We start from the raw sequence: 239631 nt of genomic DNA, 5'->3' as shown, positions 1-239631 counted from the left end.
ACACTTTTGAATTTTGGAACAAAGGCTCGTTTCCTGAAAAGCCGTTTTAACAATGTAAAAAAGTGTGGTGTTAAGTTTCTAGATACGTTAATAACCTTAAGATTCTAGAAACGCTGCGGAACATTTCGTGGAAACAATTATTATTACATTATTTTGTTTGCACAGTATTTCGACCTTAACCCTTTATTTTTTTTTTTGATTTTGGATAAGAGCAATGGCGCAAAATTTTAAACAAGCTATTGTTAAGAGCTTAGGATATTACTAGTTAAAAATTTGCTAAATATTTAGTAATTTGCTAGCTGACCGAAAATGTTAATCCTTTTTTATAGTTTTACTAACAGTAAATTATTTGGAAATTTGGGTAAGAAACTATAACACACAAGACCGTCAATCTTTTTGGGTATATATCTTCCAACAAAATAAGATAGTTGGAACCACATATTGGACCAAAGATTCACTGTCAACTATCACAAAACAACTTGGCCCTTGGCCGATTCAGCCCCTGGTCTTTGAAAATGTAGAAGCGATACCACACACAGTTCGAGAGTTAGGTATATACGCTAAAGAAAACATTGCATTGTTGCTGTTTATTTGTGTAGTAAAAATATATTTTCGTTAATCCTGTGTATTTCGTTAATTGGTCAATATTAAGAATAAAAAATATGCACTCTTCACTAGAAGCAGTCGATGTTAAAAACATATTCATAACAGAAATTTCTTGAATTTTAATTGTCAAAATAGACTAATTTAACTTTGAGACGCTTGTCTAAGAAATCTTGTTACCAATATGTTCCTTACTCAAACCCAATAAAAAAGCAAAGAAAATTACGATATTCAGCCCTATCCTGAGTTTCATGTGGAAATTTATCCACCCGGAATATTTTTGCTCCACCGGAATTTGAAAAGCTATCTTGAGTTTCACCCGAAAGGAATTTACATTTTCCTCTAAACTTGCTTCCTTTTCGCCCGGAACTCACTATAGGGGAAAAGTGAAATTCAATTTTTCCGGGTGGAATTTTGTTCACGTAAAAGGTGAAACTTACGAGAGGGCTTTCATGATTATTGTACTGAAATGGGTCCAATTGTATTGAAATTTATTTTGTACACGAGAAATGAATATAAAATTTATTCAAAATGTTTTATTTGAAAAAACTCTAAAATGTTCCATATATCTTTCATTATTTTCTGCGTAAAAGAGTAATTTTTATTTATTTTTGGTATAAATAAATATTGGATGAAGTACATATTCACAAGTATTAAAAAATTTTTTTTTTAATTCAAAAATCGTAGGACCCAAAAATACCTAAAAGTACAATTTTGACAGGTTTGTAGATAATGGCTCACTTTTGAACTTAAAATAAGTTTTAAAAACTTTCTAAATTTAGGCCCAATTTATTCACACTCCATTAAATTTAAAGTCGCCATTTAAACAGTTAAATTTTAAATTTTGTATGCTATTTGACAAATTTCTAATTTTTAATGGAGACTTTAAATACAATGGATAGGGAATAAATTGGGCTTAAATAAGAAAAAATAAAACAGCTTGATCAGTTTTATAAATATTTTCAAAAAACACTCAAGTTGTAACATTTATTTTGGATCAAAAATCAGAAATTAGTTTAAAACTTAAATCTTTCGATTTTCTCGTTTTTTGAAAGCTTAGATTGTAAGAAAATTTTAGAAAATTTTTAAGACACAGATTAAAAAATTGTATCGAATTTCGACAAATTGTATTTTTGTACTCGAGCAAACTCATTTGTATCGACTTTTCCATGCCTGGCTGACTATCTAAAATTTTCTTTTATTAAGAAAACTTGTTCAGTAACATCGTTAAGTTTTCAAAATGTCGATAACAGAACAAAAACGTTGAATCCACTACAAAGCTGATAGTTTTGAAACTTAAACAATTAATAGTTTTTTTTTCCAAATTTTTAATAACTTTTAACTTTAATTTAATAAGGTGGTAGAGATAAGATTATTTTTGCGGAAAAAATCAACAGGTACTTACTGTTTCAATAGTTGGTTGACTGTGATATTTCTTAATAAACCGTTCAAATTCTTCATTTTCAATTTCATCGTCCTTTGGAATTTCTCTGTTCGAACTACGAATAAATGCTGCGTGTGATATTATTTCCTTTGATTTGGTTGTTTGAGTTTTTGTGACTTTCTCTGATCCGTTGGTTTTCACTGGTCCAGCTTTCAGCTCTTCAGGAGCTTTTCCTTCAACATACGACACATCAGCAGGATTTTCGCGGGGTACATCAATAGATATAGATATATTTTTCGCAGCATACACTGCTTGCAGGAGCAAGCACACCAGTAACACACACTTCATCCTGTGGATGAAAACAAAAGACAACACACAATTAACTACCAGACCGATCTTTTTGTATAATCCAATCACTCAAACGAAACAATTCAAAGGGAAGAATTTCAATTAAAATGCACTTAAAGTTTAATAGTGTTATCAAAAAAAAGTGGTAAAACCACTAAATGGAGTTTTTTTTTCGATATTATGTATTCCGATCGTATCACACAAAAAAACTGACCGATTAAGTGATCTAGATCACGTATCCTCACTATTATCTCACCTCAATAAATCTTCACTATGCTATCACGATTTTTCGTATATTCGTATAAATTTTATGTTTGTTTTTCTTTTATTTTTATTTGAAACAATTTTCGTTGCAAATTTCACTGTTCGAAATGAATTGAATGAATAACACTAAAATTGACGGGCTGATCGTTTTTATATGACTATTAAGCCTTTTCGTAAAAATGTTTTTTTAATTCGACCAAATGATGAGCCTAACATAGTGACTTAGTTTTACAATTAAGGGACGACAAGCTCTGCCGCCCCACTTTTTGTTGCTATTTTATGTGCTATCACACGAGATTCACCTATAATATTATACGAGCATGGGTTTCCTTAAATGTATCTGAGAAATACAATCAATCAGTATATGTCAATATCAATGATGATGCGTTGCATGACTGGCCGGACACTACCTGTTGGATTCACCACACCAAATAAGTCACCAGCACCAGTCAGTAGTGATTTCATATAGCGAGTATGAAATGCGAATTCGGCAATGTTCTTAATCGGCGTCTAACAATCACAAAGGTCACACTTCCATTCATGAACTTATCTCAAAATTCTAGGAATGTGAATCAATGAACGAAGTTTGATTAATAGCAGATGTGACCATACGCCTTAAAAATGAGAGTATATACTTCTCAACTTTTTGAAATTAGTAAAGATACACTTAAATTTGTTATTGATGATCCCATTTTGGGTAACCAGTTGGTTTTTAATATAAAACTTCTGAGGCGCAGTTTTTCAAATTAAGTTTAAAGAAATCCCGAATTAATTAATTAAATTTTATGACTTGATTCTGGATCAATTGAACGAATTTGTTTTAAATTTTATTGCATACGTTTTTTGTGATTACCTGGAATATATCTTATTCATTTGCTGGATAAACCAACTTCTTTACCTCTACCTCTACATTAAAAAAATTATAAGCTGCTCCTAAATCAGCAGTTACCTACTGAATTTAAATGAATTTATGTTTTACTTCGATTGTAATTTTTTATTTTTTTTTCATCTAAATGAAGTACAAAAATTTGCAAAGCTTAACTGTGAAATGTAAACTTGTTAACTTTTAAAATTTATTCAGTTAATTTTCAAATGATTTATTGAGTTTATTTATCTAACACCCATTTGTATGTTATTTGTTTTATATTTCGGCGCCCTATAAAGGAATATGGATCAAAGTAATCAGCCTATTTTGGTAAGAAACAATCATATCCATAGTTAGAGTCCGGCGCCCTATAAAGGAATATGGATCAAAGTAATCAGCCTATTTTGGTAAGAAACAATCATATCCATAGTTAGAGTCCTTCGTAAAGTTATTTTAAGGTATCACAAATTATATCAAATAGCATTAATTTTTGGATGAGTTTTTTTTTATAATTTTCTCGTTTAGTAAAAAACAAGGGCTACAACTTTAAATGCAATTAAACGATTATTTAGAAATAAAACATATAAATACGTTAGAAATAATTTTAATGATTTGCTTCAATAGTAGGTATTAAATGTATCTTCAACTTTTAGTGATTCGATCTTGTTTCACTTAGTTATTAAGAACAATCACCTATTTAAAAAAAAATTTAATAAATTTAATTTTTTTGTTTTTAAATGATACGGATACCAGAAAGTTGTTATGTGTTTTTAAGAAAAAAAAACTTTGGGCTCTTTTTCACGTTCAGGTGGAAGAAACTTTTTTCTCAAAACAAAAAAAAAAATAATATTGTTTCACTTATAACACCACTCTATTATTAATATTCATTTTGATCCTTTGAATTATTAAAAAAAAATTGTTTCAAGGTCACAATTTTATATTTTCAACAAAAGTTTGATACAACTTATTTTTAAAACTTAACGTTCTCGAGCATAGCTTACAGTTTAACGTACAACACAAAATTAAACTTTTGAAACTTTTTTCTGTGCATTGTATTTTATTATATCCCGAAGAAAATTACTTTAACTTACCGCGACCAAAAATTTAAAATCTTTTTTTCCTTGTTAATTGAAGTAAAGGGTTAAAAATGCAATTAAATTAAATTTTACATAACATTTTTTCTCAAGCGAAAAAAAGGAAATTATTCGATTTGACATTCTAAATGAGCTAATTGGGATGAAGTGAAAACAAGCTATTAACGGTAACGGAAGGAAAGATTACAAGAAATTAAATAATTTTTAGCATTCACTTTTCAGAAAAATAAGCTTTTACAGAATTGATTTATACGACAAATAGATACTTACCGTTATTTTCGATCCCAAGAAATTAAAAAAAAAACCTTTGGAAAGTTTAAAAAATGTTTTTTAATAAATCGACCAATACCTGTGGATGAAGATGTCTTGAAAAAATGGCCGTAATGTCATTGAATTTTCTAAAGCAGATATCCTAATGCTTGTAGATCCATCTTATTAATTTTTATGTAAGATCGATTCTTAAATAATTTAATCAAAATTATAACTAATGGTTGTCCCTATAGAATCTTTTTTGACCTTTTTCCTAAGTAATTAAAAAAGTGAATTCTTTAGCCCTATTGTGAATTTCACGTGAACGAGAAAATTGAATTTCATTTTCCCCTATTGTAAGTTCTGGGCAAAAAGTTGTTAACATCCCGAAGTCCTCATCTCCGTTCACAATTAAATTTTGGTGAAGAACAAAATGTTGCACGTTGCACTAGCTTTTTAAATTTCAGGCGAACAAAAATATTTCGGAATATTAAAAAAAAAAATTCATTTTAATTTTCCAAAACGACTCATAGACCAGGGTCGATAATTTTTGAAACCAAAAAAAATCATAGTAGAATGAAACCCATTGGAAAACGAGGTGAATATGATAAAAATGAAAGGAAAAATAAATTACGGGTGAGCCGAGTTCGAGAAGTGGGTGGGTTGAGTTTTTAATGGTAAAAAATGGTATATCTCGATTTCCGGCAAAACTACAAGTCCTATGGAAAAAGTTGTATGGCAAAGGTGTAGGTAATAAAAAGATCTACAACTTTTGCATAAACAATTTTTTCAGATAACCTCAAAATTTAGGTGAAAAAATTAAAAAAACCGAGTTTTTTTTTTTATATTTATCTTTTTCAAAAAAAAAATTTAGACTCCTGTATCTTTTTGTAAATGGCTTTAAAATTATTGTTCTTTTTGAGTGTTTTCTTTTTTCATAAGAAGTCGCAAAAAAGAGCTTCACAGCAGCAATAGCTGTGTTTTATTTTCCTCGTGATCCAGATCAGATCATTGATTTATTTGCGAAACAATAAGAAAACAAAATCCTGCTTTTGTTGTAAAACTAATAAAAACAATGATCTGATCCGGATCACGAGGAAAATAAAACACAGCTAATATTATCAACCAAAAAAAAAGTTAACAAAATTTAACAACTCAAGCTCTAAAAACTGATATTATTAATTCTTTCGCTTTTTCTTTTTTATGTTTTGTATTTAATTTTTTCATGTTATTTCTCATTTTCTCGTTTTCTTTTATTAAACTTTGTCAATTTTTTGTATATACAATGAAAAGCAAAAATTGATTTTCTATTTGTCTGATATTACAATTAAAATTAAAAAAATAAATAACAATATTTTAATTTCTTTTATATATTTTATTTTATTAAATTTAAGCAATACACATTTATATTAAACTTTTAAAGATTAAAATCCTTCAACAAATCAAATGCACTTTACTTCTTTTAAAAAGAAATTATTCCTTCCGAGAGTTCATTTAGAAAAATACATTTTTAAATATTTAAAATATTTTAGGAGTTTGTTATCAGCAGAAAAATAAATATTTTTTTAATTTCGCCATTACATCTTACAACAACTTCTCAATATCTTTAGCAATATCCATAGGATCTGTTGTTGGTGCATAACGATCAACGGGGATACCATCTTTGTTAACCAGGAATTTTGTGAAATTCCATTTAATGCCACTGGTCAGAGTACCACTTTGTTTGTCCTTCAGGTACTGGTAAAGTGGATGAGCCTCTTTGCCGTTAACATCAATCTGTGAACAACAACACATCAATGATAAGATATTTAATAAACGTAAAGAAAAAAACTCACCTTTTGGAAAACATCTCCAATATCAGCCTTGGCGTCCCTCAAATGGCAAACCATTGCTTCACCATCACCTTCAGGCATTTGTGAATTGAATTGATTGCAGGGGAAGTTCAAGATTTTTAATCCCTTATCTCCGTACTTTTCCTTCAACTCTGTGAGCTTTTGGTAATTGTTCTTGGTTAGACCACATTGTGATGCAATGTTGACAACCAACACAACATTTCCTCTGTACTTTTCCAATGACACTTCATTGCCATGAGTGTCCTTGACAGTGAAGTCGTAAATTGATTTTGCGTTCTTGGCTTCTTCAGACATGACGTTGGTCTGCAACAAAAGGAAAATTCAAAAAAAAATTATTATTCAAAGAATTTATTGAAAATTAATTGGTTTATTCTAAGTTAAATAGCAAAATCAGGAAAACGATATAAGGTTAGCAAGACAACTGGAGGCACAAATGTTAACATGGGCAAAACTAATTTGTATTACAGAACTCTTACTCACATCGTTGGCGTCAGCAGAAGCACACCGAACCACTTGCACAAGTGGTAAACTTTGAAATGGCAACAAAACTAAACCCAATCGAACGCCAGCAACAGACACCGATGGGATTATGGCTGCTTTTAAACCATGATGTGGATTTGAAGTTCTGTAGGCAAGCGTGCGCATGAAATTCTTGGCCGCTAATCGGCTGGTTCTGAGAAAATTACTTGGAAGCATAGCAGCTGCTGGAAGTGAAGTTAAATCAGATGTAATTAAATGAAAGTTTATTTTTTTTTTCAAATTGTCCAGATTGTATTGCATGAAAGAGTTGGCAGGAGAATTCGATTTGATAGTCAGTCACGCAATTTCATACATTTTTTAAAAGGGGTTCGGTCAAACAGTAATACATAATTTAAATAGATTGACTTTTTTGTATGAAGGTCAAGGTTATTACATATGTACTACTTTATTTGTTTAAAAATTTAACATTGATTGTATATAGAAGGAAGAAAAGGGGCAAGGCAATTAAAAAGTAATTAGAAACCTAATGTTACACTTATCAGATCAATACTGACTTTGAGTGCCTTACAAAATAGTTTTTTTTTTTAATTCAAGAATAATAAAATTCCATTCGGAAAGATAACAATGAATAAATTGTTTCTGCAAAAAAAATGGATATTTTTAGTATCGATCATTGTAAATATTACACTCTACAAAAGTGTTGAAAACAGTTAAGACTTTTGCTACTGTAATAGTTGAAATCAAATTTAAGGAAAGACAAAACATTTAAGCGTTGTCGGATCTCAAACTATGAGATGTAATAATTTTACTACGGAAAAGCTTTTCAAACTACATATGTATACAGGGTGTCCCACAGTCACCGCCCCAAACGAAAACCATGGATTCCTGAGGTCATTTAAGTCGAAAAACTTAAGAGGTAATTTTCTCGTTTTCGTCCCGTTTTCGAGTTACCACGGTTTTTATGATTTTTGTTCTCTTTTCCCTTATCTAGCTTTATCTTTGCCAAACTACGTTTGATTTGAAAAATTTTGTTTACAACCAACCAAGAATTTATTACAGTTTTAGTTTGTCTCAAAACTTTTTTTTCTGCGGACAACCGTTTCTCCACAATTTTGCATCAAACACAATTTTCTTCCTTTTTTAAGTTGTTTTTTACACTTTCATATCATTTAAGTCAAAAAAACACGTTAATGAGTATTAATTTTTTGTGCTTTTTATTAAAGCCCAGTTTATTTTTATAAAAAAAATAAGTTTTGTTTCATAAAAAAGGCTACTGAAAGTAATTAAAAAAAAATAAACAAACTGAGTGAATTAAAAAAAAAATAATTTTTAAATAAAAAATTAATTTAAATGAATTAAAACTTTTTCTGAGCTATTGTGGTTAAGAAAAGAACAAATAAATAAAGCTCAGAAAAAGTTTTAATTCATTTAAATAAATTTTGTATTTAAAAATTATTTTTTTTTTTAATTCACTCAGTTTGTTTATTTTTTTTAATTAATTTCAGTAGCCTTTTTTATGAAATAAAACTTATTTTTTTTATGAAAATAAACTGGGCTTTAATAAAAAGCACAAAAAATTAATACTCATTAACGTGTTTTTTTGACTGATATGAAAGTGTAAAAAACAACTTAAAAAAGGAAGAAAATTGTGTTTGATGCAAAATTGTGGAGAAACGGTTGTCCGCAGAAAAAAAAGTTTTGAGACAAACTAAAACTGTAATAAATTCTTGATTGGTTGTAAAAAAAATTTTTCAAATCAAACGTAGTTTGGCAAAGATAAAGCCAGATAAGGGAAAAGAGAACAAAAATCATAAAAACCGTGGTAACTCGAAAACGAGAAAATTACCTCTTAAGTTTTTCGACTTAAAATGACCTCAGGAATCCATGGTTTTCGTTTGGGGCGGTGACTGTGGGACACCCTGTATAAATATTTCAAATACTCTCAGCTATTCATATGCAATGTTATTCAGTTATCCGTTTGGAAGACATTTTTCTCTGGTTTGTTCGAAATGAGAAGAATTCTTCTTTTGATATTTATTTCGTAGTAAGGAATAGGTTTTTTTATGAAAATTAACAAGATTTTATGATTCATTTATTTTGTTCCTCAAGGGATATCCCGGACGCAATTTGAGTTCCTATCGGAGGTTTGTTACTTTTCGGATCTCTCCAAACGAATACCGCACCAGGAGTGATAATGATGATAATAACGGTTTTACTTTCCCTTATATTCCCTGACTTTCCAGGAATAAATTCATCAAAGTGTCATTTTTCTGCAAAATATGGAAAACGACTTAAAATGTATCATGTTCCAATGTTGCTAGCTTCCTGATTACATACTCATGAAAAAGTGATGCGTCCAAAAATACTAATTTCACGTTTTTAGATTAAGGGTTAACTCCAAAATGGAGAGTTTCTAATTAATTTCACAGCTGTTAAATTAAAAAACAAAAAGGGGCAAAATTCTTTATGGCATAACCAATAAAGTTCAAATTGGAACAAGAGATCGCTTTCGACATTAAGTCGTTTAAAAAATGTATGTGTGTAACGATTAAAGTGTATAGTAATTTTAATAATTTATCGTGAATTAAATGATAATCTCAGTGTAGAATATGAAGTGGTTTGTTTTTATGACTAATAATTTGGTTAGGAGTGAAATATTTTTTAATATCTATATTAGACTGGGCCAAAAAAATAAAATATTTTTTTTTTTGAAAGTTACTTCGAAAATCTTGTTCAGGATGATGAAAAAAAAATTTGGTGAAAATTTGAGCCGTTAAAAAAAATTTTAAGAGGTCTATCATCGGTGTTTTTTATTTTTATACATGATATGATGTTTTACAACAGAACTGCTAGACGATCAAAGTAAAAAAAATGTCTGTTCATTTTTTCTTATATAGAATTAAATTTCCTACAAAAAAGATCTAATTGAAAATTTTCGTCAGACGAGCCGTATTCGAGTAATTAAGCTTTTTAAATCCAAGTGTTTTTTCAATTTGCCTGTTTCACTTTGGAATTTTGTGATGAGCAAATAAGTGAATAGAAAAATAAAACCTCGACAGATTCTTATAGGAAATTTAATTCTCTACAAAAAAGGTCTCTTAGTAATTTTCCCTAAATTGAGTTTTGAAGAAGTTATTCACGATTTAAATCGAGAAAAAAATTAAAAAATCAATTTTCAATTTCAAAATTTTCTAATTCACTGAAAATTCAATATTTTCAAATTAGCAAGATGTTTTCTTGTAGGGAATTAAACGTTCTATAAAAAGTTCCTTGGCAGCAAATTAATTGCTTTAACCGTTTAGAAGATAATCGTATTCAAATCGCAAATGCATACTTGTCATAAGAAAATTATTGAAATCAGTGGGCATTGGTTTTGATACGAATATCTTCTTAACGGTTAAAGCAATTAATTTGCTGCCAAGGAACTTTTTATAGAACGTTTAATTCCCTACAAGAAAACATCTTGCTAATTTGAAAATATTGAATTTTCAGTGAATTAAAAAATTTTGAAATTGAAAATTGATTTTTTAATTGTTTTCTAGATTTAAACCGTGAATAACTTCTTCAAAACTCAATTTAGGGAAAATTACTAAGAGACCTTTTTTGTAGAGAATTAAATTTCCTATAAGAATCTGTCGAGGTTTTATTTTTCTATTCACTTATTTGCTCATCACAAAATTCCAAAGTGAAACAGGCAAATTGAAAAAACACTTCGATTTAAAAAGCTTAATTACTCGAATACGGCTCGTCTGACGAAAATTTTCAATTGGATCTTTTTTGTAGGAAATTTAATTCTATATAAGAAAAAATGAACAGAAATTTTTTTTACTTTGATCGTCTAGCAGTTCTGTTGTAAAACATCATATCATGTATAAAAATAAAAAACACCGATGATAGACCTCTTAAAATTTTTTTTAACGGCTCAAATTTTCACCAAATTTTTTTTTCTTCATCCTGAACAAGATTTTCGAAGTAACTTTCAAAAAAAAAATATTTTATTTTTTTTGGCCCAGTCTAATGTATATGAAAACCTTCCGTGATAAGATAGTAAATAAATTTAAATTTGTTTGATATTGCGTGTTTATTGCGATACTTGATCTCATGTATAATAATGACTTCAGTATTTATTTTATTTATGTTTAATCGTTAATTCAGTATTTATTGTTTTTGTGTTTTTTCTCGAATTTAATTTAGAAAAAACTGGTACAGCAATAGTAAAGTTTCTCTGGACACTGGACCTATGGAGATGATCAGCAATTTGGTCTCTTCCGTATTGGCTTCAATTTAGTGAGGAACACTTTAGAGTTTCCTGAATTTTTTGTTTATTATAGAAACTGAGAAAATTCTCAGCCTCGATTATGAAAAGATCAAGTTGCACATTATAAATTTCATTCTAAAAATTTTTTAAAATTAGATTAAAAAAAATCAACTCTTGGCAGCCTCAGATTAAAAATCAATTCCAAAGCAGGAATGTCTTACTACAATACTCCTCATGAGGTTTCCAAGGGGCATACATTTTTTATATTAAAAGGTACAGAACGAGTTTAGAAAACGTTGTTTTGCAAATACCCCGTAGTTCTATACCATCCAAACAAACAAAGATTTTTTATTTGTACTTTAATTAAGAGGGGTAAGTTTAATTCGCAAAAAAAAAAGGCATGTTCTTGTGAATTTTTTTTTACAACACAGTTGAAATCTATTTATTCAAACCAATAGCGCGTTAAAATACACTCATGACGTACATAGAATCTTACATGGTGGCAGCAATTATTCGGAAGTGTCTTGAAAAAAAGTAAAACTATGTTTTTTGAAATTTTAATTTTCTACTCATATAAAATGTTTAATTAAACAAAAAACTATTTGAGAAAAGAGGACATTAGGAGAACAATTTAGAAAAAAGAGAACCAGCAACTGCCCCGGAATAGGAGAAAATGTTATTAAAATATCAAGTTGGAGGAGGAGCTGTAGTATGAGGAATCAACTCAGCCAGCTTAAAATGGGGGCACAATAGATCTTATAGGTCGGCAAAATATCAATCAAGCAACCGTCCTCTTTTAGTTAAAATGTTAAAGAGCATCCAGTAACAAAAAAAGGCCTGTTCTCTCTAACAAATTGTCACCGTGGCTATCGACAATATGGGCTCTACCTTTATAGCTTTCAACAAGAAATTAAATAGAAAAGATACCAAAACATAGTCGCTCTTAATCGCATCGTTAAGATTGAATTCTTTATCAAGTGGAAAAAAACGAGTTCTTATAAGTATTTGGAATGTGAAATACTGTGGATTTAAGCTGCTCATATTAATAAATTAAAAACTCGGTAATTAAACTTGCCAGGCTTTTAAATTCAATAATTGGACGCATATAGATATAAAATTACATTCTTGTATTTTGATTATCGGCCTTAGCGAGATAATCCGTCGTAGCGGATGTTTTCCGATTTCATCCGAATCGGACGGTTTTTACCTGTCGAAAACACACCTCGAAGCATATTTTGTATGAAATCGGAAAATTTCCGCTCCGACGGATTACCTCGCCAGGGCTATATATATATTATAGTTTATAGTTAAAATAAGCATAACTTTAAAATTATTACGAAATTAACCGCAAAATATGGAAAACTAAAATATTTCAAAAAATAGAGCTCCTTGAAATAAATATGTGAAAATTTTAATAGCTGCGTTCCTTTGGAAACATTTATCTACTGCTTAGTACTTAAAACTACTTTGAACTACTTTTGCTATACTGAAAAAGTAGTTCAAAGCAGCTTTAAGTACTAAGCAGTAGATAAATATTTCCAAAGGAACGCAGCTAATAAACGCTCGAAATTAGAAAACTTTAAAATTAGTATGAATATTCCCCAAATATGAAAAATTAAATATTTCAAAAAACTAGTTTTGCTAGAAAGAAACCAATATGATTTTTGAGCTGACTGAACCCAAATCTATAAAATTTGATATAAATCATTTCGGAAAATTTTAAAAAGTTGAAAATTGTTGGCCAGTGTAATTATTATAAACTAAATTTTTTTGAAGTATCGTAAATCATTAACTTGCATGATAGGACATAGCGCAACCTCATTTAGATGAGAATAGGTTTTGAAAAACATGTATAGTTCATAAGCAATTGTGTCTTCAGATATGAATTTGTCACACACACACACAAACCTATTTCGTGACTTTCTTTGATAAGCCACAACAGTAGACAATATAATTATCGAATATGTTATCACAATAATAATAAATTTAGCTTAACAGTGTGAAGTAATTACTAGAAGTGAAAAATTTCGCATAGATACTTTCATTTTAATTTTAACACAAAAGAAAAAAACATAGTCAACATATAAAAAGACTCTTTTTCTCTACCAAATAAAAAATGAATCATACTAATACGGAAATAAACTTAATTCCTTTATCATTAACAAATAAAAGATTTTTATGAATACCTTCGATGAAGAGGATCCCATTTTAACAGAAAAACGAAAAAATACAAACAGACCCACTCCACACAAACGACGACAAGAAACTACATACTTGAGATATGAAACTTTCAACATGGAATTTTTATTTTGTAGGCAAAGGTTGTCGTTCAATGACTTGCACATTCAATAAAATTGAAAAAAAAATTCAACCGAGCCCTCAATAATCAAACAATTTTGTTTATCTTTATAGAAAGACGACTGACTAACTATTCGATAAAAGAAATGCAACAACAAATTTAAGTTTGAAGCAGATAGTAAAAAAGATTAATGAATTTAGGCAGAACGAAAATTGGAAAAAAGTGAATACAATAACTTACTATTTAAATAAAGAAATATTAATAATAATTACTTGTGCTTGTGAGTAATAATAATAACAACCACCAAGGGCAGTTACAGGGCTCCAATGATGAAATGCAACAATGATGTCATTTTGCAAAACTTCGAGAACAAATTTGTCTAAAAAAGAAGTGTAAAAAGTAACAACCTTCTCCAGAAGTCGAAAATACTTTAAAATGGATGTGTTTTTCGTTTTAATTTACAGTTCATTGCATAGGGGGAAAATGTAAAAATAGATTTTTTAAAGCAAATTCATACAAAGAAATGAAAGAAATCGACACAGAAGTGCAAAGTGCACTGATTATGATGAAATCAAATGAAATTTTACTGAAAATTGTCTTGGATGGAAATGTTTAAATAAATTGAAATTTTTAAATTTATTTGTTACATAAAGCTTACTTTTTGTTTAGATTTGCTTTGAGTTGGTTTAAAATTGAATAAATTATTTTTGCTTCGACTTTCTTTGCCGGTTGAATTTATTATTCTATTTTGCCTTGTTCTACTACTACTGCGACTGGAAAATTTTTTGACACTTGAAAATAATACAGGGATGGCTATGAGGAATTTTTCTATGTTTTGTAGGTAGGGTAGTGTTTTTATCAATTATTTGTTTGATCAACGGTTACACGATGACTCAGCAGAAATGACTTGAAAAATGAAGTAGTAAAGGCTTGGCCACACCGGAGGGTACGCGGTAGCGGTACGGGTAGCGGCAACGATATTTGTATTAAAAAAATTCCACACCCGAACGTTGATGTGTCAGTTTGGAATTTTTTCCATACAAATACCCGTACCGTTACCTGTACCTCTACCGCGTACCCTCCGGTGTGGCCAAGCCTTAAATATGAAAAATAACCCCGTTCCGTGAAAAAGTACAAAAGTGAAAATTTTTAAACGCATTTTTGTACAGTTTTTCGGCCTGAAAAATTAAAACAAATAGTGCAGAAAGCTTATTTTTTGGTCTAATAAACACAAAAACAATTGCGCTAGCCAGAAAAAAAATATTTTCACTTTTGTACTTTTTCAAAAAGTGGTGTATGTAGTTAAGCCTTTAAACTACAACCCCAAGTAACAATTTAGCTTTCATAAGGGTCAATGCAAGCTATTTTTTGGCTTTCATAGCAAGAAGGACAGGTCTTATACAAATCACCCAAGTAACAATTTAGCTTTCATAAGGGTCAATGCAAGCTATTTTTTGACTTGTTTAAGAAGAAGGACAAGTCTTATGCGACTCATTTTGGCGCACATTACCGAATTTCCCCAAGACCTTCCTCCACAGGCAATTCACAAGCTAATAGCTTGTGACGAACAGCGTAAAACGACCTTATGCAGGCCTTTTTACAAAACAATGAAACATTTTAGGGAAACTATAGCTTCGCTAAGGAAACTATCATTTGCATTGGATGTTATAATAAGGCCTTATGGAGGTTGTTATAAGATGTTGAATTTATGAATTAAAAAAAAAAAGATTTTATTGATTTTTTTTTTCTTTTAATTTTTTTCTATTTTGTTTTTTCTTCTTTTTTGACCATGTCAATGCTTTTCCTGTCGTTCTGAAATAGGAAGAATTTTATTTTAATTGAAAAAGAACACATTTTTTATTTTTTTCACAAATGGCCCCGCCAGGAATCGATCCCACGTACCTCTGCATACCAAGCCAGCACCTTCCCAACTAGCACAACAGCTTCTATAAATTGAGATTTCACAGGTACTACTTTTTATACAGCTTGTATTGAGCTTGCTTATAGAAGTTCGAACTTTTTTAACAACTTCTAATTCTTCTTCTTCTTCCTTTTTCTCGGCGCTGTTATGATCTCGATGTCAAGGGGATCATAACCTTCCCACGTTACTGCTTCACACTAGTGATCCGCCTGTGGGGTTCGCCGGGTTGACCTCAGAAATCGGCGGCAAGCCTCCCGGTTTTGTATTGTTCCGTTTCTGAGGCCAACTGAATGCTGGTGTTTTTGCATTTGCTTGTACCAGGAGTTTTTAGGCCTACCTTTCTTTATTATTTCGTTGTTCTAATAAGTTGTTTAAATACTGTTAAAGAAACTTAAACGAAAAAAGTTTGTTTTCGGAAAAGCCTGCTTAGTGAGTTTATAGGAGCTTTACAGCAGGCTTGTCAAACTCAATGGCATTCACGGGCCAAAATAGCAGGATCTAAATTTCTATGGGCCGCAAAAAAAAAGATATTAGAATTTTTACGAAACAGATTTATTTTTATAAAAGAACAAGAACAATATGTAGTAATATTAATGTTTTCTGCCTGACACTTGGCATCTCTTTTCTGTACCATCTTCTCTACTTGTGATGAAAATTTTTTAGAAGTTATTACTTTTAAAACAGACCCAAGGCGTAGATCTGTTATTCTGGATTTAACAGGTGACTCATTTCGATTCATAAGTGAAAACTGCTGCTCGCATCGATGAAGTGCTTCCAAACATACAAATGATTTCATATGCCAATTTTCGAGTGTTCTCAAATCTGCTTGTTAGATACTTGTAAAATTCAGGTATCCCAGCTTCATCGAATTTATATCTTTAAACGGAGCCACACTGGATTTCGATTAGCTCCATTTGCAAATGATTACGTACTGATTCTATATTTATAAACCCGTCTCAAAAAGAGATTAAAAAAGGATGGATTTTTCGGGACAAAGTAGCGAAAATATTTGCATTGGTGTTCATTTAAGAAAAAAGTAGCGACTGCAAGTCGACTGGAAATCTAATTTTCGGTTGCTTGGAAGTCGACTTAGGTCCATTTTCTTCACTCGGAGTTGAACAAAACTTGAGAATTTTTATATTAAAACTTCTCAAGTTATGTTCAACTCCGAGTGAAGAAAATGGACCTTAAATATTTTGTACAAATAAACAAATTCAGAGCTTATTCCCAAAAATTCACTTAGGATGAAACAAATCGTATGGAACTTTTTCACTGTTTTCCCATTGGTCAAACTCCACTCCAATACTAAATACAGCAAAAAAAAGCTTGTTTTCAATACAAAAAATGTTTGTTTACCTTTTCACCCATCAAGAACTCAAATAAGCTGGAAATTCTAAATTGCGACATAAATAGCAAAAAGTTAAAATCTCTGCAGTGAACATCGTGTTGAAATGGAGAAATTCAAAACAATTTTATTGGATTCCCCGGTTTGTTCGTGTTCATTAGAGACATTTAAATTTTATTTTATAACTAAAATTAAATGTAAAAATTGAAAATGCAAGTTGTACCTAAATTAAGCTTGGGCCGCACAAATATACGATGTGGGCCGCATGCGGCCCGCGGGCCGCAAGTTTGACATGCCTGCTTTACAGTAATGACCAAGTTTAGTATTTGATTTTTGGTTTTGATATTGAATAATCTAGCTCGGACACTTTTTGGTTTTGACATTGAATAATTTAGCTCAGACATTTTTTTGACATTTCTGCTATTTGAACTGATTAAAGGCTTGGCCACACCGGAGGGTATGCGGTATAGCGGTAACGATATTTGTACTAAAAAAATTCCACACCTGAACGTTGATGTGTCAGTTTTGAATTTTTTTCATACAAGTACCCTCACCGCTACCCGTACCGCTACCGCATACCCTCCAGTGTGGCCAAGCCTTAAAGGCTTGGCCACACCGGAGGGTACGCGGTAGAGGTACAGGACGCGGTACGGGTATTTGTGCCTGTTTAATGAATTTATAGAAGATTTACAGAAATTACCAAGTTTTGTATTCGATTTTTGTTTTGATATTGAATAATCTAGCTCGGACACTTTTTGGTTTTGACATTGAATAATTTAGCTCGGACATTTTTTTGCTATCTGAACTGATTAAGTTTTTGATTTCATTAATGAATATACTAGGATATGGCCGAGTGGGTAGAGTGGTGATGGACTACCACCAAGCAGATACGAAGTTCGATTCCTGGGTGTGGTAAAAAAATTATATACTTTTAAAATTATTATTAATATATATACTAAAAACTAATGAAATGTTATATATAATATCAGATCAAAAGATAAAATTCATGATTTAAAACCAGTTAAAAAAGAATTCATTTTTGTTTTTGTAGTTATTTTTTTAAAATTTTTATAAGACATTTTTTAAAGAGCTATACAAGCTCTTCCGAAGCTATCTGTCAAATCTCAAAGCTTCGTTAGAGCTTCGGTAAAGTTTGTTTAAAATTCTTATAGAGGATCAAACTTGCCATGCCCAACAACCTTACTAAAGTTTAAAAGAAGCTGAAATGTAGCTATTGTAATACCTTAAAGGAAGCTGAAATGTTAGTTCGGTGAACGCTAGGTGTACGACGGCGGGTATTACACTTTTGCACTTTTACAACGATACAAGACCATTGACTTAATATATATATGGACTGCTAGAAGCATATTCAGGTTGGTTCCACTTGTTTCTTCGCGATACTAGCGCCCTAAAAAAAAGCGGAGAATAAGTGCAACATTTTTGAAGAAGTGCGAAAGGAACAAATATAGAAAAACAGAGAAAGCACTAACTTTTAACGACAGATGTCATTCACTAAAAGTTTCCTCTTTTCGCCGTCTAAGGTTATATCGCTAGTAGAGCTAGAAAGATGTGGAATCATTTTTTTCAATTTTTGTATGGAAAAGTCAAACGACTAGCAGTCCATATTGTGACTTGGGAAATAGCTTTCCACGCCATCTACCACTTGTAGCGACAACCCGAAAATGATATAGATTTTTTTTTCGATTTGCAGTTCAATGTAGTTTCCATAAGAAAAAAACAAAAAAGACCTCGAAAGACATTTATTTTACGAATTAATTTTATATGAACGAGTATCAATTTTATGATTGTAAAATGATAATAATATGTGTTTATATCTAAATCAGGTTTAAAATATATCAAAAAGAATAATAATTCCTATTTAATTTGTCTCCAAAAAGAGAAGCAAATCGCAGGAAAACAACAACAAATACTACAAAAAATATAGAAACTATTTTGGTTTAATTTTCTTTCAAGATTGTTGAAAATAAAAAAAAATGCTTACCTACTATTATTTGTGAAAAAGTGAAACAAATAAAAGAATAATTTAATAATTTTTATATTTTTTATAGTATTTTTTGTTGTTTTCAGGCGATTCGCTTGCACTTTTTAAATACAAATTACACAGGTATTATTATACTTTTTGATATATTTTAAACCTGATTTAGATATAAACACATATTAGGTGTGTTTTTTTGTTTATCTATATAGATTTTGTGCAAAAAAACGACATCGAGATTTTTGAAATCAAAACAATTTACGTGTTAAAACAACAAAAACTTTATCTGTATAGATTTTTGAAAAATCCAGATAATTATCCAGATTTTACTTTCTCTCGATAAAAACAGTAGTGCCAAGGTACTTTATTTGTTGTGTTCATACAAAAATATCTGAAAATATTAACAAAAAAAAAAAAGCGTAGAAAACGAGGTTTGAAAAAAACTCTCATAGAAAAAAATAATCAAAAATTTGTTTGACATGGTTGCATTGAAATGTAAATATCTCGAGATATACGCAATGCACTTTTCAGATAAAAGTCTTAAATGGATCCTGATAAGATTGTTGAACAGATATGTATATAAAATTACCAAAGTTTTTTCGAAAAATTAGAAATAAAAATAAAAAAGTTTTCACATTTGATTTTTAAAAAATCGAAAAAAAATTCAATATGGCTACCTTCAAACGCTTATAACACAAGAACGACGCAACCAATGTTAATGGTCATGGTCTTAAAATGTAGCTAAGAATATACAGATAATTTTTGGTTTTTTGTGAAAAAACAATTTTTTTGAATCCAACATGGATGCCATGGCCATATGAAAATTTTTGTTTGCATCCAACATGGATGTAATGGCCTTCCCACTTCGGAGTTAAAATAAAAAAAAAAACAAAAGCAACATTTTTGACAGACAGCTGCCAAAGTATATGAACAGTGGTGCCAAATGTTTGCATGGATTTCAAAAATCCCGATGTCGTTTTTTTGCACAAAATCTATATAGATAAACAAAAAAACACACCTATTATTATCATTTTGCAATCATAAAATTGATACTCGTACATATAAAATTAATTCGTAAAATAAATGTTTTTCGAGGTCTTTTTTATTTTTTTCTTATGGAAATTACATTGAGCGGCAAATCCGAAAATAATCTATATAACTTTCGGGGTTCCGTCGCTATCCACTAGGTGCCGTGATGCCAAGTGTCAATATAATAGGTCAATGTACAAGACCATTTGCATCGAATCGTAAAAACCCCTCATATTTTGTGATGTTTGCAGTGCCAATCTGTTCTGACCCTAATTTATCGGCAATGCAGTACATACCATCCACTTTTATAAATCTCCCAACATCCCTGTTCATCTCTAATACCATCCACACATTCCACACTCTTGTCAAAAAGTGAATTTTTTTGTACTCTCGAAAGAAATATCTTCCTTAAATTTGTTCTTCATTGTTAAAAATTATTAAAAAATCATAAAAATTTAATTCGTTTCACCAATAAATCCCCATCATAAATGAATTCAAACATTACCTCAATCAACGAAAAAGGTTTCTAATTGTGAAAAATGATTTTAAATCACTAAACACGCCCCAAATAAAATTTAGTTTTTTTGCATCCCCAAACATTTTGCAAATCACACAAAAAACAAAAGGGGTCTACTGTGCTACTGCTGGTGGCCTAATAATGAAGAATAATTCAGACGAAATGCTATCGTCAATAAACAACTCCTTCGAACAGGAGGCACACGATATCGATGGCAATTACGATGGACCCGATTTAGATTTCATTTATAGCGATGTCGATTCGTATCAAAATGAAATTGCCGAACTTTATAGTTACACAGAGTTTGGAGAGTTCCAATTGAATGTTAAGGCTTTTGAAGATCAAATGGAAATGTACAATCTGCCGCCAAATTGGCAGAAACAAGATTTTACTACACAAAAATCAATTATAATGAAGTTGATTGATCAATTGGAAGTTTCCAATCGAACATTCCGCATGCAAGCAGCTCGCTGCATTCTTTATTTAGCTCAGGGATGTTGGGCAGAGGTTCAATCGGACGAAGAGCAACACCAGAATACGAGAGACAATGTAATTGTCCTCTATGAGTTGGGTGTTTTTGCCTCGTTCATTGATCTCTTGAATATGGAGATCGATTCGGCTGCGTCGGCCGATTGTGCGGCTATAAAGATCTCTAACGTTTCTTTGGCCGACTCCACAGATTTGAGAGTCATTCTGTCGGTGTTGTACATCATCACAGAAACAATTCGCGACGAGAAAGAAAAAGATTCTGAGGATTATAAGGCCATTGCCGAATCCTTTGTAAATGAAATCAATAGTCCTTTTGGGGATGAGTTGTTGTCTGTAAAGCTCCTCGGGATGATCACTCGCTTTTGCAGCGGAGCTGCTCCACATTTTCCCATGAAGAAGGTTCTCCTTCTTCTGTGGAAGATCTCCCTGGTTGGTTTGGGAGGCATGGAAGTCTTGAAGAATCTCAAGAATGAATACAGAATGCGCTGTGATCTTCCTCCAAATACCGAGGACACAATGGAGATAACAAAATGCATGCGTGCAAGTTCGCCACCAGCCACGGCAACCGACATACTCGACAACCAAAATATTAAACGCAATGTCCTTCGTCGTAGTTTGATTAAACAGCGATTCCTTGATGAACAAGAGCAAATGGATATGGAATTGCAATCGGGTGAGGGTGAAGAAGATCTCACTCAATATTTTCGGCCATTCGATGATCCATCGAATAATGGCAGTAATGTTGGTGTTGGTAATAATGGTTGCCCTGGGAATAACCAGCGCAATGAAATGCCAATTCATATTACAACTCGATTACCATGGACACCGAAGGTGCGACAAAAAGATGTTGATCAGTTTCTCGATATATCGAGGAATAAGTTCATTGGCTATTCGTTGATTAATGATCATGAGAGTTTGGCTGGGTTGCCACAACCTATTCATGAAGGCGTGAATACGCTAAGAAAGCATATGTACACAAGTTTGGCTGATATACAAATTAGGAAAGAAGAGGAAATTGCTAGGAATCCGATATCGACACAAGAAGATGAGATTCAGGTGACACCGGCGGAGATTCTTTATCAGGTAAGGAAATAAATACTTCTTTGGGGCTCTTCAGGTTCAGGACTGACAAATGATGAGTTTCTATTCATTATCCACGTCTTTCTTTAAAAAGCCAACACTCAAATGCTGTTACTTCCATAATAAAAACCGCAAAGTGCAAATCAGAGTTTAAAATAAAAATAATTATTTAAATCCATAGAAAGGGAAAAAGAAGAATTGTTTTGTCTTACAAGACTTTTTTTTTGGCGATTGCGGTTTTTTGGTTTCCCTTTGTCCGACGGTAACTTGCCGATTTATTTTGCGACAGTTTTGAATGCGGAAAATATATTTCTTTTTATCTTTTTTTTGCTAATGTCCTTGCGACAAACATTAGGAACGGAAAATCCCAAATATCCGGAGTTTTTGGTGTTTCTTTCAGTTTTCAAAGTATGCATAATGTGACATTCGCCGCCCCCATACATTAGCTGCTTGCTTTAAATAGGTGTTGCAGATAAAACCATCTGGGGCCCTTCTATGAAATTGTTTTGTAGTTTCGCGCGTACAGGGTGTCCCAAAAGTAATGATTCAAACGGACATGGTGAAGAACCATCTCCTCAAAATTTATTAATTTTGACTTAACAATTTTGGATTTAATGAACTTCTTTGTAAATATGGATAAAACCCTTTTTTAAACTATTATTTGCTTCCGCTGTCCATAAATCTTTTTTTTTTACAATTTAAAACTAAAAATATTAAAATTAAAAATAAAATAAACACACTTAGGGCCAATTTTTTAATAGTCAGATAAACCTCAGTTAGAGAATAAAAGTTTTTTTTGATTTTTGATTTTTTTTCGCGAAAATCGCGAAAAAAAAAATTAGTTGTCCCTAAATGCAACTGACTACTGTAATGTCATATCTGTGAACCAAACCTTATTTCGAAACTTTGATCCGAAAATATCTGCTTCCGAATGTTAAAAAAGAATAAAAACATTTCGATTGTAAATAATTCAGCAACCACACCTCCAAAAAATTCTGCTTTTCAGCTATGAAAAGAACTTTAAGAGACCTTTCTTTTGATGTCTTACTCGATGGATTCGGAGGAAATTTTTGAAAATGTACTTTTTTTAGGCAAGGGGTTAACCTTGATTTCGATTGTAAATAATTCAGCAACTAGACATCCAAAAAACTTTTGGTTTTGAGCTTAGAATAGAATTTTAAGAGATCTTCCTTTTGATGTCTCACTCGATGGATTCGGAGGAAATTTTTGAAAATGTACTTTTTGTAGGCAAGGGGTTAACCTTGATTTCGATTGTAAATAATTCAGCAACCAGGCCTTCAAAAAACTTCTGCTTTTCAGCTTAGAATAGAATTTTAAGAGACCTTCCTTTTGATGTCTCACTCGATGGATTCGGAGGAAATTTTTGAAAATGTACTTTTAGTAGTCAAGGGGTTAACCTTGATTTCGATTGTAAATAATTCAGCAACTAGGCCTCCAAAAAACTTCTGCTTTTCAGCTATGAATAGAACTTTAAGAGACCTTTCTTTTGATGTTTTACTCGATGGATTCGGAGGAAATTTTTGAAAATGTACTTTTTTTAGGCAAGGGGTTAACCTTGATTTTTTTCGCGAAAATCCGAAAAAAATAAAATTTTATTTTTTCTCCCTAAATGCATAGGCCTGATTACTGTGATCTCATATTTGTGAACCAAACCTTATTTTGATTTTTTGATCGTCCGAATGTTAAAAAAAAATAAATATTTAAATATTTCGATTGTAAATAAATCAGCAACTAGACCTCCAAAAAACTTTTGGTTTTCAGCTATGAATAGAACTTTAAGAGACCTTTCTTTTGATATCTCACTCGATGGATTCGGAGGAAATTTTTGAAAATGTACTTTTCTTAGTCAAGGGGTTAACCTTGATTTTTTGGCGAAAATCCGAAAATATGATATCAAATTTTTTCTCCTTAAATGCATAGGCCTGATTACTGTGGTCTCATATCTGTGAACCAAACCTTATTTCGAGACTTTGATCTGAAAATATCTGCGTTCGTTCCACTTGAGTTTTGAGATCGATTTTAGGCATATACTTGCCCTAAAACATGTTATTTTTAATTTACACTTCGCGTCACTTGAATAGAAACAACATTTTTTCTTTAGAAGATAGCGATTGGCGCTTTGGTGAGGTAACTAAGTAGATTTTTGGTTTTGCATTTTCAAAGAGGAACTTTAAACAAACAATGTTGTAAAAACAAAAAACCCAAAACAGAAACCGTATGGCTTCTAGTTGCGTTTTTTCGCATTACCTCACAAAAAACAGTGTTTTTTTTTTGCGTCACTTGAATAGAAACGAGCTCTTAAATTAGATAAAAATGATGAAAAATCATGGAAAACACTAATTATAGTAAAGCAATATTAAGCTTTGACATTATTTGCACATTATAACCAATTATGGGCTACGAGCTACCAATAGGCACCACAGAAAATGCATAAATAGCAGCTAACATTGGAAATGCACCTGCACTATGCAAAATCGCGAAAGATATTGGAAAATTTGCCAAATTTGGATGAGATAATTTTTAAAATATCGTAAACGAGTGATCAAATCAAAAAATAAGACAAGTCACGAGCAGAGAAAAAAATAACTTAAAAACTAGCTGCAATTTTCTTCACTTTGCCGCTAAAATCGGTCAAAAACGTGGTGTTTGTGCGATGGAAACGTGTTGGTTTGTTCCATCCTGGAAGTTATAAAAGGTGCACAACATTAAAAAAGCCTCAAAATGCAAAATAACAACATTTTAAGTTCTACTAAGATTACAAAAAAGTTAACTATTTTATAGTTGCATTCGAACTGAAAAGTAGTGAGGTAAAGAGTGGTTTTTTAAAGGAAAACATACCAACTCAGATGGACCACGTTAAAATTAGCCCTATTTCATTGGTTTATAAAAGAATAACCTTTATGGCATCGCCAATAAAGGGCACTAAAATGTGTTATAGTAATACGCTTTGTTTTTATGATGTGCAATAGCAAAATTAAAGCTTCACGCTTCAAAAACAGATGCTAACTTTTACAAAGAAATAATGGTAGAAGCTCTTGGCAAGTTTAGGAACGTGGAAGAACGTCTTAGAGATTGAACAAGGATAGTTCAAGAAAAAACAACGCAATAAAAACAAAATAGATGCATTCCGGATAAAAACGAAAGTTTATTTCACTTATTCAATCCTTAAATTGTAGAAAATGTCATTTTCTTAATTTGTAAGAAGTTACCAAACACTTTTATCACTTTCTCCAATTAGGTCCACGATTGTGTACAGTAGAAGTGCATTTTCAATGTTAAATTCTATTTATGCATTTTCTGTGGTGCCTATTGGTAGCTCGTAGCCCATAATTGGTTATAATGTGCAAATAATGTCAAAGCTTAATATTGCTTTACTATAATTAGTGTTTTCCATGATTTTTCATCATATTTATCTAATTTAAGAGCTTGTTTCTATTCAAGTGACGCAAAAAAAACACTGTTTTTTGTGAGGTAATGCGAAAAAACGCAACTAGAAGCCATACGGTTTCTGTTTTGGGTTTTTTTGTTTTTACAACATTGTTTGTTTAAAGTTCCTCTTTGAAAATGCAAAACCAAAAATCTACTTAGTTACCTCACCAAAGCGCCAATCGCTATTTTCTAAAGAAAAAATGTTGTTTCTATTCAAGTGACGCGAAGTGTATGTAATCAAATTACTTTTTCCAAATTCAACGAAAATCGGCTGAGAATTGGCGCAGAAACATTTTATACAATTTAAGAAATTTTATGTAAAACTATCTTTTCAGAACTATAGGGTTCTGAACTTTTTGTTTTGTTTGAAATTCTGCTTCAGTTGAAATTGGCGAAAAAAATTTCAAACTATTTTTTTTAATAAGCAAATACTTTTTTAATTTATTTTTTGCCTAAAATCCGCGAAAAGTATCACTTTTTATAAGGAATCAGGAAAAAGATTGACATTTGCAAAAATCTTCAAGATTGTGAGAAAGTTATTGTGCACTTATGACAGCAAAATCTTTCCAAGGGTCTTTTGAAATTCTTCTGATGGCACTTGGACACTTGGAGTAGCAAATCCCAATATTTTATTGATCATTCATCTTTTTTTTTGACCCTAGAAACTAATAATGTTTTTTTTCGAATATTTCGTTATCGTGTGCATATTACATGCAACCTTTGGGCTGACGAATTCTCTTACCGAAAAACATTTTTTTCAGTTTATTACCTAAAATTGCTAATAACATTCTTTAAATTTTATTTTAAAGGCTATCCTGCCGAATCTCCCTCAATACATGATCGCCTTGCTGAAAGTCTTGCTGGCAGCATCCCCAACATCCAAATCGAAAACTGAAAGCATCAATATCATGGCTGATGTACTGCCAAAAGAGATGCCTATGACATTGACCCAATCTACTCGATTGGCCTACGATGTGAGCCGCCACAAAGAAATCATTGTCAAGGCAGTATCAGCAATAATTCTGCTCTATCTCAAGCATTTCAAGATCAATCATATTTATCAGTTTGAATTCATGTCACAGCACTTGGTATTCGCCAATTGCATACCATTAGTGTTGAAGTTCTTCAACCAAACCATCACTGAATATGTTAGCTCAGAAAATGCCATTCCTTTGTTGGATTTTCCATCGTGTGTCATTGGCGAACAACCAGAACTAACCTGTGGCGAAAGTGTGGTCTACGGTGATAATTCTTTGGCGTATTCCTGGCGTAATGTGTTCTCCTGCATCAATCTACTGCGTATTCTCAACAAACTCATCAAATGGAAGCATTCGCGGGTGATGATGCTGGTGGTGTTCAAATCGGCACCTATTCTAAAGAAAACCCTCAAAGTGCGTCACGCTATGATGCAGTTGTACGTCCTGAAGTTGCTTAAAATGCAGACCAAGTACTTGGGTAGACAATGGAGGAAATCGAACATGAAGACCATGAGTGCAATTTATGCCAAAGTGCGACATCGTTTGAACGACGATTGGGCTTTCGGTAATGACTTGGAGTCTCGTCCGTGGGATTTCCAAGCAGAAGAGTGCACATTGAGAGCGTGCGTTGATCGTTTCAACTTACGTCGATATCCAGAGGCAATGCAAAAGTGTGGCGCAGGCAGCAATGGCAATACAGCAAATGCTGAAAATGCAATCATGGGAAATGGCATGGGCGGGGGTGGCGGAAGCGATCCAAATACCGTAGGACAGAGTCAATACAATGAAGCCAATGATGGCGTGTTCCCCAACGATGAAATTCTATCGCACGCTGATTTTGCTTTCTTCGGTCACAGTGGATGGTGGGACAAGAAGATCGAACTGACGGATAACTTCAAGTCGAACTACACTTTGTGGCTGCAGGATGAAGTGTATAATACTCAAATTGACTGGGACGCAATTTAAAAATGAAATATATGTAGATCCTGCTTGTTTCGATTATAGTAACACACGCATTCTTCATACGCCACCATTAATCTTCCCCCACTGTTACCCGAATCCACAGTGATGTAGGCTTTTAAGTTTATATCTTTCCCTGACGCTGCTCGATGTGCAAATGCACTTTGTTTCTGTTTTATTTATTTGATGGTATTTTTTTGCGATCGTTCATAGGTGAGTGCGTTTTGTTGTTTTTAAAGAATTTAATTAACCATCTTTTTTTTAATTACAGTTGCTTGACTTTTTTTTATGTTGGTCCTTCCTTCCTCTTCTTCTGCCCTCTCAACTTTTCCGGTGATTGTTTATGCCTGTTTCTCATATTATTGTAGCTTAAATCCATAAGCTTACATCATTTCAAAATATATAGTTCATTAATAGCGAAGTTACACTATACATAAAAATAATTATATGAAATAATAACCAATTATAACACTAAACAAAAAAGAGAAGAAAAAAACATCAATTAGGAATATAATTATTATATACAAACAAAATATGTAAGCAAAATTTGTGTTACAAACCAAACAAAAACAAACAAAATGCTATATGGCAAACAATAATAATTATAAATGTTAGTTATAATTGAATAGTTGTTTTGAATTGAATTTGAAATTAATTTTTTTTGCAATATTAACTTTTTGGATTGAAAACAATCTTTTGGCTTGCATTTGAGTGGAAGGGATAACAGTTGAACGCCGAATTTCTTTAAAGAAAAAAAAAACAAGAAATCAAACTTATACTCAAAATACCATGATCCATGACTGAAGAATCACACGGAAGAAAAAATATATATTTAAATTAACGGATCGACGAAGAAATGTTTATATTTTAAGGTAAGTTATTATTTTATTTTAAATGAATGAACCCCTCTTTGAGCCTGTTCTATTTGAATTGAGTTACTCTTACTCCCAAGATGAATTAATAGCTATATTTTTTTCACAAATTTTATTTAACTATTTCAAAATGTTACCAACGTGTAGAAAAAGTATCTTCAATCATTAGTTCCCAATAAATTGAAAAGCTTTGCCGTAAGGTTAGCTCCGACAATTTTACTTACTTACTTAGGGTGACCAGCGCCGTAAGGCGGCTACAATCCGCTGTGGATTTGGGCCTCAACCAACAAGCTTCGCCAGCCAGCTCTATCCTTAGCTTGCTGCTCTCAGTTGCGCACGCCAAGTTGATTGAGGTCCCCTTCCAATTGGTTGCGCTACATCAGACGAGGTCTTCCTCTACTGCGCCGTCCCTCTGGGTTTTGTTAGCTGGACAAAATATTGTAGATCAGACCGAATGGGCGTAGGTAAATTCGAATGAAATGTAAGCAGTATCAGGAAGTCAGTTTGGTTGATACTCGAACAAAAAGCGGAAATTTTTAAACAGATTGCAAAAAATATAATACATAGATATTTTTTTACGCCTTATGTTAGGGTAAAAATATATAAGGTAAGTATATTTAATTTCAGTTACATCAGTATTACCCACCAAACTAAAGTCAGTCTATCACTTGGTTGCTTTAATTATATTTAACTAAATGGATCACTGTGGCGTATGTGTTTGAAAAAAAAAAAAAATGAATAAAATTGGTTGGACCGGTTAAAGGTTAAATTAAGGGAAACAATGACAACTAGTATGTGTTTCTACCATAGGTTGGGATTATAGTTTGTTATATTTCACGGAAGCCAACACAATCCGAGTTATTCATTTATTGGTACAGGGATTACAATAATGATGTTCGATGTGCACAAAAACTAAAAAACATGTAGTTTCATTGCAATACTTGAGCACTTGCAGTTCCAGCTGTCCAGCTTGGACATGAAAGTTATCCGAGAGTAGTAAGCTTCTTATGGAAAACGCATTCACAATCATAGCTATTGTGAGTATCACGTAATCAAGTTTCATCCCGGAAAAATTAAAATTCACATTCCCGTGTGGAAAAAGATAGAGCAGTCAATTGAAATCGATGAATAAAAACTTTCGGGTATTTCTCTTCGTTTATCGAATGAATGCGGTTTTGATATTAAGGTTATAATAAAGGATCGTTCCAAGGATGGGCCATCTAAAAGAAAAACGGAGGAAACGGCGTTGAACACACTCGATTCTAGATATGAGGATATCTTGAGAAGGACACCAGACATTACATACAAAGACCGCGTCCCGTAGAGAGTCCTATATAAGGAAATTAAGTTCCCGATTATGGGCTGGCCATGTAGAACATATGTGCCCATGATTATGAAAGTGGACTAAGTCACTTTTTGCATTATTTAAAGAAAAACTTACATAATAATTTTCTTATAACGATATAATTATATTTCTTTTATGAAATCACTAGAGGAGCAATAAAGAAGTTTATTTACTGCAATTTCGCTTTCAAATAAACTTTACCCCTTAAATAATAATTATTTTAAGGCTAGATTTGAGGCCATTTTTAGGAGTGACTTAGTACACTTTCATAATTAAGGGCATATTATGCTGCCCATAATCTCGTAAAGGTCCTAACTAAAAAAATTTGGACTTTTTTTTTTGCATATTTGGAGTTAGGTTTTCATATATTTTTTTAGCTTAGGTCTTCAAATAAGTCAGAAAAAAAACGCCAATAGTATATTTTATACAATACTCTCTAGTATTTGGAAAGTAAAATTTCTGTCATGTAATTAAGTCCTTAAAATCTGTATTTATACTGTAATTTTGCGCAGAAATAATGTCGAATACATGTAAACTTCAATTTATTGTTTGAAAAAAAATTAATGTTTCAGTGAAATATACTAACATGAATAAAAACCATCGTCTCATATCATTGCAATTTTTAAGGTAACTTCAGTTTTGAGCCAAAATAGTTTTTCTGCTAAGCCGCAAAGCTAATTTTAGCTCCCATGCAAAATGTTCTGCTATCAAAAATCTTAGATCAACCCTCGATGTTTAAAAATTGTATATTCAAAAAGTCAATATCCAAACAACATGCACAAATACTGCAACGAACTGCACTGGATGAAAACATTTTTGGATTTCGATGAAATTCACGTTATTCGAAAAACCATATCTTGAAAACTATTTGGCTCAGAGAGACAATTGAACATTTTATAAGCTTTAAATGACGATACATCGGTTTTCCAAAAATTATTAGTCTTTAAGGGCTTAAATTACCAGAGATTGGAAAATTCGTTTTTTTTTTACTTTTTTGCATTTTGGGCAATGTTTTGTCCAAATTATTAAGATGCTCATTGGCATCAAATTACTTATTTCGTTAACTTAGCTGTAATGTTGTTCCTTGTTATTGGTAAAAGAAAAACGTCCTATATGGAGCCAAAATGAATCCTGCCAATGGTTAATTTTGTTAATTTTAATCCTGTATTTTTTGTATAAAAAATAAAAAAAAAAACATTATTTATGCTGTAGATATTATAGATATTATTATTCGTTGTCGTTTAAGTTCAATTCAAAACTAGATGAATGTGAATCTAGAAACAAATAATTTCAGAACTACATATCTTTATTTCAACATTTGTTGCAACTTTTCTACCTTGCTAAGGGGTTAAGCAATTAAAAATTCTGCCGCATATTTGCTTTCCATCAATAATTTTAAACTTGTCATCAGTAAACCAAAAAAAAAAAATAAACATTTTCCCCCTTTTCATAATTAGCAACTACTAATTGCTTATTATATTTTGTTTGTTTTACTAACGTCCTTGAAAAAATTCAAATGAACAAAAATAAACTTATATGACGACATCATTAAAACCAAACAACACAAAAACAACCTACCTTACCTAATTATCTCAATTCACTTTAGGTTATCTCTCTTATCAGCTTGATGATAGTTTCAATTCGTTATTTTCTTTTCCTATTTTTGAAATAAAACACAAAAAAACAATAATGATTACGTACATATAATATTAATTTTATTATTATTTTCTAATAGCCTTTTTCTTTGCTTTAATTTGTGTGTGTTATTATAATTATAAACATTATAAATTAAAATTAATCTGATGATAAATTACTTATAAGTTAATAAGGAAAAAAAAAAAAATAGTTAAACATGCTGCCACCATGAGTGTAGTGTAGACATCATGTAAAATGTGTGTAAGGTTTTTTTTTAATTTCAAAACACAGCACCTGCGCTGTCTATTGATTGATTGTTACAAAAGTATAAACCTCCTAAAAATCTTAGAAAAAAAATTAATAATAAAAATGGAATAGATAAGCATCAAGCTTAATCAAATCCATTTTAAAGCCCTTTTTCATACTGTGTATTATGAATCCTTGAAAAAAAAAAACACAACAAAGATTAAAGCTGACGTAAAAGTCCTTAAAAAATTCAGCCAACACTTTGCCGTCAGTAAATTATCTCTTATGCCTTTTTTCAGGATTCATAGTACAACAAAATAATGACAAGGGACTTATCGACAAAAAAAAAAAAACCTATTGATCCATCAAACATGGACTTGTCATCATCTCACTCAAATATACATTAATCCTTTGCAAAACATATTTAAATATCTTATCTTTACACATTTCGCCATTCAGTATAATCAAATCCTTTCGCTCCCTGAACTCAGCAAAGTTCTTCTCATAAAACGGCCAAACGCACATCTCAAAATACCCAGTCACATCAGGTGGATCATATGTCCGCAGTTCCCGCCTCGCAAAACACTTCTCATAAGGCAAATGGAAATGGAACTTCAATTGGCAAATCTGCAGCAATTCTGGCTGATTGAATATTAGGAAGCCTTCGATAATGAGAATGTTTAGTTTAGTTGCATTTTGGAATGTCGTTATTTCGGCTAAGTAATCTGGTGGAGTTGTCGTTGACGAGTTATCCACAGCTAAATAGCGTCCTTTCATTGTCCATGTGATGTCAGATAACATTTGTTTCATGTCTAAAGAAGTTAGTACTTCAAAGTTGATGGCATTCAACTTTTCCACCCATTTGTGGCGCAAATCATCGACAGGTAGGAAATAGTCATCTTGACTTATCAATTGTACATCACTAATGACATACTTGGAATTCCAAAGACGTGAAGTTCGGCGATTTATAAAGAAATCACGCAAACTTAATGCCAATGAAGTCTTCCCGCCGCACGTTATTCCCGAAATACCAATTACTAACCACTGAGGTGGCATGATTCTATTCTTTCTAAATTTTGTTATTAATTGTCTCTTAATTTAATGTAACAGTTTCTCATCTCTCAAAAGAAACAAGTTTCGTCTTCTTCTCCGTTTTAAAAGAAACTAACGTGATCCCATATGTGATAGAATGTAAAGACTGATAGTCCACCAACGAAACAAACGCCAAAGGCAGCTGGAATAGCAAAAGCGTATTGCAGCGGCAAAAAGAACGAATGTATAATATTATCTGTGAATTGAAATTGTTCACAATCACAATAAGTTCATTTAAAGAGAAAAAAGCAGAAGTGGAATTTTTGTTTAAATTAAAATACAATGAAAATGGAATATAAGGAGAATAGTGTAGTGAGCACTTACCCTCTTCAATGAGCATGAAAGGCAAAACGAACACCCAGAAGAAGTAATAGAGAACGATTGATAAAACTAGACTGGCAATTAATTTTCCAACAAAAGCATTTGAAGCCATTAAATTCAAAACTAATTAATTTTTTATATAGAAAAAAACATTATTACGTAAAAACAAAAAAAAAATATATATAAAATTAGCCCTTTTTTGTCTTTCTTTAGTTCTTAGAGATTTGAGAAAATCTGTACTTGAAGATTATTTTAATTGCGTAGTCATGGAATGCTTTTTGTTGTTAGTTTTGTGCGTCACTTTGGTTGTTCCCAAACAACTCTTGGTTTTGATTTTTCTTTAGAATTATTAGAAGCTAGAACAGGTGGAGCTACTAAAAAAAGTAGCAGCGGTTGCGACGTTTACGAGAAGAAAGTAAACAAAAAAAAATTATATATTATTTATTTCATTTGAAGCACGTTGCGCGAGGTTGTTTCTTGTTTGATTTTCGGTTTTTTTTTGTTTGTATTCGTGAATAATTTTTTTTTTTGCAAAAGTTCTGACAGTTGTGACAGATGCAAAAAGTCAAATTGGAAATGGGTTTACATAGCAAAGTGGGTTATGTTTTTTGTTATTGTGAATTGGCAATTGTGAATGGATTTTTGGAAACGGAAGCAGAAATTGTATGTCGTTTTATTTTGAAATATAATTCAAATCGTTGCAGTTTTAACAGTAAATGAATGTTTTAAATTGCGTTTAAGGTTTGGTTGAATTTTATCCCAGTTAAATTTGATCCTTTTTTATAGCATTTTGGTTGACATCTAGATATTATAGGGCAAGTAAAAGTCTGTCTGTCCGCATGTCTATTTTAATTATTTTTTTTTTTTAATTTGTTTTTATTTGTGTCAACAGTGGAGTGGAGGTCCAGTATAACGAATGCCGATATAACGAATTATCGATATTACGTACACTTTTTTCAAGTCCATTAGGCATTCTATATCTGTGTCAATAAGTTAAAAGAGCTTAAGTCAATTTTTATCATTTTTCAGTATACATATAAGCAAATGAAATTTGTGGACATGATTTTTTTGTACTTTTTTTGTGATTACTTTTAAACTGTTGCCGCTAGACTAACAATTTTTTTTTTCAGGATACAGGCTTGTTATACCCTTAATTTCCATATATGTATATTTTTTCTTGAAAACGTTCGGAACGACCGTTACAATTGAAAAAATGTATTACTTTGACTTAAGTATACAATTTGGCGGACATTTCAAGGAACAAAACAGCTTATGTTACTTAAGCTGTTTTGCAAAATTGGTTTTGGTTCAAAATGCAATTTTTTAAAATGGCTTAAGTCGACATAAGAACACAAATGGTTCACTCGACCACAAGTTTAAAATAGCTTATGTTGACCTAAGCGATAGGTTAGGTTAGGTTATGTGGGCTGACAGTTGATATTGTTACCGTCACACTTAGATCAATGTAGATCTCTTGTGATACCCTGAAGTATTGTAACTTCATGAAAAAAAGTGTTAACCTATGAATGCTATGGTTGTTCGAGCCATTTGGAGGACTTGACAAAGTTCAGTAGGCTATTGCCTGAGAGTTCCGATAGTTCTTCTAATTCATTAAAGAAGTAGTTTCCTAAGAATTTTTTCCTAGTGCGACAGAGTGCTGGGCAGTGACAGAGGAAGTGAACAGTGTTTTCCTGTTCGTCCTCATTACCGCAGCCTCTGCATAGATCATCCGTACAAAGCCCCATTTTCTTTTTGTGGTATCCTAGTAGGTTATGACCCGTTAAGACGCCTATTAGGGATCTTAAAGAAGGCTTACTAAGTAGTAAGATCTTATTAGATTTTTTCTCGTCGAAGTTCGGCCATAGTTTCCTGGTGTGACCGCAGGTTTCTAGGAGGTTCCATCTATCGTTGGTTTTTTGTGAAATCTTGTTGACGATATTTCGCCTTATTTCACATTGTGGGATTCTAATGTTAAGGTCTATGAGAGAGGGATCAAGCTGACCTAAGCGATGAATATATTTGAATTCAAATTGTCATAAAAGCTTATGTCATGACTTAAGCTGTTTTTAAAAAAAAATTCTTTTTAAGATTTGGACGACTTTATTTTAACATATACATAAGCTATTATGCAAATGCAGTTTTTGTCCAAAAAGACTTAAGCTACTATGATTTTTTTAAATTTAACGGTTTATATTTTGCGTAGAGAAATGAGACCCAGACTAAACCAAAGCTGAACAAAAGGTGAAAGTGAACATGTTAAGCAAATAAAATCGATTTTCACTTATGTCGACATAAGCTCTTTTAACTTATTACCACAGTATAACGAACAAATCAAGAATATCAGAAAATTTGAAAGGAATTCTTGACTTTAAATGTGTCAATATCTACTAAGACGTATGTAAATGATAATATTGGAAGATACATACACAATTTTCCATTATTCAAGTGTTTTTTTTCGCATTTTTATTCCGATTTTTGTTGTTTTACGTTTTGTGGCGCTCTTTTTTGCTCTTTCAAGTGAAGTATACGAAGTAAAACAATAAAAAATACAATTGTTCTTTCTATCTACATACCTATGTGTTCTATACAACGAATTTTTAATATGTATAACGAATTGACTCTGGACATTATATCATTCGTTATACTGGACCACAACTGTACTACTTTTTATTAGCATACCAATTTTTTTGAAAAAAAAATTTTTTTTTTCATAAAACTGTTCTAACGATTAAATGTTTAATATCGTCTATCACAACAAAAACAAAATCAAATCCATGAAGAATTATTAAAAAAAATATATTTTCATATGACATATACGTTGTCAAATTGAGAACATTTTTTTCCTCAAGTCGAGATTTTACTGTACTCAAGTGGATCGCTCTATTCTTGCTGCGAATAATGACATTACTTGAGGGAATGCTAAGTTGAGGAATATCTGAACTTGAGCAACGACTATGAATTCCGTTCCTAGTCTTGTGATATGGATTTATTATTGTTTTAAGTTTTTGTCAATTATCTTTTAAAATTAAATGTTTCAAAAGTTTTACTTCATTGAATATGTGTTTTCATTTATTTCATGGAATGGTATCGCTATAGCTCACAACTAACAAGTTTTCTTCTATAAGGTTAGGATCTTCAGCTAGTATTAAAGACTTTAACGAATTTCGGAACTGGTCAAATTTAATGTAATGTGCAAAATTTATCCATGTGATCAAATTTAACCAACTTTTTAGCGCAATTGACACACGTTGTAAGTGCGTTACTACACGATGACCTAAAACTCATGACATTTTTGAAATCGAACTGAGTGAAGGATATAAATGAGGTTTGTTTTTTATTCGCACTAATCAACTTTTGAAAAGTCATGGCTTTTGAATCACCGTGAAAGGCCATAGAATAAAGTAATTTAAAATAAATTTAAAAGAAGTTCTTTGTTGTTAATTTGCTCTTCTTAACTTATAATTTAGCAGTACATTTTCATTAATATTGGGCATTATTGATTCTAATCCAAAAATTAATTTCCTAAACGTAAAACTGTCATTATGTGGGAGAACATTAATATCAACATCATTTGAAAAAGAAAAATATAAAAAAAAATTACGCATACGCCATAGTGACCTAACACACAAATACGGATAAAAACCAGAAGAAATTATCTACATTGTTTCTTTCATAAACTTTCGATGATTTACAATGCTAAAATTATTTATGATATCGTTAACATCAATTAGAAGGGTTAAACTTAAATTAAATACTGTGTACCTAATCAAATTAAATGTATAAAAAATTTTTGAAACTAAGGGGAAAAAATTTGAAAAAAACAAAAAATCTGCCAAATTACTAATTGCTTCAATATCTCAAACAAAAATGATATGTTCTATAGCAGTGGCGCAAAGTGTATGTACTTCATATTGATTGATAACCTATATTCTTGAAACGAAAATCATAAATCATCCAAACGATAAATTTGCTGATAGATTTTACCATTTTTTTATGAATGGTTAAAAAACAAATCGTTATCAAAATGTGTGACAAAACAAGTTCAATTAAAAACTTACTACGAAAATAAAGCTGCTATCGCTATGACGTCCCACACTTATGATAGTGAAATCATGCTTAATCGCTTCTTTAAAATTTATCACGAGGGCAAAGAAGTATATAGTTTGAATCATGTTATTAATTTCAATCTTTTGACCGATAACATAAAAATGACAAAATGTAATCAGAAATAGATAAAATTACTGGTTTTGTTTATTGACTCTGTTCCTGAACTGTTCGGAACAGAAAAGAAAAACTTCTTTGAGTTTTTAGAACAATTCAGAACAGGATTTTCTATACCTACTTGATTTCAAATCAATACAGTTTAGGAAAAATTTGTGAAAACTGTCAAATGTGTTTTTGTCAAAACGGTCTGTTCTGTCTTTTTCTCCTCTTAAGAAAACCTACACATTTTGTAAATTTTGTAAGTGCCTTTGAGCAGCACTAAAGTTATTCCTAATACTATATAAGTTTCTTACCTTAACATATTATAGAATTAACAAGTATATCAATTTAATTATTGAAATGTTAAAGCTAGACCAATTCTAAGTCAGTTTTTTTAAATATACTAATGTATTTCAAACATAAGTACTTTAATGTAATCAAAAATAAGTCTCAATAAATCTAAATTTGAATTTGATTTGTCTTTTTCTCCTCTACATATTTTATTTATTAATTTAATTTCAATGTTTTTACAGATTGGGCAAATGATAAAATACGCACGAAACCATTTATGTAAGTACTCAATTTAACTCACTGTGACAGATTCCTCTTTAAACTACATACCGGGGTATGAATGCAATGATTTAAAACAATAGGTATGTTTGTTAACCTTTTGTGAAAGTTAACCATTTCGTAAAACAACAAATTTGTATGACAAAGCTTGATCGAATTAAATACCATCTCTTAAAAAATGAAACACTCAGTTGGTACTTCCATGTTCAAGGGAAAACTCTAGGTACAAGAAAGTGTAAAAACAACTATAGTAATTGATTCGGCTCAAAAATTGAACATTGCAAAACCGGGAGGCTTGACGGCGGTTTCTGAGGCTAACCCGGTAAACCCCACTGGCGGGTCACTAGGGTGAAGCAAATACGTTGTGAGTTAGCTTATTATGCCGACGACATCGAGATCATAACAGCACCCAATTAAAGGAAGAAAACAAACTGCCAGAATTTGTACGGGGAATGATTTACTATTTGAACAAAATTCAATCAAGGAATTTGAAGGGCAAGATGATGAGGTAAGTAAAACTATAATCCGAGAGACTTAAGATACTTTTTGGAAAAACTGAAAAAGTAAAAATTTTCAAACTCATTTTGTTATAGCTTTTCTAAAGGAAAAAACAATATGTTTTTGGTTTCAAAATCCGAAAAAATGACGTAAGTAAGAAAAATTTTGTTTACTCTTTTATATTTCCTACTTTTTTCATAAATTTGCTATTATAGTTTAGTCATCCTTAAATCATTATAACAGTCAATCTGGCAAATGGCCTTACAATTACTTTTATGAATTATCAATCTAGAAAGCACTTGTTTCACAATATCTTAAAACATTTATACAAAATATAAGCTTCTAGTAACTATAACTTTGAATAATAAATGAGATATTATGAAATTACCCCTTTATCTCGTGGAAATTAGAAAGATTAAAAAATAGATATCTTATTTAAATCTAACTACATATATAAAAAAAAAAAATAAAAAATAATCTCAACTCGGTGTTAAAAACGCTTTTTATGTGACGAGGTTCTTAGTAAGAAATAATAAAAGTCCGATCTTGATTTAAAAACGTCTGTTAAAAGAAATCTTATGTATAAATTATTACTATCAAATCACCGGTTTAGAAATCAAAAATTTATACTTGGCATAGAACGCCGTCTCCTAGCTTTCATTACTTTAGATGCTAATAACCAAATAAGCCTATTCACAAAAGAATATCAGTGAAAATTATGAGAGCTAATACAATTTATGAGTGCAAAACGTATGTTTATGAGTGTACTGGAAATAAACTGACCTAATACCAGCGAATTTTGTGTTCATTTGCGAATAAATTTCATTTAATAATTTCCACACTAGGTTTATATCGACATAATAACATAATAAATAGTTAAACCCTTCCAAACTGGGTCAATTGATGTGTATATGCATCAATTAGAATTATTTAGAATTGTTAAACTGTTCAGTATGTCGATTTGGAACGTATGTTGAACGTGTTGATTAACCTAGTGTGGACCCAGCTATAAAATCCCATAAAAGGTGGTGGTTCATAATATTATGCCGACATTTCATCAGCCGATTATTGCCGTGCGACGATGTTTTTCAGCTCATGTCGTTTAAACATTACCCACAAGTGACTAAATTTGCAAAAATGTGCGTTAAAATTGGCGGCTCGTGAATTGTAAAAAGTTGGTATTACTAAAGTTGCCTATAGCCAGCTAATTAACAAGAGTAAATCTAGCAATGTTCTAAGAGACTTCGAAGTAAGTAGAATTTTAACACAAAGTGAAACCACAAAACCTACTGTAACTTAGCATCTTTTTTTTTCCTTCGGTAACAATGAGTTGGGATAAATGCTATGGAATAGTCAATAGACATATGGATACTGCTCTGGCCAGAGCTAGGAGAGCTTTTGCCCTGACGAAACGGCTGTTTTATAGCAGTCGGCTTGACACCAGGGTTAAGGTGATTTGCTACATGGCCCTTATCCGGCCGATGATTGTCTATGGATGCCCTGTGTGGTTCAACGTTGCTCCATCTCAAATGGAAAAGTTTCGGGTGTTTGAGAGGCAGTGTCTTAGACGCTGCCTTGGTCTGCACAGAACACCCGAATCTGATTACACGCATTATTATTCCAATGAGGTTTTATACAATAGGGCCAACATAAATAGAATTGATAACTTTATGCTGAAGCTTGTTCGTGGCCACGTTTCAAGAGCGATGGCCTCTTCAAATAGCTACATTTTTGGGGCTTACTACCCTAACGACGAATACTTCAAGAGTGTGTGTTTAAGCGGCTATATTCCGCCTGAGGCATTCCTCTATTTAGATAGTCGGGGGCTTGTACAGGATAGATTGGCAGTTCCGCTAATCTACCACGTCGGGCGAAGAACCGTGGACAGGCGACTGCTGTATGACAGGGACATCCTCGCATTAGGCGGAGAAGGGCGTCTTCGGTTCAGTAGGACTGTGTCCGATCGGGACCGAAGAGATAGGGTAAGGCAGGAGAACCAGTTTTGGTGGCTTCATAATAGTGTAAATAGTTAAAGTGGTCTTTGTTTTTATGCCTTGGCCGGCTTACATAGTTTTAGGTGTTTAGTTTTAAGTAGGGACAGTTGGGGTGGCACAAAAAAAAAAAAAAAAAAAAAAATACAAAAAAAAAACAAAAAAACTAAAAAAAAACATAATTACAAAAAATACAAAAAAATACAAAAAATACAAAATTGATTGCTGTGGCTGTTCTAGTTTTTAAGTAGTTTTAATTAGTTTGTAAGTAGTTTTAATTAGTTTGTAAGTTTTTAAAATAAGAAAAAAAAAAAATGATAAGATTCCAAGTTTTTTTAAAATTATTTCTTGGTGAAAAATAAAAACCATTGAAATATTAGTATAAAAATAGTTATAAGGCCGAAAGGCATTAGTATTAAGAAAATTGAATTATAACTTAGAGTGCCCGTATAGGGCCAGTAAGTTAGTTGTAAGTAATTGATAAGTAGGCTAGTTTTTATGAATTTTTGTCTAGCTTTAAGATAGTTTTAAGTTGATGAAAAATAAAAATGAATTAAAAATTGAAAAAAAAAAAAAAAAAAAAAAATAGTTTGAAACAATTATATTGATTTGAGCGTTTTCGTGAAAAATGTTTGCTTCACTTTTGCATAATTTTTACGAAAACACAGCTTCTACAAGATCTGACATCGTCACAATTGAAATGTTTTGAAGGACGGTTTATGTTGTAGTTCACGTTTGCTAAAGTAGAACAATTTGGAAATTAGTAAAATATGTCCCGAAATATAAACGAAAACAAGAAATCATCCCAATTTTCCTATCCGCTTGTTTCTATCTCTAATACCTAATAAATTGTAACGTCACATCCATTTTATAGGGGATGCTCGGGTCACTTATCTATTTTCAATGAGTAACGCGGGCCATATAAAAATACATGAACGTGCGTTTTCTTTGGTGGCAGCCATCAAATAAAAATTAAATGGACCAGGAGATTATCGAAATCAGCGCCCCCTATAAAAGCTTCACGTTTAGAATTGCACAAGCTCTTATACATTCTTCAAGATCAAAATAGCTAAAATCATACCTATCTGTCAAAATCACAATTAACAAGCCGTAACTTAGTTAGACTGCCTGATACAAATCTGCAAGGTTAATTTTCTTTTTTCTAAGTCTTTCGGACTCTGCAGAAAATTGCAGCTCACCTTCATTCTTGCATTCTTATAAGACATCCACATCGAAATGGTAATGAGTTGTTAGTCACTAGGATCGTCACTCCAAAAGTGTACTTATTTATCTTGTTATAGCAGGTGTCAGCTACTCAATTGAAGGGGATATTCATATCATGTATGTACCTACGTCGATTATTCTTGTTCTTGGTAAACATTATCAAGACCAAATACCAAAGTTTGCATTCAATTTACTATAAATTCTTTGCTTGAGATATTTCTTAACGTCATACTATACCTACATAAAAATGTCTTATCTCATTTCGCAACATAAGTGCGGTTAGCAACAGGAGAAGCTTTCAAATACCAAATTTACATTTACCAAAAATGACTAATCATGTTTCGCAGAAAAACGATTTCTGATAGTAGTTTTATGTATTTCATCACAAAATCACAATTTATTTGTTTTTGCAAAATCTATACTAAAGGTCTTCAATGGCGCAAAGACAAGCGTCGCCAGCCCAATATTAGTATTAGTCACCCACAAAACATGCTTCAAGGCATTTGAAAATTATGTATCTTCGTTTTATCGATTTGTTGTATAGTCTTTGATCGTAGTCAGTTTTGTACGTGCATGTTTATAGGTATGCCCCTATTCAAAGAATTCATTATTAACCAATAAATCTCTCAAATTTTGATCTGTGGTAAAGATGCTTAACAACTTTAAATATTTTTTTTCCTCCGTGTTTAAAATTCTCTTGAAATAACTAAAAAAAATTAAGAGAAAAAAACAGCCTAGCAGAATCAGCCTATGGAGGAATGATTAACAGGAATTTCCTTTGTAGAGCAAGAACAAAAAACTACCAAATTGCCCCATGCCAAATAATAAGCGGACAAAGCGCCCTCTTTGATGATCCGGAGAATGTTGCTACGTGCACTTTTCAACATCAGTTCATTTACCTTTCGAAAAGAGGTATGCTCTCCTTTCATGGTATTTCTTCGGCGGCGCGGCGTGGTTCGTGTTTTTTGTTGGTCTAGAACGATCTAATAAAGAAACTCAGGTAGCGTGATCGGATCATGTGATCCGATCTTCACTTCCGATTGACATATTTGGCAAAATATTAGGTGCCAGATTGTCCGATCTTAACAAAATAAATAAAAAAACACTTTGCCTTAGGCTAGACATGACAAGAAAAAAAAAACTAAAAATAAAAATTGTATCTTTTTGATAAACAAGTGCTTTTTCAAGAATTCACATATTTATGCAGATCGAATTTAAGCTTACAAACAGCCAAATGGCACGTTCACTAGAAAAAAAAGCCAAATAGTTGTCAAATGATATCAACCCCTAGCGGCCACTTACTGCGCACCATGATGCGACAAGTGGAATTTTTAACCGTTTATTACGTTTCAAATAAATAAAATACAAAATGAAGTAAAACAACTTGTATAACTCTGATTTATTGAGCTTTAAAAAAGAAAAGCAATAAAAAATCACTAATAATAATCTACTACAAGTGTGCGATCACACTTTAATGACAGGTGTCAAGTGTCATGCATTAGCATAACGTAAACGTATAGTACCATTTCACAAGGAAAACCTCTTTTTACAGCAGACAAGAACCAGACTACGCTACGCATGCGTGCGTAAAACTTTTCTTTCAAATGTCCTGTTCCTCGTGGTCCGTCATCAGACCTCAGACGATTTGTGGCACTTGATCCTTTGCCTTCTTTTTTCCTGTTGCCTTCGTCGTTTGATATTCTTTTTTTTTTTTTTGTTTCTTTTGATTCCACTTTCATTCTCGTTGAACGATATCACCGCCACCGCATTTACATGATCGTGCTGGGCGTTTGGCAAAAAGCAGGTAGCTTATACGGGGCTCCCATCACCACCGCGCTAATATTGCTGTGTGGCTGTCGTCACACGAGAGTAAGGTAAAACAAAAATCAAAATCGGTTTTTATGAATGAATTGAATGAATGTGAACACGAATGAAAAATAGTGGTGATCGTGGTGGTTGTGGTGGTGTGTTTTTTGGAATTTATTTTTGATGCCAATCCCACCGATCCTCTTGTGCAGTATGCTTGTGGGGTGAATTAGCCAGAGGCAGCCCGGCTTACAACACATATATAAGGTGGAAAGCATAGCGTTTTCGTTTCATTTACGATCAGTTATAATTATGAATCGGATTAGTTTCCATGAGAAAAGATTAATAGTGTTTGCTTGAGAATAAAACAAAAAAATAAAATAAAATTACGATAAATCACACGTGGATAGTAGTAAATGAATATTGTTTAATTGTGAATTTTGCTAGACAGTATAAATTTGTATTCTGAATGTGAATAGTAACAAAATAATTAGGAATACAAGTGACATTTAAAAGAAAAAGTGATTTGGGAGTTTTAAGAAAACCTAAACATTTTATAAAAAAAATAAACCTTTAAAATTTACTATTGTAACCTATTGAACAAAATAAAATTTTAAGTTATCAACACAATGGCCTTAAAGGTGAGATAAAAATTCAACTGTGATTTATGATATGTGAATATGTTGCATTGCAAAAATTTTGCAAATATTAAGAATTTTACAAAAAAAAACTTCTATTGTGAATTAGTGTTAGTGATGAAATTTTACTATAGATTTCAACAGAAACTTCCATCTTTCTGTAATAAACGTTTTTAAACGTTTTTTTCGGGATCTTAAAAAATATGGGTTCAAAAGTTTGTGTGAAAATCTTTCGACTTTTTTGGATGTTTTCGCTAAAAGCCTTAAAACTTGTCTTTAAGTAAAAACTGTATGTTCGCTTGTGCTTCATTGCATATCTCTGAAAATCCTTAAACGTTCACTTCCAAATTAATGCATAATGTTTCATTCTCATGGATTCCCATATAAGGTGATGAACACGCTGCGGTACACAGCAAAGCGTGACAAAATCAGCTAGCAATTTAATAAAAAAGAAAGATCTTTCTTTCACTCAAATTTTTTTTCCAAGCTAGTGAATAGGAAAAATCAAAATGATGAGAAGTAAAATTAACTTCAAGTTTCTTGTAAAACTACAGTGGCTCACAATTTTGAAGTAGAATTAAAAAAAAAAAACTTTGCGTGAAAAATCATCATTTGAACAGACTTAAATGAATCACAAATAGTTTTTGAAATACAAAATTTTGTTTAAAGATTAAGGTTTTAAAACTTGATATGTTAAGTATATATACCTACTGGCTGTGAGGAATGATAGGAAGCAGCCATTTTGGTTTTTAAGAAATAGGTATGTTTGTTTTTAGACAGGACTCCCATTTTCTGAACAAACTTATAATATGTTTAAAATTCTTGCAATTGCTCAACTCAACTATAAATGAAGAAAATCAAATATGGCTGCGAAGATAAACAAAATGGCTGCTGCCGAGTTTTGTAACTCTTCAATTGTCTCTTGGCTGTGTTAAAGCAGTGATTGGATCTTTGATTATTAACTCTATTTCTATTGTTAAACTTAATCATGTTTTATTCTGAACCTTTTGTCAAAGAGGAGGTTTCAGTTATTTTTTTTTGTTCGTTGTAAATTAGGTAAAACATAAAAAAGTTAAGCTTACTGGGGTCAAATTACAGAACAAGAAAACGATCAAACATAAACGTTTGAAGATTGATGTCTCTAGCAGTGAAATAAGAGAGCGATATATGTATTTCCTTATAAACCTTTATGTTCAATTTGCTATATACATAAAACGACCTTTGCATTCAAACGTTTCAAGTTCGTCTTCTTTTAACTCGTTGTCAATGGGAAGGTTATGTTGAAACTAAAATCTTTCTTTCTCTCTTTATTTTTATGAGCAAATCTAACCAATAGAAAAACGAAAATTCCAATGAGTGCTCCAAAAAACTTGGGGCGGTGCTTAAATTGGGCCCACTCCTTCGATTTGTTATTATACATACAATATCTCTTAATTTTATCTCGATCATCATTCCAAGGCAAAGTGAGGCAGAATTTTTTAACTTTATAAAACCATGTTTGGATTTTTTTTTTGACATTTTCAGCTCCAACATTGTTTTATTCTTATATCTTACCTAAGGTTAGAGTAAGATAAAATATCAAAGATAAAAAATCTGATATACTGAAAGATTTTGTGTCGCCCTTACCCTAGAATGCAGGTCAAAATAAGTTTAAGCTCTCATCATAGAAAAATATAGTTGATCTAAAATTTTAGAGTACATTTTGTATGGTAGCTAAAATTTAGATCGATTTGCATAATATCCCGACTAACAGCTTTGCTTCTATAAAGTTTTACTGATAATATTGTTGCTTCTGTTAAACTTCATAGAATCGAAATTGTTAGTTGATTTGCTTTAAGTTACAATTAATTGGGTGAGTTAATCCATGTTTCCAGAAATGTGAATTGAAAACAAATTTATGAGTAGGTACATGTTGTTTTCTTAGAAATATAATATCTTCCCAAAACTATATACTATTCTATGAAAAATAAATGAATATTACACGAGACAAAAATATTTACAGCTAAATACTTCGACTATTGAGTCATCCGAAGGAATTCATTTGATACGCTGATAAAAAGATGGGTAAAGCACGGGTTACTGGGCTGTATTCTAGTCACAAATTGAGGAAACTGCTACTTTCCTGACTGTGACCACAAGAGGTCGGTTTTGAAGACGTCAGCTTGATAGTATTTATAAGCGAATGACATATTTAAAATGCCAGCTGCCGAAAATAAACACGTTAAGCTTTAAAAGAAAAGCAAAAGTGACTAATAAGTGGTTGGCGCCAGTTAGGTCAGTGAGATATTATAGGTAAAAGGTAACAACTTACCAGCAGATATAACCACAAAGAATACTCAAACAAAGTTTTTGAATATCTACGTCATAATCTTTAAACATGATTTCTCAATGACTTGATAAAATATCCAAAATCAATAAGGAAGATTTAGCTAATTTATGGGGGCAGGTATTTTTTGTTTTCTCAAAATTAATCTATTGTCAAATAACCGCAAAGCCTTAAGCGATGAGAATGCGTAATTCTTGTAGTAGGTACAAAAAATATTGCGGTTTATCTCCATTATTAATCAATATATAAAAAATAAAAAAAGTTCAAAATTTTGTGGTTTACATCTTCTTAATCATGTCAAATATATATATATATATCGAAGGCCTAAACTAAAATAGCATCAAATTTTGCTGTTGCTAAACAATATTTATAAAAATTTTATGAAAAACTTGTCACAAGAATATGCAAATAATGGGAAGGTTTAATAATTGTTTTGTTATTTATTAACTTGACGTAGTTATAACCTATATTTGATCAAGTGTGTGTCAATACATGAGAAAGAAATATGATTTTTAAATGACTTCCACACTTCAACAATAATTATATAAACATAACCTCCTGTTCAATTTAAAGACAATAATATAATGTCATATCCTAATGACACTTCACCAACTTCTATTTATTTTTTCGCACTGGGGGTAACCATTAAGAACACCGCAATGCAAATTAAAATGTTTATTTAGTTAAGACCTTATGTCAATATAAAACACAGAATAGAAGCACGAGCAAGTACGAACAAGATAACATAAATTTGATCTGTTTGTTAGTTTTTCATGGTCAATGATTTATACCATCTGTCAAATTTTTAATGATAAGAAATTCGTTTAAAGCGAGTGAAATTTCTTAGATTTATGTTATCAACTCTTTTTTTTAAACTAAAACCAATTACGCATGTTGTCGTGCCGTTCAGAGAGTTGTGATAAATGCTATCACTTTTTAAATGCTGTGGAACATCCATTTAAAAAGTGCTTCAAAATCAGATTGACTTTGAAGCAGTTTTTTGAAAATTGTTTGATTTACTTTGCTACTACTTACTACTAGAAGTAGTTTTACAATTCCCAAAGGACCAGGCTTTTGTATATTTATATTTGCGGAGAAACTGTCCGTCAAAGTTGGGCTTGTCACAAGTCACATCATTAGTTCGCAAAAATCATGAGTAGATTGTAGTACTAGTTTCTTATGAGGACTTTGACATTGCCATCTCCAAGGAAATATGGTTTATATCTGACGACACGTCGTCACTGGTTCCTGAACACGTCGCGTTGTTAATTTGGAAAAGTGATCATTTTGACCTATTTAAAATAGCTTTGTTCCTTTGATGGTGGAAGTCTGCTCATGAGTAGAAATCTAGTACTCGAAATATCACAACATTATTTACTCGCGATGAAGATCATTTGAAATTTTAGTACTAGATCTACTAATCATCTACTCATAATTAGTGTACCGCCTCCAAAGGAACACGGCTAATAATGTGATGGGTATGTTCGTGTGTATTCATAAGATGTATTTGGTACCAATATAAAGGTCTATAAACTTTTCTCATTTTGATGACGGCTATCGTTTAAAAAAGTTTGTATTTTGGGGTATTGAGTCCATGTCACATAATTTACCTCCGAAAATCGTATTCTTTAAGAATCCTTAACCGAAACTAACGTCATACAGGTGATATTAAAACATGCGCAAGTTTATTTTTGCAGAGCAAAATAATTCTCAGTTTACGCAGCATACTTGAACGTCACAAAAATACACTCGTACTTCCTTCTTTGCATAAAAAAATGCCAAAAATAAACCAAAAAAACCCGTAATATGTAAATATTCTCTAAATATAAAACCATCGAAAAAATCAGTTAGTTCTTTTTATAAATTAAAGTTTATTCTTACTTTACCTCGAAATGGACATTGTGCCAAAATAATTTAACTCATTAAAATGTCTAATTTTAACATTCATTTCATTTTATTTTGTACACTTGTTTCAAAACAAAATATTTAAACTGTGACTCCCTGATGCGCGCGATAGCCCATTATCGTGTCATCTCATTTAACGCGAACAGGTTCCGTTGGTTAAAGTGACACTTAATCACGTAATATCGATGTCAACCACAATAATAAATGCATTATTATTGACATAAGGTTATGTTTCTTGTTTCCTTTCTTTATGCATTTCCTTAAAAAAAAAATTCTCTTACTTTTTTAAATAACTCAGAATATTCTCCGCTCGTTCTTTTCTCAAGTGGATCCAGTTTATTTGGTTTTGTTTTCTTTCTTTTTTGTTGTTTATTAATTTTTGAAGACTTTATTTTACTTGTTGTTCCTTTTTACACTTTTTTGTGTATTTTTTGTTTTGTCGTCATTCACGTAAAGTATTTTACTGCCGACCTTAACGGACATTTCGAAGAGACCTCCGCGCAGACTAAACGGCATTGGTGTGTAACAAGTTCCTGTATAATATGCCAGGTTATACATACCTACTTCGTAAAACGTGATCCATGTGATTCTGATTTACGTGAGGGAGGAGATGATTTAACAACAAACGGAACACCAGTGGTTGTTCTTTCCAGGTGGTGTCGCTGGTCGGTGCGATCATGGTGATGATGATTATGTGATTATGACGATGATTATTATAAAAATACAAATGATGTTAATGATGAATTCAATGAACCCGATCTGCAAAGGACTCAATGTCTGGCGGAAGGTCATTATCCGTTTAAAATGAGAGTGCAGACACAATAAATGCCCCAATTCAAGACGGTATGGTATAGGTACAAAGGGAATTTTATGTTTGTCGTGTGAAAGCGCCACTTTTTTGTATAAGTGAAGTATGAAAAAATAAAGAATAACAAAATAAAGAATTGGGATTATAGAAGACCAGAAGCATTTTATGTGTGTTCAAAGTAACCTCAATTTGATTTTTAATACTTAAACAGGCTTCATTATAAATTGGTGTTGATATTTTAAATAACTTTTTAGTTGGCTTTCTTTAAAACAAGACTTTCCAAATTTTTTACTACACATACTTCACCTTAAAATGAAAAATACACTTTGTCATATCGGGAACGCAAAATCTGTGCTGTTTCTCTCAAACTTCTAACTTTTCCATTGGGTAATCCTTATGGAATCAAGTATGGGAACTGTGTTAATTTGTATTTAACAGGTTCATCAGGTTTATGGAAATAAAAAGTAGACAGGATAAAAACCTTTTTCCCTTGCTCTTTTAGTTTTTGCGACTAAAGTCACCAAACACACGATCGACTTGGCAAGCAAAGCTTCCATGGGCATAATTTGACTCGCGAAAAGTTGGCATTGGAATAATTGTAATCGTTTTGCTTACTTTAGTAGCGATTGCATTTTCAACAAAATCAAAGTAATAACACTGGTCAGCAAAATTTAACTTTTTTTTTGCCACAAGAACCAAAATATACTTTTCTAGTAGTTTCATTCATAATGAATTACTCCACATAAAAACATAACCTCGAAAACAGCCAAAATTACGTTTTTTTGACATTTTCTAACAGTAATATTTCAAAAACGAAGGCCAATCAAATTTTTCTGACTTCAGATTCGGATTCAGCACCAAAAACTACTAGAAAAGTATATTTTGGTTCTTGTGGCAAAAACCTTGTTGACCAGTGTAATTTCTATATATGTAGAAACAAGGACAGAAAAGCATGAGTAGATCTAGTAGTAATTGTACTAGATCATCCACTCTAGACAGTTTATCACCTCATAATGGAACGCGTCTAAGATTCAAGAAAACATGTAAAAAGGGGTGTCACATAAACCTCTTAATTCCATGAGAAATGAGTCAATAAAATTATTGTCTCAAAAACCTTCTGTTTTTTTCAGCTGCAAAAAAACGTCAATTTTTATTAACTTCATTTTCATAAAACTTTTTAAGTAACCATTCGAATATTTTTTATTAAAAAAACTACGACTAACGTGTTTTAGATGTCAAATTTTAATCAGTGGCTTATATGCTAAAAATAATACAGAAATGAACACAGGATTTGTTAAGGACTTAGAACAATTTTGCTCTCCGCCGACGAAATGTCAAAAAAAAAAAAACATTAACCTATGTATATTAACTAACCCAGTGATTACATCGAATTATTATGGCGTTAACTAAGCTAAACTTTAAAAGGCATGTTCACACTAGTAGGTACCATAAAAGTTTTAATACAAGTGCATTTCTGTGTGTGAAAAGTAGAACTACACACAAATCTTTTTTGAGGTTATAGGTACTTCTTTTGCGGCGGCGGCGTTGGGGTAGGAAAATTTACTTTTTGAAAAGAAATTTCAAAAGGGATTAGCAAGTAGTGCTCATAATTTGAAAACATTTTTTTTTTTATGGTATGAAAAATTTCAGTCGCGTGTACAAGTGAAAACACACATCCTTTTTTTCAAAATTACAGGATTATACCACTTCAAATTTTCTTACACTAACTAGACGTGTTTCTTACTAATTGCAGTTTGAGAAATGTTCTCCACCCAGAATAGGCGTATTAAAGCTCATGAGGAGAAGTCACGACACGATACGAGTAGAATGTTTAGAAACGTGCTTTCACAATGCATTTTTAATTTGACAGAATTCCTTTTATTGGAAAATAATATAAAATATTTAATGCTTAATGCTTACGTGCTTGGATAAGGTTTTTGGAGTTACTGTACTTTCTTGTTCAAAGTATCATGTATAGATTCGTACTGAAACATCTAAATATTTATTATTTTTTGCTTGGATTCCATGTTAGAAAAAGTAAAACGCGTAAAATAAAGCAAGCATTTTCAACTTTTAATAATGTTAAGTTGTTTTGTTTTGAACTCAGGCGATCTTCTCTGTAATATGCTTTCATCAAAGTAGGAGTTTATGTTTCCAGATGCATCCTTTGGGTATCATAGAAATTAATACTATGAACCACTTTTATTTCAAACAAACCTAGTTCAGCTATGGTTTAAGATTTTGACTGATCTAAATTGGTGGGTTAGCTCCGGTTCAACTCTGGTTCAAGTACCTTCTTGGCTTTTTTCAACATGTATGATTCTTGAACCAGAGATAAACCACAGTTAAATAGCCGATTTCAATTCTTCTTTTATATTTTTCTAGAATATAATAGCAGTTGGATGATAGTTTAAAGAACAGCGATTTAAGAAAATGCTTTGACAATTATATTTCTTTTTTATTTTCAGATCAATCTCATTTGTGCCGCTTTAATGCTTACCATCACATATTCTCACTTTGTGAAAGAAACATCCGCATTCTGTTCGCTAGAAAAAATGAAAACATTCGCTGTGGAAGCTTGCGAACATCTCTTTGCAAATGATGAACCCTTAACAATACGACATAAAAGAGAATTTCATCATCGATCTAAATCAAATGAACTTGAAAATGGATGTAAGTAATAAAATCACATAAAATAACAACAAATTAAAAAAAACTTCCATAAATATCAGAACATTTTATTTTACATATTTTAACAAAAATAGAGGTCACCACAAGTTAAACAAAAAAAAAAATAATTTCCTCAATTTTATTTATTGGTAAACAAAAAAATTCATATGATAAAAAAAGTATACAAAATAATTATATTACAACTTACAAAATCACATGATACACGTTTATGAATTTTATAAACAAACATTCCTTAGTTCAATAAATTTACTATTATTGTTAATTGAAGGTCACATAAAGTTATTCACCTTTGATAATGATTTTAACTTATAAAAAAAAAATAAAAACAAATAATAAACAATTGCTAAGTAGGTATTTACATAATCAACAATTAAAAGTAAGTTTTAATGTGACATTTTTTTAATAGATCACACATATTTTTTAATCTTGCTGTGTTTTATTCATAGTAAACAAATAATTAAACGTCATTTTTATTGTATTAATATTTGAAGTGCGTAGCGTATATCAACATTCTCGTAAATGAAATTACAATTTTATAGCAGTCTTTTTGATTATAATAATAATTTCCGACAGCTTTAAGTTCAGACTTTTTGATGACAAAACGAAATTTGTATGCAACGACTTGTTTCGTTGCCATAATTGACTGACTGTGCGCCTACGTTTAGCCATGAAATTGGTACAAAGTCAGGGTCATTGTTACGGAATTGATTTTGTTGTAAAAAAAAACTGATATGACTTATTTAACGGTAATATGTTTCTTTGCATTACAATAATTATATCATAAATAAAATTTAGATTCTGAGTGATGAATTGTTTAAATATGCCCCCCTTTTTAACAACCACAACGACAACGACAAAGTAAGGTAGAATGCAATAATAAAAAAATTGTTGAGGCCAACGAGGCCGGTTGTTAAGTAGAAACGGCCGGTCATACTAATTACGTGCGAATTCCGTGCAGTTTCAATGAAATTATTGATTGGGGAGTTTGTTATTCTTTTTTTTTTTGTCATACTTTCTGTTCCGGCATGAAATCGTATGTTTTTATTTATACAGTCATGAGTTATATAAGACTTAATTTTACTCAAAAAAAAGGACACTTGACATTCAATAATAACAAAAGTAGGTACTTGATAATGTTTAAAACTTGTAAATGTGTTAAAATTTATATTTATATGAAGGTTTTATGTATGATTGGTGACATTGATTGAAATCCTTGAATAAATACTCTTCAACAAAAATAAAAAAGAAGGTTGTTGGCATTTGGATGTAAAACAGTTTTAATTGAGTCCTTGTGACATTTTTAAAAAAGTTCCAATTTTTTTTTTTTGAAAACTGGTTGATACATTTTTTTTAAATTCTCATATTTGAAACCCTAAAAGATTTTCAAATAAAATATTTTCGGATCTTTATAAAAGTTGTATTTTTTTTTGTTTGAAAACTATTTGGTAAACTTTTTTTAAATTTTGTTTTTCATGTTAATCATTATTTTCATGAAAATGACAAAGCTACTTTTTTTTTTGAAAAATTATATAAAATTTGTGTGTATAAAAATGTATTTAAAAAAAAAAAACGGGTATCACGACTTTCAATTTCGTTTATCTAAAATTTATTTAATACAAGCAGTCAATTGGAATATTTGATTTGTGGTCAAAATTTTTGAAAACGGTGTCATAGCAATTATAAAAAAATAATAAAGGTACATAAATATGTAAATAGAATTGAGAAATGTAAAAAAATATAATTTTGTGCAGTGTTTTGCTGCAATGAGAAAATAAAACTGAGCACAATTTGTCAAGAACAAAAAGACTACAGAATAAAAACAGTTGAATTTCTTTTGCTTCCAATTTTTCTACAATAATTGATAAATACACGACACACCCAGCAGATAAAAACAACACAAAACCATAATTTATTTATAAGAAAAAAAAAAAAGAAAAACAGTCCAGAAGAGTTCAAATTTTAATCTTATAAATATGCTCACACATCCAAATACCAATCATTTAATCTTAACTTCCTAATAAATCTATCTAATCTATCATTTGTATTTGTTTTAAAAGTGATGAAATTTTTGAAGAAATTATATCATTTTATGTTCATATACAATTTTTAAAAATAACAAAGAAATGATCAAACCAGCAACAAGTTAAAACATGCAAAAAAAAAAAAATAGTACGCATACACCCCGTAGCACCATTTTAATTTCTTACTGCATAACATTATCAATTTCAAATAAAAACGAAAATCAAGTTTATAACATGCTAAAAACAAGAAATATGTTAAATGATTCTTTTGGCCTTTTACTTTTAGTTAATCGTTAAGAAAGTCTGGTTGTTTTTTTTTGACCCAATTCAATTTTAGCTTTAAAGACAAATTATGTTTTATCTTTATTTACTCTTGAAAGATATAAATTGAATTTTAAATGTATATTTTCTTTTTCATTACAGATCATCACAAAAAACATCACACATATGCTGTCCGTCGGAGCTCTTATCCCCGTGGAGGATATCTCAAAGTGGCTCAATCACATTTTGAACATTTGAGCAGGCTGAGCATTTTTCCAATGTACAAATCACATGTGAATAAGAAACATTTTGATGAAGATCGACACAAACGTGATGCTAGTGCTTTAGTTGGCCTACCTTATTGTTGTTACAATAAATGTGATGAAGATTTCTTTTGTAGATAATTAATTTAACCAACTTGCATAATTATATAATTTAGTCAAACAACAGAAACAAAGAAGAAAGACAAATATGTACTTACTTTACCGCGTCCACAGTATTAAATTTTAAGATTTTAAGTTATTTTTAAATTAGTAACAAAAAAGAAAACACTAATTAGAATATTTTTTTTTTAGATAAATATTTCCTGTTTCATCCATTTATTTTGTGATATCAAATATTTATGAATTTCATTAAAATGTAAGATCATAACACAATTACTAGGTATAGATATAATATAAATCCATCCAACAGCAAAAGCAACAAATAATTTATTATGTGTTTCATTTAACTTAAATATTTTTGTATGAATAATTAACAAAGTAAAAAGAACAATTCGTATTTTATAATTAAATTAGAAAAAAAGTTATTTCTCAATTTTAAACTCGAATGTTTTTTTTTTAATAGATATTCAGTTGGCTTAGTTCTGATTTTTCAAATAAAAAGTCTTAAAAATGTTTATATTTTTAAGAAAACCTTAATATAATGTTTTATTAATGAAATATAAAGTTTCCAAGGCCAATGTAGATTAAACTAAAAAGGGAGATAAGGACAGGGCCAATTCAGTGGCTAATTTTTCAAAGATGGAAAAGGAAACAACACAAAAATAAAAGCGCCTCTCAAAAATTAAAAAAAGGTTATTATGTGTAAACCATTTTATTTAAACCCTTTCGGACCCAGCGTTACTCTCATGTAACATATTTTTAAAAATTCGTAAAAAATATTCCATTTAATATTTTTTTAGGTTTCGATGGCTTAATTGAAAGATAATGATGCCTAGTTACTGAATTATTACAAAAATTTAGTCAAATATCATACCTTTAATTTTTTTTTATCGAAAAAGGAACTGAATTTCACATTTTTTCTTTTTTTTTCAAAATTTTTTTTTTTTATAAATGGTCATAATTTTGAAAAAAAAAAAAATATAAAAAAAGTTAATCCAGAACAGAAAGTGTTTTGCTTTTTGGCTTAGAAGAAGTAGCATATATTATTGTGCTATAAAAAGTTATTTTCTCAGTTGACCGACTTATTTTGGTGGTCATAGGCAGTACATGTTACTTACATGTAACATGAGAGTAACACATTAGTTTTGCTATTTATTATTTTGGAAAATAACATTTTGCTATTCATATTTCTTAGTTGTGATGTTTTTGATACGATAATAGCTGCGTTCCTTTGGAAATATTTATCTACTTTTTAGTACTTAAAGCTGCTTTGAACTACTTTTTCAGTATAGCAAAGTAGATCAAAGTAGTTTTAAGTACTAAAAAGTAGATAAATATTTCCAAAGGAACGCAGCTAATACTGAAAAAATATTTTTTAATATTGATTTTCATAGCTTGGGTTCGAAAGGGTTAATTGTGTAACTTTGTAGGTGATAATCGCACAAGCACCAACGTTCAAATTCAAATGCAGACCAGATTAATGTTATTGCATACTTTTAGGTGCTACAGTATTTGATATCGAATGATTTTCATTTAAGGTATACAAAAAGGATGCAATCAAAACATAGAAATTCGTTAAACTTTGAACCTGCTACCAAAAAAAAAAATTTATCAATTTAGTAATTTTCTTCATACAATTTATTTTTAATGCACTCTGTCTAAATAATTTCTCTTAATACCGGGAATCACACTATTCAATTAAACATGTTTTCCAGCGCCAAACTCGATACAATCGAGCAGTGGTCCATCAAGCTATATGTAGGTACATTGAAAGGCTTTTATTGAGCCAAATTATTGTAGGTTTGATCTATAATGTATACATTAGCATCTGTCTTTAAGAGATAATAACACCTAGGAGGCACGAAATCGAGTGCCATTTTCATGAGAGTATAAAACAAGGGAGAAACATTCATTATTGTATTTTTTTTTTGGTAGGTATGTTTACCGTGAGCAGAATAGACCTATATGAATTTTTGTATTAATAAAATAACAGCGTAATTCTGGAAGTTAGCAATCTTCTTTTTGTCCATCTTTCGACCTATACATTTTTTAGGCGATCAATCTAAAATTTGGTGTGTATCATAACAATAATATTCTCCAATGAATAACTTGGGAATGGGCTAAAATTCTGACTTCAAAATTTTGCGTTTAAAACTAATAAGGAACTATGTTGATTTAAAATATTTTTCATTTTTTGATTTTAATATTATTTTTTGTTTAAAAAGTAATACATTTTTATACATACCTATTTAATAATTTTCAAAAACTTATAATTTTTAACTGCTTTAAAAACCATTTCATAATATTTTTAAATTTATTGACAAAGTAAGTAGGTACATTAAGTAAATAAGTAAGCAGAAATTTTTGCGAGAAGATAAATTTACAAAATTCTGTAAAAAAAAAGAGCTTGGAAAATGTTAAAAAGCGCGCGCTTCCCAAACACTATTAATTTTTTGCAGAGTTTTGTTGAACAGAATTATGAAAAGAAGAATTTCGTATAAAGCAGAATTTTGAAAAAAAGAATTTTGGAAAGCAGAATTTTGAACTCCGACAGAATTTCGACCCCAACCGAAAGTACCTACTTATATCGAAAAAATAAAAGAAAATCTATTCCTATTCCTTTTAAAATCAATAAATAAATAAAAATCATGCATACTTCACCGAGTTTATTGGTTTACATAAAGATGAATTTTGGTTTCTGTCCTATTTCTGGTATTAAAATTTTTGAGGTATTCGAGACTTGAATTATTTATTATTTTTTTTTGAGGTATTTTTTTTGTAAATTTTGTCTATTTTCGGTGCTCTGGTCTCAGAACTTGTTTATGTGTCCGATTTCATTAAATAATTGAATTACAAATTAAATATTCACATATTCGAATATCTTGAAAACTTTGAAAAATGTATAAACGAGTAAGAAATGTCAATTAAAACTAGAAAACCCGAGCTACTAAATCCTTAATGAAGGAGTACTCAAAATGAGTAAACATAAAATAAGAAAAAAAGATCGTTCAAGACTGTCACCCTCAAGCACCAGTTCAGTTGGCATCCATGGTTCAACCTTATTTTCGCTTTCATATGAGATATGATGTCACTAAAAACACCACTAATTTTCAGCGAATAGCTAAAACCTCCTCTGTTTATACTAATCCACTCACGACAATTTATATCGTCATTTTTTTTTTCATGTCTGTCTACCAGCTACCATATCGAATGAAATGAATTCAAACAACTACAAAAAGAAGAAATTGAAAGTGAATGCTCAAGTTGTTTTAGCTCTTTTGTTCTTTGTTTGTTTGTATGTTTGAAAAAAAAAGGTGTGTGTCACTTTAACTATTTAAAGAAATATACTTAATCAATAATTGTCGAAATCTTTTAATGGGTTTGCCTTAGCTGGTGGCACACTTTATTGTTTATTAATGGAATTAAATTTTGTCTGTTTTTGGGAGAGAAAAAAAACTTAAAAAAAAATTCAGGCTATGGGGAATTCCAACTTCCGAGACTTTACATTTTAAATGAATAAACGTAGATGTTATTAAAAAATTACATATGTATGTAAATCTAGTAAAGATACAGATATCGTCATCAAGGTTTATCCCAACGACTACAAGAAATTTGGTTGCTTCTTAAAAGATTTCTTATTTAACTTTTTCCGCCATGTTATTTAATCTAACTATAAATTTGTGTTTTCAAATGTAAAAATGTTTTTATTTGTTAAGGACTTAATGTTAATGTATGGTTCATATTCATATCATAATAGTCCTCAATATTCACAAAATTAAAAAAAAAAAAAAACATTAAAAATAATATACTTTTGTAAGATTTTACAAATTAAAAAAAAAAAATATTACACATACACCACAGTGACCCCCTAAGTTATACCGCAAAACCAAATAATTTAATTCCTGATTTGATAGCCATTTTGTACTATTAAATTTATATGAAATTTTACTAATAGGGTTCTGAACAATTACAAATGGCAAATCCAACCTATCCAAAAAAATACCAATCATTTATTGCTCAAATTTTGATTTATCCTAGATTATCCTGGTTCAATTCGTTCTCTTTTTTTTTTTCTGAAATTCACTGTACAATTAATTAAGTAGAAAAAAAGTCGGAAGACTTTTAAAGTAACAAATAAAATAAAAATAATAATTTAAATAAAATGCCTCAGAAATTACAACAAATGAATCGAAAAAATGCATGACTGGGTCGTTCCTACTTAATCTATTAGTTAAAAGTACCTTTATCAAAGATAACTTTTGGAAATTGACTTTGGGTTAAGTAATCAGATGTAGGAGAAAAAAAATCGAGGTAAATAAAAATTATAATTTTTTTTTATTTTTTGAAAAACTTTTTTTTTTTAACGGGAACGGGTCGTTATTCTGTATTCCAAAATTCTGTAGGACCAAAATTCTGTATCTGAAGAAAAAATTCTGTATGAACATAATTCTGTATTCCATTATTCTGTATTATGTATTTCAAAATTCTGTAAATCCAAAATTCTGTTTTTCAAAATTCTGCAAATCCATTATTCTGCTTTTAAAAATTCTGTAATTCTAAATGTCTACATTAAAACATGTCCCTCAAGAAAGCAGAGCAAGTACCCCAAAATTATATCAAGTGCTCCCCTACTTTTGGAAAAACTTTAAATCGAGTTAGCAGAGCAATTACCAGAAAATGCCCTAAACTTTTAGTAAAAAATTCGGGTTTGGTTTAATATTTAGGTGCCAAACAAAAATTCCAAAAACAAATTTTTTTTACAAAAATAATTTTTTTTCTGTGGTCTTCGAAAAAAATTTTTTTTTTTGAAACTATCTTGAATAATTAAGTGCTTTGAGTTAAGGCTTGGCCACACCGGAGGGTATGCGGTAGCGGTACGGGTAGAGGTAACGGTACTTGTATGAAAAAAATTCCAAACTGACATATCAACGTTCAGATGTGGAATTTTTTTCATACAAATATCGTTACCGCTACCCGTACCTCTACCGCATACCCTCCGGTGTGGCCAAGCCTTTAAGTACCCAATTTTCGAAAAAAATGTCCGAGATTTTCCATTAAAAAAAAATATTTTCATTTTCCATACAAATTCATGTTCTACTAACTTGAATTTGTTTTTTTTTTTTTCAAAAAATTCCACTTTTTTGAAAAAATTGGACATAAATAATTGAATGTTCGACTAATTTGAATTAAGCGCTCCATTTTCCGATAAGTTTTTCGAGATTTTCATGTTCTGCAGGCTTGAATTTCATTTTTCTCAAAAAATTCAATTTTTTTTCGACAAAATTTGAATGGAGTTATTAAGTGCATGACTAATTTGAGTTAAGTACCCTATTTTCCGAAAAATTTTCGAGATTTTTCATTAAAAAAATATTTCATTTTCCATGTTTTTTTTTGTAAGTTGTTCTTTCTTCGTTATTAAACATAAAACCATCGACACACAATTTATCCTTTCCTTTATTAGGTTTTAATAATTTAATATTTTCCATTTTTCTGAATTCATTTTATATCACGATTAACTCATAACACTTAACTTAAGCTGTCGAACGCAAACTGCTTCAAGGTTCTGCATAGAAAATATCAAAAATCTGTACTATAAAATTTTGTAAATGATAAAAGAAAAATTGTTTTGATAACACTAGTTAACAAAATTAAACTTTTTTTTTGTTGCCGAAACAAAAATATACTTTTCTGAAGGTTTTCGATGTGCTGAACTCGAATCTGAAGTAAAAAAAAAATTAATCAGCTCCCGTTTTTTAAATATTACCGTTAGAAAATGCAGTACTTCGGACCTTATTCTTTTATATAAGGAAAATTTTTTGAGCATATTTAGTAACGGTTTTCATAAGTACTATTTACCACCTTTTTAAATCTGTTTAAATCTTTCCGATATCTTTTTTACTGCCCGAGATATCCTAAGTTGTTTGGTATTTTTATAAATTTTATAACGTCATTATCTTCTTTTTGATATATGAAGCCAAACCCACTTACTTCAGTTTGAGATATCTCGGGCAATATAAAAGATATTGAAAAGATTTAAACAGGTGTCGAAAGATGGAAAACAGTTCTTATAGAAACCGTTACTAAATATGCTCAAACAATTTTCTTTATACAAAATAATAAGGTCCGGAGAATTCAAAAAAACGTATTTTTGCATTTTCTAACGGTAATATCTCAAAAACGGGAGCTGATTAGTTGTTTCTGACTTCGAATTCGAGTTCAGAACACCAAAAACCTTCAGAAAAGTATATTTTTGTTCCGGCAACAAAACCCTTGTAAACCTGTGTAATGAAAAAAGTGCGCACTTTTTGCATTATCAAAACAATTTTTCTTTTATCATTTACAGAATTTTGGAATACAGAATTTTGAAATCCAGAATTTTGTGTTTACAGAATTTTAATACAGAATTTTGAATTTACAAAATTTTAAAATACAGAATTTTGAATTTACAGAATTTTAAAATACAGAATTTTGGAATACAGAATTTTGGAATCCGAATTTTGGCCCATACAGAATTTCGACCCGAACCCTTTTTTAACACTTAATCAATTTTTTTTAATGATAAAAAAAATCAGTCTATATATAAATTTTGAAAAAAAAAAATTATATTGGCCTTTGACGAAAAATACGAGATTAACTATAAATTGTCAAAAAAAGGGAAAACCGTATTTCCAATATCAGATTTTTTTTTTTTGAGAAAAACTAAAAACGCAGTTTTGTTATGTTTACTAGAACCAATACGTACCTACTTTATATTTAATAGAAATCGAAGTTTTTTTTGACACGAAAACAAAGCTCTTTACTGACTCTATGTATGAATATCGATCTTTTCTGATTTTTGATAATGGTAAACAGCCAAGAAAATAAAAATCTGATTAAGAAATTAGTTTTTCTATTTTTCATTTTTCTCAAAAACTAGAAGCAAGGCATAAGAAGATATGGTTTTCAGTGTTTGATTAGGAAATTATTGAGACAATTTACTCATCAATCAATTTCTCATTGAAAAACTTGACAAAAATAGTATCCAATGTATTTTTTTAATCTTATTTTTCCCAAATGTTGATTTTGAAATCGATTATTTCAAAAACGATTGATTGAAATATCTTGATTTAAAAATTAAAATCAAGTGTATAACTCTAGCTTTTGAAAAAAGTATAATTGATAACTGTAAGTGTTGCCGTTGTTTTTTAATAATTTTTTTATGATTTCAAGTATTTCTTTTGAAAATTGCCCCTCCCGCCTAAAGGGAGGGACATTGACCCCCCCCCCCCTCCCGTAAGAAAAAATATTTGTTTTGAACACCTCTAGAAATAGCCGTTGTCAATTCTCGGCGCCTAAGTTATCGTACTCGTGCCTTGCTTTGGTATGAATTTTTCACAAAAAAAAAACCCTTTTACGGGGATATCTCGAAAAAATATCTAATCCGATTTTGGTAAAAGCGGATTATTATTGCAGAGGCTTTCAGGAACAAAGCCTCATCCTTAGTTTTTGTCGTTTTTTCAGGTCAACCTTAAACTTGTTCAGGATTACTCTCTTTTTCATAAATATTTTACTTTTTCTTTATTTTTTCGCCGTTTCTTTTTTATGTGTAATATGTGTTATATATTGTTGAAAAGGCACAAAAAAAACCTTTCATTTGACATCAAAAACTTACATATAGCTCTTATAGTTCTAATGATATTTGCATATAAAAGGGACAGAAAATGGTTATCAGAACGAACTTTGGAGCCTTATATCTCAGGACCCTGACTTTCGATTTAAAAAAAAACTTCATATATTGAATATACTAAGCTCCAGCTTCAATTCGAGACTAGTCTCATTAATGTACGCTCATGGCCCAAGTCCCATATAATTTTGCCCCATCTCCTTTTAAAATATAATTTTACTCCGTATTTATGTACATTGTACTGTACATACCAAGTCGACATGCATCCACACGTCACGCACGAATAGAACAACATATTACTACAATTATATTTGGATTTGTAGACTGACAAACACGCGCCTAAGGTTGTGTATGTTTTTCATGAGCAATATTTCGAGCTTTTTATTTTATCTAATATTTTTAAAATACTCGTACTCTCTTACACATATTTTAATTTTAATTTTTAATGAAAATCAATTTTAGATTTTATCATGTTGTATACTAAACTCATATTATTGATATTAAAATCATCATATTATGCAGTACAAATGTACTACTCTACGACACTGCATCTGACAGCTCTGGACTAACCATTTTTGCAACTAAAAATAAAACAAAATCAATACTTTTCGATTTTTTTTTTTTTTTAATAGAATTTATGCAAATATTTGGCATACTTCTTGAAATATTTAGTCATCAAAATCTCTTGAGTACCAATTTATAAATGTTCGATGAGAAAACGCACAAAAAACCTGTTTATTGATAAAATGACTATAACGAAAGGGTGCAATTCACGATAGGGTAAAGCCGGGTGATATGGCACCACGGGTGATATGGCACCCTTTCAATATCTCCCACTTAATTACTTCTTTTCAAAGCAAAAAGAGCAAAATAGAATTCAGTCTGACGTAAGCTTTCAGTGGATGCATTCGGATCCGCAGTAGCCATTGCCACTTAAATTTAAAAAATGGACAAACAAAAAAATGAGTTCAATTTGAGCGAAAAGTTTTTTTGTGTAAAATTGTTGTACGTGTGGTTCCAAAAGTATTTGACGCCGAGGGTTCATTTTAACACAAAAATAACGGTAACGGTCGTATTTTTGTGTTTGCTCATTGCCATAACTAAGCAAACGTGATTATTCGTGTCATTTGAAGAAAACAGAAGTGTAGTCAAATGGGGGATATGGCACCCAAGAACTTCGGGATATATGGCACCGGTGCCATTTCCCCCGCATCTACTTTTGAACCTATTTATTTTTCAACTGACAATTGCATTTACAAAAAACTTCAGCAAACCAGGCCAAGTGGACTCAAACCCAGATCACAGCAGCCGTTGGAGCTGCTGAATGTAAAAAAAAAAGCAGGACCTAAGCATTTTGCGATTCCCTTCACACGTCACTACATTAAGAAGGCTTCTTAAATGACCAGAACCTAAAAGTTTGCCAAATAGCTTTCAGATTGACTGAAAAGTGCGGAATAAGGCAGTAATCATAATTTCACTTTTGGTCTCATGATTCGTGTACGTCTTTCAACAACACATGCAACAAGTTTTACAAAAAAATATCAAGAAGAAATAGGGTGCCATATGTTTTTTTTAATGCTTTTCATTTTTGCAAAAAATAACAAAAAATTATCTTTGAATTACACTTATGTACCTATTTGGCATTTAAGAAATAGTTTTAAAATAAACCTGCCTTTGTTTGAAATAGATATCTTCTTTATTTCTCAAGTAATAACGAAAAACAAAAATGGGTGCCATATCCCCCGACTTTACCCTATACCACAATAATTTATTGATCAACTGTATTTTTACGTCTTCAGGGGTTTTCCATGAGTAACCAGATAAATTCATCAAGTGACATCGCATTCCTAACATCGCATCGGCCCACAATTAAAATAAAGAGCCAGAATATTCAAAAACGCATATAGATTGTTATACAAAAAGTATCTTATAGTTGCAATAAGTATATGTTTTTGTTTTGCAAAAACAGAAACAAAAAAAAAAAAAAAAAACAATAAAATCATACTTAGAGAAACTCACCACATTCAACAAAGTAAAACCAAATGAATGTCCACGAAGCGAAATCGCCAAGGTGAGCGAATTTAGTTTTGAGTTTTCAGCCGAAGCAGACGGACGTTAAAGCGGATTAAAGATTAACCAAAAAAAAAAAAAAAAAATTGATTCGTGGTTTCTGTGCTGAGATTTTATTTACAGATAAACGACTTAAGAAATTAAAAAAAAAATATAGATTTCTGATTCAGAAGTCACCGGCTTAAAAAAAAATTTAAAAAAAACAAAAAGTGTCTGAAATTATTATTACTTTGTTTGCTTTTGAATTTAACGTCTATGACTGATCAACACACTGTGGTACAGATGGATAATTTAACCGAAACACAAAGAGATCGGGTAAGTCAATTTTCAGAAGATTTCTTTTTAATTTATTGAGATAAAGATCCGGCGGAAAAACAATCTATATATTTTTAGTATTATATTTTATATTTTGCAAGGGTTGCCAACAATGTTTTTTTGATAAATTTTTGCAAATAGAAAAATCTAACAAATGTGACATTATAATAAAGAGTGAATCTTAATACTGTCATTACCTTGACATCCTATATGACAGTCGAAAATGTGAAATTTTGTCTATTTACTTTTATAGTACCTACCTACTAATTTTTATTCATGTTTTTATTTTGCTGTGTACCTTTATTTTAAATATATATTTTGTTTGTCAGCGTTCAAAATGTCCAGTCTTTGTTGATTTAAACTCTAAAGGAGTTATTTTTGGCAAAAATTGTCTATCACTGCCTAAAAACTATCCTTTTTAAAGCTAGGATTACACGGTTAACGATATAGGTCAACGCCTTGACTTTCTGACGTCTCCAGAAAACTTATTTTCAATTTATCACAATCCTGTCAATGTTAAAACCTCTAAAAATGTCTTTCAGTGCGTGTGCCTTTTCCTACTGATCAACACTTTGAAATCATGTTAACATGACAGCCCTGAGAAATATTTTGACGTTAATTTTACTTCAGAGAGTTATAACGTTGACCGATTTCGTTGGCTTAAGCCTTTCGGAACCAGCGTTACTCTCATGTAACATATTTTAAAAAAATCGTAAAAAATATTCCATTAAATATTTTTTTAGGTTTCGATGGCTTAATTGAAAGATAATAATGCCTAGTTACTGGATTATTACAAAAATTTTGTCAAATATCATACCTTTAATTTTTTTAATCGAAAAAGGAACTGAATTTTGTCATAATTTTGAAAAAAAGATATAAAAAAAGTTAATCCAGAAAGTGTTTTGCTTTTTGGCTTAGAAGAAGTAGCATACATTATTGTTCTATAAAAAATTATTTTCCCAGTTGTCCGACATTTTTTGGTGGTCGTAGGCAGTGCATGTTACTTACATGCAACAAGAGAGTAACACATTATTTTTGCTATTTATTATTTTGGAACATAACTTTTTGCTATTCATATTTCTTAGTTGTCATGTTTTTGACACGATAATACTGAAAAAACATTTTTTATAATTGATTTTCATAGCTTGGGTTCGGAAGGCTTAATTTAATCGGTTTCCGAGATACAGGTTTTCAAATTTCCTCAGTTTCGTCGTAATCGATGCTTTTTTTTAATTCGAGTACAAGTTATTCGGACAGTGGTGAATTTTGTTCTCAAAAGTTGAATTCGTTCCAATTTTTATACATGTTGTTTTAATATTGACTCTTATGAAAACTTCAATTTTACGACATGGAGAGGGAGCTACACAAACTAAAAAATGTCGGCAAAGCTCTCAAATGACTGTTTGTCGTACACTGTATTTGATAGGATATTTTCATTTCAAATTAAACTTTAATGCCAAATTCTAAATCAGGAAACGCTGAGTCAACTGTGGTTTGAAAGATAAAATGCAACACAAAATTAAAATTTGGTTCCCAAGACAGTCGGCCGTGTTGGTGGACTTCAGTTAAGGTGATGAAATTTTTTTTTGTTTGAAGTGGAATAAGAAAAAAATTGAAACTCCTCAGAGAAACGATTTGTTTAATTTTGTTTGAATTATCAATCAGCTAATGAATTTGCATCAGGAAAACAAATGTAAATACAATTTTAGGAAACAAATAATGGTTCCATTGTAAATTTTAATTTAAAAAAAATTCTTTGAGTCATAATTATATAAATCGATTGGTATATTATAGGTCTGTTTAATGAAAAAAAAATCTAGGACAGAACAGTTCAGAGCAAACACAAGTTTGTAAATACTATCAGAGCAAGAAAGAACAGAAAAGTTCAACTTCGAATTTAACAAGATTGACAGTTGTCAATAACAGCTGCAAAATTTTTAATTTAAAATCATTTCTTGAAATAATTTTTTTACTTAAATAAATGATTTACTAGCACTTTTAATATTCCCGTAATTTTTTTGCTATTAAACAAAAACTCTTAAAAATTCACTTTTTAAAATCTTATTTTCATGCAAACAGCTGTTAATTGACACTTTTCACTCACTTGCTCTACCCCAAAATGTAGGAGCAGAAAAACTTGAACTTTTCTTTCATGAAACATAAAATAAAAGATTTAAGAACAAGTTGTGCGAATTTTTTTTTCATGAAACACAAAAACTTGCACTTTTCGGATCTTTTCTGTTCTTTTCTGTGCGGATCAGATTCATGAAACAGACCTTATTTGTGTTTCAAATCAAATGAAAACATAAAAGCCCAGTCAAATTAGACTTTTGCTTGTAAATAATTCAGACAAAGCTCGACATCTCTGGACATCTCTAAAAAGAGTCGTATAAGTTTGCGACGGAATCTACATAACTTTTGAGGACAAAAAAAACCGTTATTTATTAGTTACTTATTTAATTGTCTTTCATTTTGGTTAACGATAATTTTCTATGCGAGTAAGTTTTCAGGAGTTATGACCAAAAAACTTAAAAAAAGTGCCAAAAAGTAACGGTTCTTTGGCTAATTTGTCTGAATTATTTAATTTGACTGGGCTTTAACAAAATATCTATTTAAAATTTGTTCCTGATTAATTCTCTTGAAAATGAAAGAGCCAAGGCATTGTGACAATTACACTCAACTACTTTTGCGTGAGTTGTAATTTTTATTTTTAATAATTTGAAGGGGCCTTCCATATGCCATTGAGTCTGAGCGATTAAGCCTAGATTCACTTATAAAAGGCAGTTTTAAGGTAGCGGAGGCTGGGATACGAACCCAGAGCTTTGGCGCGATAGTCCATCGCACTAATTAATATAAACTTCTAAAATAATTATCGTTAAAATTTTCGTGACTCTCATACATACATATATAATTTTTTACACTATGTTATATTTATCACAACAAAAACATTACTGTTAAAAAAAGAGCCAAGTTCTCCTATGTTGAAATTATGCTGGCACAAAAAGTACTGAGATGTAAAAGTGTACCAAGTTCTAAAGTTTGGGTTCAAATTCGTATCAATAAAATGTTGATTGTTCTCTTGACAATTTTTCTTAATTATCGATTTTTAAAGTTATTTCAAAAATTGCCAAGTAAACAATCAAAATTTTATTGATACGAATTTGAACCCAAACTTTAGAACTTGGTACACTTTTTACATCTCAGTACTTTTTGTGCCAGCATAATTTCAACATAGGAGAACTTGGCTCTTTTTTTAACAGTAATGTTTTTGTTGTGATTTCACTACTTTTTGCAAGGTATGGCTGTAGAATATAAAATCTCTATATTTGATGAAAATTCAGTGAAAATGGGTGGTTGCCACGCCCCCTGCCTGAAATTCTCAAACTTTAAATTTTTTCCTTTGTGTAAACTACCAGCTCCACCATTCTACCAAATTTCAAGATTCTACGACAATCAGAAGTGCTCTATAATATTTGATGAAAATTCAGCGGGAATGCCGGTTGCCACGTCCCCTGGCTGAAATTCTCAAATTTAAAATTTTTTCCTTTGTATAAACTACCAGCTCTACTATTCTACCAAATTTCAAGATTCTACGACAATCAGAAGTGCTCTATAATAATTTATGAAAATTCAGCGGAAATGGGCGGTTGCCACGGCCCCTGGCTGAAATTCTCAAGTTTTAAATTTTTTCCTTTGTATTAACTACCAGCTCTACTATTCTACCAAATTTCAAGATTCTACGATAATCAGAAGTGCTCTATAATATATGATGAAAATTCAGCGGAAATGGGCGGATGCCACGCCCCCTGAATTGAAAATCTCAAATTTTCGATTTTTTCCTTTGTATACACCACAAGTCCTATCACCGTGTAAAATTTCAAGTTTCTACGATATCGGGAAGTTCTCCATAATTTTGATGATCTGTCAGTGAGTCAGTGAGTCAGTTACGGTTTTTGCGATTTTTGAAGCCCTATATCTCAGAAACTACTCATCGTAGGAGGCTGAAATTTTGTGAGGAGTTTACGAGCTCAACAAATGTAGTGAGTTTGAAATTTCTAGCATCTTTGGTGTGGAAGTTAGAGGGGGGTCGAAAATGGCCTGAGTTGTTTCCTGTAAATAAGGGTGTAGTGCCAAAGTTGCTAGAGAACTTGGCTGGGCACTACCATGCCCCTTGATAACCCAAAAACAATTTAAATAAAAACTTTGTTTAAAATGCTCAATTTTAAAATATTTTTTATTAAAGTTTATATTCTAATCTCTCTGGCCAAATTCAAACTACTTTTAGACAAAAATATTAGTCCGATCTTATTTTTGTTAATAAATAAAAACAAACAAAATAAAAAACCGTTTTTGGTAACCCTAATCATCTGTTGATGCGAAAGAAATGCTTTTTTATTTTAAATGAGATATGAGTCTGTAGGTTGATGCTGACCATATATGTATGTATGGTATTTATGTCAAAAGAAGCCTAACACCATTAAAATGTTATTCCCCCAAAGCATGAATAATCAGCAGTGAACCTGTTATTCGAAGAAACATTTGTATATAATTTTACTTAAAAAAAAAAACAAATTATTTAGAGTAAGTTCTAGGAACAGGTTTTTATGCCAAAAATTTCCCCTCCGTGATATACCAATACCGGTGAATTTGAAAGCCGACATTTGTTTTGAATTAAAAAATATTTGTGTATAAACAATGATTTTTATTGCTCGGCCAAGTATCTTTAAGGAGAATTTTTTTGTTTTAAATAAAGGAAAATCAAAAGCAATTAAAAAAATAACAGTATTGTATCTTTGTATTCTTTTTTTTTTCAATAACAACTGATGCATTCAGAATTGATTTAAGACGAAAAATAAAACATGAGTAATATGTATGTATTACTGCGAATTAAGAAAATGATTTCTTTTTTTTCTGTTGAATAGTATTAATATTATTAATAATTAAAAATCTTTAGAAGCCAAAAAATATTCCTCTCACGAAGGATTGTTTTTTTTTTTATCACAGAGTGGCTAAAATTAAAATTGTTTGTCATTAGTGTCTTGCTTTTGTTTTTGTTTTTAACCATCTTGTATTAAAGTATCAACATACAAGAGTTACATATCGATTTTCTGCTAAAATTTGAATTATAGAATTACAAATAAAAATGGGTGAAACGTAAAAGTAAAAGTAAAAAAAATAAGCAATATTACAATACATAAGCAATACTAACAATGAATTTTCTAAACAAGCTTTTGTGTAATTTAATGTTAAATAAAAGTGTTTGAAAATGTAGTTTAATGATAAGTAGTTACAACTAAATTCATTAAAAAAAAATAAAATAGAATTATCAAATGGATTAGAATTGAATTGTAAAAGACTACAACCTTAATTAAAACATCATCATAATTAAGAAAAATATTGGATTATTACCAAAGCAACCGGTTTTTTTTTTCTATTAATACATTCAAGTACATTATGAAATTTCTATTACAGTCAAGTGCATTTAACTAGTAAACGAAATCGTCATTAATTTATTCTAAATTAATGAACTTTACTTTTACCTGTTAGAATTTAATTGCCTGAGTTTAGAGATACATACCTAATAGAAAGAAAATTAAATATAAAACGGTAGCACGAAGAGTCGAAGCCACGAACATACATACATATGTACGTGCTATTGAAGTTCAAGGCTATAATAAATTGGTTAGTACTGAAAATGTAGGTTTCTGGTTTAAAATTTTGTGATTATAATTAAAAGGCATGAAGAAAAGTTAAAAGTATAATAAATTTTATTTTTTATTTTCTAAATATTTGAATAGAGAAAAAAAAATGTTGATTTATTAGAATTAAAAAGAAAATTAATCGAAACATTTGGAGTAGTATCTGAAGAAAACTAATTAATTTAACATTATCAAATGGAAATGTGATTGTTGAAATTGAGTTGATTACACGGTTAAAAATTCTGTCGTAGTTTTTAAGACAACATATTTGAAGTTGAGATTTTTTCATACAAAAAATTGGTTTTCATAATTTCAATTTTATTACAGTTTTTAAATTAAAATTTAATCAAAAGTATTAAAACACTAGCTAATCCCCACCTCTTCGCTGAGTGTACTTTTTAAAAAAATAGAACCTGTTTGAAAATACATTTAAACCAAAAAAACTGGTTTATTGTAATGAACATTAACCAATTTATTGTAATTTATGCAGTTGTTGGACATTGTTAATGGAATAGTGGCACTTGATTCGGAAGGCCGAATTACACTTCAAAACAATTTTTTCAATGTAAATTCAAAAAATGAATTGATTCAGTGTTTTTCCAAGTATAAAAACAAATTACAAAAATCATACTTATATGATCATAATGGCTGTTACAAATAAAAATGTTTCTGAAATCAATGCAACAATTTTAAACTATATAAATGCACAATGTTTTGCCTACAAATCGGTTGACCCTATCACAAATGAAAGCAATGTATCAAATTACCAAACGGAGTTTTTGAATTCATTGGATATACCAGGACTTTAATGTATCAAAAAGCCTTGCCATATTATTAGGTCCAAGAGAAAAAATATAATTTTTTGGTTCAAGCTGCTGAATTTTTAAAGTTTTTGTCGAAATGTCTTTAATTTTTTTCCCCCATTTACCTGCGCTTATCATGTAGATACGGATTGCCTTAAAAAAAGTCAAAGAATTCATCCTTTTTTATACAAAATAACGTACATAAGGGGATAAGCTCCAAAAGAAGTTTCCTATGGAATTCATGCCGGGAGAATTATCAGATCGGTCCAATACTTGAATTTGTATATCCAGGAATAACATGACATTCTTAACTTTATGGGAAGGACCCAGTCTTGCATAGATATAGATGCCTCGAGTCTCGAGCCTATTCTGAAATCGTAAAATCAAAACGTTCCCAAGCTCCTTTTGTTTTGGTCTGGAGCTATGGCGTTTTCCTTTCCCTGAAATAGCAGCACAGCCAATAATGATCAGAGGGTGTTTTTTTATTTGATAAACGTACTTGTCTGGTCTTATATGAAAAAAAAACTACTCCAAATCTAAGAAAATTACGTACTATCCAGACGATCAGAGCTTCTATGTTTATGCGAAATGCGATCCTTGCCATTAAAGTTGAGCATGTCACGTTATTCCTCGGTACAAAAAAATTAAGTATTGGACCGGTCTGGTAATTATCCGGGCGTGAATTCCATAGAAAACGTCTTTTAGAGCTTATCTCCTATTGTACGTTATTTTGTATCAAAAAGTATGAATTCTTTGACTTTTTTTTAAGTCAATCCGTATCTACATGATAAGTTCAAGTAAATGGGACAAATAAAATTCAAGATATTTCGACAAAAACTTTGAAAATTCAGCAACATGAACCAAAAAATTGTATTTTTTCGCTTGGCCCTAATAATATGGCAAGGTACTGTAGGTGTTTCATTAACCTGCATATTCAAAGGCAATTTAAGAACCGAGTGTGCTGTACGGCCACCATCTAATAACATGGCTGCAATTTCCAGAGACAATTCTATTTTATTTTCAGATCGTATTTATGCTAAAAGTAATGATATCAAAAATGTTTTTCCCGTACCATCGGGTGCATCTAAGAAATACAAACCACAACTCTGATTGATGAAACCTTGCATAATAGTGTCATACTTCGGGAATTGGTTTGCACAAATATTCTTAATTCAACGCAATTGTATTGCCCTCCGCGTAGTATTTCTTGATCAAGAACAACTTGCTCTTCACGATTTGGAGCAACCAATCCTAATTGTGCTAATGCTTTATTCGCAATCATCAAACAAAACACGTGTCCTAAGTAAAGATCACAACTTGATTATACATTTTTTCATTTGTGTAATCCAAATGTGGATTTAATGTCACACGGCGCATTCGGTGTATCTAATCCTAATCACATCTAATCCTAATCTAAAGTTCGAGTGGATTTGAAGGATAAGATGTGATTATATTTACTGAGAACAATATGAAGTGGCGAAGACAAAACAGATGCACCAGGAAGCGTTGAGTCCCAATGAGTGTCTGCTTCAAGCAAATTCAAAAGTTGACAGGCATCACAGACTATAAACGATAATTATTATTTTGAAAGCCTGTCTTAATATATTTTTTTACAAATAAAGCTTAGTTAAACTTTTTAAAAAGCAAGAGTGTTTTTTCACTCGTACAAATTGACAGCCATGTGAAAGTGGGAGAAAAGGTATTATTTTTTTATACAAACCATCTACATATTAATACCTTTCAAACAAACAAAAAATTACCAAAATCGGACCAGCCAAACGCGAATTTATCGGCCACACACACTTAACGAACTCATTTTTATATATAAGATAAGAAATTTTTATTAAAAACTAATATTCCTAGTTTTCGAAGCACACAAAATAGAGATATGTATGTAATAATATCACCTTTATTGTTTTTCTGATGAAAAATCGCTTTACACATTTTAAAGTAAGAAAGAAAACACTTAAAATATTAAAAAATAAAAAATAGAAATTATCATATCGTGGGCACAACGCCAAAACCACGAATCTGCAAAATTGTAGTTTTGAGAAAAACGGCTTTAAAGTTTTGGAAATGCATGCAATCTTATGGGAACTCGAGCTATGGAAATTGATATTTTAGCCTTTTAGGCAACAGATGGATGATTGGGGTCGAAGCAGTGGATAGAGGGACCGATAACCAGTTAAATAACGCAGATAAGAACTTTTTTTTTTTTAGTTTAGACATTTTTTGAGGATATTTCAAAAACCTGATAGACCGGGCGGCCACTGCAGAAACGCTCAACTCATCGAGCTAAAGAAAATTTCAAATGGGAAGTGAAAGAGGGCTATTAGTAGTTACGAAAACCACAGGTCTTCCCGTTTGCATCCTGGCACGATTGGCGTGGATAAGTGCATTGTGCATCTCATAGAGTTAAAAGACAATATTGGTGTCAAATTAAAGGTAATATTGTCAGCTATCAAAATTCAGAGGTCTTCCGGGTGAAAGTCTGGCAGTTTTGTCATGCACCCCGTTTTAAGGTTTGAAGCGATGAAAGTGAGTTTTTTCATAAAGTCTTGTTTTTTGGTATTTTGGTCGATGAGTTAAGGAGTTGTTTCACTATAAAATAAAAATAAGAGTTATTAGCATTTAAATATAAAACGATGTTTTGGAAAAAGCTTGATAGGTTATTAACAATGACCCAAAGTATATGCAAAACTACGAATATTTCACGAAAAAGTCTCAAATAATATCCTGCGCCCCTTACAACTTACCGAATTAAAAGGCGAATTTAATTTCAAATTAAAGCTAATAATGTCTTTTTTTGAAAACCAGAGGTCTTCCAAGCCAAAAATTGGAAGTTAGGTCACGCAGCTTGTTTTAAGGTTAGGATCGTTTTTCACTTATAACGTTCCTCCAAGCTGGGGGGTGAAATGTCAAGATGTGGCTTGGAAGACCTCTGGTTTTCAAAAAAAGACATTATTAGCTTTAATTTGAAATTAAATTCGCCTTTTAATTCGGTAAGTTGTAAGGGGCGCAGCGTATTATTTGAGACTTTTTCAATGTGAGATTTTTGTTTATTAGTGACGGTGAAAATATGGTTTATCCTTCACTGAAAACCATTGAAGGATTCGTTTTAGTCATTTTTCGAATGGGTTTTGTCAATTAATTAATTTTTTTAATTTTATTTTTCATATAATTTATTTTTATTTCAACAAGAAAATGCAAATGAAATTGATCATTGAATTAAAATGAATTTGATTGAAGCTTAATTAAGATTCTTATCTCTTCTTTACATTTAACGAGCCTTTGGAAAATATATTCTGAGTTATGAATGCGATATTTTGTAGTAGAGATACCTACTTTCCATGATTGTCACCTAAACAGTTTTTATTAATTTCACTGTTATTTATTTTTCTTTTGAAAAAGATAATTGAATTTATCAATGATCGTGTGAAACCTTATTGCTTAAATGACGATTTTTTTTCATTTCAAATTGCCACTCCTGCTAATTACTCTTGATTATATAGAAAGATATCATTAAAACAGTATGGCGTGCTTTGGTTGTAAGTAAAATTGGATTCATTTTATGATAGCAGATGAAACAACATTTTTTTTCTCATTACAAAGTAATCACACAAATATTTCGAATAAATTATCTCATTCACCAATGAACATCTATTTCCAGTTTAAGATTATCTTTTAGTCAATGTCTTTGTGACTCAATTTATTCGCATGACTTTAATGATCTCTAGCAAAGTCATAGGCAGTAGCTCTATAGTCAATATTTCATGATTTCCTTTAAAACAAATATTTCTGTCGTGATTTGGCTTCATATTTCTTACATGAATAAAAGAAGTTTATATTAAGAAAGATGTGTAATTCCATGTTAAGAATGTTTGTCTCAATTATCTGAACACATTCCTTTTTTTTGAAACGAAATTCAAGGCTTTTGCAAAATTTCGCATAATTTTGCATGTTTTTTCAATGTTTGTTAACATTATAATGTGCAATTTTTTATAATCGAGAGTTAAATAATTCTTTCTTATCAATGGAAAGTATACTAAAAATATACTGATTTTCCTTATAAGTATGCTATGTATGCATGCTTCCTCTGTTGTGTGATAATATATGCGGTTAAAAAATATAAATAATTTATTTTTGATGTTTTTGAATTTGAAATTGAAGTTATGTTGGAATTTTGGTGACTAAAACTTATAGTCTATATTTGGAAAGTGTATTTAAGTCGTTTCTGGAATTTGTTTTATAAACACTTCATTCAATCCATTTAAAGCTTAACAAACAACTATAAGCCAAGTAGGAGCTCCATGCGTCGTGATAATGCATATAGGTATAACCAAAATTCTGATTATTTGTGGTTATTGAACCTAATGTGCAAACAGATTTTTGGGTGCGGTTTGTTTAGAATGTGTTAAGTATAGCTGGGACTTTTGAACACAAAAAAAAAATTTTGAATTAAAAAAAAATACAAAAATACAAAAATAAAACGATCAATCAATCAAAAGGTTATACAAAAATTATATGCATATATTTTATCTGTACCTTAACTCTTAAACTACATAGCACTATTAAATAAAATGAATGCCTTTTCCATACTTATAGAATATGTGGTTTGAAGCTCGAGAAGCATCAAGGTACCTAATTAAAACAATGGATTGATCATGATGTTTTAAATAGTAAAATTTACTTCTAAAGATTTATCAACTCAAAATAAAAACAGTCACTTGATTAATTGAAAAAATTTCAAGAACTTTGTAACTTACAATAATTAGTTGTGACACATGATTAGTACATATTTGTAATATGTAATGTTTAAAGCATTTATTAAGGTTTTTCGAACAAATTCAGTCACGAACTCGTGAATTATCTACAATTTCATAATTTTCTGTCAGTAGCTAACCTACGCATTATTTTAAATTTAAATGCTAAATACAAAAATTAATTTTAATAATAGTCGGAGAACGACTGTGGAGTTATTTAGCTCATGAAATAAGAGCTTGAAATAAGTGTCAAATGAAAGATACTCTGATACTGAAAATGAAAAAAAAAGGGTTGCTACTTTTAAAATGGGATCTCCTATGTTGGAATCCTATTTCAAAGAAAAGAAAAATTGTCACAAGAATAATTTTGTCATATCTTTGTAGTTTGATAAAACTAGAATGAAAAAGTGCATCACTGCTTCGTTCAGACTCGGCGGTAAATTGTAGGCGTCTGGAACTCTAGTAAATTAAAATGGTTGTGAGTTGTTAGTAACTAGGCCTTACTCCTTCATGGGATGTCGTGCCACAAATTTATTTATTAAAATACTTGGCAACTACTCAATCCTAGGTGGGTTTTAGGTCAGTTTTGAATGTTCTTATCTTAGTCTTCGTCAACGTTTCGAACGTGTTTGCGTTCTTCTTCGGGACTAATATTCTATCTATTTACTTTTAAGAGTTTTCTTAAAATTATTTGTTTTGGTTTGCAACTTTTAAAAGTTATTACACTTGTAAATTTTATAGTTTAGCATTTTGACACAACCTATTGTATTTGGTTTGAATAAAATCGGTCCATTCTCTTACGAGATATAATAAATAACCAAAATGTCAGATTTCTCAAAAAATGGCAACGCTATTTTCTACTATCCGATTTTTTAAAACGCAGTATGATTAGAATAGTTTAGAAGATCAATAGCCCAAGTTCTTAGTGCTGTTAATGTGCACAGGCCGATTAAAATATGACGATTTTTTTTATACCTACGTGAGCTTAATAAATTTGATTTTCACTAAACATTGGTTTGAAATAAAATATACCTTAAAGGTAATTTAAGTAGGTACAGTAAATAAACATTCTTTTTAATGTTTACACAAAATTGCATGTTAAAAAATAAAAAAAATTCTCGTATAATGTAATGACCATATCGGTTTTTCACTACGTTTATAAAGTTTGTTTTTATTATTCCTAAAAAAAAATAAATTCATTGTTTAACAATACAATCTGAATGTAAAATTTCTCAAAAACAATTAATTGTATGTTAAGTATTGCGTGCGAATAAATGAACAAAGATTATACTATAGTACTTACCTATAAAATGAATTTGCCATTTCACAAAAGCTCAACAATGAAATGCAATAGAAATTGCTACGAATAGATATATGCAAACGAGTAACGAAATGAAAAGGAAATGTAATTGCAATTCTAATAAATCGTATTTGCGGTAAATGTTAATGTTTTGTATCATCTATATAGTGAGTAATTCATGTGGTTATATTTTTATAGAGCTTCAAGCACAGACTAAAGGTTTTCAATATTCTGTTTGTTCCAACTTGTGGAATATTTTTTGCTATAATTTATTCAATATGTGAACATTGCCGTGACGAAGAAAAGATTTATTATTCTAGCTATAATATTTTTATTCGAGAAATTACAAGAGTATTATTTTTGAACTTGTAAAAAGGTTTGATTAAAATCAAAGATTTTTGGGCGCCATGAAGTTTAGAAAAAAAAGTCCACAAAGTTTTATTTTTTTAAGTTTTAGGCCCTCAACATACTGTTTTTTTAGAAAGCTTTCACAAAACCATGAAGCTGACTAAAGTTCACCTTAGTTTTTGTTCACTTTCAAGTAATTGTTTATTTAATTATGCATGTGTGAGCTCTTACTTGCTATAGCAAAAAGTTGCGGCAACAGATTAATGACGCATTTGGTAGATTTTTAATTACATACAAATCATTTTGTGTTAAAATGAAGATGAAAATATCTGAACGAATCAGTTAAAATACAACAAAATTAAACACCTTTTGAAAATTGTAGCGTTTAACATAAATCTTGATGATAATTATATATGTACAATGTACATACCTACTTTAAACAGTTGTGCCTTCAGAAATATATTTTTATATTCTGGAGTTGACTGCACTATTATCTTAAATGATAAGATTCTCTGCAACAGGGTTATCGATTCTGAATAAATTTTCTTTGTGTAATATTCAAGGTCAACTTATAATAAGCAATTAATATCATATCTCTTCTAAGTAACAAACGATTAAGATCATCATATTCATAGTGCATTTTATTTAAATTTATTACATTTTTGTTGTTTTAAGATTATTCATTAATCATGTATTTTTTATTATTTTTATTTTCAGTCAAATTCTCGAGAAAGATCAGGCACAAGATCTCCTCAACCTCGAAGAAGGGTAACCAGAGCAGGTAAGAAGTTAAATATTTACTTGGTTTTTGGTAAATTAAACAAGTAGGTGTATTTGCAATATTTTGCAAGTCTTTAACATCATGTAGGGGAAGTGGGGGCAAGTCCGCCTGTGGGAGCAAGACCGTTTTTGTACTATTTTGTAGGAAAAAAATAAAATTGAAAGGGCTTTTAATATAAAATAAATAGCTTCTGGCAATATCGATTATGTCTGTTAGTATGAGCAAGTTTGGTTGAAATCCCGAAAAGTTATAGTAAATTTTGTGATTTTTCATCAAATCGCCATGTTTTGTGTGAAAAGAAATTTGTACTTTTTTAAATGAAATATTTAAAAGTTTTAACTTTTTCTTTTTTTTTGTAATGAAAGTTGGGAACCGATGAAAATATAGCATACGTTTGTGATTATTACAAAAAGATTGTATATTTTAAGATAGAAACGGTTTTATTATCAACAGAAGTTGATAGGGCGTTTTTTGATGTTTTTTCAAAACGTATTTTTAATGATGAGATTTTTTGCAAACAACATTAAAATTAATGAATAAACACTTTATTTAAATTAAAAGATGTTTTTTTATTGGTTTTTAAGACGGTTAAACACTAAAGGAGCGGTGTTGCCCTCACTTCCCCTACGTTGTTTTTTCTTTATACGTCAGTAAAAATTAAAAAACAATTTAAATTGTCACAAAAAAAATTACAACGCATGAACTTAGTTTTATTGTAGTTCAAACTACGAAATTCTTGTTTCTTTAGAAATATTTTGTAAGTAATTTTTTTGCAAAGAACATGAATTCTTCCGATATACCTACAAGTTTAGGATTCGTAAAAAAAAATCGAACTCGAGATAACAATTTTACATGACATTACGATGATGAAGAATGCCAAAAAAGTGGGTCCGACAATTCTGTCTGTTTGTATGTTTGTATTACGGCCTACTGGAGCGATTTGATTCAAACTTGGTAGTAGATAGTTTTGGGTGATTCCCTAGAGGACAAATTGAAAATTTTTTTTTGTAATGGATCGCATGAAATATGCTGATAGGCCAACTTTAGGGCTCTCAGAATTTGGTAACTTGTTCATCCTTACGGTTTTCGATTTAATGCAGTTTTTGTGTAATTTCGAAAAATCCCATTCAAGTTGTAATATCTTTCGTTCTAATTTCAACTTTGGAAATTTTTATACATTTTTAAAAGCTGCAATAACACAGAAAGCTTTCAAAATAATAAACCTGTATCACACCATACAAATTTTTTTTTAGGGTGTTGCTCTGAAATAAAAGTAAGAAATTGAGTTTTTATAAAACATGGAACTGTTAATTAATTTGTAGTGAAATGGCGTATGAAATAAAAAATATTTTTATTAATAAATGGTTCTCAATTATTAGGTAATATTTTAGTGAAAGAATTGTAAAAACAAAAATGAATTATGAGCGGAGGAAGCACACAAAAACTGCATTAAATCGAAAACCGTAGGGATGAACAAGTTACCAAATTCTGAGAGCCCTAAATTTGGCCTTTCAGCATATTTTGTTTGATCCATTACTTTTGGGACATCCTGTGTAACGGAAATAGAAAATTTAGTTTATTTCAAAAACGGCTCTAATTTTGACATAAAAATATTTTTGAAATAAAAAAAATATATTTTTTATACCGTTTTTTACGATACCTGCCATAGAACGTTTTTTTTTGATTATGAATTTCTCGTAAACGACAAAGCAGATTTAAACCAAAACTCTTATACAGAAACTTTAAAATAAACTTTATATAAATTTTTTTTTTTAAACACATTTTTGGATTTTTTTTAAATATTTCAATTTTTTTTTTCTAAATTGCTTTTACGTTATATACAGGGTGTCCCAAAAGTAATGGATCAAACGAAATATGCTGATGGGCCTACTTAAGGGCTTTCAGAATTTGGTAACTTGTTCATCGCAAATCCTTACGGTTTTTGATTTAACGCAATTCTTGTGAAATTTCGAAAAATCCCTACTTTGCAACAGTATTTTGCTTCCTGCTCCCATTATTGATTTTTGTTTTTTAAAATTCTTTTACAAAAACATTGCCAAATAATTAGGAACAATTAATAATTCAAAATATTTTTTATTCCATACGCCATTTCGCTGCAAATTAACTAACAGTTTCAAGTTTTATAAAAAATTGATTTCTAACTTTTATTTGAGATCAACACCGCAAAAAAAATTTGTACGGTGTGGGAATGGTTTATTATTTTAAAAAATTGCCCTGTTATTGTAGTTTTCAAAAATGTATAAAAGTTTCCCAAGTTGCAGTTAGATCGCAAAATATTACAATTTGAATTCAACAAAACAGGGTTTTTCAGAGCAAAATTACAAACAAAAATAGAGGCTTTTGTTCAAAGAAAAATAAACAAATAACAGTTCGAGAAAATGTGTTTATTTTTGGTTGTTTTTTGTTCTGAAAAACCCTGTTTTGTTGAATTCAAATTGTAATATTATGCGATCTAACTGCAACTTTTTGAACTTTTATACATTTTTGAAAACTAGAATAACAGGGCAACTTTTTAAAATAATGAACCATTCTCACACCGTACAAATTTTTTTTGCGGTGTGGCTCTCAAATAAAAGTTAGAAATTGATTTTTTATAAAACTTGAAACTGTTAGCTAATTTGCAGCGAAATGGCGTATGGGATAAAAAACATTTTGATTAATTAATTGTTCCTAATTATTTGGCAATGTTTTTGTAAAAGAATTTAAAAAAAACAAAAATCAATAATGGGAGCAGGAAGCAAAATACTGTTGCAAAGTAGGGATTTTTCGAAATTTCAAAAGAATTGCATTAAATCAAAAACCGTAAGGATTTGGGATGAACAAGTTACCAAATTCTGAGAGTCCTAAAGTTGGCCTATCAGCATATTTCGTTTGATCCATTACTTTTGGGACACCCTGTATATTTAACTACATATATTTTTACCAATTTTCAGTATCTGAAGCGGAAGACGATGGTAATAATGATGGACCTGATGTATTGGACCCATCACCAGGTGTAGATGACGGTTTATTAGATGCCGATGGCAGAACCATTAGAAACGGTCCAACAATACCAAATGGTGACGTACAACCCAATGATATAGGCCATAGAAGGCCAAGTTTCCGACCACCTTTTCCCTTTCCCGTTCCCGAAAATAATGGACGAAGAACTGTTATGGTCGATGGTGTCGAAATGCCAGTTCCAGATGTAAATGCATATCAGCACAAAAAAACTTTTGCCCAGGGCATGATGGATTTAGCTCTGCTTACAGCCAATGCCAATCAATTGAGATACGTATTGGAATCATACAGAAGACATCCATATTTTTATCCAAGTGTGATTTGCATCAGTATGAGTATCATTGTTCAAGTAAGTTAAATTAAAAAGAATATTTGTATATATTTTCTAAAAAAAACTAATATTTTATTTTTATTTTAAAAGGTTGCAGTTGGTGTTGGTTTGATTCTAAATAGTCAATACAACATCAATGACGAAAGTGAAAGATGCAAAGCAAATCGAATAAGTAATTTAACAATCATTGGAATATTCATTGTCACAGTTGTAAATGTGTTTATATCAGCGTTTGGTGTTGCTGATGCTCCTGATGGCGTATAAACTAACAAAAACAAAATGTAAAGGTTTAATCCTTTAATATAATTTAAGAACAAAATATTATAAATATTGTAGTTTCGCACTCTTTACACTCACCTCGAATACGAAAAATTCTAAAATTTTGCATTTTGTAACAAATTTTTATGCTCAAATTTATCATAAAAAATAATTTAAGAACAAAGATTTAAAAATTGTAAATATTTTAAGAAAGAAAAAAAAATCAAATAAAAATTTTGGCCAATTTAATATGTACCTAATTTTAAAAACGAGTTTTTCCATTCAAAATTTACTACAAAAAAGCATATCTAAAACTGTAAACTTGTTTATCAGTATCAAGAAAATTTTTGTACTGTCTTAAATGGGTTTGGGCAAAAAATTTAAGTTAAACTGCATAAAATAAATGCTTGAAATATTGAACATTTCCTCGAAAATCACTACCATAAAGCTACCATAAAAATCTTATATTATAAGAAAACACATGCAAATTGTTTGTGATATGATTTGGTTTAAATTAGAAAGAATACGATGAATATGATAAGATTAAAATCAGTAGGCTAGAGCAGGGGTGGCGAACCTTTTAAGAGCTTCATGTCATTTAAAAAAAAGAATAATATTGACTCCAGGCAACTTAAGTAAATAATAATTATTGTAACCCAAAACTTGTTTCGAGACTTTGGCTCTAAGAAACTTTTGGTTTTCAGTTATAAATAGAGCATAAAGAAACCTTTCTTTTGATGTCTCAATCGATGGATTCGGAGAAAATTTTCAAATCTGTATTTTGTTGGCAAGGAGAATATTAGAACAAAAAATGTTTGGTAGGAAATATCTCAGGAACAAGACCTCCACGAAACTTTTAGTTTTTAGTTATAAATAGAGCTTAAAGAGACCCTTCTTTGATATCCCATTCGATTGATTTGGAGAAAATTTTTAAAACTATATTTTTTTTTGGCAAGGGGTACCCCTTGAATATTTTTCGAAAATCTGAAAAAAAAAATAAAGTTATAATTTTTTTACCTTAATGCAGAACCCTGTTCACAGTGAACTCATATCTGCGAACCAAAACTTGTTTCGAGACTTTGGCCAGAAGATATTGGCTTCGAAGTTATAGAAAAAAATAAATTTTTGGTTGGAAATTTCTCAGGAACCCAGACCTCCAAGAAACTTTTAAGTTTCAGTTATAAATAAGGATATGTTAAGTTGGCACCCCCAAATGCATTTTTCGATTTCCCAAAGTTAGCCCAGGATAACTCAAGATATCTAAAAAATCACAAAAAAAATTATTTTTTTTTATTCAGTGTAAAAATAGGTGATTTTGCACTGTGATTCGTTTGCCCAACGTTAGCCCAGGATATTCCAACATTTTTTCAAAAGATAAAATAAAAAAGTTTTTTTTTAATATCAGAACCGAAAAAATGATGATGTTTTTCGTTAGTGGTTTGTTTGCCCATGGTTAGCTCAGGATAGCTCAACTTTTATTTTGGCGGCTATCCTACCCTTAGTTTAAAAATTATATGTATATTTTAATTTTAATATTTATAATATATTAGTTAGGTATATATAAATTCTATGGAAGCATTATTTTTTATTCACCACAAAAAAAGTACGCATACACCACAGTGAACGTTTATAAATTATTAGAAAAAGTAAATCCACTGGTGACGGCAAATGTTATTTATTTGACTAAGAATTCTTACTTGATTTGAATGTAGTCTATATAACATTCCTGTTAAGAAGCTTAAGTTTATTTGTTTTATTTCACCTTAAAAACCACAAAATACAAATATTTTTTCAAGTGTAAAAATTATTATTTTTTTTGGTTTGCCAAACATATGAGCACCTAGAAAAGCTACATGCTTAGTATAATCTATCTAAACTTTTTTCAAAAGTAGCAACAAATATAAAATGGTGTGAGAGGTGATTTCTTTTTCAGTACACGAATAGTACTTTTTTAGTACTTTTTCTACTAACCATGGTAATTCCAACAAACTACATCGAAAATTTTGACAAAACAACTTTTTTCAAATTACCAAGTAACTTCTTAAAAATCAAAAAAAAAAATTAAATTATAAATTAAAAGGGGTCACTGTGGTGTATGTGTACTATTTGTTTGTGAACAAAAAATAATGCTTCTATAATTTTTAAACTAAGGGTAGGATAGCGAAAATAAAAGTTGGGCAATCCTGGGCTAACCTTAAGCAAACAAACAACGGTTTTAAATTAATGATATTTTCACAGGAAAAAAAATCATAATTTTTTCGGTTTCTGATTAAAAAAAAAAATTTTATTTTATCTTTAAAAAAAAAAATGTTGGAATAAAGAAAAAAAGATGGGCCATCTTGAAATGGGGAAAATCAAAAATTTTTAAACTGAATACAAACATTTTTTTTTTGTGATTTTTCAGTGTAAAAAAAAGTTCTAGAAGGAGAGCACTAACGAAAAAAGATCTTGGGTTAAAGCCTAGTACGCTGCTGAAGCGAAAAGAAATTTTCCATACAAAATTTCGTTAGCGAAATCCTGGGGGAACATTCTATAAAAAACGAAACGAAAACGATCGTTCGTTTTTGAAAAACGAAAGAAAATTTTCGACAGATACAGAACAAATTCTTTCGTTTTTCAAGTTGTATGAATCAAACCTTTCGCACACACGAAAACGTTGTTCGTTTTCGCCATACAGAATCTCACCCCTGAACGGAAAATTTCGTTTTGCTTTTCGTTTTTCAGTACGCAGTTCTAGCGAAAAATTGGAGAGTTTTCACTCATTTGTCACTTACTTTTTACTGTCCTGTGCATTTTTCTTGACTCCAAGAGCAGTGTTGACGGTTTTTTCACTTTTAATTTCTTACTTTAAAAATGATTTTCTGTCGATATTTCTTGATTTTAAATTAGTTTTGAATTTATTTATTTTGACTTATTTTCTCGACTTTGGAGACTTGAACATTTTTCGTTTCGCATCAGCAGCGTACTAGGCTTAAGGTTCAAAACTAAAAAAAAAAAACAAAATTAGCATTTTGGGGTGCCAATTTCACATAGCCTATGAATATAGCTCAAAGAGACCTTTCATTTGATGTCTCAATCGATGGATTTGGTGAAAATTTTTAAAAGTGTATTTTTTGGCAAGGGGTACCCCTTGGATTTTTTCGAAAATCTTAAAAAAGTAAATTTGTATCTTCTATATCAAAATGCATAGAACTGTTCACTGTAAACTCAGATCTGTAAACAAACTCTTGATTCGAGACTTGGTTCCAAGTTATGTGCCTCCGAAATTAAGAAAAAAAAAAAATAGGATGCAAATTACTCAGCAACTGTCCCCGGTTTCCCCGCAGCTCAACATACGCCTTTGCTTTCATGTGAATCTTATCCTTGTATTTTGCCATTTATAATAAAAAAAAAGATCAATTATAATATCATATATGAATGCCATACCAATTTTATTGAAACATTTATCAAAAATTTGTTAATTTCATTAAAAAAAAAAATATTCTTACAAAAATAAGTTAACATTACATGTTTAGGTGTTTTTTTGTGTGTGTGTGTATGTGTGGTTTGCAACAATTGCATTTAACATTTGCTTCTTAATTAATGTGTTAAGTTTTAAGCTTTTTTGGCGTGTTTTGTCAAAATTTAAAAAAATACAACAACATTTATCTTATTAATTAGAAAACAAATTTAAATAAAGCAAAACTGAAGATGTCCCCCTTTTTTAAAATATGTATTTGAAACATTACTGCAGTTAAAAAAAAAAACAAAGATTTCTGCAAATATAGTATAATAATAATAATTCCTTTGACTATGTTCTATTATAATGAATATCTAATAACTAATATCACAATATAATTGGATTCCAATGATTTTGAAAAGTTATCCAATCTTATCGAATCTCTTCTGCAAAGCCTTCACCCCTGAATCTTTGCTTTCGTCGTTCTTTTTGAGTTATTTTTTGTTGGAATTGCCCAGTAATTCAAAGTCACAAACTAATGAAAAATGATCGGAAGGATATTGATAGCTTGGTGTACGATTTTTACCAATTTCATCACCTTGTGGGAATTCTAAGCAGTTTTTCACCTAAAAGAAAGAAATAAATGATTAACTTCATCAAAATCAAACAAAAATTAATAGACCTACCTTAAATTGATCCTTTGAATAAAATACATAATCAATAGTGTGACAAACTTCTCCTTCTTCCCGAATCTTCCATGTTGTGTAAGGAGGTTCACAGTTGGCTAATTCTTCGGCATAGTTTTCGACTGCATTTTCACTATTTTCATTGTTTTCACTGTTTTCCGAGCTCTTTTCAGTCGATTCTAGATTGTCAAGTTCTCTTTTAATGTCCGCATAACCACTGGATAGATTTAAGCCTTCACTACTTAAAATTGTTGAATAAACTGGTTCAATTGGTTCAGCATTAAAATCGCCACATATCAAAACGGGACGATTTCCAGCGAAATTCTTAACAAAACGTATGAGATCTTTTCCTTGTTCATTACGTAATTTGGATAACAATGAACCATGGCGAGCTTTGAGATGAGTTGTGCAGACACAAATCTCCTTGCCAGTTGCTTTGACTTCGAGAGTTACTGCAATAGCAACTTGATTGCTCTGAACCCGCCACACTTCGAGAACATGAGTTTCAAAGTTTTTCAACTCGAATTTGTCACGTTTGTAGAATACAGCACATCCATCGGGACCATTGTTCTCTTCGATATACAGACAAGGTGAGTCGGGTTTTGGGAAGAATATACCGCCATAGTTTTGTGAACCGAGAATGTTTTCCAGGAATTTAAAATGATCAACTTCCTGCAAAAAATTAAAAATTAAATCATAAATAATTAGAAAAAGTTGGAATATTTCAAAAACATTATTCATCGGATAGTGTAATTTATTTATTCTTTACATATTAGGTATTTATTTTGGACTAAAATAAATTTTTCGTTAATTGCCTTTAAAACAACTGCAAATGGTTATTATAAAATTTAATAAAGTGAATTCTTTACAGTTTTATTGCTAAATTTGACTAAGCCAAGTACATATACATAATGTATAAACCACAAGGCTAAACATTTCTGTAGCTGGCTTGTAAAAATATTTTATAACAAAGCAAAACAAACTTTTTTTGAAGTTTCGATATGATGGAGTTTCAAAAATCCTTAGAAAATTATAGTTTTAGTGAAAAAAGAACTGATTTCGTAGACCGTTAAGCCTACACATACGATTTTAGACTTTAAGTATTGCTATCTGATATTTTGGTCAAAATATAAAAAAATAATCTTCAATTCACGTCTGCTTCCCACGTACTTGCTCTCGTAGGTCAAAGAACTTATTAACTTCTAATCATTGCAAATTTTAGTAAAGGAGAATGGGCATTTTGGACGTTGAGCGGCCATTAATGAAATTGGTTTCAAATGAAAGAATTATAACATAGGAAAAACTTTTACTATGGACGTTTCGCTGTATTGCATTAAGAATGCAAGATAATGCAGTATTAGTATTGTAAATGCATTGTTCAATGTATGAAGGACAAATTGATTTATATTTTTATTTGAAACATAAAATATGATGCTCTGTCATTTTCCCTGAGTCTGAAGACATAAATCTTCTGCACAATATATGTAAACCTTAATTACATCAAAAAATAACAAATTCATTCATGGCCGCGTAACGTCCACGTTCCATACAAACTTGCCCATTCTCCTTTTCCACAAAAAAAAAAAAAAAAAAACAAGCAAAAATATGTATTAAAAACGCTAAGAAATATGTACTTGTCTGTAAGATTTGAATTAAATCAACAGAAAGAGCAAGGCGCTCCAGCCGATAAAAATATTTTGTCTTTACATTTGATATAATTAAATAATAATTATAAATAAATCTGTTCAGCTATTAACGTGAGGTACGAAGTGAAAAGTTCTCGGCCATGAAATTAAAAAAAAAACTTGAATATCAGGTGGTAATAAAAATCTTCGTTTTGGATGGATTCATCAAATGAAATTAATTTTAAGATCATAGAAACTTTTGTAGACTTACCTCTTTCAAAAGCAGCAGTTAAAAACAGAAGTGGAAGTTAGACGGCATGACAAAAATAAAACTATTTTTTAACTTAAAACTACACCATATTTCCTTTCGGTAGGTATTCGATTTTTTGTAGGAAAAAAACACTTAGAAAATTAAGCACCACAATCGAAATCGTAACAGCCGTTTTTGAAAAAAAAACTGCAATAATTGGAAAATTTTGTATGATAGGTATACATTATACAAGTTCTAACTTCTGAGCAGCCGCACAAACGGTATGATTAAGAAAACTTTTTTGGAATTCTCCATCATCGTAATGTTAGTTTTTATTAGTCGTTAACATAGGTTTAACATTATAACCAACTATAACCATAAGAGCAAGTAGGGGAGAAGCGGTTACATTTGACATTTAGTTTTTAAAGGTCTGTATTTTCGAAAACTGTTAATGTTTTAAAATGTTTTGTTTTTTATTTGATTTATTCACTATTCAAGATTATACTAACAGTAAATTTTTAGTTTTACAACATTTCAACATTTAAAAAAATAATGTTTTCTAAAAAAAGTCATTTTGTCAAAAGTGCCCCGGGACCGGGGGCACAATGGGATACAATGGGGTAAATTTGACAATGGTGGATTAAACCCCACATCATGTGCATTATATTTTTAAAACTATCAGTGGATCTTGCTCGTCTATTTTTTGATTAGAAAAAAATAAATTTTTGGTTTTAAACAACCTACTAAACTATATAACGAAAAATATAAATCAAAAAATTCATTCTCTAAAAAGAAGAAGAAAAAACAAAAAACCATAAAATATTTTTAAAAAATCCCTCCATTTAAATCTTATTCAAAATTAATCGTTGTCGATTTATTTTTAAATAACTTATTTAATATATATTTCCCCAAAATCAACGTAAAACTGTGCTCACAATGCAAAAGTCAAAGATGCCCCGAAGGAGCCTCATAACTGTTTTTCTTTTTTTTCAATAACTAATACTATTTTTTTACAAAGCTGGTTTTAATTTAATTAACTTTAAGCATAGTGCTAAATTAGGTTCAAAAATCGCTTACATACCGGTAGTCAAAAATTAGATCAGAAATGCAGAAAACACGTGGTACTCCGCGAAAAGTTTATGAAAGACTGAGAAATTTCACAAAATTTCTTTAAATTAAACTAAGCTTCTTTCTTCATCCATACTATTCTTCATTAAGGGCCCGATCATACCGAAAAAAGCAAAGTCAAATGTGCCCCGGTGTCAAATGTACCCCCGCTTACCCTACGTCCGACTCAGTCGTCATCGTTCGAAATTGTTAAAAGTTTATCTGGTTCTAAGTCTTTAAACATACACTCAAATTTTAAAAGGTCTTTGTTGAGTTTGAGTGATCAAAATATCTAAACAGATTTAAAGTTTTCATATTCTGATAACTCAATCAAAAAAGCGCTTCGTCATTTTTCTTCTTTTATTTTTGAAAACAGGTGTCTTTTACCATACATTGATATAAATCAATTAGCTATACTTAATCAAACTAATGAATGACTTGCTATATTTGGCTTTTGATGTTGTTAGATAAGTTTGGTTTTTGATTTGGTGATCTGATAAGAATATACAGAAATACGAATGATCCAGTGAAGACGTGAAATGAGATTCCGCCACTTTAACAAGAAATAGCGTTTTTTGTATTTCATCTTCTGTTTGATCCCTTTGCAATTCAGCATTCATGTCAATAATGACTAAATTAATTAATGTTTTAATGTGCTTATACAGGGTGTCCCACAGTCACCGCCCCAAATGAAAACCATGGATTCCTGAGGTCATTTTAAGTCGAAAAACTTATGAGGTAATTTTCTCGTTTTCGTCCCGTTTTCGAGTTACCACGGTTTTTTATGATTTTTGCTCTCTTGTCCTTTAACTGGCCTTATCTTTGCCAAACTAAGTTTGATTTGAAAGATTTTTTTTAAAACCAATCAAGAATTAATTACAGTTTAAGTTTGTCTCAAAACTTTTTTTTCTGCGGACAACCGTTTTTCCACAATTTTGAATCAAACACAATTTTCTTCGTTTTTTAAGTTGTTTTTTACACTTTCATATCATTTAAGTCAAAAAAACACGTTAATGGGTATTAATTTTTTGCACTTTTTATTGAAGCCCAGTTTATTTTCATAAAAAAAAATAAGTTTTATTTCATAAAAAAGGCTACTGAAAGTAATTAAAAAAATAAACAAACTGAGTGAATTAAAAAAAAAATATTTTTAAATAAAAAATTAATTTAAATGAATTAAAACTTTTTCTGAGCTTTATCTATTTGTTCTTTTCTTAACCACAATTGCTCAGAAAAAGTTTTTAATTCATTTAAATTAATTTTTTATTTAAAAATTATTTTTTTTTTCATTCACTCAGTTTGTTTATTTTTTTTAAATTACTTTCAGTAGCCTTTTTTATGAAATAAAACTTATTTTTTTTATGAAAATAAACTGGGCTTCAATAAAAAGCACAAAAAATCAATACTCATTAACGTGTTTTTTTGACTTAAATGATATGAAAGTGTAAAAAAACAACTTAAAAAACGAAGAAAATTGTGTTTGATGCAAAATTGTGGAAAAACGGTTGTCCGCAGAAAATAAAGTTTTGAGACAAACTTAAACTGTAATTAATTCTTGATTGGTTGTAAAAAAAATCTTTCAAATCAAACTTAGTTTGGCAAAGATAAGGCCAGTTAAAGGACAAGAGAGCAAAAATCATAAAAACCGTGGTAACTCGAAAACGGGACGAAAACGAGAAAATTACCTCATAAGTTTTTCGACTTAAAATGACCTCAGGAATCCATGGTTTTCATTTGGGGCGGTGACTGTGGGACACCCTGTATAAGCAAAGATTAGCAAAGATAAGGCCAGTTAAAGGACAAGAGAGCAAAAATCATAAAAACCGTGGTAACTCGAAAACGGGACGAAAACGAGAAAATTACCTCTTAAGTTTTTCGACTTAAAATGACCTCAGGAATCCATGGTTTTCATTTGGGGTGGTGACTGTGGGACACCCTGTATAAAACGAAGATTTCAATTATGCGTTGCGTTGATCGTGCAAATATAAGAAAATATTTTTCCCAAAACAAAATCACTATCAAATCTATTTTAAATGTTTCAAAGCAGCAATGTAAGTACAAAAATTAATAAAATCGAAACTTTTCAAAACTTTGCAGATTACAATGTAATTGATTGAGCTATTTAAATGCTTCAAAACAACTTAGCTTGAATAAAAAAAAACCCTTTTGGCAGTTTTTTTTTGTTATTAAAAAATGAAAAAAAAAAAAATATAATCTTAAAAGATCTTAATTTTACAGCTTTTATAATAATATTATTGATGTCTTTACTATAGTCAAAATTTAAAAAAATAGAAGAAAGTAACTAACTTTAAATAAATAAACCAAGAAATTAAGTGTATTAATAACTTTAAATCTAAATTTATATCATTGTGATCCAATTCGATTCAGAATTTTCTCAAATCACTTAAAAAAAACCGTGTATCTTAATCATCCAATTTTGAATTTTTTTAACTCTCGTTTTCAATTTCTTCATTTTCGACCATTAAATTTAAAACAAATTTATACCTGCAAACAAATGACATCCGGATTATTCTGCAAAATTTCTTGTACTATTAGGTATTTTCTGTGATCCCACGTCAAAGCCTCATCTGGACACCGGACAAATCCATCATTGTTTTGTCCCAAAGCTGTTAAAATAAACAACAAAAATTAGATATTTATATTATGCACATAATTTTAAAATATGTATATTATTTTGATTTGCCATTCAAAATATACACTTTTGGCGTTCAACTTACTCTGTGATAAAATATTCCATTGTAGCAATCGAATGTGATTTGGTGCACTTATTGGAGCACTACAGACTGAAAAAAATAAAATAAATTAACTTTGAAATTAAAATATTTGCACTTTTTATTTATAAATTTACCTTTAGAAATGGAATTTAATTTAAGGAAGCTCAATCCATCGGTAATATCATTTGAAACCAACGATGGTGTAATTGATTGTTTCACAAAATATCTTGTCAATAATTGAGGTTGATTCTCACCACGCAAATGTTTTATATGTTGCAATAATTCACTGGTATTCAAACCTTGTGGCACTTCAAGACTATCATCTTGTGAATCGATATTATTGATTTTTGGCGCAGAATTAAATGATCCCATCCTGAAAGTAGAAATAATTATGAATGAAAAATACTTTCAACAAAAATGTTCAATTATTTAAAATAAACTTTCATTGAGAAATTACTCAATCAAGATTATACAGTCATTATCAATTTATAGAACAAAAATACAGAAAAGCTCAAATAAAGTGCGTCATATAATGCTTTAATTCCAATAAAAACTCAAACAAGTCCAAGTGTGAACAAGTGTTCTTTCAAACTTTTATAATCTTTCAATAAAATAAGAAACGTCATAAAAAGAAACATGCTTAATACTCACAAAGCCGGTAATTTCCAAACAATATTCCGCAAAAGTAAATACTTTATGAAATCGGAAGCAAGAAAGACTGATGAATTGACTTTTGCCATAACCGAGGGTACTTTTTTTTTTAATTGTTATTAATTTTTGTTTTTATTTTTATTAATTTTCTACTTAATTGCTTTTAATTAACACGTTTAAGGTAAACTTTAATAAATGAAAAGAGTGTAAAGTTTAGTTTACCTGCTTAAAATTAAAACGTTACGTGACGAAATTTATAGACCGCAAACGAGGTGAAGACAACATTCACAATATTATTGACTAAATAAGTTGTAATTGATTCAATAACAAGCTCATAAAAAACAAGAACCTTTTTTACTAAACAAATATAATTGAGAATAAACGAAAACAGTTTCTTGTACAAAATAAGTACATATTTAGTTCCAACTATATAAGTGAAGGGTCCAGGGGAAAAACGGCACATGTCCACTTTTTGTCAAAAATAAACTAAAGATGAGGTCTTGTCTGAGCACTATCTGATGACATTCCTACTTTTATAAAATAAATTTAAGCCTTGCTGAAAAAATAAATAAATTGTGCGTGTAAGTTGTATGAAGAACAAAATTTAAAAATGCGTTTTTCTCGAAATGAGTGAATGTACTAGTGCTGTTTTTCCCATGGACCCTTCAACTGAGTTCTAAATTTCATTACATAGCGAAGGAAACAAATAATATCAGTATGAAAAAAAGACTTAAAACAAAATGTTAGATGGGCCTTGGACCTGTTTCTCATGGAACTATACATTAGCTAAATCAACTACCTACATAATGTTAAGCTTCAACAGTTCCATAACATTTTTTCTGGTATATTTAACTTTATTTCTGATACATTTAACTAATTTCTGGTATATTTAACTATTTGTAATGATTAAATATTCCAGAAGTATCGTTTTTTTTCGTGTTCCATTAACCCTCAAGGATAAAACATTAGCCTTTATGAATTGTTTCGATCACCAACAATATTTACCAATATTCAATGTCACTTAAACAATATATTATTGTGATGGGATGAACACAAACTGCTCCGGCTAAACGAATAGCTAGGTATTGGTGACGCGGGAACAAAAACGCAAACGATTAATGTCCATGCACGTAGAATCCCTCGTTAAAATAAAAGTTTATGCAATAGCTCTATCAGAAGGCGATGAGATAAATAGGAGAAGGTAAATATCTATTCGATGATCGATGGAAAGAATTTGATGATGGTTGGATGAGAACTTGCAGTCAGAGGAAGGCTGAGGAAAAAATTTCTTGAGTTTTTTGCTATGGCGACAGTGAAGTAGCAGAATAAAGCTCACCAGAGCTTTATTTCACAATTTGATATTGTAAGGGTGCATACCCGTAGGTAAGGGAATAATGACATCTCCTCTAGAGAAAATGATGAGAAACGATGAATGTACTTTTTAGAATTTTAAATGCTAAGATTTGAAAAGAAATTTAAACCTTGGACAGAGAGAAAATCACAGCACAACGAATTTCAGCTTCTATAAAGCCTTATAGAAGCTTAGTTTCTGAAAGTAGGAATTTACGAGAAATGTTATAACGAAATAAATAAAGTCGATGGAATTAATTGAAAAGCAAGAAGAAGAAGAAGAAGAAAAATAAAATAAATAAAATGCACGGATGTGTTGTAAGTACTTCTTTTATATTTAAGTTTCTTAGAATTTATAGAGAAAAGAATTTGAATTTAAAATAAAAAATATTGTGTTTCACCGGTATGTATGTATTAGGGTGGTCCTTAACACAAAATAAATGAAGATATCCGCTCAATCGTCTCCAAATAAATAAAAAAAATCCTCTAATTTTTCCAGACTTTTATCTATACATACCCCTTAAGGCTTGACCACACCGTTAGCGATACGGGTAGGTACTTGTATGAAAAAAAATTTCACACCTTAATAAACATACATGTTCCAGTTTGGAATTTTTGTTCATACAGCTTGGACTTTGGATCTGATTTTTGGATTATTCCCTTTACGAATTGATGGGTTTGTTCTAATTTTGCACAATTATACTAAAAAATTATATTTAGTAATATCTCATTCCTAGTATTATTAAAAATATATTCCTGAATCACGAAAAAATCGAAAAGGAAATCCATTTTTTTAGAACCTATTACGTTTATTACACTTTTTTCTAGATTTCTCAAAAACGGCTCAACCAATTTTGTTTGCATTTTTTTTTTCAAGTTTCGTCAACAGTTCAAGATAATTCTGGAACTTAAAATCGTTTAATTTTTCGTATCCGTATTCCGTGACCTGTTATAACGCTCGGCTTCTTTGTGCAGTTTTAAAGTTCTTTGAGTCAGTTAAAGTAAAAGCACTCAACTTTTAAGTATATTTGGGTTTAACTTTTTTTTCAAAAGCAATAAATAACGGACATATGGAAATATTTTTTGACACGAAATCGATTAAATTGAAAGATGATAAGAAACTTATCACAAAAAGATCAATTTATTAAATTTTCGATTGATAGATTTCCAAGAAGAAATACATAGCTACTTTAAACTCTCATATATCTGCTAAATCATAACCGAGATAAGCCACAAAATCTTTGATAAACTTATCGAATATTACTTGGAAATACCAATTATGTATTTGGTGAATAATTTTCTTTTTTTGTTAGAAAAAAGATAGAAGACTTGACTTGGATCACCCTTTATTTTTAACAAATGAAATATTTATTAAAAAAAACACATCTGGGTGAGATTGACTGGTAGGAACCCAACCCATAACCTTGCGCAATAAATTCAAATTAACAGGGTAAAATTTCTTGAAAAAACGAATTACAAAAAAATAAAGGTACCTTCTTTTATCAATTTTTAGTCATTTGAATTGTTCAATTATTATATAAAACTTGTGGTATAACAAGTTTCACGGGATTCCCCGAAGATAACAAAACCAACTGATCAATTAACACTTTTTTATTAGATTCTTGACATTTATGTGTTTTTCCAGCTTTTTTGTTCAAATAATTTAAAATAATAAAATCAATTTCCACTTAAGAATATGTATTCTTCCCACAAACTTTTTATCTTTGTTTTAATTCAAGAAAATATTAAAAAGTTTCGATTACCTGGTTAACATGACCTTTTGCAAATAATTTTTTCGGTCATTTTTGCATGGCATTTTTTGATTTTGTTTCATTTTTAAATTTCTTTCCATTTTTTTATAATTTATAATATCCAATAAAAAATTCTTTTTAAAAGATGTAATTTATTTGCAGCTGATTTATTTTTGTGTTGTTTTTAATTTTGTTTTATAAGAACAAGTTTTGTTTTTAACAAAAATTTAAGAAAAGACACTTTGATTCACAAAAAAATCGTTATAACATAACCTTTACAACCGATACAGAATGCGGTTTGTACAAAACTGATCACTCACAATGTCTGAGATCTTAGAATTTAACTTTGAAAATGTATCTGGATGGATGAAATATATCGCACGTGCAAAAATACACTCTTTTGAATCTTTGATAACAAAAAACACAAATTATAAAGAAAAATAAGAAAAACACAAAAAAATACAAAACAAAAAAGAAGAGTTTATACTCGTTTTGCATTATTCTGGAGCGAAGAAAAAAATGCCTATTAACATTATTTTGTTTTGTTTAACAAAAGATATTGCAAGCTTCGATAGTTATAAGGTAGTGGAGATAGTGGATTCTAAAAGTAGGCGACCAATAGTTTTTTCAGGGCGACATTTTATTTTGGAGATGTACCTATAGCGACAGACCAAAAAATTTGGTGTTTTTGACAGGAAACCAAAAGTTGTCATACGAGTTATAGAGCAAGTACTGGTTTTATATCAAAAGGAATGAGAAAATGAGCTTGATCTGGGCCCTATTGCACCAACCCTATTGCACTTTGCATTTTGCAACTTTGCACTTTAACTTTGCAAATTCTGTTGCACCAAACTCCAATTTGCAAAGAGGAAATTACTTTTTTGAAAAGTAAAATAAAAATTCTTTCTTTGCAAATCTTGTTGCACCAACCACAAATTTGTAAAACTCAAAGTACTTTTCTAAAGCGCAAAGTTTTGCCAATTTGCAAAAAATTCTTTGATTTCGTTGCAAATAACAGAAAAACTTTGCACTTTCCATTTCAAACTCTGCAAAGTTTTGCATATGGGTTAAATAAACAACGCACATCTGCCCTCTTCTTCATGGCCACATAGCCTCCTCTAGAATTGCCACCTTATTCAAAATTATGCATCATTCAATGAATGGTTGCAATTTAAAGTTAAAATAATGATATTATATTGATTTTAAAAAATTCTATAATTTTCTGCTTTAAACAAATTGCAGCAAAGCAACAGTCTAAAAAAGTAAATGATAAAGTAAAGTACAATAACATTTCAAAAGACATCGTTGTTTAAGTAAAAAAAGAAGGTTTCAATCTTTTTAACAAAGCTTTACCTTGCAAATTTTCAAACTCCGCAAAGTTTCATTTTAAGTTGGCGCAACGCCCGCACTTTTTGCTTTGCAAAAAAACATCAAAAATTGCAAAGTGCAAAGTGGGGAACTTTTAATTTTTGGTGAAACACTTTGCACTTTTACTTTGCAGAGAAGTACCTACTGTTTTGCAAAGTTGCAAAATGCAAAGTGCAAAGTGGTTGGTGCAATAGTACCATGGATTGTTCTGAACTGAGAAGTTAAATATGTTCTTATGTTACTATACTAACTCACAGGGAAAACATTGTTGGGAGCTTAAAAAACTAGCATTTGAAAAATTTCAACACTTAAATTTTTATCTCTACAATGTTTCCTTTAAACAAGAATTTTAAGAGCATAAATTAAGTTTAATAACGAAGAAAAAATAATAAAAATTATATAAATTATTTTTATTTTAAAATTGAATAAAATTAAGTTTGAAATTCAAAAAGAGAAATATTGTGGCTGAATCAATAAGTTGGAAGATTGCCCGTAGAATTTCCATCGAACTTTTTGGTATCCCACAGGCGTCTGCTTCTGGGCCTTCACTTTTTTCAGTTATTCATTGGTTATAAGTTTCGTTTGTATCGATGGTATTGCTTACGACAACTTCCTACCAGAAATACGTTAATGTTTATTAGAATTTTTATGAATGTGTTGTAGAAGTTTGGTATAATTGTCAACCTTTTCGTCATGTTATCTATGGAAAAATTCCTGGCCTTAGTACTAAGCAACATAAATCCACCACTGGATGGCGTTGTTGTTGACAAAGTTTATCTCTATATAATTTGTTGTATTAATGCAAAAATGTGTGATATCTTATCTCAATTGTACGTCTTCGAAAGGTATACTCTTGGACAAAGAAGCATTTTTTTTGTCTAAACATTTTATTCTCATTCAAATGAATGAGCGAGCGCCTCACCATTCTTTACAGTCTACAATAAACAACAGTAGGTACACCAGATGAAAAAGAAAAAAAAAAAAAACAATAACAAATGCAAAATGAGAAAAAAAGAAAGAATTTATTATAACGAGATGCGCATGCATACGATTGGTTAGTTTTGTGATGTTTTTGTTTATATTCAATCAATTTGCGGTGTTAAAGGGGTATTCTTAAAGATTTGTTTATGTTGATTTTTTTTTTAATTTCAATATCCGCTGATGAAAATGCACGTGGTTTAAGTTTGAAAAAAATTACTAAACCTATTCAACAGCAACTCATACAGAGATGTGAAAAAAATAATAAAAGGCTTTTATATTGAAAAAAAACTTAATTTTTTCTTCAAAATGACAAAAAAAAAAATTTGTAAGTCATTTTTGTAAGTTCTATTTTATTACAACTAAAAAGCAGGATCGTGAGGTGGACACGAAATTTTAATTCCTTCACTATAATGGGAAGATGTCTGGACTAACTCAACAATTAGATTGGTAACTTAGTCTAGATTGAAGTCAAAGAAATAATTTTCTATGGCGACGTTTGTTAAAAAAAATAGTTTTTATTAAAACTCAATCCGACAAATTTTTTAAATTTTTGTTGTGATCAGTCTACTGAAATATATTTCCTGAGATGTTCTAAAAGTATTTTAGTTAAATATGTAGTAATGAAAAAATAAAGCAATGTAAACTAAAAACAAAAGTTAAATAATTTTTTGCACATCACTGTGTATAACATTATTTATGGTAAAATGAGAATGTACCAATATAACATTGAACGTGAACTTTATGTTCGCATTGAACATTGTATCTATCGATAGTTCTTATGTTAGATATATGTGAGACAGCCGTTAACGAGAATAATAAATTTCGACAGATCTAAGTAAGTGCAGAACAAATACTAAAACGCAATATTTTTTTTTAATGAATGAAAATAAAACAGTGAAGTAATTTTTCGTAATTATTTAAATAAATCAAATAACCAATTAGTCCAATAACAAAAAAAAATTAAGTTTTTAATAAAGTAGATAATTAACAAAATCTATTAAGCCGTTAAGGAAGTGTAGATACACAAAAACTTAAATATGTATATGTACATTATGTGAACTTAAGCTAAGAACAGCAAAGTAATTTGAGTTTTTTGAAAACAAATTAAAAAAAAAGTTCAATTTAAATCGCGTTGAATATAACATGTGAAAAGTTTCATTAAAATCGATAGTAATTTGTGAAAATTGCAAGTCATCAAAAAAAGGTCGATATGACAGTTAAGATATGTATTAACTCGTCGCGCCATGGTAAGAGCTATAGCTATGGCGCCAGAGGTCTGGGTTCGATTCCAGTATAAAAACTATAATTAAGCAGCTCTGGCACCTAGATAGTTTGGAAAACATTATCCTGCTATTACACCGACTTCAAATGCCGCTTTAATGGGTCTTTGAACATGATAATAACCCAAAAAACCAGTAGAGCTGCCAGGTAATGGGTTCAAGACGCTAAGATTGAGGTCATGGAGTGACCTGCTTAGTCTCTCAGACCTCAATCTCTTCTAGAAACTTTGGAGGGATATAAAAGAAGATGTTTCTAAAGATAAACCCTAAAATAACGGGAGTTATGGACCATTTTTGAGCAGGTTTGGCGATCTATAGCACCGCAAAGATATCAGGGACTTTACGAAGAAAGGTCGTTGCGAAGCGGTATTTAAAAATAATGGTCATGGGAGCAAATACTTCCTTTTTTCAAATAAAATACCGTTTAATTGAACTTTGTTTTAACTTGTTTTATTTAATTTTAATAAAAAAAGAAAAGCGCTGCTATTATTTTGCTCGCCTTTTTACTTGCGATATAGGTACTATATATCAAGTTATGCATTCGTAAAAAAAAAAAAGTTGAGATAACATTTTTCCATGACATTACGATGGTAGACAATGCCAAAAAAGTGGGTCCCGGAAGTCCGTCTGTCTGCCTGTCTGTCTGTCTGTCAGTCTGTCTGTCAGTCTGTCTGTCTGTCTGTATAAGGAGCTACAGCCTAAACGGATGGACCGATTGATGTCAAACCTGGTATGCAGCGTTATTTGGCGACTCTTCAGAGGGGTTTTTGGAATTAATTTTTTTGGACCAAAAATAACGGTACTTGTCATATACCGATTTTAGTAAAATTGAAATATTTCAAAAACGGCTCTAACGATTTTGTTTAAAAAATTCAAATGTTAGTTTAAAGTTAAGGTCTATCTCCTAATGAAAAAAATTTTTTTTGAAAATCATTATTAACGGTACCTGCCATAGAACCGTTTTTTTCAAATCCGATTATCTCCAAAACTGCTTATTCGATTTCAACGAAACTTTTTGTGAAGAAGCATTTATATAATTTAAATATAAGCCAAATATAAAATTTTGAAAATATAATAATAATTTTTGGATTTTTAAAAAAATTTTGAAAATTTTTTTTTGAAAAATCAAATTTTCGAAAACGGGTCATTTAATTTTTTTGAAATTTTGTTTTTAGATGTTGATTAGTGATTTCTACAAAATGGCATACCCATTTTATTTTTAAACTTTTTTTCCAAAAAATTATTTATAAAAAATTAGTTTTTTAAAAAACGGCTCTAACGATTTTGAAAAATTTTTTTCTAAAAATGCATGTTAATATATCAATCAAAACTGCATACTTGTTTTGGAGGGCAATTTAATTTCAGATATTATTTTATTTTTTTTAAAAAACGAATTTTATTTTTTTTTCCAAATTTCTATATAAAAAGTCTTAAAAATTTAAGCAACTTTAACCCTAAGAGCAAGTTCGTGCGACCCCAGTCGTGCATTTTATTTTCAGGTGTATTTGGTTTTTGGATTATTTCTTATCTAATTCGTATCAAATTAAACTCCATTCATACGCAAAATTAGATTTTAATGAAACCTTAGGAGTTTTACTTAAAAATCAAAGCTCTTTTTAAGTTTAATGCTTTATTTAAAATATTTATCGATGCGCTGCTATTTTTACTTGCGATATAGGTACTATAGGGCAAGTTTAGGATTCGTAAAAAAAATCGAACTCGAGATAACAATTTTACATGACATTACGATGATGGGGAATGCCAAAAAAGTGGGTCCGGCAATTCTGTCTGTCTGTCCGTCTGTCTGTCTGTCTGTCTGTCTGTCTGTCTGTCTGTCTGTCTGTATGTACCTACAGACAGCTACAGCCTAAACTATTCGAGTGATTTTGTTCAAACTTAGTAGTTAACAGTTTTGGGTGATTCCCTAGAGGACAAATTGAAATTTTTTTTTTAGGACCAAAATTAACGGTACCTGTCATATAACGGAAATAGAAAAGTTAATTTTTTTCAAAAACGGCTCTAACGATTTTGATTAAAATTTTTGAATGTAGTACTAAACATAAGAGCCAACTTTCGAAATAAAAAAAATATTTTTTTTACCGTTATTAACGGTACCTGTCATAGAATGGTTTTTTTGATTTATGAATATCTCGTTCAAGACCAATTCAATTTCAACGAAAATTTTTATACAAAAGCGTTTAGGTGAATGTAATATTAAAATTTTAGAAAATTTTCAAAAAATTCATTTTTGGATTTTTAAAAAATATTTCAAAATTTTTTTTTGTAAAATCAATTTTTTGAAAACGGGTTTATGAAAAATTTTGATATTTCGTTTTTATGTGTAAATAAATTATTTCTTCAAAATGGCATACCAACTTTTTTTTTGAAAAATGTTAGAAAATTTTTATATATGAAAAATTATTTTTTTTAAAAACGGCTCTAACGATTTTCTAAAATTTTTTTCTGAAAATTCCTTTTTATACAAGAAGAAATTTGGCATACTTGTTTTTTTTTGTGAAAGATCATTTAAAACGGTATTTAATTAATTATAAAAACAGATTTTATTTTTTTTAATTTCTTTCTTTCAAATTTTAAATTTTCTTAGTTTTCTTGAATAAAAAGCTTTATCATTAGAGTAACTTTAAGCATAAGAGCAAGTACGTGCGACCCCAGTCGTGCATTTTATTTTGCTCGCAGTTGTATCCCTTTCTTTTGGTTCTAGTACTTTCATCAATAATATCGTTACTCGTTACTTTCGTATATTTCGTATGTTTCGTTACTTTCGTTTCGTATCTCATACATCAGATTTGGTATTGAAACTAGGATCTCGTTGTTACTCGTATGTTTCGTATCTCGTATGTTTCTTTACTTCAGTACCAGTAGGGAATCATACGAGTAACTACACTGTTTAGAAAGTAACGTTTTGTTACTCGTTACTGAACTGAATACCAGCATTTAAGTAACGAATACATACGATTTGCTACAGTTCTAAAGTACAATGTCCTCTCCGTAATCTTTTATTCCATGACTAGCTTTAGTCGTACTGATAACGTAATAGAACATCTAGGTTTCAAACTCAAACGACGAATATAAACAAATTAGGTATAAATGATTTATAAGTTCACTAAAGTTGCATTTGAATCGGATTTCCATTTCAATAAAAATTCGGTAATTTAGTTAAAGATCACTTGGAACTAGCTAGGTTCATATTATATCGTTTTATGTTTATGTTCATGTTCTAGATATTGCGCTCGTCAAAACATGAGTCACTGGTTAAATACATGCATAAAAGCAGCAACGTGACAGATTGTTGCTGCATATTTAAATTTCTACCTTCATTGCAAAGATATGCTTTTTCCGGCACCTTCCAGATATCGCTCGTTGATAAATAAACCAATCTCATGATAGCCAATAAATATTAATTTCAAACATAAAAAACATATAAATAGGACTTCCATAGTCAATAATTTTAGAACTTGTGCTCCATTCAAATGTGTGGAAGTAAGTTAAGAAAAAGTTCTGAGCTCAAACACTAAAAATATGAAATAGGCAAGTCTTTTGAGGTATGATTTTTAAAATTTTGTTTCCGTTTTTTTTTTTTCCAAAACATGAATAAGTTGACCAATTACAAATAAATAATTTGTAAAGAATCAGAATACCTACAGAATAAATAATCACCTTCAATTATATTTTGGCATTTGGTGACATTATCTGTCAACAATCCGTCTTAAAATAAAACCGTTTATGAGCTTGAATTGAAGTTTAACATGGGAACAAAACCCTGTTATCGACTACTCTACACTTCATTAAATCTTCACTTCAAAATACTACTTCAAATTGTTTTTATTATGACGCGTCGAGATTAGTTATTTCCTATAATGTATTGTCAGATATTCAATTTTATCTAATTAGGTCAAACAAATGAATAAACAAAACAATTTTAAATTATTTTTAGTTTAATGCAATGTTATTGATTTGTTTGCTTCTAAAATCACATAAACCGTCCTATTACATTGAATGTTTACATTTTAACAACATATTTTTATTTACCTTGGAATGGGTATCACAACTCGTCGTGTAAACGTCCTAGATGAAACAATTAAACGTGATGATTTGAGAAGAAATTCCATTATTATTTTAATTTTGTTTGATTCTCGGGTAAACAAAACAAAATTTAAGTATCGAAACACGAAACAAATATAACAGGGGCGAGGTGCAATTATTTTTTCTTTAATTTAATTATTTTTAAAATAGAAAATTAAATTTACTTTTTAGAAAAAAAAAAAAGAATATTTATATATTCATTTGATTTTAACAAAGATTTTGAAATGATATCATAAATGCTAAATAAAAAGTTCTTATCGTTATCGAGAGAATCATTATATCGAATACTCGTTTGTATGGTACACAATCCTTTACATCCTATAAACAAATAAAAAGTACACAAAGTTATAGAATAATTTATAGTTTATTATGTAAATATGGAGAAACAGTTTGGGTGAAGGACAGTAATATGTTATGTTTTAAGTCATTTTTAGTGAAGTTTTGGTAGAATTTTGCTGTTCTTAAAGAAATCTTGATTCTAATCATAAATGTGATATTGCAATAAAAGAAAACACACACAAAATAGGTATCACAATAATTTAAAATAATGCAATTTTTCTTATTTGTTAAAATTTCATTAAATACAATTATTCTAAAAGTGATTAGGTACTATAACGGTTTTTGTATAAGTTTGAGGGGTTTGGAATTTGATGAACTTAAATTAATAGGTATGCTTTGTTTAATCTAAAAATATATCCTTCATTTTTGAAAAAAAAATTCAAACTATGGTTAAATTTTCGTAATTTCAATTAAACTCGAAAAATATAAAGAACTTCGAAAAATTAAAACAGAAATTATGAGTTCTCAGTAAAGAAGCCGATTTATTTAGGCACAAAAATTACAAATTTATTTTTTTTTAGATTTTCGAAAAAAAAATCAAGGGTAACCCCTTGCTGAAAAGCTTCAATTTAAAAAATGTGGTTCAAATTCATCGATATCAAAAGTAAGGTCTTTTTAAGCTCTTTTCATAACTGAACCAAAACTTTCTTGAAGGTTTGGTTGCTGATTTATTTGCATCTAAACATTTTTTTTTCTTACATTCAGAGGCAGAATCTGCGAACCAAATTCTGTAAACAAGTTTTGGCTTAGAGATATGAGTTTACAATGAAGCCGATTTATTTAGGCACAAAAATTACAAATTTATTTTTTTTTTCAGATTTTCATAAAAAAAACCAAGTGGTACCCCTTGGCGAAAAAAATTAAATTAAAAAAAAAATATCTCCAAATTCATCAAGTGAGTCATCAAAAGAAAAGACTTTTTAAGACCTATTCATAACTGAAAACCAAAAATTTCTTTGAGATCTGGTTGCTGAGTTATATCTTATTTATAAACAGGTTTCTTTACAACAAATAATTCCTTGTTGGGCGATGGAATCCGCTGGGGGCCCGGGATGCTGCTTCAGCTGCCGCAATGGTATGTACGCCCCTGCTGATCGTTATATTTTTTGGTTTTCACCGATTTTAATCAGGTTTCGTTCGTGTAAACAAAAGTAAACCAAAGCTATTCCTTTTGAAAAGACAGTTATTCTATTTGAATTTGGTTAAAAACGATATACCTGGAGTTATGTTTTCTCTGCGTAAATTAAAAAAAAACTTCCAAGTTGTGTTAATTATGTTAAAAAAAAAAATCTGAATTTTTTTTGTTTAATCTTAAATAGAATAACATTAACCTCACAAAAATTACACATCAACAAAACATATCTATTAGTCCAGTGCAGTTATGAAAGTGTAGGTACATAGTGGTCAATATTTGACGAAATCAAAATCCAATATGGCTAACAAAAGGGGAATTTCTCATAATTTGCAACAAATCAGGACAAAAAAACGAGTCACTTTTCAAAAGCAGTTAAATCACTTTGTGTGACTTCTCAGAAAAAAAAAATATAAATTTTCTGTTTTCACCGGTTTCCAGAGCGTGTGTGTTCGAATATGGAGACAAAAATTGCATACCTATGTAGTTTGAAAAAAGGGGAAAAGTGATTTTATCCTCTTTTGAAAAGTCACTCCTCAAGTGTAACAATTTTTTCTAAAAAAACGACATTTAAAAGATTCTATGTTTTTAAATTAATAAATCGTCGGCTGGAAATACCAAGATCGTATCTGGAAAAGATCAAATTTGATGTTTGGATCGAAAAAACTATGTCGTAAATTTCAACACAAAGGACCCCGCACATTTTGTATGGGAAGTGGCCCTCGATGAAATTGTCTGAAATTTTAGTATGTTGTTCTCTTGAAGCCCTTGATCAAAAGTCAATATGAGCAGAAAGTCGAAAAATGGACAGTTTTTAAAATAACGGGTTTTTTCCGAAGGCTATCTCAAACCTTTTAAAAGGGATAGTAACTCCTTATATTGTGTTTTGCGCTTTTTTGTAGTGGAATCCATATGTTTTTAGGGTCGCTGAAATCGATTCCGAAGTCCATTTTGCCCCATCACATCAGGTTTTCAACATAACCTCAAAAAATGTCACAGCCCCAAAAAAAATTTTTTCACGTCAGGTTTTCGAGATAACATAAAAAAAAGAACATCTTTTTTGAGGTTATCTCGAAAACCTGACGTGATAGGGCAAAAAAAACTTCGAATCTGGTTTCAGCGACCCGAAAAAACATATAATAAACATAGTCGCACTCCCAGATAAAAAAAAATTTTGAGGCTGTAATATTTTTTGAGGTTATCTTGAAAATTGATGCGATGGGGCAAAATGGACTTCGGATTCGGTTTCAGCGACCCGAAAAACATATGGATTCCACTAAAAGCGCAAAACACAATATAGAGAGTTACAATCCCTTTTAAAAGGTTTGAGATAGTTATCGGAATAAACTGTCAATTTTTCGACTTTCTGCCCATATCGACTTTTGATCAAGGGCTTCAAGAGAACAACATACTAAAATTTCAGATAATTTTACCGAGGGCCACTTCCCATACAAAATGTGCGTGATGGTCCTTTGTATTCAAAGTTGAAGATTGAGAAAAATACAAAATCGTATGGGTATGCCACTAGAATTCTACATAAAGGAAAATATTTCTCAAAATTTGTTACATTTTAATTTCCGAAAACGTAGGATATTAGTTGATGACGAATATCATAAAAAACTCTGAGTAACACCGGCGGATCCAGGGGGGGGGGCACGGGGGCACGTGCCCCCCCCAGAACTGGTTCATACTTAAAGCAAATCAAATTATAAGAGTTGTTAAAATATATGAATAATAACAGAAAGAACTTAGGTAAGTGAAACTCTTGTCTATTTCTGGCTGAAAATGCGAATTTTATTGTTTGTTGATCCACCTCACAAATAAATAAACTACTATTTGTTGGGTAGACACGAATTTTTTTTTCGATTTAAAAAAAAGTGAATTTTCTAAGTGTTTTTTTTTTAACTTCAAAGTGATTTTGGTGAAAAATTTTGATATGGAAATTGACAATTAAGGTATGAATTGTATTCTAAAAAAAATTTAATTGTATATGCAACTCTATTTTTCCATACGAAGGGGTTGAAATACACACTTAAAAAATTTGCACTTTTTTCGTTATTTTTTTCTTACGTTAGTGTTTTTAAAATAGCGCAACCCGCCACAAATTTCAAAAGAATCGGTGCAGTAGTTTTGAAGTTATAAAGGGCACCTGCTTGAAAACATTAGTTGTGGGGAGAACGATTTAAAGTTTTGAACCCTGGACTAAAACGTTCGTAAGCGAAGTATTAAAATACTCATAACTTGGTCAATTTGGCTCCAATAGACCTACAATTTGAACACAATATTCTTGAGATATAAAAAAATGTATTGCAAATAAAAACAACAAAACTTTTCCCAGAAAAAAAGTACCTACCTATGTTTCAGTTTTTTTTTAATCTTAGGAACTTTAATATTTTTTATTAGAATGAAGTCTCTAGTATTTGACTAAAAACTACGAGGTCATTAAAAAATGGTATAAATATGTCCATAATATTGCAAAATTTTATACAAAATCAATTAAAAAACGAAAACATTTTTGAAGTGAAAACTTCTTTAGTATCGTAGTGATTTGAAACAAAATGAAACGAAAACGCGACACGACTTCAACTTGTTATAACTTTTTTGTTTTAATAGATAGATGAATGAAATTTGTACTGTAGATAGGTAATTAAATAATATATTATTGTACAAAATTTCAATTAATTTCATATTCAAAATTCGGAGATAACGGTAAAAAAATGTTCTTTTCTAACACACGTTATATCTTTTGATCTAGTGCACATACAAATTTGATTTAACTTTAATACGCATGCTGCTAACATAAGCTTTTCACACATAACGTTACGTGCTCTACAAGTTACACAATCTTAAATTGAAAAAAAAATTAAAAATACCTCAAAACACCTGTGGAGATCTATTGGCGATGACCAGCTATCAGTGTAGGAAGTACCGTAATCTCAGTCTGGAAATTCGCCATGGTTGACTTTAAAAAATTCTAACTTCTCTTGTAGACATCTTTGAAATAAGATTTATACATCATTATACAAGGTGAAACAATAAGCTTTCACATGGTACCTATAAAATTTTTTATAGGTTGTCAAACAAAAAAATTGATTTAAAGCATGAGAACTTAAAAATAAATGTTTTTTTTTTGCTTTTTAGATGAAATTTCATCGAGTTAAAAAAATTCTAGCTCTTTTTGTAGATGTCTCATACACCTGATCGATATATATATTTTGAGCTAAGACAATAAGCTTTCAGATGGTGTAAAAATTTGTATAGGTTGTTTGGGAAAAAATGGATTTAATAGCGTGAGAAGATAAAAATACGTGTTTTTTTGCTTTTTTTGATGAAAATTGATCGAGTTCAAAAAATTCTAGCTCTTTTTGTAGATGTCTCATAGAACTGATCGATATATATATTTTGAGCTTAGACAATAAGCTTTCAGATGATATAAGATTTATATAGGTTGTCATATAAAAAACATGGATTTGAAGGTGATAGAATAAAAATAGGTAGATTTTTTCTATTTTTTTATTTTTGCAAGAAAAATGATTTTTTAAGGTTTCACTTCTACCACGTGTGAATTGCACACATGATTTTTTTTTCTACATTTCATCTTTAAAACTTAATTTCTCAAAAACTATTTAGGCCCATTTGCTCATACGGGTCATAAATTTGAATCCTAACTACATAGGTCCAACATAGTTCTTAAGTTCTTCTTATTTTATTCTACGTTGCTAAAAAATATTTATATGGAACTCAGCAATGATTTTCTTTCATGATATAAATCGCTGAGAACTTCAAATCCAAATGTCAAATCGATAGAAAAGTCAAAAAATTCGAATTGTTTTTGAGAAAATTAAGCAGTTAGAATGCAACAAATTTGTTGTTAAGAAAAGTGTGTGTCTTTTTATTACAGAAAAAAAAAGATTCAACAGTGAAAGTGACCAAAAATATATGTTAAATTTAATTTTGAAAAATATTCATTTGAAAGAATTTAAATTTGAATAAGTAAAAAATTAATTTTTAAATGTGTGCGTTTGACAAAACTAAGAATGAAAATTATGATAACAAAAAGTAAACAGTGTTTCAAAAATTTGTGTTGAAAGTTTTTCCATCTGTAGATGGTAAATGCTAATGAAAGTGAAAAAATTTCTATTAAATTGATAATTGATGTAATTTTTGACTACATACATCCATTTCTTAAGCCGCATTCTTTTCTTTTTTATTTAATAAAAATACTTAAGTAGAACGCTAACTGCTTATGTTCTTAAATTTCTTCCAGCTAAGTTATGTTAGTTTTAAATTCGAGCAAACCGTTATGTGAAACTTAGCTCTTTAGGTTTTACTTAACTATTTAAGTTTCGTTTCAGCAAATGGGCCTTAATGAAACAACTTGACTCAAAAAATAAAATAAATAACGAACTTTAAGAAAAGTTATAGTACAGGGTTATACGTGCATTTTATGATTTTTAATATTTTTTTTCTCCCGGCTAATCGGGAGGTAAGTGGGTAAGCACTTAAGTGGCTTTTACTGTACCAAGAAAATGAAAATTTTTCCTTCCGAATATTTTTTTTGCAATTTGGTACCTATTTGATGTGGAAAATGTGCCCAAATATGTTTGGCCAGGTTTTAGACTAAAATACCGCACTGTGCGTCGTTAAAATTCGCTGCTTGTCAGTCAGTCGTATGATACTTCACTTTATTTCTAACTGTTATTGCTGATTTTTTTGCCAATCCGTCCCTTGTGCCCCCCCCCAGAAAAAAATCCTGGATCCGCCCTTGCTGAGTAAGATTAGAAATATTAGATTAAACGCACGGTCCTAACTCTACAGAAACGACAATGTTACTGATGGCTGATATAATTAATTTTCTCAAATCAAAAATGAATATTTAAGTTTAATATAAAAATCCAAGTTGCGATATAAATTTTCCAAATTATTGCACTTGTTGATCAAAACTTGTTGCAATCAAAAGTGTCGTCACTGTGAAACCATAGGTATTTGTTGTTGTTTCATTTTTATTTAACAATAATTTTGTTGTTGATAGAGTTAACAGAACAGTGAATGCTCAACAACATTATCTACAATTTTGTAGGCAAACAGTAACGAACTTGTGGACACGACATCAATGATCTATCAACAAATAATAATGAAATCTAAAACTTCACTCCAACTCAAGCACTGGCTACTATGCAAATTAACCTACAACACTATCTAAATTAGTCACTTACTGGATTTCTAGAAATCCACTCTCATTGCAAGTACTTTTAAAACAAACACTCATTCTCGCTCTGAACAGTTAAGTAATATGTAAGTGGCAATATCTGACGTCAATCTGTCTACCATGTCAAAAAACAGTCCGGACGAAAACAAAAGTTAACTGTCTCATAACTTTTTTTCGTGTTGTTGGCTACAAATACCTACCTACTCCACAGTCAAGTGCAACCAGATCCAGTTTATAGTTATTCAGAGAGCTGGTGTCACTCCAACTTGATGATTTATATATGGCAAAAGGGGAAACAGTCTCTATAATACCTAACCGACTAACCGGGTCCCGAGGCAACTAACTCATGCCTCAGTTTAAAATTGGCTAAAAAACAACTGATTTCGCTGATTTCTTTGAAACAATTTTTTACCTCACAAGATACAACAGCAAGTCCCGTGGTGGTTCATATTCACTTCCGTTTTCAATTTTAGGTGCATGCGAACCGGTGGTGGTTGTGTTGTCGGTAGCAACCAAACAACGACGATGAGGATTTTCATTCTCCTCAGAGTCGTCTAGTTCCATTTCAACTCTGCGTGCGGCCAAGCGTCTCTTAACTGCTGGCGAGGTCATTGCCGAGGTTTTAGCTAAAGCTTCCGCAATGGCGAACTTTTCACGAAAATCCTTCAGCATTGCACTTTCTTGGGGCGTACCTGCTGACCATAACGATGACGGATATTGCCGGTCAACAGCTGCCTCTGTTGTATTGGTTGCAACGGCAGTGGTGGCGGCGGATGTAGTTGAGGCAGCTGTGTTGTCAATTATATCCGCGACTATCTCAACCAGCTCAGGGTCATTTTGCCCTAAGACAGCAGAATTCTGGTCATCATCGTCATTATTCAAACCCAACATATCAGTGAGGAATTGTTTGCGTTGCAAGTCGATTCTTGAAGGTGGTCTGTGCAATGGTTGACGTATGTTATCCTTAGGCAGTTCTATGGCTGGGATTTGTGGAACTTCACAGCACTCTTTTGTGCAAAGTATTTTGCATAATTCTGTTAGGGGGTTATTATCAGCACCCTCAGAGTTTTGACAATTTAAACAAGGAGCTTGGGGTTTAGAGTCACCTTCCAGGTCCTCATTTTTAGGAGCTTCTAAAATTTCAAAATCCTTATCTATGCTCTCATCTGGAGAACTGTATTCACTTCCGCTAGATTTACGTACGTTAAAGAACAACGGAGGGCGTTCAAATTCGGGTGACCGACCGTCCTTTGACAAACTCGAGTAATCCTTAAAAGTTGGCGCTGACAAATTCAGCAGCAACGAAGTCACAGGCATTGATTTACCGAGTGAAGGGCGACGTTTATGGCCGTTTACACTCTGCCCAGTGAATAAACTTTGATGCGATTGCATTTTTAATGTGACACAAAGAAGGTGCGTTAAAGTGTCGATTGTTTCATGCGATTTTTGTCACTTTTTTGTTGCCGAAAAACACTTAAAAGATCAATCACTTTTCAGTCAGGAAGTCCTTCGAACACAGTTTAGTATTTTTTTTATTAAATTAATTTCACATAAAAATCACAAAGAAAAAACACGAAAGATACAAAAATTGTTAAGACAAAAAAAAGCGTGTAAAACGTCCGTTGATTGCGAGTAGTAGTATAGTAAGTTTGCGCGCAATTGCACGTTTAGAACATTAAACTAGTAATCCGAGAGACGATGGAAATTCTTTATTTATATGGTCCAAGCCGAGGCTATCGACATTCTCATTCTACGTACGAATAAATGAAAAAATAAAAAAAAAATAAATACATCTCTCTGGGATTTTTATATAGTCGCAAAAAAGGGGGTTGAATGCGGTGAATGGAGGAGGGTGTTGAGTTGAAAGATAAATTAAAAATTATATTACCAACAACAACGACGACAAAAAAATATACATAAAAAAAAAGTGAAAATCATAAAAATGAGTGAATGCGCTTTTGTATCTACTCGCACAGAAAAAATTAAAAAATAAAAAAATATTATTACACACGATCAAGAGCGCGCAAAGGAATTAAAAACGATACTAAGCAAACGATTGAACGGATGGACGCGCTTTCGCATATAACCAGAAACGCAGAATTATTATTATTTGTTTGTTGTTCAGAAAAATTAATATTTTTATAATAAAATAATTTATATGAAGAATATATCGATTTAATGATGATGATTTGTTTTGTTTTATTAAAAAGTTATAAAACGGTAGGAATAATGTTGGTAATGGTGGGGCACAGGCATACCTACTCCATTCTCCCCCACCCTTTTTTGTTGATTGATTTTATTGTATAGCTAGTTAATAAAGCAGCAGGTATGAGTAAAATATGAGATGAATACTAACTAATTGGTAGATTATATTTTTAATATCTGAAGAATATGTTTGTTTACATTTCAAATTTCAAGTGGCATACAAGTGGGAGCACTTACTTTTTTGTGCTCCTACACTTTGTATAAACAGCGGGTAGGTAATTGTTTATGAGCACGTTTTGTTGAAGAAAAAGGTGTGTAAAGATTCTTAACTAAAACAGCGAACGATAGGAAATTAGGAACGTTTTGAAGTTATGGTCGTTAAAAAATTCACAGACAAAAATTCCAACTAAATTTCTACTATAAACTAGCAAGCTATGTTAACAAACTATACAAAATTTTCAGCTAAAAATAGAAGTCACTAAAAGGAGATGGGGCAAAATTATATGGGACCTGGGCCATGAGCGTACATTAATGAGACTAGTCTCGAATTGAAGCTGGAGCTTAGTATATTCAATATATGAAGTTTTTTTTTTTAAATCGAAAGTCAGGGTCCTGAGATATAAGGCTCCAAAGTTCGTTCTGATAACCATTTTCTGTCCCTTTTATATGCAAATATCATTAGAACTATAAGAGCTATATGTATGGTTTTGATGTCAAATGAGAGGTTGTTTTTGTGCCTTTTCAACAATATATAACACATATTACACATAAAAAAGAAACGGCGAAAAAATAAAGAAAAAGTAAAATATTAATGAAAAAGAGAGTAATCCTGAACAAGTTTAAGGTTGACCTGAAAAAACGACAAAAACTAAGGATGAAGCTTTGTTCCTGAAAGCCTCTGCAATAATAATCCGCTTTTACCAAAATCGGATTAGATATTTTTTCGAGATATCCCCATAAAAGGGTTTTTTTTTTGTGAAAAATTCATACCAAAGCAAGGCACGAGTACGATAACTTAGGCGCCGAGAATTGACAACGGCTATTTGTAGAGGTGTTCAATACAAATATTTTTTCTTACGGGAAAGGGGGGGTCAATGTCCCTCCCTTTAGGCGGGAGGGGCAATTTTCAAAAGAAATACTTGAAATCATAAAAAAATTATTAAAAAACAACGGCAACACTTACAGTTATCAATGATACTTTTTTCAAAAGCTAGAGTTATACACTTGATTTTAATTTTTAAATCAAACATTTCAATCAATCGTTTTTGAAATACATAATCGATTTCAAAATCAACATTTGGGAAAAATAAGATTAAAAAAATACATTGGATACTATTTTTGTCAAGTTTTTCAATGAGAAATTGATTGATGAGTAAATTGCATCAATAATTTCCTAATCAAACACTGAAAACCATATCTTCTTATGCTTTCTAGTTTTTGAGAAAATTGTAAAATAAGAAAACTTTTTTCAAATCCTTCAGTGGATTAAGTTTTTGGGGACTATTCTCTGCACCATCAGGGCTCTCCTGCGGTGAGCGTACAATGGGAATCTAGTTTTTTTTTTTTAAGAAGAACAAAGCTCTTTACTGACTCTATGTATGAATATCGACCTTTTCTGATTTTTGATAATGGTAAACAGCCAAGAAAATAAAAATCTGATTAAGAAATTAGTTTTTCTCATTTTCATTTTTCTCAAAAAATAGAAGCAAGGCATAAGAAGATATGGTTTTCAGTGTTTGATTAGGAAATTATTGATACAATTTACTCATCAATCAATTTCTCATTGAAAAACTTGACAAAAATAGTATCCAATGTATTTTTTTAATCTTATTTTTCCTAAATGTTGATTTTGAAATCGATTATTTCAAAAACGATTGATTGAAATGTTTGATTTAAAAATTAAAATCAAGTGTATAACTCTAGCTTTTGAAAAAAGTATCATTGATAACTGTAAGTGTTGCCGTTGTTTTTTAATAATTTTTTTATGATTTCAAGTATTTCTTTTGAAAATTGCCCCTCCCGCCTGAAGGGAGTGACATTGACCCCCCCCCCTCCCGTAAGAAAAAATATTTGTATTGAACACCTCTACAAATAGCCGTTGTCAATTCTCGGCGCCTAAGTTATCGTACTCGTGCCTTGCTTTGGTATGAATTTTTCACAAAAAAAAACCCTTTTATGGGGATATCTCGAAAAAATATCTAATCCGATTTTGGTAAAAGCGGATTATTATTGCAGAGGCTTTCAGGAACAAAGCTTCATCCTTAGTTTTTGTCGTTTTTTCAGGTCAACCTTAAACTTGTTCAGGATTACTCTCTTTTTCATTAATATTTTACTTTTTCTTTATTTTTTTCGCCGTTTCTTTTTTATGTGTAATATGTGTTATATATTGTTGGCACAAAAACAACCTTTCATTTGACATCAAAAACATACATATAGCTCTTATAGTTCTAATGATATTTGCATATAAAAGGGACAGAAAATGGTTATCAGAACGAACTTTGGAGCCTTATATCTCAGGACCCTGACTTTCGATTTTAAAAAAAACTTCATATATTGAATATACTAAGCTCCAGCTTCAATTCGAGACTAGTCTCATTACTGAACGCTCATGGCCCAAAAACGCCCCATCTCCTTTGTTGCTAATTGATTCTGACGATTTGCAAAAAACCGAAATACTTATTTCAAATAAAAAACTAAGCTTAAATTTAATCAGAACCTCCTTTTTGAAGTGAAAACTTCCTTAGTATCGTAGTGATTTGAAACAAGATGAAACAAAAAAGCAACAGGAAAAATCAATTGATTATAACTTTTTTGTTTTAATAGATAGATATATGAAATTTACACTGTAGATGGATAGTTAAATAAACTATAACTGTGCAAAATTTCAATTAATTTAATATTCAAAATCCTGGTTTTTATCTAAACACGTTATATCTTTTGATCTAGAGCACATACAAATTTTATTTAACTTTATTGAGCATCCTGATAATATTACCTTTCATTTGATATATCACACATAACGGTAAGTGCTCTACAAGTTACACAATCTTAAATTGAAAACCTTGAAAAATACCTCAAAACACCTGTAGAGATCTGTTGACCATGACTTGCCACCAGTGTAGGAAGTACCGTTATCTCAGTTTGACATTTCGACATGGTTGGCCTTAAAAAATTCTTACTTTTTTTGTAGGCATGGTAGAATATGATTTAAGCGTTATATAAAAGGTGAAATAATAAGCTTTCAGATGATATAAAATTTATTTTAGGTTCTGATATAAAAATATGGATTTAAAGGTGATGGAATAAAAAAGGTAGATTTTTTCGATTTTTGTTTTTGCAAGAAAAATGATTTTTTAAGGTTTCACTTCTACGTGTGAATTGCACACATGATTTTTTTGTATTAACTTTATTTGGATGCATAAAACAAAGTTGTAACTTTATTGTACAAATTTCAAGTATATGCATTATGCATACTAAATTAAAATTCATCGAAAATCATAACCTTTTTTAAGTTTCTTTTCCGTACCTTTGTTAAAAATTGTCGTATCGGAGTGATTGAAAATTAACTTGAAGTTAAAATCTCTCGATTTTCAGATCTTAGTACGAAACATTAATACCTTCTAACAGACGTTCTTTTGGTAAAATTTTATTTAATTTTTATATTATTAATAAGTCGTTTTTTTTCTTGAAATTCGTGTTTTACCATGGAAGTGTTCTGAAAAAATGAAAAACTGAAATTAAAAAAAAAAACCATCCCAAGGTTAGGCATTAGGCTGCAGGAAACTATTTTTAAACCAATTAATTTTGACCTTTTGATTTTGGATGATCAAAAATCATGAAAAATGTCTATATTTGCTGGGAGAAAAGGAAATGATTTTACTAGAAGTAAAAAAAAGCATTTACTGTCTTTATGCATAATGGGTGTAGTGAATAAGAATATTACTTTAATGCTTTTCCTGGAAAATTTATGAACCATGAACTTTTGATCCACTTTGTATGCATCTAATAGAAAAGAATTTTTGAATGAAAAGATCAAAAATAAGCTGATTTCGTTTTCGAATGAAGGACATTAATATCATTTTCTGAAAACTCTTTAAAAAAAAAAAACCGTAATGAAACAATTTGGCAGGAACATTAACTTAACCGCATTCAAATAAGCCCAAGAAAATGTGTTACTTTTTTCTTAAATGCAAGTGGTGTTTGATATGAATTTCTTTAAAGTATCTTCTTGCAGGAATATCATGGAAAATTATTGAGTTCAAACAAATCCATTCCATTAAAAAAAACAACAGGTTTTTATAGAGTCTTAGAATAGGAAAAATAAAAATACCAATGATTGCACATGAATCAAGAGATTCAATTTTTCCGATTCAAAAGGTTCGTTTTTTCTTGTGAAAGGTTTTAACAAAAAGTCTTAAAGTAAAACTTTCCTGAAAGAAAAAACTTTTTTCGATACAATATACAAATATGTGTAGTTTTTACATTTATGACGCAAACTCTGACGTTTTAAGCAAACAGATTAACCAGCCAAGCCATTAATTTTTTGAATAAAATTAAGTTAATTCCCTGGTAAGCTGTTTTTTATGCTCAAATAGATTACAATTTTCAATGACTCTTAATTGCGACTTCAGGAAATCCCACAAGAAAAAGTCTACTGACGTCAAATTAAACTGTACCAACTAGCCAGTACCTCACCTCTACCGCAGCTAGAGAAATTCCCAACTACCCTTGAATAATTCATACAGAATGTGCATCATGGTCGTTTGTGGCAGTTAGCGCCACCACATAAGGCCGTTGTTGACGGTTATGGCCTCACTAACGTCATTAAAAAAATGATAACTATATTGAAGGCATGTCCGTCAAACTAAGATCTGCAACAAACTGTTACTTTTTGTAGATCTATTGTCACTTCGGTCCACTTGTATCTAAAAACTTGGTTCAGCCTTGGTTTAGCAGTGGTTCAACTCTTGTTTAAGCATCATCTTTGATAAATACTTAAACCTTCGAACAGAGGTATACCTCTTCGTATTATATTCAACCAAACTTTTTTACCAAATTAATATCAATTTCTATATTTTGAGGCCCAAGTAGGTAACTGATATTGTAAGTTAATAGTGACTTCACAAGTTATACATCAAAATGGGTAGAAAAAATTCAATATACTCAATGATTTAATTTAGAAACCTGCAAATTCTAGAGCTAAAAGTCAACGTTTCAAAACTGCTAATAGGGATTTGTTATTGTTTTGATTTCATCTTGTCTCGTCAGTACCAAGTTGTTCTATTTGTATCCCAACCAACGTGACTTGAAGGGAGTAGTTATGAAAGTCAATAGAACTTTGACTAAGTTCGGATTCAAAATATTTGTTTTTCTACTTGTTGTTTTGTTGACAGTGTGCGCACTTACATTAAAGCTTTAATTAAATTATAGATGTTTTTCTCGAATTCAAATTATTGTCAATCAATATAGGTAATGGATCCAAATCAAAATACATTTATTTAAACAATGAATTATGCAAACAAAAAATACCTGAAGTGTTGATATGGCAAACTTTCCAAACGCCTACCTCTCTATCATCATATCATTTCATGAGGATGTCAAAATATGTAGATTTATGAGTAAAAGTGCTGAAGATTAATGGATTTTTTTTTTTGTGTTTTTTTATGGAGTGTGGACTAGTCAACTTTGTTTAGGTAATTAAAAAAATTTGTAAATTGGATTTTCCAAAATCATGATGATTCAATTATACTTTAGTTAATTTTTTAAAATTTTTATTATAATCAAAAAAAGTCCTGAGACAAACAATAAAACAACTTAATTGTTCTTAATATAGAATTAAAAAAAAAGTCATTGCATCTTAATAGTTTTATTTGATGCTTAGGATAGTAATAGAAACCATTATAGAAGCTTCTGAAAAAAAAAAAATAGTAATAAATCTAATGTTGAATAGATTTTTTGTTTGTTTTTATTTATACTCAAGTTCAGAAGAGTATCAGAAAAAAACCACAATTAAGTTGTGCTAATGAGAAAATAAAATATAAATTAATTGATTGAACTGGAATGACATTCGGAAGAGTTTGTTTTGTAATGTTTATTAAGTAAGTTTTTTAATGTTCAAGTAAGACTCTTATGTCATTGAATATTATTCTAAATTTACACTGAGTAGGTACCTAGCATACTTATTTTGTACATTAGGAAAAATGGAAGTAAATAAGTTAACTGGAAGGTACAAAAAAGGCGTATATACATCTAATTATAGACATTTTAGAATTAGTATAAATCATTTAGTTTATTTAAGTGACTATACAGCGCATGCCATTACAATAATTAAAAAAATGATTTATTAAGATACTTTTGCGGAACGTGTTTAATGATTTCCGATATTTTTTTTTAACAATTTAAAATTTTTCCGCACACTCAAAATTAATATATTCAAGACATGTAAATTGAAAAGGCGTGCAGCTTTAAATTATGACCTGAAATGATATAACTAATTTTGCATACAAATTAACATGGAAGTAGAATTTAGTTTAGGTACTCTTCATTTGATTGAGTTATAGTTAAAGAAATTAAGACTAATTTTATTAATGTATGAACAACATACATATTTAAGAACCAAAAAAAGCTTAAAGATCTTATTTTTAAAGCTTTAGAAAAAATTTTGTGATCTCTTTCAATGTATGCAGTGCTGAACACACAGGCCGAAAAGTCTTGAACGTTTACTAAAAACTAAAAGTTTCTTGAATGTTTGATTGCTGAGTTGTTTGCATCCAAACATTTGTTTCTTACATTCGGAGAAAATTATTTACGGACCAAAGTCTCGAAACAAGTTTTGCTTTACAGATATGATTTCACAGTAAACAGACCTTTGAATTTAGGTAAAAAAAAATCATAAATTTATTTTTTTTTCAGATTTTCGAAATATATTCAAGGGGTACCTCTTTCCGAAGAAAAATGCATTTTAAAAAATTTCCTGGTCTCTTTGAGCTCTATTCAAAAAATTGAAAACCAAAAGTTTCTTGGGGGTCTGGTTGCTGAGCTATCTGCATACAAACATTTTTTTTCTTAATTTCGGAGGCAATTATGCAAATATCTGCCGACCAAAGATAGTCTCGAAACAGATTTGCGTTCACAATAAGCCTATGAGTTTAAGGAAAAAACACAAATTATTTTTTTTTCAGATTTTGGAAAAAAAATGCATTTGAAAAGTTCCTCTAAATTTATCGAAAGAGGTATCAAAAGAAAGGTCTCTTCAAGTGTAATTCATAAATGAAACTTAAGAGTTTCTTTGAAATCTGAGTTATATGTTCATATTTTATTTTTACGGAGCCCTGGCTTTGGCTTGGGGTCCCGCCGGGTTCACCTATGAGATTAATGGTATAGTTTTTCGATACTCGCATTCGTTTCTGCAGAAAAAGATACCAATATTGTCGACAGGTTGTAATACCTTGTTTCGAAAATCGTAAGGTGGATGGATTGTCACGATAGAGGTTCTGTGTTCTAATTTATCCTCCACCCGCTAGACACTTTTTTCAGGGTATTAGGTTTTGGGAAGAATTGACAAAGCCGCCAACAGTATATCATGTCATGAAAAGGACATCTCTGTTCGGACACAGTCGAAAATTTTTGGTCCCTTCCAATCTTCAGTCGTCGAGATGTTGGAAAAAAATCAAATTTTTAAAAATAAGTTGAGTTTGGAAAAAAAAAATTGTTTTTAAATGTAATAACAACAAGTTTTACAAACTTTAGCGATATTTCCACGCCCCCTGCCATGCCCACTTCTAATTGTGCATATTTATATCTGGAAAACGGCTTGCACAATTTGAATAAAATTGAAGAAATTTGATTATCTAGGAGAGTTCAAAAACACAAAATAGTGTCGACCCTATTCGCCCCCTGCCACGCCTACTTTTGTATACATGATTCAATCCAGGAACTTGTCTGTATGGGAATTCGGGAAAAAACAAAAAAACAAGTGTTTTGCTAAGATTTCTTGATTTCCAGGCTCTAAATTTGATTGCATATTTAATTTTGACTTCATTGACTGCAAAACACCACGCAATCGGGCTGTTGGGTTGGAAACACAAACATCAAAAAGCACCCTAGCTGAACACATTATGTAAAAAATACTCGTAAACAAACACTTGTTGCAAGAGAAAGCAAGTTTCTGCAGAAAAAACTTACTTTTTTTAAAAGATATAATTGTTTTCTTTCTTTAAATGAAAACACTTTTTTCCCATCTGACCCCTCTCAAAATATATGGCTTATCAAAGTTAGTACTTAACACGAGCAAAGAAGCTTTCATTTGGACTCTCAAAAAAAATTTAAATTTACATTTAGAAAAAAAAAAATATGCATTTAGAATAATTATATTTTCTCTCCTGAATGTGAACCTAGCAAAAAAAAAAATCATATGTTCAGTAAATGCTCTTTTAACCGGTAACTACAAATCTTACTCTAATTGTTTGTTTTTTTTTATTGATCTTCTGAGGATCTCTGACAACAGAAAATTGAACTTTATCATAAATTAACTGTCGATTCATTCATTCAGACTTATTACCTTGAATTTGGAATACTTGCTTCACATTTTTGGTAATTTTTTTTTTGGATGTTGTCATTTACCTAAACATACAATAGCGGTCTCCAGATCAATAAATATTTAAATCGGATTGATCATTTTGATAACAACCATCACAAACTATAAAGGAATTTTTTTAAGATCAAATTTGGAGGTGATCCCAAGGATAGAATCAGCTACCGTCAAAATCAATAGTTGATAGGTAATAAACGACAATTTTTGGAGTAAAATCGTCGTTTTTTGACTATCAACTATCGACACTCGCGTTGACCGATTCCTACTCAGGATTCTCAGTAGAAGTAGATTTATTTATTCATCGAGCAAAATCGTTTAAGGGTATGCAAATTTCAGCCACACCAATTCATCCTGTTAACAATACAGAACACAGAATCCCAAGTAACAGAAGAAAAAAAGAACAACCACAATTATTGGATATAAGCCAATTCTGCTCCTCTGAAACCTCAATCCTCAGTTAAACATGGAAAGAAAGATAAACTCGTTTGTTCTCTTTCTAAAAGTGTTGATATTGGGAGAGTAATGATCCATTCGAAAAGAAGAAGATCAAGAAGGGAAACAAGGAAAATACTGCCAAAAAACCTACGTTTATAAGACTCAGAATTTCTTGTAAAAAATGCATACTTTTACATGTATTAATTTACCATTTGGTTCTGACTAAATACTGCAGATTAGAAAAAAACATCATACAGGCCAAACATATTGATTCAAAAAGGTTTTGGACAGCATTGCAAAATTTTGAAATATTGGGCAGTTTTGAAAAACTAAACAAGGAGCGAAATCAAAATATTGATCAAGAACTGAGTGGATATTGCACCGTTTAAAAGTCCTCCCTTGAAGAATTGAAAAAATCAGATAATAACACCCTAGTACCCGGCCCTATTTCAGAGCAGCGGCATTGGTATTCATAGGGTAGATCAAATTTTTGTACACAAAACAAGAAAAATTCAATTATAATTTCAAAATAACACATAATTTTCAACTACAACTGTAGATTCGTTATTGATTTAGTTTTTTTTTTATTTAACATAAACAATGTTAGCCTTCTGGAATATTTTATAAAATACAAAGTATTATTCATCATATTGTTCTTATCACCCTTTGATATCAGCTTAGATTCCTAGACAAAGTTGAATAACAAAACGTTTGCTCTATATACAGTATACACCTTTTGAGTAGACAAAAACAAAATAACCACTCACAATTAATTCTTATCTTGCTTCCTGTAAGACCTAGACAAAAAATAAAAAAAAATATACAACAATCCTAGACATTGGGGGCGCTACTGTAAATATTTAACGATTATATTTGTATAAAGTTTCACAACTTCAATGGTAACAAAGCATTGTACAATGTACATTACATATTACAACCCACACGCACAAAACCGCGAACGAGTAACGACGACAACGCGACTACAAAAGCACGCTAAACCACCGACACCGTCTCCGTCTGTCAGTTGTCATTGAACTTAAACTTAAAAATAAATAAGAGAAAAAAATAATAATAAAAACAAATAAGAAACACTTTGTTGGAATATTAATGATAAAATATACAGTTAATTAAAATTATTAGCAACAATCAGTTGGAGCGTACAAAATCGAATAAAAAGAAAAATGCAATAAATATTATCTATTCTCACGACACAGACGATGTTTTGTTGTTGTTGTTGTTGCTGATTTTTTGTGTTCTGTTTTGTATTCAATAAAACGTAATTGTTTTTTGTTAATTCTATTTTGATTCTGAAATCCGTAAACCGTAAAAACCACTAGTTACTTGGAAATTGAAAGAATAAAATAAAAATAAGTATATTCACTTCCGAAGTGAAAAGACAAAAATGGCATCTCACATACAAACATTCGTCCGGTAATATTGTCAGTTGGCGAAATGCCTGCGGCCAACCTGTCATTGAAACTAATAATAGCACTTGTTATTTCTTTTTCACATATAAGTATACTATTTAATTCAGCTGATTTATAGCAAAGTTGATCTTCAACGTAAATGTAGAGTAGAGAGAAGGCAGCTTTCGCCAGTGGAGCACACATCTGCCGGTACTTTTATGTATGAGTCACTAGAAAATTGTGTTGTTCAATGAAACTGCTTTGCGCAGTTCGGAACGGAGTTGAATAGTACAGCTTTTAATGTTTTGATCGTTACACTTTATGACTACTTTATCAGTCTTTACAACACGAACATATCAAAATAATTACATATTAGACTTTGGCATAGAAATTCACTAAATAGCCTCAGAAAGTTAAAAGAACTTTTTTTTTAAATAGTTTTTACAAGCTCTGTGCCAAAAAGCTATTGTCTCAGATCTTGATCAATTTCAATGCTCATTTAGAAAGGTCTGTTTGAAATGACAGTTTTTCACGACAATACTTACCCTAACGGATACAGGCTTATAGACTTTGAACAAAAAAAACACAGATTTGCCCGCTTTGTAATCTAAAAATGCACTCTGCAGAGTTCACTGCTGATCGACCATTGAAGCAATTCGATATAAGGTCAACTTTTAAACATTAACTGGGAATACTAACAGGTTAATGCAAAAGCTACTTGCGCACATACATATCCATTTAAGTTTTTGGATCTTAGGGTAGTATCATCAAATATCAAGTGTGAAATTTTTACCTTTAGAGCTATAGAAACAAAGAAAAGAGAAACGTCACTGAAATTTGAAATTAAATATTTGAGGTGATCTGATATCTGTTTCTGACCATTTGTGATCATTTTTCTTCAGTTCCAGCCAAATGAAGCTTTCTTATATATCTCCGTAATCTTATTTCACATTTACATAATAGAAAGTTTATCGCTGGTTAAAAAGGTTACTCATACACCATAGTGACCAATTTTTAAATTTTTGTTTTATTTTGTTTCAATTCATTTTATTTTTCAGATTTTGCGACGGTAGAAATTTAGTTTTGTTTTTGTCTTCAAAGAATTCTTTGGTATCCAAGAAAATAAATAGCTTTATTTGGAGGACCCATTTGGAGAACTTCGAAAGCCATCAATAAAGTGAGCTATACGATGGCGTAACTAACATTCATTTTTTGTGTAAAAGTTGTCAAGTCCTTCGAAAAATTAACCAAACCCCTGGCTTAGAGAGTCTCTTAACCGAACAATGTTTGCAAACAAGAAATGGACATTCCATCAAAATCTGCTTTAGCTCATAAGACAAAAAGCAATAAAGAATGGCTTAAATAAACGCAGGCAATTACCACCGGATGATTGATCTCAAACTCAACACTTTGTGATAACAAGTTATGGTCCGTATTGGAGAAAATGATTGACCAGTGCCAATCCGGTTTTCAGAGGGTAAAAGTTGAAAAAATTATTAGCAGCATAAGGATGGTGAGAAAATTTGAGGGAAAGGAGGTGGGTGGGCGAAAAAGTGGTGTGGGTGTCAAAAATCGTGTTTTTTTACGATTTCTGTCGAATGTAGACCTCCTATCGAAAAAGTTAAATGCAGTTGTAGATATTGAAAGTGTCTACAACTTTTACTGAAACCATTTTAACCTCAAAAATATTGAGAAAAATGCAAAAATACGATTTTTTTATTTTTATCTTTTACAAAAACAGTTGGATTTTAAAGAAACTTGGTTAAAAATTACTTTGTATGTTTTCTATTTATGTATTTTAAATGTTTTTTGAAAAAAAAGTTAATTTTTATATTTTTGACGAATTTTGAAAAAATAGCCTATTTTCAATCAAAAAAGTTTGCGAAAATTTTTTGATTTTTTAAAAGTTTGGAATGCAGTTATTTAGATTACCTAAAACCTTTTATTTAAGATTATGTAGAAAAACTATACTTTTGTTTTAGAAAATATTGAGAAAAATTGAAAAAAAAACAAAAAACACAATTTTTAAGATCAATTTTTCCAAAATGACAGTAATATCGAGAAACATTTTTCTCTAGAAACCAAATTATTCTTTTCCTTTTCTAATAGCATTTGATGTTATTAATTAGAATCTAGATTTGAGATATTGAATTTTGAACTTCGTAATGTGATAGAATTTTTCTGACTTCGGATTCAAGCTCAGGGCACAAAAAATCATTAGAAAAATAGGCCCGGAAAAATCGAATGCCCTGTTCGAGTAGTTTAAATTTTTTTTATACTCCAGCACAGACATAATGAGCCTTTAGAGTGAGCCTTGTACTGTTGAAAACTTTTCGATGAATGAGTTCCATAATGCGTTTGATGATTGGCCAGTGTGTCCAATGGTTTGATTCTATTTTTTGGTGCCAGATAACAACTCAAATATGCATTTGGGAAAATTGATAGAAAATTGATTGTAAGTAATATTCTCAAATCACTTAAATATTATTTAGAGATATCCTTGATGCGTGGCAAGTAAATTTGATGATACAAAGATGTTAAAGCGTTAGAAATTTAAATCAAGGCATCTTTAAGAAATTTTTTTGAAAAAATTGCATTGAATAGACCAAAAATTCATAACTAGGTAAGGTATTAACCAAAGTTCAAAAAGACTCATAATATCTACATATGTTTGTCCTTCACGTGCTGAAACAACACAAATTAATCTTGAATAGCTCATTACACACAAAATTAAAAATGGATAGAAATCACAGTATTTTGTTTTGGTTATCTACATTTCGGAAACGGAGCGATATATCGAACATTTTTATTGATAATGAAATTGAAAAAAAATCACTCTTTGAACACACCCATTAATCTGTTAAATCTGTCGATAAAATACACTAACTACTACCCAAAACAAGGCAAAATGACTTTGACCTTATTGTTAAATTTGTTAAAACTTGTGTACAAGGGCCAAATACTTTAACTAGAACTCCAAACATTTTAAACTGAGTCATATAATCATAACAAATTTAATAGGATTCGGATTAAAACACCAAAGATTATTGCCAAGGACAAGGAATGACAATATGTTTACCAAAAAGACAACATTTATGAATTTGGAAAGATGAATGCTTTAAAGGTTTTGGAATCAAAAATTCTCAAAAATTGGGGCAATATAAAATAAGTGCATTAAACTTGCACAATGCACATTGCATATGAACAGATGCTCGTGAAAAAAATTATGACTAATTGTTTCCCGATAACAAGATGCAATTCAAATCTTCTCACTCTCTATAACCGATTCGAAACGGCATCAAATCGGTTGACATCGAATAAAACTGGAAAATTCAGCATAAGTTGTTTTTTTTTGTTATTTTTCTGCTGAATAAAACGTTTTGTAAACAGGACTCTGAACTAAGTCATATCTTTTTATTGTTTCATTATTTTTTTTTGTGTCGTTGTTGTTGTTTTATGGTTATACTCTTGGGGGTTCACTTAAATTTGGGTTAGTAAAATGTCACCAGACTCTACGTCAATATACAATTTCTTCATTTTTATAAACAACTTAACTTAATACACACGCTTATACATTTTTTTTATATAAATTTTTGCTGCTGTTGCTAGTTTGTTTTGAATTTTTTTATCAATCTCTTGAGATTATGCGTGTTTTCAATGCGTTAATGCCTGATAAGAGAAGTCTGTTAAGACACAAGGCCTTTCCTTTCTTAGAGATTGTGAGTTATCTTTTGATTTAATCGCCGGTAATACTTCACTAAATATGACTTTTGTTTGGAGGTGTGATGAATAATTAAGAAAAACATGGATTGAAAAACTCACCATTCTTAGAACATGATAGTCTTTGAAAACATAGTCCAATACATAAAACAAATAAAACTTTTCAAATTGCACCCTTTAACTTCGTTATTTTTATATAATTTCAATATTTTTCTTTTGTTTCAAAACACAGAACAGTCCTTTTTTATTTCACAAGAAAATCACACAAAGAATTTGTTTCAAAGTTCGTTTACTCAGAAAAATGTTACTACACGGATTAAAAACTTTATTTGGTTCTTTCACTTACTAGCGACTGGATTTAATTAAACCCGAGTCATATTAATTTCTTCAATTTATACTGAATTGAGGGTTTGTGATAAGAATCTCAGACCAGTCTATGGGGCTTTCTTATCAGTTAGGCAATTCGAAAGAAAAAAAAAACATTGAAAAAAAAAATCAAACACAAAGGAATGAAAATGAAATGAAACACTGAACGATAAGAAAAATGATTATTTGTAATTATTTTTTTTTAATTTGTTTGTATATTAGTACAGTGGAGCTTGTAAAGAACAATTATAAATGCATAATATATGGTAAAAGATATAATTTTGGTGATGCATTTTTTTCCTTCTTTGGGTAACTCTAAATAAGTCGCAGAATCACATGTTTATGATTACATTTATGAAATATTAGTACCTACTTCATATAATATCGATAGATAAGCTACTTAATTTGTCCCTTATCTTTGTAATCTTATTTCTCATTTAAATAATACATATCAAGGTTTTTTTTGTTAAAAAGGTTACTCATACACCCTAGTGACCATTTTTGTTTGGTTTGTTTTGTTTTAATTCATTATCTTTTATAATTTTAATTTTATAATCAATAACTTAATGTATGATAAATGAAATTATGCATATCCTTGTACTCTGGAAGCAAAATATTGAGTTTTAAAATATAAACCACAAACTCTTTCCTTAAGTTATAATGAAAAAAAAAAAAACACAAAATGATTAATGAAAATGATATCAGCATTTGCCTTGACTTATCTGCAAAACTTAAGCCCCCCTTATTAACTGATCGGATTATAAAAATGTTCATCAAATAAATGCATGCATCATGTAATAATAATTATAAAATTTATTTAAACCAGACTGAATTGGACAGGAATAATCTCCCTAAAACTGATACTTTTTTAATCAGTAAAGTGCTTTACAAGCTCATATAACTTGAAACTAAGAATTCACAACGCATATTTTGTAGTTACATGAAAAGGTATTTGATTAGAGAAAAACAAGGTCATCAGCTGTTTTAATCACAAACATAAATATGTCACGTTTTGTTTGTAGTTTTTTTGATAAGAACAAATTATTGACAAATATTTCACAAATTACACATATTTGGCAGAAATATGATTTTTTAAAGTTTGGATATTACTGCATTTATTTTCTCATTGAATAGACATACAAAAATTCGATTAAATTATTAATCCATTGATTTTGTATATTTTTATCATATGTACATTTGTACATTAATATAATGATAGTTTGTTTCAGCTAAAGGAAATAACAATATTCATAAATTTGACTGATAATATAGACTATAATTGCAGATTAAATATAAATCACTGCACAAAAATAGAAACGGGCTTATCAATCGTTTTTGAACAACCAAATATGTTTCAAGACAAATCTAAGAAACCGACTCTCTGATATATGTACATATTCGTTTATGTATGCCATGAAATGATGACTATAGAAAATGCATCGTATACACGCGCAGGGGAAAAATCTAGGAAATACCTGAGACTTATCTTCTACTTTATGGTACAAAACCTGTAATTTATTCTTTTGTAATTTATTCGATTGTTAGTTCAAAAGTTATTTAAGTTCGTTCATATTTCGGGTGATGTTAGGTGCTAAATGAGAAAGCGAATATCATTTTCTATCCATTAAATTATGAACTTTCAAATTCTATGGTAGAAAGTAAACTACTCAAAACAATTAAAAGAATCTCAATTTTTGTTGCGTTTTTGCTTACAACCCAAGAAATTAGCTGGCCCCGAAAACCAACAATTTTTGTAGTTGATAGCTTGATATCTACTTTGTTTAGTTATCAAAACTTTCAGATAATTTTTGGAAAAAAAAGAAAAAAGATTTTTTTGTATTTAATGTATATTGAATATTTTTTTTTATCGAGGAGAGGAGGAGGTATTCCAATTCGTTTGTTTTTTTTTTTCTTTCTTTTTATATGTTTGTTACCTCATAACTTTGGACTGAGTGAACCAATTTTGTTAATTCTTTTTGTATTGGAAATCTGGTGCCCGTGTGGTTCCATTTCATTTTTTTTCAGTTCTGGCGATAGAAACTATCAGAAAAAAAACAAAACAAAAAAACAGTTTTGATCCATGGAAGTCGGTTTTGTTTTTTTTTGATAAAAATGCACGCCAAATGAAAATGTTTGCAAGCACTTGCTTTTAGAATTCAAGTTGCTAAAATGTTTCAGAATGCAATCCGTTTAAAACAAAAAACAATTTCATATACATTTTTTTTGGAAAAAAATTAAATTAAGTTGATATGCAATTTTAGAAATCAAAAAAAAATAATTTTTTTTCAAAAATTTAAAGCTGTTTTTTTTTTTTAATTTAAGATTTTTTTTTAAGTTTCAAACATTATTAGGTATTTTTTTTTTCAACATAGACTTTGCTACAAACAAATAACATCTGAATTTTGTATCAACATCGTTAGAGTTATTTAGAGATTGGAGAATGTTATATGGGAGGTTTCGATTCTATGCGAGATATTGAGAAACACAAAAAAACACAAAATTTCGAGAACGTCTTTCCACTTGTTAATACAGAGGAAATGTGTACGTCCAAACATTTGCACCACATTTTTTCAAATTTTTTTTCAAAGATTAATATAAATTAAAACTAAAAAACACAAATTTGGCATTTTTTTAATACGTATAGGTACCATCTTTAGATGTTATGTAAAAAATAATCTAAACAAAAGTTTTAGATCTCTTAACTATCAATTTTATATATGTTTTCTTCTTATCTATTAATATTATAAAATGTTACTTCTAATTTTGCCAGAAATCGTACCTGCACCCAACTTTTTCTTTCCCCACCCTTCTTCTGGCTATGAATCGATTTTTACCTTTGGTATTTGCACCATTAATCCTTACATTATCCATCATCCCCATTAACTGCTAACATTTTTTTGTTTCAAAAAATAATTGGCACTATTATCCTATTATATTAATTTATAAAATTATTTAAAAATTAGTTAAGAAATAGAATTACGAATAAGTAACGACACTACCGATAGCATTTGGCGCCCAAGATACATTCTTCCATCTTCAAGCTAAACCATGTTGTCACATTTCCATCCATTGGATTATTCAAATGTTCATTATTAATCAAACCAATATATCATTTTATAAAGAGCTTTATACTCTTCCAAAGGATCATGGTTGATCCTTTGTTTTCACAGCGAAATCAAAGTTTACATAATCACGTTTAAACTTCACGATATTTTTCCTCAGTGTACTTACGCAAGTTTTTTGTTTAATTTCTATTAACTTACATGGCCAATCGCCACAACAAAACTATAACATTTCTTTCAATTTAAGCCTATGCAAAATGCAAATAAATATGCTAGTAGCAATATTTACAAAAAAAACTATTTAACTTTTTTATTATCTGTCATGCATAGCAATATTAAAAATTCTTTTGTTTACACAAAATCAAAACTCTTTAAAAAAGAATTTAAGAGAAAAATCAGTTGCACTTTATTTTTGTATACCAAAGAGAATAATATGCGATTAATTAATAATATAACAACAAAAAGCTAACTCAGTTGTCACTCTTCAGTCAAATTAATATTCCTAGGAATAGGCTTTGTTGTCATGATGTTTTCTAAACTTTCACACTTAAACTTTGTGTAAATTACATTATAAAAATCAATTAATGCAGATTAAAGTTCAACTAAGACATGAGCTGTCATTTTCAATCCATAAGATGACATTTAATATATCTAATTTGTATAGGTACATTTATAAAATATCTATACACTTTATATTATGTCAAATTTAAAGCGTGCGCACATAACATTATCATAATTTAAATAAGAAATTCACTATACTTACAGCTGCCAAAAGAATTTCATTAAAATCATATATGTAAAAAATATGTACTGAAACATTTTTGCGTCAAGTTAAAGCTGCTGGCAAGATTGATGGAATTTTTTTTTTGAAACCAAAAAAAGTGTTATAAAGTCTTGATTAAAGCGGGAAGTTATTAGTAAACGCACGTGGAAGAAGAACAACAATTTAATTGGAACACTAAACTACATAATTATAGCTTTTCTCAGCTGATGAGTTAAATTTGTACTATGTCTCTCAATACCCACACATCGAATGCGATATTGTCAAGTTCATGTCAGAGATGTCGTCTTAAAAGAGTTAATGTTAAACATGTTGTATAAAAAAAAAAGTATTTTTGTATGTAATACTTTTTAGTCGAAACTTTATATATTTGCTTTTTGTCGATTATATTTTTTAACTATTTTCAATTTATTTTTAAAGATTTGATATGATGAAATTATCATTATTTTATAACAATGAGGTACTTCACATTACCATGATGGAGAATGCGAAAAAGCTTCAGTCTTTCTGTCTGGTCTACATAATCTCGAGCTACAGGCCAAAACACTGAAGCAATTCTGTTCAAACTAGATAGTTAAGGGTTTTGGGAGATTCTCTAGGTATAGAGGTGAAATTAAAATATCTTGTTTTATTTAAAATAGAATTGACCAAAATGGAAAATGTTGTTTTTCTTGAAAACGCTCTAAGGCACATACCTAAGATCCTAATTTCAAATAAAAACAATATTTTTTTTAAACTTTAGATATTAACGGTGATTGTCAAGAACCGTTTTCCTTATTTCTGAATTTCTAGTTAAAAATTTAACCGTGTGCAAAACCGTTTTATTAACCTTAATTTAAAAATTAAGAAAACATTCAATTTCGCATTTTTTCTCAAATATGTATGTAGGTACCTACATTTAAATTTTTTTTTCTTTTTTGCAAAATCAATTTTTCAAAAGTGATTATAATTTACTTCAAATACGATATTTTAAATGTTTAAATACAAAAATTATTTTTTTTAAGTAACGGCTCAAAAAAAAAAAAAGTCCAAAAATTCTTTGCTATACAAGGTATAAAATGGCATGGCATTTGATAGGGTGTATTCGTAATACTGAAAACACTTTTAAACACTTATTTCTTGTCAAATGAATGATAAACTTTAATTAAAATTATTCTTTTGTGATTGCTATAAAAAGCAATAATATAATAACTTTTACTATAAGCGCAAGAACGTGCGACAACGTGATGCATTTTTATAAATACCTACATTTTCTATAAATATTTTTTTTTTAATTAAAAAGAAAGTTGGTATGCCATATTATAGCAATTATAATATTAATTATAATTATTAATAAAGGTTTAAAACCAAAATTTCAAAACGTTCAATATCCCGTTTTTTTAATTAATTTTTCAAGAAAAAAATCAGAACTGGGTCGCACGAACTTGCTCTTGTTGTTCAAAGTATCTTTATATTAGTTAACCAATGACCATTAACCTTTATTATTATACCAACCGTCTATGAATTTTAAAGAAAATTGATTAAATAATTAGGGGAAGAGCCGACATCAGTACTTAGCATATTTCCGTTATCCGTATTTTTTGAGAAAACGTATTTTTGCTAGAATTACTTACAGCATAACATATACCAAATTTAGTCAAAAAAGTTAGAGCCGTTTTCGAGAAAATTGCAGTAACTCAAAAATTTTGTATGGGAGGTTTATCTCTATCAAGTTTCAAGAAAATCCATCTATCCGCTTAGGCCCTAGCTTGATGTATAGATGGACACACAGACGGACGTCCGTGAGGAAAATCACTTCTTAATGTTGGCTTTGATTACAATCTCGATTTATTTGACAAGAATTCTATATAGGTCAAGTAAAAATAAAAGATAAAAATATCATCAAAAAACAAATTTAAATTTCTTAAAAAAGTCTTTAAGCTATTTTCAACAGCAAACAAAAGTAGCAAGTAGATACTCGTCAGCCCTGATTATATACTAAGTTCCCATGTTATAAGTTTCCGCATGTTTTAAGTTATTTACCGCTTCATATACGAGAATAACTTAGAACAAATAGGTTTCTGAATTCCTGACTCGACAACATTTCTTTTTTCTCTAAACCGAAATGCATTTCAATCACTCTTTAATATTCACTTACCACATTTTTTAGATTTTGGCAAGAACTTTAGTTTTGATAATAAAATCTAAAACTATATGAACGTACTTTCGGCAGCACTGAACTCTTTAAACTTTATTCTCGTATTATATTAAAATTTCTCTTTGAAAGAAATTCATACCACCTGTCGTATACTCTTTACTCTTTAATATCAAAGCTTTTCTAAATGAAAGCAAACACAAAAAATCAAGCTTAATCAATACCTCTGTATGAGTGGGCGTTTAAACTTAACTGAAAGTTCACTTTACTCAAATTAAATTTCGCTTACTTCTTATTAAAATGTTGTATATCATCAGGATAAGACATTTCAAAACCACAAAGTATGCAAGACTGACATTAAAAAGATTTTGATTTGAACTATCAAGTCAGTATTAATAAAGTTGTGTTATGTTTGATCAATATAAATGAGCAAAAAATATGGATGCAGGGACTTTTTTATTTAATGAGAAAATTAAATCATTCAGGATTCTCATCTTTTCAGCTTATACTTTATAAAGATATAGAACTTGTGATTGTGATACCTTAGAAAGAACTTAGAAAGAACTTTGTTGGTATTATTTTTAATTTCAGAAAGTTCAAAGTAAAGTAGGGTGACCAATGACCATTTGTATTTCTGAATGTCCAATTATTTTTCAGTTGCAGAAATGTGTTTCTGAAGTTAAATTTTTTTGGCGCATCTACCAAAAGTTTTGTTTTTGATAGACAGTTAACGAAAGTCCAAAAGTTTAAAAATGGTTACATATTCTCAAAAACCAAGCGAAGTATTTAAAAAAAATTGGATTTTCGAGCCTCCTCGTCCAGGTAAATATCCTTAGTTTTTGGCCTCTAGTGCTTACACCAGGAAATTATTTAACATGTTTGCTTTGATGATATCACTATTTGTTTACAAGATTCGTGATTAACGACATAACTATGGTAATCATATGATTATGATACACACAGATGGTGTGTTCATAAACATTAGTTCCCTTCTTGTGTTATCTATTACATCAACAAATAATAAACAATTTAAGCTCTGAAATTAGTTAAGTAAGCAATTAATACCTAGCGACTTTTAAACAAAATATTTAACATTTCAAATGTATTTGTTTTTTTTTTTTAGTTTGGAATTTAGTATAAAATGAAGATCGAATTCACTTGTTTTCATAGTCAAATTTTTATTCTTAATCCAAACAGTTGTTATCAAAAAAGTTCAAAACACAAAAAACCATGCTGCTCAAGTTTGTAATTGTCCTACTAGCTTTAGTCGCTATAGTAGGATCTTCCCCAATTGTCACAAACTATTTAGTTCGTTCTGAGGCAGTCCTTCGAAAAGAAAATGTGGTAAGCGGTCTAACTTCAACACTAAAAAATGTTCCAGTTCCAGATGATGCACTTCGTTCTGAGGCAATCCTTCGAAAAGAAAATGTAGTAAGCGGTTTGACTTCAACACTCAAAAATGTTCCAGTTCCAGATGATGCACTTCGTTCTGAGGCAATCCTTCGAAAAAAAAATGTAGTAAGCGGTCTGACTTCAACACTCAAAAATGTTCCAGTCCCAGATGATGCACTTCGTTCTGAGGCAATCCTTCGAAAAGAAAATGTAGTAAGCGGTTTGACTTCAACACTCAAAAATGTTCCAGTTCCAGATGATGCACTTCGTTCTGAGGCAATCCTTCAAAAAGAAAATGTAGCAAGCGGTTTGACTTCAACACTCAAAAATGTTCCAGTTCCTGATGATGCACTTCGTTCTGAGGCAATCCTTCGAAAAGAAAATGTGGTAAGCGGTCTGACTTCAACACTCAAAAATGTTCCAGTCCCAGATGATGCACTTCGTTCTGAGGCAATCCTTCGAAAAGAAAATGTAGTAAGCGGTTTGACTTCAACACTCAAAAATGTTCCAGTTCCAGATGATGCACTTCGTTCTGAGGCAATCCTTCGAAAAGAAAATGTAGTAAGCGGTTTGACTTCAACACTAAAAAATGTCCCAGTCCCAGATGATGCACTTCGTTCTGAGGCAATCCTTCGAAAAGAAAATGTAGTAAGCGGTTTGACTTCAACACTCAAAAATGTTCCAGTCGCAGTTCGTTCTGAGGCAATCCTTCGAAAAGAAAATGTAGAAAGCGATCTGACTTCAACACTCAAAAATGTTCCAGTCCCAGATGATGCACTTCGTTCTGAGGCAATCCTTCGAAAAGAAAATGTAGTAAGCGGTTTGCCTTCAACACTAAAAAATGTTCCTGTCCCAGATGATGCACTTCGTTCTGAGGCAATCCTTCGAAAAGAAAATGTTGTAAGCGGTCTGACTTCAACACTCAAAAATGTTCCAGTCCCAGATGATGCACTTCGTTCTGAGGCAATCCTTCGAAAAGAAAATGTAGCAAGCGATCTGACTTCAACACTCAAAAATGTCCCAGTCGCAGTTCGTTCTGAGGCAATCCTTCGAAAAGAAAATGTAGCAAGCGATCTGACTTCAACACTCAAGAATGTCACAGAAGCAGTTCGTTCTGAGGCAATCCTTCGAAAAGAAAATGTAGCAAGTGATCTGACTTCAACACTCAAAAATGTCCCAGAAGGAGTTCGTTCTGAGGCAATCCTTCGAAAAGAAGATGTAGCAAGCGATCTGACTTCAACACTCAAAAATGTCCCAGTCGCAGTTCGTTCTGAGGCAATCCTTCGAAAAGAAAATGTAGAAAGCGATCTGACTTCAACACTCAAAAATGTTCCAGTCCCAGATGATGCACTTCGTTCTGAGGCAATCCTTCGAAAAGAAAATGTAGTAAGCGGTTTGCCTTCAACACTAAAAAATGTTCCTGTCCCAGATGATGCACTTCGTTCTGAGGCAATCTTTCGAAAAGAAAATGTAGTAAGCGGTTTGCCTTCAACACTAAAAAATGTTCCTGTCCCAGATGATGCACTTCGTTCTGAGGCAATCCTTCGAAAAGAAAATGTTGTAAGCGGTCTGACTTCAACACTCAAAAATGTTCCAGTCCCAGATGATGCACTTCGTTCTGAGGCAATCCTTCGAAAAGAAAATGTAGTAAGCGGTTTGACTTCAACACTAAAAAATGTTCCTGTCCCAGATGATGCACTTCGTTCTGAGGCAATCCTTCGAAAAGAAAATGTTGTAAGCGGTCTGACTTCAACACTCAAAAATGTTCGAGTCCCAGATGATGCACTTCGTTCTGAGGCAATCCTTCGAAAAGAAAATGTAGTAAGCGGTTTGCCTTCAACACTAAAAAATGTTCCTGTCCCAGATGATGCACTTCGTTCTGAGGCAATCCTTCGAAAAGAAAATGTTGTAAGCGGTCTGACTTCAACACTCAAAAATGTTCCAGTCCCAGATGATGCACTTCGTTCTGAGGCAATCCTTCGAAAAGAAAATGTAGCAAGCGATCTGACTTCAACACTCAAAAATGTCCCAGAAGGAGTTCGTTCTGAGGCAATCCTTCGAAAAGAAGATGTAGCAAGTGATCTGACTTCAACACTCAAAAATGTCCCAGAAGGAGTTCGTTCTGAGGCAATCCTTCGAAAAGAAAATGTAGAAAGCGATCTGACTTCAACACTCAAAAATGTCCCAGAAGGAGTTCGTTCTGAGGCAATCCTTCGAAAAGAAGATGTAGCAAGCGATCTGACTTCAACACTCAAAAATGTCCCAGTCGCAGTTCGTTCTGAGGCAATCCTTCGAAAAGAAAATGTAGAAAGCGATCTGACTTCAACACTCAAAAATGTTCCAGTCCCAGATGATGCACTTCGTTCTGAGGCAATCCTTCGAAAAGAAAATGTAGTAAGCGGTTTGCCTTCAACACTAAAAAATGTTCCTGTCCCAGATGATGCACTTCGTTCTGAGGCAATCTTTCGAAAAGAAAATGTAGTAAGCGGTTTGCCTTCAACACTAAAAAATGTTCCTGTCCCAGATGATGCACTTCGTTCTGAGGCAATCCTTCGAAAAGAAAATGTTGTAAGCGGTCTGACTTCAACACTCAAAAATGTTCCAGTCCCAGATGATGCACTTCGTTCTGAGGCAATCCTTCGAAAAGAAAATGTAGTAAGCGGTTTGACTTCAACACTAAAAAATGTTCCTGTCCCAGATGATGCACTTCGTTCTGAGGCAATCCTTCGAAAAGAAAATGTTGTAAGCGGTCTGACTTCAACACTCAAAAATGTTCCAGTCCCAGATGATGCACTTCGTTCTGAGGCAATCCTTCGAAAAGAAAATGTAGTAAGCGGTTTGCCTTCAACACTAAAAAATGTTCCTGTCCCAGATGATGCACTTCGTTCTGAGGCAATCCTTCGAAAAGAAAATGTTGTAAGCGGTCTGACTTCAACACTCAAAAATGTTCCAGTCCCAGATGATGCACTTCGTTCTGAGGCAATCCTTCGAAAAGAAAATGTAGCAAGCGATCTGACTTCAACACTCAAAAATGTCCCAGTCGCAGTTCGTTCTGAGGCAATCCTTCGAAAAGAAAATGTAGCAAGCGATCTGACTTCAACACTCAAAAATGTCCCAGTCGCAGTTCGTTCTGAGGCAATCCTTCGAAAAGATGATGCAGCAAGCGATCTGACTTCAACGCTCAAAAATGTCCCAGTCGCAGTTCGTTCTGAGGCAATCCTTCGAAAAGAAAATGTAGCAAGCGATCTAACTTCAACACTCAAGAATGTCCCAGTCGCAGTTCGTTCTGAGGCAATCCTTCGAAAAGAAAATGTAGCAAGCGATCTGACTTCAACACTCAAAAATGTCCCAGATGCAGTTCGTTCTGAGGCAATCCTTCGAAAAGAAGATGCAGCAAGCGATCTGACTTCAACACTCAAAAATGTCCCAGACGCAGTTCGTTCTGAGGCAATCCTTCGAAAAGAAAATGTAGAAAGCGATCTGACTTCAACACTCAAGAATGTCCCAGAAGCAGTTCGTTCTGAGGCAATCCTTCGAAAAGAAAATGTAGCAAGCGATCTAACTTCAACACTCAAGAATGTCCCAGTCGCAGTTCGTTCTGAGGCAATCCTTCGAAAAGAAAATGTAGCAAGCGATCTGACTTCAACACTCAAAAATGTCCCAGATGCAGTTCGTTCTGAGGCAATCCTTCGAAAAGAAAATGAGCCAACCGATCTGACTTCGACACTCCAAAATGTCTCAGGCGCAGTAGATGCAGTTCGTTCTGAGGCAATCATTCGCTAAGAAAGTTTGTCAACCCATTTGGTTTTGACACTCTCAATTGAAGAACTCTTGCCATCTTCTGTCAAGATAAGCATATCAATACCTGAGGTTTAAAAACTTGCATTTGATATACCCAATATTGCTTTTTCTGCAGTCCCAATTAGATTTAGATAAATATTATAAACCTATGTAATAGCACTAAATAACATTAATTTAAATCTTCTGTAAATAAAATCACAACAAAAACATTACTGTTAAAAAAAGAGCCAAGTTCTCCTATATTGAAATTATGCTGGCACAAAAAGTACTGAGATGTAAAAGTGTACCAAGTTCTAAAGTTTGGGTTCAAATTCGTATCAATAAAATTTTGATTGTTCTCTTGACAATTTTTCTTAATTATCGATTTTTAAAGTTATTTCAAAAATTGCCAAGTAAACAATCAAAATTTTATTGATACGAATTTGAACCCAAACTTTAGAACTTGGTACACTTTTACATCTCAGTACTTTTTGTGCCAGCATAATTTCAATATAGGAGAACTTGGCTCTTTTTTTAACAGTAATGTTTTTGTTGTGATTTCACTACTTTTTGCAAGGTATGGCTGTAGAATATAAAATCTCTATATTTGATGAAAATTCAGTGAAAATGGGTGGTTGCCACGCCCCCTGCCTGAAATTCTCAAACTTTAAATTTTTTCCTTTGTGTAAACTACCAGCTCCAACATTCTACCAAATTTCAAGATTCTACGACAATCAGAAGTGCTCTAAAATATTTGATGAAAATTCAGCGGGAATGCCGGTTGCCACGCCCCCTGGTTGAAATTCTCAAATTTAAAATTTTTTCCTTTGTATAAACTACCAGCTCTACCATTCTACCAAATTTCAAGATTCTACGACAATCAGAAATGCTCTATAATAATTTATGAAAATTCAGCGGAAATGGGCGGTTGCCACGCCCCCTGGCTGAAATTCTCAAATTTAAAATTTTTTCTTTTGTATAAACTACCAGCTCCAACATTCTACCAAATTTCAAGATTCTACGACAATCAGAAGTGCTCTAAAATATTTGATGAAAATTCAGCGGGAATGCCGGTTGCCACGCCCCCTGGTTGAAATTCTCAAATTTAAAATTTTTTCCTTTGTATAAACTACCAGCTCTACCATTCTACCAAATTTCAAGATTCTACGACAATCAGAAGTGCTCTATAATAATTTATGAAAATTCAGCGGAAATGGGCGGTTGCCACGCCCCCTGGCTGAAATTCTCAAATTTTAAATTTTTTCTTTTGTATAAACTACCAGCTCTACCATTCTACCAAGTTTCAAGATTCTACGACTATCAGAAGTGCTCTATAATAATTTATGAAAATTCAGCGGAAATGGGCGGATGCCACGCCCCCTGGCTGAAATTCTCAAATTTTAAATTTTTTCTTTTGTATAAACTACCAGCTCTACCATTCTACCAAGTTTCAAGATTCTACGACTATCAGAAGTGCTCTATAATATTTGGTGAAAATTCAGCGGAAATGGGCGGATGCCACGCCCCCTGGCTGAAATTCTCAAATTTTAAATTTTTTCCTTTGTATAAACTACCAGCTCTACTATTCTACCAAATTTCAAGATTCTACGACTATCAGAAGTACTCTATAATAATTTATGAAAATTCAGCGGAAATGGGCGGTTGCCACGCCCCCTGGCTGAAATTCTCAAATTTTAAATTTTTTCCTTTGTATAAACTACCAGCTCTACCATTCTACCAAGTTTCAAGATTCTACGACTATCAGAAGTGCTCTATAATATTTGGTGGAAATTCAGCGGAAATGGGCGGATGCCACGCCCCCTGAATTGAAAATCTCAAATTTTCGATTTTTTCCTTTGTATACACCACAAGTCCTATCACCGTGTAAAATTTCAAGTTTCTACGACATCGGGAAGTACTCCATAATTTTGATGATCTGTCAGTGAGTCAGTGAGTCAGTGAGTCAGTGAATCAGTGAATCAGTGAGTCAGTGAGTCAGTGAGTCAGTTACGGTTTTTGCGATTTTTGAAGCCCTATATCTCAGTAACTACTCATCGTAGGAGGCTGAAATTTTGTGAGGTGTTTGGTTTCGACCAGCTCAACAAATGTAGTGAGTTTGAAATTTCTAGCATCTTTGGTGTAGAAGTTAGAGGGGGGTCGAAAATGGCCTGAGTTGTTTCCTGTAAATAAGGGTGTAGTGCCAAAGTTGTTAGAGAACTTGGCTGGGCACTACCGTGCCCCTTGATATCTATTCTAATATTATCATTTAAAATTTTTTTTTATTTTATTTTTACTGGGAATTATATCTCAAAATATGTATGTACATTAAGGTGCTCCACGCTTGTACCTATAGGAAGAATTAAATTTTCAAAAAGTGGTCGGGCCACCCTTTAGTTTGGTTCCAAATCCTATTGGTATCATACTGTTGAATTTTCAGCCTCCTAGCTCATATAGAAGGATCGAAATTGAAAAATTGTATTTTTTTTTTTTAAGTTAAAAAATTAAAATTGTATTTTTGTTTCTGTTTGAAAAAAGTTAAAATTGCTTGAAAGTTGTTTTTGTACTTGTTGTAGATACTTATTCTGAAAAAACATCGAAATAATAATTTCTGTTGCCACTTTAAGGTAAATATCATCAACAACACACAAAGCTGTTTGTTGATGACGTTTTATTTGAACTTTTTGCTTATTAATGATTTTTATTAATTATTGCTCACATTAAAAAAAAACAAATATTTTTTATATGTTTTCATAAAGACTAGTAAAATTTAAATAAAATATTTACTCTCCAACAAAAAAACTGAAAAAAATCAAGATTACGTATAAGACCTAAACATTAATTTTTATCTTGCGCTTATTTAACCTATCTTCTTTCGTCTAAATAAGGTCAAAATTATCTCATTTATCCATCAACCGACCCGCAAACCAGGACTTATGCTTTTTCAATTTTCAATACCCTTCCATTGTATATTTATTCCTATAGTACTCTCATGAAGTAGAATTTTCTGTTTTGCGTGGCCACCGGTGGGATCTCTAGTTTATTTTGTATTTGAACCTTATGCAGGAAATTGAAACGCAGATCTACCAAAAGATGTCGCTAAAGTATTTTCATCAATTGATAGTACTATAGAAATATATATACATTGACCCTTCTTTCAGATTTGAAAATCAGCCTTAATGTTAGTTCGTTTCAAAAACTGCCACTTTCATTACTAACTATCTTTATTAATGATTGAATCTTGGATTTGGCTAATTTGTTCGTATTGTATCTTCGAGTTGCACGATACGTATTAACAATTCCTTATTCAATTTTGTAAAACTTTATTTCTTATTCTTGTATGTTAGAACATGATTCATAAACAACACAATTACCAACAAAAAAAAACTTGAGAATTACAAAAGAAAACAGTAAATTTTTTTATTTCCACAAGACTTGAAATTGTGATACATATTTATTATTAAATAATTGTATAATGTCTACTAGTCTAAAAGTCTTCAATTGAGGCTATAGTACTATCATCCTCAGATTTTGGCAGGACTGAGCTTACAGTTGACAAAACCTCATCAGGTGAAACACCGGCTGGCAAACTTTGTTTTCGAGTTACGATTTTATCAGAAATAGCATTCTTGCCAACATCACTGGCTTCAGGAAGGACTGAGCTTACAGTTGACAAAACCTCATCAGGTGAAACACCGGCTGGCAAACTTTGTTTTCGAGTTACGATTTTATCAGAAATAGCATTCTTGTCATCATCACTGGCTTCAGGAAGGACTGAGCTTACAGTTGACAAAACCTCATCAGGTGAAACACCGGCTGGCAAACTTTGTTTTCGAGTTACGATTTTATCAGAAATAGCATTCTTGTCATCATCACTGGCTTCAGGAAGGACTGAGCTTACAGTTGACAAAACCTCATCAGGTGAAACACCGGCTGGCAAACTTTGTTTTCGAGTTACAATTTTATCAGAAATAGCATTCTTGTCATCATCACTGGCTTCAGGAAGGACTGAGCTTACAGTTGACAAAACCTCATCAGGTGAAACACCGGCTGGCAAACTTTGTTTTCGAGTAACGATTTTATCAGAAATAGCATTCTTGCCAACATCACTGGCTTCAGGAAGGACTGAGCTTACAGTTGACAAAACCTCATCAGGTGAAACACCGGCTGGCAAACTTTGTTTTCGAGTTACAATTTTATCAGAAATAGCATTCTTGCCAACATCACTGGCTTCAGGAAGGACTGAGCTTACAGTTGACAAAACCTCATCAGGTGAAACACCGGCTGGCAAACTTTCTTTTCGACGAATATCAGCGGGAAGTGGGGAAGATGTTACCACAGCGACCAAAGCTAAAAGAACAATCACAAACTTAAGCGACATGTTTTTTTTAGTTTTAAATTTTCTTTCTAACAACAGTTTGGTTTTACAATCAAAACTTGACTATGAATAAAGTTGAATTCACTCTTCATTTTATACTAAATTGCAAACTAAAAACAAGAAAATAAACTAAAACTAAGTAATCCTTCTATAAACAATGTTTTGACATGTTAGTAAATTAAATTTGTTTATTATTTGATGACTTTAAATGATAACATCATAAGATAACTTATGCTTTTTAAACGAACCATCTGTCTTATGATCTCTTATGAGCAGATAAAAACTTAAATTATGTTATAAATCGCAAATTTTTAAAACAAACAGATACAGCTATCAACCAAACAAATATTTTTTTGAAAAATTTGTGGCCCAATTCAGGAAGAACTTGATAGATAAACACAAAAAAAAACACGTTAAAAATTTCCATTGACATCATAAGCTTAAAACTCTGTTAAGTAGGGCTACCTTCCTAGATTTTGAGAAACAGAACAAAAAGAGAATTCAAAGAAAAAAAGAATCCCCAATCAAAAAGGGGTCCAAATCCTAACAAAATATACGCCAAAGAAGCACGAAATGTATCACTTACTTTCATTTGGTTGCTATAAATAGTGGGTAAATTTAAATTCAAATTAAATGCACTACTAGAATACAAAAAACTTGCTTTATAATAGGTTTTTTTTTATATATATTGTAAATTTTAATTAAATGTAGGTATATTGTAAAAGTCGATTTTTTGAGATATTAACCAAAATTTGTAAAAAAAAAATTTTAACTAAAATAAATTAAATTAAAAAGATAACTTAATATATTTCATTATTGAGTATTTACCTTACTTATTAATAAAAAAAAATAATGTGTGCAGTTGACACGGGGTAAAAGTGAAACCTTAAAAAATCATTTTTTTTGGAAAAAAAAAATCGAAAAAGTCTACCTTTTTTTATTCTATCACCTTTTAATCCACCCACCTACAATACATTTTATATCACCCGAAAGCTTATTGTTTCAGCTCAAAATATTTATAATGACCATGTCTATACAACATCTACAAAAAGAGCTAGAATTTTTTGAACCCAATCAATTTTTTCATCAAAAAAGTACAAAAATCAATCATTTTTCTCTCATTAAATCTATTTTTTAAATGACAACCTATGATAAATTTTATATCATCTGAAAGCTTATTTCACTTTTTATATGACGTATCAATAATATTTCTACCATGCCTACAAAAAAAGTAAGAATTTTTTAAAGCCAACTATGTCGAAATTTGAAACTGAGATTACGGTACTGCCTACACTGGTGGCTGGTCATCGGCAACAGATCGAAACAGGTGTTTTGAGGTATTTTTCAATTTAAGATTGTGTAAATAAAAGGTTATGTTATCAGCATGCGTATTAAAGTTAAATCAAATTTGTATGTGCACTAGATCAAAAGATTTAACGTGTGTAGGAAAAGAACATCTTTGTACCGTTATCTCAGAATTTTGAAAATGAAATTAATTGAAATTTTGTACAATTATAGTTTATTTAATTATCTATCTACAGTACAAATTTCATTCATCTTTCTATTAAAACAAAAAAGTTATAACAAGTTAAATGTTCGTGTTGCGTTTTCGTTTCATCTTGTTTCAAATCACTACGATACTAAAGAAGTTTTCACTTCAAAAAATACATTTTCCTTTTTCTCATTGATGTGATATTATTACATATTTTTTATTTCGTTCACGACCTCCTAACTTTCACGAGAAATAATTTTAATTTTTTAGTCTACAAAAACACAAAAATAAACAAACTCTTCTTATTTCTTTAATCTTATGGAATTCAATGGAAATTTTTAATGTTTTTTATTTTTCTTCCTGAATTGGGTCACAAATTTTTCAAATAACATTTGTTTCGTTAATAGCTGTATCTGTTTGTTTTAAAAATTCGCGATTTATAACATAATTACGTTTTTATCTGCTCATAAGAGATCATAAGACAGATGGTTCGTTAAAAAAGCATAAGTTATCTAATGATGTTATCATTTAAATTCATCAAATAATAAAAAAATTAAATTTACTAACATGTCAAAACATTGTTTATAGAAGGATTACTAAGTTTTGGTTTATTTTATTGTTTTTAGTTTGCAATTTAGTATAAAATGAAGACTGAATTCAACTTTATTCATAGTCAAGTTTTGATTGTAAAACCAAACTGTTGTTAGAAAGAAAATTTAAAACTCAAAAAACCATGTCACTCAAGTTTGTGATTGTTCTTTTAGCTTTGGTCGCTGTAGTATCATCTTCCCCACCTCGCTCTGATTTTCTACTTAAAGAACGTTTGCTAGCCGGTCTTCCAATTGGTGACGTTTCTGATAAAATCATAACTCGAAAAGGAAGTTTGCCAGCCGATCTTCCAATTGGTGACGTTTCATCAACTGACAAGGATGGAGATGCTACTACAGCCAGTATTCCAACAGATGACGTTTGGTCAACTGTAAGCTCAGTTCTACCAAAATCTGATGCATTAAAAGATGCAAGTGATGTTGCCAAAGGTGCAAGTTCTATCGTCCCCATCGGAAGATTAATAGACTAGTAGATATTATATAATTATTTAATAATAAATAATATCACAATTTCATGTCTTATGTAAATAAAAAAAAATTACTTTTTTTATCAAAATTCTCTACTTTTGTGTTTTGTTTTTGTTTGCAATTGTGTTGTTCATGAATCAGTCCAACCAAAATCTGGTGCATTAAAAGTAGCAGGTGCTATTTCTGTAATTCCAATTGGAAGAATAGACGCTTTATAAAATTATGTAGGTAATACTAAATACCATATTTTCAAGTCTTGTTTAAATAAAAACAAAACAATTTTCTTGTATTTACTTTTAAAATTTTCTAGTTTTTTTTAAGCTATTGTGTTCATGGCATATAATTTTAAAAAATAATAAAATAGCAAAATTCAATAAGGAATTTAGTCATATATTAAAATTCTGTTTTTCAAAATTCTGCCAGCATTATACTTTAACCAAAAAAATTCTGCCAATTCTGTTTTTTTTTTTATAGCATATGCGCTGACTAAAGAAAAATACACCTCATTAATGTAATGTAAATATTTTTTAAAATGCATAGACTGACTTTTTTCAAATAAAATCTATAACTTATTGGAACCGATGTTGTTTGATACAAGATTTTCCTTTTCTTATTCAAATTTTTGAATATTCATCTTTACTTAACAAATTAAAAAAATTTGAATTATTTTCGGAAATGTTTAGTATTAAAAACCTTTTCTTAATATTTTCAAATTTATTCATTTATAAAATTAAAATTTATATGCATTCAAAGAATGACAAATTGTAAGTAATCAAATAAGCAGATAATTTTTCAAGAAGATGATTTTACAGAATTTTGCAAGAAATTAAAAAAGGGTTTGGAAAATATTAAAAAGCGCGCGCTTTTTAACATTTTCCAAACCCTTTTTTAATTTCTTGCAGAATTTTGAAAAACAAAATTATGAAAAGCAGAATTTTGAAAAACAGAATTTTGAAAAAAAGAATTTTGAAAAGCAGAATTTTGTAAAGCAGAATTTTGAAAGCAGAATTTTGACAAAAGAATTTTGACCCCGGTGTTGTGCAATTCGAAGATACCATACGAACAATTTATCCTAATCTTCTCACGATGGCTGATTTTCAAATCTGAAAAAAGGGTATTAGAAAAGCATAAGTCCCGCTTTTCGGGACGCTATACCTCTGTAAACCGCCATTTTGAAAAATGTGAATAAATCAATGTCTTGGGAACCATGGGTTTGATAGAATGTGTTTTTTAACGAAGTAGGTAGTAGCTAAAATTATCGTTTTTTGTGCATTCATTTTTTTTCTGTGCCCACAATTTTTTTTTTGGTTTTTTCGTTCTACTTTTTATTTTTTAGCTTCTAGGCTATTGATTATGTCGAAAAAAACAGGGCAATAAGGAACTAAGACGTTCACGGGTTTTTATTGCAGGAATCGTTCAATGGGTTATAAAAGAACATAAAACCGCGGAGTGCTATTAAATGAGAGGGTGGAAACTGAAGATAGGGGTGTTAAAGCCCCCTTTTTGTTTTTTTCAATATATCTCGTAAACCGAGCAAAATTTTAGTATATTGCTCTCAAAACTTTTTGTAGAGAATTGAATTTCCTATTAGAATAATGTTTTTTAAAAATTGAAAAAAAAAATTTCCATACCAAAATAGTCGAAACCATTATAAAAAAAATATCAAAAAAATCGATTTTTTGAGTTTTTTTGCTTTCTTGGTTGTACATTTTTTTTGGGTTGAGATAGACATAAACATTGCTCCAAAGAAAAAAAGAAGATTAAATTTCCTTCAAAACCCTGTACTCACTAAATTTTTTCATTGAAAATTAACCGAAGTATGGCCATTTTAATCTATCTTTTTTTCGCATTTTTAGTTTTTCTCAAGTAAAACAGAAACATTTGAGGGGAAAGTACGATAACTTAAGCACCAAGAACTGATAATGAGATTTTGTAGAGGGGTTAAATACAATCATTGTTTACTATGGGAGGGGGGGTCTATGTCCCCCCGTTTTGGCGGGAGGGGCAATTTTCTAAAAAAAATACTTAAAATAAAAAAAAATTATTAAAAAAACAACGGCAACACTCACAGTTTTGATTGATACTTTTTTCAAAGCCTGGAATTATAAACTTAATATTAATTTTAAAATGAAGTTATTTTAATTAGTTGATTTTGAAATAAACGAGTGATTCCAATAATGAAAGTAGTAGTAGTTTTTTTTTTTATAGCATATGCGCTGACTAAAGAAAAATACACCTCATTAATGTAATGTAAATATTTTTTAAAATGCATAGACTGACTTTTTTCAAATAAAATCTATAACTTATTGGAACCGATGTTGTTTGATACAAGATTTTCCTTTTCTTATTCAAATTTTTGAATATTCATCTTTACTTAACAAATTAAAAAAATTTGAATTATTTTCGGAAATGTTTAGTATTAAAAACCTTTTCTTAATATTTTCAAATTTATTCATTTATAAAATTAAAATTTATATGCATTCAAAGAATGACAAATTGTAAGTAATCAAATAAGCAGATAATTTTTCAAGAAGATGATTTTACAGAATTTTGCAAGAAATTAAAAAAGGGTTTGGAAAATATTAAAAAGCGCGCGCTTTTTAACATTTTCCAAACCCTTTTTTAATTTCTTGCAGAATTTTGAAAAACAAAATTATGAAAAGCAGAATTTTGAAAAACAGAATTTTGAAAAAAAGAATTTTGAAAAGCAGAATTTTGTAAAGCAGAATTTTGAAAGCAGAATTTTGACAAAAGAATTTTGACCCCGGTGTTGTGCAATTCGAAGATACCATACGAACAATTTATCCTAATCTTCTCACGATGGCTGATTTTCAAATCTGAAAAAAGGGTATTAGAAAAGCATAAGTCCCGCTTTTCGGGACGCTATACCTCTGTAAACCGCCATTTTGAAAAATGTGAATAAATCAATGTCTTGGGAACCATGGGTTTGATAGAATGTGTTTTTTAACGAAGTAGGTAGTAGCTAAAATTATCGTTTTTTGTGCATTCATTTTTTTTCTGTGCCCACAATTTTTTTTTTGGTTTTTTCGTTCTACTTTTTATTTTTTAGCTTCTTGTAATTTTTTTGAGTTAAATAATTTTGAGTGCTTTTGAAGATCATTGAATTTTTCAGTTTAAAGCTACTGAATTTTGTTATGAAGTTTAATTGAGTTGATATCACACATTATGAAGTTCGTCGGGCAGATTTTGGAGGGCATTCAGCGAAAAATAAAAACAGATGACTAGTGTTTAGAGAAGCCACTGCTTTTTAGCACACCCTTAAACCGTACTATAAGAACCAGAATGTAAAAACATCTTAATTTCTTGAGGGATTTGCAAGTTGATTTTGAAAAAGCATTCAATAGACAACTACAAAATCTGATACCAAAGACAATGATTATTTTGATACTTATGATAATGGACAATTCTAATAAACTTAAAATTAAATTAAGGTCCCCCGAAGAAATCACCGAATAATTCCCATCTTGCAAAAAATTGCTGGATTTTGAAAAAAAAATCTACAATCTTTTATTCAAAGTGTAGGGTTTTGTGTGGTCAAAAGTAAAACATGTTTCAAATAAAAAAAAACTAGTCTTTCGAAGATAAATTCATTAACAAACAGAGTTGTTTTTTTGTCCACCACTCAAATGTTGCATACAATTTCTGAACTAAACCTTAATTCTTTTTAAATGCAAAGTCATCTGGTAACTCCTTTCAAACTAAGCTTTAAATCTCTCCATTCTTAACTGCGCATGTCAAGACAAAATAATTTCACCAACCCTTAAAAATATAGTTTCCTTAAAAATGGTTCAGCACCAGGCTAACTTTTTTTACGAACAAAAAAAAATACAAAAAAAGCTTTAAATTTTCCTCTTACAAGTTAAAGGCATATACAATATCCCAACAACTCCACCTACATACCATACATGTTATAGGTACCTACATCAAGAGACGAATAAATTTTCATTCATGTAGACAGTATAGTTAGTTGGAAAAATTTTCGTCAAACGCATGCCCATATTCAAATCATAATTTTTCCTCAAGTCCAAACTCTCATTTGAGTGGGTTCCTTTTACCTTCTACAACTACCCTCTCAGTCAGCAGCGAATATACCTTCTTAGTTGGAAAAATTTCATTTCAAATGTAAGTAAAGATAGTTTTTTCTTTTCAATTGTTAGAAGAACGTTTTTCACTTGGAAAATTATAATCGTTTATGGGTGCAGTTTTCTTGAATTTATTTAAGTTTTTTCTAATAAAGTGATTTTTGTTATAGAAAAAGTGCTTATAGTTTGAAAAATGCTTATAAGTTTTATTGCTTATAGTGAATTATTGATATAGTCTTCGTAGTGAAGGTGCTTCAATTCTTTTCTTTTGCTCAAAATCAATACTTGTTTTTTTTTTCTTTTGTTTTTGCTGAAAAATTATAATTTATCTTCGGCTTGTTTCTTTTTTAAATATTCTTAAGTAGAATTTTCGCCCCTAAAAATATACAATTTTTTTGTTATAATTCGATAAAAAAATTAATCAAAAATAAAATTAATTCTTCTGCAGTGTTCAACAAAAAAATTCATGGTGGACATTTTGAGTGTGTTTCATAAGACTTTTCGAGCTGCTGCTGCCATTTCGAGTTTGCCAAGAGAATAAAGTGTTTGTGATTGCGTGTGCAGTATAGCACCCCGTTGTTGGTGTAGAGTTGAATCGTACTTTTTTTTTTGTTTAATTCACCCCCGCAACCCTATTCTCGTGTGTGTGTCAAATATTTTTCTTCAACAAAACACCGGAGAACTGACACTGCAATAAGAGGCCGAAAAAGCTTTTTCTACATATTCTACCCATTCGTTGGTTCTGTTCGTTCGTTGGTTCGTTTTCCACCACACACATCGTCAACTTGAAAAATGTAAGTAAGAATATCGATTTTCATATATAAGTTTTCTGTGCTGAATGTTTTCGACTTTTGCTAATTCAAAAAAACTGTCGTGTCGTTTCTGAATGTTTGCACGGTTTTTAATGGTTTTTCCCATAATACAATTGAATTAGAATTGTGTGACGACGTTCTTCATTGATAGAAATTACAACTGAAAATTTCGAATGATAGTTTAGACGGTCGGGTTTTTGTGTAAAAAGATAAAAAAAAATTGAAAAAAGTTAACAGGAAAATTGTAAATCAAGTTCTTGCTGGTATAAAAGAAAAAAAAATACCTCTACCTTCTATAGAAAGTCAATAGTTAGTTGTGTGGTCTTGAGAAAAAATGTACGTAGATTCTGTATCTTTTTTCTTTCTTAAGTGAAAAAAGTTTTTTTTTTTTTTAATTTTTAATTTAAATTTAATTTTAATATTATTTAAACTTGATTAAATCAACTATAAAAAATGATGTCATATTATAAAGAAAAAAAAAATAAATTAATGACAAATAATATGCACTAATTTTTCCCCATACATATAATATGTAGTATATATGACACATGAACAACTTATACATGAAGAGAGAGATATACCCGACCCGTAGCCCGTATCTATTGGAATTTTTTTTATTTTATTTGTGATGAAATGACACGCGTGAACTTAATACGTATATTGGTCATTTCTTTTATTTGGCACTGTCTTTCGTCTGTCCGTCGTCATCAAAAAAAAAATTACAAAAAAAAAATAAATACGGTGCCACCTTTTATAATAAAATATGTAATAAATCAATAATTTTATTATAGCTGTTACTACAAACTAGTCATTATCATTAAAAATTTACATTGCATTTTAAATTTATTTTTTTTTGACAATATTGTAAAAATAAAAAAAAAATTGAAGTCTTTTTGTTTTATTCATTTGATTTTATTGATTTTATTTATCATTTTTGTTTTGGAATTTAAAAATAAACTTAATTGTGGGCAGACTATAATATTCTATGCCGGCATCGTTAAATACGTTGTTAAGGTATATTCTTGACAGGTATTATTTATGACCAGCAATCAGATTGGAATTTTGGGTGTTAAAAACCTTGGATGTAAAATATGTAGATTGCCCTATATTAATACACAAAATAATTCAGGTTTATTTTTTAAATCAACACTTGTTAGAAAAAAAAATACAATACCAATCACCGTATGAAATCTCATTCTAAAATCAATTTATTTTATAAAAAGAAATATCCTATATTATATTGTAAAATACATTTTTAATTTTTGGTTTAAGTCTTAAGATAAAAAATATTTAATGACTGAAACCTCATTTTAAACAGTTCGAAATTCATTTAAATGAATTTTAATTTTTGGAAACTTAAATAATGAAGGACTTTACTTACGTCAAATCCATTTTCATCTGAATAAATCTTTATTTCGATTCATATTTTGAAATAAAAAAATTGCATTGTGTACATTTATTTTGTGGATATGAAAATAACGCATATATTTAAGAGTTACGCAATAGTTTTTAAAATTTGTCTTTCCGTTAAAAAAATTAAATTTATGGAATGTCAGAAGAAGAACATTTATTGAGTTCGAATGTACTTACCATCTATTTTCTTTAACATTTTTTCGTATTAATGTGTCGCTTTTGATCTGCAAAAGTTTTTCTAACTGAATTAATTAATAAGAGGAATCCATCCAAAATAGCTTATGAACGCCCCCCCTTTAACTTTGGTCCTGCACCCTTTCGTACTTAGTTTTTTTCTTATCTTTCTCTCTTATTTCTTCAATAAAATCAGCAATTTTAAATTGATATCAAAGACATATAGCTACATACGAAAATCTGAACTACTTAGCTTAAGTAGTTTCTGAGATAGAGGTTTTTCAAAATCAAAAAAAAATTGTAGCTGACTCGCACTATTGCTGAAATTTCAGCTCAGGGTAAGGGGAAAGTAGTATCCGTCTTTCTGCAAGGTTATATCAATTCATGCTTTTTAGAATTCGTAAAAAAAATCGAGCTTGAGATGACAATCAAGTCATGATATTTCCATAAAAGTGAATGCAAAAAACAATTGTGCCTCGCCTTTCGGTCTGCATGAAACCACTGTGAGACAGTCGTGCATTTTATTTTGGAGGCATCAATTACCAGCCCTGGAACCACTTTAGTAATAATTTTTTTAAATTTGATCCACTCTTTCATTATTCGACGGTTATACGTTTCCGCAAGACGATCATCTCCTATGACACATTTCACGGTCGAAAGACTATGCGGCTCCAGTAGCCGGAGACTTTCTTCAAAAACACTAGACTGTGCTTCAGCTTGTTTTACGTTTAGTTACTCATGGCTCGGCTTGCACTTTACTTCTATATTCATTTAATTATCTACCCATTTTTCAAAAATCCCCTTTAAAAATTGTTAACAAAATGAATTCCGTTTCCATTCATATAGCAAAAAATGTAATCCTTTGGTACATGAAGAAAACGACCACCTAAAATTAAGCGGATTTCTGAAAGGTTTTTTGCCAAGATGGCTTCCGTCATAAATTATGCAGAAATCCACTTAATTAAAGATGAAAATCTTCTTATTTCATAAAATTTAAAAGATTTTCCTCTTAAATTAAGTGGATTTAAAACGGAGGTTATCTTGGCAAAAAGCATACAGAAATTCGCTTAGTTTTAGGTGGTGTGATCCTAGAAATGACATTATTCATACAATTAAAAAAAAAAAACATCAAATTTCAAAAGTTTGCCGTACCTAAAAAAATTTAATCAATAATCTGTTTCTTAAGAATTTTTTCATAATGGTGATTGACATAAATTCGTTAAATTTTCAATAGGTAATCAAATCATCAAAAATCCTAAAGTACAAAGCTTGAAGAAAAAGTTTCAGAGGTTAAGTTGAGCGAATTGCGTAATGACGTTATGTCATGTCAGTCTAATTCTTCCCAATTTTTTACGAATCCTTATCTTTTGGACTTAAAAATCAAAAATCTGAAAAGTAGAAGGTATTTGGTCCCTCTTAATATAACAGTGTTGGCTGTGATGCTATCAAATTCGCATCATCTTGTTGGAGCAATAAGATTTGTCAGTGAACATCCAGATTTTAAGAGATTTTTTGTAGTTCGTCCCTGCTAACACTATCATAATAGGCGACTTTTAAGTCGATAAAGAGATTTGGTTAGAGTTTCAAAGTTTTTAGTTTGATTTTAGTTCTAATATTAATTTATTTCACTTCTATTTAATTTAAACTTTATTTGTTTATATTTTGAAACTAATTTAATTTTAATTGTTCATTATTTACTTTTATTAATATGCTTCTTTTAAAAAGGGGAAAGTGAGTTTGATTTATTAATACTTTTGATTTATTTATTCTTAATTTGCTTTTATTTTAAATATTTTGCTTTCATCCTGATAGAAAGTGAGTTCTAACTTGAATTTAATTTAAAAAAATACAAAATATTGCATTAATAAATTCTTTTAACTTTTATTTCTCAAAATCTTAAATACGATTATTGTTTAAAGAAAAGAGTGAGTATTTTTTCTTTTCATTATTATATTATTATTTCTTAAATATATTTATCTATTTGACTTTAAAAGAATAAATTTTATATACAAATTTTCATTTTTTATTTTAATCCAACGCACAATTCTCTCAAAAGCAAAGAGTGAGTTGGTTCTTATATTAATTTTATTAACGTTTTTGCTTTTAATTTTCATTGATTCATTTAAATTACTTTCGTTATCCAATGATCTTATCTCGTCTAAACACCATTCAAACAAAAATCTAACTTATTAAAGATACAAAAAAGTATACTAGGAGTATATCATTTGAAACGTAAATTTATAGTTATTTCCACCTTCGAAAATTCATTAAGCATTTAAAGTAAATGTTTTATATTTGGGTATTTTGATTTAATAATCATTTATTATATTAATGAAAATGTATGCTTGCTGAAAAAATTTTATTAATTTTGTATTTTGTCATTAATGCTATATTTCTCTTGTTTTTAATAAAGGGCGGATCCAGCAGCAGAAGCCGCAACAGCCCCAGCAGCACCAGCTGAAGGTGCCGATGGCGAAATCGTTGGAGGACCAAGAAATCCTCAACAGATTGCTGCTCAAAAGAGATTGCAACAAACGCAGGCACAAGTCGATGAGGTATGTAAAATTTTTCGGATTCAAATACCAAAATGTAAAAAAATTTGGGGCAACGTTTTTAAGTCTTACATATGTACATAAATGGCAAAATCCCACATTCTGAGCTAGATAAAGAAGTTCATGGCTAAATGGGTGTAGAGACTTAACACCTGCAGCGTCAGACTATATCAAATTGAATTTTAAATGCTAACTTGAGTTATCGATAAATTTGAAGGAAACGTTATTTTTTGTTTAGATATTTTGTGCTGATTTTAAAATTTCATTGTATGGCACTGTACGATACAATGTTGCCCGGATTTTTGGTAAATCTTGAAAAGACTACTTTTTTGTTCAGATTCTGAGATGAAAAGCCAATTTTTCCTCACTCAACCGAAAATACTTCTTAAAGTTGGCTTGTTTTTCTTCAGAATTCTAGCCTCTTGTGAGGATTGGATAAAGACTTCTGAAGTATATCACCATATCGGTAGCAAAATTTAGGAACTTGACAGTAATACAACTTTAAAAATTAAATAAAAACTGCAGGTTTATATTTCTGATATGTGAAGAAATTTTTCTCTGTTTAAAACGGAGTAGCGAATCACAATAAATAAAATTAACTTTGCTGCGAAATCATGTTCTTGAGTATCTGACTAAGGTTCATTTGCTGATAAGAAAAACTTAAATATTTAAGTTGACCCTAAACGCTTACTTTCGTTGCGTAAACTGCAATAGTGCAATTTGTAAATCGCTGGTACTTATTGCTTTTGCTATGGTGATGAAAAGAATCAAGACAAATAATACATTTATCAACAATTACTTTTTTCTTATTTTACTTTATTCTTATAAAGGAAATTAAAAATATTATTTTTAATTTAAATTTTTTTTTTTTATTTTTAAAAAATATCAAATAAGAATCTATGAATGTATATTCATTGTACAAATAATATGAATAAAAACAAATTATTTGAACAATCTTCGTTACATTCATTTTTGAAACCGTTAACAACTAAGGACATATTTGAGACAAAATTCTAAAACGCATTTATTCATTGATCTTGTTTTGTATTAAAACCAAATTAAAACAAAATTCATACATTTTTATTTGATATTTTTTTTAAATTACCTTAAAATTACTTTAATTTTTTGAATTTAAGAAATTTGTACAAATTGATATTTGTGTAAATTTAAATAAAAAATAATACTTTTAATTTGCTTTATATCTGAAGATGAGAAGAATTCTCGAAAAAGTTTGTTAAATAAATAACATTTATATGACTATAAGAAAATATTCTTTATGTATTATTTATTTAAAGATGTCATTATAGTCTCCAAGAAAGTTATTTATTACTTATTCAAATTTAATACTAATTATAATAACATTACTTGTCATTTAAAGGTTGTTGATATTATGAGAACAAATGTTGAAAAGGTCCTTGAAAGAGATCAAAAACTATCTGAACTGGACGATCGAGCTGATGCCTTACAACAGGGTGCTTCACAATTCGAACAACAGGCTGGAAAACTAAAACGAAAATTCTGGCTGCAAAATTTAAAGGTAAAATAAACCTTTTAATTCATAATAACTCTTCATACTAATTAATATCTGATTTTAAAATTTGCTTAAAGATGATGATCATAATGGGCATCATTGGTCTGGTAATAGTCGGAATCATCGCAAGTAAGTTAAAGCATCAAAGATATTTATGTTTGTTACTTGAAAATCAATTTCAATTTATCATGTGATGTCTGGGAACACACAATTTTTAGATAATAATATTATTAATGTAAACATAAAATATTTTGAAATAATATTTACGAGTAGGCTTGATTTTAACACTTACTTATTTTTAATCACCTTAACGCCAATTTTTAATACATTATTAACTTAACAAAATTAAATCATTCAAACAAAAAAATATATGCCTACACAAAAATATACAAATTCAAAATTTATTTCATTTCATTTAGATAACTACTTCATGTAGAGCTAATAAAATAACACATACACAAACACAAAGTATTTCTCATTAAAAACAAATACAAAAATCAGAAAACACTAATTGAATCTTGATTGAATTGGCGCCCAGGTTCGAACTCATGTTGCTAAATGGTGTTAGAAGTTGTTGTGTTATTAGTGTAATTATTTGTTTAATGTAGTTTAATTATATGTATTTATGTATTCGTTGAGTTTTGTTTCGTTTGATTTGTTTGTCTTTCAAAAGTGATCGCCACCGGTGAGCTGACAAATTTAAGCGTTAAGCATGGAATACACGATACAATCATCGCACACGATTTGCGTCGTGCCGATATCGTTACCAATATCGAAAGAAAGCACATAAACCATGCGATTCACTAACGATTTCACTAACTGTCAAACAATTTTTCTCATTTTTATCCATTATTTGGTTGTTTGTTAAAAAAAAATTATATAATATCAAAAACTAAATCAATGGTGAGTTGACAGCGCACACACGGTACCACCCCAATCTAATCAATCGCATACTACCTCTTGTTTTCCATCCTCAGCATTCGACCGTGCGATATGGGTACAGCGGCTACCTCGGTGCACACATACGATGCAATTATCGAATGCGATTCAAATTTTGTACGATAATCGGTACGATAATTGCACCGTGTATTCCATGCTTTATAATTTTACCGAACATGATCATGTTGACTGTGTGCTTTCAAAAATTTTAAATTTATATTTGCAATAAAAGCTTATATTTCGTTAAAAATAAATAATTTTTAAATGCTTAGATTAATTTGTTTAAAAAAAATTGAATTTTCATTTTGAAGTAATACAAGAATTTATAATAATATTCTGGGAAACTACTCTAGCGATTTTAATGAAATTAATAAAATATTATGTTTTTGTTTTCAATTTTTTTGTATCACATTCTTTCACGTGTATATGATTAGCGTTCATTAAACAAGTAAAACTCAATTATTTTTCTTCCAAAACATGAGAGAACATATAATTAGAAACTTTGTCTGTTTGGGAAATAGTTTATGAAATATGAAAAGTTCACAAAAAAATTGCTACTATCTATACAATGTAGCCATTATCGAGAGTATCTAAGAATTTTTTTCCTTCGTCATTTATGTATTTATTAGCTATATATTTTTTACCAGTTTATTTAATTATATTTTGCCCAAACAAAAAATTCAATAAAATTGTAGATACCTATTAATTAATTCTAAATATCAATTCATTCTAAGAAGAGTCTAACCATTTTTTTTTTTAAGAATTTCAAGGAAATTTGTAATACGATATAGACCTGAATGTGTTTAACCTTTGACATTTGAATGTTTAAAATTATAATTTAACATTCTTTTCTATACACTCTTCCTCTCCCACAAAATCAATTTGAAATATATTAATTTTTATTTTAAATAAAGGTACAAAATTTGCAGTTTATGCTAAAACGGTTTTTTTTTAGAAAGAAATGCGTGGAATACGTCAAAGAATACTTAAATTTGTCAAAATATTCACAATAAATTTCACGAAAATTGAACTGTTTACATTTAATGTTTTTTGTATCCGGAAAAAAAAAATAACCGGCCGATTAAAACTATAATTTATAAGCTTAAAATTCAAATAAGTTCGAAAATTTTCCGATTTTTCGCGTACCACTCAGTAAGCACAGAATACTATTTAGTGCCTAAAAAGTTGTCCCTTTGGACAGTGAATTTTGAAAAAAACAATATGGACATTTTTATCAAAATATTTTCATATATTTTAGTTGATAAGAATGGTTATACTTTAATCTATTATAAAATAACATTTGCACCAATATGTTTGGAATGATGTTTCTATATTTATGACAGTTTAAACAGAAAGTGATCAAAACCAAACAACTGCGTTACTTAACTGCAAATATCAGTTTTATTTGTAAAATCATATAATTAAGCTCTCTGATACTCCTATTTGAAACTATAGAAACAACGTAAATCTCCTATGAAGTTAAATCACAGAAAAATTAATTTTAACTAAATATTCTTAATAGTTTATTACCAAAAATCAGCTTTAAAACTTTAAATACTACTGCGTTACCAAGATAAACCACAATGTAACCGTGATTTTTAAACAATTACATCCAAATTTGGGTTTCAAACTTGTAAAAGTAAATAATGTTAATTTTATAACTCAATATAGTTTTTCTACTAATTTGTAGTTTTTCTTCAAGAAAAATGAAATTAAAAAAAGGGACATTTTTGTAGGCACTAAATAGTATTTTTACCCATATGCCAAATTTAATTTTTATACTATTTATGCGCAAATACAAAATTTGATGCAACAGCGTCCTTGAGAAAAAAGTTACGAGAATATACCTAAACATAAAAATTCGTCTCTTGAATTAACACTACATTTTCTATAGGATCTACCTACATACTTTCTGTAGTAAAGAAAACAACAAAAAACTTAAGTGGAACAAATCACTGATACGGATACCTTTAAATAATTTTTTAACATTATAAAAAAATTACTTTTATTGGTAAAAACAATTAAACGCTAGCAACTAAAATATTAGATAATAAATTTCACACTTCACTTAACAGTTCATACAATTTAATAATAAATAAATTCTTATTAATTAAGTAAAAATATGTAGATACATATGCAGTAAAAAAAATGTAGTTATAGGTAATTAATGCCGTCAAGCTATCTAATATTGAGAAAGTAGCTATTGCGCGTTTTATTGAAGCAAATTTTACGTCCACTGATATTAACAAATAATAAAACCTGCAATTATTTTACAGAGAAAGATGAAAAAGACTAAACTTCTAAGAAATTACCATAGGTATTTCAAAATCTAAATAATATTTGTAAAATTTGTTCGTGATGTATCGCTAGATTTCATTAACAAAAAGTATGTTTCAACTTTCATCTTAAATGTTTAAAAATTAAATTTAATTCAATTGTATCCAGTCATCAGCTTCTTCTGAAAATAAAATCTTTTTTTAAATTTTGAGAACAAATAGTTTGGCAGGATTTTAAAATTTATTGTTCAAGGATCATAACCCAACACGGGTTAGAATTAAGCAGTTGAAACTTTGGAAATATTTTTTGTGTTTTTATAACTCACTTTATAAGCCTCTGAGAGCATTCAAATTCCATAATTATTATCAAAATAAAAACCGCCTTAAGCTCACATGTTCCTTATGTACCTACATGTTGCTAAGCCACAAGTCGCCTAGTTACACATTGCGTAACTACTACTCTTGTCGCCCAGTTACAATGTTGCATAGCTACATACTGCCTAGTTACTTTTTGTATAGCCACGTGTCTTCTTACTAAATACATGTCGCCTATAAATACATGTCGCCTAGCTTAATTCCCTTCAAGCTCAAATTCCAAATTCCTTCCATTTCAACATTTACATAATTTCTTTTAATCTTAAGAATTTTTCTAAAACTTTAGTTTTAAGTAATTGCTTGGTATAAAGTTGGTAAAGTCAAACAAGCTTTAAGGGTGGAGGGATATCCTTACCGAACTCTTTGCCTCTTGTTATTGCTTCAAATTATAGCTTTTTCATTTATATACCGTAACATCGTTAATAAAAACGAAACTTGAGAAAAAAAAACTTCCCTCAAAGTTTTGTTTGTTAAATAAAATAATGTTATACAGTTATAAATGTATCGCTTCTATAAAGAAAATTGTTCTACCATATTCTTTTGAATTTTTCTAATCTTTGTTTTATATTTTTTTTTTCTAATTTTTCTCAATAACAATAAAACAAAAACAAATAGACAAACTAGGATTAATAGGTGGCGAACAACCTCCACAACAAATGTACATGCCACCACCACAATACATGCCTCCCCCTCAGCAAGCTCCAGCCGGTGGTCAAGGTGCTCCAGCACAATTGGTACAGGATTCATCTCATCACTCCGGTAAATCCGTAGAATAAACTTAAACAAAATAAAAAAAATATTAATTAATTAACAAAAATAAAAAAAAAAAAACTTTATTAAGCATTAAAACCAAATAAAATAAAACAAAAAAAATATACAATTTATGGTTCAGTAAAAATTCATTACAAAACAAAAAAAAATAAAATAAAATATGTAATGAGAATGTTTTAATAAAAAAAAATACTAATAGAAATTCTCAAAGATTAAAATATAAAAAAAAAAAACAAAAAATTAAAAACAACAACCAAATTATTATATATATATTGAAGTAGGTATATTCTCTATAATTATGTATATGTTTTTATCGGCATATATATTTTTTTGAAATATACATATATAAATAAATATAATTAATAAAAAAAAAAATGATTTAGGTCAGTTATGTTACAGCTTTTTAAACTTAAAAAAAATTAAAATAAACTATATTAATTAGAAAGTGCTATATTTTTTAAAAACGAAAAACCCAAATGCTTAAACTAAACTGCACATTAAAAAAAAAACAGCTGCGCCATGAATTTAACTTTTTATTAGATTTATTTTATTTTTTCAAATTTTTGCAGTACGTCATTTTATTAAAAAAGTGTTCGTTAAATAACTTTGGTCAAACCAACTTAACGAAAGAACTTTTGCAACGTTAAGCAAAAACTTTGTTTTTAAAAGACAAATTTTCGTAGCTGAAGGGTTGACAATTATCGCTTACATTCCAATTCTTTTATAGACTGATCTGTAATGTTTTGAAAAACTTAACGAAGATTAAGTTTGATTTTAAAATACGATTCCATTAATGGAAGTTAGAACATTTCATTTGCGATATATTCCATTTCAAAACAGCAAAGCAAGAGAAATACTTTAATACGTTAGGAAATGTGCCAAAAATTATTTTTTAAGGCGCCTATTCCACTCTTTTCCTAATCTCTATAATACTGTATAGTGTATTCGTGTGAAGCATAGAATTTTTTTTTACAAAATTGAAGATGTACCGTGTCTGTACGTACAGTGTATGATTATACCTATTGTTATACTGTTATACAAAAATTGTACCTAGGCACATTTGTATCTAACTATTTGTAAAAAAAAAGAATGAGATAAAACTGATTACAACACTTCTTCAATTTGTGTAAATTTTTGTACCTACATTTGCACTATCCAGTTTATTATAGAGATCTGTGATAATGGCCTTTTATACTGTTATACCGTTAACTGTTAACTTTTTACATTTCATGACCGCACTCATTGCATTCGAAAACGAATGAATGCTTCAAAAATGTTTATGAACTTAATTGTTACAGCACAATGAATGCAGGCATCCTTAAATTTGAGTTCATTAAATTAAGCTCATAAATGTTAAATTAGCAAGTGTTGATAAAAATTTCAACAAATTCAAAGGAACTCACCTAATAAACTGCAACTAGTATAACAGTGTTCCTGTTCATGCTATATCTCGGCTCTACTTCACAATGGAAAGAGAATGTGAATTCTCCACTTCAAATGATCAATTTTAGATACCTGAAAGTTGTCATCACTGTCTATATGTATGTTTTTCTGGAAGAAAAAAAAAAATTAATCTTTAAAAAAGGATTAATCAGAAAAAATATAACACAATCAACTTGAGAAAGTTATGAATTATGGCTGAGTTCATAAATGTATAAGCATGAAAACATGTTAAAAAAACATTTATGAACTCAATTATTACAGCACCATGAATGCAGTCGTCTTGTTTAGATTAAAATGAGTTCATAATTGTTAAAAGCTTGTAACTTTTTTACTTCTGCAAGTTCAACAACATAATAAAAATACATGCCGGCGTTTTTGACAGCATATTGTCACTGTCATTCAAAAATAATTATGAGTGCCAATTTTGCAAGACTCCAAGAATGATTTAAATTATGAACTCAGCCTTTGTTACAATATCATTCTTGGATTGAATTTCAAATCATCGTTAATTTTTCATTTAATATGTTGCTTGTTTTCTAAGCCGTCGCGTCGCATAGCTATGGAATATTTAACAGAATAACAACTGTTAAACTTAATTTCTATTTTTTTTTTTGTAATAGTTCAACCATTTATTTCCTTTTGTAAAATAAAATTTTATTAAAAAAAAATAAATTAAATGTAAAAAAAAAAAATACTCTTCAGTAAAAATTAAAAAAAAAATCATATAATTAAAATACAAACAAACAAAAATATCAACAAAACAAAAAATTATGAAGAATTTCAACGATTTAATTTTTAAAAATTTATTTAAAAAGAAAAAAACTACAATAATAATTATATTTATTATTATTGTCATAATTATAATTATAAAAATTAAAAATCCTGAATATCAATGTCAATCTATGTGTATGTAAATAAAAACTATATACAAATAAAAACATAGAAAAAAAATAATAATTTTTCTTTATTAATTTTTTTTTTCAGTTTTCTATAGTTAAATGTACCTACAACAATTTTATCTTTATATATATATATAAATGTATAATATGTCATATTATAGAATTTCAATTAGAAGAAAAGAAAAATTAAAAAAAAAAACGTTTAATATGGAATTAATTAAAACAAAAAAAAAACAAAAAATACAGAAGCATTTTATTGACATTTTTAATAGGAACATTAAATAAAAAACAAAACAAACAATGCTTAATTTTTATTTATTAAATATTATATCGGGCTAGTTCACAATAGTGGAGCAAAACTACAGTGGGGAAAATGTAAAGAAAAATTAAACAAATAAAAATAAAAATATTTTTCTTTATGTTTATTTTTTGGGGTTTCTTGTTTATTTTATTAAAAAATATTTATATATAGATTACAGTATAAAATATTTATGTATACATAAAGAAATATCTTTCGAATTTCTTTAAATTAAAATGTTATTTTATTTTATTAAAACAGTCAAAACACTAGACACAAAAAAAGAAGACAACTTTAAAACAATAAAAAAGGGAATTTTATAGATTAAAACAAAAATATAAAACAAAAAAAAAGTAAAAAATATATTACCCAATTTTCATGTTTATGTGAAATAAAATATAAATATAATTTGAATAAAACAAAACAAAAAAAAAATACATTAAACTATATTACAATTTGTCAACAAAAAGAAACAATGTACTACTGCTAAAATATAAATACATTGGGTAATATTTTAATTGTTTTAAAACTAAAAATCAATTTTAAAATAATATAATTAGACAAAACCAAGAAAATAAAATTAAAAAAAAAAAAAACAGAAAATTCAAAGGGAATCATTACAAATAAAAAAAAAATGTATATCGATGGAAAAAAATAATTACAATATAGTAAAAAAAAAAAAAATATAGTGTTGTATAAATAAATAGTACATGCAATGTATATGAATATTGAATATACTTATTATAAATATATTATATATAAACGATAATAAATTGATTAATTGCACCTACTTATAATTAAATTAAATAACCTGTGTTTTATTTTTATTCAGAGGTGAACGTTGAGACAATTTTTTCTCTTAATCAAATGAGACATCAAAAGATCTAAGGGGTACCCCTTGTTAAAAAAATACATCCTTAAAAATTTCCACAAAATCCATCAAGTGAGATATCAAAAGAAAGGTCTCTTCAAGATCAATTCATAGTTGAAAACTAAAAGTTTCTTGGAGGTCTGGTTGTTGAATGATTTGCAATGGAAATATTTATATTTTTTTCTTACTGTGTAAGGTACATAACTTGGATCAAAAGTCTGAAACAAGTTTTGATTTACAGATTTGAGCAGGGGCGCTGTATCAGGATATATACCCATGTAACAGTATAACCTATGTACCCATGTAACAGGGACAGGGCTACCGGAATTCACTAAAATCTATAAAACTTAATTTAAAAATGCTATGATAACCTTTTTTTCATGCGTCTCTGCGATAAATTTTTTCCTGTCTTGGTTTTAAAAGTGTTGGCTTTTATAAATTTGATTATTATATGACATCTCTGGATCTCATGTAGATTTTCTAGGTGCTCATATGGTAAACCAAAAAAATCAATAATTTTAACACATGAAAAGATAAAACAAATCAACTTAAGCTCTTTAACAGTAATGTACTATGGACTACGAGTACATTCATTCAATCAAGTAAGATTTCTAAGTCAAATAAATAACATTGGGGACGCAATGCCCACACCAGTGGATTTAGTTTTTCTAAATTTTATATTAAAAAGGTCACTGTGGTGTATGCGTACTATTTTCTGTTTGTTAAGTGAATAAAACATATTGCTTCTATAATAATTTTTAAACTAGGCTAACCTTGGGCAAACAAAACGAGGTTTTAAACTAACGATTTTTTCACAAAAAAACAAATCACAATTTTGTCGGTTTCTGATATGAAAAAAGGTTTTGTTGTATCTTTTGAAAAAATAGTGGAATAAAGAAAAAAACTTGAGCTATCCTGGTCTAATGTTGGACAAACGAACCACAGTGCAACACGTACAATTTTACCTTGAATAAAAAAAAATTATTTTTTTGATTTTTGTGGTAAACAAAGTATTATAATTTCCTCATAAGCCCAAAACGCATCTAAAATGCTTCCAAAACGCATCCAAAACAAGTTCAAAACGCGTCCGAAACGCCCAAAACGCTTTCAATACGCGTTCGAAACGCATCCAAAACGCGCCCAAAACGTATCCAAAACGCGTCCGAAACGCGTCTGTAACGCGTCCAAAACGCGCCCAAAACGCGTCCAAAACGCGTCCAAAATGCGTCCAAAAAAAAGGTCACTGTGGTGTATGCGTACTATTTTCTGTTTGTTAAGTGAATAAAACATATTGCTTCTACAATTTTTAACCTGGGCTAACGTTGGGAAAACAAAACGAGGTTTTAAACTAACGATTTTTTCACAAAAAACAAATCACAATTTTGTCGGTTTCTGATATGAAAAAAGGTTTTGTTGTATCTTTTGAAAAAATAGTGGAATAAAGAAAAAAACTTGAGCTATCCTGGTCTAATGTTGGACAAACGAACCACAGTGCAACACGTACAATTTTACCTTGAATAAAAAAAATTATTTTTTTGATTTTTGAGGTAAACAAAGTATTATTATTTCCTCATAAGCCCAAAACGCATCTAAAATGCTTCCAAAACGCGTCCAAAACAAGTTCAAAACGCGTCCGATACGCCCAAAAAGCTTTCAATACGCGTTCGAAACGTATCCAAAACGTGCCCAAAACGTATCCGAAACGCGTCTAAAACGCGTCTGAAACGCGTCCGAAACGCGTCCAAAACGCGTCCGAAACGCGTTTAAAACGCGTCCGAAACGCGTCCAAAACGTGTCCTCAACGCGTCCGAGACGCGTCCAAAACGCGTTCAAAACGTCTCCAAAATGCCTCCAAAACGCGTTCAAAATGCGTCCGAAACGCTGCTTTAGTTTCGCAAGCATGCGCCACCTACCCGAGTAAAAATGGAATTCCGCCGCACCACCGCTGCACCACGTCCGCAGAACTTTTTGACCGCCGCACCTACGCTGCAGCACGTCCGCACTATGATCAAAAATTTCTAAGCCGCCGCACCACCGCTGCAGCACGTCCGCACCACGACGTGCACGACTGTCGTGGTGCGGCGGTCGTGCACCGAATTTTCCATTCAAAATGAAATAGTGCGGACGTGCTGCAGTCGTGGTGCGGCGGTGGGTGCGGCGAAAATTCCTGCAAACGGCGGTGGTGCAGCGGTGCTGCGGCGCTCATGATTTTTTTCTTTAAAAATTCAATTTCTATTTTTAATCGGGTAAGACTTGTGGCAGAACTATAATTGTTGGATGCGTCATAGTCGGATGAAACGGAGGGGAACAGCACTCGCAATCGCACTCGACGGATGAAAACTTATCGAAAAGTCAAAGAAAACAACAATTGACAGTAGCTTCCGACTCCATCCGCCAATTATGGTTCTTTGTCTCCTCTCCTGCGTCGTCCCTGAGTTGCAATCCAAAACTTTGCGAACTTGAGCGTGTTTGTCCGCATCAATCACTGCAACTATACTCCTTTGGCTTCATAAGTGCATTTGTACAATCCGTATAGTTTATTGTTGTTCCTTCTTCGCCAATCAATATCAATGCAGACGGAATAAAAATTGCCCAAGAATTTTTGTCTTCAAAAAAACTAGAATTACTGGAAGACAATTGATGAATTTCTTCATCAATTGCCTTCCAGCAAGCAAAAGTAGCATCACGATTTTGCTCCGCTTCGAGGCTCACAAAAGCGCGTATTCCATTTAAAAATATAAAAATTAATTATTTTTTCGTTTCAAGTTTTATTTCCATTTAAAAAGAGAAAAAAATTACACTTCAAAATTATATAATTGCAATTAATATAACTACTATCTAAATTTAAGATTATAATAAATCTTTTTAATTTTTCTTTTTTTTTTACTAAATTGTATCCATATGATGAAAAGAAATCAAATTATAGGTAAGATGTATTGCAATGCAAAATAAAATTAAAAAAAAAAAAATAATAATAAAAAACAGCGAAATTTGTAATCAAAAATTTTAACAAAAAGCACAAATTGTATAATTGTAATGAATCTTTGTGTTGGTTCTTATTTTATTTTTATATTTACAATTATTTAAACTTTTTTGATAAAATATTGACAACCATACTATTAACGAATTTAGAAATTAGTCAATAACATGGCCGTATAAGGTTTTTCTTTCGACTGGATTCGTATTCTTGCGCCAATTATTGTTTTTTTTTTTTTCTGATATTTAACTTAATTACTAAAAGTCTTTCTTATTTTTATTAAAAATAAAATGCGACATTTATTTATTTAATTTTTTCTTCAACATAATTTTGTGTAAATAATTCAACATGGTGATTTTCCTTTCGTTTCATTAAAAACAAAAGCTCAAAGTTTCATCTACAAAATTGATAAGAAAAGAAGTGACAAATTATAACATTTTTAATATTTTTTATAATCTAACTATTTTTTTTTTATTTTTTTGTTTATTACATAACTCAAGTATATAATTTTGGATTTTGTTTGTTAAGGAGGAATTCGTCAAGTTTCCTTTTAAAATAAAAATCAGTAAATTATAATTGTTTCACCATTGACCCTTTTGGATGAAATGTTTAAAATTCTCCACACATGGCGCACTGCACCATTGTCGTATTAAAATTTCTTCTTCCTCGTCAAGTGAGTCAATAATTTGTGGTAAAGCATTTTCTATGCTTCGTTTCTTCATCACTGAATAGGTCTGAAATTGGTTAAAATTAAAATAAGTTACAGCTGAAGATAAAAATGTGTAAATTTATATTTTACCTCGGGAGAAAGCGATGCAATTCGTTTTGCTGCACTCAGTGCTTCTTCGTTTACTTTACCAATGCTCGTCAGTTTATTGACAAGACCTGATAATGCAGACTCTGTTGAGTGTAATTTCTCCGAGAGCCAGAGAAGTTTTGTTTTCTGAAAGAAAAACAAAATATATTTTTATTTTAAAATCAACAAGAAATATTCTTTAATTTTTGTAACTTACAAAAGTTGAACGTATTTTTGATGTTTCTGAGAAAATATAATATCCTTCAGGAATTTGTCCAATTTTAGCATAAGGCGTTTCGTATGTTCCCTTGTCACTGCCAATGACTACGTCAAACAAAGGCAACATTGTAACTCCTAATCCAGAATTGGAGCCATTTACGCCAGCTATGAGAGGTTTGCTGAATTGAGCAAGTGTTGTAAGCAGGTTTCTAAAAAAAAAAATAAACGATATTTTTATTATGGTTTTGGTTTTTAAGAGAGTTTCGGAATTATGGAATTTTTTTTTTATAACAACAATCTTGTTATTATTCAAGACGAAAACAGTTTTTTTAAATAAATGGCATTTTATTTATTATATTTTTTTTATTTTGAGTGATATTTTCTTAAAAAAAAGTAGATCAACTAATTCGTTCTTGAAAACTCTTAATTGAGGTCAATGCCACAAAACTCACAATAAAAAAACTTCAGGAGAAGAACAAAGATTTCAAGCGACAGATACTAGGACTCTGAGGAAATAAGTTGATAAGCCAACTGAGAGCAATTATGAAAGTTACTACATGTGTTTTTCTCACAGTTATGGCCAAATATGTCTTGCACGTTCGATTATTATAATTTTTCAAAAAAAAATTATTTTGAATTCAAAAATTAAACTAATTTTTAATCATTTTCTCACACTTTGGACGATTACATAAAAGAAGAAAGTGTACAAGGCCTTTTTCGTAGAGCTTTTTCTACAAAAATATGTTAACAAAAATTGCTAAAAAGTCGATTGACAAAAAATATATATGAGATTGATGTGCAAACGGAAAACTGCGAAGCAAAGGATCTGACCATTAATATTAAGATATCTTATTTGATGAGTATATTCTAGAGGTGTTTAGCAATTGCAAACAAGAATCAAGAATACAATTCAAGAATACAAAAGCAAATCAATAAGCAAACAAAAGTAAGAGTTGAAGGACTAAAGGCAAAGTCTGTAAAGGAAAACGTAATATACACTTCGTCGAAATTCTATCCGTAGCTTGATTTAGCTTCTATTCTTATCGGCAGCTGCGTGTTGTTTTTGTAATGCATGTAAATGCCAACTGCGGATAAGGATAGCAATTCCAAAAAACAAAGCTTATACTTTGACTATTAAATGTTAGAGACAAGCGCCACAAGAAAAATTTTCTAGAGGTCCCAATTGCAAGCAATGCTACAACAGCTTGCGTCTTTTAATTTGTATTAAGAGGAAACCACTGACAAAATGTCAAAAAGTGAATTTCTAGAAGAGAGAATATCGACAGACAATTAAAATTTCGACATTAAGGCAAAACAATTCAATCAATACGGAAAAAACATACGTTTTCTGATACGGAGGCTCACAATTTTGTCGGAAAAATGTAATCCTGGAAACTCTAATTACTTCAGAAGTCGACTCATTTTCGCTTTGCGGCCATTTTTTTTTTCGACCTAAAAACATGTTCCAAGACATTAGCAGACACTTAGCGTGGATAGATTTAGATCTAATTTGTACAATCCGAAAAACAATACACCATCTTTTTATCGACTTGAAAAGCAAGTGAAATCAAAATTACAAACAAATACATATATAGAAAGAGTCAACCTCTTCTTCGCATAATTACCATGGAAAAATATTATCGTCGACAAAGTCCGATCAACTACTTGCTTATGCTGATTAAGTTCACATTATCGATGCTGTTAACAAAAGAGACCTAAAAGCATTGACCTGCACAAAACGCCACGAGCGACTTCCTTCTCATCGAGATCTATTAATACATCAAAAAAAGACATCGCTGCAAAAATCAAACGAAAATCAACCTGAGACGACACTTCAAACTTCAAAAGAGACAAAAATCCCTGGGGATTTCCATTGAGATCAAATACGTAATCATAATTTCTTTTTAATTGCTTATTCATTGCTCATAAAAACAAACGGACAAATGGGATTTTTCTTGGTTAAATGACAATATCCTATAATGCTTTCAAGAGACAACAAAACAATGAACAAGTCTACATCTACCTAATACGATACAATTCTATCTTAAAAAAAAAAAAATGAATTGTATCAAAATAAATGATAACAATTTCGAAAAACAATGACTCATGTAAAACAAATAAAATATTCATTATCAAAACTATTTTCCTTTTACATGTGAGATTAGGGTTGATAAATAATTAAGATTTGGTTAGTCTATTATGATTAATGGAAGAAAACTCATAAAAGCAAGTCATATGAATGACCTTTGTTGATGTCAAAAAAATTCGATACTTGAGGATTTTGAATTAATCTGATTAACGATAAGATTGTTAAAAACTGAATAATAATACTCATACTCACTTCACTGCCTTTGCCATTTGAATAGCAGCATTTTTTCTCTTTTCCACCGTTCCCACAGCCAAATCGGTAAAATCGATTCCTTGGCAGAAGTTTGGACCTTCTGAAAGCATCAATACAGCATTGCATTCTGTGTCCTTGTTTAAAACCTCCAAAACTCTACACAATTCATTCATGAGCTGAAAATTTTAAAATATCCAAAAATGTTTAAGTTAACACTTTCAAATTATTCATGTGTAAAAATTTCTTACCGGCACAGTTAAAGTACTTCCCAACTTTGATCGATGTGTGTTGAAAGTAATTTGCCTCACATTTCCAATATTCAAAACTTTAACATCTCCTCTTGCTTCTTCGTCATCATCCTCATCATCAGCCACCGAACTCTTTGTAATTCGTTTTGCTGTTCCTTTTTTCATATCGACTGACAAGGCATTGACAAGAATTACCGGACTCTTCATTTTCTTTAATTTTGATTTATTTTCTGGTTTTGCAAACTCAAATTGATTGTCAGTCTCTGGCGTCTTTGGTTCCACGGCGTCACTTCCTGTAGGGGTTTTTGAAGTTTTTGTTGATTTGCCAGATGATCCTGGACCATCGACGCTAAGACGATTGATACTTGCCGAACTCGAATAGGAGCTATTCGATCTTCGACGAATAATCATAGCATCATCATCTTGCTGCTTCTTGCGTTTGTACACATAGTCCCAGGTGGAGGATGCTTTTGGTTTTGTCTTGCGATTTTTCGCTAAGGTTGTTTCTTTCTTTGCCGGCGCTGTTGACTGCAATATATAGAAAAGGAACATTAAGAAAAAATCTTTTTTTATTTATATAATAAATGTATTAAGGATAAATTAGTATTGAGTAATAGTAAGAGTTTTAAAAGTTAGAACTTCATCAAGAAATCAGATGTTAATCAATTTGAATCTATTTAGTTTTGGTCATACATACTATAGCAGATTGTAAGCTAGCTCAAAAGTGAGATGTCCTCAGCTCCTTGTTCAGCCCTTATTTGAGGTGGTCGCACACATTTAACCCCTCAATACAATAGGGCAGATGTAGCTATAACTTATAGTAATACCAAAATTTTAATGAACGAAACCCCTACAGCCTCCAGCTGAGGTTGAGATTTTGTCAATTTACGCTAAAAGCTACAGCTATATAATTGTATTCAAATTGACAATTTATTTCTAATACTCAGTAGCCACTCATTTTCAATCCTATCATATTAGGGTCGTTAACTTTCTTGGTGAATTTTAATAAATTTAATTAAATTTTAAAATTCAACATGTAAATTATGTAAAATACATAACCTGAATTCCCTAACATTTAGCTATATTTTTAAAAACTTATAAACGCAAACCTTTACACATCTCAATACTTGAAAAAATGGACTTATACAACTTTCAAATACAACGGCTCATATACAAAATAGTAATTCTACAAAAAAAAAAAAACACAATTTCTACACTAGAATGGTATGTTTATTGTACAAATAAGTTTTTCCGCCAATTAGTAATAATTTTGTTCTAATTACACAGGCAATCAAAAAAAGTAGTCATAATTTTTAACCGGTCCTACCTTTTTTTATGTATTTAGAGCCGTTGAATTCGAATCTGAAGTCAGTTTTGACCGTACACCCTCAAAATTTTACCATTAACCAATTATGGGCATAATCGAACATTATCTTGTTTTTTAATGATTTCCCAAAAATTTTCTATTGGATGAAAATCCGGTTAAAATTTGGGCTATTCTATTAGATGTTATGTTTTTGGCAATAATAAATTGTGAGGCTCAGTTTATACGATTACTCGATATGTTTTCAACGCCTACATATTAGGAACTTTAAAGCTACGGTCTACACGCTCAAGAAAAATAACAAAAAATCATTTTCTATATCAAGTTTCCATTTGTTCATAGGCTGTAAAAATCAGGTTTTTTGATACTCCATAAATTAATTAAATGTTAATGGTCTCGTTTTAAATAATGTTTAAATTAAATATTAAATTGTTATGAACAATTTAAATTGTAGGTAAAAAGTTAGGAACCACATTGAAGAAATCAGAACTGCCCAATAGGAAAATTTAGAAATCGAACGCATTCTTGTATGGAAGAAACCCATAGTGGGGTCAGAGTCAGACCGAGGACAGCCTTAGCATATTTGACACAATGGGAAATGATTGAAAAGCAATAATAGGAAACTCGGGGAGGAAATGTCCCATACAAAAATACGGCATTCTCTTTTTTGTCAGGACAAGGGCAGCCAGAATAAGCGGTCTCGTTTTGGGTAAAGAGTAAATAAAAGTAAAAAGTGATCGGGTCCATCATTTGCTCTGTGGATCTAGGGAGATATAGTGAAAGTCCATGTGGGGATTCGGAATGGAGTGGTGAGTCCTTTTGGGAGAAAGGCTCTCAGTCAGAATGACTGAGACACTGTTCAAATGAAGTAAAATGAACTAAAGATTTAACTTTATTGGCCAAAAAATTAAAAGACCAACAATTTTCAAAGTTATATTTTGATAGTTTTTCAGGTTTACTTAAATGATACACAAAACCTTAATTTTGATTTAAAAAAGGATTTGTATATTTTTTGTTTTTGCTCTAGGCTAGACGAAGCAATTGTTGTTCCTGCGAGCTAGGTTTTCACGCAACCAAGGGTTCACACCACCCCGACAAATTTCGACAATCCTTCAACGTGCTTTGAATAAGCAATTGGAGGAGTATGTTAGCATTACAAAATTGTACTTCAATGGTTTAACGTTATTAAACGTTAAATACTTTTTTATTTAATTAATGCCTAACTTTAACACTCGTAGTTTTTCAATACTCGTAGTTTGATGAATTTTTCCTTTTTTTTTTAATTTTTTATATCAACAAAATCTTTTTCTTGTTTATTAAACTAATTAATTAATGAAATTATGCTAAATATTATCTTGAAGCTAATTCGAATTTTCTGCCAGATTCAGTGCTAATTAAAAACCAAAAAGGTGCCGTCTTCTTAGTAGATTTCTATTGAAAACAACAAGAATAACATTTTGTTGTTGTCTTCTTATTCTTCTTTGCAAGACAAGTTGGAAAATCCCAACTAGGTAGCTACGTGTACACCTGCCTAAACAAGGTTTTTTGTTTTAATATTGGAAGCTATTATATGCGTGGAGTTCTCATACACCTTAAAACAAGAAGCAATAAGGAAACAGGAACAATGATTTTCTGCAGTGTTTTATGACGTGTATGTAGTTTTTTTTTTTTTTACAAAGGCTATGACAATAAGATAGAAAATCTAACTAATATGCTACTGGTCCAGCTCAAACATTGCTCTAAGAATACTTGAGCTACAGCTCGAAGTTTGCTTACATCAAGTCACTTAAAATCTGCATCTACAAGCTTTTTGAAATTTCATTAATTAGCCAAAAATATGAATCTTCAAACTTTCCCAACAATTGCAAAAAATACCTTCAATTATAGAAAAATAAAAATACCTAAAAAACTTTAATTAAACTTACAGGCTTTTCAACTGGCGACAATGATGCTGCTGCTACCGCCTTTCGTGCTGTTGTCGGCCTCGGTGAAATCGTCTCAATATCTGGTGTGCGTTTCGACCTTTCTGTCTCCAATGAATTCAACATATTAACAGCTCCCTCATCACCCAACAACCGGTCGATTTCCCTAGAAGTCTTCTTTCTACTTCCTCCATTAACCGACGGAGTCGTCGACGGTGGCCTTTTAACTGGCGGTGTTCCCGCCCTCGAACCATCTTCTGAATCATCTTTTAATTTTGCTGCTGCAGCAGCAGCAGCTTTCTCCTTCTTCCCGGCAGCCGGGGTACTCGGTTTAACCAATTTGGCATATGAAAACTGAGTTTCCGGTGCATCCGGATCCCATATTATCTTCCTCTTGATGATTCTAGTTCGCTTAAATGTTGGTTGCGGCGGGGGATCTGGTTGTTTCTTTTCAGCATTGATAACCTTCTTAGGCTGAGAAGTGGCGACGGCTTTCTTTGATGCAGCTGCTGCGGTAGATACAGCTGGAGCTGGTTTCTCCTTCTCTGTAGATGGTTCTACCTTTTGAACAGGCTTCTGAGGTGCTTTTGCAGCTACTTTAGCCGCTGGCGCTGATTTGGCAGGCTGTACCGGTTTTGTTGTTACCACCGCCGCCGTTTTCGAAGCAGCTTGAGTTGGTACTTTCGCCTGTGCGACTTTTACATGCACCGCCGAAGGTGCAACCTTCTTCTTAGGCGGCGAGATGCTTTCATCTGAATCATCAGGATTAGCATCATCCCCATCACTCCAATCAGAGACCAAAGAAGTCACCAAATCTGCCGGCTGTGTAATAGACTTTATATCTTGTTTCCGGCGGCGATTAGCCTCACGATTTCGTGAGGATTTTGAAAGTGATTGAAATTGCTCCAAAGCAACCTTACGCACTTGCTCTTTAGTAAGAGGTTCGGGCTTTTCCAATTCCTTTGCCAGAGGATCTGGTTCGGGGAATTCAATTTCATTGTCTATTATATCGACAATTGCAAACTCTCCCTCGCCTTCGATAGTGACATTAGGTTCACCACTATCTTCGGTATCTGTGCCTTTCAAAACCGCCAAAAGGTCATCATGCATTAAAGGCATTTCTTCGACTTTATTGGCGGGACCCGCTGCCGACCCCGTAGTCGAATCAGGGGCATCATTTGTTGTGTCCGAGTTATTATTTGATGTGCCATTTCGACGTTCAGCTGAATTGTCATGTGCATCATCGGCTTTTGAAGCCGGAGACGCATCTTGTTTATCAGCGGCAACATCATTCGACGAAGAAGCGACGCCCATGGCGAGTGCTTCTTCGACAATGCCACTATGTAAAACATTTGGTTCATCTTCATCGATATCATGCATTATAGCAAGATCTCGTTCAATGCTTGTCAACTCGTCAATACTCTCATTTACAGTTTCATCATTAAGCATTTCTTCCATTGTGATTCCTTCTTTGGGAATTTCTTCGACTGGAGGTTCAGGAGTTATTAATTCAACTTCATCTGACATTATTTCAAATGTGTGTAACTTTTTATCTTAAAGATTAATTAAACAAAAATAATAAAAATAAAAATTCTACTTCATTGGAATTTTCTCTAAACACAAACACGTGAATCTTTTTTTTTTTTCTCTATCGTCAAAAATTCTTGGTTAGCGCCATTTTTTTCTTGACACACACAAAAATCCGAAAGAGATGTCCACAATTCGAGAGATTTCTATAAATATCGCACAGATAAATCAAGCACTTTTAAGTGTAGTTCAGTAATTAATGTTTTCTTTAGCTTTATTTGTTTATATTTGGATATTTAATTGGATTCTTAATATTTAAAAAAATAATAATAGAATTTTATTCTGATTTATGTAAAACAAATACAAGCGCATGAAATGAAATGAAGTTGAAGATGGCTTCGCTTTGCAACGCAACTCAATACTCAACTAGAAGAAGAGATCTTTTCATGTAATCACTAATCTTTGGTTTAATCAGATTTCTTTTTCTTTCGTGAGATTTTTGTAACAGAGTTTTAATTGGTTAGAAAGAGATGACTATATAATATTTTTAATGACATTTAATTAAACTGTCACCCCAAGCTAAGAAGTGTTTGGAAAATGATGGTTTAAAGTGATGCCAAGTGCTATAAAAATATAGCGTAAATAAAACAATTTTAGAAATAGATTTTCCTATATCTGTACTTCCGTTCCGTTTGTAAATTTTTTTATTAAGTGAAAATTAAATTCATTTACTGACATATTATTCACTAGTTTAAAAAATACATCTGGATGTAAAGAAATTGAAATGTGAAAAATAAATCCAAATCCATAATATTCACTATCACACAAAAAAAATAGTCATTTTTAACAATTTTCATAGTTAAAATCAGGATAACTATTTTGGATTTGGAATTATTTTTGACATTTGACAATTTTACATCCAGATGTATTTTTTAAACTAGTGAATAATATGGCCGTTCATGGTATAAAAAGACAAGGTATGATCATTAGAGCCGCCATCTTACAAAATGGGGTAATAAGGTTTTGACGTTTGGCATTTGGCAAAGTCAAAAGCAACAACAATTTCGAAGACAAATTTGTTTACAACAACAAATTCAATGGGCTGGGCTGTCAAAACCTTAAGTAGCCATAAGTTTTGACAGTTCTCGATACTGAGTTTTTTCTAATGATCATACCTTCTCTTTTTATACCATGATGGCCGTTAGCCATGCCCCTAGCCTCCATGTTGTTTTTAATCTACTCTAAGAATTTGAGTGAGTTCACGTAGCTATTTTAGGTGTTCGTCTTTTTTATCCCCGAGCGGGGAACTGAGCTTACAAAAAAAGATTTGTGTTACTTTTTTAGCTGAGAGAGCCCTCAACTCCGAAATCATTTTTTTTTTTTAGCTCTGAGCTCGATCAGGAATAGCTCGTTAAGCTCGGTAAATATTAACCTAGTAGATCGAGCGAGAGCGGTTAAGTGAGTAACTTTTTGTAGAATAAGATAAAAAAATATACATTACGCAAAAAAAAATTACAAACTCATTTATTTAAGATTCTCGAAAACTATCCAAAATTATCCTTGTCTAAAAAAAAAGAATTTTCAAGAATTTTCTCCAAATCCATCGGATGAGACATCAAAAGAAAGGACTCTTTAGAGAGACTGTATTCATAACTAAAAACCAAAAGTTTGTAGGAGCTCGGGTTGCTGAATTACTTTTCCTTCATTCGGAAGCAGATATTTTCGGATCAAAAATTTCAAAAATTATCCCCTTATCTAAAAATAAAGAATTTTAAAAAATTTTCTCCAAATCCTTCGAATGAGTAATCAAAAGAAAGGACTCTTTAGACTCTATTCATAACTGAACCAAAAGTTTGTAGGAGTTCGGGTTGCTGAATTATTTGAAATCGAAATAATTGTTTTGCTCCTCTTCATTCGGAAGAAGATATTTTCGGATCAAAGTCCCGAAACAAGTTTTGATTTACAGATATGAGATCATTGTAAACAGGCCTATGTATTTAGCTAAAAAAAATTACAAATTAATTTTTTTAAGATTTTCAAAAATTATCCAAGGGGTACCCCTTGTCTAAAAATAACGAATTTTCAAAAATTTTCTCCAAATCCATCGAATGAGACATCAAAAGAAAGGACTCTTTAGACTCTATTCATAACTGAAAAACAAAAGTTTGTAGGAGTTCGGGGTGCTGAATTATTTGCCACCAAAATATTTTTTTTTTGCTTCTTTATTCGGATCATTCGGATCAAAGTCCCGAAACAAGTTTTGGTTTACAGATATGAGATCACAGTGAACAGGCCTATGCATTCAGCTAAAAAAATTACAAATTATTTTTTTAGGATTTTCGAAAATTATCCAATTATTCTTTGCTTAAAAAAATGCGAATTTTCAAAAATTTTCTGCAAATCCATGGAATGAGACATCAAAAGAATAGACTCTTTATACTACGTTTCCACCTACCCTAAATCCGAGATTTAGCTAAGTAGATTTAGCATAAATCTCGAGTTTTATTCTAAATCTCGGATTGAAAGTAGGTAAAACTCTTAGATTTAGGGTAGATGAACCCAAATCTGAGATTTAGCGAAGTAGATTTAAATTAAATCTCGAGATTTATTCTAAATCTACTTAGATAAATCTCGGATTTAGCGTTGTTGGAAACATAGTATTAGACTCTATTTATAACTGAAAACCAATAGTTTGTAGGAGTTCGGGTTGCTGAAATATTTTCGAAATATTTTTTTTGCTCCTTCATTCGGAAGCAGATATTTTCGGATCAAAGTCCCGAAACAAGTTTTGGTTAACAGATACGAGATCACAGTAAACAGGCCTATGCATTCAGCTAAAAAAATTACAAATCAAGGGGCACGGTAGTGCCCAGCCAAGTTCTCTAGCAACTTTGGCACTACACCCTTATTTACAGGAAACAACTCAGGCCATTTTCGACCCCCCTCTAACTTCCACACCAAAGATGCTAGAAATTTCAAACTCACTACATTTGTTCAGCTCGTAAAAACCAAACTCCTCACTTCTCCTCCTTTCAGCCTCCTACGATGAGTAGTTAAAGTTTTTTTAATGCACAATTTTAATGTACATACCTATTTATAATATTGTATTTAATATTTTTTTTTCTTTTTTTAGTTTATAAATTTAGTATTAAGATGTAACGTTAGTATTTAACGAATTAAATAAATAAATAAAAGATATAGGGCTTCAAAAATCGCAAAAACCGTAACTGACTCACTGACTCACTGACAGATCATCAAAATTATGGAGAACTTCCCGATATCGTAGAAACTTGAAATTTTACACGGTGATAGGACTTGTGGTGTATACAAAGGAAAAAATCGAAAATTTGAGATTTTCAATTCAGGGGGCGTGGCATCCGCCCATTTCCGCTGAATTTTCATCATATATTATAGAGCACTTCTGATTATCGTAGAATCTTGAAATTTGGTAGAATAGTAGAGCTGGTAGTTAATACAAAGGAAAAAATTTAAAACTTGAGAATTTCAGCCAGGGGGCGTGGCAACCGCCCATTTCCGCTGAATTTTCATAAATTATTATAGAGCACTTCTGAATGTCGTAGAATCTTGAAATTTGGTAGAATAGTAGAGCTGGTAGTTAATACAAAGGAAAAAATTTAAAACTTGAGAATTTCAGCCAGGGGGCGTGGCAACCGCCCATTTCCGCTGAATATTCATAAATTATTATAGAGCACTTCTGATTGTCGTAGAATCTTGAAATTTGGTAGAATGGTAGAGCTGGTAGTTTTTACAAAGGAACAAATTTAAAATTTGAGAATTTCAGCCAGGGGGCGTGGCAACCGCCCATTTCCGCTGAATTTTCATAAATTATTATAGAGCACTTCTGATTGTCGTAGAATCTTGAAATTTGGTAGAATGTTAGAACTGGTAGTTTATACAAAGGAAAAAATTTTAAATTTGAGAATTTCAGCCAGGGGGCGTGGCAACCGGCATTCCCGCTGAATTTTCATAAATTATTATAGAGCACTTCTGATTGTCGTAGAATCTTGAAATTTGGTAGAATGGTAGAGCTGGTAGTTTATACAAAGGAAAAAATTTAAAATTTGAGAATTTCAGCCAGGGGGCGTGGCAACCGCCCATTTCCGCTGAATTTTCATAAATTATTATAGAGCACTTCTGATTGTCGTAGAATCTTGAAATTTGGTAGAATGGTAGAGCTGGTAGTTTATACAAAGGAAAAAATTTTAAATTTGAGAATTTCAGCCAGGGGGCGTGGCAACCGGCATTCCCGCTGAATTTTCATAAATTATTATAGAGCACTTCTGATTGTCGTAGAATCTTGAAATTTGGTAGAATGGTAGAGCTGGTAGTTTATACAAAGGAAAAAATTTAAAATTTGAGAATTTCAGCCAGGGGGCGTGGCAACCGCCCATTTCCGCTGAATTTTCATAAATTATTATAGAGCACTTTTGATTGTCGTAGAATCTTGAAATTTGGTAGAATAGTAGAGCTAATAGTTTATACAAAGGAATAAATTTAAAATTTGAGAATTTCAGCCAGGGGGCGTGGCAACCGCCCATTTCCGCTGAATTTTCATAAATTATTATAGAGCACTTCTGATTGTCGTAGAATCTTGAAATTTGGTAGAATGGTGGAGCTGGTAGTTTACACAAAGGAAAAAATTTAAAGTTTGAGAATTTCAGGCAGGGGGCGTGGCAACCACCCATTTTCACTGAATTTTCATCAAATATAGAGATTTTATATTCTACAGCCATACCTTGCAAAAAGTAGTGAAATCACAACAAAAACATTACTGTTAAAAAAAGAGCCAAGTTCTCCTATGTTGAAATTATGCTGGCACAAAAAGTACTGAGATGTAAAAGTGTACCAAGTTCTAAAGTTTGGGTTCAAATTCGTATCAATAAAATTTTGATTGTTCTCTTGACAATTTTTGAAATAACTTTAAAAATCGATAATTAAGAAAAATTGTCAAGAGAACAATCAAAATTTTATTGATACGAATTGGAACCCAAACTTTAGAACTTGGTACACTTTTACATCTCAGTACTTTTTGTGCCAGCATAATTTCAACATAGGAGAACTTGGCTCTTTTTTTAACAGTAATGTTTTTTTTTGTTATTTATTTTTTTAGGATTTTCGAAAATTATCTAAATTTGTCTAAAAAAAAACCGATTTTTCAAAAATTTTCTCCAAATCCATCGAATGAAACATCAAAAGAAAGGACTCTTTAGACTCTATTCATTACTTAAAACCAAAAATTTGTAGGAGTTCGGGTTGCTGAACTATTTGCAGCAGAATTTTTTTGTTTCTGGAATTTTTTTTTTGCTACTTTCGAAAGCAGATATTTTCGGATCAAGGTCCCGAAACAAGTTTTGGTTTACAGATACGAGATCACAGTAAACAGGCCTTTGCATTCAGCTAAAAAAAATACAAATTTATTTTTTTAGATTTTCGAAAATTATCCAAGGGGTACCCCTTGTCTAAAAAAAACAAATTTATCGAATGAGACATCAAAAGAAAGGACTCTATTCATAACTGAAAACCAAAAGTTTGTAGGAGTTCGGGTTGCTGAATTATTTGCAATCGAAATATTTTTGTTTGCTTCTTCATTCAGAAGCAGATATTTTCGGATCAAAGTCCCTTAACTTCAGCTATACCTACTATATGCGTTTTTGCCTGAACTTTGTGTTTCTTTTTTACCTCTGAACATACAGAGCGTCCAAAAGTGTCCAAAAATAATTGCAATCCCCCGATTTATTCTGCTGATTGTTTATTTTTCTAACCCTTCTACTAGCCAAACCAAACATTAGTTTGTTCTTCTAAAAGTATCTACTATGAAAAACATTTTTCATTATTTAAAAAGGAATCAACGTTTATTTATTTTCTTCTTGACACATTGTAATGCCATCACCAATACAAGCAGCATAAGCCATAATATGAGGTAAAATGTTTTGTTCCACGACTCCAGAAAACAAATGCGCCCATGGTCCTGTAAATAAATTTTTAATAAATCTATTTAAATCAATTATTTAAGAAAGAAAATATAAATTTACCATTTGCAAAGATAGCAACATCTCCACCTCCATGAGTTTCATCGACACTGGGAAACGTACTGGCATATTTAAAGTCCTTGTCCACTAAAATAAAAATATATACAATTTTTCTCCAATTTTGTAAAAATATACAAAAAATGATTGTTTTTCGTTAAATTTTTTCTTCTTCGTGTTTTTGAAAAACCTTTAACGAAACTTTAACGAAAAAAATACCGAAAAATTTAGTTTTCCATTTGAAAATATACTAAAAAACTTCTTCAACGAGTTTACTTACAAACGCCAACATTCGTGAGATCCAATCGCGTTTTCTTATCATTTATATGCTGATAATAACTGGGTCCATTAGCATAACTAAGCGTTGTATAAGGCAACCCATCGACATCACTCATTTCCGTACTTAATCCAAGAATATTATTTCCTATCGTTGGGTACCCACTCATGCTCATAGTGTGTCCATGATCTGAACTAACAACAATCAGAGTATCTGAAGAATCAGTAATATCAATAGCTTTCTGTACAGCCTTCGATAACTCAACTGTCTCCATGAGTGCCTTATGTGCGAGATTCTCATGATGTCCATGATCGATACGAGCTCCCTCTACAAATAGGAAATAGCCATTCTTATTTTTGTTTAACATTTCAATGGCTGCTTCTGTCATTTCTTCCAATGAAGGGTCTTTAGCTTCATCAGCATCAGTTTTGTAAGCCATTTCTTTTGGAGAAAAAAGCCCCAGAAGATAGTCTGTCTTATCAAAGTCTACTTCTAGTAATTGATCTCGATTGAAAACAGTTTTTGTGATTCCTTTCTTGGAATCTACCCACTCTTTGATGAGATTTCGACCATCTAATCGTTCACCTGAATTGCCATTAAAATCTAAGGTACCGTTAGGTAGGAATCTTTTCGTTCCCCCACCCAAAATAACATTGAATTTCTTTCCCACATTGCCAGTAACCAACTGATCAGCAATGTCCTTGCAAATTTTTGGATCTTGATCATGTTCCTTAACATTTAAATCACTCTCATAGTCGCGATGACCGACATGAGCAAATAGACCTGCAGGACTGGCGTTTGTCACTGTAGTTGTTGTAACCAAACCTGTTGACTTTTTGGCTCTCTGTGCCCACCCGGCAATCGATTCCACTTGGTTTGCAGGATCCTGTCCAGCTAGACAATCATTTAAAGTAACATTGGCAGTAACGCCAATTGTAGCATAGTTCGCCTTAACACCACATAAGTAAGCTGTAGAAGTGCATGCAGAATCTGCAACTTGTCTATCCACACAGAAAGTCTGTACAAAATATTTTTCATTAGTTTGAATTTTTGATACAAAAAAGTATTGGCACCAAATACTGACCTTTGACAATCCAACAATTGGAAACTTTTCAAACGACAATTGACTTCTTTCGCCTAACTTTCCTTCCAGTTGGCCGCCGAAAATACGACTCGCGACTAATGTTTCAATTGACATTCCATCGCCAAGGAAAAATATAACGTTTTTGGCTTTTTCTTTGTTAATTTTGAATTTAAGTTTTTCTTTAAGTGTCTGTTGGGCATCTTGCAACCAAAACTTTGCTGTGTCCATTCCATCTTCAGTTGGTAAAGCCGCCCGTTTTACTCGTGAAGCGGTAGGGTGGTGGAATTCTGAAAAAAGTGATAAATACAAAAAAAAAAAACGTATTTGATTTTTAAGAGGTTGGTAAAATGAAAAAAGTTTTTTATGTCATCATTTTTGAACTAAGAGTGGGCTAACGAAAAAAAGTGATGGAATTTGTGGAATGGTTTATTGCCAAAAGTTTAAAAAATACTATTCATGTACTGAAAATGAAATCACCATTTTATATTTTTTGTTGGTTTTGAAAAAAATTTGGATAGATGCTTAGTACAATGTAGCGTTTCTGGGTTTTTATTGCTTATATTTATACGGCAAACCAAAAAAATCATTGATTTTATACTTGAAAAAATTTTTGTATTTATGGTTTTTAAGGTGAAATAGAACAAATCAACTTAAGCTTCTTAACAGGAATGATAGAAATACACAAGTACTACATTTAATCAAGTAAGACTTCTAAGTCAAATAAATAACATTTGACCAGTGATTTACTTTTTCTAAATTATAAATTAAAAAGGTCACTGTGGTGTATGCGTACTATTTTTTTTTTTAGGTGAATACAAAATAATGCTATAATTTTTAAACTAAGGGTAGGGTAGCGGAAATAAAAGTTGGGCTATCCTGGGCTAATTTTGGGCAACAAACGATTTTTTCACAGGATAAAAATCATAATTTTTTCGGTTTCTGATATGAAAAAAAGTTTTGTATTGTATCTTTTGAAAAAATAGTGGAATAAAGAATAAAGTGGAATAAAAAAGCTGAGCTATCCTGGGTAAGCAAAACCAAAAATATTTACACTGAATATTTTTTTTTTACATTATTTTTTTTTGTGATTTTTGGACTTAGGTTGGGCTAGGGAAAGAAATCTTTGGCTATCCTGGGTTAACCTTGGGGCAATCGAAGTAGACAGGTTTGAAAAAAACCTAGCTTTTGCAAGTTGATATAAACTAAGCGAAACACTAAAAAAAAACAAGAACTATTGGAGCAACAAAATCTAAATTAACGTTACTATCCAGCAACAAAATATAAACTCATTTTAGATTCGCTAAGTTCATACTAACTGAGCGAAATAACCAAAACACAAAAACTACTGGAGCAAAAAATTAAAATTGCCGTAATTAGCAACAAAATATGGACTTATTTTGGATTCGATCCGTTGGGGAGGGGTTGCTTCGCTAAGTTCAAACGAACTGAGCGAAAAATTTAAATAACTCCAAAACTAACGGAGCAAAAAAAATAAATTATCATTATTAAGTGAGACATCAAAAGAAAGGTCTTTTTAAGCTCTATTCATAAATCATACCTAACTGAAAATTTAACTTTTCTAGGAGGTCTGGTTGCTGAGTTCTATGCATCCAAACAATTTGTTTCTAACTTTCGCAAGCAGATCTGCCGACCAAAGTCTCGAAATAAGTTTTGGTTTATAGATATGAGTTCGGAGTGAACAGTCCTATTTATTTAGGTAATTTTTATTTTTGATTTTTAAGAAAAAATCTGTTAAAAATTTCTTCCAAGTTCATCGAGTGAGATATCAAAAGAAAGGTCTCTTTGAGCAGAATTTATAACTGGAAACCAAAAAAATGCTTGGAAATCTGGCTGCTGATTTATTTGCATCCAAACATTTTTTTTTCTTAAATTCGTAGGTAAGTAGATATCTGCGAACCAAAGTTGCGAAACAAGTTTTAGTTAACATATACATATTACAAAATTATTTATTTCAGATTTTCAATTCCAGAAAAAAAATGAATTTTTAAAAAATGTCCTCTAAATTCATCGAGTGAGATCCCATTGCTGAGCCCAGGTAATGTTTTAATTGTCAGCCCCCCTCTTAAGAGAAATTGGAGGATAATAGCAAGAGATTTCGAAAAAAAAACTATTTTCACTGATTCTGGCCCCATATGTCGAGACAGGCTTTGTTTCTGAAGGTCTAGGTCCTGTGCATACTTGCTTTTTTTGATGCACGATGATGCAGCCATTTGATTTTACAGGTATCCCACACAAGTGCACACCTGAACTTAGTATTGTATAATTATAATTATTATTAATAGCAACCAAAAACATAAAAATTAAAGCAAAAAACACATTTTATAATTAAAAATTTACTTTATTAATTTTGTTTTGTGTAAATAATTTGAATTTATCTACAACCACCAGCACAATCACAGCAAAATATAATAACAACGACCCTTTCCACAACGCAATTTCCTTCTGTCAAAGGTCCACCACTGCAAAGATAATCTCCATGGGAATAAACGTAGTTACAACAATCCGACATAACAGGCACCATAACGTTTGCAAATACAAAAAAAAACTCTCAGATGACTATAATCTTAAACGATTGAACAACTGCAGTGTTCTGTTAGGTTTAAGAATATCTACATATTTCGTATTTATATTAAATTTTACTATTTACATACCTACTCATCTGCCTTGGAGGTTAGTTTCATGCTAGTTTTCTGTAAGTTATTCATAAATGCATAAAAACAACTTATTTGATGCAGAAATATTCATTTTAAACAATTTTAATAAACTTAGACAAAATATAACTTCTATCAGAAGAAAACTTATTAATTTTAACTGCACCAAAGACCTGTTATAATTCGGTGGGATAGTAAAGGGTGTTTTTAATAATTCTGAACTTCGAATATACTGCATTATAGTATAAAAATTATTTAGTTAGTTTTGGCCACCAGAGTTCTAATTGTATGGTGTCGTCAAATTTAAAAATATGTAGGTACTTTCTTCATTTCTTGTAATTTGGTTTATGAAAAAATACACACATTTTTCTGAAGTACCTACTTCAAATTATATTTCACAGTTCTATTTAAGTAGAGAACACCCTTTATTAAAATCTATATATTTAAGTTTTATTCAATTGAGGAATTTTTACAAAAACAATTTTTTAATTTTTTTCATAAACAAAAATGACCATTTACGAAGCTGTTAATTTGTCATTAGGTGCATTACCATAATTTAATTGAGAATTTAAAATAGCATACAATTATAATTCTAATTCTGTTATAAATTACTGATCAATTAAATCAAATTACTTTGTAAAAATAGTACCTACATATTTTTACTGTTTTTTTCTTCTGGTTCGTGATCCTTAAGATGTACGCCTTATTAACTGCACGTGTTGCATTAGATCAAAAGGTAAGAAAAATATCTAACACCATCGGCAGAAGTTCAGAGTGTGATATAATTCCGCAGAAAAAGTGGGTCAAAATTGAATTTTAAGATTTGATTAAACTGTTAGTTAGTCTGTAAGACAGTTACAAATCAGGCTAATAAAAGCGTGTTTATTAAAAATACATTGCACTTTCAAATTAGCACAAATTCAGGAAATTACAAGTTTTTCATGTAATACCCTAGAATAACTTTTAAAAATTGTATGTAAAAATGAATTATACATATTTTCTTCATTTTACGTTGAATAAGTTATGAATGACGCGGTCATGATTCGTGGATGAATTTCAGCAGCAGACTCTTTTTCTTCAGCAGACAACTCTCCTTCCATTTTAACAGCCATATAATCAAACACTTATTGCGGAGCAGTCAATTTTTCCCAAGATTTTTTTTCAACACCAGCATCGATTGGATATCAACAGTAGAAAAATTGATACCAGGACATTTTTGCTTATCTCTTAATTGATAGGTATATTATATCGATGGCACAACGCCAAAACTGCGAATCTGCATTCTTGGACATTTTCACTTTAATGTGTCATTTTACTTGTTATCGGTCCCTCTATTCACTGCGTCGATCCCAACCCTCCATCTGTTGCCTATAAGACTAAAATATCAATTTTTGTTGCATCAGTTTCCAAAACTTTGGAGTCGTTTTTCTCAAAACTACAATTTTACAGATTCGTGGTTTTGGCTTTGTATTCCTATTGGGATTGAGCTTTGTCACTAGACTTTTTGAATTTTCTATCTTATGTCAAATTATCAAAATGAATTATCTCTTTAAATTGAATTCAAACATATTTAATTTCTTCTTCTCGTGTCAGATTTAATTGAAGTTGACTTGACCAATTTGATAAATTGTTTGATTTTTTCGGAAGCCTTTCCTCAGGGCCAGTTTTAGAGGGGGGGCAGCCTGGGCCGTCGCCCAGGGGCCCCGAAGGCGGCCCGAACTTTTACAAAAGTCTATATAAATAGCGAAGTCTTTCCAATCGATGTTTTATTTATTTTTACTTTCACAAAGGCGCCCAAATTTTTTTCTATTTTACTTTTTCAAAGCCGCTCTTAATTTTTTGTCCTAAGCTTTTTGAAGAATGATGGCGCCCCAAAATTTTGGGTTGATTTATTTGGCTTCTGGAAGAACTGTACCGAAAAGAATATCAATCAGCTCTCAGCTGTACAGTCATATTTATGTGTCAAAACAAAATTAATATGTACCTTGTACCTATATGAAATATTGCACTTTAAAAGACTAAATAAGTGAAGGTGCAACGTAAGCACTCTTTAACTTTCGGTATTTATTAGTCTTATTGTTCACAATTTTCATTTATTTTAAAATAGACGAGACAACTACTCCCGAGCTCATATTCCAATTCTTGAAAAATTGATAGCTTCTCCATTTCTCATAAAAACTACGTTTTGTGTGTGAGAATACAAAAATACATATAAAGGTATGTCGTTTTCGATTGGCAGTTTATTCTCCTAGTGATAAAACAAAAAATTTATTTGATTCTTTACCAAAAAACTTTTAAATATCAGAATTGGGTGGAAACGATTCAAATTTTTTTATTGGATTTCAGAATGAGTGAATCATTGAGTGATTCCAATCGAAAACGACATTAATGTAGTTGAAAAAGTTTTTGAATAAATATTGTTCAAATATAACCAACTGTATACCTACTGGAACTACTCTTCAAATGTGTTAAGTCAAATATAAAGGTAAACTCAATTGAGCCTAAATAACATGAATATTAAATTTTTGTTTTAAAGTTAAGCTAATGTACTTTAATAAACTTCACTTTGTTACATAAATGCATTAACAAGTATATGAGAGGTACCTAAGACATAATCTGCTATTGCTTTTTTTCGTGATTTTAAAAAATTGTTTTAAAATGAATTTTTTTTGTTGAGAGGCGCCACTTGCAATCTTGCCCAGGGGCGCCGGTAGTGCTTAAACCGGCACTGCCTTTCCTTCAATATTTTAGCCAAGTACGCAGCTCAAGCGAAACGAAATTTTCCTTGCAAAAATAACAATACGAAATTTAAGTTTTTGTTTTAAAACTTATTTTCTGATTTTTCTTGAAGTTTTTGATGTGTATTTTTATTATTTTGACTCTGACATAATCCTCGAACCCCGATGGTATTTTTTTGTTAGCATGCTCGCTGTTGCCTTTGGAGAATTAATATTTTTTCGTTTCGCTTCAGCTGCCAACTAGGCTTTAAACGTAATTTTGAGCTCAAAACATCGAATTTTGACGAAAAACTATAGATATTAATTAAAATAAAATGATTTATTTCGAAAAACATTTTCAAATAGAGTTTGATGGACACCATCTTGAAAGAAACACCCTTTTCAGTAATTGATCGATTTTTAGACCTGAGTTTGTTGGATTACACAATTTCTTTAACCTTGTTGATGAACCCTTCAATATCAAGGAATACACTCTTGTAGTTTTTTTTTAAATATTTGACGATTGAAACCATCTTTGTTTCAATTTAAAAAAAAATAAAACATTTTTTTCCAGCACCTAGAGTTGGCCAGCCCCTAATTTGAGGTTAATTTGTTTTGCATGATTAACTCATCCACTAAACCAGATTTAAAAACTGGTCCTCAACACATAAACAGTGTTAAGAAAACACAAACTTTTTTTTAACACATATTCAGCTTTTATTATTATTTGTACATTTATTTATTATGTTTTTTATTACATTCAACTCCAGGTAATTTATTAAAACTATCTACAACCACCTGTACAATCACAACAGAATATATTACATGGACCCTTTCCACAACAAGATCCTTCGGTCAAAGGACCATCGCGACACTTGTATTCTCCATGGAAGTAAACTGAATTACAACAATCTGCCTTCACCTGGGCAACAATGCTCACCAAAACGATCACAATAGCAAGAAAGTAAAAATACTTCATCTTGATGTTGATAAGTTTTAATCTCTGGAAAACGAGTGTTTGGTATGTATAAGGTTAACTTATTCGGTTTTATAAAAAAAAAAACGTCTTACCTGAATGAACAACTGCAGTGTTCTGTTAAGATTTTTTATCTCACAGGTCTTATTTATACTCAGGAAGAATTGTTAACATTTTATAGAAAGACGAATAGGAAATTACTGCTATTAAATGTTTTGCAGTTTAAATGTCAAAATGATATCAGAGCTAGTTCATGGATGAGGCATTTGAGGCATGTAAGGCCCCTCACCATTACAAATAAAGGGCCTCCAAAAACATGAAGAAAAGGTAAATATTTTAAAACAAAAATAGATAGGTAGGTACTAATTCAGTTGTATGAGATTTTATAAAGTTAATAGATGACCCAATTTAATAAAAAAATAACAAAAATATCTTATCATTTCCGGACAAAAAATATGGTTCTAAAATCAGATAAGAACGTTACTTGGTACAGTAAATAAATAAAATGTTTTATAAAATATACAGGGTGTCCCAAAAGTAATTAATAAAACGAAATATGCTGATAGGCCAACTTTAGGGCTCTCAGAATTTGGTAACTTGTTCATCCCATATCCTTGCGGTTTTCGATTCAATGCAATTTTTGTGAAATTTGGGAAAATCCCGACTTTGCAACAGTATTTTGCTTCCTCCGCTCATAATTGATTTTTGTTTTTTTACAATTCCTTCACTAAAACATTGCCTAATAATAAGAAATAAATTAATTAATCAAAATTTTTTTTATTTTACAAGCAATTTTGCTGCAAATTAATTAACAATTCCATGTTTTATAAAAACTCAATTTCTTACTTTTATTTCAGAGCAACATCCTGAGAAAAATTTCTATGGTGTGACACAGGTTTATTATTTTAAAAACTTCTCGTGTTTTTGCAATTTTCAAAAATGTATAAAAGTTTCCAAAGTTGAAGTTAGAACGAAAGATATTACAATTTGAATTCAACAAAACAGGGCTTTTCAGAGAAAAATAACAAAGAAAAATAAACACATTTTCTCGACTGTTGTTCGTTTATTTATTTTTGAATAAAAGCCTCGATTTTTGTTTGTTATTTTGCTCTAAAAAGTCCTGTTTTGTTGCATTCAAATTGTAATATCTTTCGTTATAATTTAAACTTTGGAAATTTGTATACATTTTTGAAAACTGCAATAACACAGCAATAAATAATAAACCAGTGTCACACTTTAAAATATTTTTCACGGTGTTGCTCTGAAATAAAAGTAAGAAATTGAGTTTTTATAAAACATGGAACTGTTAATTAATTTGCAGCAAAGTGACGTATGAAATAAAAAATACTTCGAACAATGTTTTAGTGAAAGAATTGTAAAAAACAAAAATCAATTATGAGCAGAGGAAGCAAAATACTGTTGGAAAGTGGGGATTTTCCCAAATTTCATAAAAACTGCAAAAAATCGAAAACCGCAAGGATATGGGATGAAAAAGTTACCAAATTCTGAGAGCCCTAAAGTTTGCCTATCAGCATATTTCGTTTTATCCATTACATTTGGGACACCCTGTATATACAAACAAATATCAATAGTATGAGCCTTGAAAATTTATAAATCCGGGCCTGAATTACTTGAGTACGTAGATGAAATCAAACCCCATTGTATACCTGGATTAAATGTGATAGGCGGTATATAGAAGTGACAGTGAATTTATGATGTTTTTATGTTAAACCATGAGAAGAAAAACAATAATACATAAACAGATCAATAACTACAATAATTATTCTTAGTAATTTCATCGTTCTAGAAGTTTGAGAAAAACAAATTTAATTGTTGCTAATTTTAAAGCCAGTCCAAAAGTTTCACTGAAAATGCTACCGAAAAGATATAAAAATTAAGGTTAGGTTAGCGATGAAGTTGGTGATGTTTATTAATGATAAATTGGCAAAAGTATGGAGCGAAACATAAAATTTATTTTAGAACAAAATTTGCCAAAACCAAAAGTTTGACTACCAAGGGTCAAAAAATTAAAACAAAAAAACACAAGCTTGCTCTTATACATTATGATTATTATTTTGTTTTGTTTTTTTTTTAATTTAAAAATTTGGAAAATGAAATTTTGTTTGGAAAAAATAAACTAAAAACTAAAATAACGTATTGCAATCCATTTTTCAAAGGAAAAAAAAGAAACAGAATCGTTTAGGCTAAAAAAATAATATGAAATTTTATTTTATTGAGATGCATTTTAACCGTTTTTTGTCGTTTTTTTTAATATTTTTTTTTTAGAAAAATAGTTAAATTTTGAATAAACACCTAAAACCAAAAAAGTTTATTTTATTTTATTTATTTTGTTTTCATCGAGATTCCATATCCGTGCTAACTTTTTTATGGAAAAAATAAAAGTTTTTTTTTTGAAAAAATATAGAATAATACAAAATTTAAAGTTTTGCAAGGGGACGCAATCAATTCAATTATTCGTCAATCCAGCTTATACCACTACAATTGATTTAGATCTAGAGTGAATGAACCTAAATCTAAATAAATATTGAAAAACTATCTACGAGTAAACACCTCCAACCTACTGGATGTCTTACTTGCTTATAATAAAAACTTTTTATATGGTAATTTTAATAATAATTACACTGGTCAACAAGATTTTTGCCACAAGAACCAAATTATACTTTTCTATAGGTAGGTTGAACAACAAAATTGAAGTTTTTTTTTGCCACATGAACCAAGATATACTTTTCTAGATGTTTTTGGTGTGTTGAACTCGAATCTGCAGTCATTATTGGCCTCCGTTTTTTGAAATATTACCGTTAGAAAATGCCAAAAAACGTCATTTTGGCTGTTTTCGAAGTTATGTTTTTATGTGGGGTAATTCATTATGAAGTAATTTGTAAAGGTGTTTATAAGAACTGGTTTTATTCTTCCAAAAAATGTTTAAATCTTTCCGATATCTTTTTTACTGCCTGATATATTAAAGAATTGAATAGCGGTCTTTAGGTCCGTCAAGCTGGGTACGCCACAACCGAAAATCCAAAATCTGAGTATGCAGGAATTTGTTGCTAATTTGTTGCTAATTTGTTACCCCAATCCCGAATTTGTTGCTCCTGCCCTTACCCCTTAAATCTGTGGCGTGCCCAGCTTGACGTCAAGCTGGGCACGCCACAGATTTAAGGGGTAAGGGGGGGAGCAACAAATTCGGGATTGGGGTAACAAATTAGCAACAAATTAGCAACAAATTACTGCATACTTATTTTTTTGAAATTTTGAGTATTACGTGTTTTTGCGTTTTTTCGTTTCATCCACATATGTTCCACAAATGCATTCAAGCTCCACAAGGCATTTTGGACATGAAGGGATTGGAATAAAAACTTGATATGGACCTTTTTGAAAAGGTTTCAAGGACCTCTTTCTATTGATACCACTTTTTTGACTGTGCGATAATTTTTGGGCGATTTAGCTTTTTTGCATAATCTGTTAATGTGCATTTGAAGGGCAAATCGTGGAGCAACAAATTCGAAATTAGGGTAACAAATTAGCAACAAATTAGCAACAAATTCCTGCATACTTACATTTTTGAAATTTTGAATTTTAATTTGTGGCGTACCCAGCTTGACGTCAAGCTGGGCACGCCACAGATTTAAGGGGTAAGGGCAGGAGCAACAAATTCGGGATTGGGGTAACAAATTAGCAACAAATTAGCAACAAATTCCTGCATACTCAGATTTTGGATTTTCGGTTGTGGCGTACCCAGCTTGACGGACCTGCGGTCTTTGACTCAGAAGCAGCACAGGCCAACCAAATTAAACTTTTTTTGTCACAAGAAAAAAAATATATATTTTTCTAGAGTTTTTTGGGTAGCTGAAATCGAATCCGCAATCAGAAAAATTCTATTTCTTGAAATATTACCGTTACAAAATGCAAAAAAAAAAGGTTTTTTTTTAGAACGGTTATATTTCAAGAAGAGAGGCTAATAGAATTTTTCTGATCGCGGATTGGAGTTCAACAACCCAAAAACCTCTAGTAGAGTATATTTTGGTTCTTGTGGCAAAAATTTTATGACCAGTGACTTAAACTTTAGATAAAATTTAGTTTCACTTTGGCTTATTAACTGAAACTTTAGATATCTCGTGCAATAAAAGAGATATCGGAAAAACTAAAACAGTTTTTGAAAGAAGATTATCTGTTCTTATATCACCGTTACAAATTTGTTTATAATGAATAACACCAAATAAAAACAGAAGCTCGAAAACAGCCAAAATGACGTTTTTTTTAGCATTTTATAACGGTTATATCTCAAAAAAGGAGGCCAATCAAACATCAAAAACATATAGAAAAGTATATCTTGGTTCTTGTGGCAAAAAAAACTTCAATTTTGTTGACCAGTGTTATTATTACTCTGTAGGTATACTTGTTATACTGCCTCCCATGAAAGTTATGATTACATTTTTACAAAAATAGAACTCAAGATGAATATTGTTGTTTTTACATAAATCAATTGAATCTATTTAAAGAAAATGCACATTGTAATTCATTGTATTTGAATATTTCATGTGTCGTATTTGAATAAACGCGCAACATGTAGATAGATACAAAACGTTATTAATTACCCAAGGCAAATCAGTTCAAGAAACTATAAAACCGGTCTAGAGAAAAATAAAATACCTATATCTACCTTTTTGAGAAGGCACATATATGTATCTGTTATTGCAATTTAACTGCAGAGTATTTTCCCCGGTATATATTATGGACAGATTCAATGAGCAATGTTTGTTTTTATGAATAAGTAAAAAACTATAAACATGTTGTCTAGAATATCCAATAGGACAAATTTTAATACAAATTTGTATCAAATTAACTACCTACTAGCTATTAATCATTGAGGGGAATCCCTTAAAACATATAAATACAAGATCCCGCCATAATAAACATTATATCCTGACAGGAGTCACGGTTGCCATGTGTAATGAATTATTTTGTTTTACCGTTATCGAGTTTGAGTATAAATTAGGTTAACGGACAAATGTAGGTAGGTTAGGTAATGTTATAACTTGAATATTGATGTAGGGTGACCTTGACAAAAATGAAGACAACATAGGGTTACCATGATTTTAAAATATTTGTTTCTGTACTGATGGACTCAAAAACTCGAGAAATGCAAAATATTGTGTTGGGGAGGGGACTATTCGCCTTCATATAGGAAAAAGATGCCATTTTTGTAAAAAGTGACTTAAAATCAACGCGTAATTTTTCTTATTTTAAAAGTAAATGCTTCAGATTATCTTTGGAGTAATTCTGTAATTCTGGCTCGAGAAAAGGGGTCGAGGAACAATTTGAATCAGAATTGATTTTATTCACTAGAAGTTGAATTCACTTTGGGGATTTTTAGTTTCAACTTTGGAATTTGTTTTTATTCACTTATAGTTGACGTTTTCAACTTTTAATTTTCAAATCAAGAGTTGATTAAGTTTGGATTTTCTCAACTCTCGAAAATATCAAAAGTTTTCGAGCAAACTTTAGATTCTACACTTCAAAATGTCATTTTTTAAATTTTATTTTTGTTACAAAAGATTTTCAGTTTTAAAATATCGTAAGAAAAAGAAGAAAAAACTTATCAAAATAAAATTGCATACTTCTTTTGAAAAATCGGCCGTGTACTTAATTCAAATAACTAGTGACGACGATAACATGGAAGACCCTTTCTGTTTTCAAAAAATTCAAAACGATATTTTGTTTTCAAATATAGTACATATGTAAATAAATGTAGTGATTTCTTGAAGTGAATTCCTTATTATATACGTGCGTATATAAATTCGTATAGTTTAATGCAAATAAAAAACAGTTTGTGATAAAACTTGTTGATTGTTTCTATTTTATATTTTTCCGCAAAACCGGTGGGTTTTTTTGTGATTGTCTTTCGACATAATATGTAACTCATTTTCATAGCAAATGGGCACTGATATAAAGAAAATTTGCTTTCAAACGGCACATATGCAATAGAAACTCGGTGTCAATTACCGTCTTTTTGAACTTAAGATTTGTTTATATAATTGGAAGATTTTAAATCTTGGGAAAAAAAAGTTTGGTTAGGGTTCTTCCCATCATGTAGGTATACTAGGCTTAGGTCAATTTTCTTCACTCGGAGTTGAACAAAACTTGAGATTAAAAATTCTCAAGTTATGTTCAACTCCGAGTGAAGAAAATGGACCTTAATACCTTACTCATAAAAAAACTCAAGATTTTTATAAAAAATTGTTTTGTTTTTTTTTTTTATTGTGATTTTAAACATAAATTTGTCGGAGTTTATACAATCAACAAGGCATTATTTTATTAAAAATGTATATTTATTTTTTTTTCTGTTTACTGTTTCTATCGACAACCGCCAGCACAATCGCAACAGAATATATTGCATTTACCACGACCACAGCATGATCCTTCAGTTAAAGGTCCATCACGGCATAGATATTCTCCATGGGCGTAAACATAGTTACAACAATCGGCCTTTACTACTGCTGCGATATTCGCAAACACAAAAATAATGGCAAATAAGTAAAGTAATTTCATTTTAAAACTGAAATTAAATTAGGTTAAAATTTTAAATTAAGTTCTTAGTCTTGATTAATACGACTTACTAGTACGAGCAACTGCAGTGTTCTGTGCTGCGCTCTTATCTTCATTTGATTTTATACTTTTTCTATTGATTATTTTGATCAATATATTATTATATTTTAGATAGATAGCTATGGGGGTTGCATTTTATATTAATGCAATTTATGCGATTTATGTTAATATTGTTGACAAGAGTAATATTTTCGCAAAGTTAATTATAAATATGTATGGATGTGTGTGTTTGTCTTAAGAAAATTCTTATTTATACTTAATTAGAATTTAAGTTCAAATGGATTGATAAGAATGTATTTGACATACATTTGGCGAACTGCAATACCAAATGTCAAAAGTAACACTTGATTGGGTTGCTTAAGAAAATTGGGATTCCAGTAATTTTATTGAAGAGGAACATTTTAGTGAAAAACTTACTTTTAAGTTAAAAAAAAAAATATTTCTGGGAATCCAAAAAATCTCCACATTTTTGAGCGAAAAATTAGAATAAGGTAATAAAGATATCAAACGTTGATTTTAACGATTTCTGACGAAAGTACCCCTCTTAAAAAAAAAATATAAAAAAAATTTAAAATCTGAGTCTGCGATGTTAATGTTATGGGGCGACGATTTCTTAGAATTTTTCGGTTGGTTTTAATCAAAACCAACATTATGATGATGGAGAATTCCGAAAAAGTGGGTCTCGCAATTCCGTCCGTGCGTCTGTGCGTCCATCTGTACACATTTTCACAGCCAATTTGAAACCTTTTTTGCTAAAACAAAAACCAGATCGATATTTATACTATGATTAATTAAGAGTACCAATAAGTAATTAAAATTTTTTCAGTTGGAATAAATATTTTTTTTAATGCAATTTTTTTTTATTTGCAATAAAAATTTTTTTCAAATTTATTTTTTTTAATTGATATTTTCACAACTCTGCTCCTAAATGAGTTATGACTTAAAAAAAACTTCTGGACATAATTACAAGTAAATTGATGTATAGATGGATGTCCATTGTTTTATAAAATAAGTTCTTAATGTATCTAAAATTTTTAAATTTACCTAAAACATATTGAAAATTCATGCGGCAAATCTTTTAGAGATCAAAACCACGTTGGAAAACAATGGTACAGTGAAATAATTTTTCATAAATCCTTAAGATTCGATTATTATGTTCATTTCAAATTAAACATTTATTGTAAATTCTTAATTACTGTGCCATGTTTTTCCAACTTGGTATTCATTTTTAAAATTATCAAAATACGAGGCAAAATTAGACAAAATATGTGCTGCAAATATTGGAATTAAAGAATCAATTATGTGAAAATAAAAATAATAATGTCTTCTTTCAAAATTTAGAGATCTGCTGGATCAAAGCTTGGCATTTTACCCCCAAGCCTTATGGAACGTTAAAAGTGAAAAACGCTCCTAACCTTAAAACAGGCTTCATGACCTAACTTCCAATTTTTTACTCGGAAAACTTCTGGTTTTCAAAAGGAGACGTTTTTTACCTTCAATTTTAAATTAAATTGGCTTTTTAGCTCGATAAGTATAAAGGGGCGCAGTGTATCTTTTGAGACCTTTTCCTAAATTATTCGTAGTTTCGCATATATGTATACTTTGGGTCGTTCTTTAAAAACTATCAAGCTTTTTCCAAAAGACCGTTTTGCATTTAAATGCTAATGACTCTTTTTTTTTATATTATAGCTAAACAAATCCTTAACTCATCGACCAATATACCAAAAAAAAAAGACTTAATAAAAAAAAGCTCGCTTCCATCTCTTCTAACCTTAAAACCGTCTTCAAGTCTGGATCTGCGATGTCGACACATCATTTATAAAATTTAAAATATTTAATGGAATAGAAAATGATAGCACAAATTATATTTGGTTAGATTATTTAGTCATCGATATAAATTATAAAATTATAATAAATTATAATGTGTATTTTTTGCTTAAAGTTACGCATACACCACAGTGAACCAAACGTTTTTAAAATTTATTTATTAGTGAATGAAACAGTTTGTATTGATTTCTATTAATGACTTTTGAGATTTTTGTAATTAACGAGTCATCTGCCGCCAACAAAACATAATGAAACACCTAACTCGTTTACCATTTTTTTTTTCCTTAAAAAATAAATTTATTGCAACTGAATATTATTTGCGTTGAAAAAAAAACTTTTTTGCGAAAACAAAAAGTTGAAAATATTTTAATCACCTAATTATTATTAATTTATTTATAGGTAATGCAATTTTTTAGCTGCAATAAAATTTTGTTTAATTCAAATTTATTTATTTGCAACATAATTTTTTTTTTAATTTCAAATGCACTACCATAGTACATTTAAGGTAAATTAACTAATATTAGATTCTAAGAACAACTCCACAAACATGAACTTTTATAATTATTAGACAGAACTGTGGTGTTAACTAGAATTGTTTAAAGTAATGCTAAAATATCAATAAAATTATTAGAAATCGATATCTTATGGTTATTTGTCTCAACTGATCACAATAATAAATTTATTAACCTTTCTCTATTTTTATTTCGAGGAAACGGAGTTTAATGCAGCATATTATATTATGATTTTTCTCGATCTCGAACACAATATTATTTTTATAAATCAATAGCATGTATGGGCAAGATCGAGAAATGTGAGAAAAATTAATTGTAAACAAACAATTCTTAGAAATAATACAGGTAATGGAAATCTCAAACGCCACATGTGTTTAAAGCGCATAAATAAAATTAAAACATCACACTTCTTTCCAATTTGATATGCTAGCTATAATAATTCAAGGTTTTCAAGTGTCTTCAAATGATTTCTTTATGATTGAAAACATTTATTTGTTTAAGAAACTTGATTTTACTTCAGATTATGTATAAATACGAGTGCATTATTGCAAGTTTCCCATTTTCAAAACAATCGAGCTTACGAACGGTTTTATTAGTTGAATGGGACCGAAACGTCCTTTGTATTTAAAGCCTTTAATATTTTAATATCTACTTAATTAAGTTCTAAGATAGAAAGACGTACATAAGTATGTAACTACAAAAATAGATTCGTTAAGACCAGCGATTCCGCTGTTTTTTTTTGTATCCCTGTTGGTTAAAATTTGAAGCTGTCGCTGCTCAAACATGAGAACTCAATTTACAAGGAAGCTCGCCCTTTGACTTTAAAGGATAACAAAACTTTAAAAAAAAAGTTTTTGTTAATAAGATTTATGATGCCAAAAATAATTAGACTGTATCGTTTGAACTCTTTGTTTAAAAATTGTAAATTAAAAACGAATTAAAAAAAAAAAAATAAAATTCTTTCTCTATAGAAATTAAAACATTTATAAGTTCTGCGATTTTTTATATTTTTGTACTTTATAGATTTTAAATTCTGCCATTTCTTGCCATTTTTATTCCGGTAGCCTTTTAAAATTGCACACTGTTAGATGCAAAATGTTTCACAATTTATTGTCTCCTACTCGTATTATTCGACAAGAAAACCCCATTAAATGTTTAAATCAATAACTTAAGTAATATTTTTGATAAACGATTTAACTTTAAACAGCTTAACTTAAAGTTAAAAATAAATATTCAACAAACACGTTTTGGGGACTTGATTTATTTTTATTTTTGTTACAAATATTAAAACGTCATTTGAGTTAACTCGTGCTATCTGTAATTTTTATGGCAACTGGTTTTTGGAATGCAAAAAAATGTTTGATATTTTAATTAGTCAATGTTTACAAAATGCAATTGATTGTTTTTAAAAATTTAATGCATTTAAAAATTGAGTGAATCCCCTAATGCAATTATCGTAGTTTGGTTTTTATCTAAAGAACTTTTGACAGTAATTGTGAAAGAATTATAAAATGATAAATGATTATATTTACTTATTTTCTTTCAATTAAAAGTCTTATACATTATTCATAAATGAATTATATTCTTAAAAGTCATATAACCTTTAATTATAATTTGAAGCACGTCTTGTGTTTTGTTATGAAAAAAAGTCCCGAAAAAGCTTAGAACAAATAATAATATGGTTTTTGAGATTCAAATGAATAGAAAAAGACCAGTTAACCCAATTTATAAGAACTTGCCCATTGGGCAAGTTTCTTAAATTTTAAGTATGTATATTTTATTTATTTGCACTTTTAGAAAAAAAAAAAATTCAAAATCGTTAGAGCCTTTTTTAAAACAAATTTTGTATACACACAAACTCTTGAAAACAAATTTTTAAATCAAAAGACACGTAAAACCAATATCATTTTTTATTTCGATGAATTTACAAACGCCTTTACAAATTATCTAAATTACTTTAAAAAAGTCTTAGAAGTGATGTTACATGTTATTGTTACTACTAACTCAATTTTTACCATAACCGTGGAATGGTAACTTTGGATTATAGTATCAATTTTTTAACAGTCAGATATAGCTTATTCCTAGGAATAAAACATTTATTAGAGAAATAAAACTATCTGCTTCTTTCAGAAACGAATAAAAAATATTCTAAGGAATAATCTAAACAAAAATAGTGTGCCAACTGTTAAAGCTGTTTTGTAGAAAATATTGATAAAATGGATTTCTTTGAGATTATAAATTATAAAGATGCTATTATTTCACAAATTTAAGGACCAATGCGTTTAAAAAATACAAGGGAACACAAGAAAACAAAAACAATTTTGAATAAAAATGGCTTTACTTTTGAATATTTTTGAATTTGACATTTTTTTTTTTGTTATTCTGTAGAACAGAGTTTTCTTGATTGCAAGATTCAATTTTGTTATCTGATTGTTTACGAGCCTTATAACTTTATTCGTCGAACAGTTAACTGACTGTTTATTAGAAGATTGAAAAATCGGCGCTTAATTAATTTTATCTAATGTATGTGACAATTTTTTTTATAATTTTTTTTTTATTTTAGCATATCTAGTGGATTTTTAAGATCGATACATATTTGTAACTTCTGATGCAGTTCCAAAGTTATGCATGGAGGCAATCACAAATTCATGAGCTAGAATCCATTTATAGATAATCTTATAAAAATAATATAAAACCTTCTTCATTTCAGTTACTTTTGTGGCCAAATTGTATTTGTAAGCAATAAAGAAATGATTGTTAGCAAAAGGACTTAAGCAAGAACTATAATTGACTGAAGCTTCGGATGAACGGAGGGGAACAGCGCTCGCAACCGCACTCGACGGATGAAAACTTATCGAAAAGACAAAGAAAACAACAACAATTGACATTAGCTTCCGACTGCATCCTCCAATTATAGTTCTGGCTTTAGAGCAGGAGAAAATAATACAAATTCTCTTCCAGATCCTCTATTCCCCGGCAAATGATGTTTCCAAATCTACACAAGTTAGCAAATATTGTTTATGTTCACCTCAGCTTAATTAATTATATTTTATGATTACTGTTAAACAAAATAGGCACAAACTATTATAATCGACCTTGGTTTGTGTAACACAATCGTTTCTAATGTTGATTATTTTGTATTTGTTTCCCTTTTTATATTCATAGGTCAGTTTTTGTATTTCAATTACAACATTAAATTCTTACTTATCTTCCAACTGTAAGCATTATCTACAATTTGATTTTTTTTTTTTTTTCATAACAGACTTGTGACAAAAATTCCGAAAATTAACTAAGTTAATTAATTTCATTCAATTTTGGGTATAAAAATTAAAAATAGATTATTGATATTTATGCAAAATATTGATAAAGATAGTTGACACTCTAAAATTCTCATCAAGTTTGATGACGTGCGGATTTTAATAACATATAGAAACGTGTAATTATAGTTAATTTCCATCATATAACAAAGTTATTAAACAACTTAGAATATACTATAGTAACCACACTTAATCTAGAGAATATTTTGAAAACTTTTGGAATGAAAATGTCACCAAACAACATATAAAACAAAATACAGTAAAAATATACCCACATGTATTAGTCTGTTAATAAATCACTTCAAATTATAAAATCAAAAAAGGAGTAGACCATAAACATATTCCAATTTAAAGTCACTGGTTTAATTTTTGATTTCTGGTTTATTTTTATGAATGCAAAATTAGGTATATTTTTGGTGTTTTTATATAAGTAAAGTTAATTCTGTAAAACAAATAAAAACTGTTAATTTCAAACAATCTGCAGTATTTATGATACAAAATGTCGAAACTCCTTCCGCCACAAAAAAGAACTCTAAACTTGATTATTTTAACCCAAAATTTTAATTGTTACTTAAATTCAAATCACACAAAAAAGTTCACTTGAGGTTACATATTTATTTTCTTCTTTGCACTTAAATAAAAAAAAAACACTGTTCGTACACCTCAAAATATTTCATTTTATTTAAGCTAAAACATTATTTTAATCGATTTTTAAATAAATCAAATCAAATTAAACTTACCATGAGAGAAAACTAGATTTCCTAAAACACCAAAAATCAAACCAATTGTTAACAAACCGTTCATTTTGAAACCGAGAACTTAACAAAATGAAATCGTAAACGACAGTGATAAGTATTTGTCAACGTTTCTCAAATTTAAGTTAAAATTCACTTTATGCGATTTTAACTACACTACCGTAACCGGCAACGTGCCATCATACAGTGGGGTATTTAATTTTAAAATTCGTTAAAATCAATTAGCACAGGTAAACCACGTAAGAGATTGATTATCTTTTGAATTACTGTTATTATTATTTATGTACTGAAATTAAGTTTTTATATTTTATTGTAGAACTTTTTAAATAATAAGAATAAAAAAAAAAATTAGGGATATTTTGACAGATAAGATAAATTGGAATATAAAAGGTATAGTCTATCAACTTTGTCGTTACTGTTGAGGAAGAATTTTTGGCAGAGTTGTTTGTGGTTTAATGAACATTCTAGGTTTTTGGACAAAAGCTTCAAACGCGTCATTGTCAAAAATGCATAAAATATAAAAACAAATTTTGCAGTTTTTGTTAATTTTAGCCTTTAGAATCTGAAAAATTTACTAGTTGTCATGTTTTATGTTTTTACCTTTTAACTTGTGTTATCATTGACTATTGGTGATACAAAATTGATACAAAAATTTGCACGGTAAAAATTCTACAAAAAAAAAATATCAATAATATAGTTCTAAGTTAAGTTTAAAATAACCCACTGTTATCTCTGCCATTATCATAGTCGCTAAAATCTCCAATGGATATGCTCATTTTCGGCGAAACAAGTTTGTTTGATTATAATGACAACGCATTTGATGCATAATTAAGAATTGATTTAAACAAAACTCAAGATTAAAATTTTTTTTACTAGGTAAATTCTTAAGGAAAAGAACATTGATTTCATATAACCACAATTTTAATCAAATATAACAAAAAGTTTTTCACTTGATCTATTTTACTATTTTTTTTTTTCACTTTTTTTTATAGTAATTTGCATTTGAATTTATATTCTTACAGGTAGATAAAATTATTATTATAGAAATGTCATTAACATAGTTACAACGTTTTTGAATAAAAAAAGAAAAGATAAAGGTCTCAAATTTGTGTTAATTGTTATTTTTTACAAATGATCTACATTTAATCGATAGGTTAGGTATAGGCAGGTGTAAGCAATTCATAAAAGAAAAAAAAACTTGTCGCGTGATGCTGATAAATTTTCATTTCAATATTAAGTTAAATCTTAGTTAGGGCTTATTTCATTGGGAATAAAGTTTATTTTTAAATTAATATTATTCTTTTGACATTCTTAAAGTCTTTTGGAGTAACTTTTTTTCATTAGACAGGGTGTCCCGTAATTAGATAAAGAAAAATTAAAGAGTGATTATTTAGTAGGTATATTATTGACTCATGTCATCCACTTGTAAGTCCGAAAAAATGATTTTTTTTTGTAAATTTTTTTGTGTAGAGGCTTTTTATTAAATAAATACGTAGAATAAATGCACAATGCGCATCTGAAGTTTTGGGATTTTCTCTCGGAGATTTTTTTTTTTAGATTTTTTCCTGGAGATTTTGTGTTTACCCAGGTTTGTCTTGGGGATTTCGGCTTTGGGGATTTTCTTTTTGGGATTACGTGTTTTGGTCATTCATCACCAACCCCCCAAAGCCGAAATCCCCAAGACAAACCTGGGTGTATTCAAAATCTCCGGGAAAAAATCTCAAACAAAAAAAAAAACTCCGAAAGAAAATCCCAAAATTTCAGATGCGCAGGTTCATTTTGGAAAGACCTATTTTCACTCATATTTAATTGTAAGCTGCTACAACTAACCTCACACATTATGCTTAGTTCAATTTTGTGAGGTCCGTCAAGATAGCACCCACACCCCCAAATTTCCAAAATCTGAGTATGCAATAATTTGTTGCTAATTTGTTGCTAATTAGTTGCTCTAATCCCGAATTTGTTGCTCCACCCCTTCCCCCTCAAAATTGATGGAAAAGGTGTGGGTGCTATCTTGACGTCAAGATAGCACCCACACCTTTTTCATCAATTTTGAGGGGGAAGGGGTGGAGCAACAAATTCGGGATTAGAGCAACTAATTAGCAACAAATTAGCAACAAATTATTGCATACTCAGATTTTGGAAATTTGGGGGTGTGGGTGCTATCTTGACGGACCTAATTTTGTGGTTAAGGCACACGAATAGTAGGTAAAATAATGAAGGTTCAAATCACGGTTGTTTACATTGAATATTTTTGTTTATGTTGCGTTTTTAAAGAAGAACCATTTTGATTTTAAAATTGTCTGTTTTGTTCTGATTTTACTTTGAATTTAAGTGGTTTTTTATCATTGGAGATTTTTGGTGATTTGGAGAAAGTGGGAGAAAAAAATATTTGTTGGAAAATTTGTCCATTGGGTGCCTTTCCCCATGGAGATTTTATCCAAGGGGTAAACAATTTTCTGGAGATTTTATCCGATTGAGATGTTTTTTTTTTTTTTGAGTAGACCTTTCCGTAGTAGACCTCCACAAAAGGATGTCTGTCATTTACAGGGAATGATCGATTAAATAATCAAAACTTTGATTTTTGACAAAATTGTACCTTCCCGAAGACAAAAAATCATTTATACATTCAAATCAAAATGTAACCCCTAATATTATATCCTCTTGTAATTTTGAAAAAAAAAATGATTTTTTTTTTCATATTTTAAATATACAATTTGTACATAGGTACATAAATAATGAAACCCCCAAAGAAATGTAGAAGTATACACTTCTTTGGGGGTTTCATTAAAAAAAAAACATTTTGAATGTAACGGTAAATTGTTTGGATAAGCGTATTTGTTAAGGCCTCTCTACTTAGTTTTAATGGTTCCCAAAACTTTAAACGAATGTTCTTGAAATTGTGTTTGTTAATTTTTAAAGGCTGTTCTATGTTCTTTGCCCTTGATTTTTCAGAAAAATAATGCTTATTTTATTTTTATGAACGAAACAAGAATACTTGAGAAAACCTACACCAGGTAAAATCTTAAAAAAATGTTAATTTTTGCTATTTAGACAAAAAGCTAAGAATGTTAAAGTTTATTTGGAAAAATCAAAATCAATTTGGAACGTAAGTTTTTGTTTTTTTTTTTGAGAAACAATAAAACTATATACCCAGTCATAAAATGATTCACATCTCACTCTTATTTGGGTTTAGTTAAAAAAAATAAATGAAAGCACTCATGTGTGCTAATTGAAGCGCTGATAATGAGAAGGGGTTAGGTGAGAAATTGCGAATTGTGAGAAATTGGCGTTTAAAGTTATTGGTTTATAACTTGTTGTTTGAAAATTAGAGAGAAAGAACAAGAAGAAATGAAAGGCAATAGCGCTGAAATTTAAGACATTTACCACCTTTATCCGTTTGAAAAAAAAAATTCAAAAATGTAACTCAATCCCTTTTCATTCTCAACGCTTCAATTAGAAAATTTTAACCCTATGAAACCACTGTACAGCACATTGATTAACAACAATTCAACAACAATTTAACGATGAATAGTGCCAAACAAATTGTTAATAATAATAATTGCTCAATCAAATAATTGTTAAGTCGTGTTTGTTCCGGAGGAAACAAAAGTGTAGGTTTTATTAGCTGAATGCTAAATCTAATAGTGACGATTAAATGATTAAATCAATTATTAGCTCCAAAATAAAATTTCTATTAAGAAAACCGTTCAACCATAAATCATACATAAGCAAATCCTGAACAAATATTATGTTATTATTGCTTTTTATAAACCTTCCTCTCTATAGGCTTTTGAGCAATGGGTATTTTTAAAGTTAAGTTTGTACATGAATTTCTTTGAATATAATTTAATCAATCTTTATAATACACTTTTCTGAAATTATGCAAAATTTTGGAATTTATTTATTTATTTTTTTAATTTATTTTACAAAGTATTAAAACATACATAGATTTTGTATTATTGATTTTTAAATAAAGTTATCACAAAGCTTAACATGATGAGAATAACTGAAACTTGAAGAACTGTTCCTGAACTCTTTGTTTTCTGCTTCTGGCACATTGTTAAACCATCTCCAATGCATGACGCATAAGCCATCATGTGAGGTATAAGGTTTTGTTCTAAGGATCCTGTAAACAAATGTGACCAGGGTCCTGTAAAACAAAGTTCAATAAAAATTAGTAGACTGCTGAAATTCTTATTAACTGATAAACCTACCATTAGCATAGACTGCAACATCTTCCCCACCATGACTTTCAATTTTTAAAGGAAATGTACTTACATACTGGAATTCTTTATCCACTGCAAAATATAACGTGTTTATTTTTTCGAACTTTCTATAATAAAATTAAAAACTTACAAACATTCACATTACTTAAATCCAAACGATCTCCAGTCCAATTAAAATGCTTATAATAACTTGGTCCATTGGCATAACTGAGAGTTGTGTATGGCAATTTGTCAATATCACTCCTTTCTGTATTCAGTCCCAAAATATTATTCCCAATATCCGAATATCCACTGAAAGTCATAGTGTGACTATGATCTGCGGTAACAACAATCAATGTTTCTTCCGAGTTAGTCATATCCAAAGCTTTTTGAATTGCCTTTGAAAATTCTAGAGTCTCAATGAGTGCTTTTTGTGCCATATTTTCATGATGAGCTGTATCAATATGGCCACCTTCAACAAAAAGAAAGAACCCATTATCATTCTTCTGCAAGATTTTTATAGCTGCTTCTGTCATTCGTTCAAGGGAAGGTTCTTTAATAGTATCAGCATCAGTTTTGAATTTCATTTCTTCGGAAGCAAAGAGTCCCATTAAATAATCAGTATTATTGAAATCAATTGCCAGCAATTGTTGCAGATTAAACACTGATTTTGCAACTCCTGTTTTCGAATGGCGCCATTCTCTGATAAGATTTCGTCCATCTAACCGTTCTCCGGAATTTCCATAGAAATCCAATGTGCCATTAGGCAAAAAGCGTTTAGTTCCTCCTCCCAAAACAACATTTAACTTCTTGCCAGCATCGTTATAAACTAATTGCAAAGCTGCATCTAGGCATTTGGCAGGATCATGACCTTCAAGTTTAACTTTATTATCACTCTCAAATTCCCGATTTGCAAGGTGCGAATATACACCGGCTGGACTTGCATGAGTGACAGGTGTATTAGTTACAAGACCAGAAGACTTATTTGCTTTTTGCGCCCAACTTGCAATTGATTCAACATGATTGATTGGATTCTTAGCACTTGCACAATCGTTTAATGATACATTACCATTAACTCCAATTGTACCATAATTGCCTTTAACACCACCAAGGTAAGCTGTCGAAGTGCATGCAGAATCCGCAACTTGTTTATCAACGCAATAAGTCTAGAAATTAAAAAAAAAAAACATTCATTTTCGAGAAAAAAATTCATTCTTAGACCCAAACCTTCGAAAGTCCAAGAGCTGGGAAATTTTCGAAAGTCAGTTTGCTTCGTTCGCCAAGTTTATCTTCCAACTGGCCTTTTAAAATTCGTCCAGCTGCTATAGTTTCAATGGACAAGCCATCTCCAAGGAATAATATTACATTTTTCGCTTTTCCTTCATTTAGAGATCTCTGGATTTTGTCTTGTAGGGCTTGTTGAGCGTCATTTATCCAAAATGAAGTTTTTTTCATTGCAAGTCGAATTGGCAATGAGGCTTGCTTTAGCCTGCTGGCATTAGGGTCTGGAAAACCTTAAAGTAACAAACAAAAAATAAATTAAAACAAATAATCTAATATTTTCTGATTTTGTGATAAAATCTTCTCAACGTGGCGACAGAAAGTTAAGTTTTGTTAATTATTTTACTGTCACCATATTTGCAGACAATTCACAGACAGACTGATTTTTTCAATGCCAAAATACGTTAGATTAGATCCATATAATACAAGTTAATGTTCCAATAAAAATGCAAGCAATTAGGTTTCAGCATTTCAATAAATACATTAATGTATTCCGTTCATCGTTAGTTTATTTTGTTCTGCGCACATAAATATGAAATATTTCATATTAAAACCAGGAAACCCGTTTAAGAACTACAGCCATGCAACCATAGGATTTCTAAGAAATCTAATAATTTTGCAAATAAAATTCAATTATGTTAATAAAACAATTTATTTCTGATTATTATAAAAACTGATAAGGTATAAAAACCAAATTGATGCCCGGAACGCAACTCATAGCAATTATAACTTTTTCAACGAGCAAGTATATTTTTATTTGTAGTACTAAAATCTTGATTCAATTGTAGTTTTAGCTACAAATTGTATTGTCATAATGTCATAATGAAATTTGTATTATATTTGTTTGTTATAATTTATGTTCTTGCTAATATTACAGCTGTTGTTAAAGCTGAATGTTGTGGTAGTCCATACAATGAAGGCCGTTGCCGTAATGGTGGACCTCAATCACAGGGAGGAACATGTTGTGGACGTGGTTCTTGCAACATATTTTGCTGTGATTGTGTGGGTGGTTGCAGAAATTGATTTTTTTTAAATTGATGTCAATTCTACAATCAGCTTAAACGAACAATTGAATTATGTAATTCAATAAAACACGTCATAACTTATAATAAACTATAAAAAAGAAATTGTTTAAATTTTGCAGGTAGTGCTGAGTTCTTTACTAAAAAAGATAAAAATAGGATTTCCAGTTTTAAAATGGAATCATTTATGTGGGAACCCTATTTTAAAGGACACATTGCTACATGCTAGATTCGTTATACCTATCTTTGTAGTTTGGTAAAACAAGGAAATGTTTCAAATGTCGAATAATTTCCTAAACGATGAAAATAAAATTAATAAAATAATTTAAGGAATAGACCTGCAAATATGGTGACCCTATTCATATTATTATTATTATTACCTACCCTATTTTAAAAAAAAATATGTTTTTGTACAAATTTCGGCTGCCATCTCTTAAATACGGCCAAGTACTCAGTAGCCTAAATTAGAAATTTACAATGATCATTTTCAACCATATTGACCGTTCTTCAATACCTACTATAAAAAGATTTTTGATACGATGTATTATATCTATTAATCTGGCCTTATCCCTGAAAAAAATCCTCAAGTTCCAGCCCATCATATGAAAAATTTTAACTGACCACTTTTAACATAGTTTAAATGTTTAAAAAATAGTCCAAATAAGTCAACTGTTTACTGCTTAGCAAAAAAAAATTGTCTGAGAAGCCAACAAAAATGTGTTAAAAAAATGTTACACATACGCCACAGTGACCGATTAAGTTTAAATCTTAAATACTAATCTAATTTTGCTTTTTTAATTTTCTTCGCTCTTACAAGTTTATTAGGTACCTATATCAAATTACAAGATATCTAAATATCGGTTTTACAAAAAAAATAAAATGCACGACTGGGGTCGCACGTACTTGCTCTTGTAGTTCACAGTATCTTTATCTTAAATATCTATTGGAAATTTAAGATTTTGTTTAGTGTCGAGAAAAAAAAAAATAAAAAAAAAAAAAATTCGAAACTTCAAAAATTAAATTAATTTTTTTTTTTCAAAAATGTTTTTAAAAATATTTTTTTTCTTTTTTTCCATTTCTTACTTAATAATCTCTCTTAATTTTAAATAAAATTGAATTATGCTTTGATGGAATATATGAACTTAAAAAATATGTCAATTTTTGAAAAACGGCAAAGCCATATTTCCGTTCTCCGCATTTTTTGAGAAAAACTAAAAACGCAATTTTGTTAAAATCAATAAGTTAATTACGTATACCAAATTTTATGAAAATCGTTAGAGCCGTTTTCGAGAAAATTGCAAAACCTCGAAAACGTTATATGGGAGCTATGCGTTAAAAAGGAGATATTAAAAAAATAAAAAAAACGGGTCTAGGGAATAACGTAAAAATCATCTCTACCAAGTTTCAAGCAAATCCATCCATCCGTTTAGGCCCTAGCTCGATGTACAGATGGACGCACAGACGCACAGACCGACGGACGGCATGCCGTGGAGAAGATCAAAAAAGTGGTTTTCGTCATGCCGCGGCATGACGAAAACCACTTTTTTGATCTTCTCCATCATCGTAATGTTGGTTTTGATTAAAACCTCAAATTTTTTTTTCTACACGAAACCAATACTTGCCCTATAGAGCAAGTAAAAATGTAATGAGGCAAAACCACTTTGGAAACATAAAGTAAATGTTAGAGTCTCTAGCTACTAGCTTCAACGTTTCATTGAAAATCATGAATCAGTGTACTTGCAACGTGAGCAATGAAACATCGTTTTTTGTTTAAAAAAAAATCTATCTCTAAAATCAACAAAAACCTGAATATTTTGACATTTATTGAATTTTAAAAATGTTGACTCTCGGAATCGAAAACTTAAGATATGCACTGAAAAAAGTCTTACACTACATCCGCAAGTTAACTGGATTAAGAGTTTTGAGAAATTAGAACACGACAAAAATTTTGAATTTTAGAGTAAGATATAAATACCTAGTTTAATTTGTCCACGTAACCTTAAAATGCTCTTATTAACTAGCAGTATATTTCCTAAAAAAAATCTTCAAAGGAATCAACTTCCTCGTAAAAAGATTTTTATTTCGGCTTCGAGTTAACTACATTTATATGCAATAGTATTGCTGATTTAAAGAAAGAAATATAGTTTTTGGTTGGATTGCTGACTTAAAGCCAGAAAATAGCTTTGTAAAAAATGTTGATAAAATTAATAATCTAATAATTTGTTATTTTTATTTTTTTTTTTTTTTGGAAACTAAAAATTTCTTTTTTCGTGATACTTAGAGCATTTTTTACTCTCATACAGTTTTTCATATAGTTGCGCTTAGCAAAAAAAAGTACTGCAGTAACTATATGTACACATTTTACCAAAAAATTGGTTTTAAAATAGAACACAGTATTTCGAGTATTTTTCTTAGGTGTTAATTCCGTACTTTGAGTGAAGCCCCCAAGACCGTCAGAGGTACATAATTTTGATCCCATTTGAGATAAAGTTTGTTGGTGTTAGAAAGAAAAAAATTATTATTGGAGATAATTTTCTCAGAGACTCTACTTTAAATTACTTTTTCTTAAATCACTTTTAAACCTTTTACGATAGTCACAAGAAACTTCTATTATTGTTATTTTTATTGTGAGAAATATGTCTACGAATTTTAGGTACAGTGACAGAGTATTAACATTAGAAATCAATTGAACTTTTAATTGCTCACTCGTTTGTCGTTTAGGACCAATTTTTCGCACATGTGATTAATTTGTAAACGTTTGCAAAAAAGTAAAATATTTTCTTTTTCAGTTGGTATTAATCGTTTCATCGAATAAACACACTTTATTCACCTTCAATCTTACTTTATACTTTTTTTTTTTAATTTCGTACCTTGACAGTTTACCAAAAAAAACAATCCAATAATATTAAATAAAAATATCAAAAATCCTTTCATCTCGACAGCACCGAACACTTTACAATTAAAACCAAAAAAAACATAATGATCACGCTCTTATGACAGAAATCTTAGCATAGCTGTTTTAATTTTTTGAAGCTATAAAAATTACCAACAAGATAGGTAATAAAAATAAAAGTATTATGACTCTACAAAGTACGTACACAAGACGTGTTTGATAAAAAAATTTAAAATAAAACGAAATTGGAATAAAAAAAAAAAGGAAAAAAGCATACAATCAAGCTGTGATCTATTTGTTTTGCTCTGAAGAACACCCGACCACAAAGGCAATTTTACCAACTGAACAAGCTTCAAATTAAAGAAAAAACAAAACTTGTTTATTTCACCTAATTGTGATTAAATATAAATAATAAATTGTATAAAAATTAAATAAATTAATTTACTGCCGCAAAGAACAAAAGTAATTGCTGTGATTCATTTGTGCTTTGCAAACATTAATAACATCAATGTTAAACTTTTGCATGTAACACATTTCGAACAATGTCAAAAATATCATATATGCACATTGAGAGATAATACTTAAACAGTGTTGCAAATATAATTAATTTGATAACTGATTTAAATGTATCCTATTATGCTTTTAACTTATTTTTAGACAAATATGTGAACACCTAGATTGCGAAAATGAAATCTTAAATCTTTTAGGTGAATATTACATTTTATTAAAATATCAACAAAATATGATACAACCTTTCAATTTTGAAATCATCAAACTGTAAAGATTAGAGTCAACCAGACATACTGTTATTAAGACTTTATATTTTATGACATTGTAAAACAGTAATGATTTTATTATTAAAAAATTATATCTTGAAACATTTTTATCTATACATGTGTACAGCATACAAACGTTCGCAGTTAAGTGTTTACATTGTAAATTATAATTATATCTTATCTTGGGTTTTAATGTTTTAAATATAGTTATAAAGAAAGATTGAAATTGTAGGTAATTGTATGATTGGAATTGGCTCTGAATTTTAGCCAGGTTAAAAGCCCCCCAAAAGCCCTCCTTTAAGAAACTTAAAATGTCAAAATTTGTTCATTCGGAAATTGAAGGAATTGAAATGCAGCTGAACTCAATAATTGACCGAAACAAGAAAAGAGTTGGAATCAATCTAGGTAGGTACTTAGCTAAAAAAAATTGGTGGGCCAAGTTTCGCCACCCCTTCTATAGTCGAAAAACGTCAGAGAAGCTGCTTGATGAAAAAATAAGACAAAATTAATTTTCGTATGTTAATGGTTAGACATCCACCTAAAATGATGTTTTATGGCATTAAAACTGTATTTGATCATTGTTTTAAGCAGACAATTTTTCTTTTAATCGAAGCTATACGAACCACTTTATTATTCTACATTAAGGGGTTATATCTAGTTATAAGTGCAAAAAAACCTTCTTTTTTGTGGATTTTTTGTGAAGAGCCATTTAATTATATAAACATAAAAAATACATTTCCATAAAGCAAATTTAATGTATTAAAATAATTTGCTGTATATTTAAAAAAATATTGGGTTCCGTTATTTTTGTAGTAGATCTCCTAGACGACCTCCAAAAAAAGGTGTCTGGCGGTGAGCAAGATATCTCTGATCCAAATCACTTAAAATTAAAAAAACAAAAAAGATTAATTTTCAGGATAGACGAATGCAGGTAATGAACGAAGGAATAGTCAAAATTTTGATTTTTGACAAAATGGCGGCTTCCCAAACAAAAAAATCGTAGTTTTTAACGAAAATTTACACTTTAAAGTGGCTTAAAAAATCGAATTATTGTCAAAAACCTTTTTCCTGGGTTCATTACCTGACAAAAGTATCTAAGAAAATTGGGTAAAAATTTCAAGCCGATTACTCCAGCCGTTTCGGAGAAATTTTGCTCACCGCCAGACACCTTTTTTTTGGAGGTCGTCTAGAAGATCTACTACAAAAATAACGGAACCCAATATTTTTTTAAATACACAGCGAATTATTTTAATTCATTAAATTTACTATATGGATATGTATTCTTTATATGTTTATATAATTAAATGCCTCTTCACAAAAAATCCACAAAAAAAAAGGTTTTTTTTTGCACTTACAACTAGATATAACCCCTTAACAAAACAGTGGAATTTGAAAGAAAACATAACCAAAACTAACGAATAATGCACTAAAAACAGAAAAATGAACTTTAAAAGTTCTTTTTTAATTAAATCCCAAAAAATATAAAATTATGAATTGAAAAAAACACAGCTGAAACTGAAGTACCTATTCATTTAAAAAAAATTTAAATAATAATAATAATAATAAATAAAAAAAATTAATACTCTTTTTTCCACTGACTTTTAACTTGTATTGGAGCGAAACTAGTTGAAGTAAACAAAATTAAAAACACATCTTATTGATCTTTGAGAATATTACTACCGTTTGGTATCAACCTTACTTCTTAATTTTAGAATTTAGAAAATCGACTCTTGACTCGTTATTGTAAGCATTTACTCCATAGTGCGTTCGTTTGGCTAGCAATCTGGATCTATCTGTGAGTGTCATAGTGATATTTCTATACAGTTTGTAACCAAACTAGGACACACATTTTCCGATTTTGATGAGTTGATCCAAATACCCTTGAGTCTTTAGTCGACACGCTATCAAATGCATCCAATTAGGTGATGTCTTGATATAACATCAGGATCGGATGCAGTGTGGAAAGTGTGGAATGTTTTTTCCTAGCTTTTTTGGTCTTTCAAAGTAACTGCTCTTTCAAAAGAAGCCAAGTATTGAGATTGACATGTAGTTGGAGATCATGTTTCAGGTGCCTTTTTTTTGCGATTCTCCATATTTCTGCGGAAAGGAGCTGTTATTGAAACAGTTTTTAAGGATATTGGCTAGAAATATCATTACTATCTGTAAGCCTCTAATGAGTATAGTTCAAAGCTCCTTCACTGCAGTGCTTCCTTGTACCGAAAGATTTTAAAGGAAGTATTTTACAAATGGAACAAAAAGGAGAGAAACTTATCTGGAACATTTTTTCGTAACAAAAAATTGACATAATGTTACCATAAAAGTTATTTATTTATCTTTAAAATTATCACATGCGATGTCATCTGCATGGGTTAGTTACAGTATATACAATACAGATACAATTTATTATTTTATGAATTATTTCTTTAAACATAGGTTTTCTATTGATTTTTAAATAAAGTTAAAATCAAACTTGATATGATGAGAATTACTGAAATTTGTACAACAGCTGCTGAACTCCTAGCTTTCGGATTTTGGCACATTGTTAAGCCATCTCCAATGCATGACGCATAAGCCATCATGTGAGGTATAATGTTTTGTTCCAAAGATCCTGTAAACAAATGTGACCATGGTCCTGTAACACAAAGTTCAATAAAAATTAGTAGCTTGTAATATAACTTTAAACTGATAGATCTACCATTTGCATAAACTGCAACATCTTCGCCACCATGAGTTTCTGTTTTTGAAGGAAATGTACTTACATACTGAAACTCCTTGTCCACTGTAAAATTCAACTTTGTATATGAAAATTTAAAAAAAATTAATATAATAACTTACAAACGTTCACATTTTTCAAATCCAAACGTTCTCCAGTCCAATTAAAATGCTTATAATAACTTGGTCCATTGGCATAACTGAGTGTTGTGTATGGCAAATTATCAACATCACTCTTTTCTGTATTCAGTCCCAGAATATTATTCCCGATACTAGAATATCCACTGAATGTCATAGTGTGACTATGATCTGCAGTAACAACAATTAAAGTTTCTTCTGAATTCGTCATATCCAAGGCTTTCTGAATTGCCTTTGAAAACTCTAAAGTTTCTATGAGTGCTTTTTGTGCCATATTTTCATGATGAGCTGTATCAATATGACCACCCTCAACAAAAAGGAAAAAGCCATTTTGATTCTTTCGCAAGATTTTAATGGCTGCTTCTGTCATTTGTTCAAGGGAAGGTTCTTTAACAACATCGGCTTCAGTTTTGAAATTCATTGCTTCTGGAGCAAAGAGTCCCATCAAGTAGTCAGTATTATTGTAGTCAGTTGCAATCAATTGTTGCACATTGAATATTGATTTTGCTAGTCCTGTTTTCGATTGACGCCATTCGCTGATAAGATTTCTTCCATCTAACCGTTCACCTGCATTTCCATAGAAATCCAATGTGCCATTAGGCAAAAAGCGTTTAGTTCCTCCTCCCAAAACAACATTTAACTTCTTCCCAACATCGTGATGAACTAATTGCATCGCTGCATCGACACATTTGGCAGGATTATAACCTTCAAGTTTGACTTTATAATCGCTTTCGAATTCTCTATTTGCAAGATGAGAATATACACCAGCTGGACTTGCATGAGTAACGGCTGTATTTGTCACAAGACCAGTAGATTTATTTGCTTTTTGAGCCCAACTTGCAATTGATTCAACCTGGTTGACTGGATTCATAGCACTTCCACAATCGTTTAATGATACATTTCCGTTGACTCCGATTGTTCGGTAATTGCCCTTAACACCACCAAGATAAGCCGTTGCAGTGCACGCAGAATCCGCAACTTGTTTATCCACGCAATAAGTCTAGAAATACAAAAAAATATTTATTTTTGACAAAAAAAAATTCATTTCTTAGACCCAAACCTTCGAAAGTCCGACAGCCGGGAAATTTTCGAAAGTCAGTTTACTTCGTTCACCAAGTCTATCTTCTAACTGGCCTTTTAAAATTCGTCCAGCTGCTATGGTTTCAATGGACAAGCCATCTCCTAGGAATAATATTACATTTTTCGCTTTTCCTTCATTTAAAGATCTTTCGATTTTGCCTCGGAGTGCTTGTTGAGCATCATCTATCCAAAATGATGTTTTTTTCATTTTAAGTCGAATGGGCAGTGGAGCTGGCTTTAGTAGTCTGGTAGAAGGCTCTTGGAAACCTTAAAGTAACATAAAAAAATAAATTGAAACAAATCTTATTACGATGTAAGGAATTAGTCTAGTCCGTCGCGTCGTGAAACAGAGCCCGATCTAGTTGTTTATTTTTTTATGTTTGGATAGATGATAAATAATAATAATTAATTATCAGAATGTTTAACGATGATCAGCTTTATTTATTTGATACAAAGTAAATTTTTGCCAAACTATAACAAAAATCATAATAAATGAAATTGGAACTAAATATTATAATTAAACTTTTTTGAATGCTTTATTTTACTGGTCTTTTAAATGAAAGAACAGGAACTGTATTGGTATATCAAACCAATATTATAAAATTTTAAATTCAAAACTTTCAATAGTCCAGTCAAATTAATAAATAAAAACGCATTTTTTCCAGGACAAATGGGTTTGAGTGTATCTCATTGTCATACAAACCAATTTTTTGGTATCATATAAGATCGGGAGCCAGATTTTATTAAATATCTCCATTGTCTTTGATGAAAACGAAAAATTTCCGTGAGCACAATTATTAAAAATTTAATTACAGAACAAATGGTTTATTAACGGTGAATGGATTAATAACTACTATAAAATAAAAGTTTAATATTGATTGCTGATATTTCTACAGCATCTGAAAAAAATATATACTTATGTATATTTAGTCATAAGATCTTTAATAAAATTATAAGGCTTCCAAATGCTTTTTGTTTTGCCTCATTAGATACACTCTGTCAAAATTTCCAAAAATAGAACACATTTTTTTCCCAATTTTTTGAAGTTTTTATTTTTACTAATGAAATATTTACAATGGCACCAGTTTACATTTTTAAATCTATGCAAAATCGAAAGCATTGTTTAAATTTAAAAAAAATGTACCTATAGATTTTTTTTTTTTGAATACCAATCTTAATGGGAATATAATCATTATTCCCCTCTAACTTTTAATTTTTGATTATTTAACTCTTTTATCTTTTAGGTTAGGTATATTCAAGAGAGATTCTTCTATCGATACATCGATTCGAAATTGCTTCTAAGAAAGTAATTATACAACGCGTTTACATTAGATCACTTTAACTCATAACTGCTCAAGCTCATTGGTATAAAAAAAAATAATATTTCGCACATGTGATGTATTGCACAGGTTAAAAAAATAGGTACATTTTTTTCGCTAGGTAGATCGTTCAATTTTTTGCTCGACATAGTATTTACATAATTTCGTTTTTATATATACGTCTGTGACCCAGTTTCAAATCAATACACTTTATTCACCTCCTATCAAAATAACTTAATTTCGTACCTTGACAGTTGACCAAAAACACTAATCCACCAATATAAAATATAAAAATCAAGAATCCTTTCATCTCGACGAAACAGCACTTTACAATCCAAATCAAAAAAACATTATGATCAAATTCTTAGGACAGAACTCTTATCATAGCTGTTTAAAATTCTCATATATCTATACAAAATCAATTGTATCTACAAGAAAGATAAATTAAAATTAAAGAGGGAATTAAGACTCTACAAAGTACATAGACGAGATGTGTCTGATAAAAAAAATTAAAATATAACAAATTTGTTTCATATTGAAAAAAAACACGCATACAATCAAACTGTGATCTATTTGCTTCGGTCTGAGAAACACCCGATCACAAAGGAAATTTTGCCAACTGAACAAATAAGACAAAAATAATCAAAATTTATTTATACGAGTACACCTGAATTTTATTCAGTAAAAATTAACCTACAGTTCTTAATATTTACTAACATACGTACATGGCGAAAACTTTATCATTTAGTAGTTTTCAAGAAGTCGACTTTGATATTCGTCACCAAAATAGACCTGAAACTATACAAATTTGCTGCAGAGGACAGAATTAACTTCTGTTTCTCCTTTATAATTTTTTAAATGACATGTGTTTTTGAAAAACCTTAAACAGTTGCAAATAATATAATTAATTGGATCACTCATTTGAATGTTTCCTATATGCTTTTAACTTATTTCTAGGCAATTATCTGAACTCTTATGTAGGGGAGAGTGGCGGACAGTGAGACACCCTTTTTTTAAATTGGTATATCTTAGAATGTTTTCGAGATAGCTTAACGAAACTTTGAAGTTAGTTTAAGACATATTTTATCTTAATGTTGCAAAAAAACTTATAGTTAAAGAATGAATGAGGGCATCACATTGGACTAAAATGTAGAAAAAGTCAAAACGTCTCACTGTTTGAAAGGGGTGCGATCAGTGAGACATTCTTAGGTGAAAAAAAAATAACGAAAACGTCAAATAATTAGGTAATTGACAAGTATATACTTAATTAATTTATGTTACTTTAACCCATTTATTCAAAAAAAAAAAACAAAAAGCCAAAAAAAAATGAAAGAAAAAACAATACGAAATCATTTTGAAGTCATGCTAAAATAATAGATTTTTTTAAAATCTATATGTCTCACTGTTTGCTTTTTAAAAAACCTATGTCTCACTGTTTGCTTTTTAATAATGTCTCACTGTTTACTTTTTGTCATTTTTCGGAAAAATATAAAATTACAAAAAACGAGAAGGAATTCTAATTCAATGATATTTTTTTATGAAAGAACATATAAATATAATACATATGTAAAAAAAGTTCTGTCCACTAACCAGATTTTTTTGTGTTATACACTCTTTTTATAACACTCCAAAAACTACTTTCACCTGATTTTGTGTGATATTTTGCGGCGGGGGAAAATGGACAGCTTTAATTAAGTCGGGACAAAATTAAAAGACGCAGACGGGGAAATAAACGTTTTGACCCAAACTAGCGTTACTGTGCTTATTTTCAGAAAAGAGAAAAATGGATTGTCTCACTGTTTGCACCGTCTCACTGTCCGCCACTCTCCCCTACCTGTAAATGTAAATGTTAAATTTGCAGGAAAAAATTACATTTTATAAAAATATCAACAAAATAAAAGCCAACCTTTTAATCTTGAAATTAAGATTGGAGTCAAGCAGACGCTGTAATTAAGATTTTATTTCACATTGTAAACCATTATATTTAACATTCAAAAATATAATGTAGTATCTTGAAAATTTGAAGCATTATTGTTATCTAAAACGTGAAAGAGAACAAATTATTTGTGTATAGTCTATTGCATACGCCTTTTGAATTCAACAAATTCACTCAACAATTTTAAATGCTGATTATGTTTCCTTGACATAAAAGTATGCTTCAGCCAAAAATGCTCCTAAATTCATTGGTGCATTTTTGGGAAAACGGTAACACTTTTTTTAGTTTTTTTTTTCTTTAACTCGAAAACCAAGCCTAAGTTAAAAATGGTTTAAGAACAATTTTCATAGAAAATGTAATCTCCCATTAAAATTAATTAAATTAAGGGCCAATTTTTCAATAGTCAGTTTAACAGTCAGTTAGTACTTAATCTCCAGATAGAGAAAAGTCAATTTTTCAACAGTCGGATATAGCTTATTCCTTTTTAATAAAACATTTAATAGATGAATAAAACTATCTACTTCTTTCAGAGACGAATACAAATTATTCTAAGGAATAATCCTAACAAAAATATTGTGTCAATTATTGTCAAAGCTGTTTTGAAGAAAATATCGATAAAAAAATACAGCGGAACCTTAGAGGATATAATAGGTCTGTTTGGGTACTGCCTAAAACAGAAATATTTCTACTTCTTTCAACATTTTTAACCCAATTCCTGTTTGGGTACTCTGAAATTGTGCATTTTTTCAAAAAAAAGATGGCCTCGAGAGAGAAAAAAATTTCCTCCTCTTGAGAATTTCTGCCCAAAAAATTTCTTCGGACAAAAATCTGAAATCTGTCAAAGGTAGTGCTTTCTCTGTTTTTCTTTATTTTTTCTTGTCGCTCAACATAAACAAAACAAACTAAAAACATGGCGGTGTGGTTTTTTTCTTGTTTTTTTTATTTATTTATTGCGTTTAAGTGGTGTTATGCTCGAAATAAATAAATATTTAATGAACAAAATAATAAAAAAAAAAGTGTTTTAAAAACAATACAAAGTGGTTTGAATATTTTTCATTTCTTGTTTTTTTTTTTCAATTTGTGTTTACATTTTTTAATGAACAAAAAAAGTACAAACATGGTGATGTGGCTATGTTTTGTCTTTTTATTTTTATTCATTGTGTTTTAATGGTTAAGTGCTTTATTTTATAATTGATTTATGCAAAAATTAATAAAAAAATGTGTGTAAAACAAAACAAAATGTTTTGATATTTTTTATTTTTCGTTTCTTTATTTTTTTTTTCAATTAGTGTTGTTGTTTACATTTTTGTTGTTGTAGAAAAAGTAGCAGAAAATTTTGTGCCAAAAGCGTTTGGGTACTTTTCCACAATTTTTCTTCCTCTGAGAGGATTTCATTCCCACTCCTTAAAATTTGACAGGTTTCATATTTTTGTTCCAAAAGAACCCAAACAGACCTAATATATGGAGTGTGCTTGTTCCTATACCTAATACATTGTAACCAGAGATGAGTATTTACTTCATATGTAGCAGATCTACTTCATTAATTTATTTTGATGTATCTGCTACGTAGCAACCTATTTCTACTTCGTTTGACAAATTTTTTCTAACGAACAAAACTTCATTTAAGATGTGTTGTCTTGTTACATTTTTTGTTAAAAAAATGCATTTTTAGTGCTCTTTATTTTTAAATTGGCTCACTAGGCACTGCAAGAATTTCACATCATATACATCCAAATCAAAGACCCATCCAAGATATCAATTATTTTATGTAACCGCCCAGATCCCCATAATGGCTCTGGGTCCGGTCATGCATTTTGCATAAAATAAAGCAGACATCGGCTTTTAAAAAACAATCTTAGGTTATTATATGGCAGATGGCACATCTTTGCTCATGGAACTAAGACCAAGTCAATGAAAATAATTTTGTAATAAAAAACACTTTATAATTTGAAATTGAAAATCATTATAAATCATTATAGCAATTACGGGGATGGCTTTTTTAGAAAAAAATTCATATTTGTTATTTACGAGTGATGCGCTTTCAAGCCATGCAGGTCTCATTTAAATCGGTGCTGGGCTTTTTTTTTAAATATATTTATTTTTGGGCATTCTCCTTTGTTTTATATGTATATTTTTTTTTTTCATTATCTGCTACATATTTTCCAAATCTACTTCGTTTTTTTGGGCAATATGTTTCACTTTTCGGGCTTAGCATTCTCATCCCTGATTGTAACGCCATATGCAATATATGCATGGATAGGGGTTGCTGCCTTCGTTTTTCAGTGCGAGTCCGGTTCCGCAGCTGTAAATAAACACGCTTGTTGATAACAGCCATCAAATGAAAATAAAATGGAGGCATGCACTCATCGAAAAACTTAAAGAAAGAAACTAGAGCGAGAGCCCTCTATAAAAGCTCACGGAACTAACAGCACAAGCACTCCATATATTATCATATAAGAAATCAAAAACAATTTATTTATAAAAATGACGTTTAATTTTGAATATTTTTGAATTTGACATTTTTTTTGTTATTCTGTAGAATAGGTTTTTCTTAGAGCCAATTTTTCAATCTTCTAATAAACAGTCAGTTAACTGTTCGACGAATAAAGTTATTAGGCTCATAAACAATCAGATAAAAACATTGAATTTTTCAATCAAGAATAATTTATTCTACAGAATAACAAAAAAAAATTGTCAAATTCAAAAATATTTAAAATTAAACGTCATTTTTATTCATGATTGTTTTTGTTTTCTTGTTTTCCACTGTATTTTTTTCAAAATTCTTTCAAAACAGCTTTGACAACTGACACAATATTTTTATTGAGATTATTCCTTAGAATAATTTTATTCGTCTCTGAAAGGAGCAGATAGATTTATTCTTAGGAATAACCTATATCTGCCTGTTGAAAAATTGATTTTTTCTCTATCCTTAGGAATAAGTACTAACTGACTGTTTAACTGACTATTGAAAAATTGGCCCTTAATTGAAAAAAATCAATATTGTTATCTGATTGTTTATGAGAGTAATAACTTTATTCGTCGAACATTTAACTGACTGTTTATTAGAAGATTGAAAAATCGGCTCTAAAATTAATTTTTTTTAAAATTATTTTGGACTGAAATTCTAAACTAAAATCAATAAAAACAAGTTAAAAATTGAGAGTTTAAATTATTTTTACTAAGAGCCAATTTTTCAATCTTCTAATAAACAGTCAGTTAACTGTTCGACGAATAAACTTATTAGGCTCATAAACAATCAGATAAAAACATTGAATTTTTCAATCAAGAATAATTTATTCTACAGAATAACAAAACAAAATTGTCAAACTCAAAAATATTTAAAATTAAACGTCATTTTTATTCATGATTGTTTTTGTTTTCTTGTGTTCCACTGTATTTTTTTCAAAATTCTTTCAAAACAGCTTTGACAACTGACACAATATTTTTATTGAGATTATTCCTTAGAATAATTTTTATTCGTCTCTGAAAGAAGCAGATAGTTTTATTCTTAGAAATAATCTGTTGAAAAATTGATTTTTTCTCTATCCTTAGGAATAAGTACTAACTGACTGTTTAACTGACTATTGAAAAATTGGCCCTAAATCACTCATATCATTTTGGTTTCTCCTAACTTTGTAGTAGATCAGAGCTTAGATAATTATGAATCGTTTAACTTTTTTTTTTAAGAATGAAAGAAATTTAATTAGCACGTTTTCTTTATTTTTTACTTTTTGTGATGGAAAAAATTTTTTAAAACGCAATAAGAAGCTAATAAAAACCAAAATTTTCATCTCCGAAAGACCTGTGCTACTTTTCATTAAGTTTGTAGCTTTTAAAATGTAAAAACATTGCATATAATGAAAAAAGTATCTAGGAAAAAGTCTAAAATAATAAAACAAAATTTGGGTCTAACCACAGCTCTGTTTGACTAAAACTTCTTTAAATAAATCAGTCCAAAAGTAGAATATTTTGCCCACAAAGAAGATTAGGCAAAATTATATGGGACTTGGGCCCAGAAAGTGCAGAGGTAAGTCTTGGTGTCAAATCAAACCTGAAGGCTACTGCATCAATGTGTTAAATTTTTTCTGAAAATCGTGTGCGTGGTTTTAGAGATATTACCGTGTTAAGTTCATATTAAGAATGCATTTTCCATAAGAACCATAAGAAATAAGTCAAATTTTTTTGTTATAAGAAAAGTAACCGATTTAATTTGTTGTAAGCGATACTCATTCTCTTATTGTTCCCCTAAAAAAAGCTATCTATTTATCAATATATGAACTAATTTCTGGATCAAATAAAATGATCCCGATAGACCGTGGCTTGTGGCTAAACAGTGTTGTGCCCAACACGTTCCAATTTACATTTTCTAGGAACAAACGTCAAAAAGAAGAAAATCCTGACCAATCTTGCTTACAACCTGACCGGTTAGGCGATTGAAAAATCACCGGCATATACATAGAAAAAAGGATTACATACCTGTTGTTTTTATTCCACGTGTAAAATTGATCTTGGTACAGAGTTATCCCATAATAATATCCACATGAAAAATGAAACACATCACAGCTATATTGTTTCAAGTTCATTTTTTTTTTTTTGTTTTCGTTTCGATTCTCAACCATTTTTCGTGCCAGCTGATTGACATTTCAAACAACATGAAACAAATCGTTCCTCTAGTGTTTCAATTTTTGCCTGTTTCTGTTTCAATCGATTATAAAATGACTCGAAGAATTTTTATTGAAAGTAAAATTTGCAATAAAACTATTATTTTTTGCTAAAATTTTATTTATTTGTTTTCCTGATGCACATTCATTTTGTGCCAGCTGATTGAAATTTCAAACAAAATGAAACAAATTGTTCCCCTGAAGTGTTTCAAATTTTTCCTGTTCCACTATACGAAAAAAATGTTCGTCTGTATTTCAAGCAGGAAAAGAAAAGAGTAAGTAGATTTTGTGCGTGTCAACTGATGTAAATTTTAATGATATAAACGATCATCCGGAAAAAATATTCAATTTCATACTGTTTCATTTTTCCTGATGCATTGTCCTGATCCCTATAAACGGCCCTTTATTCTCCACCATTTTTCGTGCCAGCTTATAATGTCAATCAAAATGAAACAAATCGTTTTCCTGTACCGTTTGATTTTTTCCTGTTCCATTGCAAACGAAAAACTTTTTCGTGTGTCAGGAATCAGGAAAGGGAAAATATATATAGGTAGATTTTGTGGCTAGTGAACTGAAATAAGTTTTCCTGATCTCTATAAACGATCGTCAGGAATAAATATTCAATTTGATACTGTTTCTTTTTTCCTGATGCATTTTCCTATTTCAGTGCAACAGGAAAAAATTGTAAAACCCAGATTTGCTTTGAAACAATTTCGTGGAAATCTTTTGCTTTACTTTGAATAATTTTCACGAAAACAGGGTTTGTAATATTCCCATCAACAAAAAATGTCGAGAAAAAATCAGTAAAATTTTCCAACCAAAATTCAAAAAGTGTCACTCCTAACTATTCAAATTCAATTCCAAAACTGAAAAAGGAGTGAATTTTCGGAGTGAATTCTTCATTCACAAAATTTTGAAGAATTAGTGATGGAGTGATTACCAATCCTTCTACACTTTTCTTCATGGACTTCTTTCAAATTCTTGGGGGTTGTTTTAATTTTTTTTTTTTTTTTGTGAAGAAAATTATATAAAAAAAATCAATAAAGTATTGAAAAAAATCAGTAAGGGCCTGGCTACACAGTGTTGTGCCCAATCACGTTTTCTAGGAACAAATATAATAATATTCTTTTTTCCATTCGCAAATTTACCCTTTATTCACACGATTCAAATTTATAACCGACACCATATTCATCCAAAGAATATTCCATGACATCCATTTAATTTTGAAACGGATTTCCGTTCCATCACTATTTCTTACCGCCAAAATGGCAAACACAGCATTTTGCCTTTCGTCAAATCACAAATTTAACGAACCACCTCATTTTCATCCATTGCCATCTCATTCCTACAAACGTCAGCCAGCTGACATTTTTCCATACAATCCTCCACTCATCTCTTTCTAATGCAAAATTCAATTCTGCAAGCTCAACGACGACGATGAGGATGAGAACCGAATTTCATTTATATGAATTGTGTGAAAAAGAAAATCTCGTCTACTTTGTCTACCGCCGGTCCACCACCGCCGCGTTTTCATTTTTTTTAACTCAAAAAAAGAAGTTGTCCTCTCCTTTTTTGTGAAGTTAAAATATAAATAAATTAGTGTCGAGTTGATAATTAATTAATTCCAATCAACAAATAAAACATCCGAGTGCGAATAATTGCGATTAAAATCGACATAAAATGGATCAGACCAAGCTAACAGAGCTCTTACGAGCAACAATAGATCCTTTGCCCGACCAACGAAAACAGGCTGAAGAACAATTATCTCAGGTATAAATGATTTATTTACAATCCAAATTAAATGTTCTTCATGTCCACAACATCAGTTCAAATGCCAATTTAATCGTAAAAATATTTCATCATCAAAGCAATGGAAATGCCATCGCATGGTTGGCCATTTCAAATGGCAAAGCCATGTGCTCTGCCAATAAGTTGGTTTTTTTACTACAATTTCCACCCAAAATGGGTTGCTAATTGGTGGAATGTGTTGAAGATGTTAAGTAAATTAAGATTAATGAATAAATTTAAATGATTAATGTAGAATTAGTCATCAAAATTGAATTTTTCAATTACATTTTGGCAGATTTTTTCTTCTTTCCTTTGCGAGTAATGGAAGACAGAATGGAGGAACCTTTCTCTTGTGTTCTTTCTCTTTTTAACTTCGTTTTTTTTTTTTTTTTGTAGTTCTCTTTGTTTCTTGTGTTTATAAGTTATGTCAAATTGATTGCGTGTGTGAGTGAAAGAAGAATATTGATGCACAACAAGTAGAAGCGATTGAATGACGTTTCTGAATTTTTGTATTCTTATCGCTGTCCGTAGATGATGGGCAGGGGCACTGCCAGGTTGGTTTCCGTGCGGATGCAGAAGTTTATTTTTATGTTTAGTAAAAAATTTAACAAGTTTTATGGAAATTAGATTTTATCATCCCAAAATATTGGCAATAATTGTATAGGTATACCTCTTAAGAAAACAAAAATAAAATACCTACTACAAAAAAAGAATCAGTAATTATAGGGAACAATCATGCAGATTGCAGATTAGTTGTGGCTAGATAAGCTTAGTGCAAAGTGCACAGACTTTTAAAATGACTAGTAGGTAATCGCATGACCTTAAAATTTAATTTAGAGTAGAGTGGACACTATCCATGATTATTTAAAACCATCCGCATACCAAATATGTTGTCAGTCATAACTGATACAGTTTCATGATGCATAATTCCATATAATATTGCCTATCCAAACTATTGGGCTTTGTTGTCTTATGAAATTACACCAAATTAATATATTTGACCTTAGAAGATCAGCGATCAATTATGAAACAATTGAGCCGCGCCTTTTTTTACAACTCTAGGCGGGATAGTTTTTAATAGCAATATTATAGTGTTGTAATAACTGCCACCAATTATGTTTGTTTCTTTACTTACGCTCGGGATACTCCCATACAAAATTATCTAAAAAATTTAGCCAAGCTAAGTTAGTAGATTCAGCTAGAAAATCACACAATCTGTCACAACTCACAACCTAGCGCACTAAAAATGTATCGAAAAAAAAGGGAACAAATTTTCAGCTAAAATTAAGCGCGTACAAATATTTTTTGTGAAACAAAAAATATGTTGGTAGACAATGGGAAAGTTTTAAAAAATTACGATATTATGAAATAACAAAATACAAAAGAAACTGAAAAAATAGATAAACATAAATATTAACAATATCGTATAATAGATATTTGTTCAGGTTCTTTTTTAATAAAATTGTATCTTCATTGATTTGATCCTGATTACACACGCGTGGAAACTCAACTTTTTGTATGAGTTTAAACAAAATTTTATACAAAGATAGAAGGAAGATAATGCGAGATGAAAAAAAAAACGGTTAAAAAATCCGTTCCTAATAGAAAATTTGATACAAATTGTCTATTATTTTGGAATTCTTAGAAAATTTTCGAAAACTTGAAATTCGTCATTGGGCCGAATAATCTTGGTTTTAATTTTACTTATTCCGAATGGTTGATTTTTTTTTTAATAAGAAATTTCCATTTTAAATACAATTGAATCGTTTATTTTCGAAACATGATAAGTCCACTTTTTTTCAAAATTCGTTTTTTTAACTGAATATGTTCTTGGGGGATAACCAAACCACACCTGCCTTCAAAATATGTAGCATCTACTCAGTCTATATTCGATTTTACAGCTAAGCGAAAAAAAATTTTATTGTCAAAACATCATAAAAGTCCCGGACTTATCATCTTTTGAAAATAAACAGCAACTTTTTTATGAGTAATTGACTACACATAGAGAAGCTGACTACTGACTCAAAATCTTAAGTTGAAAGCGTCTTTCAAGTAAAATAACTACTCGAAACATTATATTCTATTCCCAAATGCAATTGTTTGATAGACTGAGGCTTTAAAAAAATTGTATATTCATTTTAAAACTAATTTCACATTCGTTTATTTTCAAAGTATGATAAGTCCAAAATGGTTTTTATTTTTTATCTTTTAAACAATCGGTCCAAAAAGTAAATACCAAACGATATTCCGCAGCTAGGTAAAAGTTCTACAAAATATATTTTTTATACATTTTGCTACACTTAACAAAAAAAAAAAAAAATAGAACGTTTTTTTCTTCTCCTGAAAAATTTGAAATCATGGACTTATCATGTTTTGAAAATAAATGATTCAATTTAACTCGACTATAAAGAAAATACGTTTGAAAAGCGTCAAATTCTATTTCAACAAAATTAGAATTTTGTTGTTTCTCGTGTTATATTTACTTTAAAACCTAGTACGCATAATTAGAGCTTAATTTAAGCTCCCATACAAAATTGTCTCCAAAATCTAGCCGAGCAAAAATGTAATCAAGAATTTCGGCCGAGTTGTGCACAGCTCAAGCTTAAAAATCGTATCATCGTTTTCAATTGTACATATGGAGGGCTAAGAGCTGTAGTAAACCAAGTCACATAAAGTGAATTCGGAGATAAAACGAGTTAAAACGTTTCCATTGAATCTTATGGTGAATAATTTTTTAGAACAAATGACAATTTGAGTCGAAACACTTTTGGATAAAACTAACGAAAGACGCTAGTAGAGTGAAACCTTGCCCAGATTTTGGCACTAGATTTTGATTTTTTTTCTTTTTTTGACTTGGTCCGTTTCAGCTGTGAAATCTCCATAGGTATTTATTTCTTTTTTTCAAACTAAGAGCATGAAAAAAAGAGAAAAAAAACGGAGAAAAAAATGTCAGCTAAAATTTAGCGCACTATGCTTAAGCAATAAAAAAAATGGCGAAAATAAATGCGTAAAAAGTCCAATAACCCGTAAAAATAAATTTCACAAGCCGTGTTTGATTAATTCTCAGTATTTGACTGAGTCAAAGTTTAATGCTGTAAACAACAACAATTGATTGCTTTTATTTATTTATTAATAATCCTTATTGTTCAAGGGTCAATAATGTATGAGTTTAGAAAATTTTTTTTTTTTTTCTGTAAACCAACAAATACAGAACTGTTGTTTATTTTAGCAATCATTTGTTGTTATTTCCCGTGCAAAATTTAACTATGCTAAGTACTGATTTACCAATAAAACACAGCTATAGTCACAAGTTACACTATCTGGGTGACCAGAAATAGGTACCTCGTCAAGGGTTTTTGGAATAAAGTCCTGGAAACTTCTTGTTGAACTAATCTTATTCATACATAAAAAATTCATAAACATATATGTACAAGTTCATACATATGTATATAAAATGTAAATATTCCAGAACAACGTCGTTAAACACACATTATGACATTTACCCGAAAAGTGAAGGTGATTGTGGATTGTTGATCATCACAATAAATACTTTTGCTCCACGTTAGGTGATAATCAAAGTGACGATCACCTTTTTATTATGGTTTGTGGGTGACAGGTGTCACTTTACATTCTATTTTTATTGAAATCCTCAACGGCGACAATCAAAAAGGTGACAATCAACTATCACCTTAGCCAATTCCATCGCTGTGCTGAATTCGACCTTATTACGAACTCCATTCGTATCGGAAATTTGCTAGGATTTCTGAAAAAAAATTTCATAAACCGTCCCCTGACAAAGAGCATACAAAAGGATTAAAGTTGATTGGACTTCACATTCGTTTTTTATAACTTAAAAGTGAGTGTACTTTAGAAAGTAAACAATCTTTCCAAGGTTCACAATTTGGACTTCTTTGTCTACTATAAAAAACTGTTTTGCAAGTTGACATACCTATAGTCAATTTTATCTTCCAAAATTTTCGGCCACATTTGACAATTTTTTTTTTGTTAGTCAACCCGATTATGAAATTTAAAATGCACCACATGGTCAATTTTCATCCTATCTGAATTATTCACTTGCTAAGACCCAGTTTTTAGCACGAGGTCATCCAGAGTTTTGATACCGCAGTTAAAAAATGAAAAACATACATTTTTTGGAACGATGGACCCACAATTTACCGCCAAGACCGAATAGTTAAACAGAGATGCACTTTTTCATGACAATGATACTCTTGGAGAATTCTTGAATTCCTCACAAGAGACAGTTCCTATGAAAAAAACTTTTTTTTTCAAAAAAAACGGTGCGACGGAAATATGGATTCATCATACAAACTTTTTTCTCATAATTTCTGTAACTAAACAAAAACTTAACTGTTTCAAATATTTTTAGATTCAAAAAATCATTGGTTTTGTTCCGACAATTTTACAAATTGTAATGAAAAACACTGTTGACCAGCCAGTTAGACAGGCCGGAGCTATCTACCTCAAGAATTTCATCACTAACAATTGGTCGGATCGCGAAACAAAGCCAGGCGAGGCAATCATATTTTCCATCCATGAACAAGATCGTGCAATGATCCGAGGAAGTATTGTTGATGCTATTGTTCACGCTCCTGATTTAATTAAGTATGAATACAAATAAATATTTCAATTACAAAAGAAACGATTTAATATTTTGTATTTCGATTTAAGGGTGCAATTAGCAATTTGTGTCAATCACATCATCAAAACTGATTTCCCCGGAAGATGGCCACAAGTAGTTGACAATATAAGCATTTACCTTCAAAATATGGGTAAATTTTTTTTCTTTTCTTAAAATAACTTATTCTACATATTTAAATTTGATTGGTTGGTGCAGATGTAAACAGTTGGAATGGTGCTCTCCTTACAATGTATCAATTGGTTAAAACATACGAATACAAGAGATCCGAAGAGCGTTGTCCCTTGAACGAAGCAATGAACTTACTGCTGCCTATGATCTACAATTTGATGGTTAATCTATTGAATGACCCATCAGAACAAAGTGTGCTGTTGCAAAAACAAATTCTTAAAATCTACTATGCACTGACACAGTATAGTCTGCCCCTTGAATTGATCACAAGAGAAATGTTCTCACAGTGGATGGAAATATGTCGACAAGTTGCTGCACAACCTGTACCCGATTGTTCACATTTGGATGAAGACGAAAGACCCGAATTTCCTTGGTGGAAATCGAAAAAATGGGCATTGCGTATTATGGTACGCATGTTTGAAAGGTAAAAAATTTCAAATAATTATCATCCAATTTAGATTTATAAACCCTATGTTTTGTTTTTTTTTTTAGATACGGAAGTCCGAACAATTGTGTGAGCGAAAAATATCAAAAATTCGCCGAATGGTACCTGCCAACATTTACATCTGGTGTCTTGGAAGTTTTGCTGAAAATACTCGATCATTATAGAAATCAAATCTATGTTTCACCGAGGGTTTTGACAAATATTTTATCATATCTTAAAAATGCGTAAGATTTTCTATTGAAGTTGTGAAAAGAAAAAGGTTTTTTTTATCAATTATATTGTTTTGTTTACAGTGTCAGCCATGCATATTCATGGAAACTTATTAAACCCCATATGGTTGCTATTATTCAAGATGTTATATTCCCAATTATGTCATTTACTGAATCTGATCAAGATTTGTGGGAAAGTGATCCACATGAATATATTCGATTGAAATTTGGTAAGGAAAAATTTAACTATACATTTTGCATTATCGTGCTTATCCGTTTACTTTGTTGTTTTATAGATATCTTTGAGGATTATGCTTGTCCAGTTCCTGCAGCACAAACACTTTTGCATTCGTGTTGTAAAAAACGAAAGGGAATACTTCCAAAGGCTATGAATATCATAATGCAGGTATGTTGAATTTAATTAAAATTATATTTCTATATTAAGCTCCAAAAGTACATTTTTGATCAAGTACGTTGCGAGTGTACAGCGAATAAAAATTAACCTACTTCATAATTTTTCATTTCGTTTTGCTTGGTCCATGAATAGGATTCCGAAATATAATTGTAATTTTTTATTTTGAAATGATAGCTGTGTTTTTTTTTTGGCATTTCTATCCGTATCCGCAGTTGCCGTATACATGCATTACAAAAACAACACGCAGCTGCCGATATAGAAATTAAACCAAGCTGCGGGTAAAATTTTGAGGAGGTTTGTAAGTTTACGTTTTCCTTTCTCTTGGTGCATATGAATTTTTGTTCAATGTTGATTTTTTGGAAATCCTACTGCGGATAGAAATTCTAAAAAAACACGCCTAATATCTATTATTCTGTTTATGTCGGTGTGTGATGACAAGGTCATCAAATTTTTAAAATTTTTTGGGAAGAAATCCTTGCATTTACAGTTCACGTTGTTTAATTGGGAACCGGGAACCTGTTTGAATTTTTGTTATTTCCCTAGTTAATTTTTGCATTTAAGTCAAATATATGTATAGAAAACTATAAATTAGCAGCATTCTTGGGCATATTCCAAGAACCGAAGAAATGTACGCCGGTGAACCTACAAGTACCGAATTGCTCGAACTTTGGCCGATAATTCGGTTTCCACATACACATTCATTTATTTAGGAAGTTTAGCAATTGCAAATGCATCAAATCAAAACCGCATTAAATGGAATTTCAGCCGAATCTACAGAAGTCTAACTGCACCTTAGGTCTTTGGACATCACCTTTAAGCTTTTCGCTCCATCGAAGTCTCGTATGTTTATGTTTAGTATTCTGCTGTTTTTTTTTTTTTTTTTTTAATAATCAGTGCTTTCACTGCAATTCTGTATGTACTTCTGGGAACGAAAAAGCAATTAAATCCATTTATGTAAAGAACAAACTTCATTTATGTAAAGAACAAACTTTTATTGTATGTAGATGATAACTGTTCAATAAATCTTCAGCCAATTCTTCAATTTTGTATGGGGTAACATGAGATTAACTTGAATCTCGCCCTATAAACTGGGCCTAATTTAATAAATTTCTACAATTAATTTATTTCTAAAAGAAAATCGGAGTATTGGCAATGCTACTGGGCTAAAGTCTGATATTTTTTTTTATTCTGAAAATACATTTGTTATACATAGTTTAGGCAGTTTTGTCTGTGAAGCCAAAATGGCTTCCACTAGAGTGACAAGAGTTTTTGGCTCTAATTTTCACCCTAATTAATAGAATTTAATGGGAATGTAATTTTATATTATAAATTGTTTTATTGCGGTTCCATATGTGTACTCAGTTTAATTTTTTTGAAAATGTGGGTTAGGCCGTTTTGGAGCTGAGCGCCTCATATAGTGCTTATTCTTTTACTTTACTGATTTCAGTAGTATATAGAATTTGTATTATAAAACCAATATTCTTCTTCACAAAACCTTTTTCCAGTTTTAATCATTAAAATCTTAATCTTGCTGGATATATGTAGTTCACATTAGGTTTTTGTTAAAAAATCTATGTAAGTTGAACTGAATATAAACAAAATTTTCGTATTGACAAGGTGTCTCACGATCAGTCAACTGATGAGTCCAAGTGGGACGAAACGCCAAATTTTTGTTTGGACTAAAGGCCGTAAAAAGCTATATTAAATCAGCAGTTTGGTGTAGTTGAAGTGCTAACTCCCTTAGCCACAAGTCATGAGTGATACTTTTATCTCGGTATATGTGTCTTACCGCCTGCTGTGGAACGACAATGTCAAAAATATTGCAACGTGTTTAAGCTTTTTTTTCTCTTTAATCTGGTAGAATAACCCTTAACCTATAATCGTTAAGCTTGAATTGTCTATAATTAAGTCTTAGCTCTATTTCTTGTATTGTTTGTTACTTTGAACATTCTTTTTCTCTTTAGATAATCACATCACCTAATGCTGATAACAAACAAAAAGATGGTGCACTTCATATGATTGGTACACTTGCCGATGTTCTTATGAAAAAACGTGTCTATCGTGACCAACTCGAAACAATGTTAACAACCTACGTATTCCCGGAATTTGCTAATCCCGCTGGACACATGCGAGCACGTGCCTGCTGGGTTGTACACTACTTCTGTGACATCAAACTGAAAAATCCACAAATCCTAGGAGAAATTATGCGTCTAACATCGAATGCCTTATTAACTGACAAAGAATTGCCAGTTAAAGTAGAAGCCGCTATTGGCTTACAACATTTCCTATCATCCCAAGACGATGCAGCACCTTTTGTCGAACCACAAATCAAAGAAATCACCAAGGAGCTACTAACTATTATACGAGAGACTGAAAATGAAGATTTAACAAATGTTATGCAAAAAATTGTTTGTACCTTCACCGAACAATTGCTACCAGTGGCCGTTGAGATTTGTCAACATTTAGCAACGACATTTAGTCAAGTTTTGCAATCTGAAGAGGGTTCTGATGAGAAGGCAATTACAGCCATGGGTCTACTCAATACAATTGAGACACTTTTGAATGTAATGGAAGAACATCCCGAAATTATTGCAAATCTTCATCCAATTGTTATTAATGTTGTGGGGCATATCTTTCAACATAATATTACTGGTAAGTTAGATAATAGTGATAAAATGAATTATTTGATGATTTTTTTTTTTTTTTTTTTTTTTTTACTTTAGATTTCTACGAAGAGACCTTCTCTCTGGTTTATGATCTTACTGCTAAGTCAATATCCCCCGACATGTGGCATATGTTGGAGCTTATCTACCAAGTGTTCAAGAAAGATGGTATTGATTACTTCATTGACATTATGCCTGCGTTACACAACTATGTGACGGTTGACACACCAGCATTTCTCTCGAATCCTAACCGATTATTGGCCATCTTTGATATGTGCAAAACTGTAAGAAAATTCTTGATATTTCTGATTGTGATTTGTTATTAAAGAATCTTGGATTTGCAGATGCTAACAAATAGTCCTGGTGAAGATCCAGAATGTCATGCAGCCAAGCTGCTTGAGGTTATTATTCTTCAATGCAAGGGACAAATTGACTCAGTCATCCCCATGTTTGTTGAATTGGCTCTATCCAGATTGACCCGTGAAGTTCAGTCATCTGAGTTGCGAACAATGTGCTTGCAGGTAAATTATAAAATCTCAAGTCATTTAACGAAATGTCTTTAATATGGTTTCTGGTTTCTTTTGATAGGTTGTTATTGCAGCTCTTTACTATAATCCTCAATTGTTGTTATCGATTTTGGACAAAATGTCGCAACCAAATAACGAACCAATTAGCTCGCATTTCATCAAACAGTGGCTCCATGACACTGATTGCTTCCTTGGGTAAGTTTAAAATTACAAAACTTATTTGTAACAAAAATTTTAAAATGTATGTCAATCTTTTAGCATTCACGATAGAAAACTTTGTGTCCTTGGTCTGTGTACATTAATATCATTGGGTGAAGCTAAACCACAAGTTTTAAGTGAAGTATCTGGCAAGATTATTCCTGCATTAATCCTACTTTTTGACGGTCTTAAACGTGCTTATCAAGCTCGTGCTGTGGATGAGGAAGAAGAAGAAAGTGAAGACGAAGATGATGATGGCTGTGAAGGTAAAATTAAATAAAAACACTTATTAATAAATGCATAACTTTTTTTTTTCTAATAAAATAGAAGCCCTGTCAAGTGACGAAGATGAAATTGATACTTTTGCACCAAACTACTTAGAACAAATTTCTGAATTTTCGAGAAAGAAAGGCCTTGAAGCTGGTTTTGAAATGAAGGCTGAATTCAAGGTAAGTTGTTATTTGTTTATTTCATTAATTTATTAAAATATAAAAGAGGATTAGCGTGATTAGAAGTTACCGGAATTATAAACACCTTTTAAATTTAAGGACGTGGATGATCAAAGTCGTAAACCTTTCTCAACGTCAAAGGCGAAGAAACGCAAAGTCTCCATACTCGTCCTTCATGGCAGAGATGGCTAGATGCTTCTTTCGACGCTATGATAGTTGTTAAAGATGAGTTTGAAGAAATCGATAAAGAAGTAATGTATATGGGTTTTATATTCTTGTTTTTTTTTTTTTCCTAAAATCTGTCGGAGTGTACAGTTTTCGTCGATGGCAGATTTTTCTCGCCTTAAATTACAGCAGCATTGTGATATCTGTGACGGCAGCTATAATTAACAAGATATCCACTAATTGTTCAGCTCCACGTGGGAATTGTAAATTCAGTCTATAATTTCCTTTTACTTGGGTATCTATATCTGAGGCTTTTAGTTGGTTCATAACTAGATGTCATACTCCACGTCCAGATGGCTGACGGCAAAAGCCAATGCTATATTTTGTGTAGTATGCAAAATGTATCTCAATATTTTGTTTTTAAATAAAATCAAACTACTACTACTACTCCACGTCCTCGGGCAGAAAAAACTCATATTGTATGTATTCAACAAGTCTTTAAAAAAAATATCTTTCTAAATATCGCCTGTGGAACAAAAAATCAGCCAAGAAAAAGCTATTGAAGTACTTGGAAATGTAAAACGCTAGATGCGAAAGCCAATTCAAAAGTACAAAACTTCAAATTCACGACCTTAAACGATCGACTGTCATTTTGCGCTAAAGTAATATTAGTATCCCTTTATAGCGTCCACCTACATCGAGCATGTAGAATTTATGAATCTACGACATCATTAGCAAAGATTAACAGATTAAGTTTCTCGTTCTCCACCTTATGTGCAAATAGAGAATCTACGACTGCACTAACGATCACAGTGTTCAAGACCTTTTCCTTGTGCACACAAACTTTTATAGGCAATTCAGTGGTTCCTACACTAAGCAAATTGCTTATGAAATAACTTACAAAATGGTATTGTCGCAAAGCATGTCGTTTTAGATTATTCTGAAATAGTCATAGTGATAACTGCATACGTTACTGAGGTTATTTAGTATTACGTTTAATATGTTAAAAAGCACCTTTCGGATTGAAGAAATTCGTCGAGATTCTTAAAATTAAAACTATCAAAACAAAAATCCAATAACTTTTTTTTTTACTACAGGAAGAGAAAGACGACGACGAAGATTCAGAAGATAACGAAGAAGAGTCTGTGGATGACTTGAACGAAACAGCTTTGGAGAGCTTTACAACTCCACTTGATGAAAACGAAGATGAAACAGCTATTGACGAATATGTCATATTCAAAGAAATCATTGCCGGTAAGATCACTGTATTTTAATTCATAAATCAATATTTATCCCTTTATTCGTTATAAACAGGACTTTCTACGCAAGATCAGCCCTGGTATGGTCTTTTGACTTCTGGCTTGACTCCAGAACAAGCTAAATCACTTCAAGAAGTCGTAGTTACTGCTGACCAACGAAAAGCACAAAGAGAGTCAAAACTAATCGAAAAACGTGGCGGTTTCCAATTTACTCAACAACAAATTCCCAGCTCATTTAAATTTGGATCTTAATCCTGGTTTATAAAAAAACAAAAATATTTATATGCAACATACATACACCACGATTAGGCAAAGCTATATCCCTTCCACAAAGAAAAAAGAAAAGAAAATCATTGTTTTTATTATTATTATAACTTTCTACACGTTGTGTTTTAACTTTTTTTTTATTATTATATTATGTGTTAGTAGGTTTGCAGTAACTTACAAGGAACGAATTTTATTCAAGGCAGCACACTAAAGTGTTCAAAAGCAAATAAAATTACAAACTGGGAGATATTTTAGTTGTTGTTGGCATGTATATTTATATAACTGACGAAACAGTGTTATTATTTATAAAATAAAACAAAATAAACAATTTAATATTATAATCTTTTCTCCAAATTTGACTTGAACACTAAAAACTGTTAAAACTTTAATTCTTTAGCTTGGATGTTGGAGAAACCCAGTTTTGTTGTCCATAATTATTGATAGAAGCATTCCATTTAGTTCCATTGCACATTCATATTAAATAGAAGCATCGTTTTTTTGCTTCATATGTTTATTTTTTCCCTGTACAGCTTAAGTAAATTGAATGCTTCTATCGCAATTTGCAACCTAAGCCAAACTATAAAATATCTTCCAGGCTGTAGAAGTTAAATGATTTAATAGCTGCGTTCCTTTGGAAATATTTATCTACTTAGTTTTAAGTACTAAGCAGTAGATAAATATTTCCAAAGGAACGCAGCTAATAATTTTTTCAAACAAATGAACTCACGTTAAGATTTTCAAAGTCAAAACCAAGTTATAATTTTTAAAATTAATTATTCATTTCAAATTGTATTTATTAAATAAATCAAGCAAAATATTATTTCATAATTTTGCACCTTTAATGTAGGCTTTTTAAAAAAAGGAAATTGAAAAACAATGAAATGGAAAAAAGTAGAGGGAGATGAACGGAGATTTTATGTTAATTTTATAAAAATATATATTTAATTATTATACAAGAGAATAAAAAAAGAAAAAAAAAAAACAATTATATTATGAAGAAAGAAAAAAAATGCGCTAATGAATGTTCCATATTTTCATAAACCAAATTCGTTTTCAATGTTTGATATCTTTACAACTCTACGGTGAAAATAACTACGAAAAGAAACCTTTCGAAGGAATGATGCCTAATTTTGAAAAATATAAACAAAACAAAGTAACAGCCAAATTCTGGGTATTCACGTGAGTCTCAAATTCGAAGCAGAATCTAGTGATTAACAGCTCACAACCATTCGTGGTGTGCGTGCGATAAACTTGCAAGAATGGGAGTAAGTTAACCGTTTCATAAAAATAAAACATCCGCAACATTTTATATGCGGATTAAAACAGCATGGCGCGAGTTAACGTACGTCAATAACAGAATAATACCGCGCAGTATAACCGGCGTATAACAGATTCACTATGAATGAATACCAGGATTGTGATAAGTGAAATCTCTAGAAAAATTCCCCCGATGAATAGATAAGGGGTGTATGTTAAAATATGAAAAAAAAAAAAATTACTGATTAATTGAAACAATTGTGCAGAAAAAAAGGACACAAGGACATTGACCAACTACAATGCTTAATTTAAGCTTTTCTCAAAACTTGTTCAAGTAAGTATACATTATTTATATCTACAAAAAATGCTTTTTAACCGACTTCCAAAAGGAGGTTTATTATTTTATTCTTACTTATGTTTGTTACCTCAGAACTTTGGACTGGGTGAACTGTTTTTTATGATTATTTTTAAATTTGAAAGCTGGTGCTTTCAGTATGGTCCAGTTCTGAGTATGGCATCCATTGTCGTTTTTGTTTTCTTTTCGATAATCAAGTACCTACTAATGTTTCCATTTGGAACAGAGATTTTTGTTGCAAATCCAATGATCTCTTTTGGCAAATAGAATACCAGTATTTTCGGGTATTTTAACAAATGTATCTAAAATATGTTGGTTATAATGGGATAACAACTATGGGCGAACGCATTAACGCATCGTTGCTTCTACATCACAACTTTTTGTACGGCACAAAAACACTACCTTAGGTACTACCTCGAGAAATTACAATGATAGATAACTTAGCGCTAAACTTATTTTCTCTCTCTAGGTGTTTTGGAACAATTTTTTTAGAACAAAAAATATTGGTAGCTGCCAATGCTGCCATAGATGAATTCAAATCTAAAAAAACAACCGCTAAGATTTTTTTAAGTACTACATAATTTTTAAATAGGATCAATATTTTTAGGCAAACCGTCTTTTTCAAAAATCATTTTTAACTGTGTAAACTGTACCTTCCATAGAATTTTTTTTTATTTGGAACTTTCTCTTAACTGATTTCATTAAAATTTTTTGTATTAAGAACATTAACGTGCCCTTTAAATGGCCCAAGGACCGAAAAAAATGGAAAAGGATTTTTTAAATAAATTTTTTCCAAAATGGGTGAGGGAATAGAGTGTTTTCGTAAACGTCGGAAATCTGCGTTAGTACAATCGTCTTTCTGCTTTGCTGCATTAATGAACACACAAATTCTGCAGAATGTTTGCAGGCCTGCGTAAGTACAATTTTCAGCAGTCACTGTGTGTTCATAAACGTCAGAAAAAAAAATATAAAAAATGACCACAGAATGAGTTTTGTTTAATAAGCAAAAAATATTTGCTTTTCAGTTCCCGAAAATATTGTTTTTAATAACACGAAAAATTTATAAACCGTGTTACATTACGGTGGTTAAAAAAGCAATACATAAAAAAAATAATAAAAACAACAAGTGGTTCACATTTGAAAAAAAATATCGATGGATAAAATATTTTTAATTAGGGTGTTCAAGAAATTTTTTTTTTTGCGTTTGAAAAAAAAATTATTTTAGTGCACAGAAAGTTTGTTGAGTGCGTTTTTTGCTATAGTTAATATTAAATTTATGTCAAATTAATTAAATTGAATTTGGTTGAATTCCAAGCGTAAATGTAAAATTTATACCATTTTTCTGAGCCCCCTAATTCGAAAATACCTGCCCCAATTTTACATTATATTTCATAAACCATGCTTTACAAACTTTCTCTGCAGTCAATTTTTTTTTTTTAATTAATTAAAAAAAAAATTTTTGAACCACCCTAATGGACATTTTTTTTTCTTCGATAATTTGGTCAAAACAATATCCACGTTGATTTTTTTGGAATTCAACAAGCAACTGTTGAAGATAACATTTTTTAGAGCTACCCTAACACGAAAAAAAATCTATGTATAGGTATAAACTCATTATCTCAAAAAAAAAAAAAAAACACGATTTAGAAATTTTCTGTGTCAATAAATCTAAATTTTTCGAAAAA

At 30.4% G+C, this 239631-nt stretch overlaps 15 protein-coding genes and 3 long non-coding RNA genes across 31 annotated transcripts in view; 8 read left to right on the top strand and 10 right to left on the bottom strand.

Annotated features, from left to right (window-relative positions):
* LOC129911773 (uncharacterized) overlaps positions 1 to 3042 on the bottom strand; it is an 8534-nt gene extending 5492 nt beyond the window's left edge. Inside the window, exons 1-2 of the mRNA XM_055989687.1 lie at positions 2902 to 3042; positions 2009 to 2336 (exon numbers count right to left, since the gene is read on the bottom strand). Of these exons, the coding sequence (XP_055845662.1) occupies positions 2009 to 2335 (327 nt within the window). The 5' untranslated portion in view covers position 2336; positions 2902 to 3042. The remainder of the gene's footprint in view (positions 1 to 2008; positions 2337 to 2901) is intronic.
* Positions 3043 to 6342: 3300 nt separating this feature from the next.
* Positions 6343 to 14490, bottom strand: LOC129910650 (uncharacterized). Of its 5 annotated transcripts, none has more exons than XM_055988106.1 (4): positions 14356 to 14471; positions 7141 to 7364; positions 6643 to 6963; positions 6343 to 6583 (listed from the first exon to the last, which is right to left on the bottom strand). In XM_055988106.1, the coding sequence occupies exons 2-4, from the start codon at positions 7354 to 7356 to the stop codon at positions 6392 to 6394; spliced, it is 729 nt and encodes a 242-aa protein (XP_055844081.1). In that variant the 5' UTR covers positions 7357 to 7364; positions 14356 to 14471; the 3' UTR covers positions 6343 to 6391. The 5 variants fall into 5 exon arrangements, with proteins under 5 accessions (XP_055844081.1, XP_055844082.1, XP_055844084.1 ...); XM_055988107.1 differs by having other exon boundaries at positions 7141 to 7361; XM_055988109.1 differs by lacking the exon at positions 7141 to 7364 and adding an exon at positions 13970 to 14076 and having other exon boundaries at positions 14356 to 14373.
* Positions 13600 to 14133, top strand: LOC129910651 (uncharacterized). The gene is made up of 2 exons (XR_008771539.1): positions 13600 to 13719; positions 13811 to 14133. It is a non-coding gene; the product is annotated as an uncharacterized LOC129910651 (long non-coding RNA).
* Positions 14491 to 20349: 5859 nt separating the features above from the next.
* LOC129910128 (striatin-interacting protein 1 homolog) lies at positions 20350 to 27885 on the top strand. The gene is made up of 3 exons (XM_055987395.1): positions 20350 to 22077; positions 26334 to 27674; positions 27733 to 27885. The coding sequence occupies exons 1-2, from the start codon at positions 20647 to 20649 to the stop codon at positions 27465 to 27467; spliced, it is 2565 nt and encodes an 854-aa protein (XP_055843370.1). The 5' UTR covers positions 20350 to 20646; the 3' UTR covers positions 27468 to 27674; positions 27733 to 27885.
* Positions 27886 to 31892: 4007 nt separating this feature from the next.
* On the bottom strand, positions 31893 to 32739 carry LOC129911574 (nicotinamide riboside kinase 1). The gene has a single exon (XM_055989405.1). It carries the CDS (start codon positions 32613 to 32615, stop codon positions 31914 to 31916), a length of 702 nt encoding a protein of 233 aa, XP_055845380.1. The 5' UTR covers positions 32616 to 32739; the 3' UTR covers positions 31893 to 31913.
* LOC129911575 (uncharacterized) lies at positions 32714 to 33508 on the bottom strand. Its single transcript, XM_055989406.1, has 2 exons — positions 32976 to 33508; positions 32714 to 32847 (listed from the first exon to the last, which is right to left on the bottom strand). Exons 1-2 carry the CDS (start codon positions 33082 to 33084, stop codon positions 32714 to 32716), a joined length of 243 nt encoding a protein of 80 aa, XP_055845381.1. The 5' UTR covers positions 33085 to 33508.
* Positions 33509 to 37697: 4189 nt separating this feature from the next.
* LOC129911631 (uncharacterized) lies at positions 37698 to 38392 on the top strand. Its single transcript, XR_008771681.1, has 3 exons — positions 37698 to 37828; positions 37893 to 38253; positions 38339 to 38392. It is a non-coding gene; the product is annotated as an uncharacterized LOC129911631 (long non-coding RNA).
* A 5018-nt stretch (positions 38393 to 43410) lies between these two features.
* On the top strand, positions 43411 to 54685 carry LOC129911630 (uncharacterized). The gene is made up of 3 exons (XM_055989486.1): positions 43411 to 43905; positions 51410 to 51614; positions 54077 to 54685. Exons 1-3 carry the CDS (start codon positions 43894 to 43896, stop codon positions 54316 to 54318), a joined length of 459 nt encoding a protein of 152 aa, XP_055845461.1. The 5' UTR covers positions 43411 to 43893; the 3' UTR covers positions 54319 to 54685.
* A 9453-nt stretch (positions 54686 to 64138) lies between these two features.
* LOC129910031 (ninjurin-A) lies at positions 64139 to 81918 on the top strand. Its single transcript, XM_055987270.1, has 4 exons — positions 64139 to 64345; positions 77976 to 78039; positions 80994 to 81409; positions 81482 to 81918. Exons 1-4 carry the CDS (start codon positions 64286 to 64288, stop codon positions 81653 to 81655), a joined length of 714 nt encoding a protein of 237 aa, XP_055843245.1. The 5' UTR covers positions 64139 to 64285; the 3' UTR covers positions 81656 to 81918.
* A 3130-nt stretch (positions 81919 to 85048) lies between these two features.
* Positions 85049 to 130339, bottom strand: LOC129908859 (nocturnin). Of its 6 annotated transcripts, XM_055985662.1 has the most exons (7): positions 126118 to 126183; positions 102923 to 103294; positions 91626 to 91864; positions 91495 to 91560; positions 91262 to 91383; positions 85775 to 86446; positions 85049 to 85714 (listed from the first exon to the last, which is right to left on the bottom strand). In XM_055985662.1, exons 2-7 carry the CDS (start codon positions 103000 to 103002, stop codon positions 85583 to 85585), a joined length of 1311 nt encoding a protein of 436 aa, XP_055841637.1. In that variant the 5' UTR covers positions 103003 to 103294; positions 126118 to 126183; the 3' UTR covers positions 85049 to 85582. The 6 variants fall into 6 exon arrangements, with proteins under 6 accessions (XP_055841637.1, XP_055841638.1, XP_055841639.1 ...); XM_055985663.1 differs by lacking the exons at positions 102923 to 103294; positions 126118 to 126183 and adding an exon at positions 130207 to 130339; XM_055985664.1 differs by lacking the exon at positions 102923 to 103294 and having other exon boundaries at positions 126118 to 126140.
* A 3249-nt stretch (positions 130340 to 133588) lies between these two features.
* Positions 133589 to 137533, top strand: LOC129909380 (uncharacterized). Its single transcript, XM_055986464.1, has one exon. It carries the CDS (start codon positions 133589 to 133591, stop codon positions 137531 to 137533), a length of 3945 nt encoding a protein of 1314 aa, XP_055842439.1.
* Positions 137534 to 148254: 10721 nt separating this feature from the next.
* Positions 148255 to 162869, top strand: LOC129910271 (neuronal synaptobrevin). Of its 4 annotated transcripts, XM_055987591.1 has the most exons (7): positions 148724 to 148825; positions 149025 to 149370; positions 153389 to 153530; positions 154906 to 155064; positions 155136 to 155187; positions 158274 to 158314; positions 159264 to 159398. In XM_055987591.1, coding segments are annotated over exons 2-6 (375 nt in total). In that variant the 5' UTR covers positions 148724 to 148825; positions 149025 to 149368; the 3' UTR covers positions 158294 to 158314; positions 159264 to 159398. The 4 variants fall into 4 exon arrangements, with proteins under 4 accessions (XP_055843564.1, XP_055843566.1, XP_055843563.1 ...); XM_055987589.1 differs by lacking the exons at positions 148724 to 148825; positions 158274 to 158314 and adding an exon at positions 148255 to 148616 and having other exon boundaries at positions 159264 to 162869; XM_055987588.1 differs by lacking the exon at positions 158274 to 158314 and having other exon boundaries at positions 148730 to 148825; positions 159264 to 162869.
* Positions 162870 to 165846: 2977 nt separating this feature from the next.
* LOC129910223 (nucleolar protein dao-5) lies at positions 165847 to 174697 on the bottom strand. Its single transcript, XM_055987505.1, has 6 exons — positions 172761 to 174697; positions 169512 to 170039; positions 169264 to 169439; positions 166921 to 167131; positions 166707 to 166850; positions 165847 to 166641 (listed from the first exon to the last, which is right to left on the bottom strand). The coding sequence occupies exons 1-6, from the start codon at positions 174282 to 174284 to the stop codon at positions 166489 to 166491; spliced, it is 2736 nt and encodes a 911-aa protein (XP_055843480.1). The 5' UTR covers positions 174285 to 174697; the 3' UTR covers positions 165847 to 166488.
* A 5334-nt stretch (positions 174698 to 180031) lies between these two features.
* On the bottom strand, positions 180032 to 201216 carry LOC129910625 (alkaline phosphatase-like). Its single transcript, XM_055988058.1, has 5 exons — positions 201081 to 201216; positions 181693 to 181979; positions 180612 to 181626; positions 180338 to 180421; positions 180032 to 180273 (listed from the first exon to the last, which is right to left on the bottom strand). Exons 1-5 carry the CDS (start codon positions 201142 to 201144, stop codon positions 180158 to 180160), a joined length of 1566 nt encoding a protein of 521 aa, XP_055844033.1. The 5' UTR covers positions 201145 to 201216; the 3' UTR covers positions 180032 to 180157.
* LOC129910626 (uncharacterized) lies at positions 187791 to 188445 on the bottom strand. The gene is made up of 2 exons (XR_008771532.1): positions 188153 to 188445; positions 187791 to 188084 (listed from the first exon to the last, which is right to left on the bottom strand). It is a non-coding gene; the product is annotated as an uncharacterized LOC129910626 (long non-coding RNA).
* Positions 201217 to 204954: 3738 nt separating the features above from the next.
* Positions 204955 to 210329, bottom strand: LOC129912100 (membrane-bound alkaline phosphatase-like). The gene is made up of 5 exons (XM_055990210.1): positions 210166 to 210329; positions 206531 to 206817; positions 205455 to 206469; positions 205313 to 205396; positions 204955 to 205248 (listed from the first exon to the last, which is right to left on the bottom strand). Exons 2-5 carry the CDS (start codon positions 206756 to 206758, stop codon positions 205055 to 205057), a joined length of 1521 nt encoding a protein of 506 aa, XP_055846185.1. The 5' UTR covers positions 206759 to 206817; positions 210166 to 210329; the 3' UTR covers positions 204955 to 205054.
* A 3381-nt stretch (positions 210330 to 213710) lies between these two features.
* LOC129912050 (membrane-bound alkaline phosphatase-like) lies at positions 213711 to 223037 on the bottom strand. Of its 2 annotated transcripts, none has more exons than XM_055990148.1 (5): positions 222937 to 223037; positions 215186 to 215472; positions 214111 to 215125; positions 213971 to 214054; positions 213711 to 213907 (listed from the first exon to the last, which is right to left on the bottom strand). In XM_055990148.1, exons 2-5 carry the CDS (start codon positions 215411 to 215413, stop codon positions 213714 to 213716), a joined length of 1521 nt encoding a protein of 506 aa, XP_055846123.1. In that variant the 5' UTR covers positions 215414 to 215472; positions 222937 to 223037; the 3' UTR covers positions 213711 to 213713. The 2 variants fall into 2 exon arrangements, with proteins under 2 accessions (XP_055846123.1, XP_055846122.1); XM_055990147.1 differs by lacking the exon at positions 222937 to 223037 and adding an exon at positions 216771 to 216909.
* A 1532-nt stretch (positions 223038 to 224569) lies between these two features.
* LOC129909267 (importin-7) lies at positions 224570 to 236566 on the top strand. The gene is made up of 15 exons (XM_055986332.1): positions 224570 to 224891; positions 229297 to 229532; positions 229599 to 229699; positions 229765 to 230161; positions 230230 to 230406; positions 230476 to 230621; positions 230688 to 230797; positions 232771 to 233458; positions 233530 to 233753; positions 233814 to 233990; positions 234058 to 234191; positions 234255 to 234460; positions 234522 to 234643; positions 235906 to 236062; positions 236123 to 236566. The coding sequence occupies exons 1-15, from the start codon at positions 224802 to 224804 to the stop codon at positions 236317 to 236319; spliced, it is 3162 nt and encodes a 1053-aa protein (XP_055842307.1). The 5' UTR covers positions 224570 to 224801; the 3' UTR covers positions 236320 to 236566.
* Positions 236567 to 239631: the final 3065 nt, after the last annotated feature.

Source organism: Episyrphus balteatus, chromosome 2 (assembly GCF_945859705.1).
Source record: "Episyrphus balteatus chromosome 2, idEpiBalt1.1, whole genome shotgun sequence".
NCBI classification, from domain to species: Eukaryota; Metazoa; Arthropoda; class Insecta; order Diptera; family Syrphidae; genus Episyrphus; species Episyrphus balteatus.
This window is presented reverse-complemented; position numbering and strand designations above follow the sequence as displayed.

Excerpts from the sequence above, each read along its gene's own strand:
- LOC129911575 (XM_055989406.1), bottom strand. The coding sequence starts at position 33,084 with ATGGCTTCAAATGCTTTTGTTGGAAAATTAATTGCCAGTCTAGTTTTA. Across the intron at positions 32,848-32,975 it reads TTTCATGCTCATTGAAGAGG|ATAATATTATACATTCGTTC; the intron begins GTAAGTGCTCAC and ends TTCAATTCACAG.
- LOC129909267 (XM_055986332.1), top strand. The coding sequence starts at position 224,802 with ATGGATCAGACCAAGCTAACAGAGCTCTTACGAGCAACAATAGATCCT. Across the intron at positions 230,622-230,687 it reads ATATATTCGATTGAAATTTG|ATATCTTTGAGGATTATGCT; the intron begins GTAAGGAAAAAT and ends GTTGTTTTATAG. Across the intron at positions 233,754-233,813 it reads TCTTTGATATGTGCAAAACT|ATGCTAACAAATAGTCCTGG; the intron begins GTAAGAAAATTC and ends TTGGATTTGCAG.
- LOC129908859 (XM_055985658.1), bottom strand. The coding sequence starts at position 111,048 with ATGCAATCGCATCAAAGTTTATTCACTGGGCAGAGTGTAAACGGCCAT. Across the intron at positions 91,561-91,625 it reads ATTAAATTCCATTTCTAAAG|TCTGTAGTGCTCCAATAAGT; the intron begins GTAAATTTATAA and ends TATTTTTTTCAG. Across the intron at positions 85,715-85,774 it reads ATTCAAAGGATCAATTTAAG|GTGAAAAACTGCTTAGAATT; the intron begins GTAGGTCTATTA and ends TCTTTCTTTTAG.
- LOC129910650 (XM_055988106.1), bottom strand. The coding sequence starts at position 7,356 with ATGCTTCCAAGTAATTTTCTCAGAACCAGCCGATTAGCGGCCAAGAAT. Across the intron at positions 6,964-7,140 it reads CTTCTGCTGACGCCAACGAT|ACCAACGTCATGTCTGAAGA; the intron begins GTGAGTAAGAGT and ends CTTTTGTTGCAG. Across the intron at positions 6,584-6,642 it reads TTGGAGATGTTTTCCAAAAG|ATTGATGTTAACGGCAAAGA; the intron begins GTGAGTTTTTTT and ends TGTTGTTCACAG.
- LOC129910031 (XM_055987270.1), top strand. The coding sequence starts at position 64,286 with ATGACTGATCAACACACTGTGGTACAGATGGATAATTTAACCGAAACA. Across the intron at positions 64,346-77,975 it reads CCGAAACACAAAGAGATCGG|TCAAATTCTCGAGAAAGATC; the intron begins GTAAGTCAATTT and ends TTTTATTTTCAG. Across the intron at positions 78,040-80,993 it reads AAGAAGGGTAACCAGAGCAG|TATCTGAAGCGGAAGACGAT; the intron begins GTAAGAAGTTAA and ends ACCAATTTTCAG.
- LOC129911574 (XM_055989405.1), bottom strand. The coding sequence starts at position 32,615 with ATGCCACCTCAGTGGTTAGTAATTGGTATTTCGGGAATAACGTGCGGC.
- LOC129912050 (XM_055990147.1), bottom strand. The coding sequence starts at position 216,834 with ATGAAAGGATTCTTGATTTTTATATTTTATATTGGTGGATTAGTGTTT. Across the intron at positions 215,473-216,770 it reads GTTTTTGGTCAACTGTCAAG|GTTTCCAAGAGCCTTCTACC; the intron begins GTACGAAATTAA and ends TGTTACTTTAAG. Across the intron at positions 214,055-214,110 it reads TTTGAAAAATGTGAACGTTT|TGGACAAGGAGTTTCAGTAT; the intron begins GTAAGTTATTAT and ends TGAATTTTACAG.
- LOC129910223 (XM_055987505.1), bottom strand. The coding sequence starts at position 174,284 with ATGTCAGATGAAGTTGAATTAATAACTCCTGAACCTCCAGTCGAAGAA. Across the intron at positions 170,040-172,760 it reads TGTCGCCAGTTGAAAAGCCT|TCAACAGCGCCGGCAAAGAA; the intron begins GTAAGTTTAATT and ends TATATATTGCAG. Across the intron at positions 169,440-169,511 it reads GAAGTACTTTAACTGTGCCG|CTCATGAATGAATTGTGTAG; the intron begins GTAAGAAATTTT and ends TAAAATTTTCAG.
- LOC129912100 (XM_055990210.1), bottom strand. The coding sequence starts at position 206,758 with ATGAAAAAAACTTCATTTTGGATAAATGACGCTCAACAAGCCCTACAA. Across the intron at positions 205,397-205,454 it reads TTTAAGTAATGTGAATGTTT|TGGATAAAGAATTCCAGTAT; the intron begins GTAAGTTTTTAA and ends TATATTTTGCAG. Across the intron at positions 205,249-205,312 it reads TGTTGCAGTCTATGCTAATG|GACCCTGGTCACATTTGTTT; the intron begins GTAGGTTTATCA and ends TTTGTTTTACAG.
- LOC129910128 (XM_055987395.1), top strand. The coding sequence starts at position 20,647 with ATGAAGAATAATTCAGACGAAATGCTATCGTCAATAAACAACTCCTTC. Across the intron at positions 22,078-26,333 it reads CGGCGGAGATTCTTTATCAG|GCTATCCTGCCGAATCTCCC; the intron begins GTAAGGAAATAA and ends TTTATTTTAAAG.
- LOC129910625 (XM_055988058.1), bottom strand. The coding sequence starts at position 201,144 with ATGAACGGTTTGTTAACAATTGGTTTGATTTTTGGTGTTTTAGGAAAT. Across the intron at positions 181,980-201,080 it reads AAATCTAGTTTTCTCTCATG|AATTCCACCACCCTACCGCT; the intron begins GTAAGTTTAATT and ends CACTTTTTTCAG. Across the intron at positions 180,422-180,611 it reads TCTCACGAATGTTGGCGTTT|TGGACAAGGACTTTAAATAT; the intron begins GTAAGTAAACTC and ends TTTTTATTTTAG.
- LOC129910271 (XM_055987589.1), top strand. Across the intron at positions 155,065-155,135 it reads TCTGGCTGCAAAATTTAAAG|ATGATGATCATAATGGGCAT; the intron begins GTAAAATAAACC and ends ATTTGCTTAAAG. Across the intron at positions 155,188-159,263 it reads AATAGTCGGAATCATCGCAA|ACAAACTAGGATTAATAGGT; the intron begins GTAAGTTAAAGC and ends AAAAACAAATAG.
- LOC129911630 (XM_055989486.1), top strand. Across the intron at positions 51,615-54,076 it reads AAATGAACTTGAAAATGGAT|ATCATCACAAAAAACATCAC; the intron begins GTAAGTAATAAA and ends TTTTCATTACAG.
- LOC129909380 (XM_055986464.1), top strand. The coding sequence starts at position 133,589 with ATGCTGCTCAAGTTTGTAATTGTCCTACTAGCTTTAGTCGCTATAGTA.